At 43.1% G+C, this 288,358-nt stretch overlaps 1 protein-coding gene and 1 non-coding gene across 2 annotated transcripts; one reads left to right on the forward strand and one right to left on the reverse strand.

Moving 5' to 3' along the window:
- The first annotated feature begins 65,780 nt into the window (after positions 1-65,780).
- LOC126112549 (serine/threonine-protein phosphatase 6 regulatory ankyrin repeat subunit C-like) lies at positions 65,781-194,859 on the forward strand. The gene is made up of 8 exons (XM_049915012.1): positions 65,781-65,863; positions 128,265-128,593; positions 135,437-135,721; positions 145,626-145,928; positions 157,070-157,360; positions 167,233-167,449; positions 177,531-177,865; positions 189,566-194,859. The coding sequence occupies exons 2-8, from the start codon at positions 128,313-128,315 to the stop codon at positions 191,931-191,933; spliced, it is 4,080 nt and encodes a 1,359-aa protein (XP_049770969.1). The 5' UTR covers positions 65,781-65,863; positions 128,265-128,312; the 3' UTR covers positions 191,934-194,859.
- On the reverse strand, positions 167,653-167,727 carry Trnas-cga (transfer RNA serine (anticodon CGA)). The gene has a single exon. It is a non-coding gene; the product is annotated as a tRNA-Ser (tRNA).
- Positions 194,860-288,358: the final 93,499 nt, after the last annotated feature.

Below are 288,358 nucleotides of genomic sequence, written 5' to 3' on the forward strand. Positions count from 1 at the left end.
TTCAGATAACGGACCGCAATTCAGATCTGCTGTTTGGTCACGCATGCTTCGGAATCATAAAATCAAACCTGTTGTTATTTCATTGTATTCACCACACTGTAACCCGTCTGAACGGATTATGAAAGAAATCAATAAGCTTTGCAGACTTTATTGTCACAGAAAGCATCAGCATTGGGACAGATATTTACACTTATTTCAAAATGTGCTGAATGAAATGCCTCATGATTCCACTGCTTTACCACCTACTCTTGTACTGAAGAATGTAGAACCTCCGAACAGAATCAGAGAGCTTGTACCTTTCCCGAATACACGTAAACTTCGACACAAAGACATAATTGATTTGGCTCTTAAAAATATAAAATCTGCAGCAGACAAAAGGAGAAAACTACACGGTAAAGCAAATGCAAAGAAATTATATATTGGTCAGAAAGTTCTCATTAAAGCTCATTCATTGTCACATAAGAAGAAACACTTGAGTCACAAATTCTTTCTAGTTTACAATGGACCTTACAGAATCCGACGTATACCACATGATAATTGCGTTGAAGTTGAAACTCTGCGTACTAGGAAGAGTAAAGGTTTACACCACATTTCACATGTAAAACCATTTATTGACAGATAATCTGCTTTGTAACTTAGTCTTTGCAATTTTCACTTCATGCTACTTGTACAATTTGTCACACTGAGAAACTGTTAACATGCAACAATGTTTTGAAGTTCAATATCCACTCAAGAACCAAGAGAACTTATTTAAACAAAAATTACGACTGCATTGTTATTGCGAACAGACGACACAGTGTTATTGTGTGTGTACATTCTTGCTTGTTAGTTGCACGATTACGTAACGACTATAAGGCTCACATACTTAGAACATTTACCAGTACTGCTAATGGGATTCTATTGCAACATTATGGTTTACTTGAAAATACATTCCGGATTTAAAGTACTTTCTGAGAGATACCAGACGACACAGTGGTTAGTTTATGTGACAGCTACACGATTATATCACGACGTTACTAATGTGTGACACAATTTACATTGTTGCTTTTGCGCAGTATCTGTTTCATATCTGCACGGTTTTTCTGAATTCTTCTGGAAAGCAAAACATGTTTTAGTAGTAACTTTTGTGGTATAGCTACAAGGAGACAGCCTTTTCTGTAGCACAACAATACGTTACTGCACAGTACTTTCTTCATCACGGCAATAAGCGTAATAAGTAAGATATCTATACGCAAAGCATTTCACTTTTGTTTATCATGAGGTAAGTACATTGACTTCTGCAGAACTTAGCTTTCGGAGGACGATAACTACGACACTTCCACAGAGATTATCTTACAACAAGACGCACAGTTTAGCGCTAGAGTACACGTATTTGAGTGATTAATTTTGTGCTTAAAACATCTATTTTTAAAGATATTTGAAGTACAATGATACAAAGGTTTTCCGTAATACATTTCATTCCATTCTTGTAATCTGTAACACCTGAGGGTATAATTACATTAATTCTCAGGGGGGTACATGCTTACTTTGTGTACCATGTGTTTGGCAAGCACAAGGAGCCCTAGCTAATATGGTATTTGCTTATACAACTTTACACATCGGTACCATATTTCTCTAATACATAAATTATACAGCTATCTGATCATTTAACTGAGAGATAAACATGTTTTTTACTACGTCAGTGACACATGTTTACGTAATTACACCGTTGGATAACTTCACACTTATGAAATTGTATTTTGTCTGTACTGTGTGAACTCTTCATATTTTTTCGGAACCATTGTGATACTATGAGAGCTTTGAATGATGTATTTGGTATGAGATCATGATTTTTAAAGTACGTTTGAGGCAGATGACACTATTGAAATGAGCAGAGAATATTTTTTATGGTTTGAAATTATTGCAGAAAGCTACAACTTTTTTTTAGATTTGACTGAGGTGTTATGATGTTATTTTTACGACGACGATGTGTATTATGCTGTTGAGGTATGTTTATGTCAATCACATGATGCTACCATATATGAGGAATGTGATTACGTGTTTATATGTATATGAATAATGAATAGAAGTTAGGGACTCTTGACTTGTGAAAAAGGATGTTGGAAACCAAGAATCGTACTTTAAGAGTTATGAAATGTGTGTAAATGCGTGAATGTATCACAATGCCGGCGAAAATTTTTTGGACATTGTTATATTCATAAGATTTTGTTTCTACACATTTGCAACGCAAATTCTTGACCTGTGAAATATTTTTATATGAGACTGTCACTGTAGCGGAAACTGCTGTCGTAAATATTTCCGTAAGAAAGTTAAGTGACCACCTGCACATAATGCGTCGTGGGCACCCAGGTGTGTCAGACGCCTGGAGAACAAGCCATTAGTGTGAGTGCCTCGTCAGAAGCACAGGTAGAAAAAAAGAAAGGGGAGGCCATTGTCCTCGCTATTGACATTTCCTTGTTGAAAGCATACTGTGGAGCTCGTAATTTATGATATTTACTGAAATGCCTAATGAAATGATGAGAAACATTTCACGGCTATTGTCTTGCTAGTTGAGAAAAATGCCATATTTATGTATTTATTTACACATTTTGTTTAATATCAAGTTTCTAGCTGCACTGCAGCATTGGTTAAAATAATATTTAATATATGTACTAATATAGTTATTTTATGCCTACAGATCCAGTCAATAAGAAATTTATGATCTACTTCCAAGAAAACGAGGGCACATAAATAGACATTTCCCTTCACAGGAATGGCATAAATATTTTCTTTACGATGTGTAACTTATCTGCTAGTGTAAGTTCTCGTGATGCATCACTCTAGTGTTAAGATGTGACATAGGTATTAAACATGGCAATTTTTACTGTAATATTTTTTCTGTTTGAGCTTTGTCATGTATAGATATAAGTTTTATATTTTTTATATTTTTTATATTTGCTGCTGCTGTTTGCCAGGCATAGTGCTACTGAATTTTAAATTGTGTTACTCTGTTAAGCTAGTTTTACTACTGACTTATTTTTCTTGTTACTGCACATTGGATCATATTAGTTGTAATGTTGCATTGCTTGGTAATTTAGATTTACTGTAGCTTGCTTTGCAATTTTCCATTTTTTTGCATTGCTGTTTGTGTTAATTTGTTATGTGCTGCTGCATTGCCTCGTCCCTTAGTTTAGCATCTGAGCTCAGTAGACTTAAGTTAGCTTAAGAGGAGTAGACTATCAGAAACTAACTATGATGAATTTATAAGAAATGCATTGAGAAGCTATCAGAAAATGGTTTGGCAAAAAAAAGGATACTGTACAGTGGAGAAAAACTATTTTTGACAGAGGATGTGAACAGAATACAGAAAACAGGCTTAGATAGGACATTTGGGAATAATGATGAACGAAGGGAGATCTCCATGCAAAATACTGCAGTAAAACAAACCCTGTCCTTTCCTTTTGTGTCATCCCTCTATATGTTTGTGTACCCTTGTGTATTTGTTTTCTTCCTGACTCTGTGTAGTTTCATAGATTTTTTTCTTCTTCTAATACTAAGCTACATTCACTATAATGAGGAATACTGTTATCCTCAAATATAATTTGCACTAATACTATGTTATTTACTTTGTAAAGATGTTTAGACATTATTTATTCTGTTTTGTTGCTCACATGTGAAGGTGATGTTTCAAAAGTTCTTCTGATCTTTTATGTATTTACTCATGCCATAATTCCTGTAACACTGATGTATATGTATATTTCGATTCTGTTGTAAAGCCTGTACTAAAAATGTTGTCTGTATTGTTATGTTCTTTAATGATGTATTTTGTACCTTTGTAATTGTATTCTTATGTTCTAAAATTGTAATTGGCACCAGTTCATCAAATTAAGTAACTTGTAAGCATTCATTTGACTGCACACTTTTCTGTTGGTCATAGTATATGGACAATATGTGAGAAGTAGGGACTGTTAGTGTTTGCACGAGTGTTAATAATTCAGCAAGGGACTGGATAACAGCATTGCTGTTTCTAAGGACAATTCCAAAAACTTTGTGAGTGCACAAGTGGTGGTTTATGGACTTGCTATATTCTCCACAAGACTCTTCAAAGGTGATTGTGCACCTGCACAGTCGCAACAGATGGCTGCTGGTCGTCTCTACATGGACTACAGTGGGTCTGCATCTTTGATGACTCACCAATACCATTATTTCTACAAGGACTACAGTGGGTCTACACCTTTGCTGACTCACCAATACCATTATTTCTACAAGGACTGCAATGGGTCTCCATCTCTGATGGCCCACCAATACCACAATCTCTACCAGGACTACAGTGGGTCTGCTCTGTGATGACCTACCTACCAATATTCATCAACTTCGAATGACTCTGCTGTGGGTTTGCTCTGTTGTGGCCCATTACCTGTCAGCATGTCAAGAGTCAGCACTGTCTTTCAGCTGGAAGGACAACACTACTTCTTCAAGACTGCATGAAAATCCACTACTTCCGTGTGCATTGTCTTTTACTGCTCAGACTTTGAGAAAAGAAACGGCAGTTTTACTCTGATGAATGATCAGGACTGTCTTTATGGACTGTGAGAAAATTTTAGCTGTTGACCAACATTGTATTAATAAGTGTGTGCATTTGATATCTTTCTTACTGTAATTATGAAAAGTTTTTTCAAATCTGTATTGGCCAGTGCCCAACACATTTTGTAAAACTTTTTGTGGGGAGCATGGGGGCTATGTAAGTAGGCTGTTTATGTTTTCTTTATGTAAGTAGGCTGTTTATGTTTTCTTATTGGCAACGTTACATAGCGCTCTGTATGAAAATCACTGGCTGTGCTTTGTGCAGTCTGTGGCTAGTTTTGCATTGTTGTCTGCCATTGTAGCGTTGGGCAGCGGCAGCTGGATGTGAACAGCGCGTAGCGTTGCACAGTTAGAGGTGAGCCGCCAGCAGTGGTGGATGTGAGGAGAGAGATGGCGGAGATTTGAAATTACATATATTATGACTTGTGATGATATTAAGGTAAACACATTGTTTGTTCTCTATTAAAATCTTTCATTTGCTAACTATCCCTATCAGTAGTTAGTGCCTTCCGTAGTTTGAATCTTTTATTTAGCTGGCAGTAGTGGCGCTCACTGTATTGCAGTAGTTCGAGTAATGAAGATTTTTGTGAGGTAAGTGATTTCTGAAAGGTATAGTTTAATGTTACTCAGGGCCATTCTTTTGCAGGGATCTTTGATAGTCAGATTGCGTTGCACTAAAAACATTGTGTGTCAGTTTAAGCAAAGTCGTGTATAAATTGTTCTAAGGGGACGTTTCAATGTCATCATCATCATCATCATCATCATTGGTCAGTTAACTCGACCTAATTTCTTCATTCATTTCTTAAATAATTTAAGATTCGACTAGCTGTCTCCATCCACAGCAATCTTCAGCGCTTCTTAACATAATATGAAGAGGTAGACTTGTAATCTTCTTTGCTTGATGCAACCATCTGCTGGCTAGTCTCCCACATATTCTTCCTTCGAATTTGCCTTGCAGGATTGTTTTTTCTAAATTATCCTCTTTTCTTCTCAAACTGGGCCCAAAGAACTGGAAGTATCTTCGGCTGACATGGGAAGATAAAGTTCTTGTGATGCTAAATTCCTCTTTGATGGAAGGATTCATTCTTCTTTCTGTCTATGGCAAACGCAATATATTCTGCCAACACCACGTCTCGAATGCGTCAGTTCAGCTCTTGTCACTAGCCTTCACGGTCCAGGTCTCACAGCCGTACCCAGAACACAGGAAACACCGAAGATTCCATCAGCCGCATCTTCATTGTTTTTTAAATTTCCTGGTTCTGCCATGTAACGTGACAAGGCTGGAGAGGAAGCTTCAGGCTACCATTGAGAGTTATTTGTTAAAGTTGGAGATGCCAGGTAATGTTTTGCTGCTGCGGGAACATTCAGAAGTGTGGTCGGTAACAGGCGATCTGTCAGGAGGAGCATAACAATTAGTTTAAGCTGTTGAAAAACGCCAGGGATGATCCCCTTTCCATAAAGTGTCCAACAGGGAATTATTATAGAAAACTGTTCATTGTGCTGTACGAGGTGCATTCAAGTTCTAAGGCCTCCGTTTTTTTTTCTCCGGACTGGAAATAGATAGAAACATGGGCATTGTTTTAAAATGAGGCCACATTCATTGTCAATATGTCCCAGAGATGGCAGCACTGTACGGCAGATGAAATTTTACCGCCAGCAGCGAGAATGAGAACTGTTTTAAATACTTAAAATGGCGACGTTTTCCTTACTTGAACAGTGTGCAATCATTCGTTTTGTGAATTTGCGTGGTGTGAAACCAATTGAAATTCATCGACAGTTGAAGGAGACATGTGGTGATGGAGTTATGGATGTGTCGAAAGTGCGTTCGTGGGTGCGACAGTTTAATGAAGGCAGAACATCGTGTGACAACAAACCGAAACAACCTCGGGCTCACACAAGCCGGTCTGGCAACATGATCGAGAAAGTGGAGAGAATTGTTTTGGGGGATCACCGAATGACTGTTGAACAGATCGCCTCCAGAGTTGGCATTTCTGTGGGTTCTGTGCACACAATCCTGCATGACGACCTGAAAATGCGAGAAGTGTCATCCAGGTTGGTGCCACGAATGCTGACGAACGACCACATGGCTGCCCGTGTGGCATGTTGCCAAGCAATGTTGACGCGCAACGACAGCATGAATGGGACTTTCTTTTCGTCGGTTGTGACAATGGATGAGATGTGGATGCCATTTTTCAATCCAGAAACAAAGCGCCAGTCACCTCAATGGAAGCATCGCCACCAAAAAAATTTCGGGTAACCGCCAGTGCTGAAAAAATGATGGTGTCCATGTTCTGGGACAGCGAGTGCGTAATCCTTACCCATTGCGTTCCAAAGGGCACTGCGGTAACAGGTGCATCCTATGAAAATGTTTTGAAGAACAAATTCCTTCCTGCACTGCAACAAAAACGTCCGGGAAGGGCTGCACGTGTGTTGTTTCACCAAGACAACGCACCCGCACATCGAGCTAACGTTACGCAACAGTTTCTTCGTGATAACAACATTGAAGTGATTCCTCATGCTCCCTACTCACCTGACCTGGCTCCTAGTGACTTTTGGCTTTTTCCAACAATGAAAGACACTCTCCGTGGCCGCACATTCACCAGCCATGCTGCTATTGCCTCAGCGATTTTCCAGTGGTCAAAACAGACTCCTAAAGAAGCCTTCGCTGCTGCCATGGAATCATGGCGTCAGCGTTGTGAAAAATGTGTACGTCTGCAGGGCGATTACGTCGAGAAGTAACGCCAGTTTCATCGATTTCTGGTGAGTAGTTAATTAGAAAAAAATCGGCGGCCTTAGAACTTTTATGCACCTCGTATATCTGGTACCGCATATCGCGGAATTTGAATCCGCGCCAGACGTCATGGACGTCGAAGACTCATAGACGTCTCTGCACCATCGCGCCTTAAGCTGTGGCGCCTCCTTGCCCGCTTTTAGAGTGGGAGCACCACAGTGGAACACGTGGTCCTAGCGGCCAATAGCGGCGCCCCCGATAGCGTACTTAAATGCCGGCCACTCGCTCAGCCAGTCAGTCTAATCTCGCTTACGTCGGGTTACACCTCGCTTTGCGCTTGACTGCTTACTTCCTGTTTCGTGTACGAGTTTGTTTCCTTGTGACACAGTTGTTCGGTCTTGTTGTATTCGTTCCTACGTTGGTCGTGTCCGTCCTCTTCCGTTGTGTTGTTGTTCGCGGGCCTCTCCGCGGGTCCCGTCGTGCCTCCCGTCTTTGCTACCCCGCGACCATCCTGGTCGCAGTTACAACATTTTGGCGACGAGGTAAACGGTGGTCGTTCTTGGTATGGAGGCGAAGTTGGTCTGTCTGTTGGAGCAAAAGCAGCAGCTCATGCAGCAGCAGCAGCAGCTCCAGTTAGACCTCTCACAAAAGTCGCTGCAGTTGCTAACGGACAAAGTCGATGCCCTGGACGCGTTACCGCACCAGCTTCAAGGTCGTCGGGTGTCCGATGCTGTCTCGCGTCCGCCGTCGTTTCCACCCTTTAATGACACTAACGAGGACTGGGATTTTCAGCACTGGCGGTTACCCGAAATTTTTTTGGTGGCGGTGCTTCCATTGATCTGACTGGCGCTTTGTTTCTGGATTGAAAAATGGCATCCACGTCTCATCCACGTCTCCTATTTACATAGGCTGAAACAGCATTTCACGGCTTTTCTAGTCACGGACGACTCCTTGCAGCGATCGTTGTTTTTGTCTTGGGCCTCTCCAGACACGTTCTTACTTCTCCGCAATTTGGCACTGTTGTCTGATCCTGTGGCTCTCTCTTTCCAGGAGATCTGCCTTTTGCTGACAAACCATTATTCCCAACGCTAACACATAGTCGCCTCTCGGCTGGAGTTCCACCAGTACCATAAACAGGTTGGTCAATCGTATCGTTCCTGGGTCACGGACTTGCAGGGTCTCAGCCATCGATGCGATTTTACGTGCACCAATCAGCAGTGTAAGGCTTCGTATGCGGACTCCCTGATCTGGGATGTGCTGGTTCAGCTGGCTCCCGACCCTGAGGTCCGTACTGCGGCATTGAAACTCGACAATCCCTCCTTGGAAGACAATCTCCACATTGCCCACTCCTTTGAAATTGCTCAAGCGGCTAACGAGCGTCTTATGGCGCGACCGCAGGTGGCACCGATCGCGGCGTTCCGGCGAGTTCCGCCGTCGCGACGTCGACGTGACCCGGCCGACAGGGGCCAGCGCCGGCGGGACTCTTCGTTTTCCGACGTCTCTATGGCATCGGCGCCTTCGATCGCCCCTCGTCGCCGGTCGCGCGGCCCACTTCCGTCTTGCCCACAGTGCTTTACTGCCCATTCGTGGGCTGGTTGTCCCCACCGCTGGAAAAACGTGCACGCTGTGTAACAAGGAGGGCCACATCCAATTGGTCTGTCGTAGTCGCTCGACTCGATCCGGTCCTGCCCCTCCTGGGCCTCAAGATACCGTCCATGCTCTACAGCGGTCGTCCCACAGGATGACCAGTCAGCGCGGAAGCTTTTCCTCACGCTCCGCATTTTCACAGAGGATGTCAGTTTTCAGGTCGACACTGGGGCCACCGTCTCCCTGATTAATATGGCGACATACACACGGCTGGGCTCCCCTGCGTTGTCGCCTCCCTCTCGCCGTTTGGTCGCCTACGGAGATGGTTTTATTCCCCTTTGTGGACAGTTCGTCGTCCAGGCGACATACAAGCATGTTCCGCGGCTCCTTACCCTCTTTGTCGTCGACCATCCGTCGGCTTCGAATAATTTTCGCCTGGATGCGTTTCATCTGTTTGGATTTTCAATTTCCGACGAAGTTATGGTCGTTTCCATGGGTGCTCCCTTTCAGGACTTGGACGATATGTGCTCCGCTTTTGCGTCGTTGTTTGCACTGGACCTCGGATGTGCTTCCAGATTTCAGGCACACATCACCCTCTGGCCAGATGCACAGCCTCACTTATTCCGGGCCCGGCCCCTTCCGGTGGCCTTACGGCCAGTGGTCAAGCAAGAACTTGATCGGCTCCAGGCCACTGGCGTGCTGGAACCTGTCACCTATAGTACATGGGCGACACCATTGGTGGTCATATGGAAACCCAATGGGTCCCTTTGGCTGTGTGGGGACTTTGGCGCTACCGTCAATGCTCAGTTCCTTGTTGACACTTACCCCATTCCCCAACAGGAAGACCTTCTTGCCAAGCTTGCTGGGGGAGAGTATTTTTCCAAGATCGATCTGGTTGAGGCATACCACCAGTTGCCCTTGGATGCCAAACCTCGGAACATCATGGTTATCAACACGCCTTTCGGATTGTGTAAGTACAAGAGCCTTCCTTTGGTGTCTCTTCGGCGCTGGCCATTTTCCAGCGATTACTGGAGCAGCTTACCCAGCCTATCCCTGCATGTGTGAATTATCTGGATGACATCTTAGTCACCAGGCGTTCCCGCCAGGAACCTTTGCCTTATTTCACACTCTACAGTCTGCTGGTCTACGCTGTCAACCGGAAGTGGAATACTTGGGCCACTGGCTTAGCAAAAATGACATTCGCCCTTCGGGTCGTAATGTCGCGGCCATTGAGGCCCTTCCTCATCCCAAGAACTTATTGGAACACCAGGTGTTTTTGGGCAAGGTTACTTATTACTTAAAGTTCTTGCCCCATGCTGCCTCCGTTGCTCAACCCCTCAATCACTTGCGTCGCAAGGGGGTACCTTTTGTTTAAACTCCTGCCTGTGACCAGGCTTTTCTCTGTTTAAAGGCGATGCTGAAGTCCATCCCTTGCCTTACTCCCTTCTCTCCGGACCGCCCCACGCAAACACAGGGCGGGGAACACGAAATCACCACAACAGGCCACGCAGCAACAACAGAACAGCAACACACAGGAAAACAGTCAACAAGACACCGAGACTGTAACTCACACTACCATCCCCCTCACCACAGAAGTAACTCAGGCGCCACAACCTCTACCACGAAACACAAATGCCGCCCCAAACAACACACCAATACCTGCACAAGCGGCCGCTAACACCACAACAGCACCTCAGGCTGCCACACCTAACACCAACACATCATCTGGGGGAATACTGGAAACACTATTCCCCCGACACACGACCATTGAAATCCTTACCAAGGTGCTGATGGCCGTCACTACACTTATCACCCAGCTCATGAGCGCCGAACCCGGGCAATACTGGGCTGTCATACACACTGCCATCACAACACTCTTTCACACTCTTACATGAATAATACGCCACACCCGGCCCATAACGCAAACCCGCACACACTATCACGGATCCTGTTCTGGAATGCAGACTCGATCCACAACAAAAGGGCAGAATTTGCCGCGTTCATGGAGCGCAAGGGAATCCTTGTCGCGCTACTGAGCGAGACTAAACTCAAACCGCACAAACAATTAAACTTTCCTGGCTACTGTGTCTATCGTACCGACCGACCGGGCGGCGCCGTGGCAGGTGGAACTGCAATCGTCATACACAAAGACATTGAGCACACAAACATAGAGCTCCCTGAACTGGAAAAAATCGAGGCTACGGCCGTCAGAGTCAAGTTCAACGGAGCCTACACCACACTGATATCGGTATACAACAGCCCTGTAGGCATTTCAACACGCGATATCAGCACACTACTCAACATTTCACCGCGAGTAATAGTCGCTGGAGATCTGAACGCAAAACACCCAGAATGGAATTCACGCATACGAAATCCCAACGGCAAAAAACTGTACGAACATTCACTTGGCAGAAACTACATCATACTAGCGCCGACTGAACCGACGCACATTCCCTATCAGAGGGGACACAGGCCAGACGTGATAGACATGGCCCTCATCAAGGGCATTACATCGACACTCAACGTTTCCGTTGAAAACGATCTGCCCTCAAACCACCAACCTGTAATACTATACATTGAGGAAACACTGCAGCACATGGAACAACGTAAGATGCTGGACTACGGGCGTGCGGATTGGACAAGGTTCAAGCAAACGCTCGATAGCCACATCCCACCTATACACGAAATTAATGAAACAGCACAAATCGACGAGGCAGTAGAAACCCTCACTAACGCCGTCCAGGACGCAATGGCAGGCACCATACCTGATCGCACCTCACAACAACGTAGTGCGGCCCTGCCCCAGGAAATCCTGTGCCTAATCTCGATGAGGAATCGCCTCATGAGACAATGGCAGCGCACCAGGCGTCTGTACTTCAAACGGCACATTAACAGACTACAGGGCATCATACACGATAAAATACAAACACACAGAACACAACAGTGGAACCACACACTCGAAGAGCTGGACACCACACGACCTGGCGTGTGGCAACTAGCCCGACACTTCACCAGGGAGAAAATATACACGCCAACACTTCAAGGGCCCGACGGACCTGCATACTCAGCGGAAGAGAAAGCAGAACTAATGGCCCGAACACTCGCAGCGTCATTGACACCGAACCTGGTACCATCAGATCCAGCGTTCACACTTGCTACTGACCAAGAGGTTACACGCATTCTAGCCCAACCATCGCGCGACGACATTCGACATGCTAGCACAGCCGAAGTCTCCTGGGCCATAATGCATTCCGCTGCTAGGAAAGCCCCTGGTCATGATGGCATTCAAAACCGTGTCCTCCAGGAGTTCACGGATAAAGCAACTGAATACCTAACACACATAACGAATGCCATACTAACACACCAACACTTCCCCACCTTTTGGAAGACGGCCAAGGTCCTGATGTTCAGGAAGCCGGGGAAAGACCACAGCCTCCCACAAAATTACCGACCCATCAGCCTTCTGAGCTCGCTCAGTAAGATTGTTGAGAAGGTGATTCTCAAACGCATCACTAGGCACTGCATAACAAATGACATCCTGAGACCGGAGCAATTCGGCTTCAGAAATCACCACTCCACAACACAACAACTCCCACGGGTCGTTGAACACATAACACATGGCTTCAACATAAACAAAGCTACAGGGGCAGTGTTCCTGGACATCGAAAAGGCTTTCGACCGTCTATGGCACAACGGCCTCATCCGCAAACTCAGCGACGCGGGATTCCCCGACGGGCTGCTGCGTCTAATACACTCATACCTCACAGACAGGAGTTTCAACACTGACGTGCAGGGAAAACAGTCAACACGACATGGTATACACGCGGGAGTACCCCAGGGAAGCATCCTAGGGCCCCTACTGTTTAACCTCTACATAAACGATCTCCCAACCACACACAACACAATGATGGCAATCTACGCGGATGACACAGCCATCCTTGCGCAAGATTGGAAACCATCAAATATTACGTCACGCCTACAGACTGCACTCAGAGTGGCTGAGCCTTGGTTGGAGAAATGGCGTGTTAGAGTAAACGTCGACAAGTGCGAAGCCGTTCTGTTCACGAGAAGACCGAAGCAACTGCGCAAACACCGCTACTGCAGACCAATAACTCTACATGCACGCCCAATACGTTTCCGCGAGAAAGTCAAATACCTCGGTGTCTGGCTGGACCGGAAATTACTCTGGGGGGACCACATACAACACATGACCAACCGAGCTAGCGCGAGGCTCAAACAGCTTTATCCTATGCTCAACAGGCGTAGCACACTGAACAGAAGGGTGTCGAAGTCCATGTACATGACACTTATCCGACCCCTGATGATGTACGCAGCTCCCGTCTGGGGATACGCTGCGCCTACACGCCTGCGCCGTCTGCAGCTCATACAAAACAAGGTACTCAAAATCATAAGCAATGCTCCACGATACACACGCATCGCGGACCTTCACCGGGAATACCGACTTGAGACTCTCACGGAGGTAATCCACAAACTCACCACAAGACTATACAGAAACTCCAGACATTCACAGAACCCGTTTATTCTGAATCTGGGGAACTACGACCACAACCATAGATGGAAACATAAAAGACCAAAAGACATACTTGCAAGGACATAACATCTATGGCCAAGCTTACGCAAACATAACGGCACAGGCGAGCCCCTGTTAATCAGACGCATTTATTGGATATCCAGCTGAAATACACTGCCGAATAACTGGCACCATACAGGGAAGCCGTACCGTACACTGCATGCAAACAAGCTCCACACATCCCCCACACAGTGAGATGATCTATGGCCGATCTCCCACTACTGTATAACGATATTGATTGTTCCAGGAAAGTAGCAGCCGCAGCAACTGGGACACATCGCCATCGCCTGTCACGGTAATGATGCATGATACCTATACTAACAAATCCAACCTTGCATGAACTATCGCAGCTAGTAAGCCACTACTGCTCTTACTACCCATCCCACTGTCGCAGAGGTTTTTTTTCCCACAGCACGAGCCATGGCACTTTTTTCCCCTCTGCTCTTCAAATCGCTACCCTCACTCGCGTTTCGTCCACTATCTATCACCTGATGGACCGTGTTAATGCGTAGCCTTACCCAGACGCACGGACAACATCACAGCCCAGCATCCTGTGATCCACCCACTAGATAACTAACATGTTTACGGAGGTGACAGTAGAACTTTTGGTTTGGTCACCACGTTGGTGCGGGCGTGGAGGGGCCCCATCTCTATTTTTTTTCCGGACCGCCCCTTGGTTGTGGCAGCTGAGGCGTCGGCATATGGCATTGGGGCCGTCCTCGCGCACTGGGATGCCGATGGCTCTGAACAGCCCATCGCTTATGCCTCTAAGACGTTGACCCCTGCGCAATGGAACTACTCCCAAATTGAGAAGGAGGCCCTGGCGATCGTGTTCGCCATCCAAAAATTTCATTCCTATCTCTTTGGGGCAAAGTTCACCCTCCTGATGGACGATAAACCCTTGGTTACACTATTCGGACTCCACTCTCACCTTCCTGAGAGGATGGCTCAACGTCTCCAGCACTGGGCATTGTTTTTCCGTAATTATGCTTACACCATCCAGTATAAGCCCACCACCCACCATGCTAATGCAGACACTTTGTCACATCTCCCAGTGGGCCCCAATCCTGCCTTTGACCAACAGGAGGTACTCTGCTTTGACATTGATTCTGCCTGCCAGGATGCGCTGGATGGTCTTCCTCTTATGGCTGCTGACATTGCTGCGGCTACCTGCTGTGACCCTGCCTTGCGGCAAGTTCTCAACTACGTAGTCCACGGGTGGCCATCCTATGTTACTCATCGGATGCAGTCCGATTTCAGCGCCTGGCACCACCTGTCCCACAGGCTCTCTGTGGTCGATGATGTCCTTCTGTTCGCCATGGAGTCAGATGCCCACCGGGTGGTCAACCCTCCGTAATTGCGGTTTCGGGTGCTCAGTTTGTTACACCGCAGGCACTGGGGTATGTCCCGTATGAAAGTTTTGGCTCGACGGCATGTGTATTGGCCTGGCATCGATGGCTATATTGAGCGCCTGGTCTGTGGCTGTACTGTCTGTGCGTATCACCAGGCAAGCCCCCCTCAGTCGTTTGTACCCTGCCCTGTGCCTCGCTGGCCCTGGAATCGCATCCATGTCGATTTTGCGGACCCATTTTTGGGGTCCATGTGGTTACTCATTGTTGATGCCTATTCCAAATATGCATATGTTGCCCGAATGGCATCCACCACCACGGAGACTATGCTCACGGCCCTGGCCCAGGTTCTCGCCATTGAGGGCCTGCCCCACACGTTGGTCTCTGATAATGGTCCCAATTCACAACATCCTCCTTCCACGACTTCTGTCAGGCCAACGGTATCAAGCATATCCGTAGCCCCCCCTTTCCACCCTTCGTCCAATGGCGCGGCGGAGAGGCTTGTCCGCACTTTTAAACACCAGTTGACTAAGGCGGTCGACACATCTCCAACTACGTCGGCCCTCGCCCTGTTTTTAAGCACCTATCGCACTACGCCAATTGACGGTCGCAGTCCGGCAGAGCTCCTTCACGGGCGACAGCCGCGGACCCTGCTCCATTTGCTGCTGCCGTCCTCCTCCCGTCCCCCATTCCCGGCTCTCGCAGTGGTATGCCCCTGGCACAGCCGTGTGGGCCCGCGAGTACGGGCGCAAGGTGGGTTGGACACCCGCCATGGTCGTCGCGGCCCATGGGCGGAGTGTTACGTTGGTGCAGATGTCGAAAGGGCTGGAGTGCCGCCATCATAATCAGCTCTGCCCTCGTGCTGCCACGGGACTCGTGCCGCCGCCTCTTTCCCTACCTCCTTCAGGTACGGAAGTGGTCCTCAAGTCACCATTCCAACCCCCGGTTGCCGTCTCCCCGCGGGCCTGCCGCCGGCCCGCCTCCGGGTGGATCGGCGGCTCCCTCCCCCGCCCTGGACTCTGGATCGGCTGTCATGGATACCTCGGGCGTCCCTTCCTCCCCGCCACTAGCGGTTGATACCCCCAGTTGCTCTTCCCACTGCCGCCCACCCCAGCACTGTCCGGGGCGTTTCCGCCCCTACGTGCAAGTTTCAGGGGGGAGGGATCTGGTACCGCACACCGCGGAATTTGAATCCGCGCCAGACGTCATGGACGTCGAAGACCCATAGAAGTCTCTGCACCATCGCGCCTTAATCTGTGGCGGCGCGCCTCCTGGCCCGCTTTTAGTGTGGGGGCGCCACAGTGGAACACGTGGTCCCGGCGGCCAATAGCGGCGCCCCCGATAGCGTGCTTAAACGCCGGCCACTCGCTCAGCCAGTCAGTCTAATCTCGCTTACGTCGGGTTACACCTCGCTTTGCGCTAGACTGCTTACTTCCTGGTTCGTGTACGAGTTTGTTTCCTTGTGACACAGTTGTTCGGTCTTGTATTCGTTCCTACGTTGGTCGTGTCCGTCCTCTTCCGTTGTGTTGTTGTTCGCGGGCCTCTCCGCGGGTCCCGCCGCGCCTTCCGTCTTTCCTACCCCGCGACCGTCCTGGTCGCAGTTACAACAGTATATGCACAAAAGGAGGCTGGGCAAACTGTGGTGGGTTCCGCCGAGATGGGCATGATGAGGGACTACGGGCAACGGAGGGATTAGCAGGAGTGAGCGTGTAGCCTTACATGGTAGGCACTTAACAGGTAAAAGCCGAGAAGGCCTCTAACAGTTGCAGATGTTTGAAGCTAAGTGTTGTTTGGAAATACCAAAACTCTGAACAGAACGAACGCTTTAATAACTTAGAATGTGAAAAGTAATGTTGATGCAGTAAGCTTAAGGATTATATGTGAGGCCAAGAAAGGCAGTGCTATGTACACAAGCACCAACTGTGATTACGACATATACGTGTACACTATACAGGTTTACACACTGTAATAACAAACAAGGCTATCTGACAGGGTAGCCATTATCACGAGTAACAGCGCAGATTACATTATTATTAAATATGCTGTGATGATAAGCGCTTATGTTGAAAACGTGTCATACCAGAAAGTGCTCCACACATATACTTATAAATGACGCAACATCTAGTTATTAGTATATCAGATTCATTCCATTTCAACTGTACACGATACCTCAAAGTGTTGAAAGAAGTGCGTTATGTGGTGGGAAGGTACTTGAGATCCCATCGGCTAAAGTCTGGTGATGTTTGTGGACGTTGGGGTGGGAGATATGCTCTTGGGAGCTTCTGGAAACTGCAAGGAAAAAGACTATTCACGACTCTTGAAAACAGAGAACTGATTTTGGTTTTCTGATGTGCGAGTGGATATTCAGTTTGACCAATGGAGACCTGTGTTTTTCGCTGTCGGGAGTGGAGCTGGGGACAGATTCTGAACAGAGACTTGTGCTTCAGCTGCCGGAGCATGAGACTGTACTTCGTTATTTGCGGATATTAGTTTACACGTCTGAGTGTCGGGTTAGAAGAAACGCGCTTAGTAATTTGAGCATATTGAATGGAGATTACCATTACTCGCATGCTGCTAGTTAAATTTCAAGCGGGACAGACATTTTATTTCATTAAGAATCAGCATTCATTGGGAAGCATATCTTGCTGAATAAAACAGTTACATAAAATACAAATCGGGAGTGTGGAGTACGTTATTAATGTAACTTCCCTAATCTTTTATGTTTAATAATAACCTCTAACTCGCATTACGCGTCTGTCCTCAACCGTTTGACTGCATGATCGCCAGTGTAGTGGACTGACTGGTCACTGACATATCAGGGCGTAAAGCAGACTGTGCATGGCTCGATCCTGAGACATCCACGAGCAAAGTTGTAGCGAATAGAGTCGTACATTAGCTCAAGGAAGTTAAGTCGCAACCATATCTTACAAGGGGACCCTCCTTACTGTAAATCACGGATTTTGATGCGCTTCAAATATGTTGTAGAGGCACTTATTCTGAATATCTGCCTATTTCGCGACGGGCCTTGGCTTTTGAGAAAATCGATTTTGAAGTTCATTGCGCGATTTGTATACCCGTAACATTAGGTGTACTCCGAGCAAGTCAGCGTAGCGCAACGGGAAAGGTTCACTTCTACCGCGGTGGAGGTACCTTGTTGAAACGTCCCCTTAGAAAAAGTAATGAATTACTGTGCTGATAAACCCCTTACGTTATTTGATTTTTAAGCAGCTGAGCAGAACTGAACGTACTCAGACATTTCGCTCTTTACTTAATCTGATCGACACTAAACTGACACACAATATTTTTAGCGCAACGCAGTCTGACTTTCAATAATCCCTACAAAAGAATGGCCCTCACTAACAATAACCTATACCTTTCATGAATCACTTACCTCACAAAAATCTTCGTTATTCGAACTACTGCAAAACAGCGAGCGCCAGTACTGCCAGCTAAATAAAAGATTCTAACTACTGAAGTCACTAACTACGGATAGGCATGATTTTGATAGAGAACAGACAATTTATTTACCTTAATAGTGTTCAAAAGTCATTATATATCAGTTCACGATATCCAGTCTTACAAATTTACTCTCTCTGATGGACACACGTCCAGATCATCCGCTCTCAAAACTCCGCCATCTCTCTCCCCACATCCACCACTGCTGGCGGCTCATCTCCAACTGTGCAACGCTACGCGCTGTTCACATCCAACTGCCCAACACTACAATAGAGAATATTTCAACAATGCCAACCAGCCACAGACTGCACACAGCACAGTCAGTGATTTTCATACAGAGCGCTACGTGGCGTTACCAACATAAAAACCTAAACAGACTACTTGCATACCCCCCATGCTCCCCACAAAAAATTTTACAAATTGTATTGGGCAGTGGCAATAATGATTTGAAAAATTTTTTAATAATTACAATAACAAAGATATCAAATGCACACACTTATTGATGCACTGTTGGTCAAAAGCAAAGATTTTCTCACAGTCCATAAAGACAGTCCTGATCGTTCATCACAGTAAAATTGCAGTGTTTTTCTCAAAGTCTGAACAGTAAAAGAAAATGCACAGGGAAGTAGTGGATTTCCATGCAGTCTTGAAGTAGTCTTGTCCTTCCAACGGAAAGACAGTGCTGACTCTTGACATGCAGACAGGTAATGGTCCACAACAGAGCAAACACACAGCAGAGTCAGTCGAAGTTGAAGAATATTGGTAGGTAGGTCATCACAGAGCAGACCCACTGTAGTCCTGGTAGAGATTATGGTATTGGTGGGCCACCAGAGGTGCAGACCCACTGCAGTCCTTGTAGAAATAATGGTATTGGTGGGTCATCAAAGGTGCAGACCCACTGCAGTCTTCTAGGCGCTACAGTCTGGAACCGCGCGACTGCTATGGTCGCGGGATCGAATCCTACCTCAGGCATGGAAGTGTGTGATGTCCTTCGGTTAGTTAGGTTTAAGTAGTTCTAAGTTCTAGGGGACTGATGACCTCAGAAGTTAAGTCCCATAGTGCTCCGAGCCATTTTGAACCACTGCAGTCCTTGTAGAGAAGGCGAGCAGCCATCTGTTGCGACTGTGCTGTTGCGACTGTGCAGGTGCACAATCACCATCGAAGAGCCTTGTGGACTATATAGCAAGTCCATAAACCACCACTTGTGCACTCACAAAGTTTTTGGAATTGACCTTCGAACCAGCAATGCTGTTCACCAGTCCCTTGCTGAATTATCAACACACGTGCAAATGCTAACAGTCCCCTTTTTTTTCTCGCATATTATGCGTGTACTATGACCAACAAAAACGTGTGCAGTGTAATGAAACTTAATTTGAAGAACTGGTGTCTATACAATTATAAATTTACAACATAAGAATACAATTACAAAGGTACAAAATACATCATTAAAGAACATAACAATACAGATAACATTTGTAGTAGTACAGGCTTTACAAAAGAATAGAAATAAACATATACATCAGTGTTACAGGAATTATGACATAAGTAAATAAATAAAATAATGAGAATAGTTTTCGAAACATTAATTTCGTATATGAGCATTGTAACAGAGCAGAATTAATGTCTAAACATCTTAACAAAGTAAATAACATAGTATTAGAAAGATTCTACAACATATCTATTATCAGATAAACATATAAAGACAGGAAGAACACAAATACGCAAGGATACACAAACACCTAGTGGAATAACACAAAAGGAAAGGAGAGGGGTGGCCATGCGGTTCTAGGCGCTACAGTCTGGAGCCGAGCGACCGCTACGGTCGCAGGTTCGAATCCTGCCTCGGGCATGGATGTGTGTGATGTCCTTAAGTTAGTTAGGTTTAATTAGTTCTAAGTTCTAGGCGACTGATGACCTCAGAAGTTAAGTCGCATAGTGCTCAGAGCCATTTTTTTTAAAGGAGAGGGTTCGTTTTCAGTGTAACATTTGGCAATGCAGTCCAACCCAAAACTTCATTCCATAGATCTTTCCTGCAAAAAAAAATCCTATCTAACCCTGTTGTCCCTAAACCCAACTGTTTTGTTCGTATCCTCTTTCAAAATAAATATTTCTCATTGTACAATACTCATTTTTGCCCAAATCTTTTTCATATAACTTCTCAATGCATTCTTGCCCTAATCTTCATAGTTAGTTTCTTATATAGTATACCCCCTCTTAAGCTAACTTAAATCTACTGAGCTCAGATGCATAAACTAAGGGACGAGACAATGCAGCAGCACAAAACAATTAACACAAACAGCAATGACAAAAAAATGCAAATAGGCAAAGCAAGCAGAAGTAAATCTAAATTAGCAAAGCAAATGCAACATTACAACTAATATGAGCCAATGTGCAGCAACAAGAAAAATAAATCAGTAGTAAAACTTGCTTAACAGAGTAATACAAAGTGAAATTCAGTGTAGCACTATGCCTGGCAAACAGCAGCAGCAAATGCAATAACTTATACCTAAATATGACAAAGCTCAAGCAGAAAAAATATTACAGTAAAGATGGCCATGTCTAATACCTATGTCACATCTTAACACTAGAGTGATGCATCACGATAACTTACTCTAGCAGACAAGTTACCAAAGCGTTAGAAAATTATTTATGCAATTCCTGTGAAGGGAAATGTCTATTTGATTTCTTTTTTAAAGAAAGTAGATCATAAAATTATTGTTTAATGGATCTGTAGACAGAAAATATTTACATTAGTACATCTATTAATTTTTATTTTAACCAATGCTATAGTGCAGTTAGAAACTAGATATTGAACAAAATAGGCAAATATATATACAAAGCAAAGCATGAAACATCATTCACTAGCCATATGGCATTTCATAAGGTAGTAAAAAAATCTCTCAACTAGAAAGACAGTAGTCATAATCAGGTGTACAGACATAAAATATTTCTCATCATTTCGTTAAGCATTTCAGTAAATATCAGAAAGTATGAGCTCAAAACTATAATCATATGTTTCAAGTATGAGCGTGTTGTATTTGCGATGCTTTCTACAAAGGAATGTCAATAGTGAGGTTAATGGCCTTTTTTTCCCCCTAATGGCTTTTTCTCCAGGCGACTGCGCCTACAACGCATTACGTCAAGGTCACTTAGCTTTCTTAACGAAATATTTACGACAGCAGTTTGCGCTACATTGACAGTCTCATAGAAGAAATTTCACAGGTCGAGAATTTGCGTTACAAATGTGTAGAAACAACATCCTATGAATATAACAGTGTCCGAAAAATTTATGCTGGCATTATGATACATTCACGCATTTACATACATTTCATAACTCTTAAAGTACGATTCTTGGTTTCCAACATCCTCTTTCACAAATCAGAGTCCCTAACCACTACTCATTATTCCTTACTTTATTACACTTATACATATTCGTCGACACTTCTTCAATATTTCGTCATAATAAATACTTAGCATAATCAAATTCCTCATATAGAATCAGCTTATTGATCATAAACATACCTCAACAGTATAATACACATCGTCATCGTAATAATATCATAACACCTGAGTCAAATCTCAAAAACGTCGTACCTTTCTGCAATAATTTCAAAACCTAAAAAAAAATTCTCTGCTCATTTCAGTAGTGTCATCTACCTCAAACGTACTTTAAAAATCATGATCCCATACCAAATACATCGTTCAAAGCTATCATAGTATCACAATGGTTCTAAAAAAAATATGATCAGTTCACAAAGTACAGACAAAATACAATTTCATAAGTGTGAAGTTATCCAACTGTGTAATTACGTAAACATCTGTCACTGATGTAGAAAAAAAATGTTTGTCTCTCTCAGTTAAATGATCAGATAGCTGTGTAATTTATGTGTTAGAGACATATTGTACCGATGTGTAAAGTTGTATAAGCAAATACCATATTAGCTAGGGCTCCTTGTGCTTGCCAGACATATGGTACACAAAGTAAGTGTGTACCCCCCTGAGGATTAAAGTAATTATACCCTCAGGTGTTACAGATTACAGCAATGGAATGAAATGTATCACGGAAAATCTTTATATCTTTGTAATTCAAAAATCTTTAAAAATAAATGTTTTAAGTACAAAATTAATCAGTCAAATGTCAAATGCGTGTCCTGTAGCGCTAAATGTGCGTCTTGCTGTAAGATAATTCTGTGGAAGAGTCGTAGTTATCGTCCTCCGTAAGCAAAGTTCTGCAGAAGTCAATGTACTCACCTCATCATAAATAAAAGTGAAATGCTTTGCGTATAGATATCGTAGTTATTACGCTTATTGCTGTGATGAAGAAAGTACTGTACTGTAATGTATTGTTGTGCTACGGAAAAGGCTGTCTCATTGTAGCTATACCACAAAAGTTACTACTAAAACATGTTTTACTTTCCAGAAGAATTCAGAAAAACTGAGCAGATATAAAACAGATACACCGTAAAAGCAACAATGTAAACTGTGTCACACATTAGTAGCGTCGTGATATATCATGTAACAGTCAAATAAACTAACCATTGTGTCATTTGGTATCTCTCAGAAAGTACTTTAAATCCAGAATGTATTTTCAAGTAAATCAAAATGTTGCATTAAAATCTCATTAGCAGTATTGGTATATGTTCTAAGTATGTGAGCCTTATAGTCGTTACGTAATCGTGCAACTAACAGGCAAGAATGTACACACACAATAACATTGTGTCATCTGTTCACTATAACAATGCATTCGTAATTACTGTCTAAATATGTTCCCTGGTTCTAGACTGGATAGTTAACTTCAAAACATTGTTGCATGTTAACAGTTTCTAAGTGTGTCAAAGTGTACTAGTAATGTGACGTGAAAAATTTTATAGCAAAGACTAAGCTAAAAAGCAGATTATCTCTCAATAAATGGTTTTACATGTGAAATGTGGTGCTATCTTTTGCCCTTTCTAGTGCACAGAGTTTCAATTTCAAAGCAAATTCATGTTCTATAAGTTGGTAAGGAATGCTAAAATTTTTCTCAAGGTTAGCATCTATGTTATTTCTCTCTGAGCCAGCCGGCGCATGTGGCTGCCTGCTGTGCGAGTCATTGTCTGTCTCTTTGTTGGCGTGTGCCGCTGTTAGAATTAGGCGACCTAACTTCTACAAATTCACCTTGCCGAGAGTGCCCTGCTCTGTTTGAATCCCGCCAGTTCCGATGAAATTCAGGTCTGTCGTTACTATTATATCGTCTGTCGTCATGTCAGTAGATTCCATAGTTTCTTTCTTGTCGGTTACATGGTGGAGAATTTCTCCCTGAATCGTAACCGCGCGCTGAACTGTTGCGTCTGAAGTTATTCTGTCTCCCTTAATGGTTCCCATATTGTGTGTTCTATGGTTATCTCTGTCATATTCACTACTACGGAAATGCGATCTTTCTCTGTAACTATTATTCTGCCAACGGTTGTCATACGGGTGGTGTCTGTTTTGGTCACGATTTGCGCTGAAAGAATAGCCTTGTCGTGTCCAGTTATTATTTCTTTCATTGCGGAATTGTGACAGATGTGACCTGTAATTGTTGTGTTCCTGTTTTCGCGTCCCGCGATTGTCAATATCAATTTCCAATTCTTGTAAGAGTCCCTGAAAAGCTTCAATGTCGTCTTTGCAACGTCCTGCAAAAATAATATGCCTTAAATGTTCAGGCAATTTGATTAAGCAAATGCGGATGAGTTCTGGGGGGCTGTATGGGTTTGACAGGTACTGATTCTTGTGCAACATGTCTTCAAAATATTTCACAAGACTGGAACATTCAGATTGTTCGAAATGTTTCATCATTATGATGCTATGTTTTACGCAGCCTTGTGTAGCTTGAGACCAAGATGCTGAGAGGAAGGCACGGTAAAATTCTCCTTCACTGTGACAATAGTGAATGACCGATCGCATTCTTACAGCTGGTTCATTCTCTAAATAGCCACACATAAATTCTAATCTGTGCTCTAATGACCAGTTGGGAGGAAAACAGTGAGAGAATTGATGAAGCCATGCTTGTGGATGAATGTCGTTTCCAGAATTCTTAAATGTTTTGAATTTACGTGTAGTAATGAACAGCTTATAGTCAAAATCATCATGTCAGCGAGTCGCATATCGGTCATTGTTACTTCTTTTCGGCGGATCCATCTCAAAATTCGGTGTACCTTGCCAATTTCTTTCATAATTTCCGAAGTGCCCTTTGTTATTATTTTGTGGCTGTTCCGTATTTCTATGTCCCTCTTCCCGTATTGGAGCGCGAGTGTCCTCTGAAATATGTAATTCTTGTATTACTTGTACCAACTGATCTTGTACTCCTCGGATTTCTCTTTTGTACTGTGTATTGATTTGATTTTGATTTTGTTTGAATTTTCTAATTTGTTCATACTCTTCTGTGTCAGTGAAGGCTACGGGTCTTGTGTCATCCAGATCATCATCTACCTTTGTAGATAAGTTAGTGAACTGATCCAAAAGTTCGGCTACTTTCTCCGATAGTGAACTTATTTCCTCAGTATGTTTTTCTTAACCAAGTTTCAGAGTGTCCATTTGTGTTGAAATCGTATCTACTGTGTCCTTTAAGTTTTCCTGAGTTTTTGCAAGTTGTGTAACCGAATCGGTAGATGCAACTGAGTCAATTTTAGCTTGCAAGGTGTCGTGATTTTCATGAACAATACTTTGCAGTTCCTTTATGGCTGCGTGATTCTGTAATGCATTTTCATGACGTGAAAAAATAGGTTGGAAATGCTCACAAATTTGTGTTTTTACGTCATTACATACTTTTTGACATTTCGATTCGATTTTAAGTAACTCAGCAGTTAAACCATCACGTGTTTGTTCAAGCGTGGTGTCTAACTTTTGAAGCTGTTGCTGTGACTGTTTTTGATTTTGTTCCATTGCGTCCTGTTACTCTGTCTGTCTCTGGTGTTGTTCCATTGTGTCTAAGTTTTGAAGCTTTTGTCCCATTTGTTGCACTAATTGTAAGAACAATGCACTGGTGTCTGAAACATGTTCCTCAGTGCTTTTGCACCGGCAAAATTCACATTTTGAAAAGCAGAAAATGTGTCTTGGCTTATTTGAGAAAACGGTGAGGACTCAAAACCTGAATCTACAGTATTTGCAAGATTGTGTCATGTCATTTCGGATTCCTAAGGCGAGCTGTTGCCGACCGATCGATCGATAATGCTTCCCTGTTCACTAATTGTTTCACTGTTTACACCTTTATTTGCCGCCTGCTCCATTTCCCTATGCACAATTACCAAATTACTACGTTGAATATCTGTTAATTCATTACACGGTGATGCTGATAAGCTACAATCGTCGTCACTTTCATTTCTCAATTTACTTTGGGGCCTAGCGTTACGTTTTTCACACGCCATAATTATCACGTATTTCACACGATAACACAGAAATGAACAATTTGAAGAGTAAAATAAGAAAACACATTAACATAGCACTGAAAATAATATCTCGTTAATTGCAAGCGCAGCTGCGAAATACTTGGTGCAAATATACATGCAAGCCACAACTGTTTTACTGCACAACAATGAAAAACTACAACTACAAAGGAAATTCTCTCTATAATTACGCGCTAACAATAAACAATAGCTACACTAATTACACAAACTACAAGAAAAAATCAGAAGATTCCAGTGAGATATCCTCGGCTAAGGGGACATAGGAAACGTCCCCTTAGAAAAAAGTAATGAATTACTGTGCTGATAAACCCCTTACGTTATTTGATTTTTAAACAGCTGAGCAGAACTGAACGTACTCAGACATTTCGCTCCTTACTTATTCTGATCGACACTAAACTGACACACAATATTTTTAGCGCAACACAGTCTGACTTTCAATAATCTCTAGAAAAGAATGGCCCTCACTAACAATAACCTATACCTTTCATGAATCACTTACCTCACAAAAATCTTCGTTATTCGAACTACTGCAAAACAGCGAGCGCCAGTACTGCCAGCTAAATAAAAGATTCTAACTACTGAAGTCACTACTACTGATAGGCATGATTTTGATAGAGAACAGACAATGTATTTACCTTAATAGTGTTCAAAAGTCATTATATATCAGTTCATGACATCCAGTCTCACAAATTTACTCTCTCTGATGGACACACGTCCAGATCATCCGCTCTCAAAACTCCGCCATCTCACTCCCCACATCCACCACTGCTGGCGACTCATCTCCAGCTGCGCAACGCTACGCGCTGTTCACATCCAACTGCCCAACACTACATTAGAGAATATTTAAACAATGCCAACCAGCCACAGACTGCACACAGCAAAGTCAGTGATTTTCATACAGAGCGCTACGTGGCGTTACCAACAGAAAATACCTAAACAGCCTACTTACAATGTTCGAATTTTTCAATTTTATTTCAAAGAATATCAACAAAGTGTAAGATGTGCGAAATTATAGAGATATATTCAGTTATTAATTTTTTATGCCATACAATATTACAAAATCTTATTTTTCATCGTTCACATTGCTTGATGTGCCAGAACAATGTTGTGGATGATACTTATCATAGAAACAATCTAAGCACAAATTTTCGCAGCACCTCGCACATTTTATGAAAGCAACCGTCTTGCAGGCGCACAGTTTCTTCATGAGCGATACCGGGAAACACAATTCTTTTGCAATCAAAAAGATTTCTCTTCCATCCGCTAATTTCGGTGCGAACAATGCGTATCTAATCATGCTTTCAGAATTTTCACTCTCGAGACCAAATCTCTAAGTTCCTCCTCACTTCCTGCAATGAGCGTAGTATCACGTGCAAAGCGTAGAGCGTTGATTTTCCTCTCGCCAGTTGAAATTCCACCACCCCAGTCATCCTGTGCTCCCCTGATCTGCACAGATGTTGTGGAGCTAGGGTGACAGTGTACAACCTTGTCTGACTCCATTTGTCACGTCGCAAAACTCCGAGTATTCACCACCCTCCGTCCACCATTTCCGATATACAGCCACCAGTTTATTGCTCCACTGTAGGATTAGCGAATGTAATTTTATCGAATCTTCCCTAGAAGCGACCTCTCTATTGTCTTTCATCAAGTCGGGAGCATTCTGAATAATTTTCGTGAAGATTTTCACCTGTCGGTAAAAATAAACATCGCAAGACTGGCAATAAGGAGTGCACTTTGGTGGGACCACTTTTAGGGTGCAGGTGCTCGCTTTCCTTTCATTAGTGAATAGATGATCGTATAAAGTTGAATCGGTATGCCCTCCCCACGAATCAATAATGTACAGAAATTTCTGTCCCACGAAGAATTAGAGAACGCAAAAATTCTTCGCACATCAGTTTCGTGAACTTCCCGGATTTCGTGCAGGACACGACTACATTTCTGTATTTCCCAGTTAATTCGTCTACTCCTTTTTGAACGTTAAGACCAAATTTTCCGGACTGTTCAGGCATACATAGAAAAAAACATATGATAGAAGGATACGAACACGGTATCTCCAGCGCAGTAGCCGTGGACCTTGACCGCTGCGCTACGGTGACTTGCTCGGAATATATGTAATGTTACGGGTATACAAAGCGCGCAATGAACTTCGAAATCGATTTTCTCAAAAACCAAGGCCCGCCGCTAAAAAAACTGGATAGCCAGGTACCCAGGGTAAGTGTCTCTACAACATATTTGAAGCGCATAAAAATCCGCGATTTACAGTATGGAGAGTCCCCTTGTTCGTGAATTTAAGCACTGCGGCTCAGCCATTCTTTGTTTTATTTCTTTATCACACTTTCCTGTGTCACTTATCAGAGATCCTAGATACACGCTTATCACCCAGAATATTATGACCATCTACCTAATAGCCGGTGTGTCCACTTTTGGCATGGATAACGGCGGCGATGCGTCGTGGCATGGAAGCAATGAGGGCTTGGTACATCGCTGGACGGAGTTGGTACTCCATCTACACACACGAGTCACCTAATTCCTGTAAATTTCAGGGCGAGGGCGTTGAACTCTGACGCCACGTTCAGTCACTCCCAGATGTGTTTGATCAGGTACAGATCTGGCGAGATGTGGGCCGACACATCAATTAGAACGCGCCACTGTATTTCTCGAGCCACTCTGTCTTGATCTTCTTGAAGGGGTGTACGTGGTCTGCAATTAATTTACGATACACCTCGGGCATCATGTTGCCACGTACGAACTCCAGTGGACCCAAGGATGCCCACGTGAATGTTCCCCAGAGCATATGAAGCCCCCACCAGCTTGCTTCCATTCCGCAGTACAGATGTCAAGGAGCTGTTTCCCTGGAAGATGATGGGTTCGTGCCCTCCCATCGGCATGATGAAGAAGTATCGGGATTCATCAAAACATGCAACGCTCCGCCACTGCGCCAACGTCCGATGCCGATGGTCACGTGCCCATTTCAGTCGCCGATGTCGTGGAGTTATCATTGGCATATGCATGGGTTGTCGCATTCGGAGACCCATCAAAATGGCTCTGAGCACTATGGGACTTAACTTCTGAGATCATCAGTCCCCTAGAACTTAGAACTACTTAAACTTAACTAACCTAAGGACATCACACACATCCATGCCCGAGGCAGGATTCGTACCTGCGACCGTAGCGGTCGCTCGGTTCCAGACTGTAGCGGCTAGAACCGCTCGGCCACCCGGGCCTGCTAGACCCATCGTTAGGAGTGTTCGGTGCAAACTGTGTTTTTACACACTTGTACTCTGCCCAGGATTAAAGTCTAATGTTAGTTCTGTCACAGTTCGCCGCCTGTCCTGTTTTACCAGTCTGCCCAGTTACGACGTCTGACGTCCGCATTGAAGGTTGGCCGCCCAACCCCACTTGGTTGTTTCTTCTTGGTTTCGCCACATGCTGAAGATGCTCATCGCAGGAGTCCTCTAACACCCGACAAGTCATGCAGTTTCTGAAATGCTCGTGCAGAAAATCCGGACCATGACAGTCTGCTCCCACTCAAACTCATATCACGCGCCTTCCCCATACTATACACGGACAGCACCTTCACTGATACTACACTCCTGGAAAATGAAATAAGAACACCGTGAATTCATTGTCCCAGGAAGGGGAAACTTTATTGACACATTCCTGGGGTCAGATACATCACATGATCACACTGACAGAACCACAGGCACATAGACACAGGCAACAGAGCATGCACAATGTCGGCACTAGTACAGTGTATATCCACCTTTCGCAGCAATGCAGGCTGCTATTCTCCCATGGAGACGATCGTAGAGATGCTGGATGTAGTCCTGTGGAACGGCTTGCCATGCCATTTCCACCTGGCGCCTCAGTTGGACCAGCGTTCGTGCTGGACGTGCAGACCGCGTGAGACGACGCTTCATCCAGTCCCAGACATGCTCAATGGGGGACAGATCCGGAGATCTTGCTGGCCAGGGTAGTTGACTTACACCTTCTAGAGCACGTTGGGTGGCACGGGATACATGCGGACGTGCATTGTCCTGTTGGAACAGCAAGTTCCCTTGCCGGTCTAGGAATGGTAGAACGATGGGTTCGATGACGGTTTGGATGTACCGTGGACTATTCAGTGTCCCCTCGACGATCACCAGTGGTGTACGGCCAGTGTAGGAGATCGCTCCCCACACCATGATGCCGGGTGTTGGCCCTGTGTGCCTCGGTCGTATGCAGTCCTGATTGTGGCGCTCACCTGCACGGCGCCAAACACGCATACGACCATCATTGGCACCAAGGCAGAAGCGACTCTCATCGCTGAAGACGACACGTCTCCATTCGTCCCTCCATTCACGCCTGTCGCGACACCACTGGAGGCGGGCTGCACGATGTTGGGGCGTGAGCGGAAGACGGCCTAACGGTGTGCGGGACCGTAGCCCAGCTTCATGGAGACGGTTGCGAATGGTCCTCGCCGATACCCCAGGAGAAACAGTGTCCCTAATTTGCTGGGAAGTGGCGGTGCGGTCCCCTACGGCACTGCGTAGGATCCTACGGTCTTGGCGAGCATCCGTGCGTCGCTGCGGTCCGGTCCCAGGTCGACGGGCACGTGCACCTTCCGCCGACCACTGGCGACAACATCGATGTACTGTGGAGACCTCACGCCCCACGTGTTGAGCAATTCGGCGGTACGTCCACCCGGCCTCCCGCATGCCCACTATACGCCCTCGCTCAAAGTCCGTCAACTGCACATACGGTTCACGTCCACGCTGTCGCGGCATGCTACCAGTGTTAAAGACTGCGATGGAGCTCCGTATGCCACGGCAAACTGGCTGACACTGACGGCGGCGGTGCACAAATGCTGCGCAGCTAGCGCCATTCGACGGCCAACACCGCGGTTCCTGGTGTGTCCGCTGTGCCGTGCGTGTGATCATTGCTTGTACAGCCCTCTCGCAGTGTCCGGAGCAAGTATGGTGGGTCTGACACACCGGTGTCAATGTGTTCTTTTTTCCATTTCCAGGAGTGTATATGCACCGTGCCTGTCCCTGGCTAGTAGTCATTCCTCGCCAGGTGACGCTGCTATCGCCTGTACTGGTTTATATCGACACTAGGTCGGTGGTCACAATGTTCTGGCTGATCAACGTACTTTAATCATTCACTACCTCCGAATCCTTTAAGCATCCTGTAAGTTGAATTTGATATAAACCTTAATGATTAATGACCATTAGTTTGGCTTTCGTTCATATTTATCTCTAGACCGATACTTAAACTAATAGTTTTCACTCTGGAGACGAAATCTCTAAGTTCCTCCTCACTTCCTGCAATGAGAGTAGTATCATGTGCAAAGCGTAGAGCGTTGATTTTCCTCCCGCCAATTGAAATTCCACGATCCCAGTCATCCTGTGCTCACCTGATAACATACTCTGCATAGATGTTGTAGAGCTACGGTGACAGTGTACAACCTTGTCTGACTCCATTTGTCACGTCGCAAAACTTCTCCATCCACCATTTCCGATATACAGCCACCAGTTTATTACTCCACTCAAAAGTGGAATAGTGGAAGCTTGGTCTTCACACTAAAGGCGTAGTTTTCTAAAAAGTAAACGACAATCCGTTGCACAGAATTAGCTTAGTCAAATTTCCACCCGTCAGTAAGGAGAAACAACTAAGATCACAGTCTCGAACTCGTCTTATACACGACAAAAATTTATCTTGGTTGGCTGCAAAGTGTATATCACTGTAAAATAGTGTTCTCCAAACTATTCCTTATTGCCATACTTTTAAATCAACTCTTCTTTACACAATCAAAAATTTTTTCTCAAAATTGCTCCACACTCCCGACTTCCCGCTTCCCCGCTTCCCCAGCTTGACAACTGCTCATCAGTTGTCTCCTTTCCGCTCGTCAAAACTTTTACACAGATATATTTTTTTTCAACTGGGCCTAAGCTTTCAGAAACACTTAGGCAATACACACAAGTACCGTGCGAATAATATTGTAACTCAAAATAAAAACATCAGTTTACATAACAGTTTCATATTGCATGTTAGTACACATAAATTACGAGATAACTGATGGCAATTAAAGAAAAGAAAATGTATGCAGTTTCTTTGTTGCCCCTTACGAGGTACTGACTTTGTGAAACATTGTCACAGGAACACCTAAAGGAGGGCCAAAATCTGTCCGTCACAAAACGTCGGTTGCACTCTCGTCGTTCGCTCAAGCCCCAGTCATGCACGTTCTGTATGCGAAAATACGCACACCTATAACGACGAGACTCATTAGCATTAATGTTTAAAGACTTTCAATTGACTGCCCTACCTCAAATTAAGGAACTTTTAACTGAACAATGTTTTCATTAACAAGTTGTGTAGAAAATCATTGTCATCGAAACGGACGATTGTTGAAAATGGTGATACTCATTATGGACTGGATTAACTGAATTACAGAATTGTATTCTTCTTTGGTAAGCTTTTGCAGGCAATATTGATGGCGAATTGTGACATTTTCGCGCGACTGTGAGTTTTCTTTTGTAACACATTGAAATAGGTATTTATCTTCGCCACCGGACAGTGACATTTAGGTACAGTAGGTGCTGATCTGGTCCAGTGCGCTAATATATTTCCAAACTGGACACTGTTCCTAACAATCAAATTTAGTGAGGAATAAACGTTTGTGTTAACGCAGTCTAAATGGCGGTGTCGTGTACATTTTTGAGCAAACATCATCCGACACTCATTTAGAACTACTGCTTCACCGTGGTCGAGAGTGGTGCTGCTGAGGAACAGACTACGAAAACCGGGTCAGTATCGGAACAAGGAGACTTCAGTTTATATATGTCTTGATAACTGATTGATGATGATAATTGATCAAGATTGATAGGAGAAAATAGAAAGATATGTATTAAATCTGAAACGGGTCTAGTCATGTCCTCAATGAACTGCAGCGAGATTACAAAACTATGTATCCATCATAATGTGAATTTCAAATGTTTTTCACACATTACAGTGCGGAAAATTAGCAGAATATGAATCACCTAGTTTAACACGGAGACTGTAAGAATATGTCACCAAAGCCACAATGTACGACGTTCGTCCCCTCTCTCTCTCTCTCTCTCTCTCTCTCTCTCTCTCTCTCTCTCTCTCTTTCCATACACACACTCATATCTATACATCTACTTCCAATATAGAAATCCTTTTGACAGATACTTAAAACGTTATTGATGTAACTATTAGGGATTCTGATGGACAGAAATATCCAAAGAACTCGCTGTTTCAGTACTTCTTACTATTTAATAGTACCTACATCGACGGTAACTGTGTGGGGGTGGAGGTGTTTCGCTATATAGTTAAGAAAAGACACTTGCGTGCTTTACACCCACCTTCGCTGTTTACCAGAGCCTGAAAACAATTATTGCGGTCAGGCAGAAAGGTCTGGGAACATATCATAATTTCCAGTCTGCATGTGCACATTACTTGACTATAAATAAAAGTTTTGATTTGTAACTGATTGATATATTCTATAAAAGTCCACAAGCACAAAGCATAATAATATCCGTACTACTAATAATAATATCCCTGTCGGAAACAGCACCATTAACAGTTCAGCGGCGACCTCTACGGGAAGTTCCAAGCAAAATGGTCTGTCGCCCTGACTTCTAATTACCAAAAGTCAGTTGCTCGCCTCAGGGTTTTGTCAACATTGCGGGCGGCACACAAACAGTTACTTCCGTGAAATCTAAGCAATCCAGGACGGTGTACAGTCCTCCCTACTTTTACGGAAAACACACTCAAGTCTGCCCAGCTCTGACGTCATCCGAGATATTATGCACGCAGGCGTTTGACTGACGCAAACAGATTGATATCTCGGTGCGAAGTGTATGTTTTCACTTCCTCTCTGGCCGTATTTACATACAGGCGTAGCGCACCGCCAAACGGAACAGTTGCTATCAACTGCCCTAAGCACAATAGCAGTATCTAAATGGCCCCCTTCTCAGACACATATTAATTCCTCGCGGCTATAAATCTCACTTTTTTCCATATTTAATCACTAGATGACATTAAACGTATCTTATTCATACTGTTTCTTCAGAGACAATGGTCGTGTCAGTTCTGCTAGTACGATCCTATGCGGATACCTTCAGTGCTTACCACCTGTTACGAGACCACACAGGCAGTGGTGAATGTCTTCCAGTGTTCTCGTTTAAACAGAAACGGAGGTAAGCACAAAAAACGCTCTATGGCCCACGCGACGTCACGACTATTCCTGCTGGTGTAGCACATGTCGCACTAACTTTTTTCGTGTTATCGCGGATGTTTGCCTCACACCTCCTTCTTCCCCCATGTACCTACAAGGCCTCTTAATTTCCTACTTTACTAGTCCTCTTACTCCTTAACGTATCTGTGTAGCATAGTATTTCGATAGCTTCCAGTTTCCTCTTTACCTCCAAACTCGGTATTTTATTTCCATACGTTACTGTACTTTGGACTTTCTTTTTCCAAAACTTGTTTCTCATTTCTTGTCGGTATTTAACAACTGCATAGCTGTTACCTCCAAGAATGTTTGTTTGTCGTGGCAGTCTCCTCTACCGTGCAACGCTTCGGCTACCTTGTGTAACAATTGTTCAAAATGGTTCAAATGGCTCTGAGCACTATGCGACTTAACTTCTGAGGTCATCAGTCGCCTAGAACTTAGAACTAATTAAACCTAACTAACCTAAGGACATCACACACATCCACGCCCGAGGCAGGATTCGAAGCTGCGACCGTAGCGGTCGCTCGGCTCCAGACTGTAGCGCCTAGAACCGCACGGCCACTCAGGCCGGCAACAGTTGTTCACTTTTAACTCTTAGTTTGTTTGTTACACAATTAAGGATTGTTAGGTCTATCTTTCTGAAAAAAATAATGTTTATTTCTGTGTGTGTAAACACGTAACGAGAAATTCTTGCCGCCGTCGTAGGGTTGTTATTACTGATTACTATGCTCAATTTACAAGTATTCCAAGGGCGTAGTAACTCCGTATTTTATTTGCTGCTTGTACAGCTTAGCATGGGAGCGTTAGACTGCGCAATAGGGAGGGAAATACTGCTGGCAAGAATATGCGCACAACATTACCGACCGCTAAACAGATACACTGACGAGTCTGAGTGTGGTATTTTGATTGTTTTGCGCGCGCCTCTGGGGAAACGCTAGTCGTGTTCCCATTCTTAAGACACAAACAAATAAATGTTAATTTACACAATTTCAGATGGATGTCATTCTTAAGAGACATGTGATCATCATCTGCGGTTATTAGTAAGAAATATAGTGAAGGGTAGGTTCTGGCCGATAGGCACGAAAAGTGGGTGACGTTTAGAATTTTTTTCGTGTAAGGATTGCTTTCATTAATTTGGCAGTTTTACCACTTAATTAAACATAAAGTCGTGTATGAAAAAAAGTTATTTTACTTCACAATGAATTAAAAATGGCGGCTGCAACACTTGTCAAAGTAAGCGCCTTACGGCACGCCCTGGTTTGCGCGAAGCATTGTACAGACTCGTGGCCGATTCTGAGATCCATAGAAATAGGAAATTCTTATATTGGAATGGTTTTGGGAGCCACCACGATAGGGGTTTGAAAAGACCCTCGAAAGAAATGGCAGCTGTTTGAAAACCGTGTCAATTTCTTGGCAAATATTTACAATCCGAATGTAAAAAGCTCTCGTTAAGACCCGTTAATCTTTCATTAAAAAATAAATAAACCAGTTAATCTGTCGAGGCTCTAGAGTGATTCGCCGTCTGAAAAATGTTTCGAGGAAAATTGTTTCAAGTTTGGAGTTAAAAAAAAATATTGTTTCAAAACTTAGGATTAATGTGCGATCCGAGGATCTTATAGAGGCATCCTTTCTCTTCGTCAAAAAAGCTCTGATTCTGAATTTGGTGCTGTATTTTTTCAATCCTGGATCTTCTAACTTCTGCTCCGCGGCAGCCACGCGTTTAAGGTCAGATGACTCCGCGAAGCTTTTGCTCTTCGTCCCTGTGGCGATTCCTAACACGTTCATGGTCTTCCAAATACACGCGTTGAAGCTCTCGTTGTCATGTTGAGTATTGGCTCCGGTACATTTTTTTGAGCAAATCCTCAACGATCCTTGAATTAAATCATCGAGCGCCTACAGGTGCATACATTTCAGTCGACGGACAGTTCTGTTCCATTCGCTATAACTTCTAAAATACTTTCACAATCCAAAAGTCCGTTTCTGTACACTTCAGCGATGAAGATTAAGTGAGAAATCCATTTTTTCATCGACCTAGGTCAGAAACCCCTCATAAGTGTCTTATCTGTTTGAGTGTGAGTGCTCGTGTTGCGGCCACAAGTCCGAAGACTGGACTGTTGCAGCTGTCCACCCTAGTGTATGTTGTACAAACGTCTCAATCACTGCCTAGCCACTGCAACCTATATCCATCTGAATCTGTTTAGTGCACTCAGCTCTTGGTATACCTCTACAATTCTCGACTACCCCGCCATCCATCGTTCCTCCCCCCCTCCCCCCCCAAATAGACCCCTCATCGCCAAATTAACTGTTCTTTGATGCCCCATGATGTGTCGTATCAGCTTATTTTAATCGAATTGTATCTTGAAGCTCGTTTTCCCCCAGATCAATGCAGTGCCTCTTCATTGGTTACTCGGGCTGCCCACCTAACTCGAGCATTATTTGTAGCACAACATTTGAAAAGCTTTTATTCTCCTCTCATTTGTGCTGCCTATCGCCCACGTTTTACCTCCATCCAATCCACAAAATACTTTCGGAAAATACTTTGCAGTGCTTACACTAACCTGGTATATGATGTGGCAAAATTCTGTATTTCAAAAGAACTATTCTTACTATTGAAAATCATTATTTTATATCCTCCCTACTTGAGTCATCATCAGTTGTCTTTCTTCTCAAAAAGCAAAAATCATGAAGTGCAGTTAATTTCTCATTTCCCGATCTAATTCCCTCAGCGTCACCGGATTTAATTCGAATACAGCGTAATACCCTTATTTTAGTTGTGTTGATATTCGTCTTATAAACTTGTTTCGAAACAGTGTCTACACCAATCCACTAAATTACTGGCGTGCATCCACAGAAACTCCGTTCCTTGAACTGATATTTCGGCAGTACACCTTCTGGCCATATTCAGAGACAGCTGAGAGACTGAAGCTGCAGCAGTTATTTTAAACATGAGAACCATATCACTGTGCTTGCTGTCACAGAATACACAAAAGTCAGATGCACTGGTGCCCAAAATTAAAGCAATAAGCCGCTGTTTCACCGTCCTGTGTAATTCAACCAGATGTCCGTACGAGCTCGTTCTGCACGGAAGATTGCATTCCGGTCAACGGACAACCATGCCAACGATGAAGTCAGGACACCTATGAAACGAGGTAGTGTTTGCAGGATAGTCCCACATCCACAATCGCTGTATGCAGTGTCACAGACGGTTCAGTATGGCACAGAGAAGATGCCTACCAGACTCTCTGTGATAGAAAGAACGGAAGCAGGGCAGTCGCAAACTGATGTGGCCCGATGGCTTAGTGTGAATCGTTCTGTTGTTTCTCGGATGTGGCGACAGTTTATAGAGACCGAAACTGTATCCGGAAGACCAGGGCGTGGCCGACCACGTGTGACTTCAAAAGAGAGGACCTTTACTTGGCTGTAGGGACACAACGGTACCACCATAGTAGCGCACGCCAACTGGCGTCCGACCTCGCAGCATCCACTGGACGTGTTGTATTGAGGCAAACGGTGTGCAGAAGGCTTCAGCAGAGTGGTCATTATTGTCAGAGATCTGCTGTATGTGCACCTCTGACACATCATCATGAGAAATGGCATGCCTTTACAATGCACACAGTGACTTGCCCCCTCTCATATTTATATCTTACTCTGAGTAATTCGATTTGGGGAAGTATAGCCGAGTATGGTCATTACAAGGCTAGTATTGAGAACTCAGAAGATATGAATATTTTCCTCTCTAATCACATGCGGTGAAAAGTTGCTATTCCTTCACACACGGACTTCCCTCGCAACGTCTCTCGTCACCCGAGTAGTCCGGTGACAGGCGGATTTTGCTGATCTCGAAAGGGTTATGCCGACGGGTGTGGGGAGCTGAGTGGATGCTGTCCAGACACCGACATTGTCATAAGACCAGGGACGACACGCCCACAGGGGCCTGAAGGAGCGGCTGGGGTTAGAGATTCCGTTACTTCACAGAAACTTAGTGAAAACGCCACGAGTGAGGCGTGGGAATGACTTGTGTTCCCAGGCAGTCTTGGCGGGCAAATTCCCACGTTTTCTGCAAAATCGTAACTGTGATTGGCTTGATCAGGGGATAGCTCCGTGATCTAGCAAAATCGGCGCAGAAATTGGCGCCAAGTATCTCCATTGGTGGAATAGTAGTGCTTCGGCAATAGAGTGTAATTTTCCACCGGTTTTCGAGTTGCTGATTGGCACATTTAACCACGGCCACGGTGGTGGGGGCGGAAATTTTCTGTGTTCGGCTTGTATGGGTGCTCTTGGTAGAGTCGGCTCTCGCCTTTTGGTCGGAGTAGGTTACAAGACTGAGCTCTTGTTGCTCTGGCCAGGCTGCCTTCCGTTGGCTGTCTAATATACTCTCGTTTAATAATGCCCGTTTGGCGAAGTTGCTGAAGTTTCGACTTCAACGTAATTTTCCGATTACAGTTGGCAATTGAGCATTCTGCGAAACAAGCGGCCTATGTTGTCCGCCTTTTCGGGAGATCTTTAATGGCCTACTGCTCCACGTCCTGTCCCTGATGAGCCCACAGTGACGTCTGATGGAGCAGTATGGAGAGGCGTGGGGTCACCACACTGCGCTACACCTTGTTGTTGGCCTTCTTGATCTTGGAGCCGCTACTTCTCTCTCAAGCAGCTCCTCCATTGCTGTCACAAGGCAGAATGCAGAGTATTCTATCCTGAAACCAAGGAAATATTCCTGGCACTACTGAGACTCGAACCAGGATCCTCAGCAAAACAGTCAGTTTTACAGGATAGTTTTTCGGAAAAATCCTGCAACATGTCTAAATTCATATAATTTCATGTTAGAGATCCAACTGCGACCTTAATAATTAATCGCGATCAGGGAAATGGATTAGTAATAAATTGACTTCAATCTGTTGGAGAATTATGGAACATGTTTTATGCTAACATATCATGACGTTTTTGGATATCGCAAATCTCCTCTATAAAAAATCGACACGCGTTCCGCAAATAGAGATCTTGTGATACTCAGCTCAGCCAGCCGCGGTGGTCTCACGGTTCTAGGCACTCAGTCCGGAACCGCGCGACTCCTATGGTCGCAGGTTCGAATCCTGCCTCGGGCATGGATGTGTGTGATGTCCTTAGGTTAATTAGGTTTAAGTAGTTCTAAGTTCTAGGGGACTGATGACCACAGATGTTAAGTCCCATAGTGCTCAGAGCCATTTGAACCATTTGAACCATACTCAGCTCGCTCTGTTCGTTCACTGGATTCACAGCGCTGTGGACAGCGGCGCTCAGTTTGGTGCCGTGTTCATTGACTTCAAGAAGACATTTGACACAGTCTCACCCTGCCGCTTAGTGAAAAAAAAACTAGTTTACCGAGTATGAGACCAGGTTTGCGATTCAAGACTACTTTGCAGACAGAACTCAACACGTTGCTCTTAAGAGAACAAAATCGACAGATGTAAAGATATTTCGGGGGTACCTCACGAACATACTGTAGGATCGTTACTGTTTACAATGTGTCTACGTTATTTAGTGGCTGACGTCAGCAGTTCCATGAAACTGTTTGCAAATGATGCGGTTGTCTGTAAGAAGGTAGAAACGTCAAAAGACAGTGACGAACTGTAAGAAGGCCTGCAAAGGATTGATTAATGGTGCAAGCTCTGGCAGATGGCGCTGAACGTAAATAAAAGCAACATAACGCGCTTATACAGGAAAATAAATCCTCTACTGCACAACCACAGTAACTATGGTAAAATACGTTGGAGCAACCATCTGGATCGACTTTTTTTTCCTTTATTAAATTTCAATTCCCCCCAAAGGGGGCGGGCTGGCAGCAGCTTAGTATGCCGCTCTTCAGCCTACAGACTTTGTTAGAAAGATGAAGAGAATAAATAATAAAAACAGGCGATAAAATCGGAGACTTAAAGAGTAACATGGCGAAAAGAAATCGTGGAACTTAAAACAAAGAACAGAGGGACGATGACGCTAATAAAATACTTGCGAAGCAGACAGGTAAAACAATAGACAGACAATTAAAAAACACGGCGACAGTCTGGTTTCTGTTCGCAAAAGACATAAAATTCACACCTAGCGACAGCATGGTTTCTGTTCGCAACACAAGAAACACGAACAACACTGAACAGTCACTGGAACACTGCACTAAAAAATTGGCAAATGTGACATACCACAGCCGAGAGCAGGTGGGGGGAAACTGGACAGATGATGGGAAAATAAAAAAGGGGGGAAAGGAGAGTAAAAGCGAAGGGGGGGGGAGCCGGGAAACGAGCTGATGGAGGATGAGGACCCATAAGAGGGGTGGGGGGCTCTGGGCAGACGCGACAGGGAGTGGCGTGGGCAGAGGAGGGGAAAACAAAAGGACTCGGGGGGGGGGGGCGGAGAAGGAAGGTAGGGAAAGGTTTAGTGGGGAGAAAACAGGACGGAAGGGGGGAAGAGGGAGCCCAGGGAAAGGACAGAGGAAAGGAGGGGGAGTGAGGATCAGAGTTGATAGGAGGGATAAATGGAGGGAGAGAGGGCATCATCCAGGAGGGGGAGTTGATGGAAGCCACCTTGGGAAAGGAGATGTAGGGTGTAAAGATGGAGGGTAGGGGGGACACAACGGTGAAGACGTGGCAGGGGCCGGGGATGGGAGAGGAGAGGAGCAACCAGGGGGTGAGGGGGTTCAAGACGGCGGGAGGTGTAGAGGATGCGGATATGTTCAAGGAATAGGAGCAGATGGGGAAAGGAATGAGATCATAGAGGATCCGCGTGGGGGACGGGAGGCGTATATGGAAGGCGAGGCAGAGTGCATGATCTGGAGGGACTTATAGAATTTGGGGAGGGCAGATATCCAGGCAGGACTTGCATAACAGAGGATGGGACGGATTAAGGATTTGTAGGCGTGGAGGATGGTAGAGGGGTGCAACCCCCATGTCTGGCCAGAGAGGAGTTTGAGGAGTCAGAGGCGGTTGTAGGCTTTGGATTGGATGGAGCGGAGATGAGGGATCCAGGTGAGGTGACGGTCAATGGTGAGGCCAAGGTAGGTGAGGGTGGGGGTGAGGCGGACGGGACGGGCGCAGACAGTAAGGGAGAAATTCAGGAGCCGGAAGGAGCGAGTGGTATGACCTACGATGATTGCCTGGGTCTTGGAAGGGTTGAGTTTCAGGAGCCACTGGTTACACCATGCAGCAAAAAGGTCAAGATGATTCTGGAGAAGGCGTTGGGACCGTTGGAGGGTAGGAGCGAGGGCGAGGAATACGGTGTCATCAGCATATTGCAAAAGGTGTACTGTAGGGGAGGGGGGGTTGGGGCATGGATCGATTTTAAGTGGAATGACCATATAAAACAAATTGTAGGAAAAGCTGATGCGAGCCTCAGGTTCATAGAAAGGCTGTTAAGGAAATGTAGTTGGTCCACGTAATAAGTGGGCTATAAAACACTTGTTCTACTGATTCTTGAGTAATCTTCATCAGTGTGCGGCCCTTACCAAATCCTACACTTAGATCTACATCAGTAGACTGCAGTTCACATTTTTACTGCTTGGCAGAGGGCTCACAGAACCATTTTCGTATTTCTCGGCCGTTTTGTTCTCGAACAGCACGCAGGAAAAACGAACACCTAGATCTTTCTGTGACAACTCTGATTTCTCTTATTTCATTACTATCGTCACTTCCGTCTATGCAGATGGGAGTCAACAAAATAATTTCACATCCGCAGGATAAAGTTGGAAATGGAAATTCTGTGAAAAGATCTCGCCGCAACGATAAATGCCTATAGTTAAATGACTGCCTCACCAGCCAGCGTGTCACATCCGTGATACACAATCACGTGTTTCGATGTACACTGAAGCGCCAAAGAAACCGGTATAGGCATTCGTATTCAAATACTGAGATATGTAAACAGGCAGAATAAGGCGCTGCGATTGGCAACGCCTATATAAGACAGCAAGTATATTAATTGCTTTCGACGCATTCATCATAGTCTCGATAGAGTCGTTTTCACTTTCGTTCAGCAAGGAGACGAGAAGTGAATATCGATAACGACGTTTAACTGATTCCAAAATTCCCTGGTCCATGGGCTGAATTATGGCTGTCATATTGGGTGGGAGAAAGAGTGCTTGTATACCATCGGACTTTAGAGAAACATCTGAAGGATGACTGGGAGCATTGTCAGTTATAAGGATAGCTTTCACTGTAAAACTGGTGCGCAGTTAACAAATTTTACCCTTTCATGTGGAAATTACACTGTGTTTCTTTCAGTGGTTCATTCGTTATTTCTCCTCCATTTTTTCTTACAAATGTTATCACACAGTTTCGTTATCCTACGACCACTAGTTTTTCATGGGGCCCTCTCACGTAGCAAAAGTTTAGTTATAACCACCTTATAGATGTAGTTTTCTGTCACAGTCTCGTTATTTGGCTCCAAGAGTAGTGAGTACCTTCCGTGTTTCGTGCATCTCTCATGGACTGACAACGTCGTCTCTTCAATAGATGAAGGCAGCAGTGGAAATTCGTTTAGCAAAGGATTAAATTAACAGAGATAGCGGTTTCAGCCTGATCAAAGCATGGAATCCAGCGCTTTCTTTGATCAACTCTCGAAGACGTCGCTTAAGTGCAGTTATTATTGATGAATCGGTATCCCGACATGGGTCGAGCGTCTAACCATAGATTCAGTTTATATAACGCTATTTAACGTCAAACAACATATACTGGTGTCCAAAATCAAAGCAACAAACGGATATTTCGCAATGTTGCTTTTATTTTGCCACAAAACAGTATAAACAGGCGATAGTAAAGTAGAGACAACGCAAAGAACTCAGAACGTAAACAACTGCAATATGCATAACGGTAGAGAAAAATGTTCTTCGTTTTTTCCAACTTACCTGATTTTCACACACATTCCGACAACTAGTTAATGTGGTCAGTATGGGGTGCGGCCGAGTCTGTCAGCAATACAGGCCTGACAATGAGGGGGCATGTTGTGAATGATGTCATCAGCCTCAAATTGAGCCAATAACGCCCATTCTTCCTGAGAGCTGTCGCACTCTTGGAGAATTGTTGGTGGATGTTGATGTGATGCAAGCCATCTTCCAGTGCATCCCAGACATGCTTTACGGAATTCAAATCGGGAGAACGAGCAGGCCACGCCATGCGCGCAATATCTTCCGTTTCTAAGAAGACATGAACCATCCGTGCTCTATAAGGCCGAGTATTATCGTCCATCAGTACGAAGTCTGGGCCCACAGCACCTCGCAATAACCGCAAATGAGGCCTCAAGATCTCGTCACGATACCTGATAGCACTTAAACCTTGCAGATTTACCAGCACAATGTCATGAAGAGGTGTTCGAGTGGTAAACATAAACCCTGCCCATACCATTAGGGATCCTTCTCAATACCGGTTTCATTCAGAATGTCTGGGTCCCGAGATCGTGTTCCACGTGCCCTCCAGATGCGAACACACCGAGAATCACTCTCCAGACTAAATTAGGTTTCATCCGTGAAAAGAACGTTGGTCCATTGTTCGACCGTCCAGGTAGCATGTTGGCGACTCCACTCTACACGTTGCCTAATGTGATTGCGAGGTGCCGAGGCTAGCAGTGTATTCAACACTAAATTCTTCTAGAACCTTCACGTGGAAATGATGCTCTAAGCCTCTCCCCCCCCCCCCCCTTTTCTAACTCCGACTTTTGCTGTTGCACATGGATTAAGAAGAAACTCGAACTGACTGTAATCGACGCTGCAAGTGGAGTAGAGAAGAGTTTGGCACCTGCAATAATTTTATTTGATAGAAATTAATTTATAAAGAAAAGTTTCATTAACGTAGAGAGATGAAAGAGAAACACCCAGCCAACCCAACATTAATTGCTGCTACAGTAGTGAGAACTCAGACAATGAACACCCAAGACAGAACCACGATAGAAAAGACGGTAACAGGCGCGCTCTGCTGAGCTTTGATTATCACATAGCAAAATTCCCTAATCTGCCGATGCTGCAGACATACATTACCAAGCTGTCTTCTTAAGTGCAAGGACACAATCTGGCGTACCAGAGGCGATAGCTGGTTGCTTCGACGTCCCGTCGTGGTGATGATAATGTCGCGAGTATAGCCCGAAACAAATTATCCTGGTCTGGTTATTCCAGACTAAAGACTTCCTAACAAATCAAATGCGCCTCTGAGGGAGACGAAGAGGCTCGCCACACAAACACTGACGGTACAGTGATTGATTTTAACAAGCGAAGTCACACAGTAACTCCGATACAGTCAACTTTAGCCAAGACTGGGTTAAGCACAACAGATGTAGTTTACATCTCGAATGGTACATGCAGAGAAACGAACTGATGCATCACATGGAACATTCTCCTGGTCATGATTTGTGACTGCAGCGCTCTCCAGCGGCAGTTGTCAGCTGAATCTGTCTTGCGAAGGACACTGTTTGCTTACGGAAATCTCTATATGTAAAATTCCTAAGTTTGCATTGTTAAAACGCACATATCCTCCCCTGTCGATATGCTAGTCACGTCGTTCCATCTGTAGTATACATAAATAAAAACTTCAGAATCAATGAAAATATTATACTCTATTAAGGAAACTCCCATGCCCAATCAGTAAGGACATCATCATATAAAAGTCCCTTTACAAATAGTGACATACAAATTTACAAATCGTCCACATAAAATAAAAATTATTTGATCATTCTCAAAAATTAGTAAACACCCTCCAAGGTCATTCTTACTAGATCATGGCTTCCAGTCAGTAGCAGAACGTTTATAACATGTGAAGATAAGACTTGGAAGAAGAAAATGCAAAATATACTACTGAAAGTTGGGCAAGCAGATCATTTTTGGGTGAATAAATAAATACTGAACTGCGATCGAATCAGGCAGTGACACAGAAAATAATCCAGCAATTCGTTAGTGCATGTTCCCTGACACGTTCACAAAATCGAACAGTCCCTCCTGTGAGAGAGAGTCCTCTCATATTTATGTAATCTCGAATATTACAGAACATACTTCTTTGCAATTAAAGAAAAAGTCCCAAAACAATTTAGAATATGTGAAGGTGAACAAAAAAAGTTTGGATATAGCAGGTCATGAACCAAGTACATTTGACTTCATAACTATGCATTTTTATCAACTACACTGTACTTAACTTTCGTGCCAATTAACAATGTCTTTTATCGCACAATGTCTCAGAAGCTTTAATGGCCGATATGTTATTAACTGACATTTAATTATAACGAATCACGGAAATGTGCACTTATGGTGCCTGTGGATTTTCCTTTCCTTACTGTTGTTAGTAACGGTTCACGTGATGAGTGATGGGAAGTCAACAGAACGAATCACGTGTCAGATTTAGGTAACTAATGAGATTTCCATTCGTAGTTTTCTTTGCTCCGTAACTGAAGCTGATGTTTTGTGTCATTCGCAGCAATATATTTAGCTAATATTTTGTTCCACTCGCAGCAATATCCTACCTAACTACACCTCAGAACTCAGAACCGTGACATATTCGCACAAAAAAAAAAAAAAAAAAAAAAAAAACAGCCAAATCTTTGTGAAAACCAAAATTATGAAATTCACTGCTGTGAGTGAAGCGCTGTTGGTGTCAACCTAAACAAAACCTCGGAAATCGTGACGTATTAAATAGAAAAAGCTAAATGTCTGTGATAATAAAAATTATAAAAATTATAAGACTGAGCGATCGATTCCCGGAAGGGTCGGAGATTTTATCCGCCTGTAGCTGAGTGTTGTGTAGTTCTCATAAAGTCCAAAATGGCGTCAAGTAAGAAGACTTGCTACAGGCAGCCGGAAAACGCTAGGTGGGGTCTACCGGCTAAAAATCCCATGCGATCATTTTTTTTATTGCCTACCGTATACTATCGTCTGATTGGCTACGATCAACGCTACGAATTTCCAACAGCAGCATGCAACGAAGAGCTGCGAACACCGTGAGTGAAGTATAGACCAAATCGTACCAAGCGGAACGCATTTTTGATAAGTATTCAATGTGCCGTTGCCTTGACACGGCATACTTTCATAACGCGCAATTCTTTAATCGCTAATATGACGTTTCCCGTCTTTTTATTACAAGAAATCGTACCAATAACAGCGCCTTTTCGGGAGATCTTTAATGGCCTACTGCTCTGAAACAGCATATATTCATAGAACGTAAGTTATAATACACTGCCGAAAAAAATTTGGTACCTCCTATTAGAGATTTATTGTTGCAACAGTGCGTATGTGGGACATGAAATGATTATAAATGCAGATCAATAGCACAAGCGGTTCTGAGGTACCATGTATCGACCCATGCTGAAACATCCATATTAGTGCATGGTGTAGCCTCCATGGGCGGGAATACAGGCGCTGACTGTCATTCACAAGATCGTACAAATGGCGAATATTGTCCTGGGATACGTTATGCCACTACTGCTCGATCTGTTCACGTAGTTAGTAGGGGGACAATCTTCGCGTCACCCCACTCTCCATTGTTGCCAAATTTATTCATCAAGATGGCGGCGATGACGTCATCCAAGATGGCGGCATGTAGACTTGGCAACATCGCATGACGTCATCCAAGATGGCGGCTTTTGGCGGGAAAATAGGTCAATTGTGCTACGTCCACTAACCTAACCTTCAGAAAAAATGGCGGGAAGTTTGAATTTTGGTGGGAAAATACCCAATTGTGCTACGCCCACTAACCTAACCTCAAGAAAAAATGGCGGGAAGTTTGAATTCCAACAGGATAATGCATGCAAAGACCGTACTTTACAGAAGGTTCGCAGGAGAGCTTCTGTAAAGTTTGGAAGGTAGGAGGCGAGGTACTGGCAGAAGTAAAGCTGTGAGGACGGAGCGTGAGTTGTGCTTGGGTAGCTCAGTTGGTCGAGCACTTGCCCGTGAAAGGCAAAGGTCCCGAGTTCGAGTCTCGGTCCGGCACACAGTTTTAATCTGCCAGGAAGTTTCATGTCAACGCACACTCCGCTGCAGAGTGAAAATCTCATTCTGGAAACATCCTCCAGGCTGTGGCTAAGCCATGTCTCCGCAATATCCTTTCTTTCAGGAGTGCTAGTTCTGCAAGGTTCGCAGGAGAGCTTCTGTAAAGTTTGGAAGGTAGGAGGCGAGGTACTAGCAGAAGTAAAGCTGTGAGTACGGAGCGTGAGTCGTGCTTGGGTAGCTCAGTTGGTAGAGCACTTGCCCGCGAAAGGCAAAGGTCCCGAGTTCGAGTCTTGGTCCGGTGTGTTAAGCTCCAATACTTGGGTACATCTCGAGAAATGTGGTGCACTTGGAGGGGTTAGGTCTAGGAAAGCTCTATTCAGACAAGAGAGGTGAAGTGTAGCTATATTCCTCTGCTCGGTTGAGGATTAATTGGGTAGCGACGTTGCGGGGTTGAGTGGTCAATGTCGAAGTGAGGATGGTCTTTTAACGTAAGAGGGCGAGATTGCTCTGTGACCGCCATAGGCAGAGAGATTGATCGAGTACTATGCGCGAGGTCTTACAAATACGTATATCGTTGTCTGGTATACTTTGGTCGTTTTTATCTGTTCGAGAATTAAGTGTGAATGGACATACTGAGCAGTCATCTAAAAAAAATGGTTCAAATGGCTCTGAGCACTATGGGACTTAACAGCTATGGTCATCAGTCCCCTAGAACTTAGAACTACTTAAACCTAACTAACCTAAGGACATCACACACATCCATGCCCGAGGCAGGATTCGAACCTGCGACCGTAACGGCGGCGCGGTTCCAGACTGTAGCGCCTTTAACCGCTTGGCCACCGCGGCCGGCCGAGCAGTCATCTGTCAATGCTCGCAATGATACTTGCAAAGTAGAGGAGGTATGGTTTAGCTATGACATTGAAATTAGGAAAACATGCTGTCACATGATTGGCCAGTGTGCTTTATTACGAGGACAAGGTGCGCGTCGGAATATGGTTATCATTGGTTTGTGTTTAAGTATATAATATTAAATGCCCTATCCTCAGTGAGAGGGGTGTGTATGTCGGTAAAAGTATTTGCCTATTTGATTACATGTATGCGGAATTTAGTACGTTTAAGTGTTCACTGAATATGGCTGTCTGTGGAAAAAGGAATTATTATGTTCTATTGAGCTGGGTTGTATGTGGGGCCGTAAATGCTTGTTCAAAATTATTACAACAGGGTGGGTGGCATATAAGTAGAACAAGTTCTGTGAAAGCGTGTGTAGAAGGAGTGAGCGAGTGGATGACACGACTCATCTACGGCTGTATCATTAGGACATGTAAATAAATGTCGGATAATCTAAATTGACGTCATTTTATTTTCTTTTTAATCATATGTATGACTTCTGCTTGGAGTTATGTTTGTCTATTTGTTCTAAATGAATACTCATCTTTGCTTAGAAAGTGAGTTTTGACAGAATTGTCGGCGCAACATGAATGACGACGGGTTCGCTGGCTGGGGGAGACACTGTTTACATGTCGAGTTGGAGATGCAGGGGAGGATAGAGATCTGCGCTATTCAGGAATCTGTCTGTGCAGTGTATGTCGTTAGACAATAGCTGGAGAGCAGGTATAGAGAGAGAGCTCACTACGGCATGCTGGTCCTGGGGCTTACTGGACGGCTGTTTAGATGGACAGATATGTGGCTTTGACATGCCGCCGGCGGCGCTTGAATTTCAGGCGAATGGTCAAGACAAGGTCCTGTTGCAGTAACTGAGGTCATTCGGCTTGTAGACAGGCTGCAGAAGGTAACTGATATGTCTTTCTCCGACTTAAATTGCATATATCAGATGCGCAAAGATCTGGAAATGGGATCAGTTGAACGATGTGTAAGGTGTGACTAAAGCTAAGTTGGAATTTTAATGTAGCATGCAGGTTCAGGAAAGGTGACACGTTTCACACTGGGTGCAGCCGTCTTGAATAATGGTAATTGCGTAATCAATTGACGTGACGACAGAGCGCTCTGGTGGTTGTCATAGGAGCTAAACACAGTTGAACTTGGAGCCATTTTTGTTAGGTGACATGATATAAATAATAATAAATAATAAATCATAATAAATAATAATAAATGATCATAAATGATAGTAAATAACTGGAGCAGCTGTCTGAATGCAGAGACCTGTTGGGGTGTATGGATCTGTAAGAGCGAACTTTGATGTCCTCTAGACGACCGAATAGCGAAGTAATATTATGCGTTGAGCGGCTTTGGTGATCAAGTCAGAATTTGAGAAGATGATTGATTTGGGTTGGAGTGTTATTAGATGGGATGTAGATTGTTCTGTTGACTACTTCTGCACATTTGCTTCCTTTATTTAGCTGAGTAAAGATCGATTGTGGTGTGTTGGATACATGCTTGTCTGTTCTCTAGACCTGGGACAGACCTTAGTTGACGTGTAAATTATAGCCAAGATCTCGAAAATGTTACATGACTGAGACCGGTATTCGAGAGTGGAAATATCATTTTGCGTGTGTTTGTTTCTAGTTAGTCAGTGATTTACAGCATGCTGCACATAGATAAAGTTCGGCGTTTGTAGAGAATTAATTTGAAGTCTATATCTTGGGAATTATGATGAAGTAGTGATCGGTAGGGTGTAGCCTAGTGCATGATATTGAGAAGTACAGCCAAAATGGTGTAATATTATGGAGAAAGTACATGTGTTCTTGCAGTCTATGAGTCTGAGGATGTTTGAAGAAAAGCGAACAGATAAGGAAGGAGAGACAGTAAGGCGTTTGTGCTGAGGAGAGGACGATACCGAATTTGTAAAAAAGAGTTCTGAGGGTGACTTAGGTCCGCTGATGTAAGAGGGAAGATTAGCTCTGAGTGTCGGGTCTGTAGAGACAACAGGTTGACGGTGCTTTCGTAGGACTGGGGAACATTGCTGTATATAGACGCTGTAGGGATAGGATATTTTTTTCGCATGCTGTAGAGATATACTGGTTAAGTGCACTGTTTTGTGTCAAATGTGTATATACTGTATTGTGAAGTTAATGTGGTTTACATTGTGTAGCGTTTGTATATACTGCACTGTAAAATTAATATTGATTATGTTTTGTGACGAGTAGAGAGGAAGTCGTAAGGACGGTAGAGATATTTGCAGAGTAACAGCGGTCAAGAGAGTGTATTTCCGATACTTAGCTCATTGTGGAATGCCAATCAAATGAGATTGCGATCGTAAGATTTAACTGTATAAGTATAATGAGATCAACGACTTCGGTATTCGAGAGTGCGAATATAATTTTTTGTCTGTTTGTTTCTAGTTATTGAGTGGTTTAAAGGATGCTGTACTTAGAAAAAAAATTGGTGTGTTCTTGTAGTCTATGAGTCTGGATAAGTTTGTAGAAAAAAAGCGAGCAGGCAAGGAAGAAGAAGAGAGAGTAACGCATTTGTGTTGAGGGGGAGCTATCGCTGAATTTGTGGAACGCTTCTGAGAGGCACTTCCGTCCATTGACGCAGAAGGGCTGATTACCGCTGTGTGTGGCGTGTGTAGAAAGAAAGAGCAGGTTCACAGTGCCTCCTTAGGAACTGAGAGAATTGGGGCATGTAGTGGGTATTGTAAAGTTAATGTGGTTTACATTGTGTAGGGTTTGTATATAATGGATTGTAAATTTACTAATGCTTATGTTATGGGATGAGTAGAGAGGATGACAGTGTGTGTGTGTGTGTGTGTGTGTGTGTGTGTGTGTGTGTGTGTTGATTGAGGGGGGCTGTGGAGGTAATTTAGCGATCTCTGTAAAAGTAAGCACAGGAAGCATCAGATAGAAAAGCAGGATGGTACTTCGATAACAGGTGCTTAGGAAATTAGACCAGTAAATTCGATAAGAAGGAATAAGAATGATTAATCGGTTGTGCTGGGATATAGGAGGGTTGAGAACATTTGCGTATGTTGAGAGCTGGAATGGTAGGAGGTGGGGAGCGCATTCAGTATTATTTTGGTGAACAAGTTCTGTTAGAGTAAGAATTTGAATTTGCAAATAAGCTTAGAAAACACGAAAGCGAGCGTTAACTATTTTTGGGGGCACTATACAATTTCGGAGAGGTTGACTGGGCTCTTATTTTTTTTTTTTTTTAATTTTCAAATGATCGTTTTAGATTGAGAGGGGAGAGAAGCGCTGAGATGTGTGCGGACGGTGTGTGTGTGTGTGTGTGTGTGTGTGTGTGTGTGTGTGAACTCGCTCTCGGCTATTCTGACAACAGACGTGAAGGTGGAAATGTGTCGCATATAGGCCGGCGAGCAATGGAATGCGGCCTTAACATGTGTGTTGTACCGCACTGACACGGGGAAGGCCAACCGATTCGGCTCAGATTTGGCAGGTCGCTTGTGTACAACCTAAAACGAAGGAATCTAATATATTTTGGGTCAACACCCCCGCAATTTTGAGATAATCATCCCTAAAGGTTATGAGGAGCAGTCGACTCAAAATTGGAGGGATCGATAGATAATTGTAAATAGAGCATTTTTCATCATCAGGTATGGGGTTCGCAAACGCAAACTTTTCCAGAAATCGAGGTAAGAAACTTTTACAACTGCCGCTTCTGTAACCACATGGTAAACACTTTTCGCCGACAGCACCGATAGCGTAATGGCCAAGGTAACTGGCTGGGAGTCGGAAACCCGGGTTCGAATCTAGAAGAAACCTAGTAGATGTTATTCTTTTCGTTTGTATTTTTTCCCTACCTCAACTGATAGGGATAGGAGGGTTAATAAGGTAAGTAAATTAATAAGGAATGATAATAATAAGACAGGCAGACTACTTTCCCAAACGCCGTGAGTTATTAAAGTTTTACAATTTTAAGCCTTGTCACATGAAAGCAACTCCGAGTAAGAGTGCTGCGAATTCCTCACGAGGGATCACAAATAGCCAACCGCGCGACGCTTGTTTACAGCGAGGCACGGGACAGAATGCACGCGGGGAGAATTATGTTGTCCCGGTTACCTCTTCGTCATATCATAGTTGTGAACCTGGAAGAGTGAAGGTGTCCAGCACGAGTCTTATAGAAGTCAATCGGAAAGAGTTGATTTCCGTCATTAGGCTGCCGCGGTTTTCGTGGATTCATATAGTGATTTTTCCATCGTTAATGCGCCGAATGAAATACGTATTGTGAATGAATACAGTGTTCTTCCGTAAGTAACATATGACGAGTACTGTATGTAGTTTTTTTGTAGCAATAATGGAGCACGTGCACCCTTCGACTAGCACTGTAATATATAGTTGGGAGCCTGTCAAAGACGATGGCAAGCGGGAAGTTACCGCACGTCACTAAATACGTCTCTCATAAGGAGGTACAAAATATGGAGGATATACAGAAAGTGACGGCTCTTTTCAGCACGCAAACGGCGTCACTGATGACCAGTTTTAATCGTGATTACGTGATCAACACCGATCAAACAGGATGCGAGTATCGGGGGAACATTCGACGCACGTTATCGCATAAGGGAGAATAACGAACCCTTGTCGCAGTTGGTAGTAAAAACAAACTAACACATTCGTACACGGCGCAATATGCCATTACAGCCTCTGGAAAAGTTTTGCCTAAGGTTTTCCTGTGTTTACAAGAAACGAATGTTACATTTGCTCCTCGGTTTATAGAAGAGGTCAATCGTTTAACCGACTCGTTGAAAAATGTTTACATTACGTGCTTCAAATCCGGGAAACTGACAACTGCGATTTACAGAACATTTCTTGAGACTGTTTTAAAACCATACTCTTCTGATAACAAGTTTTGTCTAATATTGGATTTCTGGAGTGGACAAATTGATACTACAATATTTGACACAATGTGTATAGATGGCGAGGGTCAGCCGACGTGCACAGCAAACGTAATACCGCCAAACTGCACACCTGTGTGCTAGACGTGTGATGTTTATTTCTATCGCCAAGTTAAAAACTCTATTTATAGGCTTCAGAATTGCAGTGTGCTTCTGGAAACCCAGCGGGAATTGCACAACCGCAAGGATGCAATAACTATTTACAGCATAATTCATAACCAACTTTCAGCATCGATTTTTCAGACAATGGTATCGTATGCGTGGTACGCTTCAAAATTAATTCCCAAAAAAGACATATTTTTAAATGTAAACCAAGTGTGTTTTTCGCCCACTCTTCAGAAGGAACAGTGTACCTGTCGAAAGAATGCAATCATTAGATGTTCTTGGTGCCGTGAGTATATTTGTTTCGAATGTTTATATGACAAGTACCATCCATGCAGTTGTTTGAAGAAAAGTAAGGACACGTAACAGTGACTGGAAGAGCCCTTGTAAAGTGACCTGGAGTAACATTTCAGTTGTTTACTATCCCAAAAGATTTGAGAAATTTATTTGCCTACCTTATTATTATAATTCCTTATTGATTTACTTACCTTATTAACCCTCCTATCCCTATCAATTGAGATAGGGAAAAATACAAACGAAAAGAGTAACATTCGGTATGTTTCTTCGAGATTCGAACCCGGGGTCTCCCATTCCCAGCCAGTTACTTTGGCCGTTGCGCTATTGGTGCTGTCGGCGAAAAGTGTTTACCATGTAGTTACAGAAGCGGCAGTTGTAAAAGTTTCTTACCTCGATTTCTGAAAAAGTATGCGTTTGCGGACCCCATACCTGATGAGGAAAAATGCTCTATTTACAATTATCTATCGATCCCTCCAATTTTGAGTCGATTGCTCGTCATAGTCTTTGGGGTGATTTTCTCAAAAACGCGAGGGTGTTGACCCAAAATACCTTAGATTCCTTCATTTTTGGTTGTACACAAGCGACCTGCCAAATTTGAGCCGAATCGGTTGGCCGTGACTGAGGCCTTCCCCTTGTGAGTTAGGAAGGTGACACGAATCTCGTGGCCTGGCTTGGATAGTCATGTTCGGCATGTAGGTGATATGAATCAAAGATGTGTGTGCTGACTGTGTTGGAGAACAAGTGATGACCGTACTGCTTGAAATAAAGTCTTCAGTCCCTTCCCCCCCTGCAAAATCAAAGGACGTGAATTACGTTACTATAAGTGCAATTTATTATTTGACGCGATTGTGATAGGTTACCAGTGAAAAAAAAAAAAAAAAACAGATAATTGACGGAGAAAGCTCGTACATGTGATCAATTATGGTGTTGAGGATTTGAACTTGTTATAGATTTTTGTTATGGATGTAAGGAGAATGGCTTTCTCACCGAGGAAATCGGACATCTGGAATTAATAATATATGATAATAATACGTAGAAGTACAGTTTTCGAGAGAATATCGTGTTGGAATTTGAATTTGGCGCAATTTTCTAGTGGAGGTAGGCCTATAATAATAAATGATATTAAATGATAATAAATGATAATGAATGACAATGAATGATAATCAATGACAATGACTCATAATGAATGTTAATAAATGATAATGAATGTTAATGAATGATAATCAATAATAATAATAAAGACAAGTACGGTCTTTGCATGCATTATCCAGTTGGAATTCAAACTTCCCACCATTTTTTCTTGAGGTTAGGTTAGTGGACATAGCACAATTGACCTATTTTCCCGCCAAAAGCCGTCATCTTGGATGACGTCATGCGATGTTGCCAAGTCTACATGCCACCATCTTGGATGACGTTATCGCCGCCATCTTGAATAATTTTGGCAACAATGGAGAGTGGTGTGACGCGAAGGTTGTCCCCCTACTGTAGTTCTGTTAAAGTTGTTAGTTGCTGAGTCGCACCAGTCACTTTTCGTCCCATCAAATCCCACACATGCTCGATTGGACATAAGTCCGGAGATTGTACTGACAAGAGACGTTCTTGCACGTCTTGCAGAAGACGTTGAGTTTTACGGGCAGTGTGTGGGCGAGCATTGTCCTGTTGGAAGAACGCATCACTTTCCTGTTGCAAGAACGGCAAAAGAATGGATCTAAAAACGTTCTGCACCTACCTAGCACTGATTAGCGTCCCGTCCAGAAACACCAAAGGAGAACGAGAGTTCTACATTTACATATACACTCCGCTAGCCGCAAAGTGGTGTGTGGCGGAGGGCACAATTCGCGCCAAAGTCATATCCCCCCCCCCCCCCCCCCCCCTCTGTTCCACTCACGGATCGCGCGAGAGAAAAACGCCTGTCTGAATGCCTCAGTACGAGCTCTGATTTCCCTTATCTTTGAATGGTGATTATTGCGCGATTTGAAATTTGGTGGTAATAATATATGCTCTACATCCTCGGTGAAGATCGGATTTCGGAATTTAGTGAGCAGCCCCTTCCGTTTAGCGCGCCGTCTATCTGCAAGTGTGTCCCACTTCAAACTTTCTATGAGATTTGTAATGCTCTCACAATGGCTAAGTGTACCAGTCACGAATCTTGCCGTGCTTCTTTGGACCTTTTCAATCTCTTGAATCAGACCCAACTGGTTAGGATCCCATACAGACGAACAATACTAGTCGACGGACTAACGCATTGTAAGCTATTTCCTTTGTTGAAGGACTGCATCGCTTCAGGATTCTACCAATTAACCGCAATCTAGAGTTCGCCTTACCCGTTACTTGTGTAATCTGATCATTCCATTTGAGATCATTTCGAATAGTCACACCTAGATACTTGACAGATGTTACCGCTTCCAAAGACTGGGCATTTATTTTGTACTTATACATTAATGGGGATTTTCGCCTTGTTGTACGGAGTAGGTTACACTTACTAATATTGAGAGATAACAGCCAGTCATTACACCACGCACTTATTTTCTGCAAATCCTCGTTGATTAGTTCACAACTTTCTTGTGATACTACTTTCCTGTAGACTACAGCATCATCGGCAAACGGTCTAATTCCGCTGTCAATACCATCAACTAAATCGTTTACGTAAATCGTAAAAAGCAGCGGACCTATTACTCTGCCCTGAGGCACACCTGAAGTAACCCTTGTTTTTGTTGAAGTCACCCCGTTCAGGACGACACACTGCTCCCTGTCTGTTAGAAAACTTTCTATCCAACCGAATGTGTCATCGAATAGACCGTAAGCGCGCACTTTTTGGAGCAAGCGACAATGCGGAACTGAGTCGAACGCCTTTCGAAAGTCGAGAAATACGGCATCAACATGGGAGCCGGTATCTAGTGCCTGTTGTATATCATGCACAAAGAGGGCCAGCTGTGACTCGCAAGACAGCTGTTTCCTATAACCGTGATGGTTTCTGCAGATGAGCTTCTCAGCGTCTAGAAACGTCATTATGTATGAACACAAAATATGTTCCACGATTCTACAACAATTCGATGTAATTGTGTGCATCCGATTTTCTACCCTTTGTATAGATTGCTATGACCTGGGCTATGTTCCAGTCCCATGTTGCTAATAGCGCCGCATACCATAAGACCAGGAACGAGTCCAGTGTGTCCTGGACAAATGCACGCTCCGGGACAGCGCTCACCAGGTCTACGTCGTACCGCGCGAAAGACTGTCACTTGCGTGCAAGCAGAATCTACTTTCGTTGCTGAAGACTATGGCGACCCACTGCATCCTCCAAGTTATCCTCTGACGCCACCAGTCGAACCGTGCACGTCGACGCTGTGGCGTGAGTGGAATAAGGGCTAGATGTGTGTGTGCCCGTAGTCTCACTGATAGAAACCAGTTCGTAACAGTTTGTGTTGACATGTGTGGGCTCACAAGCCCTCAGTCTGTGCTGTGGTAGCTGTACGATGTCCTTACAATACGACTATTCTGGAGGGCGTTTGTGCTGCGTGAACGTCCAGAACCTCGTCTGTGGGTGTGAGAATGTTCACGTGATCACCGATACCAGCATCGTCACATAACTGACGCAACACCTCCAACTTGTGTTACAGTTCTCCGAAAGAACCATCCCACCACTCGGCAGGCCACAGTGCGACCCCTAGCAAATTCGCTGGTTTGGCTGTAGGAAGCATGAGTGTGTCTCGTAGTACGGTTGCCTGCTTGGTTCACACCTCTGCATTACAATGAGCCCTTCTAACTGTGAGCATGCGCTATCGCTTATCTGTTGACGGCGATGTTGAAACGATAATCAGTACATCTGCTATCCTCCAGGTGGCATTTGCCGCATAGAATCAAAATAGTCGTCATCTTTCCAGACGTACCATTTTTTTTCTGCAGTGTATAAAACCTGCTAAATAAAGGCTTCAACTGAAAACGGAGAAATCCGTTATGGAGCCTCGCAAGTTCTACTCATGATGTAGGACGCGCTCTTGCATTCCACTGGTCGTATTTCTCTTCGCGAAGCAAAAATCTAACGTGTTTAAGGGGACCACACCCTGCCTATCTAACCCATGTTAATTTAGGCAAGTACTTGACACATTTCTGAAAAAAACTATTTGATGCAGGACCTTAATAATTTTACTGTATGTTACATGATCCTAATATAGTCAACTGAACTAAAATCTACTTTATCTATTTTATAGTTTTTAAGAAATACTTTTTTAAATTTATTAACAGAAAATATTAAGTTTTTTCTGCAGAAAATATTTTTATCAACTTCTTAATGGGGGAATACTAATGAATGTAGTACCTCTGGGTGGCTTTTTATGTTATGCAGAGTCTCTGAAAATTTCATTCATTTATCTATGATAGTTACTGATATAATGGGGCATATGTACTGAAAATTTTAGTTTGCGGAAAATTGACTTTAAAGAAAAAACTTTTGAAATTTGTTACTTACAATTAATTAAAACTGTCTTGCTGCATATGATGGCCCTTCTTTGGCCTCTAGCAGGTCTTCCAGCTTCTTTTTCACCTTCCTGGATGTTTCTTGGCCGTATTAGATGCAGACCTGCCTGCATCGGCTATCCTCATTTTATCGCAATGTTGCAGCCCAGTGATCATATTTTCACCAGGATTAATTCCCAGCTTTTTCAGTAGCCAACAGTTTCTAATATTACCACAATTGACTGTAATAACAGCATCATGAACTCCTAGTTTCATTGTATGCATGGCTACAAATACAGTTTGAGGAAGGCAGTTCCAAATTATGCTGTTGAAACATTTATTTGTCTTCTGTGTCTGCCCATGCAGACATTTCCATAAAAGGTCAGGATGAGCCATGTCTCTGAAAATAGGTTTAATTGCTGTAATAACAGCAGCAGGAAGAGAATGCTGGTGAGAATAAGATTCTCCAGTTGCCTGAGCCCTGTTGTATTTTCACCACGAATTTTCTCCTGATGGACACAATCCATGACATGGCTTATCATCAGTAGAGGACTTATGGAAGGATATGGCCCAAACATCTCGCTTCATTGCCTCCAGAATTTCTTTATTTCTCCTAATTGCCTGCCTGTAATATATCTGCAACTTTTCAATCACACCTGAACAAAACTAACCGCGTGTTTGAAAGCGTGTTGTTTACAAACAGCAGAAACAAAAGAATACCGACTGTTGCATTCCAAGGATAGCCAACACACTCGGGCTTTAAAAAAAATCCCTAACGTGCAATGTAGGGGATATAAAGATCTAAAACATACGCAGAAATGTGGGTGACAGAAAATTGGATGTGGCACATAAACACACGTGGTAGGAAAAAGCTGTTTAAATGCTCGAAAAAAAAATTTTTTCAGCCAAATCCTTTTCAGAGTACTTCAAAAAAATCTTAATCTATCAAAATATGATGAAAACCGAAAATCGATATTTTTCGACCTGAATCACCCCTTAAGGAGTGGCCAGACAGAACGCGGCCTGGCGGTGCGGTTTCACGCCGCAGACGATGGCTTCGGCAGTAAGCGACGCCACACAGGCAAGAGCGACTGGCCGCAGCGGCTGCTGTGCCAACGAATGACACAGCCAACCTCTTCGTCGATCGACATTTCCTTAGGACTGAGATACAAGTGAGTTTTTGTTCTCAAACAGTCTGCTAATCTTGGATAGTACTCGCAAAATAATTTACACTATTTTGGGGCGATAGACCGACAGTTCCTTACGAGTACTTCCTGTAATGTCTGAGAGTCTTGCGAGAGCACGATGTTGGAAACGTTTACACACAGCTGGGTAAGAGTGTGTGTGAGAGCTGAGAGATCACTCTCTGCGTGATTTTAATGTCATAGTTCTATGTGTGAAGGAAGAGGTTGCGATTGACGAGCGTTGGGCGGCAACTGCCCTTCATTATTTTTAGTGGCAAACAAAAAACGTAAACGCCGGATTAGGCGACGGGATGATTTTTAGCATGCGAGAATCTCATTGTAGAGACTGTGATGGAAAAGCCGACAATTAGAATTAAATAACATAACAACAATTTCATCTTGATACCCAAGGGCGTTCAAAAGCCAAATTGGATGGGCATCTGATAAATGAAGTACTTCCGGATACACATTAATTTGAACGTTTGCACTTGTATTGACTTAAGGAAATTCCTGAAGATCTGTTCTTCAACACCCAATACAATATTGTAATCAATTAACATCACGTCACATAAAATTATAGATGCAGCGGTATTATTTGAAGCTAAACGGCAATTTCCCAACTTCCAAAACGATTACTTTATTTGTTGCTTTATTTTGTGGTGTAAGCGGTGCTGCTAGATAATAAAAGCGGTTTAAAAGCTGTGAGCTGTCTGGGGAAGTTAACCTTGCATTACTGCGCAACTGTTTCACCAGGTATCCAGTCTAGCTTAGCAAATTCCCAACCAGACTAACATTAATTATAATCTTTTAATAGTCATACGACAACCGGTGATTATATATATATATATATATATATATATATATATATATAAAAGAGAGAGAATTTAAATAAAAAGAAATAAATCAGTTTATATTTGGAAATTTATTTTAACATTGATCATTGAAATTTCAGCATATTAAACTTGAGTCGTAACTAAGCTGGTGCCTTATTTAGGATTGTGAAAATGTGAGATTGTAATCTTACGGAACACATCAAATATGGAGCCAAAATTGGGAGACTGCATACAACACTGCATTCATAAAATAACACACGAAGAACGTTGAAACATATGCAAGAGGAAATTAACCACAACCAACCGATTCAATTTTCACCCAAAGAAATTACGTTCGTAGCACAATCCTGCCTGTCATGTAATTACCACACACTGGTATACTAAATTCATACTAACTCTCTGTGAAATCTTCCCAAAAAGAATAGCTGAGGGCTACTTTGATGATTACACCACATGCTTCACGTGGTCAACTTGGTTTACACAAAACGTGTAACTCCACAATAATTTTGATAATTAAAATAAATTAGATCGAAAAGCAATTTAAAAAAGAAAAACCTCGAACTGGTTACTAACGTCTTACTATTAACCTGATGGGTCAAACAATTATATAAGCACGTGGTAGTGGTCTCACAAAGTACACCCCACGTGGGTTGAACATAAAGAAAAGTTGCTATATTGAAAAATATTGTCAAGACAAGATGTTATAATCTCACGCACACTCGCATTTAAGATTGATGATCTTAGTTAGAGTTACTGATCAACACGTGGTTCCACTTTACTCACAAAGTAGTGACAAAGCAACTACTGGAAAATGTTCTGAACTTCACACTCGAAATACACTGCGTTGCAATTTAAGATAACATTAGATATTTTAGAGCTAAACCTGAAATAAAGGTGATTAAATTTTCAGTTAGGCTGAACTTAGGAAGTCCATTGTCCTACGGACTTAGCAGAAACGCGCTTAGCCGGAGATCTTACCACTTCAGACGCTCGCCACGGACAGACTGTACTTGGCCCCTTTCTGAGGGTGGCTCACAAATACAAACGGAAGTGGCCAGAGGGGCAGCTTCCTATACCAACATGACAAGAGACGGACAGGACCATACTAAGGATAGAAACCTCTTTGCTTTTAGAAAGCGTAGCTACCTGTTCCGACGTTGGTCCTACTGTTCTCTAGCAGACAGGCTTGTCTGCTACCCTCAAGCATGCAACTAGAAATACATTTGCTCATTCATCCTCTCACACAGAAGGGAAGGCGGATGACAGTATCTTATCATATACAGTATATAAAAGAAAGCGGATGTAGGTTCCGTATGAGACTGTGTGACATGAATTACATATAAACTGTGTTTTAAAGTGTAGTATTGTGACAGATCGTTCTTGTTTATGTGTAAAAGTAACACGTTCCACTACTCAGTCTCCTCCCAGATAGTCAGCAACACCACAGTAAATTTAGAAGAGGAATTTATGCCGTAAATGACAACAGATTTAAGAAATTAACATGAAAGGAATCCAACAGAGACCTTTCAACTTTGAAAGATAACTTCACTTGTTTCTCCATTTTGATTAGTCTGTGTTATAAAACTAATTTGCTTGAGTTCTTCAATAGTGGATATTCTGGTATGTTTCTTTTGTGGAAGTGTTAAAAACTGCGCCGCGCGGGATTAGCCGAGCGGTCTCGGGCGCTGCAGTCATGGACTGTGCGGTTGGTCCCGGCGGAGGTTCGAGTCCTCCTCGGGCATGGGTGTTCTTAGGATAATTTAGGTTAAGTAGTGTGTAAGCTTTGGGACTGATGACCTTAGCAGTTAAGTCCCATAAGATTTCACACACTTTTTTGTTAAAAACTGCAGCCACTTCGCTCAAGAAACTTTGCTTTTTGGCTCAGTTCCTGTAGTTCAGAAACTGTACATTTCACAACTTTGGTCTTTCCTTGCACAAATGGACAATTTCGTCCCGAGACCACTTTCTGGCAATTCTCTTCATTACGCATCGCTGACATTCATCTACAGTGCGTATCCATCGTGACAGTATTCTCAACTGCTCCGACAATGTCAATATAAATTTATAGTGGAGCTTGTTGCGAAGTTGGTCTGGTGCAGTCAGTAGAGCGCTGGTCTTGTATTCATAGTTTCATAATAACGTGGGACAGAATCTACTCAGAGACAATATTTTTTTTATTTTTGTTTGTTAATGCTATATAATATGTCTATGATGTTTTTAAAAGTAATTTGCTGCGTAGCATTATTTAGGCCTACAACTTTCAAAACTAACAGTTCGTGCTGTTCATTTAGGCAGTGAAACGGGTGATTTCTTCGCTCTGAAACATGTTGCGGCAACATATTGTGCTTCAAAACACTCTGTTTTGAGTGTTCTTTTATTTAATGTGTGCACGAGTGCGGCAAAATATGTCACCAAGATGTGATAGTGTACAAACTGTGAAATACGGCACAAACCTGGGATGCAGTATGGGCCCTTCGACAGCAGGGCACAGAGTCACTGGAGTGGAATGGCTGAACCCAATTTAGGACACAATATAACAATATTCTTTATTTACCAAAAAGTAACAGCACTGCACACTTTCCGGCGTACAGCCCATAACAATTTTAAAGAATACCGTGCATAACAACGTGAGTTCAAAACAAGTTGACAATATTTTAATGCGATCTGGTAGGTATCGCAAGCAGAACGATATTTCAAAACTAAATTTAGAATTTATGTCCAAAACAACAATTTCAGGAATCATAAGCAGAATAAGCACAAAAGATTCATCCACCTCTCAAAGATTCAACCACCACTCTGAAAAGGGAAACTTTAAGCAAAACATAATTCAATCCAAATGACTGAGGAGAAAAAATTTTACGCAACAAGTCGATTTATCAAAGCTCTGGGTGGATGGGTCCAGTAGAATCAAGACAGTCTACTCTCTTAACCTAAAATAGTATGACTTACAAAACACACTGAAGCTCCAAAGAAACTGGTATAGGCATGGGTATTCAAATACAGAGATATGTAAACAGGCAGAATATGGCGCACGCTCGGCAACGCACATAAGACGACAAGTGTTTGGTGCAGTTGTTAGACCGGTTACTGCTGCTACAATGCCAGGTTATCAAGATTTAAGTGAGTTTGAACGTAGTTTTACAGTCGGCGCACGAGCGATGGGACACAGCATCTCCGAGGTAGCGATGAAGTGGGGATTTTCTCGCACGACCGTTTCACGAGTGTACTGTGAATATCAGGAATCTGGTGAAACATCAAATCTCCGACATCACTGCGGCCGGAGAAAGAGCCTACAACAACGGGACCAACGACGACTGAAGACGGACTTGGGCAATTCCAACAGGACAATGCAACACACCACACCTCCAGAATTGCTACAGAGTGGCTCCAGGAACACTCTCCTCAGTTCAAACACTTCCACTGGCCACCAGACTCCCCACACATGAACACTATTGAGCATGTGTGGGATACCTTGCAACGTGCCGTTCAGAAGAGATCTCCACTCCCGCGTATTCTTACGGATTTATGGACAGCCCTGCAGCATTCATGGCGTCAGTTCCCTCCAGCACTACTTCAGACATTAGTCGAGTCCATGCCACGTCGTCTTGCGGCACTTCTGCGTGCTCGCTTGGGCCGTACACGATATTAGGCAGGTGTACCAGTTCATTTGGCTCTTCAGTGTATAATTTAAAGAGAAAGCGCTTTCTTAACAATATACAAATGCATCAATTATGGTGCGATTCCACTGTGACATTCTTCTGAGAGCACGGGGCTTCCTGACTGCAATGGACGGCGACAACATCTGAGGCAGCGCCTGATATGACACAGACAAAATAAACCCCACTCTACAACATATTAAAAAAAATGAAAAACCAAATAAATTCATAGCCAAGTGTGACGGTACTGCAGAGCCACCGACCTTCATGAATTATTAATATAAGACAATAAACCCTCCGCCCGCATCTCGTGGTCGTGCGGTAGCGTTCTCGCTTCCCACGCCCGGGTTCCCGGGTTCGATTCCCGGCGGGGTCAGGGATTTTCTCTGCCTCGTGATGGCTGGGTGTTGTGTGCTGTCCTTAGGTTAGTTAGGTTTAAGTAGTTCTAAGTTCTAGGGGACTTATGACCACAGCAGTTGAGTCCCATAGTGCTCAGAGCCATTTGAACCATTTTTTGAATAAACCCTCCAATTAACCATCCAGTGAGAGAGAGAGAAAATATTTTTTTTTTTTTTTTATAAATCTCAACACTGGCAGCCGTTGCAGTTTATAAGGCCAACATAATTCTATCTTTAAACTGCCACACAGAAAAGTGGAAATTACTGAAACCACTACTCCGCCTTTCTTACGTAACCGCAACCAAAGCAAGCAGTGTATAAGTACTTAATTGCGTAAGACAATTCAAGGAAGCACTAAGTAATCAAGAAACAGACTAACCTAAGCAACACTAATTTGCTGTAGGGTGAAGCAGACGGCCTTGGAGTCTCAGACCGACTGAACACTAATGCATTGGCGACCAACGTTCGACCGAATCCAGTGTCTGTCGTTTGTTGGCCTATTATGTTCGCGCCTTGTGACAACTCGGCGCCGAATGATGCGACAGGGCGGTTGCCGCTGCGTGAAGGTCGCACCCTGTGTGGCCGGCACGATGCAGTAACGAGCATTTCAACGATGCGGCCCGGCGGCAGCGGCTCAAGGCCGCAGAGCTTATCACCAGGCCTCGTTCCGTCTGGCCAGGGCTTTGCACGTTCTTTGCCGTTGACTGTAGCTTCACAAAACTCAACCAGCTGCTCGTCCACAAACACTTTCTCGTCCCGTGTAGGACGGCCTTAAGCCTAGTTTACACGACGACATTTGGTTGCGTCACTCGTTGCGTGGAATGAGTTGCACGCAAATGATTTCATATTTGACTGTAGACACGGCGAAACCAGTATACACTTCAGTTTAGTCGTTTTGTGGGTTCCTGAGTAGTGTCTGAAATGAAAGTTTTGGCAGCCGCACGTCGCATGAGTGTTGCGTGGAATCACTGCATAAGAAAAAAATAAGAAACGTGTTTCGATTCATGACTGGATGAAGAAAGGACGTCAGCTCGGTTGCTCAGTATCCTTTCTGAAATAATTTATAATGCAAGACCCAAGAAGTCCTTTTAATTTTCTTAGAATGTCAGCAGAAATGTTCACGTTTCTTCTAAATAGAGTTAATTATGCGATAAGGAATAAAGATACTGTAATGCACGAACTGTAATGCCAGAACTGAAATTACATATCACATTGCGTGCATTACAATCGAGAACACTCCGCATGCTATAAGTTGCGGTTTTAGTTGCTGATGACGATTTTTCATTAACACCATTAATTATTAACATTAACAGTAACAGTTATTAACATTGACTGCATTAATCATTCGAAGCAAGCCGCAATGAGAAGAGAATCGTTTGCAAACTACTCTCTTGAAGATCGATCTGTTCAGTGGCAATATTTCAAAATTTAAACATTTGACAATTGGGAGCACTGCTGCGACGTTTTAAATAGATAAATATTGAATAAAGAATGCAGCTGCTTGATTTCTGTAGCCTTCCCTCCTGTCAACAGTATCCCTTAAAAAAAATAAAAGTCGGCCAACTCAAACGATGGGATTTTAGTCTTGTAGACGAGAGCATTTGCACATCTAGAATTACATTTGCTTGTATTTTTCTTAATTTTGCCCTGCAGCTCAGATATTGTCAAACTATCTGTGTTATGATCGCACGTGATGGTCTCAGGAGCAGCAATATGTTGCTCATTTTTGCAATCAGCATCACTGAAATCCCACAAACACCTATGGAAAGCATAGACCTCCAAAAAGCGAACATTATTCTCCGTACCCCGCTTCATATTTCAGTTTGTTTACACTCTGCGAACACACATAACCTAAAAACCCATGCAACTAGTGTCGACCAAGTTGGAACACGCCGAAAGTGTTTAGTTTCACCGATGAGTTGTGCAAATGCGCGGCGCGCATTCGCAGTGGCCGGTAGCGCAGTTGCTTGCAACCTAGTGTCGTCGTGTAAACCAGGCTTTATGCTCCCTGCGCAGCTGCGGTTTCGCAAGTGTCCAACAGCAGTCGCACGCCGAGCCGCAAGCAGACGCACAGCAGATGAGACAAACCAGCGCTGCGCACGCATCCGGTGCCCGCCGCCACCGCCTTGGCGTGACGTCACGGAGCGCCAAACGCGGCCTGTGTACGGCGACTTGCCAGATCAGTCGCAGCGGTGCGAGCGCTGTCCCAGCGTACAGCAGTCTGCCAGCTACACAGGAAACGCGGCGAGTGGCGGGCGTGGCGTCGCCTCAGTGCCGTAAGTACACCAGCTGCGCTCCGCAGCACACTGTGTTCGTCCCTAGCTCATAACGGATGCTGCGCAACGGACGCGACACTCATTACGACACAACAGTCTTATCGTCTGCCCAGAACTTATTACGTGCGCCCTTTGGCGTAGGAGCTGTCCTCGCACGTTACTTCAAGAGAATAGAAGAACCCCTAAAAATGATACAGGATTCTAGTGGGTGGAGCCATCTACATCTTCAACCATACTCTACAAACAACTGTGAAGTGCAGTTGCCGCTGGACCGCGTATACAGGGTGTTACAAAAAGGTACGGCCAAACTTTCAGGAAACATTCCTCACACACAAATAAAGAAAAGATGTTATGTGGACATGTGTCCGGAAACGCTTAATTTCCATTTTAGAGCTCATTTTAGTTTCGTCAGTATGTACTGTACTTCCTCGATTCACCGCCAGTTGGCCCAATTGAAGGAAGGTAACGTTGACTTCGGTGCTTGTGTTGACATGCGACTCATTGCTCTACAGTACTAGCATCAAGCACATCAGTACGTAGCATCAACAGGTTAGTGTTCATCACGAACGTGGTTTTGCAGTCAGTGCAATGTTTACAAATGCGGAGTTGGCAGATGCCCATTTGATGTATGGTTTAGCACGGGGCAATAGCCGTTGCGCGGTACGTTTGTATCGAGGCAGATTTCCAGAACGAAAGTGTCCCGACAGGAAGACGTTCGAAGCAATTGATCGGCGTCTTAGAGAGCACGGAACATTCCAACCTATGACTCGCGACTGGGGAAGACCTAGAACGACGAGGACACCTGCAATGGACGAGGCAATTCTTCGTGCAGTTGACGATAACCCTAGTGTCAGCGTCAGAGAAGTTGCTGCTGTACAAGGTAACGTTGCCACGTCACTGTATGGAGAGCGCTACGGGAGAACCAGTTGTTTCCGTACCATGTACAGCGTGTGCAGGCACTATCAGCAGCTGATTGGCCTCCACGGGTACACTTCTGCGAATGGTTCATCCAACAATGTGTCAATCGTCATTTCAGTGCAAATGTTCTCTTTACGGATGAGGCTTCATTCCAATGTGATCAAATTGTAAATTTTCACAATCAACATGTGTGGGCTGACGAGAATCCGCACGCAATTGTTCAATCACGTCATCAACACAGATTTTCTGTGAACGTTTGGGCAGGCATTGTTGGTGATGTCTTGATTGAGCCCCATGTTCTTCCACCTACGCTCAATGGAGCACGTTATCATGACTTCATACGGGATACTCTACCTGTGCTGCTAGAACATGTGCCTTGACAAGTACGACACAACATGTGGTTCATGCACGATGGAGCTCCTGCACATTTCAGTCGAAGTGTTCGTACGCTTCTCAACAACAGATTCGGTGACCGATGGTTTGGTAGAGGCGGACCAATTCCATGGCCTCCACGCTTTCCTGACCTCAACCCTCTTGACTTTCATTTATGGGGGCATTTGAAAGCTCTTGTCTACGCAACCCCGGTACCAAATGTAGAGACTCTTCGTGCTCGTATTGTGGACGGCTGTGATACAATAGGCCATTCTCCAGGGCTGCATCAGCGCATCAGGGATTCCATGCGACGGAGTGTGGGTGCATGTATCCTCGTTAACGGAGGACATTTGGAACATTTCCTGTAACATGTAACAAAGTGTTTGAAGTCACGCTGGTACGTTGTGTTGCTGTGTGTTTCCATTCCATGATTAATGTGATTTGAAGAGAAGGAATAAAATGATCTCTAACATGGAAAGTAAGCGTTTCCGGTCACATGTCCACATAACATATTTTCTTTCTTTGTGTGTGCGGAATGTTTCCTGAAAGTTTGGCCGTACCTTTTTGTAACACCCTGCATGTTGTCACGCTGACTATTCGCCTGCGGAACGAGGCAAAAATGAGTGCGTAGGTGCCTTTGTGCATGGGGTAATCTTGAATTTAGTTCCATGTAATGTGTCCAATCATCTGAATAATTTGATCATGTTGCCATTATATTGTTTCTAATAAAAGGTCAAACCTTAAGTATTCGCAGTCCCTGCGGTAGCGAAACATAGGGGGCTATAGTATATTCCTAGATTCCTGATTCAGAACTGTCCCTTGCATGTCTGTAAGTTGGATTTCGCGGGGCAGTTGTTGTCTATCCTCAAGCGTCAGCCACTTATGATTTTTCAGTGTTTCAGTGGCATTCTCCCGCGGTTCAAACAAACCTGTGACAGTTTGTGCTGCCGTTCTTTGTATATGTTTTGTATCCCCTGTTAGTCCAGCTGGTATCAATTCGACACAAATGGCCAATTATCAAGGATGGGTCCCACAAGTGCTTTGTTAGCAGACTCGTTTCTGTACTGATTGCAATTTCACAATGTTCCACCAATTAATCGAAATTTTCCACTTGCTTTACTTACGACTGAGCCTTCGTGGTCATTCCATTTCATGCCCCCAGAAGGTGTTACACTCAGCTATTTACACAGGATGTTCGGTGATTCTCATTACAGACTTCTAGGACATATAGGGGAATGAGTACATAATATTTTGAATAGGAACCCATGTCCAGAAACGTATCGCTTCCGTTCTACGATGGTTTCAATTCAAATGTTTAACTCGGCCACTTCAGTTTGAGGAATTGCATTAGGGCCGTGCGGTCTAGGGCGTCTTGTCAAGGTCCGCGCGGTCTAGGGCGTCTTGTCAAGGTCCGCTCGGCTCCCCCCGTCAGAGATTCGAGTTCTCCCTCGGGCATGGATGTGTGTGTCGTCCTTAGAGTAAGTTAGCTTAAGTTAGATTAAATAGTGTGTAAGCTTAGGGACCGATGACCTCAGCAGTTTGGTCCCATAAGACCTTACAACAAATTTCCAGTTACATTAGGCGTGACACACTATAATTATTTGGTAACAAGTCGAATGGAAACACATAGAAACATCCATTTATCACTTAAGAACATTTCTTTGTATTAACACTCAGACATTACGTGTTTACATTATTCCAAAACAAAAAAGACGCCAGCTTACTGTACGTACAGAGCAGTACTGCTGCATTACAGCGGCGGCTCGGTGTGGCTACCACCAACGTCGTTACAGACATTGTACCTACGAAGCTAGTTCTGGTACACACTCTCCTCCTACCAGCTGGTCTTCCTCTGTCTCTACAGCAGTCTGGTAAATTAAACTTTGCTTACTACACCACAAGAAGTAGTCCATAGGAGTTAAATCGGACGACCGCGGCGGTCATACGGTTGGTCCACCTCGGCCTATTCATCCTTCCTCATTTGCTGAGATGTCTGCGAGCCGCACGTGAGAAGTGAGGTGCTGCACTATCATGCTGAAACCATATTTCATTTCAGACATTCAGTCGCACAGCTTTCATCCAAGGACGGGTCCGATACGTTTTTTAGGAAGATCAAGAACGCAGGACCAGTTAGACTGAGTGGAAGGAAGTATGGCCCAATTACATGACCGTACGGAATACCTGCCCACACGCTGATACCAAACCGGTGCTGACATCCCTGAACATGCGTCCCATGAGGGCTTTCGTCTGTCCAGACACGACTATTCCGCGAGTACAAAACACAGTCCCGAGCGAACTTATTCATATCTGAACAGAACTTTACGTGGGAACAGCGGTGTGTCGGTGCTGCGGTGCAGAAACTACGTGCCTTAGACAACGCATTGCGGGTAATCAGCGAGACCCATAGCGTGCTGTGGCCGAGCCGTACTAGGCGCTTCAGTCTGGAACCGCGCTACTGCTACGGTCACAGTTTTGAATCCTGCCTCGGGCATGACTGTGTGTGATGTCCTTAGATTAGTTAGGTTTAAGTAGTTCTAAGTCTAGGGGACTGATAACCTCAGATGTTAAGTCCCATAGTGCTGAGAGCCATTTGAACCATTTTGAACCCATAGCGTATACATTTTGTAAGTGGTACCGATGTAGTTGTTGCTCACGCAGAACGTTGCAGGCGATACTATGACTAACACACACTGCACACTCGTTGACGGGTTCTCTCCAACACGACGCAGTACGTCTTCTTCTAATTCGGGTGTGCGACGTTGCCGTGGAGCACCACAGTACTGGCTCCTCACGTTGGAGGTGCCTGTTTCTCGAAGCCGCTGCATAACTTGGCCAAAATGTTTGTACGATGGCGTGCCACGTTGCGGAAAACGTTCGCGTTACAGCCGACTAGCCGCTCTTCCGTTACCTCGAGCTTCACCATTCGTAAGGAGTATGTGTGTATATTCCGAAAACGCGTACCGAACCATGTTTACCGTATCGGAGAAGCACAGGCGTTGAACAGGCCTCGAAGCAAGGCAGATGTTAAGTGACATCAGGGGACCGTCATGTTGTCTACACAACTGCATACCAGGACAAGCACTTCTAGATTTTTCTCTTTCCCTCAGCAGACGAGGACGCGTTACACATCTGAACTGAAACTGTCGTACAACGGAAACAGTACGTTCCGGACATGGGTTCCTGTTCAAAATATAATGTACTCATTCCCCTCTACGAGTCCTAGAAGTTTGTAACAGAAATTTCCAACACCCTGTATAAGGTGGCTGAATCCAATGGTGACTCACTGATATTGTGGTCACATGTTACTGTGTTTTTGAGGTTTTCGAAGTGAAATATTGTATATTTCTGAAAGTTTAAAGTAGGTTCTCGACCTTATCACCACTCTGAAATTTTATCAAGCTCTCCCTGATATTTGTGCAGCTTTTGTCAGCGTCATTATTGATAATAGCGTCTTCTGCAAAAGTCTGGGGTTCTATTAAAATGATCAACGAGGTCACTAATATAAAACATGAACAACAAGGATCCTAAAACGCTTCCCTGTAGCACGACTGACATCCACTTCTATCGATGATTCTCCATCTAAGATAACATTCTGCATCCTTCCTATCGACATATCCTCAATCTAGTCACAACTTCCGTTTCATACCGCATATGGCCATATTCTCGAGTCATGCCCATGAAAGGAACATTGTAGGGGGCTCATTGCGGAAAACGCTTTTTATTGTAAATAAATATCTGATTAATATTTACAAATTCCTTTAAGTAACAAAACGTTTTATCTATTATAACAATGAAATACATGGTAGTATATACATATACAGGGTGACCCAAAAGTCCTAACATTTGAAAATTCCTTACTTCAAGCAACCAATAATGTAAGTAGAGAGGTAAAATTTGACACACTTGCCTGAAATGACATGGTGTTTTATTAAAACCGAAAAAAGTGCACAAAATGGCAAACATGTGATACAAAACCAAGAATTAGCCTAACAACTGATTTTCAGCAAAGATGATGTTCTTTATAACAAATGCTCAACACGTCGCCCGTTATTTATTAACAATACCTGTACGCGAGGGACGATGTTGTCACTAGCACTGTACAGCATATCCGTAAGTACGATGAGAAACTGCCGTCGGATGTTGTCTGTTAACATCCATAATGAGGTCGAACGATCGCGGTAGGCTTACGATTACGGTAGGCCTGCGACTTCAGCTAACGGCACAATCAGTAATCACAAGGACTGAGGTCTAGGGACCTGAGAGGCCAGACATGACGGAGGTAGCGGCTCAGCACGAGATCTTCACCAAACGATGTGTGCAAGAGATCTTTCACGGGTGTAGCAATGTGGGGTGGAGCGTCACCCTGCGTAAAGGTCGTACTTTCCGGCAAGTATCAGCCAGGCTGGAGATGATATGATTCTGTAACATATCGGCTTATCTCGCTTGAAAAGCAGTACTCCGCATTTCCTCAGGGATCCGATCACGATTGACGTGGTACATTGACACCACACCGTGACTTTCTCATGCAGTGGGGTTTCCGCGACAGTTGTAGTATTTTCGGTAGTCCGAATTCTGAAATTCTGCATTTATGAGTGCTGACAGACTCTCGGAATCTGAAACGGGCTTCGTCGGTTCACAGCACGTTAGACAACTAATCATCATCTTCCACCATCTTTCGAAGCGCCCACACCTCAGACGCTCTCCACGTCACAAAATCGGCGGCTAAAGCCGTCGGCACACGGACCGTGCTGTTGAACGTTAACGTTGAGCGTGCCAGTTTCAACGTGCTGCTGAACGCTCAGGAATGATGGGACTTGTGCATACGGTACGTGGGCCCCAACGTGGTATACGCGATCGCAACGCACTCCAGCGGCAGTTGAGCGATGTTTCTAGTTCGTAAATCACACTGTTTACCCAACGGGCGCACGTAAAATTCCCACGTTAGCTCTATTAAAACGCACATTTCCTCCATCGTCCACGAAAAGGAAAGTACCATGTCCAATCAATAAGGACAGAGACATATAAAACTTCCTCTACAAACAGAGCGGTACAAATTTGGAATACTTCTCCGCATAAGATAAACATTATTTCATCATTCCCACATTTTATTAAAACCCCAAGGTCAGTCTTACTTAATCACTGTTCCTACCCAATAGCAGAATCTTTGCAACTTGTGAATTACGAAGCGTAAAAGAAAAAGGAGCAAAATATCTTTATACAAGTAGCGCAAGCTGTCCTGTAGATTAAGCCAATCCAACAAAGTCACCCCTCAAGAAAAGGCGAACTTATATTTACATAACATCAAATATCATAGAATATACTTATATTAAACTAATAATAAAGTATCAGAACCTAATAAAAACGCTAATGTTAGGAAATAAAATACAGGAATGTCAAGACGCGAACCACTGCCCCAACTATCTAATCAATACAAGACAGTGCCGCTACTCATTACACTAATCCAACAACACACAGGTATACCTCGCAAGTAATCCAAGTATGTTACCCGTTGCAGATAACCTTATCGTAGATACGTTACTAATTGAAATTTAATTATAAGAAATTGTACAAGAACAATGCGTTTTGGGTGGATCTTCCGTGTGTCACTGCCTTCAAATAGCCTACTCTCATAAGACGCAAGTTACAATAATTCTTTTGCCATTAATATGATGTTTCTCGTTATTTTATTGGAACGAATCACACAGTTAACAACCGGTTTTCCAATGATTCTGAATTTGCTGATGCTCAGAAACGGCATATATACATATAAGCTTGAAATGAATGTCAATATGGCGCCTCACAACTCTGTACTGAAGGGAGACGGCGTGCGTGTGACGTAGGTGGCGTTGTGCCATCTCATTGGTCAACGCTCAGACGCACGCTCAGAATATCTGACATGTCAGATATTGCTCTGCATGTTCGGAAAGACTCCCGAACGTGCTATTCCACGCTATGACGTCAGAAACTCGGCACGCTCAACGCTCAACGTTCGGATGCACGGTCCGTGTGCCGACGGCTTAACAGTTCATGACGAGGCGAGATTTCGTACGGATAGCACTTGAGCGCACGCATTAGTGCTCTCCAAACAGTAGAGCGTGGAATGCCGGCGCTGACACCTTAATGCAAAGATGAACCCGCTGAAGTCTCCATCCCTTCCTGAAATGTTCGTGCAGCAGTAGCACTTGTGTCCGGCCACCCACTACGAAGCCGATCCTCTAAACAACCGGTGCCTTCGAACTTCGTGATCATTTTCTTCGTAGTGACACACTGACACCGTGACACTTGTCACGGGACCCTTACCCGTTCGAATACCCTTTGATAGGATCGTAAAGCTGCAGCAGCGGATTCGCCATTCCGGTAGCAAAGCTTCACTAACAACGCGTTTTCTGGTTATGTCAACACGCAGCGATTGCTGGCGCATCTGACTCCCTCTCTCACTATACCTCATTTTATACACAATTCTCATGCGGCGTAACTGACATGTTGCTATCTAGCACCATCTGTTTGTCAGTTTTTGCACTCACCTTTGATTTCAATAAAATCCCATGTGGTTTCAGGCATGTGTGTCAATTTTTATCTCCCTACCAACATTGTTCCGTGGATTAGTGCATTTTCAAAAGTTAACGGACTTCTCGGTCACCCTGTACTCTTTGGGAATAGTAATCCATAAACTACCTTAGTTTTTGTCTGTATTTCTACGTCCGTTGTAAATATTCGTAGCAGTGAATCAGGAGCACAAAATTTCTGCTGAAATTGTTTGAAAAAATCTGGAGCAAGTTAGTCATTAGGAGGAATTTATTCCGCAAATGATTGGTTTGCGCCGTGCATGTTAATCCATATTTGCAGTAATTTCAGACCATACCTGTTGCGTTTGTACTGATCGTTTCACCCACTGGTCTACTTGACACTGTGTTACCCAGTTACTTTAGTGGTGGCTGAAATTGTAGAAATAGTAGCTACACCATCTGCGTGAGAATCTCTTCCAAATTATGAATCGTCTTAGTGTTCTTCTGCAATTTCTTCCCAGCAGTTTATCACACGAATAGCCAGAACCTCATCTACCAGCAAGCTATGCCACCTCCACAGGGCTAAAAGAAGTAGTCTCTAATGTTAGTATGGTCCCTCTAACTATAAAAGCAAAAAATGGTTCAAATGGCTCTGAGCACTATGGGACTTAACTTCTGAGGTCATCAGTCCCCTAGAACTTAGAACTACTTAAACCTAACTAACCTAAGGACATCACACACATCCATGCCCGAGGCAGGATTCGAGCCTGCGACCGTAGCAGTCGCGCGGCTCCAGACTGTAGCACCTAGAACCGCTCGGCCACCCCGGCCGGCCTATAAAAGCAACCAAAAATGAGTATATAGCACGCCTATTACAGTCAAGTGCACGCATAAACTGTTCTCGTCATGTTACATACTTTTGCTAACCATCCTACATGTACACTGGCTTTGCAAACGTCATGGGATAGTGAGGCACAGAGGGAGCAGGCGTGTTGTATGCGCACTACAAGCCCCCTGTGTAAGCTGCAGTTGCATAGGAGACTTCTGAGAAGTGGCTGTGCAAGTGATTTGTGCAGCATGCAACGTCGTCAGCCGGCCGCGGTGGCCGATCTGTTCTAGGCGCTTCAGTTCCGAACCGCGTTGCTGCTACGGTCGCAGGTTCGAATCCTGCCTCGGGCATGGGAGTGTGTGATGTCCTTTGGTTAGTTAGGTTTAACTAGTTCTAAGTGCTAGGGGACTGATGACCTCAGATGTTAAGTCCCATAGTGCTCAGAGCCATTTCAACCATTTGCAACGTCGTCGTGAGTTGACGCCGTTCGAATGGGGTATGGTCATCGGTGCTCGATGGATGGGAATTTCGATTTCGGCAATGGTGCAGGAATTCGTATTCACACGTTCAGCCATGTTCAAGGTGTATCATGAATGGCTGAATGAGGATGTCACAGTCCACAACAGACGAACTACCAACCTTCCAGCCACCTTTGATGGCCGAGACAGGCGACATCTGCGACGGATCGTCAACAGTGACAGAAGGGCGGCAGTGCAGCAAATCACGGCACAACTCAACACCGGACGAGCTGGACACCTCTCCCAGCGGACACTCCGTAGGGTGCCACTTTAACCCAACGTCAACGGGCACATCGCTTGCATGTGTCGCCACTGATCAGGGTGGACACTGGAACTAAGGCGTAACGCGATTTGGCCGGACGAATCACGATTTCAACTCCACCATGCCGATCGGAGGCGCCGTGTATGGCGCAGACCACATGAATCGATGGTCTTCCCCCTGCCAAGAAGGTGTGGTCCAAGGCGATGGTGTCTCTGTTATGGTCTGGGGTGCATCTTCTTGGTTTGAAATCGGGTCCCTAGTTGTTCTGAAAGGGACTTTGAACGGTCCGCGGTATGCTGAGCTAGTCGGGTACCATCTCCAACCATTTTTGGCCTTCCAACACCCTAACGGTTCTGCGGTGTTTGAAGACAACGCGCCGCCACATCGCTCCCATGTCGCCCGGGAAAGGTTCCAGGGGGAGTCCAAAGACTGAGATGGCCACCCCGAGGCCAGATTTGAAGCCCATCGAGCACATCGGCGATGTAATGGAACGCGGGTTCCGTGCCATGGAATCTGCACCCACGAACAGACACGAATTGGCTGCTGCTCTGCAAACGATTTGGTATCAACTACTTCCAGAGTATTAACAGGGACTTGTCACGGACTTTAAGACTCGCTTCCACGGCATCTCAGTGCAGTCTGCACAATATTAAGTTCCCTACCCCATGACATTTGCGAAATCAGTGTACACTGTCAACGGAAATACACATGACATTTGTCAAGTGAGCGTAAACTGTCAACGGAAATAATTTATGTCATCACACCGGATAATATTTTCGTGATAATCTGTGCAACAATATTATCCGAAATGTTCATTCTTCATTATAACAAGCATTTCACAGCATATAATCAGTAACACTTTACAAACTAGGAAATGTTACTGTGAATTGAACTTCCTATCGTTTATATCAGAAGAGTAAATCCACAAGTGACAAAAGCTAACTGAACAAAAAACGAGCTCTGAAGACGACTGCCTTATAGGCCATAGATAAATATTCATACCATTACTCACTTGTTCGCCGATACCTCAAATCTAGCGACTTGGAAACAAAACAGAAGTATTCATACTTACCAGAGAAATTAATGTCAATGTATGAATACCAAACAACCGATTATTCTTGAATAAATAGTCTTGGTTGCGAAAATATTGTTTCAATGAAGTGCTTCGCCTTTGTAGGGCATCGCCAGATTATCTACAAAGAATAAATGAAAAACAACAAATAAGTTTGGGTCCTAGCATGCACGGCTGTAAAAAATATCTGACAAATTTTTTTCGAACCGTAGATTGAGGAACATTTATAGAGATATTATGATGTGGAACAAGCATACGTCCAGTTCGAGCCAAGCGAACACGAACTGATAAGCAACTCTTAGAAACAAATAATCCATGACATAGGAGGTAAGTCAAATAAAGTGGTAAAACGCGAAACAATACCTCCGATGCAGTCATGACGGCAGCTGTAGTGGTGCAGCGATAGGAGCTCACTTACAGAATTGCACACATCTTTTTTCGGTAAACATAGTGCAATGAAAACCAGCTGTCACAATAGAAGACATCGAGCATGTATAGAGCGGAGCTTTAGACTGTTCGCCGTGTGTAGTTAAGTAGCGGGAATACAAGCAGATGCCGCTTATAAACAATTTTCTCGTCGTAATTAAGATTTATAATAAAATTGCAAAATTTTATTATACGTATATTTAGATATACCGAAACCGTGTTCAAGGATTTCAGTAAACCTTTATCCTGGAACTGTTTGGCTGTTATCATTTACCGTGAACATTAGGTTTTCCTTGATTTTCCTAAATCGCTTAGGCTAACTGCTATTTCCTTCCTCATCCTTTCATGATATGGACTTGTGCTCCGTCTCTAATGACTTCACTGTCGACGGGGCGTTAAACACCAATCGTCCTTCCTTCCTTTTCAGTAGTGCTCGTCTCGTTGCCGGGATAAAAGCATGGATTCCATAATGTCAGTCACTACCAAATTGAATTCTTCTCCTTCCATAGGTTATACCACATATAATTTCAAAAGGTTGCGGTTTCCGTTCAAGGTTCGTCTTCAAACCATGATCTATGCGTCCTGCTTTGGGTTCACCATAACAACAATCACGAAACTAATGCCAGGATAATAACTTCAATAAGACCTTGGCCAATTTTTTGCTTGTTACTCATCTGATGTGAATTGGTAGTCACCTCACCGCCAATACAGTAGAACGATGTTCTCGGACTTCTTGTCGCGTCAATTCAGGGTAAAACCTCGAGCTTTCGACGATTACCTCCGCCGTCTTCGTCAGGAGCAACTGACTGTCAAAACTGCCGCTGTGGTGGTCTTACATATCCCGTAGACGGCTTCTGATTGGTCGGTAATTACATAGTGCTGTGGCAATGGTGTCAACGTCTGCGCAGGTGGCGCCACCGCTCCCGTCGTAGCGTAAACATTGCGACGAATATCTCTGCCTCTTCTCTACATCGAGAGCTCCTGGGAGGTATAAGTCCTATTTTCCGACCTCCTCAGAAGATAAAGGAGAGGCTACGCCCTGTTAAGGACAGTCTTGGCTTCAGCATCCATGAGATTTATAACATCGCTTGTAAGTGCTCAAACAGTTACATCGGCCAGTCCATAAGCATCGCTTCCGGCGCTGTGTGGAACATAAACGGCTTATTGAAAGTCGAGAACTGGAGAAATCTGCAGTTGCTGAGCACAGCCTCACAAACACACTCAAAACACTGTTTGACGAAATAAAAGCTTTGTCACGGGCCCTACATACTGGGATTCTGTAATTAAAGAAGCTTTAGAAATAAGGATGTGCGAGAAGAACGTGAACCGCAACAGCGGACAAAATCTTAGTGGTGCATGGAAGCGAGCTCTCGATGCAGAGAACAGGCACAGATATTCGTCAGGAGGTTTACTGTACGATGAGAACGGTAATTAGCGACCACTCCGAAGCTGTCTATGGGCTATGTAAGGACACCGCAGCAACAGTTTTGGCAGTCAGTTGCCCCAGACGAAGACGACGGTGGTAAAGGTCGAAAGCTCTAGGTTTTACTCACTACTGACGCGGTAACAGGTTGGAGAATGTTTTATACAACTGAACAGTAAAAATCGAACGTCTTCTTTCTATCTGATGTTGTGTCAACGTCAGACCAGATACAAAGTTGATAACTTTATTATTATTCCTATGTTTCAGACTGATCCCCATAAACCAGAACAATAGTTTGACACAGCTGTACGGCCAAGATATTGAAATGCGGGAAGCATATCGGTCGACTGAACGGAGAGAGGCGTAAAAGCAACTTCAGGCGCGCCCCAGAGGAGTGTTATAGGATCATTATTTTTCGCAATATATGTAAATGACCTAGTAGAAAATGCTGTTGGATACAAAGAAGCCGCGATGCTAGAAAACAGTATCGGAATGCAGGAAGACGTGCAGAGAATCGACGCTTGTTGCAGGGAGTGTAAATTGACCCCCAGAAAAGAAATGTAACGTATTTCGAATACATAGACAGAGGAACCCTTTAGTATATTATTACAAAATTGCAGAACAATCACTGGAAGCATTTACTTCCATAAAATGTCTAGGAGTATGCGTGGGGAACGGTTTGAAATGGAACGACCGCATGAAATTAATCGAGAGTAAAGCAGATGCGGGACTGAGATTCACTGGAAGAATCCTCAGGAACTGTAGTCCATCAAGAAAGGACTTAACTTAAAAAAACACTCGTTCGAACAGTAGTTGGTTATTGTTCGACGATGTGGTTTCCGTAGCAGATAAGACTGAGAGGGCCGGCCGGAGTGGCCGAGCGGTTAAAGGCGCTACAGTCTGGAACCGCACGACCGCTACGGTCGCAGGTTCGAATCCTGCCTCGGGCGTGGATGTGTGTGATGTCCTTAGGTTAGTTAGGTTTAAGTAGTTCTAAGTTCTAGGGGACTTATGACCACAGTAGTTGAGTCCCATAGTGCTCATAGCCATTTGAACCAAGACTGAGAGGAAATACAGAATATCCAGAGAAGAGCAGCATGTTTCGTTACAGGTTCATTTAGCAAGCGCGAAAGCGTCACGGAGATGCTTAGCCGACTCCAGTGGCAGACCTGCAAGAGAGGCGTCTTGCATCACGTTATGATTTACTGTCAAAATTCCGAAAGCGTATTTTCCCAGAAGAGTCAACCAGTATATTGCTTCCTCCAACCTACACTTCGGGAAAGACATGAAGATAAAATTGTAGAGATTCGAACCCACACGGTGGCTTGCCGGCAATCTTTCTTCCCATGAACCCTACGTGACTGGAACAGGAAAAGGGGGAAAGTGGCTTGCGGAGTATACGGTAGATGTAGATGTGCTGTCTGGTGATGAGCGCTAACGTGTGACGTACATAGCTTTAGCAGAACTCTGATTCATAGCAGCCGACGAGGACTACCTCGGGGCCTCATTGGTGGTGATTGCGTGGCGCAAGAGAAACGAGGAAGCACTTGACAGTGGTCCAGTACGTGCTTTACAGAAGGAAACCGCATGCTACTAACACTACCGCTTCGGTCGTGGGTGTATGTCTCCACGTACAAGATTATTTCGCAAGCCACGGTACACTGCTGGAGGGTACTTCATACAAATATCAAAGAATTTCTGTCCAATTCCATTCCCGTATTTAGCAAGTGTGTTCCTATTTGCGGACGATGCACCAAAAATACAAGAAAGCGATGATGGCCTCTAGCTAGCAGTTTCATCCACTTAACCCAGTATGTACTGAAAACAATCTTAAAATTTCATTACGAGAAACAAAAGTTATACCGTTCCATTAAGTTTCGGGTGTGCAGCCGCAAGAAATCTCCTTCTTCTGCTATTATTTCGGCTGTAAAACGTTCAGCCATCTTCGGAGTGAGCCGCAAGACTGCCGCTCCAGTGCTTACTTCGTCCCTTTATACTGTTGTACCGCGCAACTGCGCATGCGGCCACAGATGCAAATGCGCCAGAGACGTTGGTCGGCGGCAGAGACGTGCATAATGCGCGAGTTGTATCTATGACTCCGCAGCTGATCTTTGTTGGCATATCGATATATCATTGTGAGCTGCACTGTGACGACGTCTTTGCGAGTTTATTACAGCAAGTGCCGGCATTAGAGCATTATAAATGAGTTATGTAGGAGTGTTCTGCAGGCCTGTATGGTGTGCAACATGTCGGTGTGGTAGATACACGCCATTCCTAAATAAGGTAAATGTGTTCCTCCATCCACGGGCCTAGTGCAGGGTGAGTCCTTTTAGCCAAAACATGTGGGAAGAGGTTGAGTGCTGGTGGCTTAGTTTAGTGGTGAAGAGCTTCGTTTGCAACAATTTTCTTAGGTTGGTGGCGGGAGCGCAAGTGAGGTTTGTTTACTGGCACATTTCAAACTTGGCGCTGGTTCCTAGGAGGAAGTGGCGGTCGGGCGGTTGAGGTTAGTGCAAGTGCCCTTTCTTTCCAACAATTTTGTTAGGTTGGTAGAGAAAGCAGAAGTGACCTTTCTTTACTGGCACAATTCAAACTCGACACTGGTTCCTAGGAAGAGGTGGCTGTCTGGGATCGAAAAGCAGTTGAAATTAGGTAGTTGAACACCTTTGCATACGTATATGAAATTGTAAATTGAAATATTTAAAATGATTAAAATCGAAATGGAATTAAGTACTTAGGTATTTACAGAAGACTATGTCCGTCGCGTGCATCGAGGGTGTGTGACGTAAGCGGGGCGGCGGCAGAGCGATTGGTCAGTTATTATGCGCGTGCGAGAGAGCCAATTAGCGAGCGTTCTAGTGCGGACCAAAGGTGCTGTTATATAGCCATGGCGGATTCCATCGTCGAGCAAACTTTGCCGCCAAAAGTGTAGCACTGCGTTCTCGCTCACACAAGGACACGTGTTGGACGGTGAGCGGTCGGCTTCGACAGGTTTGAACGTGCCCAGAAAAACAACTTTGGCGCCAAGGCAGGGAACGGCAGACTGTTGTGTGATTCACATCAGAGGCAAACAATTTTGGCGGGAAACGTGTGGAGGCGACGAATACAAGTGGTGAGTGGACAAGGGACTAGAGATGGGCAAAACTGTTCTTTTCAGAGATCGGATCAGAACTGTTCACCCACTGAAATGAATTAGCTCTTTTTCATGACTCACCACTCATTTACAATAGAAAATATATGGACGGCACATTGCCCTTTAAACTTGGTTTATTCCAGTACTATACCTGTATTTTGATCTTATTTGATCCTATTTTGAAGTAACACAGATAATGAGTAAGAATTTTGTATTGTTTGTTGAAATTTCCATGATATGACAAAGTTTTTGATTATTGATTTATTTTGCACTATCGTGGTTTTTTGGGTGATCGGAAAATGTTGTAACTTGAGATTTACATTAACAATATATTTGGCTGTGATGTATTAAAATTTGATTAACCTCATACAAATACATCGCAAGCCATATATTTTTAAAGTGAACGTTTCCTTCCGAAGACGCCTATAATCGCAAAATCCGTACCAGAATAAGAAAAAAAAATATAAATTTGACTGTAAAACGAAAGTGCTGCATATAGCCTTACACAGAATAAAACAAGGAAAATATTGGTGTATCACATTTTGCGATACGTGTATCGGTTCGCTCGTAATTAAAGCGTAAATTCGAGTGTCCATAATAAAAATCCTATAGTAAGAGGAGTCGTCAGGAACCTAATCTGATCAGTTTAAACAAATAAAAATAAAATAAAAACAAATGATGTATACATAACATAATAATGTAATATACATAGCGGTATTACTACGAAGAACAATATCCAGTAGAGACGAACTCCGATGCAGAGGCGCTGAGTCAAGCAGGTCGAGCCGCGAGCTGTATTACTGCGTGAGCTAAGACCGCAGAGACCAGAGTGACACCTGAGTTGCTTTGCTCAACGCTCTGGCTAGAGTCGAGAACGGTGGGGTGAGCGTTGAGCGGGCGAGTTCCGAGGGTGGGGGGAGCGGTGAACTCACCCGCTCCGAGACAAATCGTCCGTTCCCTTGCGAGCAGGTTGTTGCAAGTAGTTCCTATGTTATCCGCTAGGTGGCTCTCTGTCCTGTTGCTCGCATCAACTGCCCAGAGGGCAGGACGTGCGACTGAAACGATCGCCGACAGAGTGCGATGCGAAGTTAAGCTGCGCCAGACACTGCACGCGGCAGACGATGCACAGAGACGGCACGGCATATGTGAAACACGAAATCCAATGGGGCACTGCACAATGCAGGCAGCCAAGGTAGAAGCAGGGCAGAGGCCGGCGCTGGCTGTGTTGTGTGGCGTGCACTGTGTTGTGACCAGCAGAGGCGCTGCTGATATGCTCTGTCTCTCTCTCTCTCTCTCTCTCTCTCGCTGCCGTGGGAAACGTTTGGAGCTACCGTTCTTTTTTTCTGAATCACTGATTGTTCACTCCTTTGAAAGATTCAACTCTATGAATGAGTTCAAGAACGGATCCCCCATCTCTACAAGGGACCGCTGTGACATCAAACTCGGCAAGTTCCAGCGTGCCCAGTGAAAACATGTTTACGACGTGGGAGTGATCGCTGGGCTTGCCCCCAGCGTACCGGCAGTCCAGCGCTAGTGGCCAGCCGCCTCACGTGACAGGCATAGGCAGTGTCTCTGCGCGCTGGCCAGGGGGTGGCAAGGATTTGAACTAATTCATTGGGAGTGCGGACGTTGTGGTGACTGCACTGTGATATCAAAGATGTGTGTGCTGACTGTGTTGGAGAACAAGTGATGACTGTACTGCTTGAAATAAAGTCTTCAGTCCCTTCCCCCCTGCAAAATCAAAGAACGTGACTTACATTACTATAAGTGCAGTTTATTATTTGACGCGATTATGATAGGCTACCAGTGAAAAAAGATAAGTGACGGAGAAAGTTCGTACGTGTGATCAATTATGGTGTTGGGATTTGAACTTGTGACGGATTTTTGATATGGATGTAAGGAATATGGCTTTCTCGCCGAGAAAATTGGACATCTGGAATAAATAATAAATGATAATAATAAATAGAAGTTCAGTTTTCGAGACATTATCGTGTCGGAATTAGAATTTGACGCAATTTTCTAGTGGAGGTAGGCCTATAATAATAAATAATCATACTAATAATAAATGATAATGAATGATAATAAATGACATTGAATGATAATGAATGTTAATAAATGATAATGAATAATAATGAATAATAATAAACAAAAGTAATGTTTTGCAGCCATTATCGTGTTGGAATTTGAATTTGGAGGGAATTTTCTAGTGGAGGCAGGTCAATAATAATAAATAATAATAAATTATAATAAATAATAATAAATGGTAATGAATGTTAATAAATGATAATAAATAATAGTAAAGATAAGTACAGTTTTGCATGCTTTATCCTGTTGGAATTCAAACTTCCCGCCATTTTTTCTTCTGGAGGCTTAGGTTAGTGGACACCGCACAATTGGGCTATTTTCCCGCCAAAATTCAAAATTCCCGCCATTTTTTTGGAGGTTAGTTTAGTGGACGTAGCACAATTGGCCTATTTTCCCGCCAAAAGCTGCCATATTGGATGACGTCATGCGCTGTTGCCAAGCGTACATGCCGCCATCTTGGATGACGTAATCGCCGCCATCTTGAATAAATTTGACAACAATGCAGCGTGTATTGACGCATAGGTTGCCCCACTACTGAGGTGGTCCCACAGATTCCCGATTGGGTTTGGTGGCCAGCGGAGAACGGTAGACTCCTCCCGGTGCCCTTCGCTCCACGCACATTCTCTGCCAGCTGTCTACCACGTTGCACGGTGTTGGCAGATACCATCGTAATGAGGAAAAACAAACTTTCTCGAGATATACATAGGATGATACAGTATACAGTTTTATTGGTTAATCCTTCTAGGAACGTACACTCTCGCAATTTAAACAGTAAACTATAGTGTGCTGCAGAACACCCCTTCTTTAATGTCTACTGCTGGTGTTCGGCGAGCATTTCTTTGACCCTTTACAGCTTATTAAACTAATCTGTGACGAAAGACAATTATCTTCTCTGGATCTTTTCTGTTTCTTCTGCCAATCCTATCTCGTAAGGGTTCCACACTAATGAGCAATACTCAAGCATTTGTCGAATGAGGATTTTGTAAGTTACCTCCTTTGTGCGTGTTCGTCACTTCCTAATGATTCTCCCATTGAATCTCAATAAGGCGTTTGCGTTCCTATGATTAGTTTTGTGTGGTGGTTCCATTTTAAATCGTTCCGTGCCCATACTCCCAGATAGTTAATGGATAAGACTACTTCCACTGACTGTTCACCGATCGTGTAATCAAATACACACATCAAAAAAAGTTTTGCATCCCCCCAGTTCCCAGAACTCCTGTAGATAGACGTTAACTGTGGGTATTGTATCACAGACACAGTCCCTTTGGCCGGCCGGTTGGCCGAGCGGCTCTAGGCGCTACGGTCTGGAACCGCGCGATCGCTATGGTCGCAGGTTCGAATCCTGCCTCGGGCATGGATGTGTGTTACGTCTTTAGATTAGTTAGGTTTAAGTAGTTCTAAGTTATAGGGGACTGATGACCTCAGCAGTTAAGTCCCATAGTGCTCAGAGCCATTTGAACCACAGTCCCTTTGACTTTTCAGAGATGTCACTTTTTTTTTCCATCAGTCTACTGACTAGTTTTATGCGGCCCGCCACAAATTCCTTTCCTGTGCTAACCTCTTCATCTCAGAGTAGCACTTGCAACCTACGTCCTCAATTATTTGCTTGACGTTTTCCAATCTCTGTCTTCCTCTACAGTTTTTGCCCTCTACAGCTCCCTCTAGTACCATGGAAGTCATTCCCTCATGTCTTAGCAGATGTCCTATCATCCTGTCCCTTCTCCTCATCAGTGTTTTCCACATATTCCTTTCCTCTCCGATTCTGCGTAAAACCTCCACATTCCTTACCTTATCAGTCCACCTAATTTTCAACATTCGTCTATAGCACCACATCTCAAATGCTTCGATTCTCTTCTGTTCCGGTTTTCCCACAGTCCATGTTTCACTACCATACAATCCTGTACTCCAGACGTTCATCCTCAGAAATTTCTTCCTCAAACTAAGGCCGGTATTTGATATTAGTAGACTTCTCTTGGCCAGAAATGCCTTTTTTGCCATAGCGAGTCTGCTTTTGATGTCCTCCTTGCTCCGTCCGTCATTGGTTATTTTACTGCCTAGGTAGCAGAATTCCTTAACTTCATTGACTTCGTGACCATCAACCCTGATGTTAAGTTTCTCACTGTTCTCATTTCTACTACTTCTCATTACCTTCGTCTTTCTCCGATTTACTCTCAAACCATACTGTGTACTCATTAGACTGTTCATTCCGTTCAGCAGATCATTTAATTCTTCTTCACTTTCACTCAGGATAGCAATGTCATCAGCGAATCGTATCATTGATATCCTTTCACCTTGTATTTTAATTCCACTCCTGAACCTTTCTTTTATTTCCATCATTGCTTCCTCGATGTACAGATTGAAGAGTAGGGGCGAAAGGCTACAGCCTTGTCTTACACCCTTCTTAATACGAGCACTTCGTTCTTGATCGTCCACTCTTATTATTCCCTCTTGGTTGTTGTACATATTGTATATGACCCGTCTCTCCGTATAGCTTACCCCTACTTTTTTCAGAATCTCCAACAGCTTGCACCATTTTATATTGTCGAACGCTTTTTCCAGGTCGACAAATCCTATGAAAGTGTCTGATTTTTCTTTAGCCTTGCTTCCATTATTAGCCGTAACGTCAGAATTGCCTGTCTCGTCCCTTCACTTTTCCTAAAGCCAACTGATCGTCATCTAGCGCATTCTCAATTTTCTTTTCCATTCTTCTGTATATTATTCTTGTAAGCAGCTTCGATGCATGAGCTTTTAAGCTGATTGTGCAATAATTCTCGCACTTGTCAGCTCTTGCCGTCTTCGGAATTGTGTGGATGATGCTTTTCCGAAAGTCAGATGGTATATCGCCAGACTCATATATTCTACACACCAACGCGAATAGTCGTTTTGTTGCCACTTCCCCCAATGATTTTAGAAATTCTGATGGAATGTTATCTATCCTTTCTGCCTTATTTGACCGTAAGTCCTCCAAAGCTCTTTTAAATTCCGATTCTAATACTGAATCCCCTATCTCTTCTAAATCGACTCCTGTTTCTTCTTCTATCACATCAGACAAATCTTCACCCTCATAGAGGCTTTCAATGTATTCTTTCCACCTATCTGCTCTCTCCTCTGCATTTAACAGTGGAATTCCCGTTGCACTCTTAATGTTACCACCGTTGCTTTTAATGTCACCAAAGGTTGTTTTGACTTTCCTGTATGCTGAGTCTGTCCTACCGACAATCATATCTTTTTCGATGTCTTCACATTTTTCCTGCAGCCATTTCGTCTTAGCTTCCCTGCACTTCCTATTTAATTCATTCCTCAGCGACTTGTATTTCTGTATTCCTGATTTTCCCGGAACATGTTTGTACTTCCTCCTTTCATCAATCAACTGAAGTATTTCTTCTGTTACCCATGGTTTCTTCGCAGCTACCTTCTTTCTACCTATGTTTTCCTTACCAACTTCTGTGATGGCCCTTTTTAGAGATGTCCATTCCTCTTCAACTGTACTGCCTATTGCTCTATTCCTAATTGCTGTATCTATAGCGTTAGAGAACTTCAAACGTATCTCGTCATTCCTTAGTACTTCCGTATCCCACTTCTTTGCGTATTGATTCTTCCTGACTAATGTCTTGAACTTCAGCCTACTCTTCATTACTACTATATTGTGGTCTGAGTCTATATCCGCTCCTGGGTACGCCTTACAGTCCAGTATCTGATTTCGGAATATCTGTCTGACCATGATGTCATCTAATTGAAATCTTCCCGTATCTCCCGGTCTTTTCCAAGTATACCTCCTCCTCATGTGATTCTTGAACAGGGTATTCGCTATTACTAGCTGAAACTTGATACAGAACTCAATTAGTCTTTCTCCTCTTTCATTCCTTGTCCCAAGCCCATATTCTCCTGTAACCTTTTCTTCTACTCCTTCCCCTACAACTGCATTCCAGTCGCCCATGACTATTAGATTTTCGTCCCCCTTTACATATTGCATTACCCTTTCAATATCCTCATACACTTTCTCTATCTGTTCATCTTCAGCTTGCGACGTCGGCATGTATACCTGAATTATCGTTGTCGGTGTTGGTCTGCTGTCGATTCTGATTAGAACAACCTGGTCACTGAACTGTTCACAGTAACACACCCTCTGCCCTACCTTCCTATTCATAACGAATCCTACACTTGTTATAACATTTTCTGCTACTGTTGATATTACCCGATACTCATCTGACCAGAAATCCTTGTCCTCCTTCCACTTCACTTCACTGACCCCTACTATATCTAGATTGAGCCTTTGCATTTCCCTTTTCAGATTTTCTAGTTTCCCTACCACGTTCAAGCTTCTGACATTCACGCCCCGACTCGTAGAACGTTATTCTTTCGTAGATTATTCAATCTTTTTCTCATGGTAACCTCCCCCTTGGCAGTCCCCTCCCGGAGATCCGAATGGGAGACTATTCCGGAATCTTTTGCCAATGGAGAGATCATCATGACACTTCTTCAATTACAGGCCACATGTCCTGTGGATACACGTTACGTGTCTTTAATGCAGTGGTTTCCATTGCCTTCTGCATCCTCATGTCGTTGATCATTGCTGATTCTTCCGCCTTTAGGGGCGATTTCCCACCCCTAGGACAAGAGAGTGCCCTGAACCTCTATCCGCTCCTCCGCCCTCTTTGACAAGGCCGTTGGCAGAATGAGGCTGACTTCTTATGCCGGAAGTCTTCGGGCGCCAATGCTGATTATTTATCAAAATTTAGGCAGTGGCGGGGATCGAACCCGGGACCGAAGACGTTTTGATTATGAATCGAAGACGCTACCCCTAGACCACGGGATTGAGATGTCACTAAACCCTCCCAAAGATGTAAACAACCATGCATGAGCAGCGCTTATTAGAAGGAGGAGGCCCGATAGCCGATCAGTTCCAGTTATTTCACCAGGAAGGAGGTGCACGGCCCGTGTTATCTGTAGTTCAACCACGCCTAGACGGTGAATACCGCGGTTCGATCGCGTCCGCTTGTTACTTTGTGCCGGGAAAGGCTCTCAACAGCGGAAGTATCCAGGCGTCTCGGAGTGAACCAAAGCGATGTTGTTCGGACATGGAGCAAATGCAGAGAGACGGGAATTGTCGATGACATGCCTCGCTCGGCCCGCCCAAGTGGATGACCGCTACCTACGGATTATGGCTCGGAGGAACCTTGACAGCAACGCCACCATGTTCAAAAATGCTTTTCGTGCACCCACAGGACGTCGTGTTACAACTCAAACTGTGCGCAATAGGCTGCATGCTGCGCAACTTCACTCCCTACGTCCATGGCGAGGTCCATCTTTGCAACAACGACACCATGCAACGCGGTACAGATGTGGCCAACAACATGCCGAATGGACCGCTCAGGACTGGCATCATGTTCTCTTCACCGATGAGTGTCGCATATGCCTTCAAACAGACAATCGTCGAAGACTTGTTTGGAAGCAACCCGGTCAGGCTGAACGCCTTAGACACACTGTCCAGCGAGTGGAGCAAGGTGGTGGTTCCCTGCTGTTTTGTGGTGGCATTATTTGGGGCCGACGTACGCCGCTGGTGGTGGAAATGATGTTTATGTTGATCTATGTTCCAATTTTCTCTACAGGTTCCGGAACTCTCGGAACCGAAGTGATGCAAGACTTTTTTGATGTGTTTATTTTGTAGATTTAGCGCAAAGACCACGAAGAGAAAATTACAGAGATTTGAATGGAAGGCGCCGTAACGGTTGTACGATACGTGACTGCCATCCTCTGACTGATACTGCAACCATATCGGCAGCATATTGGCGAGTCATTCGTCTTCATGGACGACAATTCGCGCCCCCATCGTGAACATCTTGTGAATGACTTCCTTCAGGGTAACGACATCGCTCGACTAGAGTGGCCAGCATGTTCTCCAGACATGAACCCTACCGAACGTGCCTGGGATAGATTGAAAAAGGCTGTTTATGGACGACGTGACCCACAAACCACTCTGAGGGATCTACACCGAATCGCCGTTGAGGAGTGAGACAATCTGGACCAACAGTGCCTTGATGAACTTGTATATAGTATGCCTCGACGAATACAGGCAAGCATCAATGCAAGAGGACGTGCTACTGGGTATTAGAGGTACCGGTATGCAGCAATCTGGACCACCACCTCTGAAGGTCTCGCTGTATGTTGGAACAACATGCAGCGTGCGTTTTTCATGAGCAATAAAAAGGGCGGAAATAATGTTTATGTTGATTTATGTTCCAATTTTCTGTACAGGTTCCGGAACTCTCGGAACCGAAGTGATGCAAGACTTTTTTTGATGTGTTTATTTTGTAGATTTAGCGCAAAGACCACGAAGAGAATATTACAGAGATTTGAATTTACATTCACTAACAACCGTTCTTCCTGCGAACCATTCGCGACTGGAACAGGGAAAGGGGTAAGTAACATTGATACACAAAGTACCCTCCGCCACACATACCAAGGAGTCTGGCAAAGTCTCGACGTGGACGCTGATTCCTGACAAGCAGCTTCTAATTAAGTGTGTGTTTATGGAATTTCGTCTTAGTTGTGCGACCGGATTCGTTGAATTCCAGTCACAAAGGATCGTAGTAACGGATGGGAAGTCATCTAGTGAACCCGAAGTGAAACCTGGAGCCCTACAAGAAAGCGGTGAAGGCCCTGTGTTATTCTTCATCCATATAAATGATTTGTGAGATAATCTGAGCAGCTCTCTTTTTTTGCAGATGATTCTGATGTTTACCGCCCAGCAAATTCATCCGAATATCAAAGCAAATTCCAAAATGATTTAGACAAGATATATGCATGGCGAAAAGTGGCATTTGACACTGAACAATATAAAATGTCAGGTCCTTCATATGAGTACCAAACAGTATAAGTTAAATTTAAGGATTAAAGGTTGTTCATTCAACTAAATTCCTAAGGATTACAATTACGAAAAACTTAAATTGGAACCTTTACATAGAAAATGCTGTGGGGAAGTCTGGCCAAAAAATGCTTTATTGGCAAAACAGAAGAGCCAAGACAACAAAGAGACAATATGCCTGCCCGTCCTCATCTGGAGTATTGTTTCAGAATATGGGACGCTTACCAGATAGGATTGATGGAACAATGCAAAAATTCAAACAAGGCCAGCTAATTTTGTATGATCGCGAAATAGAGGAGAGTGGGTTACGAATATCACAAATTAGTTGGGACGCCAGTCAAAACAACAAAGGCGTTTTTCGCTGTGGCGAGACCTTTTCACGAAATTTCAATCAACAACTTTCTACTCCGAATGCCAAAAGTTTTTGCTGATTCCCACTTACTTATGTATAAGTGACATCGCAATCAACATCTACATGGATACTCTGCAAATCACATTTCATTGCCTGGCAGAAGGTTCATCGAATCACCTTCACAATTCTCTATTATTCTAATCTCGTATAGCGCGCGGAAAGAACGAACTCCTATATCTCTCCGTACGAGCTCTGATTTCGCTTATTTTGTCGTGGTGATCTTTTCCACTGTGTAGGTCGGTGTCAACAAAATATTTTATCATTCGGAGGAGAAAGTTGGTGATTGGAATTTCGTGAGAAGATTCCGTCGCAACGAAAAACGCCTTTCTTTTAATGATGTCCAGTCCAAATCCTGTACCATTTCTGTGACACTCTCTCCCATATTTCGCGATAATACAAAACGTGCTGCCCTTCTTTGCACTTTTTCGATGTACTCCGTCAGTCCCATCTGGTAAGGATCCCACACCGCGCAGCATTATTCTAAAAGAGGACGGACAAGCGTAATGTAGCCAATCTCCTTAGTAGATCTGTTACATTTTCTAAGTGTTCTGCCAATAAAACGCAGTCTTTGATTAGCCTTCCCCACAACATTTTCTGTGTGTTCCTTCCAATTTCAGTTGCTCGTAATTGTAACTCCTAGGTAATTAGTTGAATTTACGACCTTTAGATTTGACTGATTTATTGTGTAACCGAAGTTTAACGAATCCCTTTTAGCACTCACGTGGATGACCTCACACTTTTCGTTATTTAGGGTCAACTGCCTATTTTCGCACCATTCAGAATCTTTTCTAAATCGTTTTGCAGTTTGTTTTGATCTTCTGATGACTTCATTAGTCGATAAACGACAGCGTCATCTGCAAACAACCGAAGACAGCTACTCAGATTGTCTGCCAAATCGTTTATATAGATAAGGAACAGCAAAGGGCCTATAACACTACCTTTGGGAACGCCAGATATCACTTCTGTTTTACTCGATGACTTTCCGTCAATTACTACGAACTGTGACCTCTCAGACAGGAAAGCACAAATTCAGTCACATAACTGAGACGATATTCCATAAGCATGCAATTTCACTACAAGCCGCTTGTGTGGTACGGTGTCAAAAGCCTTCCGAAAAACCAGAAATAAGGAATCGATCTGAAATCCCTTGTCAATAGCACTCAACACTTCATGCGTATAAAGAGCTAGATGTGTTTCACAAGAACGATGTTTTCTAAACCCATGTTGACTGTGTGTCAATAGACCGTTTTCTTCGAGGTAGTTCATAGTGTTCGAACAAAATATATGTTTCAAAATCCTACTGCATATCGACGTTAACGATATGTGCCTGTAATTAAGTGGCTTACTCCTACAACCTTTCTTGAATAAGATAAGTCAGATCTTCTCGGAAATATTTAGGTGCTCATTTTTTACAAGAGCTGTTCGAGAGAAGAACGATCGAAAAATAATGTGAAAGTGATTCTATGTACACTATGCCAGAAACTTAAGTGTGAACTGCTGACTGGTGATGCAGATGTAGATGCAGAAGCTCTAAATTTTGTTATCTGAAATAGTTGTACCTATCAGTTACTTTCCTTAGCTGCTAAGAAATTACGACCTTGATTTATCCTATTTAATAAAACGTTCGCTGGATGCTGGAGAGAATTGCCACCTAGTTTCTGGAAAAGTCGTAAATAACCCTTGCTCCCTGTGTTTTACCCCTGCTACGTTCAAAAATTTAAAGAGTGTGTCCCTGTCAACATTGCTAAAATATTTCTCCATATCTACAAATGGCAAAACGTACGTTCGCCTGTCCTTAATCTATCTTCCAAGACAAATCGCTGGGTCAGTATTGCTCGCGTGCACCACATTTCTCCCTAAGCCAAACTGATCTCCCCCGAGGTCGGTTTCTAGAATTTTTTCCCATTCTTCTGTAAATAATTCGTTTCACTACTTTGGCACCATTTCTTATTAACTTGATAGTTCGGTAATATACACACTGCTTGAAATTATTATATTCTTCTTTAACTGTTGGGTTTGCTAGTTATACATGATAAAATCTTTTGATATGGCATTTGATTTATTAAGAGAGGATCCACAGGCGAAGCGCAGTGTTGATATACAGCTTAACATGAGAGTAATTAATTACGCCTAGCAACTTTCATTTGTGATCTGCGCCCGTCGCTAGTGCTGGTCGCTATTGTGAACGTCAGGGCCGGTATTCCAGGTACTGGAACTGTTCTGCAGTCTAGAGATAAGTGGACCAATGTTCTCGTAATCCGGCTAACTCGTGGTGATCTTCCCCACCCGGCTGTTCTCAAAGGCGAGTCACTGCCACGAGATGTTCGCCGACTCCTAACACACTTCGGAAAAGAAACTTGCCTAACGGTTGCTGGAAAGCTGCACTTTACAGCAAGTACTACGAGCGTTAGTCAGAAAAGGCCAACTGAAGAGCGTACATTCTGCTCTGGAGCCTTGTTGGCAGAAAGGTCTGATGTTAAAATAATTTTGTGAAGAGGTTTCGAGTTCACGAAGTCAGGGGAGTCTGCCGACAGCTCTCGTTGCGTGCACGAGGGGAGTTTTGTGCCCTCTGGGACAGATATATTTTGCGAGTTGGTAGTGATCAGTGAAGTCATTTCTCACGGTGTTGAAAGTTTCGAAAAAGTTCAGATGTACATTTCCATGTACTGGCATATGTACTTGCTTAGTCCTGGTTAGTAGTACCGGAGCAAGGACTATTTTAAACCCGTCTCGCGGATGTAAGCGTGGCTGGGGAATGGCTATTTACACCGATGGTTTACATTACATTACTACTTCCTCCATAGAGCATAAATACGACATTTCGTAATAACGTGGAACGTGTCAGTTTAACGTAAGGTTTATTTACATGATATAATTATTTTTTTTACTACTTAATATCTAAAAATTCATCTACTGAGTAGATGGGGGTCTCAATTATTTTAATTTGTTTTTAAATGTTGGATGCTTATCTGTCAAACTTTTAATGCTTTTTTGTAAATGAACAGTGACTCGTGAGGCAGCATAATTCACACCCTTTCTGTGCCGGATGTAACCCAGACCAGTGAAGACAATCCTTTCTCCTAATGTTGTAGTTGTGCGCTGTGCTGTTATTTCTGAATTGGGATGGGTTATTAATAACAAATTTGATAAGTGTATACATGTATTTAACAAATTTGAGAAATGTATACATATTTTGTGAAGGTACTGTGAGTATCCCTAGTTCTTCAAATAAATGTCCGCAAAATGATCACCAGTGAGATCCAGCTATTATTCTGGTCACACACTTATTTTAAATGAATATTTCTCCTCTTAAGGGTGAATTACACCAAAATATAATGCCATATGAAGGCAGTGAATGAAAATTGGCATAGTAGGCTAATTTACCGATACATTTATCACCAAAATTTGCAATAACCCCAATAGCACATGTAGCTGAACTCAAACGTTTGAACTGGTCATCAATGTGTTTCTTACAATTCAATTTCTCATCAACATACACACCCAGAAATTTTGAATATTCTGCCTTAGCAACAAACGCCGTTATATTTTAATTGTATTCAAAAGCATGTTACTACTATTATGACCAACCAAATCGTCACAAATCGCGCGGCGTGCGTTTTTAATGATAACTTTACGCAATTCAATTAAATCGCGCGGCGTGCGTTTTTAATGATAACTTTACGCTATTCAGTTTCCGTTACAGCTATCTTGACTCGTAATGTTACACGGCCCCCCAGACTGTGATGTCTTGAAGAGGGTTCCAGACAGAACAGGCTTTTTTTTTTTTTTTTTTTTGTACAGTGACAGGAGATGGTATTTGTTTCGGCGAATACACTCACTCTCAGATCTCAGATTCACTCAACAAGTCAGTACATACATTCTACAATAGTTAAGTTGAGTTAATGGGCCTAGACAAAATGCCCTTAACTAAATTCCACATTTGTTTATAGGTTGTCTTAGAAACACTTCACACTAATCACTTCATATTCACACCACATTTTTTTTCTTGGATGATGCCCTCAGTTCTTCAACCGACTGTGCAAGGCAGGGATCACAGCCGGGTTCGACGATTGGCATCCTAGGCCAAAACCCTTATTAGACCACTTGTTTAACCAGAGGGATTTGGTCCTTTTCTGTTCCTCTTAATTCCACTTTTAAATCATCCATCCTCGCTGTTCGGTGAGAGGATAAATCGTATTTCCGCGTCGACATTGTTGCTGATACCAAGAAAGTATCTTATGGAAATCGTCGGTACATTCTTTAATTTTCTTTGTAAGTTAGTATAAGTACGTATTTATCCACTGGTGCTTTTATTTAGTCCACTGAGTGTAGTCTTGGTATCATTCAGTGTTTGTTGAATCTATATTTTGCTCATTATTGATAATACTTCTTCAGGTCTATGTGAGGGAACAAGCCTTTAATTACATCAGTATCACAATCTGCCAGGAGGTAGCTCCCTTCATGAGGTATTTTCATTATTTTGTATGGACCTGTATATAAATATTGCCATTTCTTATTCAGTCTTTTCCTGGTTGATGCTTTTGGGTGATTTCTCAATAAAATTTCTTCCCCTACATCATATGTGACTACTTTCTTCACATTTTTATCAAAACGGGTTTTTCTCAATTGTGCTTGATGCTTCAGGTTTTCGTAGACCTTCTTCACCATATCTTCTTTCTTGGTAATCTTTTGTTCTATCGCAGGTAATTTCTTCATCCATTCTGGCACAATACTTTCACCAAATACTATTTGGTTAGGTGAATAACCAGTCGATAAGTGTGGTAAGTCATTATACACTTTCTCAAATTCATAAATCCAATCGATCCATTTATAATGTTGTTTGGGTATGTACGTCCGTAAAAATCGGTTCAACTCTCGGAAGATTCTCTCAACCGGATTTCCACAAGGGTAAAATCTTGAGATGTAAATGTGCTGGATTCCTTGTTCTTTCATAGTGTCACTCCATACTTTGCTTGTATAATAAGCAGCGTTGTCTGTCAAGACCATTATAGGTTTGCCAAGCTCAGTTATATAGTTGTTGATAAATTTGCATAACATGGGTCGAACGTGGAGATTTTTCAAAGGATATTATTTCACATATTTTGAAAAGAGATCATAGAAAGCCAATACATATTTGAACCGTCCATGTGTCATGGGACATGGTCCACAGGCATCACATGACACCAACATTAAAGGTTGTTGTGGGATGATAGGATGTAAGTCTATCTTCCGACAATAGTTTATGGGTTTCGCCTTCTGACATATTTTGCACTTCTTAAGAATATTTGTAGCTATACGTCCCAAATTTGGATGATAGCAGTATTGTGCTATTTTGGCTGTACATTTAGCGGCACCAAAATGACCCCAATTCAAGTGAGTGTACCATACTAGTGATTCTAAATATTTATTTGGAACACAAACTTTCCAAACATCTTCTTCATCCTTCTTTCGATACAATATTCCGGATTTTAATTGATACTGTTTTTGAGAGTGACTTAGCGTTTTGCTTTCAACAGCATGCCTAATGGCTTTCCACAACTTATCATCTTCTTGCAGTTGTGGAAGACTTCGATATAGCTGTGAAATCTGCCTCTCACAATATTGCCTTGATAAATTCATGACTTTAAAGTCAATAGTCCGTTCTTCACACTCATCGTCATTCTTTCTTTTCGGTAGTCTTGAAAGAGCATCGGCTATGATGTTGTCTTTCCCTCTGATGTATTTGAGCGTAATATCATATTCTTGCAGTAGCAAGGCCCACCGGGTTAAACGTGAATGGAACATCCTTCCTATTAAAATAAAAGATAAAGCTTTGTGGTCACAGAATACAATGATCTTCTTTCCATATACAAAATAGCGAAACTTTCTAAGGGACCAGACCACGGCCAGTACTTCCAATTCAGTAGTACAATATGCATGTTCACAGCTGGAGAGTGTTCTGCTGGCAAACCCAATTATTTTGATGGTACTGATATCTTCTGGATTGTCCATCTGGAAAAGAGTGGCACCCAATCCTGTTTCAGAAGCATCCGCAGCAATATAAAAATCTTGATCAAGTCTCGGATGATGTAACAGTGGAGCATTAGTCAAAGCATTGCGGATGTTATCAAAAGCTAGCGTGCATTCGGAATTCCACTCCCACATGACATTTTTTCTTAACAGCCGTAACAAACAGTCTTGGCTTCCTAACTGATTGGGTAGAAATCGTCGAAAAAATGAAACTAAGCCGATAAATGACTTTAATTCCGTCCTATTTTTTGGATAAGCACATCTGTTAATCGCATCCATCTTTTTAGGATTTGGTTTTATCCCTTCAGAAGTGATTATATGTCCAAGAAATTTCAATTGGTTATGAGCAAACTTGGATTTGCTCAAATTTACAGTAACTCCGTATTCCAAAAATTTCGCAAAAACTCTTCTTAATAAGTCCAAATGTTCCTCCCAAGTTTCAGAAGCAATTAGTAAATCATCCACATATAACGTAACTTCATTCAAAAGGTCTCTGCACAGTACGGTATCTAATGCCGATATGAAAACACCACCGCTTATTTTCAACCCAAATGGCATGACGGTAAACTGGTAACTTCGGCCCAGAAAAATGAATGCAGTATATTTTCTAGATTGTTTCGATATTCTAGTTTGCCAACATGAACTACGCATATCCATAGAAGTTAAGAAGCGGGCAACATACAACTTTTGTACTAACTCTTCTAGGTTCTCCGGTCGCATTTGTACAGGTATAATGATCTTATTGATCTCTCTGGCATCCAACACCAATCTGATCTCACCATTTGGTTTAATTACCGCCACAAGAGGGTTACAATATTCGGAATCTGAGGGCTCAATAATACCCCATTCTAACATTTTATTGATTTCCTTTCTAACTACTTCTTTCTTTGTCCATGGGATAGAATAGGAAGTATGACAAAAGGGTTTATGTGCATACGTCTTTATATGGAATTCAAAGTCTTTTATTATACCCGGACGTTTACTAAAAATCGACTGATATGCTTCCAACAAGTAGTACAGTTCGTCCCTTTGGATAACAGATAAATATTCTGATTCTAACACCTTTTCCTGCAATGACATTTTATCAATCATTTCTTCAGAACATTCAATAAGGCATATATCATACACATTTTCATCATCAATACTGACATATTTTACCATTAGATTCATACACAACTGATTTGGAATTACTCGGCCCTTTCTCAGGGTGGCTGTCAAAACATTACTATTGGAATTAAATATACATTCACCTTTCTCTAAATTAATGATTGCACCGGTCTCACATAAAAAATCCAAACCCCAGATACATGGTACTGTCATTTTAGGAACAACCAGGAATGTACTTTCTATTTGAGCCCCCCGTATTGTAACGTCGACACGTACCTGTTTCACAACTTTTTGCATTTTTGCGCTGAACGCGCCAGACACGGTACATCCTGTGATAGGAAAAGTGGGTATGTTTACCTCTCGGCTTATCTGTTTTAAACAGTCCAGCGCCATGACACTAATAGTTGCTCCAGTATCAATTAATATTTCAACATCAACATTATTTACACTTGTTGGAATTATTGCCTGTAAAATTTGTCCACATTTATTAGAAACTTCAGGTTTTTCTTCAATTAATTCATTGCTTATATCCTGATCATTATTGTACCTTAATACTCTCAGTTCAAATTGATGCCTGCCTTCCTTCTCCTTTCCCGTCATCCTAGGAAGGCATTTGGTGACTGGTATTAGTTTAATCTATCTCGTTGAGTCATCGGTGGGGGTTCATGAACTTCCACAATCCGTACAGTATGATCCGAGTTATGGTATTCACCCCGTCGCACATTGGAGGCTCTTTTGCCCATTGGTATAATTCTTTGTGCTGGATGAGGACTCGAGGCATTTGTTCCATCCTGCCGATGAACATTATGCTTCGAATTATCTTCCCAAGGTCGAATACAATTGGGATCATCACTTGGGTACCTGTTACTCTTATTAATATCACTACTATGCACATTCGCGTCACCATATCGAGGTTTACTTCTAGCACAGTAAGTATCTCTTCTATATTTATTATAATCATTGTTTTTATTGCAACCATAGGATGAAGATTGTCCACGCTCCGGTGATGCGGGTTTGACCTGGTTTTCGGTATTATTATTATCATACGTTAAATTATTATTATTATTATAATTATTCGTATTACTATGAGTGTGAGTCGATATTTGATTACCACTCATTTGTCTTGCGTCTTCCATAATCATATCTATAGAGTCAATCACCGACAAGAACTGTTCTACATCGTGGTCAGGAACACTTATTAACTTTTCACGTATCTTTATGGGCAACCTTCCCTTCAAAATTCTGATCACTTCCTTGTGAGAAATTGGATCACTCCAATAACGTGTCTTATTTATGTACTTTTCAAAATATTGCCTTAAAGTACTCCTTTTACTGTTAAAATACTCAGGTTGGTAAACCTCTTTTCTTAATTTCTCTTGTTTACTCGACGACCAGTATTTGGCCAAAAAAAGTTGTTCAAACTCAGCGCAAGTATGGCAACTTTCACTTACTTCAGCGGCCCATAATGCGGCTTCTCCGGTAATTTTGGATACTATAAATTGAAGTCGGTCGTGTTCTGACCAGCTACGTCGAAATATTCTTTTGAAATTATTGATAAAGATTTTCGGATGCAGGTTGTTCTTTTCAGTGGAGACTGTTGGGAATTGTCTACTTTTAAAAATGCTGTTCTCCACCTTTAAAGAAGACAAATATCCTCGCTGACCAAAAGAATCATCATCTTTACGAACCGAATCAACAACTTCCCAATGCAAATTTTCACCACAATTGTACTTCGTATTTTCACATGTTCAGTTGTTTTTCGACCTATTCTCCGAACGTTCGCCCTCTGTCAACAAATTTTGTGATGACTTTCGTTCTAACTCCGCCAATTTATGATTGGTTTCCTTTTGCCATTTAGGTAACTCATCAACTATTTTCTCTTTTATTTTCTGAATTTCGCTAGTGAAGAGCTTAATTAATTCATCATTTCTACTTAGGTGCTCATTGATATTTTCATTTGGCTGGGATCCAATAGTAGTCTTAACCTTGTCTACAATTTCATTTCCTTTTATTTCTATCCATTCAGATAGATCTTCGTCAAGTCTTTTAGTTTGATCTACTAAATACTTGTCAATCCCCTTACGAGCATCGGATTCAAACTCGACTATTTGTTTCGAAAGCTCTTCTATCTGTGCGCTAGCATTGAAACAGCTGCTTTCACATTTAACCATCCTATTGGACAGGCCATCATAACTCTTCGAAACTACCTCATATTTCTTTTCTACGTCATGAAGTTTTCCCATTAAATTATTATATTGCCTTTCTAAGGTGTTAGAAAACTCTACATCTAGTTCTCCAAATTTCGCATTTAATTGAGTCTCCCAGTCCGCCTTTAATTCTTTCTTAATATTTTCCAGTTTATAATCAAAGGTGTTCAGTTTGCTTTCCAAAGAATCCATTTTAACTTCTAATGAACCAAATTTGGCCTCAAATTTTTCGTTTAACTTTTGATTGTCCTCTTTTAATTGGTTATTATCTTTTTCTAGTGAACCAAGTCTTCCATTCATTACACCTATTTGAGTATTTATTGATACCAGCATATCAAACATTTTTTTATTAATATTTCCATTTTGAGGATCAACTTGCTGATCTACTTCCGAAACCTCAAGATCGTTATGTTCTCCCACGCTGCTTACCTTACTTGTCATTGTATATGAATCTCCTAACGGCTCTAAATCAATAACTGTATTATTATCTGTACATGTCTCCTGTCGCAGATGGAGCCCATGGGATGCATCATCCATATCCTCTTCACTTTCCTCTCTCTCTCTACTCATTACTCTACTCAACTGCACATTATCATGTATTCTCTTCGTTCGTTTTAACATGATTATTCACTACCAAGACACACACTTATTTTCACTATGTATTTATATATATTTATCTACCGAAATCACAAGTCTCTATTTCTTTTTTTTATAATTATACAGTTATTTTAATCATACCTGGTAGTATCGCTCACTTTTAGCGATTATTGAAGAATACCTCTTTCATTGGACAGACTCACTGGCTGCTACAATATTTTCCAACTCTAGGGTTCGTGAATCCGGATGACACTCGACTCGATGCAGCAATCCTCGATCGAGCCGCACGTTGTGGCGCCACTTCTGCCGTATCTTCATTCGCCGTCGGCGTTGTCGTTGTTACCGTGAGACACCGTTATACCAAGAGGAAAGGCGCGTCGATCTTAGAGCATGAGATATGATGACCTTAAGCCATTGACAACACACAACGGTCACGGTGGCACCTGATTCCAGAATAGCTGCAGTAGTTAAGATCTACGAACTATCCCTTGTTGACCAGGTCCCCAAAACTTAACTCGTAACGACATCCCTTCAAAGCAAATTGTCATAACGATCGTCTATAAAGGCTTCGTACAACGAGAAGAAATGTTACGGTTGATGGAATAATAACAGATACGACCAAACTGTCTTGTCTCTTCTGCTTTATTTAATATAACTTCGTTAACAGTTTCATTTCGCATTCACCACTCATTCACCGAAACCCTTTGATGAACAGTTTTGGTTGCTTAACACCAACAGTCAATGATAATGATACAGCTTTTCTCCTTTTTATAAATTGAAGCCCGCTCTCCGTGATATAATAAGAAAAAAACCGGTCTCAATACCGCGTCCCTCGTGAGATGCGAATAGACTTATCCCGGAATTGACCGACCTGTAGGTGTACTCAATTTAATGACCACACTTCGCTGTCCGCTATTTCGCGTAACTGAATATCCATTTGTTAGTCTGATTATACACTGTAGCTATTTAAAATTCGCCCCTATATTTTTCACAACGCACAATTAGCACTTCGTTACTTATTTTTTGTTTTCTAAGAGTAAACGGAAAAAAAGACGCCGTATCGTGGGCTTAGTCGACATAAAGCAAAACACCTTAATATGCCCAATTTCACCTCTTCTTATAGGATCGGCTACCTTACTCATTAATTTACTACATATTGTTTCCAATAACACTAAACAGGTATCGCCGTTATATTTTAATTGTATTCAAAAGCATGTTACTACTATTATGACCAACCAAATCGTCACAAATCGCGCGGCGTGCGTTTTTAATGCTAACTTTACGCAATTCAATTAAATCGCGCGGCGTGCGTTTTTAATGATAACTTTACGTTATTCAGTTTCCGTTACAGCTATCTTGACTCGTAATGTTACAACGTTTCCATGAATCTTTAATGGGTCGTTGCCTTAAAACAGCTCATCCGGGCTATAACGCGAAAGTGATGATGAAGTCCCAGACTCCCTGACAGAGCGTAGGGGAACGATGCGGGAGACTCGCTCCGCCGTCCTAGGCAAGGTCCTAGTGGAGGTGGTTTGCCATTGCCTTTCTCCGACCGTAATGGGTATGAATGATCATAAAGACGACACAACACCCAGCAATCACGAGGCAGGTGAAAATCCCTGACCCCGCCGGAAATCGAATCCGGGACCCCGTGCTCGAGAAGCGTGAATGCTACTGCGAGACCACGAGCTGCGGACTAACGCGAAAGTAACTACATACTAAAATTCTTTAACCACCCATATGAAATTCCCTCATTTTATTGCAACAAATGGTACCAATAACGATTCTTTCTTGAGACGTTCAGTGTGCTGGTTCAAAAATCTTCAAATGTGTATGAAATCTTATGGGAATTAACTGCTAAGGTCATCAGTCCCTAAGCTTACACACTACTTAAGCTAAATTATCCTGAGGACAAACACACACACCCATGCCCGAGGGAGAACTCCGACTTCCGCCGGAACCAGTCGCACAGTCCATGACTGCAGCGCCTCAGGCCGCTCCGCTAATCCCGCGCGGCAGTGTGCTGGTGCTTAGATATAGCATATACTCTTAGAGTGTAGTGTGCAATATAAAACCCACCGAATATGATGTTATACTGAACACGACAAATACAGTATGCGTCTTGCTTTCTGCTTGTGGCTTGAGGAGCGTTGGAAATTTTGGAAATTTGTGGTAAGTTCTATGGGACCAAACTGCAGAGGTCATCGGTCCCTAGCCTTACACACTACTTACTGTAACTTAAACTTACGCTAAGGGCAACACACACGCCATTCCCAAGGGAGCCTCGCGAACCGCGGCAAGGCGCCCAAGACAGCGCGGCTACCTCCGCGACTAAGGATCGTTCTTGCTTCCTATAGTTCTACTTCGCGTGGCACGTTGCCATCGCGAAACTTGTGTTTCAGCGATGAAATGCCTCCTTAATATGAAATAGCAGAAAGAGACATAACAAAACTCTTAGAGCGACACGCACATTAGACCACTTAATTGTACCCATAAAACGAAAACCAGCACGGCAGCGATAGTCTTTTTTTCCGTGTGCCGTTCTCGGAAGCGACGGTTTTCCTGAACGCCCAAAAATAGCGCAGTGCTGTTCCCCCCCCCCCCCCCCCCCCTACCACACCCAACCAAGGTCGCTTGCCACCGTTACTGATAGCTAAATGCGTCATTAGCGCTCCCATCTCTGGGCGGATGCTTCCCTTGTCAGCCATTCTCACACTAAATTATCTGCAAGATGGTAGCTGCGAGTCTTGAACCGCTCCTGCACACATGCGCCGTCGCAATGGCAAAATTACACGAACTAAGGTACGAATTGTTGCCACACCCTCCTTATTCACCTGATATGGCTCCGTCAGACTTCCATCTCTTCCCAAAACTGAAAATTTTTCTTGGTGGACGAAGATTCACTTCAAACGAAGAATTGATAGCCGGAGTTGGCAGCTATTTTGCAGGCCTGGAGGACACTCATTTCGAGATGGGATCAAGGCACTGGAACATCGTTGGGCCAAGTGCATTAATCTACAAGAAGACTACATTGAAAAATAAGAAAAGTTTCACTGATATAAGTACTTTTTTGCTATCTGTTCTGAGATCTTTTCAAACTACCCTCGTATCACAGCTGCGGAATTTGCGTTCTATCTGTTCTTTCGGACATGTCTGAAAGAACAGACACCACGCATTCATATAATTAGTTCACAATACTAATTTACATCGATCAAATTACTGCACTGAAAATGTGGAGAACACAGATTTTACGAAACACTCACGTTATCTGTTATTAATAATGCTCGTACCATACATCAACTGCTTCCGCTAAGAAATTCATCAGTCAAGTAGCAGAAGCTGGTCCCAACGTATCCATTAGGCTCCTCTTAAACTGAACTTGATTAGTAGCTAAACTGTTTATGGCTGTAGTCAAATTACTGAAAGTATACGGTCCTGAATAATGGATATCTTTCTGTGTCAAAGTGAGCGATCTGACACCTTTATTAAAACTGTTCTTATTTCCAGCACAGGTTTCGCCATCTGAAATGTTGATTAGAAAAGCGAAATTTTTATTAATGACAAATTCCGTTAAGAAATGAATATACATGGTGAATCACCTAAAACTTCAACCGCAGACATTGCGGAATGAAAAGTGCTATTGATGTGCGGTTTTCGCAGACTGGATGCGTAGTCAGGGGCTCGTACTGTTAGCCCATCAACAGCTTGTACTAACACTTAGAAAGTATACTTTTTGTGCAAACATACTCTGTTTAAATGGAGCAATACCTATCGAAGTTAAAATCTTCTGGTTTGTTAGGCCGCGTCATATTTCCTCTAAAATAACCGACGTTTCGACCCCTTTGCTGAGATCTTCTTCAGAATCTTCCGGTGTACACTATTGCTAGAACACTGTCAGAGACTAGTGTCGCGTTATCTTATAAACGGGATTTTTGCCGCCTTTGTGCTGGAGGAGTGAACCTGATGTCAGACTCCATATTGGACAGCTTGTAACGTTGTTACTTAATTTTGCTATGAAAGCGGTGCTGATAGCCAATAAAAGCGGTTTAAAAGCTGTGAGCTGTCTGGGGAAGTTAACCTTGCATTATTGCGCAACTGTTCCACCAGGTATCCAGTCTAGCTTACCAAATTCCCAACCAGACTAACATTAATTATAATCTTTTAATAGTCATACGACAACCGGTGATATGTATATAAAAAAGAGAATTTAAATAAAAAGAAATAAATCAGTTTATATTTGGAAATTTATTTTAACATTGATCATTGAAATTTCAGCATATTAAACTCGATTCATAACTAAGCTGGTGCCTTATTTAGGATTGTGAAAATGTGAGTTTGTAATCTTACGGAACACATCAAATAGGGAGCCAAGATTGGGAGACTACATACAACACTGCATTCATAAAATAACACACGAAGAACGTTGAAACATATCCAAGAGGAAATCAACCACAACCAACCGATTCAATTTTCACCCAAAGAAGTTACGTTCGTAGCGCAATCCTGTCCGTCATGAAATTACCACACACTGGTATACTAAATTCATACTAACTCTCTGTGAAATCTTCCCGAAAAGAATAGCTGAGGGCTACTTTGATGCTTACACCACATGCTTCACGTGGTCAACTTGGTTTACACAAAGAGTCTAACTCCAAAATAATTTTGATAATTAAAATAAATTACATCGACACGCAATTTACAAAAGAAAAACCTCTAACTGGTTACTATCGTCTTACTATTAACCTGATGGGTCAAACAATTGTATAAGCACGTGGTACTGGTCTCACAAAGTACACCCCACGTGGGTTGAACATAAAGAAAAGTTGCTATATTGAAAAATATTGTCAAGACGAGACGTTATAATCTCACGCACATTCGCATTAAAGATTGATGATCTTAGTTAGAGTTACTGATCAACACGTGGTTCCACTTTACTCACAAAGTAGTGACAAAGCAACTACCGGAATATATTCTGAACTGTACACTCGAATCACACTGCGTTGCAATTTAAGACAACATTAGATATTTTAGAGCTAAACCTGAAATAAAGGTGATTAAATTTTCAGTTAGGCTGAACTTAGGAAATCCATTGTCCTACGGACTTAGCAGACACGCGCTTAGCCGGAGATCTTACCACTTGAGACGCTCGCCACGGACAGACTGACTTGGTCCCTTCCTGAGGGTGGTTCCCCACTACAAACGGAAGTGGCCAGAGGGGCAGCTTCCTATACCAACATGACAAGGGACAGACAGGACCATACTAAGGATAGAAACCTCTTTTCTTTTAGAAAGCGTAGCTACCTGTTCCGACGTTGGTCCTACTGTTCTCTAGCAGACAGGCTTGTCTGCTACCCTCAAGCATGCAACTAGAAATACATTTGCTCATTCATCCTCTCGCACAGAAGGGAAGGGGGATGACAGTATCTTGTCATATACAGTATATAAAAGAAAGCGGATGTAGGTTCCGTATGAGACTGTGTGACATGAATTACATATAAACTGTGTTTTAAAGTGTAGTAGTGTGACAGATCGTTCTTGTTTATGTGTAAAAGTAACACGTTCCACTACTCAGTCTCCTCCCAGATAGTCAGCAACACCACAGTAAATTTAGAAGAGGAATTTATGCCGTAAATGACAACAGATTTAAGAAATTAACATGAAAGGAATCCAACAGAGACCTTTCAAGCTCTATTATAAAGAATCACCTCGAATACCTGTCGCGCCCAGAATGCATGGACTACCCAAGGTACATAAAGAATCGGTTCCTTTGAGGCTTATCGTTAGTGGGATTAACTCGCTGAGTTATTTTTTAGCACATTATTTATCTGGTAAATTGAGACGTATAGTTGGCAAAACAAACGCGAAACATTTTTTTAGGAATTTTACGCACACTGAAGATACCTGCAGGTGATATTCTTGTTAGCTTCGAAGTGACATCGTTATTTACTAACGATCCAGTATCAGATACAGTGGAGATCATAAGGGAGGAAGTTGCTCCCGATGTCTGTTACTAAACTGAATTGTGTCTTCGTTCGAGTTATTTTAAATGTTGTTGTTGTTGTGGTCTTCAGTCCTGAGACTGGTTTGATGCAGCTCTCCATGCTACTCTATCCTGTGCAAGCTTCTTCATCTCCCAGTATCTACTGCAACCTACATCCTTCTGAATCTGCTTAGTGTATTCATCTCTTGGTCTCCCTCTACGATTTTTACCCTCCACACTGCCCTCCAATGCTAAATTTGTGATCCCTTGATGCCTCAAAACATGTCCTACCAACCGATCCCTTCTTCTGGTCAAGTTGTGCCACAAACACTCTCTTCTCCCCGATCCTACTCAATACCTCCTCATTAGTTACGTGATCTACCCACCTTATCTTCAGCATTCTTCTGTAGCACCACATTTCGAAAGCTTCTATTCTCTTCTTGTCCAAACTAGTTACCGTCCATGTTTCACTTCCATACATGGCTACACTCCATACAAATACTTTCAGAAACGACTTCCTGACACTTAAATCTATACTCGATGTTAACAAATTCCTCTTCTTGAGAAACGCTTTCCTTGCCATTGCCAGTCTACATTTTATATCCTCTCTACTTCTACCATCATCGGTTATTTTACTCCCTAAATAGCAAAACTCCTTTACTACTTTAAGTCTCTCATTTCCCAATCTAATTCCCTCAGCATCACCCGACTTAATTTGACTACATTCCATTATCCTCGTTTTGCTTTTGTTGATGTTCATCTTATATCCTCCTTTCAAGACACTGTCCATTCCGTTCAACTGCTCTTCCAAGTCCTGTGCTGTCTCTGACAGAATTACAATGTCATCCGCGAACCTCAAAGTTTTTACTTCTTCTCCATGAATTTTAATACCTACTCCGAATTTTTCTTTTGTTTCCTTTACTGCTTGCTCAATATACAGATTGAATAACATCGGGGAGAGGCTACAACCCTGTCTTACTCCTTTCCCAACCACTGCTTCCCTTTCATGCCCCTCGACTCTTATAACTGCCATCTGGTTTCTGTACAAACTGTAAATAGCCTTTCGCTCCCTGCATTTTACCCCTGCCACCTTCAGAATTTGAAAGAGAGTATTCCAGTTAACATTGTCAAAAGCTTTCTCTAAGTCTACAAATGCTAGAAACGTAGGTTTGCCTTTTCTTAGTCTTTCTTCTAAGATAAGTCGTAAGGTCAGTATTGCCTCACGTGTTCCAACATTTCTACGGAATCCAAACTGATCTTCCCCGAGGTCGGCTTCTACCATTTTTTCCATTCGTCTGTAAAGAATTCGCGTTAGTATTTAGTATTATTTTAAATATAATGGTGAATTCTACGAACAGGCTGACCTCCTTGGTATGGGCCCATCCATTTCCCCAGTTGCAACTGACATTTTTATGGAACATTTTGAGCAACAGGCATTAAGTAGTGCTCCTATGAAGTCTTTTTGTTGGCTCCGCTATGTGGACGATACATTTGTTATATGGCCATACAGCGAAGAAGAACTTCATGCGTTCCACAATTTCTGAAATAGAATTCACCCCAAAATTAAATTTAACTTGGAGGCTGAGCGTGAGGTCGGTCCCCCGTTCCTAGATGTGTTGGTTTACAGAAGATCTGATGACACTCTAGGTCACACAGTGTATAGAAAGCCGACTAACACAGACAGGTATTTAGATGCCTCTTCGCACCACCACCCAGCCCAGGAGCAAGCAGAGCTGAGCACTCTTGTCTTCATGTGCCTCCCGTATCGGCGATGACGACAACTTGGAAACGGAGTTGAAGTTTTTAAAGAGGACATTGAAGGCAAATGGCTGTAATAGTTGTTCAATCAATAGGGCTTTTAGGCGGAATATTAACCACACTAACAAGAATGACGAGGAACCGCCTTCTTGATCCACCAGGTTACCGTTCGTTTCTGGGGTCACTGACCGCATAAGCAGAATTCTAAAGAATAATAGTATCGAGACATCTTTCTTCAGTCAAATCAAAATAAAAGATTTTTTCCGACGTAAAACGGATGCATCTGACTGCCTCTCCAGTGCAGGCGTCTATCGAGTGACATATGGCTGCGGCAAAGTGTATATAGGCGAAACGGGAAGAACCGTTAAAGATCGCATTAAGGAACGCGAACAGCACATGTGGCTAAACCAAAGTGTAAAATCGGCAGTAGCGGAACATCATGAGAACTTTGGCTCTGATATCGATTTTAATACAAGGAATCGAACATTTGTAGAAGAAAGGTCCAAGAAGCGATTGAAATTTCCTAGAATGCATGTAATTTCAATAGACAGGACGGTTATTGGCTTCCGGCATCGTGGCTCCCCGCCGTCAAGGAAGTGAATATGCGGCGTCGGCGTGCGGGCGACATAAACGACGCGCTACAAGTCACCTCGGTGGACAAAAATATTTTGGGTAAAAATTACCCCTCTCCAGCTCTGCCCGTTTCGCAAACAGCCAATGATGGCGGCCAACCAATAGCGGTAGGAGGAATTTCAACCAATAACCCTTCTCCAGCGTAAGTGTGGAATAGTGCCTTTCTATCCAATGTCGATATGCCACCAATAGTATCCACAAGAGTTTAGCCAATAACGCCCCTTCTTCTGCGTAAGTGCAGGAATATTAGCCTATGACGATGGCCCACCAATGGAAGCCACAAGAATTTAAACAATACACCCACTTATCCAGTACGAATGCGGGAAAACTCCCCTTTATAAGAGAACACGACACTAGTCTCTGACAGTGTCCTAGCAATAGTGGACACCGGACGATCCTGAAGAAGATCCCAGTAGAGGGGACGAAACGTCGATTATTTTAGAGGAAATATGACTCGGCCTAACAACCCAGAAGATTTCAACTTTAGTGACAACGGCCACGAAAGCCTGCAGACTTACATAATGCCTGTTGACATTAACAGCCTTAAAGTAGCAGTATTCTAAAAGAGGACGGACAAACGTAGTGTAGGCAGTCTCCTTAGTAGATATGCTACATTTTCTGAGTGTCCTGCCAATAAAACGCAGTCTTTGGTTAGCCTTCCCCACAACAATTTCTGTGTGTTCCTTCCAATTTTAGTTGTTCGTAATTGTAATTCCTAGGTATTTTGTTGACTTTACGGATTTTAGATTTGACTGATTTATCGTGTAACCGAAGTTTAACGAATTCCTTTTAGCACTCATGTGGATAACCTCACACTTTTCGCTATTTGGGGTCAACTGCCAATTTTCGCACCATTCAGATATCTTTTCTAAATCGTTTTGCAGTTTGTTTTGATCTTATGATGACTTTATTAGTCGATAAACGGCATCATCATCTGCTACCAACCTAAGACGGCTGCTCACATTGTCTCCCATGTCGTTTATATAGATAAGGAACAGCAAAGGGCCTATAACACTACTACCTTGGGGAAAGCCAGAAATCACTTCTGTTTTACTCGATGACTTTCCGTCAGTTACTACGAACTGTGACCTCTCTGACAGGAAATCACGAATCCAGTCATATAACTGAGACGCTATTCCATAAGCACACAATTTCACTACAAGCCGCTTGTGTGGTACAGTGTCAAAAGCCTTCCGGAAATCCAGAAATACGGAATCGATCTGAAATCCCTTGTCAATAGCACTCATCACTTCATGCGAATAAAGAGCCAGTTGTGTTTCACAAGAACGATGTTTTCTAAACCCATGTTGACTGTGTGTCAATAGCCGTTTCCTTCGAGGTAATTCATAATGTTCGAACACAATATATGGTCAAAACCCTGCTGCACATCGACGTTAATGATATGGCCTGTAATTTAGTTGATTACTCCTACTACCTTTCTTGAATGTTGGAGTGACTTCTGCAACCCAGTCTTTGCTTACAGATCTTTCGTCGAGCGAACGGTTGTATATGATTGTCAAGTATGGAGCTAATGCATCAGCATACTCTGATAGGAACCTAACTGGTACACAGTGTGTACCAGAAGACTTGCTTTTATTATGTGATTTAAGTTGCTTCACTACTCCGAGGATATTTACTTCTACGTTACTCATGTTGGCAGCTGTTCTTGATTCGAATTCTGGAATATTTACTTCGTTTTCTTTTGTGAAGGCATTTCGGAAGGCTGTGTTTAGCAACTCTGCTTTGGCTGCCAAAGCAGAGTCTTCGATAGTATATTTCTATCGCGCAGACAAGGCATTGATTATTTATTGACGCTAACATACTTCACATACGACCAGAATCTCTTTGGATTTTCTGCGAGGTTTCGAGACAAAGTTTCGTTGTGGAAACTGTTATAAGTATCTCACATTGAAGTCCGCGTTAAATTTCGAACTTCTGTAAAAGATCGCCAATCTTGGGGATTTTGCGTCTGTTTAAATTTGGCATGTTTGTTTCGTTGTTTCTGCAAAATTGTTCTGACCCTTTCTGTGTACCTGTGTACCTGTCGTTTGTTAATTTATTTGGAATAAATCTCTCAACTGCTGCCGATACTACTTCTTTGAATTCAAGTCACATCTGGTCTACAGTTATATCATTAATTTGGAAGGAGTGGAGACTGTCTCTCAGGAAGGCGTGAAGTGAATTTTGAATAGATATATTTTTGTTTATTTTTGGATGATTTGGGGAATTGCTCTCTCCTGTTTTCGTGTTACGATCTATAAAACCAAATATTCTTCTCCATGCTTGTTACCCTGTAGCTTTTTCTTTGTTTCTGTGATGGAAGCTATGTCTACCTTGACCTTTTTAAAATTTCTGCCAACTCTTCTTCTTTGTTTGCTAAACTTCTGACATTCCATGTTGCTGCCTTAATTAAGTGAACTATCCATTTATTTTAACCTTTCTATTCGTCGGGTTCGTCATCTGTATATCTGACCTTGGTCTGGGCTGTTTTGGGTATTAGTAGTAACTTAGAAAATCAGCTGGCCGCCTTACGAGGACTGCTTAAGTATAGTTGGTTTTTTTCCTTTTTTTTTCTTTTAGGGATTTACTCCCCTCTCCTGCACGGACAGCGCTACGTTAAGGCAGTGTTCCCTTATTTGTTTACATGGTCTATAGATCATGTGAACGATTCTTTTATCGAAATGATGTGGAGCGAGTCAGTTTGCAGGATATATATACCTGAAAAGTCTTAATATTAATGGACATGTAATTTTTTAGTTCCACTCATGCAATTTCACCAGTCAAATGTTGCACTGCGCGGGATATTAATGCCTGACAGGTAAATGTCACATAATTCCAGTGGCATCTTTCATCTGAAGACATCAAGTATTGCGATTGCTTTATGCTGGTGGAAATGTGCTCTGTCAATTTTTGTATTAGTACCATGCACTTATATTTACGGAACCTTAGGATTTTAAAAATAGGTCTTATGGCGGTCTGTGCCCCGAAACAAGTAACTTCTTAATAAAAAAGTAAGTGCTGCTTGGCTTTTTGTCTTATTTGAGTAATAGAATTCACTGTCTGGTGATACGTATACACAAAAGGGCAGTGTAATTAATCCACAGAACTTCCATTCTGTATAACTCACCTCTATTTGTAGTAAAATTGTACAAAATGTTCAGAAATCTGATATCGCACCTGGACCAAGATGAATTAATGTGATAAAAAGCATGGATTTTGAAAACGTCTAGCATGATGATTACGTCTCACGTTCTTCACGTATTTTATCCATGTACAGACGTAATCAGGCCGATTCGGTGTTCCTGGAGTTTCGGAAATCCATCGATTTAACAACACACCAATCTCTACAAAAGAATACACGATCTTAATTTATATCCATCTAGGTTTTCGACTGAACATAAAATTTCTGGGCAGGTAGCATGCGCATACTATCCATGATTGGGAGTCTGCTATTAAACTGAGGTAAAGTCTTGTTTGGTCCACGGCAATGTGATAGACCACTACTCTACACAGTGGCTTAGCAGGCAGAGTAATTTGCACTCTTAGCGTTTCCGCAGATAATGCAGTTATCTACGAGGACGTTTAATCGAAGAAAAAAAAACAACAGCGAAGGACGACAGATCTTAGTGTGTCAGCCTGGTGTAAATACTGGCTAACTTCATTTTTAAGTAATACAAATGTTAAACTACACAAGCCATTATAAATGTAGTAGTCTTCGACTACTTGAGTAATGAGTCGGAAATTGAATATTTGCACCATTCAAACTAGGACATTGCTCTAGTGTGTGGGATCCATATAAAATTGGGCTAACAGTGGACATCGACCAGATGTCTGTCAGAATGATGACGACGCGTAGCAGAAGCATTGACAAATCTTATCTGGCAGGCTTTGGAAGAAAGACGCTGTGCGCCTCGCGAAAGTCTACTTACAAAATTCTGAGAGCCAGTTTTCAGCGCAGAAATATCTTGAGCATTCTTCGGACCTCCGTTTACAGAACATAACATCTGAGGTAATCAGTACCCTAGACTTAGAACTACTTAAATCTAACTAACCTAAGGATATCACACTTATCCATGCCCGAGGCAGGATTCGAACCTGCGACCGTAGCAGCAGTGCAGTTGCGGACTGAAGCGCCAGAACCGCTCGGCCACAACGGCCGGCTAGCTTTTAGTCGCTCCGTATGCAATGTCCTAAATATATGGTAATATTTTATGGAAGTAGCTGTTTGCAGTGACTGTTCTAAAATCGTGTAATCATATAATAGTGGATCCTTTGTCTGTGTATAAGCAATACGTTCTATTTCTTTATGTTGGGGATCAACTGCCAAACCCTGAATCGAGCGTCGAGCCTCTATAAGTCTTTCTATGTTCGCTACAATTTTCTGACATTGAGACTTTGTGTACAACAGCATCTTCCTTGAAAAGTCTCATGGTACTTCCGACGTTATCCGCTAGGTCATTTATATATATTGAGAAAGGTAATGGTCCTCCGACACTCCCTAGGTGCACGCGGAAGTTAATTTTACGTCTGAAGATCTCTCACCGTTTAGAATAATATGCTGTATACTGTTTGTTAGAAGTTCTTCAATCCAATCACACAGTTGGTCTGATCCTCCGTAAGCTCGTACTTTGTTCATTAGGTGGCAGGGAGGTACAGTATCGGATGCCTTCTCAAGAAACACTGCAGCCTCCGAGGCTCCTGTACGTACTGCTTTCTGGGTCTCGTGAGCGAACAGAATGAGCTGGGTTTCACACGATCGTTGCCTTCGAAACACGTGTTGAAGCCTACAGTGGAGGTTTTCGGTCTCAAGAAATGACATACACGCATGCATAAAACATTTTCGAAAATCTACAACACACCGTCGTCAGCGGTATAGGCCTTTAGTTCTGTGTGTCTGTTCGACGACTCTTCTGGAAAACGCGGAATGACCTGTGTTTGCCGCGCGGGATTATCCGAGCGCTCTGAGGCGCTGCAGTCATGGACTGTGCGGCTGGTCCCGGCGGAGGTTAGAGTCCTCCCTCGGGCATGGGTGTGTGTGTTTGTCCTTAGGATAATTTAGGTTAAGTAGTGTGTAAGCTTAGGGACTGATGACCTTAGCAGTTAAGTCCCATAAGATTTCACACACATTTGAACATTTTTTTTTTACCTGTGTTTGTGTGCAATTACTAGGAACGCAGCGACATGAGGTACACTGCTGCGAGATGAGGAGCAAGTACTTGAGGATACTCTATGTGGAATCGTATTGTTATCCCGTTAGGTCCAATGGCATTTCCTGTGCCGACCGATTTCTATCTCGTGGTCAACTTATTTCGATATTCGTCATATTGACGTTCGTGTGGTGATTTAATGGAGGAACCACAATATGATCTCCCTCAATGAAGCAGTTTGGGAAAAAGACGTTTAGAATATCCATTTTCTCTCTGTCATCCACGGTTTCTGTGTCATTATGGTCACACAGTGCCTGTACAGTAGGCGTCGATCCGTTCACTGATTAACATAAGACCAAACCTTCTTAGGATTTTCTGTCATGTCTATAGGTAGAATTTTACTTTCGAATTCGCTGAATGCTTCACGCATGGCTCCCCTAACGCTAATTACGGTCTCGCTCAGTTTTTGTTTGGCTGTGAGATTTTAGCTACTTCGTGGCAGTTCTATAACAAGGCTCACGCACCACAGCGGTTCTTTCCCATACCTCACAACTTGGCTCGCACATACCTGCCTAAGTCGTATTGTTGAATATTCTTCGAACTTTCTCCAGGAATGCTCTACATTTTCGGACCTGGAGATGAATTTTTCATGTTGGCCATTCAAATCTTCCGAAATCTGTTTCATGTCATTTTACATTTCGTTACATTCCTGTTTACAGCCGTATTAGTGATGCTGCAGTGGCGTTATGATCACCTGTTTCCTGTTGTACACTCACTGAGTCGAAAGCTGCGAAGTGGGTGTCTGAGGTAATGCTGGCCGACCATATTCCTACGCTGTTCCTGGTAAAAACAGTCGTCGGATGCGTGATGATCAAAGCAAACTTTCCTACATCCGGTGCGCTATCTGCGAGCAAATGACAACAATGCTGATAGTGCACAGAACATGTTCAGTACTGCGGCTCAGAGTCAAGAGTGGGCAACATCGGAGCAACCGTCCATTCTGTAACGCACCTGGGACTAGTGTACCTCACTGCGAACCGAAGTAAGCTGCTATCGCTTTTGCATCCATACAGTACAATGGTCTCGGTGAAGATGTCGCATCAAATTGAAGCTTACGATATCATCCATAGAGTTCCTCGGGAAAGCACGTAACTGACAAAGAGTAAACTCGCAGATTGCACGGTGATAAGACGTCCTTAGCGTCATTGTCCCCATTACCATCTACCAAGTATGAGGGCGACGTCTCTGTAGTCTGTCGGTATCAAGCACTGGATTCCACTCCTTGCGAAGTACTCATCCCACACCTTTATCAAATAGCTAAACGCACTTTCTAATTCAGACGTCACCGGAGTGGTGAAGCGTAAGAATTCTTCTCTATTTGAACGATTTCAGACAGAACATATTTTGCTGCAAAACAGTCGTGAAAGCCTTATTAGCCAATTTCTGTTGACGTAAGTGCTTCATGATAGATAGTCATAGGGAATTAACTGCACATTTTGCCAGTTGTTTCAGAAAGTATTTCTTTTTGTGACCTTCATTATTAGTTATGTTTTGGGAATATTACAATAAAGAATAGGCATATGGCATTGTTGCCTGCAACATTAGGGGGAGTAGGTTCAGTCATGGAATTGGAAATATCTTCTTTCTTGACACATTCTCTTCGTGAAATGAGTGTTGTACAGCACATGTACTATAAGCGCGCCAACAGAAGCTCTCCACCAGTAAATTTTTATCACGATTTAATTAATTTTCGGCACTCGAACTGTTCAATTAATAGCAAAACTCACATCCATTTGTGACACATTTAATAATGACCACGTCCGCTAAGTCATTAAGAGTATGTACTGTTAATGACTGGGAATATACTGAATGATAACAGTCAAGTTTCAAGATGCTTTTGGTATTTACTATCAAATATCAGTTGGTATGATTTTTAGCTCTTCCATGCACACTATTGAAATCACAAATCTTTCATAAACGTAAGTCCTTGATCAGTGATAATTATTTACTTATCTATAATTAGCCTTTTCTCCACAGCTTCGACTATGTATGCCTTTGACACACATATTGAGCAAACATTCTCCTTCACCTGTCTGTGACCACCTCTTCCTCCCTCTGTCTATCCATCTGATCCTTCCACCTCAATCTATCTATTTCCTCCTCCCCACTCTTTCTCTCTTCATATTCTCCTCCCCCTCCCCTTTTCCATTTCCTCCATCCCTTCTCTCTGACCATATCTTCCCTCTTCCCCTTTGATCACATCCTCTTTCCCCCCCCCCCCCTTCTCTCTCTCTCTCTCTCTCTCTCTCTCGCTCCATCTCTGCCTCCACTCCTCTACATTTCTCATCTGGGTCATGCATCTCTCCCTCCTCCCCTCTCGATCTATTTTCTCTTCCCCCTCGCTCTGTCCACCCCCCTACCCATCTAAACCTGTCCCTAGCCATGCTCATTGGCATGTGTAGCCTCTGCAACACAGTTCAATAAAGCAGGCCGATACCACTCCAACAACATGTCTGTCATGCAGGGCAGGCTACACATAAGGGCTTGGAAATAGTTTCTTTGACCCTGATATCCTGGCCGCAAGGTCGATAACACAGGCTGAGACTTCTCCAACACAACAGGCCTGTTGTGCAATACAGCCCCCATGTCAGGGCCTTTAAAACCATTACTTACTCCTGACATGTAGGCTGCCCTGCAAAGCATGTTGCTTTGGCAGTCTGGCACTGTTCCCAGACAACACACCTATCATGTGAGGCAGCCTGTACAGCAGGGGCTGTGAAAAACGCATTTTGCCTGTGTCTCTGCTCCTATTGTATCTAGGAGGTTACAAAACCAACAGTACTAATTTTAGAGTGGCCTGCTGTTCCTATGCCAAATTGGTTGCAATTAGTCCAGGGGTTTGGAAGTAAATCCTGGACATACACAGATACACTCTGCTTTACATACACAAGATGGGGCTATAAAATTACAGGACAACCTCTGTATAACTTGTCATTTCCAAAACACATGTTTAGTCATTGTCTCCCCCCCCCCCCTCCAATATACTCCCTTCCTCTATCCCTACAATGCTCCATAAGAATCTTCCATTGACGAAAACAGAGCTAGAAGTCTTCCTGTGTGAGCTCCTTGATGACACATGCCACATTTTCTTTCATTTCTTTGTCAGACCCAGATCTTGTTCCTTTTAATTCAGGTTTGACCTTAGAGAATATACACTCCTGGAAATTGAAAAAAGAACACATTGACACCGGTGTGTCAGACCCACCATACTTTCTCCGGACACTGCGAGAGGGCTGTACAAGCAATGATCACACGCACGGCACAGCGGACACACCAGGAACCGCGGTGTTGGCCGTCGAATGGCGCTAGCTGCGCAGCATTTGTGCACCGCCGCCGTCAGTGTCAGCCAGTTTGCCGTGGCATACGGAGCTCCATCGCAGTCTTTAACACTGGTAGCATGCCGCGACAGCGTGGACGTGAACCGTATGTGCAGTTGACGGACTTTGAGCGAGGGCGTATAGTGGGCATGCGGGAGGCCGGGTGGACGTACCGCCGAATTGCTCAACACGTGGGGCGTGAGGTCTCCACAGTACATCGATGTTGTCGCCAGTGGTCGGCGGAAGGTGCACGTGCCCGTCGACCTGGGACCGGACCGCAGCGACGCACGGATGCACGCCAAGACCGTAGATCCTACGCAGTGCCGTAGGGGACCGCACCGCCACTTCCCAGCAAATTAGGGACACTGTTGCTCCTGGGGTATCGGCGAGGACCATTCGCAACCGTCTCCATGAAGCTGGGCTACGGTCCCGCACACCGTTAGGCCATCTTCCGCTCACGCCCCAACATCGTGCAGCCCGCCTCCAGTGGTGTCGCGACAGGCGTGAATGGAGGGACGAATGGAGACGTGTCGTCTTCAGCGATGAGAGTCGCTTCTGCCTTGGTGCCAATGATGGTCGTATGCGTGTTTGGCGCCGTGCAGGTGAGCGCCACAATCAGGACTGCATACGACCGAGGCACACAGGGCCAACACCCGGCATCATGGTGTGGGGAGCGATCTCCTACACTGGCCGTACACCACTGGTGATCGTCGAGGGGACACTGAATAGTGCACGGTACATCCAAACCGTCATCGAACCCATCGTTCTACCATTCCTAGACCGGCAAGGGAACTTGCTGTTCCAACAGGACAATGCACGTCCGCATGTATCCCGTGCCACCCAACGTGCTCTAGAAGGTGTAAGTCAACTACCCTGGCCAGAAAGATCTCCGGATCTGTCCCCCATTGAGCATGTTTGGGACTGGATGAAGCGTCGTCTCACGCGGTCTGCACGTCCAGCACGAACGCTGGTCCAACTGAGGCGCCAGGTGGAAATGGCATGGCAAGCCGTTCCACAGGACTACATCCAGCATTTCTACGATCGTCTCCATGGGAGAATAGCAGCCTGCATTGCTGCGAAAGGTGGATATACACTGTACTAGTGCCGACATTGTGCATGATCTGTTGCCTGTGTCTATGTGCCTGTGGTTCTGTCAGTGTGATCATGTGATGTATCTGACCCCAGGAATGTGTCAATAAAGTTTCCCCTTCCTGGGACAATGAATTCACGGTGTTCTTATTTCAATTTCCAGGAGTGTATAAAAGTCATCTGCTGCTAGGTCAGTCGAATAACGTGGGTGGTCTAACACTAGGATGCTGTACTTCACTAGAACCTCTTAACAGACAATACAGTGTGAGCTTGTGTGTTGTCCTGATGCAGAACCCATGACTTGTTCTTGCACAATTTCGGTCGTTTCGTTTTTATTTTCTTATAGAGTTGAACAAGAATATCAAGGTAGTAATGTTGATTAATAGTTTACCTTCAGGAACCCAGGGAAGATACACAGTTCCACGAATATCGAAAAACATCAACAATTCTTCATTTGTTCATTCGAACTTATTTCGCTCTTGGTGAAGTTAGACGCTTCCATTGAATGGATTGGCGCGTAGTTTCTGGATCATAAGTGAAAAACCAAGATTCGTCACATTTTATCACGCTTTCCAATAAATTGGGATCATTTTCAATATTATTCAAAATGTCAGTACACACACTTCCAAGAACTTCTTTTTGTTCGATCGTGAGAATCTTTGGCACCGGTTTCGCACAAACTCTTTTAATGTTAAATTTTTTATGAAAAATTTGCCTCACGTATTCTTTGTCAATTCTTACAGTTTCAGTAATCGATCGAACACTCGACCGACCGTCAGCTCAATTCAGATTACCTAGTTTTTCGATATTTTCATCCGTTTTTGTTTCTGAAAGGCATCCTATTGTGAGTCATATTCAACGTGTTCTCGGCCACCTTGGAAACACTTGATCAAAAATTCGCGTGCCTAATAAGCAATCTTCGCCATACACTTCTTTTTGTTAAAGATAGGTTTTAGTAACAGTTCTTCCAAGTTTCATGTGAAACTTCTTAACAGTTCGTTGCTCTATTATTACACTTATCATGTTTCTGGCAAAAGAAAATAACAGCTCTTACACAAATGGAGGCCACGGCCTCAGTGAATTGTCTACAGATATCAGAGATGCAGCATTCGACTCCGAAGGCTTAATGCTTCACAGTAATTGGTCGTTTATTTTGTTACATGCTTGCTTACTCCTTGACAATATTAGTCCTTTTATTTTATAACCTTATGTCGTATGCAGGGTGATTCACTTGCCCTTGCCGATGTCGTTTTATTGAACCCACAATTTTATATTGGTGCTTCTTTGATTTTCAATTGTCTTACTCAGCCAGTTATAGGGGGGACTCACAGTTTAGCGCAGTTTCTGAACCACGGTGCGACTCTGCAAATTTCGCATTAACCAGCGTTGTCAGAGGTGAAAGGAGTGAAAACAGGAAGATAAAACTCATAGGAATAATCGGGGATCGAGCTCAGCACCTTAGGATCTGTATTCTTTCACTTTACCACTTTTTTTTCTATCTGATCCGTCGTCGTCGTCGTCTTACTTCTGCGTGGAAATCTGTTCAGTGCGGACGTCGCATGGCGTCTTCTCAAAGTCTTCCGAGCGCGCTGAGGTACCTCACTGGTTTGAGAATGTATTAATCCAATATCTGAGATACCACTGAGCCACTACACTACTGTATTTACCATGTGCATGTGTTGTGTGCCAGTTAATAATGTATAATGATTCCCCAAACCAATTATTTTATGTAAACGCACACCAACATGAATAAGTGTGAACTCCAAGCTAATTTATTCTGAGACATGTTATATTGAATCAATGGACTGATAAGTAGTTTAGACACAAAAGTTGCACAACGAATTCGTCAGTGTCTCAGCTTTGCAACGGATGCCTCTTCATGCTCTAACATACTTACCTGTTAGCTCAAATGCGTGCAGAAAGGAAAGACAAGTATGGTATTAAGCCCCTTTAAGCGAGCAACTTCCTGATCTCATTCGGTTACTCGTTGCAAGTCAATCTACTTCAGCGCCCCAGAAGCTTTATTGCTGCGTTGTCTCGCCAGTTGTGAGTGGTCGTTTTCGTTTACTCGTCAGAGCCAAAATTTCATGTATTGTGAGAGCTGCCTACTGTGCAATGGAGCACCTAAACCATGAAACTGATGTTCATCCTTTTTACGAAAAAAATCGAAACATACAGGCTCGTCAGAAATAGTCTGAAAAGTTGGTCATGGTGTTGCAGTGTAGGCTGCGCTGACAAATGATTGCTAAGAAAAAAATTCAATACTTTGCGCCACTTCTGAGTTAATTAGTATTGAAATTTGCAGCTCAGGCCGTTACATGCGCAAATTCAAGTGGCCCGTCAGAGATGGTGTCGCCAAACGTGTCCTTCGTTTGGTTTCATATAACCGAGCAAGAGAGCGATATAAAAATTGGACATGGACAAGTAGTAAGGATCAAACCAAGCCGAAGGCTAAGTAGTCTCGTGCGCTATCATGTACGTTATGAGGATAACTGACAGTAATTGTATCTCGCGGGTGGTTTGAATTTGCGCGCACAATGGCCTGATTGGCTAACTTCAATGCTGATTAACTGGGAAATGTCGCAACGTGCCGATTGTTTTTTCTTAACAGTTATTTCTCATCACAACGTACCATGCAACACCCTCACAAACTTTTCAGACTGTCTCTGACAACCTTGTAGAAACAGAATGTAGGAACAAGCAATGACAGTGGAGTTTATAACGAACAAAGCAAAATTAGTAGCGGATAATCTTGACAAAGTTCTTCTGTTAAATTCTGCACGCCCCTGAGAGCTGATAGGATGGGAAACGTCTGTTACAAACACTTCATAAATCTTCATTTATCTGTTCGAAATACCATCGCGCAACCTTTGAAATGTGTGACGAAAACAAAGAAAATCACAGAATAATGATAAAGAAGACACAAAAGCACAAAATACATTTCTGTAATAGGAGTGACCTTGGTGACAACAGGTTAACTTCCTATGTTAGCAGGCGATATCCCAGTCCCCTTGACTGCGCGTGCGCAGTTTGCAGCATACTTAAGATTTTAGAACGCCACACTCGGTAGTCAGCCGATCATTGATGTCACTGTCCTACTCGTGACATACTTGGCGGTTGATTTACATGCAAACTCGTGACACATACCCACAACGAGCAGGTAATTTTGACCTGAAAGTCGATCGTATAAAGAAAGGAAGACTACACGATAATGGACATAGGAGCGTTGGAAATTAGAAAGGGTAATGGAGAGCGGCCAAGATAACAAAGAAGTAGCCTTTACTTCCTTGTAACGTACTGATGAACATGGACATGATAGAAATTACAAAACCGTATGATCAGCAACTGATGACGTACATTAATCGGACAACAAGGTGTTCAGCGACTTGAACTGGTAACCATGTTAGCTGAAGGCTCGCATAACTAGCTCTTAAATTGTATAAAAAGGGTATTATACACGCACGTAAGAACGTAACTGAACTGGTTATGAGATTACGCAAAATTCTTCGGCTCATTCCAGTTTCTAGGACAGATCGTTACAGACCAGATAACGCGAAAATCTCAATATGATTACGAAACTTGTAACAGCATACTCGCAACTGATACTGTGAACTGGAACGTTCTCAAAACTCGCATATGAGTAAAGTCGATAGCTATAGATCAGATTTTGCGGCCTTGACGAAACGTATCGCCGGAATTTGAAATCAAGATCAAATGACGGTAAATGTGAAAATCATGATTCAAGTGCAAACGGAGTTGAATTCTTTAATCAAGACCACATAGTTCAGATTGATTAATGTCGATTGCCAATACGGAGTATCACGTAAAAAGTAACTGCATGCTGCATGATCGTGTCTGGCCCATTCCAAAGTTGCCGCCAAGTATCTGCTAATGTTACCATCTTTGCTCTGGGAAGGAAGTTCTGTGACGCCACGTCATGTGATCCACCGAGCAAAGCATTTTCTGTTACCAGACTCCCTTCTAAGGATGCCATGAGCTTGGAAAGAATGTAAACAGAGTAGAGGCGATTGAAGCATCGTTCTAGCAAGAATACGACACACAAATGGGGAAATCCACCGACATAGGTGACTCTGACGAAGGGCAGATTGTTATGGCCACGCGCCTGGGAATGAACGTCTTGGAAACGGAGAAGCTGGGTGACAGTTCCCCTGTTACCGTCGTGACCATCTGTGGGAAGTGATTGGAGGACAATGAAACCTGTAGCAGGCGATAATTTGTTGCACGGCCGCCCATGCGTCATCATTGCGCTAGGAGGTAAATAGGTGTGGTCATCTTTAAAGCAGTATAGGCGGCGATCTGTGGCAGATCTGACGGCGCAGTACTGTGCTGGTCCAGCGATACCTGTTTTGGAGCAGTGCACATTGTTGAACATGCTGCTCTGCAGAAGATAATCACTAGGTGTCCCTTGTTGACACAACAACATCATCAATTATGATTGTAGTGTACCCCAAATTATCGAGGTTGCAAACGTGTCTCCTGCTCATATGGATCACATTTCTTCTTACATCAGGTCAAAGTTCGTATCCAGACAGATTGTCTTCCAGGCGAGTGGCGGCTCGAAATGGACACAGGCTCGGGGCGCAGGAGAGGGAGGGACTGTTGTACGAGGTGCGACAATAAAGTAATTAGACTGATTTTCTTTGCAAGATGTGGCAACCCTGCAGGGTTGCGTAGGCACAAACCTAACCTAACCTAACCTAACCTAACCTGACATTGGTCTCTAAGCTGCTTCTAGTCCAAGCGGCAAATCGATGCAACTGCTCAGTCGTGAGTTGTGCTGTAATAAGTTAACACATGTTTGTGTCTCTCGTCACAGAAATGGAACAGCATAATATTGTGCAATGGTATGCCATTTATTTTTGCGTTAAATTGGGTGAAAACGTGACGACAACTTACGGTAACGTTGGCATAAAATGTTTAGTGAAGGCAGAACAAATGTTGAAGATGATGTCAAAGTCAAAAGTAAAATGCACGCTTGTGTGCTTCTTTGATTCCAAGGCAATTGTTCATAAAGAGTGGGTGCCTCCTGGACAAACAGTTAACCAATACTACTACAAAGAAATTTTAGAAAGACTTCGTAAAAGAGGTCTTTGTGTCCGTGCCAATACTGCTTATAATTGGATTCTGCATCATGATAATGTGTCGTCCCATACTGCACTGTCAGAACAGCAGTTTTTAACCTCAAAACAAATTTCAGTACTACCACAGACACCTTATTCACTAGATATCGCTCGGTGCGACCTTTTTCTATTTCCAAGAGTCAATACGGCGGTCAAGGGACACCATTTTCAAACAACACAAGATGTCAAAAAAGCTGTGACGAGGGTCTTGGAGGATATTACAGGAGATGAGTTCCAGAAATGTTACCATCAATGGCAGAAGTGCTTGAAAAAGTGTGTGCAATCAGAAGGGAACTACATTGAAGGTTAGCAACATTTTTTTCACATCAGTCTCATTACTTTATTGTCGTACCTCGTATACATCGCAGGAAGCCGAAACATCGTAATTTTTTATTAATGCACTGGCGGGATATGCTGAAAAAAATAGTAGTTCCACTCTATGCCACCATGTGAAAATATGGCGTTGTAAGCAGTCAGAATGTGATGCAGGTGCAGGAAAAGGGGAGGAACAATCAAACTCATGATAACAGTGCTTCTGGCAAGTTTATTAGGATATAGTCACAAGTTAAAAATATGTTAAATATGATCTCTCGACTCATTAACAAACTGCATGCGTAAAACAGCAGGGACGACAGTTGCTCGCAGTATATCCGCTGTAACCAGAGTCATATGTCGTCGTATGCTGTCCTTCAGACCAGGAAGAGTCCAGATACATCCCTAACAGACACGGCCTTTTAGATATCCCCACAACCAAAGGTCATACAGATTTAGGTCGGGAGATACGGAAGGCCACCACACATCCTGATGTTGCCTAGAGACGATGCGTCATTACCGAAAGTTTCTCAAAGCAGTTCTTTCACCTGGAAAACGACATGTGGTGTCACCCCATCTTGCATGAAAATAGTGGTGTGAACACAGTTCCGTTCTTGCAAAGCTGGACTCCCGTGTTGCACAAGGTGGTCCTTATAACGTGCAGGAGTCAACTCCTCGAATAAAAGCGGATTGAAAATGAAGTAGCTTGTAGAAACACACCACGCAGTCATACAAGCTGAGTGTAGTGGATGTTCCTATGCAACATTTAGCGTAGGAGTAGAATCAAATATGTGACAGTTGTATGCATTCACGGCATTGTGAAGAGTGAAACGTGCCTCATATGTCTAAAGAATATTCCCCGGCCACTTCTCATCCATTTCTATGCGGGCCCAAAAAACGAAGTGCAAAGCAACGGCGTTGTAGCCTATCTTAGGGCTTCATTTGGTGCACATTCTGAATCTTGCAGGTATACTAGTGTAAAAATGCAACGCAAAATCTTTTGAACTTTCCTAAGAGGAGAGAGAATTCCAGTGACATAGCTCGAGCACCGGCTGCAGAATTTGAGGCATGTGTTACACCGTCGGTTATAGCTACAGCAACTTCATCAGGGCAACAGACCGGCTCCCTCTCCCTGCTGCACCATCTAAGTCACCTGTTGTCAAACTTCTTGATCACGTTCCTTAGCCCATTTATTGACATGGTGCCTATTCACAGCTGTTTCTGTCGGCGATATTCCCAGCATGCAGTGCTACTACTGCTGCCGTTCTGATGAAACAACTTTACCACGGTCTTTCTTCTCAATAGCCATTGCGTTTCACCAGGAAAACCTTCTTAATCTTTTACATCAAGAGTCACTTCACAAAAAAAAAAAAAATCAACATGCATCGCCAAGCGACAAACAGCTTACTGACGTCAAAACAGGAAACATCACATTCTGACTGTTCACAGCGGCACACACATGGATGCGTACGTACGTTGGACAAGTAATTAATCACTCTCCAGAAGATATTACACTAATATCGCAAATGACGCCTCTGGCCTAATAATGACTTCACTTCGCCGGGAATAGAGTCTGCAAATGAAGAAAAGAGTCAAACAGCCTCTTCGGGTACGCCAAATACAACTGAAGCCAATTGTCATGGAATATATCCATTAGAGTTACAAAAAAATGTTCAAATTTGTGTGAATTCCTAAGGCACCAAACTGTTTAGGTCATCGGTCCTTAGACTTACTTACACACTACTTAAACTGACTTAAACTATCTTATGCTAAGAACAACACACACACACCCATGCCCGAGGGAGAACTCGAACCTCCGGCGGGAGGGGCCGCGCAGTCCGTGACATGACGCCTCAAACCGCGCGGCCACTACACGCAGCATTAGAGTTACCAAATGGTGAAGATGGCAGGTACGTTTTGCCCACTGCTCCAAATATATCCAGACATTCTCTACGGGATTAAGATTGGGTGATTCAGAGAGCCGGTTTGAGGTGCGATATAGTGCGCGAGTGTTCTTCAAACTAGGAACTCATGTATCAAGCCTTTTGGACAAAGCTGTTATCTTGGGAGCCGGAATTCTCCACAATATACTCATCAGAAAGATGTAGGATAAAGCGCGGATATTGGTCTCCGATAACGCTGAAATAAAAGTCGTGATCTATGTTCATGGGAACTCGAATGAGTAGTCCCAGTACACGGTACGAAAACAATTTGCCAATAGAGCACAAAACTACCTCCTTCCTGAACTACACATTCCACACATAGCAGGTTAAACGTTTTATTAGGCTATCGGAGCACTCGACGCACTTGATGCAAAATCGCGACTCGTCGGCCCACGTTACACGTCTACAGTCAGTTACCGTCCAGTTTGTGTGCTGTTTCAGCCTCTAAAGACGTACAACTTTACATATCGCTGAGGTTCTTTGCGAGGCACTCGATCTCAGATATCCACTTCATGGAGTTTCCCTCGCAGTTTTCGCTCGTAAACTGGTTGAGATGGATGTTTTTTCTCCGACAGCAGCGGTTCTTGTCGGATTTAAAAGCGATTGTCTTTGACAAGGCGTGTCATTCGTCTCCGGTACCTGTCTGTTAGGATCCGATAAGACCAATGGTCTTGTTGCAAGGCTGCGAATGGTACACTATTTTTTATCGACCCGTTGGAGAGTCCACGCATAAACACCAACAAATCGGGCAACCTCATTCACAGTGTGGTCATGGGCCTGTCTAAGTGTGACAGCTAGTGACAGGAAAAAAACGTTTCATTTTGTGGCCAAATTCTGTGTTATTTTTTGACAAAGCCGATGCTATTTTTGCCAAAGTCTATGTTATTTTTTGCCAAAGTCAGTGTTATCTTTTGCCAAATTTATTGTTATTTTTTCTAAATTACCTGCTCTTTTTGGCCAAATTCTGTACTTTTTGCCAGATTCTGTTTCTTTTCTTTGTCACGTATTGTGTCATTTTTTTGCCACAGCTGGTGTTTTGTTGCCAAATTCATTGTAATTTTTTGCCAGATACGGTGTATTTCCAAATTCGGAGTTTGTCCAAATTCGTTTTTTTTATTTTATTTTTGCCATATTCGCTGTTGTTTGCGAAATCCAGGATTGTCTCGCCAAATTCGGTATTATATTTTGGCAAAGTTGGTGTTATTTTAGCCAATTTCAGTGTTTTTTTGCGAATTTGATGTATTTTTTCACCAAATTCGGTGTTATTCTTTTCCTCAAATTCGGTATTTCTTTCGTCAAATTCGGTGTTATTTTTGGTCAAAGTGAATGTAATTGTTGCCAGATTCAGAGTTTTTCTGCTAATTAATTTTTATGCGAAATTTGATCCTATTTTTTACCAAATTCAGAGTGGTTTTTTTTTGCCAAATTGCGTCCTACTTTTGCCAAACTCGCTGTTGTAGTTGGCCAAATTCTTTCATCCTCACAAATAAACTATTATTTTGAGATTATTTCTTGAGGAAATTAGAACTCAAAATGCAGTTTAACATCCAATAACTATGAATTACGGATTCAGAATATTAATATGGCAATATTACAAATTCCGCGATATCTCGTAAAAGTCGGCGATTTCGCGTTATTTCGCTAAAAAAACCGTAATTTCGTGTGTTTTTGCGCTATCCTTTTCACGAAATTATTCTGTCGGTAACAATAACTTCTCTCTGGCGTTCCTTCACGTCACCTCTTCGATCCATCTTACTTCACTGGTGCCACACAACCAACTAGTACGTACACAGCATTTCAGTGTCATGACCGACGTCAGTGGTGGAGGACCACACGACCGCCTGGTACCATTTCTAATCATCTGCAGCTTTACAAAGCGACCATTTTAATCTTTTAAGGAACAAACTAACATTTTGTGCAATTAGCTTAATACACACATATAGCCGCGAGGGATTAGCCGAGTGGTCTAGGGCGCTGCAGTCATGGACTGTGTGGCTGGTCCCGGCGAAGGTTTGACTCCTCCCTCGAGCATGGGTGTGTGTGTGTTTGTCCTTTGGATAATTTAGGTTAAGTAGTGTGTAAGCTTACGGACTGATGACGTTAGCACTTAAATCCCATAAGATTTCACACACATTTGAACAGACATATAAATCCATTTATGTGAACCTATTTATAGATCGTGTGCACTCGATATGTGCGGCGGTTGGATGAGTAGCCAATGAAATGTCAGCTAGCATACTCCCCAGAAAACGACGTCTGAGGCTTGTTCTTTACGTCTTTCAGCATCGCTTCAGCTAGCTTACCGACGAGGTGTGCACTTCGGCCGCAACCATGAGCGTTCCCTCGCAGCAGCGTCAGACCGCTGGCGCCAGCGACCCGCAGTCAGAGCTGCTGGCTGCGATGCTGGCAGGGGACTTCGGCAGGTTCGAGCAGCTGCTGGCGAGCGGCGCGGCGCACGCGGCGCACTTGTACGGCAGCCCGCACTTCGGCAACGCCCTCGTGGTCGCCTGCAGGCACCGGGAGCTGCCGCCCACCTTCGCCCAGCGGCTGCTCTGCGACGTCTCTCCCAATGTGCACGAGCCCAGGCCGGAGCCGGTGCACTACGCCGCAAGGTAGGGCCTGCTAAAAATGGTTCAAATGGCTCTGAGCACTATGGGACTTAACTCTGTAGTCATCAGTCCCCTAGAACTTAGAACTACTTAAACCTATCTAACCAGAGGACATCACACACATCGATGCCCGAGGCAGGATTCGAACCTGCAACTGCAGCGGTCGCACGGTTCCATACTGTAGCGCTTAGAACCGCACGGCCACACCGGCCGGCAGGGCCTACTAAAACTTAGCTTTATGGAGTACTAGCTGAGTACCCGGCGTGGCCCGCGTGTGTATTTATTTCAATTTGCTCCATCTCCTCCTACCACTTTCTCTATCCGTCTCCTCCTACATTCCCTCTCTTTCCATCTCCTTCACACACTCCCTCCACACCTACTCTCTGGCCATCTCCTCCTGCCGCTTCCCCTGTCCGTCACCTCCAACCCCTCCCTATGTCCATCTGCTCCTCCCACCTCTATACTTCTTCCCCTTCTGTCTGTCTCCTCCCCCTCTAATTCCACCTCCTCCTCCCCCCATAATTCCATCTACTCCTTCCCATCTCTCTTTACATATCCTCCTCCCCCCTTTCTCTGTCCATTTCCTCTGCCCCTCTCTCTGTTCATCTCCTAATCCCCTCTCTCTCTGTTCGTCTTCTAATCCCCCCTCTCTGTCTGGTTCATCTCCCTCTCTCTCTACTATTCTTTTCTCCCCTGTCTCTGTCCATCTCCTACTCTTTCCTTTCTCCGTCCATCTCCTCCTCTCCCCTCTCTGTGTCTGTCGATTTCATCGTCCGCTCTTCTCCCACCACGTTACCACCTTCACTCCAACAGGAGGTTGGTGGTTCTTACCCCAACAGTATGTCTTTCCAGATTGTAGCTAATATGTACACCACATTTAGCAGAAATTATTTCAGGGGTTTAAGGTAAGCTTTTTATACATATCTTTAACCAGGTATGCACACGACAAAAACATTTCACATTTATGCAGCATATACCGCATGTATTTGAACACGTATTCCACTTGCACCTCTAGCAAATTTCGCGCTGCACCTCAGTGATTTCGTCGTCGTATCTCCTGAACTACGAGGAGGGACCCAAAAGTAACCGGAATCGTAATGCTGCACATCGTGTACTTGTAGTAGCAGGTTGCGCCGCCAGAGGGTTGTAGTAGGAGCTCTGCTGAGTCATTCTGCCACACAGCGTCACCCAACAGTGAGAAGTGTGGGTTCTTTGGCAGTTCTTTGAGTGTGCGTACAGTGCAAACGTGACACGAGGAAATGGCTAGTTCTTACGAACAACATGCGGCAGTGAAGTTTTGTTTCTTGCTCGGCAAGAACGCAGCAGAAACTGTTGCGATGATTCAGACAGCCTACAAAGACCATGCTCTTAGTAAAACGCAAGTGTACGAATGGTTTTCCCGGTTTAAAAAGGGAGAAATGATGGTTGAAGATCAGCCCCATTCCGGTCGTCCTTCAACTGCTCGAAGCGAAGACAACATCGACAAAATCCGTGATCTCATCAGCGAAGATCGACACAGGACAATCGACCAACTCGAGAACTTGTCCAGGTTGTCCTGGAGCTCAATTCAGCGCATCTTGACCATCGATTTGGGGATGCGAAGAGTGGCAGCAAAATTCGTGCCGAAGCTTCTTACCGGAGATCAAAGGGATCGTCGCGTTCAAGCCTGTCTCGAAATGAAGGACGCGTTCAAAGATGATCCACATTTTTTCAACAAAATCATTACAGGTGATGAGTCATGGTGCTATGGGTACGATCCAGAAAGTAAACAACAGTCATCACAATGGAAGTCACCTGGCTCACCTCGACCAAAAAAAGCTCGACAAGTGAAATCGAATGTGAAAACGATGTTGATCTGTTTTTTTGACATCAAAGGGATCATACACTCTGAATTTGTCCCTGAAAACCAGACAGTAAACCAATAATTCTATTCGAAGTTTATGAAATGGCTTCTCAGAAGTTTGTCGTGAGAACGTCCGGCTTTGTGGGATTCTGGCGTGTGGTTCCTGCATCACGACAACGCTCCCGCGCTCACAGCTCTCAGCGTTCGACAGTTTTTGGCCCCAACGAAGACGACTACCGTGACCCACGCACCCTATTCGTAGGATTTAGCACCCTCAAATTTCTTCCTATTCCCGAGGATGAAGAGACTTGAGAGGGAAACTTTTTGCGGATGTGGAAGACGTAAACCGCAATGTCATGAAAGTGCTAGCAGGTATCAAAGAGGACGAATTTAAAATGTGCTTCTAACACTGGAATGAACGTTTGGGCAAGTGTATTAATGCTAATGGAGAGTACTTCTATTTGAAAACAATAAAGTATATGCTTTCTAGAAAGAAATTCCGGTTATTTTTGGGTCCCACCTCGTATGTCTTGTACAATGATATACTTTTATGGGTTATTCAGCGACATACATTGATGTGACAAAAAGTCGTGGGGTATCTCCCTAAAATAGTGTTGGACCTCATTTGTCCGGTGTACTACGGCAACTCGGCGTGGCGTGGACTCAACAACTCGTTGGAAGTCCCCTGCAGAAATGTTGAGTCATACTGCCTCTGCAACCGTCCATAATTGCAAAAGTGTTGCATGAACTGACCCAGTAAATGTTCGATGGGATTTATGTTGGGCGATCCGCGTGGCCAAATGGTTAAAATGGTTCAAATGGCTCTGAGCACTATGGGACTTAACATCTATGGTCATCAGTCCCCTAGAACTTAGAACTACTTAAACCTAACTAACCTAAGGACAGCACACAACACCCAGCCACCACGAGGCAAAGAAAATCCCTTACCCCGCCGGGAATCGAACCCGGGAACCCGGGCGTGGGAAGCGAGAAAGCTACCACACGACCACGAGATGCGGGCGCGTGGCCAAATCATTCGTTCGAATCGTCCAGAATTTTCTTAAAACAAGTCGCGACTAGTTTTGGCCTGGTGACATAGTGCATTGCCATCCATAAAAATTCCATCGTTGTTTGGGGTCAATGATCGGTTCAGCTGCACCATGGGACCCAATCCATTCCATATAAACACACCATTATGGAGCGACCAGTGGCTTGCACAGTGCCTTGTTGACAACTTGGGCCCATGGCTTCGTGGGGTCTGCATCCAACTGGAACCCCCACCACCAGCTCTCAACAACTGAAATCTGGACTTATCTGACCCGGCTACGTATTTACGGTCGTCTAGATTGGTTCAAATGGCTCTGAGCACTATGGGACTCAACATCTGAGGTCATCAGTCCCCTAGAACTTAGAACTACTTAAATCTAACTAAACTAAGGACATCACACACATCCATGCCCGAGGCAGGATTCGAACCTGCGACCGTAGCAGTCACACGGTTCCGGACTGAAGTGCCTAGAACCGCACGGTGACCGCGGCCGGCACGGTCGTCTAGAGTCCAAACGATATTGTCATGATTCCAGTATATGCGATGCAGCCGATGTTGTGCTGTTAGCAAAGGTACGTACTTCCGTCTGCCATAGTCCATAATGCAAAATTTCGCCGCACTATCCTAGCGGATACTTTCGTCATACGTCCCACTTTGATTTCTTCGGTTAATTCACGCGATGTTGCTTGACTCTTAGCGCTCGCAACTCTACACAAACGCCGCTAATCACGTCGGAAACCCTTTCGCGTAAGTCACCAGAATATAAATAAGAGCTCCGCCAATTCACTGCCCTTTTTTACCTTGTGCACGCGACGCTACCGCAATCTGTATATGTGCATATCGCTATCCTGTCACTTTCGTCTCCTCAGTGTGTGTGGATAGTGTATGCGAAATTTATTGCGAATAGACTTCGTAGCAAAGACGTAAGAAACTAAAAGTTTGCGAGCCATCTCAGTATCTGACGTAATATCTTCTGAACTGTGTGTCGCATAATCATATATTTTTGTAGATCCATCCAGCGTCATAGGTGGATATAGTCTGCGAAGTGTGTTGCTAATAGAGTTAGTAGCTAACAAGTAACAAATTTAAACGTCATGCATGATGCGGCATTTTTTGACGCATCTCTGTGTTTATGAAGTCATATCTCCTGAACTATGTTTCGTACACTTATATAATATTTCTGGTACTTACTGTGATGTACGACAATACTGTCTGAAATAGGTATTGAGAATACAGTAAGTAATAAAGAAGCAACAAATTAAAACATCATGCTTCATGCGGCAGCTTTACTGCATGAATAGCGAATGTGTAGTAAGCGACAAACTTTTTTCCTTTCATCATTTTGTGGCGGTTGGAAGCGAAAAGCAGTTTCGAAAAAGTTTGATATTATGGGTAAAGTTTGCTGCATGTCAACAAGTGTTCTCATTTTTAAATAATGGATGAATAAAGTCTCAGTATTCGCGCATCACGAGCTCCACGTGGTTTTCACGCCCAGCCTTTTGATAGGTAGGTGGTTCATCCAGACAGTAAGTGATGTGCGTACCATGTTTGGTTGACATCGGTCCAGTGGTTTCGGAGGAGATGCTGAACATACATACATACATACATACACACACACACGTACATATATACGTCTTTATAATATTTGTTGATTTCGCTGGTACTTGGAGGGACAGAAACATATCAGAAACTGAAGTACACAATATCGATGTTCCACAATAATATTTGTTTTATAGTTCGTTGTGAACCGGCTTTCGGCTTTCTAAGCCTTCCTCAGGCAGCTTAGGACTAAACACGGAGTCCTCACATGATCAGCGAGATGACGTAAAACTTGTCTGAGTATCGTACCGCGTCACAATGTAAAAAAGCTATACAAGATAGTTTTTTTTTTTTACATTGTGAAGTGGTACAATAGTCAGACTTTTATGTAAACTGTCTCTCGCCGCGGAAACCTACGCAATTATATCACCAACGAGAGTTTATAGTTAAATGAAGCATCTTTTTCCAAAGATACGTGACCTTTCACGACTATATATCTCTACGAAAACACAACCGTAACGAAATTCGCAAAGAAACTATCAATAAATAAATATTATATTTCTTTATAATCGAAACAGTATACAAATGAGTTCTCGCATATACTACTATGTTGTACGGTCAAAATAAGTGGTAAATATGATGATGAACGTGCAAAAGAAGGCGTGGGGACAGACTGGAGGAAACTGTTAGAGGACTGTGGGTGGGAAACAGTTATAATATTTACAATAAGCATATTACCTTATGGAGAGAAAACAAATATGAACTGGCTTGTGCTATTTTAGTAGAGGTAAATAATGGAACTGTACTTGATCACTAAGGATTAAGTCAGGATGCTGTGGAAGGTGTTTATTGGTAGCCAGAATTTCAGGGAATGTTAGTTTCGGATCTTTAGTGCACATCACGTTTAATATCATAAGAATGACATTCATTCAGAGCATGTTCAGCAAAGGTGGAATCGTTCTTATTCAGTCTCCAACTTCCTTCATTTTCAGTCAGTTTGGTAGTCATAGCCCTACGTCATTGACCTTCATATAATTTGCCACACAAATTGCACAACATTCTACTCTGTTCTAAGGGTGCTTTCATGTCTGGAGTGTTGAGAAGAATGTGGCCAATAGTATTCCTAGTACCAATACCTGCTGTGTATTTCTTGGATTTTAGTTTGCTGACAACTACCTGTGAAATCCTACCAAGACAGAGCAAGGGTGTCCATATGTCGTAAATAGTACAGTTGTTCCCTACCCAAGTTCCATTGACTTATTCCTCCCCTTTAGCAACGTCCCTTTGCCTGTTCATCACATTCCTCTATCGTTCAAATGTGTGTGAAATCTTATGGGACTTAACTGCTAAGGTCATCAGTTCCTAAGCTTACACACTACGTAACCTAAATTATCCTAAGGAGAAACACACACACCCATGATCGAGGGAGGACTCGAACCTCCGCCAGGACAGCCACACAGTCCATGACTGCAGCGCCTGAGACCGCTCGGCTAATCCCACGCGGCACATTCCTCTATTATTCTTCACATTCGTAAGTTATGTTGTCAACATAACATAGCAGTCTGTGCCAGAACTTACTTGTGTACTGTTTTTTGCCTGTAAATTCTTACACTTTTAATCTTCGAGTATAAGGTAATATAAGATCTTTTAACTTCTTGATAAATTTCACTATGTTTTTGTTTTTGTATAAATATACAGTCGTAAAAAATCACACATCCTGAAGGACAGCTCAAGACTCTCAGTGACATTGCGTGGACTATCTACTTACAATTGTGTTGAGTTTCCTGAAGATGGCATAAAAACCGAAATCCGGTTCACAACAAACACTACAAACTGTAAAAGAAATACATTTTATAGATCTTTCCGCAGTTGAAAAAATTTTCATTACTAAACTTTTGTCTATTTACCATCTTATTTATGTATAGCGTAGCATTTTTTTCTTTTTCCAGGTATTGTACAACGTAAATATCTTTTTGCTTTCAGATATTCGTCTGTCTTCTGGTAGAACACAAATAGGAAAAGTACCAGATTCTTGTGCAACCTTTGTATCACGAAAACGAAGCAAACAACAAAATTAAGAAGAAACAAAGGCGCAAAATTCATTACTATAATAGGAATGACCCCGGCGAGAATAGGTTAAGTTCTGATGTTTGTACACCACGCAGCAGTCCCCTGTTCGCGCAGTTTGCAGCATATGCAAGATTACAGAGCCCCATACTCAGCACAACTCAACCGAGCATTAATGTCACCTACACTCGCGAAGTGAATGGCGGCTGATTTACACGCTAGCGAGTGGCGCACAGAGTCAAATTTCGTGCCAGTGAATCTCGCGACTGTGCATGTTGGACTGTGGTATTATAGTCGAATACATTTCTGACGTGTCAGCAGCGGCCATGACAGTTGGAGTGGTCTGCAGGAGCGGCAACGTGGCGGCGCTGCAGGAGCTGCTGTCGCGCAAGAAGACGCGGGTGAGCGCGCAGACGGCGTGCGGCCGCACGGCGCTGCACTGGGCCGTGCTGGGCTTCCGCGACGCGCCCGCGGACAAGAAGCTGGCGGCGCGGCTGGAGGCGTGCGTCGCCGCCCTCGTCGACTGCCCACTGTTCGACGTTAACCGCGCCGACGACGAAGGCTTCACCGCTCTGCACCTAGCAGCGCTCTACGCACTGCCTCGCGCAGCTGCCGCCATCATCGACAGCTGCAGGTACCAGTCCTTCGCTTAAAATGAAAATGAAATATATCTGCCACACACTCTCTGAATTTTATAATGTAGAGTTAACTGATAAGGTACACTCTAAGACACGAAAAATGACGCAGCACGAAGGAATTATCCAAATTGGTTGGAAATCCGTAGATTTTAAGTACATGCACAGAATGATTACAGTTTCTGAAAAACTGGATAAATTATTCAGGAAAAAGTGTTCCATAAATTGAGCCAGTCAATAGCGCGTTGGTCCACCTCTGGCCCTCATGCAGGCAGTAATTCGTGTTGGCATTGATTGACAAAGTTGTTGGATATCCTTCTGAGGGATATCGTGCCAAATTCTGTCCAATTGTGCGTTAGATGGTCAAAATCCCGAGATAGTTGGAGGACCCAGCCTATAACGCTCATCAATTTATGAGAGATCCGGTGATCTAGCTGACCAAGTACAAAGACAAGCAGTAGAAAATGTTGCCGTGTGTGGACGGGCATTATCTTGCTGAAATGTAACTCCAGGATGGCTTGCCATGAAGGGCAACAAAACAGGGCTTGGAATATTGTTGACGTAACACTGTGCTGTTAGGGTGCCGTGGATGGCAGCAAAGGGTTCCTGATATGGAAAGAAATGGCAACTCAGGTTGGTAACCCACTGCTGCCTGGGACGTATCCAGACACGTCTTCGGCCTGGAATCTCATTTACTGGAGTATAATTGTCTTCAGTGGTGGGTCCTGCTTCGAACTGAGCCCTGATGAGCCCGCATCTCGTGGTCGTGCGGTAGCGTTCTCGCTTCCCACGCCCGGGTTCCCGGGTTCGATTCCCGGCGGGGTCAGGGATTTTCTCTGCCTCGTGATGGCTGGGTGTTGTGTGCTGTCCTTAGGTTAGTTAGGTTTAAGTAGTTCTAAGTTCTAGGGGACTTATGACCACAGCAGTTGAGTCCCATAGTGCTCAGAGCCATTTTTTGAGCCCTGATGATCAGCGAAGAAGTGTCTGGAGACGTCCCAGACAGCGGTGGGATACCGAACTATCGCCCGCCATGCTGCCAGACAACTAGGAGTGATGGTCCAGGGTGCTATTTCTTTTCAGAACAGGAACACTTTGGTGCCATCCGCGGCACAGTTACAGCATAGTGTTACGTCGACGATATTCTACGCCCCGTTTTTTTGACCTCCATGGCAAGTCATCCAGGTCTTACATTTCAACAAGATAACGCCCGCCTGCACACAAGCGAGAGTTTCTACTACTTATCTTCGTGCTTGGCCAGATAGATCACCGGATCTCTCCCCAACTGATAACGTTATGAGCGTTATAGGCTGGGTCCTCCAACTATCTCGGGATTTTGACCATCTAACGCGCCAGTTGGACAGAACTTGGCACGAGGAGGATATCCAGCAGGAGGATATCCAGCTATCACAACATTATCCGACGCTACAGCCGTGAACCACTGTAACAGTTATTACGTCGGGAAAGTCTCAAACAGCACAACTTAGTTATTTGTTACGAATCATTCTGTCAGACTAAAACTGTGTCCTGCTGGACAGTGTGAAGCCGAATAGCTGCTATCATAAGGGCCAGAGGTGGACCAACGCGTTATTTACTTGCTGAATTTGTGAAGCTGTTTCTCTTGAAAAAGTCATCCATTTTTTTCTGGAACCGTAATCATTAATCTCTCAGTACATGTACATCACATCTACTGATCTCCGTCCCATTCAAATGATTCCTTCCTGGCGCGTCTTTCTTTTCTTAAAATAGTGTTATTTTAAACACAAAAATCAACTAGCAGCGAATTTGATACGTACTTGTCTGCAAAACATGTACTGTAAAGAGATGTATAGAATGGCTGGCTGTATGATCATAAGTCAGTTAAAATGTGTAACTAATGGTTGTTATAGACTGAGTTAATATTGAAATTTTAAACATTTTTATTGGCTGACATCCAGCAACCGTACGTTTTTTAGTTACAAGATGTATGTATGGCTACCTCGGTTGCACAAAATTATTGTCAAATTTAATATTGCTGGTGTGGGCTGTGTTTACATTCAATGGACTGGATCCTCTGGTCCAACTGAAACGCTCATTGACTGGAAATGGTCGTGTTCGGCTACTTGGAGACCATTTGCAGCCGTTCGTGGACTTCAAGTTCCCAAACAACGACGGAATTTTTATGGATGATACTGTGCCATGCTACCAGACCAGAATTGTTCGCTATTGGTTTGAAGACCACTCTGGACAGTTCGAGCGAATGATTTGGCCACCCGTAGAATATTTATGGGGCGTAATGCAGACGTCAGTACGCGCACAAAATCCTGCACCGGCTGCCCTTCCACAACTATGGACGCCTACAGAGGTAGCCTGGCTCATTATTTCTGCAGTGGACTTTCAGCGACTTGTCCATGCCACGTCGAGCTGCTGCACTATGCGGAGGTCCAACACGATATTACGACGTATCTCATGACTTTTGTCACCTCAGTGTACACAGTGCGCGCTGCACTACCTGGAGCAGTAACTGCTAAATGTTGCGCGCGAAACGGTACCGGATAATGCGACGTGGTGCAGAACCGTTTAAAACAGCGTAATTATGTTTTAACCGAGATAAATTTTTAGAAAATCCTCAGTAAATAATACACTCCTGGAAATGGAAAAAAGAACACATTGACACCGGTGTGTCAGACCCACCATACTTGCTCCGGACACTGCGAGAGGGCTGTACAAGCAATGATCACACGCACGGCACAGCGGACACACCAGGAACTGCGGTGTTGGCCGTCGAATGGCGCTAGCTGCGCAGCATTTGTGCACCGCCGCCGTCAGTGTCAGCCAGTTTGCCGTGGCATACGGAGCTCCATCGCAGTCTTTAACACTGGTAGCATGCCGCGACAGCGTGGACGTGAACCGTATGTGCAGTTGACGGACTTTGAGCGAGGGCGTATAGTGGGCATGCGGGAGGCCGGGTGGACGTACCGCCGAATTGCTCAACACGTGGGGCGTGAGGTCTCCACAGTACATCGATGTTGTCGCCAGTGGTCGGCGGAAGGTGCACGTGCCCGTCGACCTGGGACCGGACCGCAGCGACGCACGGATGCACGCCAAGACCGTAGGATCCTACGCAGTGCCGTAGGGGACCGCACCGCCACTTCCCAGCAAATTAGGGACACTGTTGCTCCTGGGGTATCGGCGAGGACCATTCGCAACCGTCTCCATGAAGCTGGCTACGGTCCCGCACACCGTTAGGCCGTCTTCCGCTCACGCCCCAACATCGTGCAGCCCGCCTCCAGTGGTGTCGCGACAGGCGTGAATGGAGGGACGAATGGAGACGTGTCGTCTTCAGCGATGAGAGTCGCTTCTGCCTTGGTGCCAATGATGGTCGTATGCGTGTTTGGCGCCGTGCAGGTGAGCGCCACAATCAGGACTGCATACGACCGAGGCACACAGGGCCAACACCCGGCATCATGGTGTGGGGAGCGATCTCCTACACTGGCCGTACGCCACTGGTGATCGTCGAGGGGACACTGAATAGTGCACGGTACATCCAAACCGTCATCGAACCCATCGTTCTACCATTCCTAGACCGGCAAGGGAACTTGCTGTTCCAACAGGACAATGCACGTCCGCATGTATCCCGTGCCACCCAACGTGCTCTAGAAGGTGTAAGTCAACTACCCTGGCCAGCAAGATCTCCGGATCTGTCCCCCATTGAGCATGTTTGGGATTGGATGAAGCGTCGTCTCACGCGGTCTGCACGTCCAGCACGAACGCTGATCCAACTGAGGCGCCAGGTGGAAATGGCATGGCAAGCCGTTCCACAGGACTACATCCAGCATCTCTACGATCGTCTCCATGGGAGAATAGCAGCCTGCATTGCTGCGAAAGGTGGATATACACTGTACTAGTGCCGACATTGTGCATGCTCTGTTGCCTGTGTCTATGTGCCTGTGGTTCTGTCAGTGTGATCATGTGATGTATCTGACCCCAGGAATGTGTCAATAACGTTTCCTCTTCCTGGGACAATGAATTCACGGTGTTCTTATTTCAATTTCCAGGAGTGTATGTAGCTTCTTTCCATACCTATATTAATTACGGAGTTTTCGGTATCAATTTAACTTTTTAAAAAGGAGCTATTACTCATTTCTGTTGTTAGTACTGTAGTTCTAAAAGAGAAAAATTCAACGGCGTTTCGGTATTCTTCGATTATTAAGTAGTTTCAGAGAAATTAATGTACCTCTGCTGTAACAAGCTTAAATTTTGGTGACAGAAAATTAACATGTAAAGACATAGGGGCTGCTTATGGCACTGTATGTGTCTAATGTGTTGTACACCTCCCACAAATATGCTGCTGCTCCTCACCACCGCTAAGGCGTTTAACCAACTATACACATCAAAAACGTTTTGCATCACCCCGTTTCTGAGAACTCCTGAAGATAGACGATGACTCAGGATATTGCATCACAGATACAGTCCCGTTGACTGTAGGGATGTCGCTAAACCCGCTCAAAGGTGTAAACAACCATGCAAGAGCAGCGCCTATTAGACTGAGGGGGTCCGACAGCCGATCAGTTCCAGTCATTCCACCAGGACCGAGGTACACGGCTCGTATTGTCTGTAGTTCAATCATGCCTAGACGGTCAATGCCGCGGCTCGATCGCGTTCGCACTGTTACTTTGTGCCAGGAAGGGCTCTCAACAAGGGAAGTGTCCAGGCGTCTCGGAGTGAACCAAAGGGACATGGAGGAAATGCAGAGAGACGGGAACTGTCGATGACATGCCTCGCTCAGGCCGCCCAAGGGTTACCACTGCAGTGGATGACCGCTACCTACGGATTATGGCTCACAGGAATCCTGACAGCAATGCCGCCATGTTGAATCATGCTTTTCGTGTAGCCACAGGACGTCGTGTTACGACTCAAACTGTGTGCAATAAGCTGCATGATGCGCAGCTCCACTCCCGACACCCATGGCGAGGTCCATCTTTGCAACCACAACACCATGCAGTGCGTTACAGGTGGGCCCAACAACATGCCGAATGGACCGCTCAGGACTGGCATCACGTTCTCTACACTGATGAGTGTCGTATATTCCTGCAACCAGACAAACGTAGGGGACGTGTTTGGAGATAACCTGGTCAGGTTGAACGCCTTAGACACACTGTCCAGCGAGTGCAGCAAGGTAGAGGTTCCCTGCTGTTTTGTGGTGGCATTATGTAGGGCCGACGTACGCCGCTGGTGGTCATGGAAGGCGCCGTAACGGCTGTACGATATGTGAATGGCATCCTCCGACCGATAGTGCAACATATCGGCAGCATATTGGCGAGGCACTCGTCTTCATGCACGACAATTCTCGTGCACATCTTGTGAATGACTTCCTTCAGGATAACGACGTCGCTCAATTATAGTGGCCAGCATGTTCTCCAGACATGAACCCTATCGAACATGCCTGGGATAGATTGAAAAGAGCGGTTTATGGACCACGTAACCCACCAACCACTCTGAGGGATCTACGCCGAATCACCGTTGAGAAGTGGGACAATCGGGACCAACAGTGCCTTGATGAATTTGTGGATAGTATGCCACGACGACTGCAGGCATGCATCAATGCAAGAGGACGTGCTACTGGGTATTAGAGGTACCGGTGTGTACAGGAATCTGGACCACCACCTCTGAAGGTCTTGCTGTATGGTGTTACAACATGCAATGTGTGGTTTTCATGAGTAATAAAAAGGGTGGAAATGATGTTTATGTTGATCTCTATTCCAATTTTCTATACAGGTTCCGGAACTCTCGGAACCGAGGTGATGCAAAACTTTTTTTGATTTGTGTAGATGTTGAGCCGGCAATGGACTGATGTGGTATTGTGGGTTCTGTGTGGTGTGGTGCTGCAATGTCTTTGCACACACACACACACACGTATTCTCTAACAACACACTCACATTCAAACCTTCCAATGCACTAGTTGAATTCACTGGCGTTTTCATTGACATTCACGCTGCTGTGATTATACTGTGCACAATGTGGAAAATTTGGCAAGTGTTCTAGCCTGGCATAATGGCCTTTGTGTTGTTGGGAAACAGTGTTAGCTACACTGTCTACTGTCATCCACTATTCTTGAAGTCTTAAAAGTTCATCGCTAATTTTGTTAGAATCATCACAGTGAAAGTGATGTAGTCGGACGTCAGTATATGACCTGCTGCTCCTCGTAGCTTGGGAGCAGACGGTCTTCGCCAACCAGACACAATACCGTAGAGAGGCAACACCACGACAACCGTGAATCAAATTCAAAACCTTCTGTGTGTATAATATCATCAAAATAATGGGGTGCCGTATGAGATAGAATGAGCCAAGTAACTGCGAAATAACATCCAGCTGTTAACGTTCAGAAAAAAATAAAATGATCGGATGGCCTAAATGGCCGTTGGCAATGGAGTAGTTCAGCCACCTAGTGTTAGTTTTTCTATTTGACATCACTTCGGCGAGTTGCGCGTCATTAATGAGATGGAATGATGGGAGCAACAGCAAACACCCAGTCCCCGAGTGGAGAGAATCTCCGATCTGGCTGGGAATCGAACCCAGGACCGCAGAGTCCAGAGGCGGCAGCGCTAACCAGGTATTTTTTTTTCATTTTGTTCGTCATTCTTCTCATCATTTGATCTGGGCGGACGTCACATAATACCCCCTCATGTTCATCGCTGAATACTTCACTCAGCTTTTTAATTGCAGGACCGAATACGCTCAGCTACCGCTCCAGCAGCACTAAACCACGAAGAGCGGACCATGTTCAGCACTTACAACCGTAAACGAAATTACCTCTGGTTCTAACGGACGAACGCGTGATATACATCGTCTCTTAGCAGAGACAGTAAAACACACACACACACACACACACACACACACACACACACACACACACACACACACTCGCAAGACACAGTCTGGAAAATGCAGATTTGAGTCAATTTATGTATGGTTAAATACATCCTTTTCTAATATAAATTTCCCATACAGAAAAATAACGAAATGTGTGGGATATATGTCTAATCCACAACTTTTGAAGGACAGAGAACTCAGAAACTGTCTACAAAATGTTCACTTTTATATAAATTGTATGTAACATGTAGTTATCTTTTTTTAAATTTGAAATGAGAGAAATAGCCTTTGTGTTATGTTGGTCAAATACGAAAAGTCAGTATTATCAGTTGCATTGTGATCTAACCCACCTAACCAGTCAAATATGCAACGAAGTTGATGGCTGGTGGTAAGTTAGTAAAATTAAGAGCCACTTCCCTGCTAGCGGTGAAACAAGCGATAAAGGAACAAAATGTAGCATCAGTGTGGAATTGAACTCTAGACCTCTAGATTATTAGTTCAGTGTTCACGACAGAGCTGCTACAGTCATTAGACAGTACCAGTTAAGTGTACACATACAGTATTTTACTGGTGGGCAACTTATTTCTTTCTACAAAACTCATGTAAATCGCTAGAATGACTTGGCAGTACAAAAGAAGAAAGGGCAGCAATAGCTTCCAAAATTTCAGTGGAAGTGCCACTTGCACTTACGAGTATAATGGCTGCTGCTTTAGTTCGTCTGCTGGAATAGCTACTGCCGTGCAGGATCATGATACCCTGACCTGCTGAGAAATTTATCGTTTTGTGCTTCAGGACCGTGCTGCCTTTCTTACAACGTCGTGAGCGTTATCCAATCAGCAAATCCCATGCCGGTCTGCCCCGAAAGGGATAACCTACATTCACAAGACTTTGTGCAAAGATAACTTTATTTTGACGCCAAACGCACTTACTGAAGACCGCAGCAACCGCTATCGACTTTCCTTAACATTCTATGCTGGGTGCTTGGGAAACACCTACTGGATTCCGTAATTTCATATTGTAACCTGCGTGTTATGAAAGTATGCCGTTTCAAGACAATGGTACATTGAAGATGTATAAAAACACGTCATTCTTGGTACGATTCGTTATACTTAAACGTCACATAATGAGGTATCGGCTGTTAAAGCCTTCATTAGGTATAAGTTATAGTACAAAGGGTTGAATTCTGCTAGTTTATCGTGGTGTTGTGGTTATGAGCGTCGAATTACGAACTGTAGGGTAACTAAGAAAGCGGATCGCGTCCTGCTATATCTGAATTTTTTTTCTCATTTTCGATTCCAAAAGGTTCTGGAACTTCGTTATTAAGATAAAAGAAGTAAGTGTCTTTTGTAATATTCGATCTTGCGTACGGTGTGCTCTCTCTCTCTCTCTCTCTCTCTCTCTCTCTCTCTCTTTCTCTTTCTCTCTCTCTCAAGTGTGACTCGTCATTGTCAGTAACGTACAAATGAAGCATAGAAGACGTAACTGCGAATAAATTCCCAAAACACGTTGATAATCTGGTAAAACAGTCTACCACTCATGAATAAAGTGACACACATCTGAAAAGGAATTAAATGGTAACTTAGTGTCAGCCATCTGTGAAGTATAAAAGTAGCTTTACGAGCTAGTTCTTTTAGGACATTTCTTTGCCAAACAAAAATGTCTTCAACTGAAATACATAAATAACCACACATACAGCGTTTTTCGTAATTTTGTTACAAAAATGTTACCAATACTAACGCGTTTTCTAGAGGTTCTTAATGTTTTGAAACAGCATTTATTCATTGGACGATAAATGAGTTGCCAAGTTAATTCGTCTGCTGGAATGGCTATCCATCGTTTCTAATTTCAGACCAACTACTAAAACTAGTATTCAGAGTCTTTAAAAATAATTTTATTTTGCTGGGACACATTAACGAACACTGTTGAATATATACGTTATTGCATTCAATGCTGGATGGCTTCGGCATTGTTTTGGTTGAAACTCAGTAAGTAGTCTCGCTTTTGGGATTAAAGAAAGCGTATTAGGAAAAATGATACAACTTTTGCAGTATATTTCAGATCTAATTCTTGCTAACACTTTAATTTCTTGAATGAGATTTTCACTCTGCAGCGGAGTGTGCGCTAATATGAAACTTCCTGACATTGAAAATGTGTGCAGGACCGAGACTCGAACTCGGGACTTAAGTGCTTAATTTCTTCCTTATCCACAGCCTAGGCCACATGAATGCAGAACTTTACATATCTACAAACGACATAACTTCAAGATTAACTTGCCCTGCAGTAAAGAAAAAGTATAAACTCCAGTTCCCTCTACTTGAATTGAATGTTACAGTTTTGAATGTCATGATCACCTCGCGTATTGTGGACCGAACGATCACGAAAGTTGGTAGACAGTTCTTTTCGTCTTCGATAGAGTGTGTGATGTCAAAATGATGTCATGTTTGAGCAAAGTCTTGTAAACTGTAGGCTACCACTCATAAAAGTCAGCTATCCAGGGTCCCGCCAAAGCAGACGTCCTTGCGACGTTATGAAGTTCAACCAGCCAGCACAACCTTGGTCTAAGACCTCAACATAATGCCTGTGTCTCATGGAGGTAAAAAAAAAGAGGGGAGGTAGCATTACGTCATAAACTTGAAGCCTATGTCCGCCATCTTAAGTAGCCCAAAACATTAGGTTCACCGCATTCATACCCCCGTAGTTCACCGCAGTGACATTTCACTGTGACATCACTCTGACTGTGTTGTATTACTAGGGAAAATACTCAATCAAGAACAGAAAAACGCTCGAAATTGCCTTCCTGATGCTATGTTCTTCATGAAAGCTCTATGATTATTTATATTTAAGACAGTTATTGCGCTCACTCGACAGAAATAATGAACAATAAGCACTCATTAAGCAGTAGTCTCGTAATGTTTTGGCGCCCTCGCTACTTCAAAAGAACATACAGCGTAAGTCTGTAGTGCCACCTCCATTGTTTATTTACCTCAATGCTGTCTCTGACTAGCTCGCGCCCCTCCACGTGTTCTCTTTTCTATCTCTGAGGTGTTTGCTCAGGCGATCGCGGCGGACCCTGCAGGTGGACAACTACTTCGGCGGCAGGCAGACTGCCCGCCAGGCGGTGCTGGCGTCGCTGCCGCAGCTGTGTGGCCGGTTGCCGCGACCCGCTGATGGCGGCGCTCAGACGGTGCACATGCGGCTGCTGCGCGCCATGGACGACCGCGACCCGCTGCGCTACGAGCACATCATGGACGCCGCCGCCGACAAGGAGGGCTTCGACCCAGACGTCTGGATCGAGCAGCCATTCAACACACGCCTGCTGCACCACGCCTGCAAACTTGCGGAACACACTCAGTCTAGGTCTCTTAACAGTCTGTCTGCAGATGCGTAGGCATTTACAGCTAGAGGCAACAAAATCCTTTTGGGTTTCAGGTCGTCTCTCTCTCTCTCTCTCTTTTATTTTTTTATTTTTTTGTCACCAGTCATCTGATTGGTTTGATGCAGTCCCCCGCCACGAATTTCTCTCTTGTGCCATCCTCTTCATCTCAGAGTAGCACTTGCAACCGACAGTCTTTGCCCTCTACAGCTCCCTCTAGAACCATGGGAGTCATTCCCTGATGTCTTAACAGATGTCCAATCATCCTGCCCCTTCTCCTTGTCAGCGTTTCCCACATATTCCTTTCCTCTCCGATTCTGTGCAGAACCTCCACGTTCCTTGCCTTATCAGTCCATCTACACTACTGGCTATTAAAATTGCTGCACTAAGAAGAAATGCAGATGATAAACGGGTATTCAATGACATTATACTAGAACTGACATGTGATTACATTTTCACGCAATTTGGGTGCATAGATCCTGAGAAATCAGTACCCAGAACAACCTCCTCTGGCTGTAATAACGGCATTGATACGCCTGGGCATTGAGTCAAACAGAGCTTGGATGGCGTGTACAGGTACAGCTGCCCATGCAGCTTCAACACGATACCACAGTTCATCAAGAGTAGTGACTAGCGTATTGTGACGAGCCAGCTGCTCGGCCACCATTTACCAGACGTTTTCAATTGGTGAGAAATCTCGAGAATGTGCTGGCCAGGGCAGCAGTCGAACATTTTCTCTATCCACAAAGGCCCGTACAGGACCTGCAACATGCGGCCGTGCATTATACTGCTGAAATGTAGGGTTTCACAGGGATCGAATGAAGGATAGAGCCACGGGTCGTAACACATCTGAAATGTAACGTCCATTGTTCAAAGTGCCGTCAGTGTGAACAAGAGGTGACCGAGACGTGTAACCAGTGGCACCCCATACCATCACGCCAGGTGATACGCCAGTATGGCGACGACGAATACACGCTTCCAGTGTGCGTTCACCGCGATGTCGCCAAACATGGATGCGACCATCATGACGCTGTAAACAGAACCTGGATTCATCCGAAAAAATGACGTTTTGCCATTCGTGCACCCAGGTTCGTCGTTGAGTACACCAACGCAGGCACTCCTGTCTGTGATGCAGTGTCAAGGGTAACCGCAGCTAAGGTCTCGGAGCTGATAGTCCATGCTGCTGCAAACGTCGTCGAACTGTTCGTGCAGATGGTTGTTGTCTTGCAAACGTCCCCATCTGTTTGTTGACTCAGGAATCGAGACGTGGCTGCACGATCCGTTACAGCCATGCGGATAAGATGCCTGTCATCTCGACTGCTAGTGATACGAGGCCGTTGGGATCCAGCACGGCGTTCTGTATTACCCTCCTAAACCCACCGATTCCATATCCTGCTAACAGTCATTGGTTCTCAACCAATGCGAGCAGCCATGTCGCGATACGATGAACCGCAATCGCGATAGGCAGCAATCCGACCTTTATCAAAGTCGGAAACGAGATGTTACGCATTTCTCCCCCTTACACGAGGCATCACAACAACGTTTCACCAGGCAACGCCGGTCAACTGCTGTTTGTGTATGAGAAATCGGTTGGAAACTTTCCTCATATCAGCACGTTGTAGGTGTCGCCACCGGCGCCAACCTTCTGTGAATGCTATGAAAAGCTAATCATTCGCATACCACAGCATCTTCTTCCTGTCGGTTAAATTTCGCGTCTGTAGTACGTCATCTTCGCGGTGTAGCAATTTTAATGGCCAGTAGTGTAATTTTCAACATCCGCCTGGAGCACAAAATCTCAAATATTTCGATTCTCTTCTGTTCCGGTTTTCCCACAGTCCATGTTTCAGTACCATACAATGCTGTGCTCCAAACGTATATTCTCAGAAATTTCCTCCTCAAATTAAGGCCTATGTTTGATACTTGGACAGGAATGCCCATTTTGCTAGAGCTAGTGTGTGTTTGATGTCCTTTCTCTGACTGCCATTGGTTATTTTGTTGCCTAGGTAGCAGAATTCCTAACTTCATGTAATTCGTGACCATCAGTCCTGATGTTCAGTTTCTCGCTGTTCTCATTTCTGCTGCTTCTCATTACTTTCGTCTTTCTTGGATTTACTCTCAATCCATATTCTGTACTATTAGATTGTCCATTCCATTCAGCAAATCGTGTAATTCTTCTTCACTTTCACTCAGGATAGCAACATCATCAGCGAATCGTATCATTGATACCCTTTCACATTCACTTTTGATTCCACTCCTGAACCTTCCTTTTATTTCCATCATTGCTTCTTCGATGTACAGATTGAACAGATGGGTGGAAGACTACATCCCTGTCTTACACCCTTTTTAATCCGAGCATTTCATCCTTTGTCGTTCACTATTATTATTCCCTCTTGGTTCTTGTACATACTGTATATTACCCATCTCTCCCTGTACCTTACCCCTATTATCCTCAGAATTTCTAACATCTTACACCATTTTACACTGTCGAACGCTTTTTCTAGGTCGACAGATCCTATGAACAAGTCTTGATTTTCCTTTTGTGTTGCTTCCATTATCAAACGCAACATCAGTATGGCCCCTCTGGTGCCTTTACCTTTGCTAAAGTCAAACTGATAGTCATCTAACACATCCTCAATTTCCTATTACATTCTTCAGTACATTATTCTTGTCAGGAACTTGGATGCATGAGCTGTTAAGCTGACTGTGCTATAATTCTCACACTTTTCATCTCTTGCAGTCTTCGGTATTGTGTGTATGATATTTTTCTGAAAGTGAGACGGTATATTGCCAGACTCACACATTCTACACATCAACGTGAATAGTCGTTTGGTTTCCACTTCCCCTAATGCTTTTAGAAATTCTGATAGAATTATATCTATCTCTTCTGCATTATTTGATCTTAAGTCCTCCAAAGCTCTCATAAATTCTGATTCTAACAGTGGATCCCCTGTCTCTTCTAAATCGACTCCTGTTTCTTCTTCTATCACATCAGACAAATCTCCCCTTTAAAGAGACCTTCAATGCACTCTTTCCACCTATCCGCTCTCTCCTCTGCATTTAACAATGGAATTCCGGTCGCACGATTAATGTTACCACCCTTGCTTTTTAATTTCACTGAAGATTGTTTTGACTTTCCTATATGCTGAGTCAGTCCTTCCGACAATCATTTCTTTTTTGATTTCTTCACATTTTTCATGCAGTCACTTAGTCTTAGTTTCCTGCACCTCCCATTTATTACATTCCTCAGCTTCTTGTATTTCTGTATTCCTGAATTTCTCTGAACATTCTAGTTCTTCCTTCTTTCATCGATCAGCTGAAGTACACTCCTGGAAATGGAAAAAAGAACACATTGACACCGGTGTGTCAGACCCACCATACTTGCTCCGGACACTGCGAGAGGGCTGTACAAGCAATGATCACACGCACGGCACAGCGGACACACCAGGAACCGCGGTGTTGGCCGTCGAATGGCGCTAGCTGCGCAGCATTTGTGCACCGCCGCCGTCAGTGTCAGCCAGTTTGCCGTGGCATACGGAGCTCCATCGCAGTCTTTAACACTGGTAGCATGCCGCGACAGCGTGGACGTGAACCGTATGTACAGTTGACGGACTTTGAGCGAGGGCGTATAGTGGGCATGCGGGAGGCCGGGTGGACGTACCGCCGAATTGCTCAACACGTGGGGCGTGAGGTCTCCACAGTACATCGATGTTGTCGCCAGTGGTCGGCGGAAGGTGCACGTGCCCGTCGACCTGGGACCGGACCGCTGCGACGCACGGATGCACGCCAAGACCGTAGGATCCTACGCAGTGCCGTAGGGGACCGCACCGCCACTTCCCAGCAAATTAGGGACACTGTTGCTCCTGGGGTATCGGCGAGGACCATTCGCAACCGTCTCCATGAAGCTGGGCTACGGTTCCGCACACCGTTAGGCCGTCTTCCGCTCACGCCCCAACATCGTGCATCCCGCCTACAGTGGTGTCGCGACAGGCGTGAATGGAGGGACGAATGGAGACGTGTCGTCTTCAGAGATGAGAGTCGCTTCTGCCTTGGTGCCAATGATGGTCGTATGCGTGTTTGGCGCCGTGCAGGTGAGCGCCACAATCAGGACTGCATACGACCGAGGCACACAGGGCCAACACCCGGCATCATGGTGTGGGGAGCGATCTCCTACACTGGCCGTACACCACTGGTGCTCGTCGAGGGGACACTGACTAGTGCACGATACATCCAAACCGTCATCGAACCCATCATTCTAACATTCCTAGACCGGCAAGGGAACTTGCTGTTCCAACAGGACAATGCACGTCCGCATGTATCCCGTGCCACCCAACGTGCTCTAGAAGGTGTATGTCAACTACCCTGGCCAGCAAGATCTCCGGATCTGTCCCCCATTGAGCATGTTTGGGAGTGGATGAAGCGTCGTCTCACGCGGTCTGCACGTCCAGCACGAACGCTGGTCCAACTGAGGCGCCAGGTGGAAATGGCATGGCAAGCCGTTCCACAGGACTACATCCAGCATCTCTACGATCGTCTCCATGGGAGAATAGCAGCCTGCATTGCTGCGAAAGGTGGATATACACTGTACTAGTGCCGACATTGTGCATGCCCTGTTGCCTGTGTCTATGTGCCTGTGGTTCTGTCAGTGTGATCATGTGATGTATCTGACCCCAGGAATGTGTCAATAAAGTTTCCCCTTCCTGGGACAATGAATTCACGGTGTTCTTATTTCAATTTCCAGGAGTGTATTTATTCTGTTACCCATTGCTTCTTTACAGCTACCTTCTTTGTACTTATTTTTTCTTTCCAGCTTCTGTGATTGCCCTTTTTAGCGATTTCCATTACTCTTTAATTGTACTGCCTACTGGACTATTCTTTATTGCTTCGTCGACAGCTTTAGAGAACTTGAAGCGCATCTCGTCATTTCTTTGTACTTCCATATCCCACTTCTTTGCATATTGATTCTTCCTGACTAATCTGTTTAACTTCATCACTACTATATTGTGATCTGAGTTTGCATCTGCTCCTGGGTACGCCTTAAAATCCAAAATCTGATTTCGGAATCTCTGTCTGGCCATAATGTAATCTAACTGACATCTTCCCGTATCACCCGGCGTTTTCCAAGTATACCTCCTTTTCTTACGGTTCTTGAACAGAGTATTCGCTTACTAGTTGAAATTTATTGCAGAAATCAATAAATCTGTCTCCTTTCTCATTCCCTATCGCAAGCCCACATACACCTGTAACCTTTCTTGTACTCCTTCCCCTACTACTGCATTCCAGTCATCCATGACTATTCGACTTTCATCTCCCTTTACGTACTCTATTACCGTTCCAATATCCTAATATACTTTATCTTCAGCTTGCGACATTGGCATGTATACCTGACGTATGGTTGTCGGTGTTGTTTTGCTGTCGATTCTGATAAGAATAACCCTATCACTCAACTGTTCACAGTAACACACTCTCTGCCCTATTCATAACGAATCCTACTCCCGTTATACCATTTTCCGTTGCGGTTGATATTACCCTATACTCACCTGACCAGAAATCCTTGTCTTCTTTCCATTTCACTTTACTGACCCCTACTATATCTAGATTGAGCTTTTCCATTTCCGTTTTAAGATTTTCTAGCTTTCCTACCACATTCAAGCTTCACATTCTACGCCCCGACTCGTAGAACGTAATCCTTTCGTTGATTATTCAGTCTTTTTCTCATGGTCACCTCCCCCTTGCCAGTCCCCTCCCACAGATCCGAATGGGAGGCTATTCCGGAAGATTTTGCCAATGGAGAGATCATCATGACAGTTTTTCAATTACAGACCACATGTCCTGTGGATACGCGTTATGTGTCTTTAATGCAATTAGTTTCCATTACCTTCTGCATCCTCATGCTGTTGATCATTATCGATTCTCCCGCATTTAGGGGCAGTTTCCCACCCCAAGGGCAAGAGAGTGCCCTGAACCTCTGTCCGCTCCTCCGCCCCCTTTCACAATGCCGTAGGCAGAATGAGGGTGTCTTCTTATGCCGGAAGTCTTCGGCCGCCAATGCTGATTATTAATCAAAATTTAAACGGTGGCGGGTTTCGAACCTGGAACCAAGGACGTTTTGACTGTGAATCAAAGATGTACGCCTAGAAACACTAAAGTAATTATAAACTTCATGTTTCGACTGTCTATACAGTGAACCTCTTCAGGGGATTAAGCTGCTAGAATCTGAGGACAGTCTTACTTTGGCTGTTAGACAACTGACGTTACATTGTGATATGTCATTGGACTGTTGGAAGTCGAAACGCCAGCGGCAGGTTAGTTGTACCGTAGGCTATGGCCTGTGCCATTATATCAGGTGACAGGCAGCTTGTACCCAGGGACAGCGTTTTTCTGTGGCAAGATACTTGTCGCTAATCATTTATTCATGAGGTTCAGGCCATGTCTTGTGCAGCTTCTGGCTGGAGACCACACTGAGACTGGGATCGCTGAACTGTCTGTGTAGTGGACTTTGCGAGTTCACCAGCCCGCAGCTCTGCAAGACCATTCCCATCTATATAAAACTAAATTCTGTCCTAACAGCACTGAATGTCTAACGGTACCGACCGACCGCTATGTCATCCTCAGTTGACAGGCGTCATTGGACGCTCATATGGAGGGTCATGTGGTCAGCACACTCCTCTTTTGGCCATTGTCAGCTTCTTCCTCTGCTCGACAGACGCCTAGGGTCATCTATCCAACCGAAAGCACTTAACTTTGGTGATCTGACGGTAACCAGTGTTACCTGTGTGGCAAGCTTGTATTATATACATGTCATATAGGGTGCCATAGGAAGGATGACACAAACATTTATTGAAGCAAAAAAAGCCTAGTAGACATGGGCTCCTAAATGCATACCTTAAGAGCTATGAGCACTTCTTCAGTAGAAGAGCTGTGTTTCACAGTAGCCAGGAGGAACAAGTACTCATAGCTCTTAAGGTATGCATTTAGGAACCAATGTTTATTAGACTTTTTTGCTTCGAATGATCGTTCGTGCCATGCCCCTGAAGTCTGACCATTCGTCTTGGGATTCCCTATACATACACTGAGTCATCATTTTCTGACTGGTTTGATGCTGTCCAGCATGAATTCCTCTCGTGTGTCAACCACTTCATCACAGAGTATCATTTGCATCCACCGTCCTTAACATTTCATTGCAATCTCTGTCTTCCGCTACAGTTCAAACCTCTACTGCACCCTTAAGTAACATGCAGCTTATTCCTTGACGTATTAACACATGTCATGTCATCTTGTCTCTTCCCATTGTTTTCCAGACGCTTCTCCCCTCGCCAAATCAGCAGAGAACCTCCTTATTCCTTGTCTTATCGGTCCAGCTAACTTCCATCATATTTCTGCAAGCGCTTCTATTCTTTTCGTTTCCAGTTTTTTTCCAAGGTCCCTGATTCTCTTCAGTACTGTCCCGTGTTCTAGACATACATCCTCAAACATTACTTCCTCAAGATAAGATCGGTGTTTGATACTAATTGACTTCTTTTGTCTAGGAATGCCCTATTTGCCTCTGCTAGTCTGCTTTTTATGTCCTCTTTTTTTCGTCTCTCATGTGGTATTTTACTTCCAAGATTCCTTCACTTCGTGTACTTTATGATCCCCAGTTTTGATACTCCTCATTATTTTCATCTTCCTTCGGTTTACTCTCAGTCAACGGTGTGTTCTCACATTATACTGTTCATTCCATTCAACAGGTCCTGCGATTCTTCCTCAATTTCACTGATATACCAATATCATCAGTTTCTACATCTACATGACTACTCTGCAATTCACATTTAAGTGCTTGGCAGAGGGTTCATCGAACCACAATCATACCATCTCTCTACCATTCCACTCCCGAACAGCGCGCGGGAAAAACGAACACCCAAAGCTTTCTGTTCGAGCTCTGATTTCTCTTATTTTATTTTGATGATCATTCCTACCTATGTAGGTTGGGCTCAACAAAATATTTTCGCATTCGGAAGAGAAAGTTGATGACTGAAATTTCGTAAATAGATCTGGTCATTGGTATAATTTCACTCTGAGTTGATGCCGCTCTTGAACTTGCTTTTTATTTCCACCATTGCTTCTTTAATACATGTGATAGATGGAACAGTAGAGGCGAAATACTAAATCCCTGTCTTATACCCTTACTAATATTATATACGCTGTCATATTTCAGCATCGTAAATTAAAATGCTACGTTACCACAGATTAATCTTAGTTTGATAATATTTGTATGTAAATTCAAATATATTTTACATTAAAGTCATTTTACAGCAACCTATTTACTAAAAACAAGAACTGTTTCTAGAGAACTGTATGTAAGTTTATTTTATGTAAGTTGTATAAGTTTGTAAGTTGCACATAAGTTTAACATTCAGAATTATTGTCTGGCCAATTACACTATGTTGAATATCTATGAGGGACAATCGTAAAGCTTTATCATCTTGAGAAAAATCGAGTTGCGTAATTAATATATTCGTTTCGTGCCACCCAAAGTACGGAGGTGAACTCGAGAAATGGGGCCGCCTTCATTCTGTAGGCTTTCACACCAGTCTCCATACTGTTTGGCATGCAAAGTGCCATCCATCACACACTGTGACTGTCGTCCTCTCCATTTTCTAATACTTCCATTACTAGTGATATTCAGTCTTCTCTTGATATTTTTGTGCTTTTCATGGCATAAGTTCAAGTTTTGGAAAGCACACCAAGTAATAACTGCTGGTTCTCTTCAACAGCAGGGGAGACGGAGCTCGCAGCACATCTTGCGATCGCCATATCTTTTGAATTAAGTACAGACATCAGTGAGCCAAAGCTGCAGGATCACTTGCATTTCCTTGAACTTCAGTAACGTAGGACTGTTAGTTATAGCTTCACGTTGGAATATCGTAAATATCTTTCTTCATTTGTTTCTTGAAAAGCGCTTGTTTTAAAGCTGCTGAAAGCCATAATCTGTACGGAATATTTCTGGTGTCTGTCTGTTTTGGAATTTTCGTCAACGCACTAACTCGAGCACTATAGCCCGGAGCCCTTACATTATTTTTACTGACAGATATAGTGAAAAGGAAACTCTCTCCTCGTTGGCCTCAACTGTAGCACTGGTTTTAGAGCTGAATAACCCTACGTTATCATTAGGATCTTTTCACAGTGCAGTGTAGTAAACACTGCAAAGAAACTTCGTGACTTGTTGACACTATACTTGACTTAAACTAGCGTTCTTGCCTTTCAGGGGCTGTTGGTCTCTCTTAATACGCTATCTGTGAACGCCTCAAGTTCTCGTTGACAATGTTACTCTGCTTGTAGCGATTCCCTACGTCTTAAAACACCAAAGACGCAGTGCTGAATACCTTGCTGATCTGATATCTCAATTTTTCTCGGTGTGACTGATTAATGGTGTGCTTTGGGGTATTCAGCTGAGCCGATTACTTTACACATAACAACACAGTTCGCTTCACGTGATGAAGATTGGGTGGTTTGTCGAAATACTTTTCATAAAAATGTAATGAGAAGAAATATATAATTGTGTGCCAATCACGAAGTTTTATTTCATTCACTAAACTTTTTGATGGTTAATTATCATCAGTTGGAAGGCGTGTATTACATGGTTGTTCGTAGTAGTGCTAACCATCCTCGAAGTTTTTCCCTTTACCATTGAACCACTGAGATAGCAATTTACGCTAGGCTAACTTTCACAAATCTCGCCACCAATAAATTCACTTATTACTTTACAGTCCTTGACACTGAAAACAGTTCTCTGAAATCGTTTCTGCCAGCTCACTACTATCGTGGCTCGCTCAATCGATACACGTCATCCATTGACAAAGTCCTAACACTGACTCCCCGTCCACATTGGACGAAACCACCCAGGATAAATCCTGAACACCTTGTCGACCACACCTGACAGTCACAACTATCCTCAGTGTTCCAGAAAAGTAGGGATATTTGCAACCTGAAATTGAAATGCTATGTCGAGCACCGGTAGGATGTCTACACTGTCTCGAGTCCGTCGGCCGTCGTAATTTAATATATTATTATTATTATTATTTTGATTGTTACCGACTTACGTGGTGGGCCTTAATGAAAATGATATTTCATTCAATTTTGATTTACGATTAAATGCTTCTGTGATGTTCTCCTTTTTAACAATATTAATCTTAAATTATTTGTTACGTTAATGAACGTTAGACTCGCTGAATTTAAAACATGAGGATATAAGTTGAACAATGCAATAAACTTTTCATAATAATTTCCTCGGTTAGTCAGTTCACTTTAAAACAAAAAATCTTTAGTTATTAATTACAATTGTTGCCCACACACCCGCGAGAGTTTTTTTTCTTACCTCCGTTAACCATTGCATTGTAGTCGGAGTCCTGGCTCTGGCTCTCGGCTATGGTACTGAAAATAAGAATCTTAAAGCTACGTATTTCTGCAACTTCGTTCGGCTGTGGAGAAAAATGGATATTATGTTAATAGCGGGCGAGTTTTTCGCTTCCGCTAATTTTTTTATAAGTTAATATCGCCACGTAATGGTGTCGTTGGCTCCATCGGCCGCTGCGATTGTTGAACTGTAAATTACTTGAATGCAGGTTAATTCAAGGAAGGCGAACATGAAATCGGGATCACCTCTTACAAATTAAAAGTGCACAATAATATTAAATCAATATATTATCTGCTTAATTAGCACAAATATGCTTACATTTGCCAGCACTCGCAAGATGTCCATCTACACGCAACCAAGACAAGAGAAGAAGTGAAGACGACTAAAAAATTGACAAAAGAGCGTATCTTGTCGTCTCTTTAGATCATTTTGTTATATTTCTTTGCCCTCGAAACTTACACAGAGAAATTATTATAATACGGAGAAAAATTTATGTTCGCCTGAGCGGCTAGTGTCCACTTATTATTCAAATTTTAAATGTCTCTTCTTTATAAATACTGTTTTTTAAGTCTTTTCGTAATATAGCACTGGGGACGCTATAAGTGCTTTGCATGAACTGGTCCTTCAAAGAGCATTCTATTGTACAGTGTTGAAGGCATGCCTCCGATGCCAATTCTAACCCAGGAGTATTGTATTTTGCCTAATTTCGTGTGTGTGAATCGTTGTCCACAGTCGTCCCCAGAAAGAGGAGCCAGTGGGTTGGCTGGGAGAAGAGAACAGCACTGGGCTCCCACCGCTGGTGGCGGCGCTCTTCGCGAAGGATTTCGGGGCCTTCTGCAGTCTGCTGCAGAGTCGCGATGTACGGCCCAACGAGCAGTATGAAGCTCTGGGGGGCTGCACGTGCCTGGAGCTGGCCTGCCGACACCCCGACGTACCAGTGTGCTTTGTGCGGCAGCTGCTCGACAGCGGCGCCAGGCCCAACGTCGACAGCCCTGTGCCACAGCCAGTACACTTTGCTGCCAGGTGAGTGCCTCAGGGTTCAGTAGTGGTGCCGTCCAAAACTTACACAAACTCGCTGTTTTATTCATCCCCTTAATTCAAGTACTGTACAACCATAATCAATAGTACGTTTATTCGAACAGTGATCTCTGATGGTTTGCAAACTCACCTGCATGTGTCAAGGCTGGTGTCATCCAAAACTACACTACTGGCCATTAAAATTGCTACACCAAGAAGAAATGCAGATGATAAACAGGTATTCATTGGACAAATATATTATACTAGAACTGATATGTGATTACATTTTCACGCAATTTGGGTGCATAGATCCTGAGAAATCAGTACCCAGAACAACCACTTCTGGCCATAATAACGGCCTTGATACGCCTGGGTATTGAGTCAAACAGAGCTTGGATGGCGTGTACAGGTACAGCTGCCCATGCAGCTTCAACACGATACCACAGTTCATCAAGAGTAGTGACTGGCGTATTGTGACGAGCCAGTTGCTCGGCCACCATTCACCAGACGTTTTCATTTGGTGAGAGATCTGGAGAATGTGCTGGCTAGGGCAGCAGTCGAACACTTTCTGTATCCCGAAAGGCCTGTACAAGACCTGTAACATGCGGCTATGCACTATCCTGCTGAAATGTAGGGTTTCGCAGGGATCGAATGAAGGGTAGAGCCACGGGTCGTAACACATCTGAAATGTGACGTCCACTGTTCAAAGTGCCATCAATGCGAACAAGAGATGACCGAGACGTGTGACCAATGGCACCCCATACCGTCACGCCGAGTGGTACACCAGTATGGCGATGACGAAACACGCTTCCAATGTGCGTTCACTGCGATGTCGCCAAACACGGATGCGACCATCATGATACTGTAAACAGAACCTGGATTCACCCGAAAAAATGACGTTTTGCTATTCGTGCACCCAGGTTCGTCGTTGAGTACACCATCACAGGCGCTCCTGTCTCTGATGCAGCGTCAAGGGTAACTGCAGCCATTGTCTCCGAGCCGATAGTCTATGCTGCTGCAAACGTCGTCGAACTGTTCGTGCAGATGGTTGTTGTCTTGCAAACGTCCCCATCTGTTGACTCAGGGATCGAGTCGTAGCTTCACGATCCGTTACAGCCATGCAGATAAGATGCCTATCATCTCGACTGCTAGTGATACGAGACCGTTGGGATGCAGCACGGCATTCCGTATGACCCTCCTGAACTCAGTGATTCTATATTCTGCTAACAGTCATTGGACCTCGACCAACGCGAGCAGCCATGTCGCGACACGATGAACCGCAATCGCAATAGGCAGCAATCCGACCTTTATCAAAGTCGGAAACGAGATGTTACGCATTTCTCCTCCTTACACGAGGCATCACAACAACGTTTCACCAGGCAACGCCGGTCAACTGCTGTATGTGTATGAGAAATCGGAAACTTTGCTCATGTCACCACGTTGTAGGTGTCGCCACCGGTGCCAACCTTGTGTGAATGCTCTGAAAAGCTAATCATTTGCATATCACAGCATCTTCTTCCTGTCGGTTAAATTTCGCGTCTGTAGCACGTCATCTTCGCGGTGTAGCGATTATAATGGCCAGTAGTGTATACAAAGCTCGTTCATCCACATCTTTTGACTGCATGCTCATACAAGCTATACTCACCATTAACTAAATGGTAGGTAGGAATTAGAGAAAGCTTTTGTCAGTGTTGACTGGAACACTCTGTTTGAAATTCTGATGGTAGTAGAGGTAAAATGCAGGGAACGAAAAGCTATTTACAACTCGTTCAGTATCAGACGGCAGTTATAAAAGCTGAGAGCATGAAAGGAAAGCAGTGGTTGAGAAGGGATTGAGAAGGATTGTAGCCTATCCCCAGCGTTATTCTATCTGTACATTGAGCAAGTAATAAAGGAAACTAAAGAAAAATGTGGCATAGGAATTATAGTTCAGGGAGAAGAAATGAAGACTTTGAGGTTTGCCAGTGACATTGTAATTCTATCAGATTCAGGAAAAGACTTGAAAGAGCATTTTAACGGAACTGACAGTGTCTTGAGAGGAGGGTATTAGATTACTATCAACAAAAGCGAAAGAGGAATAATGGAATGTAGCTGAATTAAAAAGTTGAAATTAGATTAGGAAAATATACACTTAAGTAATAGATGAGTTTGTTATTGGGCGGAAAAATAACAGATGATGGCCAAAGTAGACAGGATATGTGAGTAAGTAAAGCGTTTCTGACGAAAAGAAATTTTTAACGTCGAATATAGATTCAAAATTTAGGAAATATTTGAGTGTAGCCATGTATGGAAGTGAAACATGGATGCTAAAAAAATTAGATAAGAAATGTGGTGCAACAGAATAATGGTGAAGATTAGGTGGGTGGATCATTTAACTAATGAGTAGGTGCTGAATATAATGACAGAGAAAAGAAATTTGTGCCCAACATGACTAGAAAATGGGATCAGTTAATAGTACACATTCTAGATATCAAGGGATCATCAATTTAGTATCAGAGAGAAGCGTGGGGGGAGGGGAGGGTAAAAATTGTAAAGGGAGAGCAAGATGTGACTACAGTAAGCAGATTCTGAAGGATGTAGGTTGCAGTAGTTATTTGGAGATGAAAATGCTTGCACAGGATAGAGAAGCATGGAGAGTGGCATCAAACCAATCTTCTCAGTGAGGACCACAACAACAAAAACAGTAGTTGGTAGGCTACCTATGTACTTAGGTTCTAGGTTATTAGATTTAAAACATTTATTTAAACTGAGGTAGTGACTCGTCTGATGTAGCTTGAGGTGGATATTTTGGTACTTAAGAGGAAGAAACCCCTGGAAAATGCTTGAATGCTGTTAGGAATTCTTTCTGCGTTCACAGTTACACAAGTAAATCAGGTTATATATTTTCTTTTGTGGCTGTCATAGTAGTCTCATTTAGACCATAGATGTTTTGCTTTATTTCAAAGCATCTTCAGTGCCATTGTAACAAAATGGTTTTCCTTGCAAAAACGTTTGCCACATAAGATATATGTATATTTTGGATACAGTTATTTTGATCTCAATTTATGTAGAGAACATGTACTCCACAATCCCAGTCAAAGAAGCAATTAAGATAACAGAATGGGGCCTTGAAACTCACAGTTTATACTAGAACACATCTCAGAGACAAGCACACTCCTACACTTTATTACTGACCAAAACATCCACTTTAAATTTAATAAATATTCTTTTACTTACAAGAGGACGATTGTCAATGGGATCCCATTTTCACAAAACGTAGGAAGTATCTCCATTAACAAAATAGAAGAAAGAATGCTTCAGAAAATAGTACCAGCAAAAAACAATTTACTATACTGGTGAATATACACACTTGGTAGATAAACCAGAAATGATGATAGAACAACTACACACACAGATAAACACACTACACAAAACTGTAAAGTTCGCTTTAGAGAAACACAACCAAAGCAAATGAACTTCCTAGATATATTTATCACAAAGAAAAATAGTTAACACTATCACAATGAAAAATAGCTAACACACTTATAATTTATGCAGAAAAGCCACCACAATAGGCACAATACTACATCAGTGATCAAACTACCCACAGTTTCTAAAAGAGGTAGCAGTCAGACACATGATCTTCAGATCAATTGCAGTGACATTAGACAAACACAGCTACAATGACAGGGTAGACACAATAACGCAGATAGCAAAAAACAATGAATACCATGAATCTTTAGTTACGAAATTAAATAATGAAATCCAGAAAGACACAATAAAAGCTAAACAAGTAAAGCAAAACACAACGCAAATCCACGGACCCACAAACTCAACAGAAACACACAAAACAACAAAACCACTACTACACAAGGACACAACACTGAAACTGAACAGTCAGGCTGGTACACAGCCACATAAAGAAACAAACTTCACATAGAATTGGTAACATAGAAGCAAGGGTTAAAATAAATAAGCAAGGGTTAAAATAGCTAACCAAAGTAATAAATCAGTGCAGAACAGGATGACACTCACGTATGTTTAAAAATCTGGCATTTACAGACTTCAGTGCAACAGCTGTAATGTTCTGTGCTTATGACAGACCAGCAGAACTTTAAAAATAAGTTATAAAGAACATCAAAAGCATGGAAATGAGGCACCAGCAATTCAACATTTGCAGAACATCCTCTGACTAGGAAACCACCACCTTATCACAATAGAAACAGAGGTCGAAATAAACAGATTTAGTAACAAAAACATCTCCTAACACTAAGAAAACTTCCAAATTCAAAAGGCAATCGCAGAAAAGAAACATATAAGAAATGACCGAAGAAACATTAGCAACCAGCGTTATTTAAAGTAATAAAACACGTAGTAGATGACTAGCAATAAAAACAGTATCACATAACCAGCCAAAATATCCAATCATGATCACCCACCACAATACCATAGTAAAGTAGCATTATCCGTGCACACAGAAGTTGGGACATGTTTTGTCTCCAAATACACACACACACACACACACACACACACACACACACACACACACACACACACACACACAACTAAGGACATCCTACTCCCCCCAATTATAACAAAAACACCCCCAGCCTAATTCACTCAATCACCCAAGTTAAAATCTATCAGCACAACCACTATCCTTTTTTTTAATCCTGTGTATGCACGTTAATGAACGACGGACGTTGCGCTGCAGCGTGCAATCAGTTGGAAATTTGAGTTGGTCAGGGACCATGTCCAGACGGCCGAAACGGTTAAGGCAACCCCTCATGAGAAACAGTAAACCTGGGGCCGAGTCCCAGACCAGCAAAAATTTTCAACTTTGTCCGTTGCATTACCATAATAACTTACCACAACGCCCTTCGTTTCCCATTCTCTATTTTAAATAAGAGTGCCTAGGTTGTCTTGCTTAGTACTACTGTCTTGCACTATTTCCACCGTTAACTATGTTATGAGCAGCACCTTCGAAAGTGGATTTAACCATGAGCAATGTTTGATTTTCTTATATATACATGCACGTGCAATGAATGACCAGTATATAGATTCGATCTATCCAGCAATATTGTTAAAGAATATTACATGGACCAACTTGTCAATTATCCTTCGTTCGTCTAGTTTTCGAAATACTGACAGTATTCATACAACGGCAGTACCTTGACAGAGAACGTTGGGTTGATGTGTAATAGATTAATGTAATAATTTTTGTGAGTGTAAGTCTTCAAAGAGTCTTATAGATAGCGCAAATTTGCGATACAGTTTACAGTTGTATTTCAGTTCATAAATATGTAGAGTTGCACCGGAATGAGCTGCTCTAAGCCGTGAAACTGGTTGTGTGGTCAATAAATACCAAGTTTTACCAGCTGCCAGCCGTGTCTTCGTTCATCATGGCCTTAAGCAGCTGCAGGTGCCCTGCTTATATAGATTGGTGGATAAGTTCGTACTGTTTTTGTTTTGCATGTTGGTGTTCCATATTGTCATTTGGAGATAGTAGGTGGAGCTGTCAGCGCTGGAAAATGGAGTAGCAAGTGGAGGAATTGGAACATTTCCGACATATTATTCTGTTTGAGTTCCGTAGAGAGATGACAGCAGTGGAGGTAGCAGAAACATTTGCGCCATGTGCAGAGATAATGACATTGGAAAGAGCATGGCAAGAACGTTTTCTCGTTTTAAGGAGGATTGTTTTGACCTTAGTGACACTCTACATACAGAAAGATCATCTTGGTTTGATGAAGATCGTTTAAACGCATTAACCCGCAATGATCCACGTCATCGTACTCTGGAACTGGCATATGTGATGAACTGTGAGCACTCCACAATCGTGATGCGTTTGCACGCATTGGGGAAGGTCCAAAAATCACAAAAATCATCGGGTGGGCATATGTGCATCTCTGTTTTCTCGCCATAAATTGGCCCATGAACAACACCAAATATTCCTGTCCTGTATCGTTACTGGTAACGAAAACTGGTCTCTTTAAGCTGACGTAAGAGAAAGAAAGAAATGGTTGAGACTAAACGAAGCTGCAGCTCCCCATTCAAAGACCTGCACGCATCGACAAAAGATAATGTTATGCATTAGGTGGAACAGCGACGGTGTGGTGTACTATGAATTGCTTGCCCGAGGTGTAACCATGACTGCTGACATTTATTGCCAACAACTGAGATGTCTTACAGACGTAGTCCAAGAACAACAACCAGGAAGGCTGCGTGAAGTGATGGTACCCCACGATAACGCTCGCCCGCTTTACGCTAGACTGACAAAAGCAACTCACAAAAACACTATGCAGGTGCTGGGTTGGGAAGTCATTCTGCACCCACATACTCACTTGAACTTGCACCCTCGCATTTTTCACCTTTTCTGCTCTCTACGGAACAGTTTTCAAGGAACTACCTTTGCTGAGGCAAATGCGCTCCGAACGTGTCTCGATGAGTTCTTCGTCTCAATATCATTTCTACAGTCGCTGAATCGAAAAGTTACCCCAGCGTTGGAAGCCTGTTGTTGATAGTGATAGAGAATACACTACTGGCCATTAAAATTGCTACACCACGAAAATGACGTGCAGCAGTCGCGAAATTTAACCAACAGGATGAAGATGCTGTCATATGCAAATGATTAGCTTTTCACAGCATTCACGCAAGGTTGGTGCCGGTGGCGACGCCTACAACGTGCTGACATGAGCAAAGTTTCCAACCGATTTCTCATACACAAACAGCAGTTGACCGGCGTTGCCTGATGAAACGTTGTTGTGATGCCTCGTGTAAGGAGAAGAAATGCGTACCGTCACGTTTCCGGCTTTGATAAAGGTCGGATTGTAACCTATCGCGATTGCGGTTTATCCTATCGTGACATTGCTGTTCGCGTTGGTCGAGATCCAATGACTCTTAGCAGAATATGGAATCGATGGGTTCAGGAGGGTAATACGGAACGCCGTCCTGGATCCCAACGGCTGTAACGGATCGTGCAGCCACGTCTCGATCCCTGAGTCAACAGGTGGGGACGTTTGCAAGACAACAACCATCTGCACGAACAGTTCGACGACGTTTGCAGCAGCATGGACTATCAGCTCGGAGACCGTGGCTGCGGTTACCCTTGACGCTGCATCACAGACAGGAGCGCCTGCAATGGTGTACTCAACGACGAACCTAGGTGCACGAATGGCAAAACGTCATTTTTTCGGATAAATCCAGGTTCTGTTTACAGCATCGTGACGGTCGCATCCGTGTCTGGCGACATCGCGGTGAACGCACATTGGAAGCGTGTACTCGTCATTCCACTAACTATACAAAACCGATTATGTTAATGATTGAATGTTGTACCTGCGTACGTAGCACACATTTGTCGCACATTGTTAAGAATTTCCTGCTTTTCACTTATTTCAAGCATATTAAGATAACGGAAGGACGGCCAAAGAAACGATCTTTGTAAGGTTTCTTGCAACTGTGTTTCTTTAAATGAGTGGTTCCCGACTGGGAAAACAATAAAGTGGAGTAGTTTATGCACGATACGTACACAGTAGACGCACTGTTTTCATCTACAACCAACAGAAATGTACTCCATACTTGGCTTTTTAGACCTTCCCGTTTCTTTAATGTGTAAACATTGGTTTCAATCTTACGTCTTACTACACTGGCTTCCTCGCGCTGCATGATTACAGAGAGAGACACGCCACAAATAAGAAGCCCGTACTGGCTGCAGTGTCACACGGATAATAACATGTGTATTGTGTTTGAAGTTATGTGCTACGTATTCGGTCACGGCTTCTATGCTCGGTCACAAGAACTAGTGCGGGTAGCCTATCCAGTTAGGGTGTGCTCGCCCCACCTCGTATTTTGTGCCAGCTTACTCGGTCATGCAGGACTCTAGTATGGGGTGCCCTTGGTTACACGTCTCGGTCACCTCTTGTCCGCATTGACGGCACTTTGAACAGTGGAACATACATTTCAGATGTGTTACGACCCGTGGCTCTACCCTTCATTCGATCCCTGCGAAACCCTACATTTCAGCAGGATAATGCACGACCGCGTGTTGCAGGTCCTGTACGGGCCTTTCTGTATACAGAAAATGTTCGACTGCTGCCCTAGCCAGCACATTCTCCAGATCTCTCACCAACTGAAAACGTCTGGTCAATGGTTGCCGAGCAACTGGCTCGTCACAATACGCCAGTCACTACTCTTGATGAACTGTGGTATCGTGTTGAAGCTGCATGGGCAGTTGTACCTGTACACGCCAACCAAGCTCTGCTTGACTCAATGCCCAGGCTAATCAAGGCCGTTATTACGGCCAGAGGTGGTTGTCCAGGGTACTGATTTCTCAGGATCTATGCACCCAAATTGCGTGAAAATGTAATCACATGTCAGTTCTACTATAATATACACTCCTGGAAATGGAAAAAAGAACACATTGACACCGGTGTGTCAGACCCACCATACTTGCTCCGGACACTGCGAGAGGGCTGTACAAGCAATGATCACACGCACGGCACAGCGGACACACCAGGAACCGCGGTGTTGGCCGTCGAATGGCGCTAGCTGCGCAGCATTTGTGCACCGCCGCCGTCAGTGTCAGCCAGTTTGCCGTGGCATACGGAGCTCCATCGCAGTCTTTAACACTGGTAGCATGCCGCGACAGCGTGGACGTGAACCGTATGTGCAGTTGACGGACTTTGAGCGAGGGCGTATAGTGGGCATGCGGGAGGCCGGGTGGACGTACCGCCGAATTGCTCAACACGTGGGGCGTGAGGTCTCCACAGTACATCGATGTTGTCGCCAGTGGTCGGCGGAAGGTGCACGTGCCCGTCGACCTGGGACCGGACCGCAGCGACGCATGGATGCACGCCAAGACCGTAGGATCCTACGCAGTGCCGTAGGGGACCGCACCGCCACTTCCCAGCAAATTAGGGACACTGTTGCTCCTGGGGTATCGGCGAGGACCATTCGCAACCGTCTACATGAAGCTGGGCTACGGTCCCGCACACCGTTAGGCCGTCTTCCGCTCACGCCCCAACATCGTGCAGCCCGCCTCCAGTGGTGTCGCGACAGGCGTGAATGGAGGGACGAATGGAGACGTGTCGTCTTCAGCGATGAGAGTCGCTTCTGCCTTGGTGCCAATGATGGTCGTATGCGTGTTTGGCGCCGTGCAGGTGAGCGCTACAATCAGGACTGCATACGACCGAGGCACACAGGGCCAACACCCGGCATCATGGTGTGGGGAGCGATCTCCTACACTGGCCGTACACCACTGGTGATCGTCGAGGGGACACTGAATAGTGCACGGTACATCCAAACCGTCATCGAACCCATCGTTCTACCATTCCTAGACCGGCAAGGAAACTTGCTGTTCCAACAGGACAATGCACGTCCGCATGTATCCCGTGCCACCCAACGTGCTCTAGAAGGTGTAAGTCAACTACCCTGGCCAGCAAGATCTCCGGATCTGTCCCCCATTGAGCATGTTTGGGACTGGATGAAGCGTCGTCTCACGCGGTCTGCACGTCCAGCACGAACGCTGGTCCAACTGAGGCGCCAGGTGGAAATGGCATGGCAAGCCGTTCCACAGGACTACATCCAGCATCTCTACGATCGTCTCCATGGGAGAATAGCAGCCTGCATTGGTGCGAAAGGTGGATATACACTGTACTAGTGCCGACATTGTGCATGCTCTGTTGCCTGTGTCTATGTGCCTGTGGTTCTGTCAGTGTGATCATGTGATGTATCTGACCCCAGGAATGTGTCAATAAAGTTTCCCCTTCCTGGGACAATGAATTCACGGTGTTCTTATTTCAATTTCCAGGAGTGTATTTGGACTGATGACCTCAGATGTTAAGTCCCATAGTGCGCAGAGCACTTTTTTGGACAGTTGAAGCGACGCTCGTCGTGTCACGCAGGTGGGCCAATCCGGGCGCACTGGCGGCGCTGCTGTCGCACCCGGAGACGCGCGTCAACGCGATGGACGCCGGGGGGCGGACGGCTCTGCACGGCGCCGTGCTGGAGCTGGTCGGACAGGCGCCTGGAGAGGTGGCGGACGCACTGGAGCGCTGCGTGCAGCTGCTCGTGCGCTGCCCGCGGCTCGACGTCAACTGCGGCGACGCGCTCGGCTTCTCCGCGCTGCACCTCGCGGCGCAGAAGCGCAGCCGCCGCGCCGTCGCCGTCCTCGTCGACAAGTGCAGGTTTGCTTTCCATTCACGCTCTGTAACTGCAGGAATCGTAGCAAATAATGAAATTTCACTTAGCCGGCGGATACAGTGTAGTAGGATATAACACATGATTATACGAGGGGTGAAACTTTCCTGGCAGATTAAAACTGTGTGCCGGGCCGAGACTCGAACTCGGGGCCTTTGCCTTTCGCGGGCAAGTGCTCTACCAACTGAGCTACCCAAGCACGACTCACGCCCCGTCCCCACAGCTTTACTTCTGCCAGTATCTCGTCTCCTACCTTCCAAACTTTACAGAAACTCTCCTGCGAACCTTGCAGAACTAGCACTCTTCACTCCTGAAAGAAAGGATATTGCGGAGACATGGCTTAGCCACAGCCTGGGGGATGTTTCAGAATGAGATTTTCACTCTGCAGCAGAGTGTGCGCTGTTATGAAACTTCCTGGTAGATTAAAACTGTGTGCCCGACCGAGACTCGAACTCGGGACCTTTGCCTTTCGCGGGCAAGACCTCTACCAACTTCTTTTTTTTTTTTTCATTGTGTTCGGTATTGTTCATTGCGTTTGGTCTGGGCGGACGTCACGAGACATTCGTTCAAGTTGATCGTTGATTCTTTTACTCAGTTTTTTATTACAGAGGGCCAGCAGCCCTCTGATGAAACACGCTGAGCTACCGTGCCGGGCCAAGTGAGCTACCCAAGCACGACTTACGCCCCGTCCTCACAGCTTTACTTCCGCCAGTACCTCGTGTCCTACATTCCAAACTTCACAGAAGCTCTTCTGCGGACCTAGAAGAACTAGCACTCCTGAAAGAAAGGATAATGCGGAGACATGGCTTAGCCACAGCCTGGGGGATGTTTCCAGAATGAGATTTTCACACTGCAGCGGAGTGTGCGCTGTTATGAAACTTTCCTAGCCGATTAAAACTGTACGCCGGACCGAGACTCGAACTCGGGACTTTTGCCTTTCGCGGGCAAGTGCTAGTTCTGCTACGTTCACAGAAGAGCTTCTGTGAAGTTTGGAAAGTAGGAGACGAGGTACTGGCGGAAGTAAAGCTGTGAGGACGGCCCGTGAGTCGTGCTTGGGTAGCTCAGTTAGTAGAGCACTTGTCCGCGAAAGGCAAAGGTGCCGAGTTCGAGTCTCGGTCCGGCAGACAAATTTAATCTTCCAGGAAATTTTCATAACAGTCCACACCCCGCTGCAGAGTGAAAATCTCATTCTATACGAGGGGTGTTCAATAAGTAATGCAACACATTTTTTTCATTGAAAAAATGTGGAATTTGTCTTGGAACATCGCGGAACACTCCTGCTCCAGTCGCTGTAGTGTCATGAAGTTCCGACAGGTGGCGACACTATAAGTAGCCTTCGAAATGGCGCCTGTATCAGAGGTGCTTTTCGAGTAGAAAGCTATCATTGAGTTTCTTTTAGCGGAAAACCAAAGCATCGCGAATATTAATATGCGCTTGCAGAATGCCTGTGGAGACCTAGCAGTGAACAAAAGCACGGTGAGTCGTTGGGCGAGGCGTCTCTCATCATCACAGCAAGGTCGCGCAAACCTCTCCGGTCTCCCGCGTGTCGGCCAGCTGCACACAGCTGTGACTCCTGCAATTTTGGATCGGGCGGACACTCTCATTCGAAACGATGGACGGCTAGATTAGATTAGATTAGTACTTGTTCCATAGATCATGAATACGACACTTCGTAATGATGTGGAACGTGTCAGGTTAATAAAAGGTGTCTATACAAGATATTATATTAGCAAAATATTACATGACACTCAATATTTTTAATTTTTTTGTGGGGGTTGGGAAATTACCCACTTACTATATCCAAAAATTCATCTAATGAGTAGAAGGAGTTGCCGTTAAGAAATTCTTTTAATTTCCTTTTAAATGCTATATGACTATCTGTCAGACTTTTGATGCTATTAGGTAAGTGACCAAAGACTTTTGTGGCAACATAATTTACCCCCTTCAGAGCCAAAGTTAGATTTAACCTTGAGTAGTGAAGATCATCCTTTCTCCTAGTGTTGTAGCCATGTACACTCCTATTACTTTTGAATTCTTTCGGATTGTTAATAACAAATTTCGTAAGTGAATATATATATTGTCAGGCTACAGTGAAGATTTCTAGCTCTTTAAATAAGTGTCTGCAGGATGATCTTGGATGAGCTCCAGCAATTATTCTGATTATACGCTTTTGTGCAATGAACACTCTTTTACTCAATGATGAGTTACCCCAGAATATGATGCCATACGAAAGGAGAGAATGAAAATAGGCGTGGTCAGCTAATTTACTCAGATGTATATCGCCAAAATTTGCAATGACCCTAATAGCATAACTCAAACGTTTCAGCAGATCCTCAGTGTGTTTTTTCCAGTTCAGCGCCACATCAATGCATACACCTAGAAAATTTGAATGTTCTACCTTAGCTACCGATTTCTGATCGAAGTCTATATTTATTAATGGGGTCATTCCATTTACTGTGTGGAACTGTCACAATCAAACACGTCAATGCTCAACTCGACCTCTCTGTTAGTAGTGCTGCCACTCGTCCGCAAGCTGCGCTACTCAGAGGTGTGCGACCATTGGGTTCCTCGCCGCCTAACAGGAGACCATAAAGAGCAACGAAGGACCCTCTGTGCTGAATTGCTTGTGACTGATCGTGACAATTTTTTGTTGAACATAGTCACAGGCAGTGAAACATGGATTCATAACTTCGAACCGGAAACAAAAAGGCAACCCACATTACCGTTCCTCCGAAGAAAAACATCGAAACCACACTCTCAGCCGGTAAAGTCATGGCGACGGTCTTCTGGGACTTCTATTCAATGTCCTCCCTCATGGTGCAACGGTCAACTCTGAAGTGTGTTCTGTTATCCTCATGAAACTGAAGAAACAACTTCAGCGTGTTCGCCGCCACAAAAATTCAAACGAACTTCTCCTTCTCCACGACAATGCAGGGCCTCACACAAGTATGCACACCCGGAGGAGTTCACAAAATGTGATTGGACTGTTCTTCCTCATCCACCGTACATCACGGATCTCACACCTTCCGGCTTCCGTCTGTTTCGCCCAACGAAGTATGCACTGTGCAGGAAGCAGTACGTGGATGATGGGGAGGTTGGGGATGCAACAAGACGTTAGTCCGATGTCGACCAGTAGAGTGGTACCATGCGGGCACAGAAGCCTTCCAAATAACGTGGTGTAAGTCCGTCGCATTGAATGGAGATTATGTCGAAAATTAGGTTTTTGTAGCCAAAGGAGTGGGAAATAATATAGTTTATTTGACTCCTGGATAAAATCAACTTTCTTTCAGAAAAAAAGGTGTTGCATTACTTATTGAATGCCCTCGTTTTTGTAGATGATTTGGGGATATGCGAGGTGTGAAATTCACTTCATAGAGCTGCCGCCTCTGGCAAAAGCAACGGTTGTAGCCAGATTAGGCTTCGAAATGAACTGAGCATGGATGGCAGATGCAGGTACTGCGTCAGATCTGTGCGACAATTAGTTATATGTTCCGTAGATAATTTGAACGATTATTTTTACTGTAATGATGAGCAACGAGTCAGACTACAGGATACGAATAAATTATTAGTTTCAGTGGATGGCTACAATCTAGCCGTTTACAAGATCCTCAATGTTACACTGGCCCAGGTTCAAAAATAACATTACTGTGCATTAGAAACCGACAAGAAGAGCTGCATACATATATAAACAGGTAATCTGTATATAGATTATACATCAAAGAGTTTTCATGTAAGATTAGTCGTTTCTTTTTAAAATATGTTTAAAATAAATTACGTAAATATTAATAACGACAAAATTTCACGTTAAATAGGAACAAAGCGACCAGATAAAATAATTCGCGCCAATCAGACTTCCGCTCCGGGACTCTCTGCTCATGACGTGATATTCTTAAATTACTCAATGCATACTAGCAAAGAAAAATCTCGCCCGGTAACCTACAGAAACCTAAAAAATGTTAACCATGACGCTCTTCAAAAGGATTGCTCAGACATCCCTCGGCATGATATAAGCAATGAACCGACTTTAGACGGAAAAATTCGGGAATTATGTCGCAAAATTATTGCACTGTATGATAAACATGCTCCTCAACGCACTGTCAAGGTAAAGAGAGCTCCCGCTCCGTGGCTCACCACTGCATTACGCCAGTTAATGAATAAACGTGATGCTGCACATAGGGCCTTCAAGCGTTACCCAACTCCCGAGGCGTACGAAGCTTATAGGAAACTCCGAAACAGAACCAAGCAAAGCGTGAGGAATGCCAAAATCAGACATGCCCGCTCTGTCGTATGCGGCATATCAAAACCTGCTGCACTGTGGAAAAAGCTGCGCAGTTTCGGTATAGGGAAGCGAAGATCTGACGCTGTTTATCAAGCGTCTGCAGAAGAATTTAACGATTTCTTCTCAACAGCTGTAAACTGCCACGCAGCGACAAATTACCAGCCCCAAGATATCAGTCTCTCGAGAGACAAGATTTTCCTAAAACATGTCACTACCGGCACAGTACGCAAGGCAATTATGCGAATCTCTTCCGAGGCAGTAGGAAATGATGGAGTGAGCATTGGCATGATTAAGAACGTCGTAGACACTATTATTCCAGTTATCACAGACATCTTCAACCTGTCTCTTGTCAGTAGTACATATCCTACTGAGTGGAAGCAAAGTTAAATTCAACCTATACCCAAGACTGACAACCCTAAGTCGCCAGGTGACTACAGGCCGATCAGCATACTACCTGCAATATCTAAAGCCCTAGAATACATCGTCCATGAACAGCTGACGGATTACCTCAAAACTCATAACATCCATAACAAATATCAGTCAGGCTTTCGAAAGCACCATAGTACAGCAACTGCATTAATCAATGTAACTGATGACATTAAACATGCTATGGACAGACGTGAAGCTACCGTCCTAACACTGCTTGACTTTAGAAAGGCTTTTGATACAATTTACTTTGATATATTACTAATTAAAATGAAACAGATGAATTTCTCAAACAGCGCAATACATTGGTTCGACAGCTACCTCAAAAACAGAAGTCAACAAGTAATTTGTGGGTCGGAAAAGCCATCATGGAAAAAAGTGCGCTCTGGAGTTCCCCAAGGCTCCGTCCTTGGTCCATTACTCTTCTCACTGTACATTAATGATATTTCTTCAGTGATTCACTTCTGCAACTACCATCTATATGCCGACGACATCCAACTGTACGTAAGTGCAAGCCCCAAAAACATTGCTGACGCAGTAGCGAGTATGAACGCAGAGCTTTGCTGTGTTTCTCGATTGGCACAGAACCTAGGTCTGAAACTAAACCCCAAGAAATCCCAGGTCATACTTATATCTCATCCAAAGTTAATCAGCCGGTACTTTCGCGAAACAGTCCCTCAAATACTCCTCAATGGTACCCAACTACCATACCAAAAAACAGTAAAAGACCTTGGAATAATCTTGGATGAACACCTAAACTGGGAAGAACAAACAGTCACAGCTTGCCGGAAATCGCTCTCCTCCCTCCATGCAATTCAAAAATTTAGAAAAATATTTCCAACCCATGTTAAACAAAAATTAGTCTTAACACTAGTCTTGCCTAATCTTTACTACTGTGGTGTAGTTCAACACGGCACAAATAGTGAAAATTCGAGATGCCTCGAGCTAGTGATGAATGCTTGCGTTAGATACGTGTGCAATATACGGTTGTATGATCATATCAGTCCTTCATACTCCCAGATAGGTTGGATACGCCCACATAAGGCACGCGATCTCCACACGATGTGCTTACTTCATCGATTTCTTAGCCACTGGTGCCCCCAATACTTATCTTCTCACATTAAACACCTATCATCATTCCACAACCGCAATACCAGATCGGATACGTCTAGCATCTTGGCTGTACCTTTACATAACACAAAATCTTTCTCCGTGTCATTCTCCATCTCAGCCATACGACTATGGAACGCGCTCCCCTGTGATATGCGTCTTATCCAGAACCACTCAACATTCAAGAGGGAACTTACATATTAGGGACGGTATAGCTACCATTGTTGTGCCCCTCTCATCTCTTTCTTTCTCCTCTCCATCATAGCTTCGAATTTTACCATTCTATTTCTCTTCCTCTAACCTATCTACCTCTTCTATATCTCTTTCACCCCACTCTATCGTCTTATGTCTCTGCTCGATGAGAATACCTCACAAGCTGCAAGAACATAACGAGAAAATTACCAACTAGCAATAGGACTGACATTCATAAAAGAAAAATATGTTTACTTTCATATACATAGTCATTACTATTATTATTATTATTATTATTATTATTATTGTTGTTGATTGTTATAACTATTTCTTTGATTGTTATAATTATCATTGTACTACTGTTATCTCTATTTCTTTTTTCTTTAACATTAATACTGTATAACACGTTATATGTCCTTAATGTTCTGTAGAAACTGTAACTCGTTCAATCTGAGTATGCCTGGTTAGGTGTAAGAGAGGGCCTGAAGGCCCTAACCTTGCCAGGTAAAATAAATGCATAAATAAATAAAAAAATAAATAAGAGAAATAATTCGTGCCATAATGCAGTGCCTGTATTGTTCAAAAGTATGATGCAATGTTCCTTCAGACATGCATGAATGTCCGAAGTAACTTAATGCTTCTAGAGCTGCAATTAAAACAGCTCCCCCTTTAAGGGAATATACATAATGAATGTACGAGTGCACTTTATAGACACATGGCTGACGACATGTGGAAGTTTGCGTCTGACCATGAAGCAAGTTCGGGTAGTCTAATGCTCAGGCGATCGCTCACAATAAGCAGGAAACCCGGGTTCGAGTCTCGGTCCGGCACAATTTTTCGTTATTGTCATTCTATTATACACATGATGGTTGTCCATATTCGCAAGTGTGCATACATTTCATGTAAAAATAATTATGGTGCGCCATCGATTAAACATATATTTTTTGTGTTTCGATATGACTAGAATAGTGTTCTATAATTTGATCATTCAAAACTAAAATTCATGTAACTTCAAAAAATGTTTTATGAACTGGTAGCCTATTTCTCAAAACACAGGGTGAACAATAATAAAAAAACTGCAGCATTCCTGACAGCATATGGAAGAGGAAAGGTCTTATGAACATGCCTCCGGAAATGGACGGTGTGCGTGCAATGACAACAAATCGTCCCGGGACACAGTACAGAGTTGCATCGCATCCAAGTCACAACAAGTGGTCAAAGTGGCCTCCACGGGATTGGAGGTGATAGGGCTAGCAGCGGTTGTCAACCCGCCAGGGTAGCCGAGCGCTGCTTCCTGGACTCGGGTAGGCGCGCCGGCCCCGGATCGAATCTGCCCGGCGGATTAACGACAACGGCCAGTGTGCCGGCCAGCCTGGATGTGGCTTTTAGGCGGTTTTCCACATCCTACTAGGTGAATACCGGGCTGGTCCCCACGTCCCGCCTCAGTTACACGACTCGCAGACATTTGCGACACATTCACAATATTTCACGATTTACACTGGATGCAGACAGCTGGGGGATACACTACTTCTGTCCCGGGGGGTGTGGGGTGGTGGCAGGAACGGCACCCGACCACCCCTTAAAATTAAGCATGCCAATTCCGTACTTAACCCTGCCGACCCTGCGCACAATGCGGGATAAAGGCGGTAGCAAAAGAAAGAAAGAAAGGGCTAGTAGCGGTTGTCATGCAGGATACACATAATCGTACTTTAGCTCACACCGTGTTGGCGGGCCACTTGCATGGAGCCTCAATATCGTGTGGAACCTGTTCCTCTAGAACCCGGCCTTCCAGATTTGGTGTACGCACAGTCTGCCGCCTCTCTGCACCTTCGTCTGTCTGAAAGGACCCATGATCACACAAACGCACAAAAAGGGCTTGAAATGTTCCATGTTGTTGGCGTCTGTGAGCGTACTTGGTTTGGAATAGCCGTGCTGCCTCTCAATCGTTTCTATCTGCTTGGCCGTACACAAACACCATCTCGGCTTGTTCCCGACATGAATACCGGACCATTCTGCTGCTTACAGTACGCTGCGTCAGTCACACCGCCTGCAACACAAAAGGAACACACGGCATGTCGTCAGAGGAACTGACATTCGTCAGCCCCATCTACTGTGGCGATGTTGCTGAGTGGTGAGCGCGACAGAATGTCAATCCTAAGGGTCCGAGGTCGATTCCCGGTGGGTCGGAGATTTTCTCCACTCAGGGACTGGGTATTGTGTCGTCCTAATCATCATCATTTCATCCCCAAGTCACCGAAGTGGCGTCAAATCGAAAGACTTGCACTCGGCGAACGGTCTACCCGACGGGAGGCCCTAGTCACACGACATTTCCATTTATTTCCGGACACATATTCATAGGACCTTTTTTCCTCCAATTCTAGTCAGGAATGAGACCCTGCAGTTTGTCAGTTTTATTAATGTTCAGCCTGTATATCAGTAAGTTGAAAACGTAACGAAAATACACTACTGGCCATTAAAATTGCTATACCAAGAAGAAATGCAGATGATAAACGGGTATTCATTGGACAAATATATTATACTAGAACTGACATATGATTACATTTTCACGCAATTTGGGTGCACAGATCCTGAGAAATCAGTACCCAGAACAACCACCTCTGGCCGTAATAACGGCCTTGATTAGCCTGGGAATTGAGTCAAGCAGAGCTTGGATGGCGTGTACAGGTACAGCTGCCCATGCAGCTTCAACACGATACCACAGTTCATCAAGAGTAGTGACTGGTGTATTGTGACGAGCCAGTTGCTCGGCCACCATTCACCAGACGTTTTGAGTTGGTGAGAGATCTGTAGAATGTGCTGGCCAGGGCAGCAGTCGAACATTTTCTTTATCCAGAAACGCCCGTACAGGACCTGCAACATGCAGTCGTGCATTATCCTGCTGAAATGTAGGGTTTCGCATGGATCGAAAGAAAGATAGGGTAGAGCCACAGGTTGTAATACATCTGATATGTAACGTCCACTGTTCAAAGTGCCGTCAATGAGAACAAGAGGTGACCGAGACGTGTGACCAATGGCACCGCATACCATCACACCGGGTGATACGCCAATATGGCGATGACGAATACACGCTTCCCATGTGCATTCACCGCGATGTCGCCAACATGGATGCGACCATCATGACGCTGTAAACAGAACCTGGATTCATCAGAAAAAATGACGTTTTGCCATTCGGGCACCGAGGTTCGTCGTGGAGTACACCCTCGCAGGCGCTCCTGTCTGTGATGCAGCGTCAAGGGTAGCCGCAGCCACGGTCTCCGAGCTGATAGTCCATGCTGCTGCAAACGTCGTCGAACTGTTCGTGCAGATGGTTGTTGTCTTGCAAACGTCCCTACCTGTTGACTCAGTTACAGCCATGCGGATAAGATGCCTGTCATCTCGACTGCTAGTGATACGAGGCCGTTGGGATACAGCACGGCGTTCCGTATTACACTCCTGAGCCCACCGATTCCATATTCTACTAACAGTCATTGGATTTCGACAAACGCGAGCAGCAATGTCGCGATACGATAAACCGCAATCGCGATAAGCTACAATCCGACTTTTATCAAAGTCTCAAACGTGATGGTACGCATTTCTCCTCCTTACACGCGGCATCACAACAACGTTTCACGAGGCAACGCCGGTCAGTTGCTGTTTGTGTATGAGAAATCGGTTGGAAACTTTCCTCATATCAGCACGTTGTAGGTGTCACCACCGGCGCCAACCTTGTGTGAATGCTCTGAAAAGCTAATCATTTGTATATCACAGCATCTTCTTTCTGTCGGTTAAATTTCGCGTCTGTAGCACGTCATCTTCGCGGTATAGCGATTTTAGTGGCCAGTAGTGTACGACTGTCGATCAGTTCCAGTCACAGAAGTTGAATGGAATTTCACTGCCACGTATCAGGGTACAGGACAAGTTACTGAGTCATTCACTCATTTTAACAATAGCACGGTTCTTCGGCGATGTCGCCTTGACTGTCGCCTGTGCCTGCAGAGTAATGTCACGGAGGTACCTACCAGAGGCGCCACAGCCCAGCACTGTCTCCGGCTGCTCTGCCGCAGGTCCGCGCACCGCGACCTGGACGTGGACAGCGCGGTGGTGGGCGGGCGCACGGCGCGCCAGGCAGTGGCCGCCGACCTGCCGGACCTGGCGTGGGAGCTGCCGCCCCCGCAGGGCGAGCGCGACGCCTGGTCGGACGCCGACCGCCTGCAGGTGCCGCCGCCCAGGGGCGCGGCCGGCGCCGGCGCGTCACAGCTCGCCCTGCGCTTCGCCTCCGTCACGCTCGAGTTCGGCGCTGATCCGACGGCCGCCAACCTGCTCGACAGCAGGTGTGAACGTACAGCCCCACGGCACCATCGATAAATCTTGCTCAGAAAATTTGTACACCACGTATAAAGGGTGAATCACCAATACTTCCAACGCATATATCTGACGTCCAAATTGGCGGTCCATTCGGGGCAGGGCGGTGTGGCGTTGAAGAAGTCAGCCCGACTACCCTGGGAGGCTCTTAATTCACAGTCCTGGGCGATGTGCTGTACTATTTGATTAGGTGCCCCACAATCATAGCTAGGGCTGAGAAGCTTTCCCCACTTGTATAGATAGTGTGCATATAGTCCACGTCCTGTTCGGATTCTGTTTAGGCTTTTCCATAGTTGTGGAAGTTCAAAGCCCTTAGGTTTCTCTTATCGACAGATAAGTTCACGGTTGCCGGGGGAGGCACTATCACTCCAGCTCTCGTGCCATTTAGTATCCATGGTGAAGTTGGCAGCTGACAGTTGTTGGGCCAGTCTTAAAAGGGGATTTCTGGAGTGGAGTCGTATTCTTTCCAAAGTTAGGACATCTTCATGGATAGGAAGTAGGGGGTTATTCATTATTTTTGTGTATTCCTTCATCAGAGTTTCCTGTCTTCGCAGGGAGGGTGGAGCTATATGACTAATTGTTGGAAGCCAATATAGTGAACAGTCTTTATGCATCCAGTTATGGTTCTCATAACAGCGTTGAGCTGGGTGTCCACCTTGTTTACACGCTTGCTGGTTAACCACGCTGGTGCCCAGTACTCGGCTGCAGAGTACACTAAGGCGAGTGCAGAAGTCCGTAGTGTGTCTGCTGCTGCTCCCCAGTTAATGCTGCAGAGCCTTTGAATGAGGCTGTTCCGTGAGCTTCCAACGCAAATATTGCGGAAATGGAAAACGCTATTGATGTGCTGATATCACAGAATGGACTGGAAGTCAGAGGCTCGTATTGTTAGCCAATCAACAGATTGTAATAATACTTACAAAGTGTGTTTTTCAGCAATACACTTCCTTTAATAGGACAGTGCCTATTGGAAGGAAGGAAGGAAGATTGGGTTTAACGCCCCGTCGACATCGAGGTCATTAGAGACAGAGCACCAGCTCTGTGTCATGGATGGGGAGGGAAATTGACCGTGTCCTTTCAAAGGAACCTCCTAGGTTGGGTTGGGTTGGGTTGTTTGGGGGAGGAGACCAGATAGCGAGGTCATCGGTCTCATCGGATTAGGGAAGGACGGGGAAGGAAGTCGGCCGCGCCCTTTCAAAGGAACCATCCCGGCATTTGCGTGGAGCGATGTAGGGAAATCACGGAAAACCTAAATCAGGATGGCCAGACGCGGGCCAGTGAGCTAGGAACCATACTAGTATTTGCCTGGAGCGATTTAGGGAAATCACGGAAAACCTGAATCTGGATTGCCGGACGTGGGTTTGAACTGTCGTGCTCCCACATGCGAATCTAGAGCGCTAACCACTACGCCACCTCACTCGGTCAGTGCCTGTTGACAATAACACACTAAAAGTAGGGTAAATTAGAATGTTAGAGGTGTTTGTTGCAGGATTCTAGTGCGAGTCGTTCACTGGAGATCGTATTTTGAAAAGTTCCCACACCAACAATTATACCACACCTGTGGTAGCACATGCTGGAGAGTAACATAATTGTGTACACTGGTTGTGTTGATTCTGACCAGTAACGAGACAACTGACCATCACAGGTTCTGTGCAAAATGACCACCATCAGCAGCAATCCTTTCTTCCAGTTTGGTATGGAATGACTTCTCCACGCGTGCTAGCATTTCGGCAGAGATGTCCGAGCAGGCGGCAGTATACTTGGCATGGCCCTGTAGATAGCCTCATTTCGCTTTCTCCACAGAAAAGAGTCTACAGCGTTAAATCCAGGGAATAGGCTGGTCAAGATACAGGTCCTTTACGTCCAGTCCAAGAATTTGAGAAAAATTCGTGAAGACATGCTGCACTACTTCATGTACTATGGGCTGGACAACCATCATGTTGGTACCACAATTCCCAGCTAGTCTGCAAAGGAACGTGTTCTAGCATCCGTGGAAGATGATTTGTCAGGCGGCTGCGATACTTTTGCACATTCATTATTCCGCCTGGGAAAAACGGGCCTATGAGCTGATGGCTCACTATCCCAAAACACACTTTTACACTCCATGGACTCTGATGTTCCACCTGACGAGGACAACGGGGATTATCATCAGACTAATAGTGCATGTTTCGGCGGCTTACCTGGCCATGATTGGTAAATGTGGCTTCAACACTAAACAAGATACATGATACATCCTGAGTATCCTGTCTTAACGCCCATGTGCAAATTTAACACGAGTCTCCTAATTGTTTCCACGCAGCTCTTGATGAAGAGACATGTGGTAGGCATAGAACATGTGTCGGAGAATGTGCAGGGCACTTGCCTGATTCATGCCACTTCGTCATGCGGTTTCACAGGAGCTAACGTGCGCATCAACTACAACATCAATAAGAACATTAATTTCCCCCTCTTCTGTCATCACTTGTTTCCTTCTATGTTGTCTAGATGTTACAGATCACTTTCACGTAACTGGTTGAAGTAGTTCACAAATAATTGCTGTCACGGTTGACGTCTATTGGGAGATCTTGCCGCATACACCGTCCAAGAACGGACTGCATTCTTCCTACACTCTCCATACACGGTGAGCTTGTCGGCTTTTTCTGCGTTGGTAAATCCCCTCCACCACTCCCCTACTGCTTGGACTATCTATCGATCTATCGCTTGAGCCTTGTCCTGCAGGTACGTAGGATCAGCCATCGTTAATCGAATTTTGCATGTTAATGTTTAAGGGGTGGCCGGATGTAAAGGAGACCACTTATAAAACACTAATACGACCTATTCTTGAGTACTGCTCAAGCGTTTGGGATCCCTATCAGGTCGGATTGAGGGAGGACATGAAGCAATTCAGAGGCGGGCTGCTAGATTTGTTACTGGTAGGTTTGATCATCATGCGAGTGTTACGGAAATGCTTCAGGAACTCGGGTGGGAGTCTCTAGAGGAAAAGAGACGTTCTTTTCGTGAATCGCTACTGAGGAAATTTAGAGAACCAGCATTTGAGGCTGACTGCAGTACAATTTTACTGCCGCCAACTTACATTTTGCGGAAAGACCACAAAGATAAGATAAGAGAGATTAGGACTCGTACAGAGGTATATAGGCAGTCATTTTTCCCTTGTTCTGTTTGGGAGTAGAACAGGGAGAGAAGATGCTAGTTGTGGTACGAGGTACCCTCCGCCACGCACCGTATGGTGGATTTCGGAGTATGTATGTAGATGTAGATGCCCTTCCTGCCACCACCTCGTCCCCCTGGGATGGAATTAGTGGACCCCACTGTCTGTATCAAGTGTAATCCATGGAATAGAGCGAGCCGTGTAACTGAGGCGGAACATGGGGATCAGCCCGGTATTCACCTAGCGGGATGTGGAAAACCGCCTAAAAACCACATCCAGGCTGGCCGGCACATCGGCCCTCCTCGTTAATCCGCCGGGCGGATTCGATCCGGGGCCGGCGCGCTCACCCCAGTCCAGGAAGAAGCGCGTTAGCGCTCTCGGCTACCCTGGCGGTTCCCCTACTGCTTGGACTGTCACACACTAACTGGCTAGCTAGTCGCAAAGCACTCAAGTAGCACACAAGCACACTGTACACAAACATGACAACATCGCATCTAGAAACTACGAAGGTTGAATGTCACAGACAAGTGTCGGTTTGGGAACTTTTCAAAATAAATCTCGTGAACCACTTGTACTAGAATCCTGCAACAATCTTCACTGCTATTCTAATATACCCTACGTTTTATTTGTTAATGTCAAAAGGTACTGTTCCATTTAAAAAAAGTCGCAAAAAAATAAACTTTCTTACATCATTACTATCTGTTTATTGGCTGGCAATAAAAGCCTCTGACCACCAATGCATTCTGTGAAAACCGCACATCAATAGCACTTCCCATTTCTGCAACAGCTTCGGTGCAGCTTTTAGGCCCCGTATATGTGAACATGCATGGGTCAACACCATCTGATCAAAAGTAGTCGGACACCTCTATCTAATGCGGAATTAACTAATAGATGTGTGTTTCTAGAGGGAGTGGTAGGACTGGGTTGAGCTGGGACTGGTTTTTGCCCACTGCTAAAGTAATTTTTATTTTATTTTCCCACAAATAGGCTACAGTAAATTTAAATAAATTTTAAGGTAATTACTCTTGCCAGAGAGAGAGAGAGAACTAGTTTACCGCCAAATAACAGGTCAAATCTGCAGCAGATTAGAGAACAAACTACCAGACAACCAGGCAACAAGGAAAATTTACAATCTTTACAAGAGAGGATACAAGAACTACCAATCGTGCTTCGCTATTAACATCAATTTAAATGAAATCCGCAGTAACGAATAATTCAGTAATTCATTTCAAGACTGACAGTTTCCGAAATATAACACAAGAACCATAATTGAATATGTCTGCACAAGGAATTTACGGAGGATACCAACGCAATATCATAAGCTTAACCAAACACTGAACAGTTAAATATTCCACAATAACTGCTCACAAATGTGCAAGTAATTACGTCAGACATGAAAACAGTTGTGCAACGAGTAAATTCTACGGAGGCGGTACAACGGAAAGCTGTCTGAATCTGAAAACCTGATCCATGACAGATTTTAATTTTTTCCAGTCACCTCGATCGGTCTTAGAGCACCATCGCCTCAATTTCTCTAGCAGTTTCGATTTTTCACGGACAAATGGTCTGGCACGTCTTTCTTCGACATTCAGAGTTGTTTTACCACACCGGAAGCGCATGCGCAACGTAATCACAAGTGTATAGAGGTTGCCATACACTTCCACCAACTCAGAATAGAATGTTGCAGCGTTGTTCCCTTAAAATACAGAAATCAAATCGCCGCACCATACTCCACTTTGTCAGTGGTCTTCAGCGTGTTATTTTGGTTCCTCCAGAGGAGTTGTACGATACTGCGGTGTGACGAGTTCCGTTTGTACGTGGACTGCAGGTACGTACCTGCAAAAAGACAAAAAATTTGTAATTTTTTTAGGTGATACTTAACCCTTTGAGTCACAACAATATAGAAAAATTAATTTTAAGTTTTCTCACAAAATTGACCTTTATTATCGTAGCAAGCAAGGAACACAATAGTAAATTGGCAAAAAGTAAACAATCAGTTGTATTAAAGTTTCTGTTTCTCTTTGGAACCACTGGAACACACAGTTTAGGAGTTATGCAAACTGGTGACAAATCATATTCATACAGGTATCGACCGAAAATGAAAAACGTAAAGTTTAGCAAGCTGTGGATGAATATGTTCGTTGTAGCGCACATTTCCTCGCGTAGCTGGCAGGACAGTAAACAGGGAACATGTCGATACCATGGCATAAGATCTTTGCGAGTTTCATTTTGTGTACGCAATTGAAAAGAAATTGTGCCTCCCAGACAGTCGCGTCGACAATATACGCAAATGTCAGCATTTGAGAGAGGACGTATAGTTGGGCTCAGAGAAACCGATTCGTGTAATCGGCGAATTGCTCGACATCTGACGCATGGTGCAGGGAATGGCAATTGAATCTCAATGTAGACAAGTGTAATGTGCTGCGAATACACAGAAAGATAGATCCTTTATCATTTAGCTACAAAATAGCAGGTCAGCAACTGGAAGCAGTTAATACCATAAATTATTTGGGAGTACGCATTAGGAGTGATTTAAAATGGAATGATCATATAATGTTGATCGTCGGTAAAGCAGATGCCAGACTGAGATTCATTGGAAGAATCTTAAGGAAATGCAATCCGAAAACAAAGGAAGTAGGTTACAGTACGCTTGTTCGCCTACTGCTTGAATACTCCTCAGCAGTGTGGGATCCGTACCAGATAGGGTTGATACAAGACATAGAGAAGATCCAACGGAGAGCAGCGCGCTTCGTTACAGGATCATTTAGTAATCGCGAAAGCGTTACGGAGATGATAGATAAACTCCAGTGGAAGACTCTGCAGGAGAGACGCTCAGTAGCTCGGTACGGGCTTTTGTCAAAGTTTCGAGAACATACCTTCACCGAAGAGTCAAGCAGTATATTGCTCCCTCCTACGTATATCTCGCGAAGAGATCATCAGGATAAAATCAGAGAGATTAGAGCCCACACAGAGGCATACCGACAATCCTTCTTTCCACGAACAATACGAGACTGGAATAGAAGGGAGAACCGATAGAGGTACTGAAGGTACCCTCCGCCACACACCGTCAGGTGGCTTGCGGAGTATGGATGTAGAAAAAAAAATCTGAATAGAGCCGGCCGCGGTGGCCAAGCGGTTAAAGGCGCTACAGTCTGGAACCGCGCGGCCGCTACGGTCGCAGGTTCGAATCCTGCCTCGGGCATGGATGTGTGTGATGTCCTTAGGTTAGTTAGGTTTAAGTAGTTCTAAGTTCTAGGGGACTGATGACCTTAGAAGTTAAGTCCGATAGTGCTCAGAGCCATTTTCTGAATAGAAGAAATGTCATTGCTCAACGATGTTGGCTGGAATAGGTGAACCACGGCCGAACACAGCGTCAAGGAGGAAGCGTCGACCTAGAGTGGCGACAGAACGTGAGAACCGAGCAATCGTCAGAGAGGTACTCAGAGCACCCAGGTCATCATTATCATCTTTCCGATGTGCAGCTGGTACTTCAGCGGCCACAAGGGCCAATAATAGGCGGCTCACAGAAAGGATGCTGAGCCCACGACGCCTCTTGTGCCGACTACCATTGATCTCTGTACACCAACAAGCTCGTTTCCAGTGTTGTGGGGCATTTTCGGCCTGGAAACTCATTGACTGGAGAAGAATTGTCATTAGTGATGCGTCCCGCTTCGAACTGAGCGCCAATGACCAACGAAGATGTGTCTGGAGCTACCCCAGACAGTGGAGAGATACCAGACTGTCTGTCGCCCGCCATATGGTACGACAAGCAGGAGTGATGGTCTTGGTTGCCGTACCATTTCATAACAGATCTCCTTTGGTTGTCATCCACGGCATCCTTATAGCATAACGGTAAGTCGACGATTTTCTGCGTCCCGGTTTGTTGCTCTTCATAGCAATCCATCCTGGGCTTACATTTTAGCAAGATAATGTCTGCCCGCACACGGCGAAAGTTTTACTGCTTGTTTTCGTGCTTGCCGAACCCTACCTTGGCCAACAAGGTCACCAGATCTCTTCCCTGTTAAGAATCTTTGGAGCATAAGGACAGTGCCCTCCAAGCAGCTCGGACCTTTGACGATCTAACGCGCCAGTCGGACAGAGTTTGGCACGACACCCCTCAGGGGGACATCCAACAATTCTATCGATCAGTGTCAAACGGATGATTGCATAAGAACCAGAAGTGGAACAATCCGTTATTGACTTGCTCAGTTTGTGAAAGCTCTTTCTCTTGGATAAATCACCCAAGCTCTATGAAACTTATCATTTGTTTGTCTGTACATATACATCACATCTACCGATTTCTGCCCCATTCGGATAATTCTTTCGTATTGCTACGTTTTTCCCCCCTTAGAGTGTATTTGAAAGGAGTTCGCTAACTTTCCTAGACACAGTCCCATATCTCGAAACTTGCCGAACTCATAATATATAAAATAAATTATAGTTCTAACTAATAAGCACAATGGGCCTAAAATTTAAAAAATTGTATCAAAAGTACAAACTGCTCCAGTGCTTTCATTTCGAAACACTCATAATAGCTGTGGTACAAACTCAAATTTACGTTACAATAACTTTAGATTTACTAACTTCCATTGTCAGTTACGTTCAAAAATGGTTCAAATGGCTCTGAGCACTATGGGACTTAACATCTGTGGTCATCAGTCCCCTAGAACTTAGAACTTCTTAAACTTAACTAACCTAACACATCCATGCCCGGGGCAGGATTCGAACCTGCGACCGTAGCAGTCGCACGGTTCCGGACTGTAGGGCCTAGAACCGCATGACCACCGCGGCCGGCGTCAGTTACGTCATCAGTATGATCACTATGGGAAAAAAACACATTCCACAACTCCTACAATTACGTATAGCACAGTCTCCATGACGGCTGTTTATTTGAACGCTGTACATTCTAGATGCACCTTATTATACCACTTGATGTCTTTGTCTTGCAATAGCATCGGTGGTTTCATGCGAAAGGCACCTAAAACTAGTACCGCAAAAATTGCAGAAATGGAAAGTGCTATTCATATGCGTTTTTCACAGAATGGATTGGTAGACAGGGGCACCTACTGCGCTGTAATAATACTTAGAAAGCATTTTTTTTTGGAAACATACACTTTTTTAGATGGAACAGTACCTATTCACATTAACAAATTAAAAATAGGGTATATTAGAATGGCAGTGATGTTTGTTCCAGAATTCTAGTGTGATTCATGTACGGGATATCATATTTTGAAAAATCTCAACACGGACACTTGTTTGTGTCATTCAACCTGCGTAGTTGCTAGGTATAATATTGTTATGTTTGCTTACAGTGTGCGTGAGTGTTTCTTGAGGGCATCGTGACTTGCTAGTCAGTTATTGTGCGGCAGTCCAACAGTAGGTCGTGAGCGGATGATGGGATTTACCAATGTAGAAAAAGCCGACGTGCTCATGCTGTATGCAGAGAGTAGGAAGAATGCAGTTCCTTCTTGCACGGTGTATGCGGCAAGATACCCCAACAGACGTCAACCATCCCAGCAATTACTATTTATCAACCTCTTCAACCTGTTACGTAAAAGCGACAGTTTAACATCTAGACAACGTAACAGAAGGAAACAAATGACGGCAGGAGAGCGGAAATTAGTGTTTTTGCTGCTGTTGCAGTTGATGCGCACGTTAGCACCCGCGCAACCACATGAGGGAGTGGCATGAGTCAAGCATGTGTCCTGCGCATCAACACAGGCTCCGTCCCTATTACATCTCTCTCCATCAAGAGCTGCATGGAAACGATTAGGAGAATCGTGTTAACGTCCGTACGTGGGCATTAAGACAGGATATGCCAGATGTATCATGTATCTTGTTTAGTGATGAAGCCACAAGCCGGCCGCTGTGGACGAGCAGTTGTAGGTGCTTCAGTCCGGAACAGCGCTGCTGCTACAGTGGCAAGTTCGAATCCTGCCTCGGGCATGGATGTCTGTGATGTCCTTAGGTTAGTTAGGTTTAAGTAGTTCTAAATCTAGGGGACTGATGACCTCAGATGTTAAGTCCCTTAGTGCTTAGAGCCATTTGAATCATTTGTTTGATGAAGCCACATTTACCAATCATAGCCAGGTAAACTGGCGAAACATGCACTATTGGTCTGATGACAATCCCCAATGGCCTCGTCACGTGGAACGTCAGCGTCCATGGAGTGTGACCGTGTAGTGTTGGATAGTGAACCGTCAGCTCATAGGCCCCTTTTTGATAGAACACTAAATGTGCACAAGTATCGCAGCCTCCTAATAGACCATCATCCACGGACGCTATAAGACGTTCCTCTGCAGATTATCAGGAAACTGGGGTACCAACATGATGGCTCTCCAGCTCACAGTGCCCAAAGTATTACAGCATGTCTGCAGGAATTGTCCCCAAATCTTTGGGTTGGACGCAGTGGACCTATATCCTGGTTGGCCCATTCCCTGGACTTGACCTTGGCAGACTTTTTTCTGTGGGGAAAGCTGAAAGGCGATGCCTACAAGGACATACCAACAACACCCGATGATATGCAACGACATATTACTGCAGCGTGCTCGGGCATGCCCACTGAAATGGTAGCACGTGTACGGCAGTCCTTCCATACCAGGCTGGAAGCGTGTATTACAGCTGCCTTTGATCATTTTGAACACAACCTGTGATGTTCAGTTGTCTCGTTACTGGTCGGAATCCACATAACTAGTGTATGCACTTCTGTTGTTCTTTGGTGTGTGGTACCACAAGTATCGTACAAGTGTCGGTTTGGGAACTTTTTGAAGTACTTTATCTCGTAAACGACTCGCACTAGAATCCTGCGACAGACATCACTGACATCATAATTGAACCTACTTTTAGTTTGTTAATGTCAATAGGCATTGTTCCATTTAAGAATGTATGTTTACACAAAAAGTAAACTTTCCAAGAATTATGAGAATCTCTCTATTGGCTAGCAATAAAAGCCCTTGACTAACACACCATTCTGTAAAAACTGCACCTCAGCAACACTTACCATTTCCACAATACCTGCGGTGCAAGTTTTAAGTGATTCATCATGTATCTAAATGTGGTTCCAAGCAGAAAACATTGGTTCTCAAAGGGTTAGGAAAAATAGCATAGAGTAATGAAATTTTGCGAATACATCCGTCTAGGCAACATATTTAAGTGGTTAACATTGCAAGATCAAGGGTTAATTAAGCGTGAGATAACCTATTGCAAATATGAATTGCTGGTACATTAATAACCGGTGTAACCGCCAGAATGTTGAATGGAAGCAGGTAAAAGAGCATGCGTTGTGTTGCACAGGTGCTGGATGTCAGTTTACAGGATGGAGTTCCAAGCGTGTTGCACATGGTCGATCAAGACAGGGACGGTTTATACTGTTCGTGGATGATGCTGGAGTTGCCGTCCGACGATGTCTCATATGTGCTCCATTGGACACAGATCTGGTGATCTAGGAGGCCAAGACAAAATGTGGACACTGTGAATCGCACGTTGGGATACAACAGCGGTATGAGGGCGAGCGTTAGCCTGTTGGAAAACACTCTTGCAGCGCTATGCATGAATGGCAGCACAAGAGGTCGAATCACCTGACTGATGGACAAATTTGAAATCAGGGTGTATGGGATAGCCACGTGTGTGCTGCAGCTCTTATACGAAAACGCACCCCAGACCATAATCCCAGGTCTAGGTCCAGTTTGTCTAGCACACAGACGGGTTGGGTGCAGGTTCTCAACTGGCCTCCTTCTAACCGACATCATTGGCACCGAAGCAGAACCAGCTTTCATCAGAAAACGAAACAGACCTCCACCCCACCTTCCAGTGAGCTCTCGCCTGACACCACTGACAAAACAAATGGTGTTTCGGGTTAGTGGTATGCACAGGGCGTCTAGTTCGAAGCTGTCCTTGAATGAACCGATTTGTAATAGTTCATTGTGTCACGGTGGTGCCAACTGCTGCTCATATCGCTGCAGCAGGTGCAGTGTGAAGCACCAGACCCATACGATGGTCTTCTCTCTCGGTAGTGCTACGTGGTTGTGCAAAGCCCGGTCTTCTTGCGACCGTACGTTCTCCTGGCCACCACTGCCAGCAACCGCGTACAGTGACTATATTCCTGCCAAGTCTTTCTGAAATATCACAGAAGGAACATCCAGCTTCTCATAGCCCTGTTACACTACCTCATTCAAACTCAGTGAGGTGTTTATAATGGCGTTCTTGTCGCCTTAAAGGCATTATTGATTAACATCAACTCACCACGTGCAGTCTCAAACTAACGTTCTCGACCGTTACAGCGTGTATTTAAATCAAACCTGATTTGAATTCTCACAGTCGCACTACTAGCGTGACTCTTATACGAGTGGCTCAGAATCTTAATAGACATCATCTTTCATACTTTGAAACACGACTACCAACTTTAATTTATGTCGCACAGCTCCTTCTTGGTCTTGCTACTTTTTGTCGTCAGTCTATGTGAAGACGATGTACCTGCCACTTTGTATTCTTCAGACGTCTGATTCTTCTGTGTCCATTTTCGCAGGACGGCGCTCCACGTGGTTGCTGCAACAGGCAACTCTGCGATAGCAGAGCTTCTGCTCTCCCACCCTCCGCAGAGCTTTCCAGTGGGGAAAAGAGCGGGTAAGTTTAAATCTAGGGCAGAAGAAAAGACGTTAATAAACATGAGAGATCGAGACGGAAACACCGCACTGCACTTGGCAGCTCGATGCGCTACGTCGGGAGACAAGCTGGACTGCCTGCGAATACTTCTGGCCGCCAAAGATGTCGCCCCATGGCTGCACAACTCGCAGGGCGAAACAGCTATACATGTCTCTGGGTGCGCAGCGGCCAAAGACCTCATACTGAAACACACCAACAGTGCACGTCCCGAGTGGCGACAGACGCACTACTCTGACGACGTGCGTAACCTCTTCGAGATGATCATTAACAATAAATTTTCAGAACTGATTGACGAGCTGGAGCAGAATAACGCCTGGCACCTGGCTTGTACAGACTATTGCGGATACACACTACTGCAGTATGCGGCAGAGAAAGGACTTTACGAAGTTGCCGAAGCACTGCTCAAAAGAGTGAACCTGAGTATGAGTTATGACGCAAACGGAAGAACGCCACTTATGCTTGCCTGCGTACAAAACGATTGTAAGATGGTCCGACTTTTATTAGAGGCAGACGGCATAGGAAGCAGCAATGTCAATGCATTCGATTCTAAGAACAACACTGCACTTCATTTTGCTGCCGAGAATGGAGATCTGGAAATCGTTCTGATCCTGTTGAGGCACGGTGCCGATGTATGCGCGAGAAACAAAACGGGAAAGTATCCGTTTTCAGCAGAGCAGCTAGAAGCTATACTGGATAAAAATCTCTACACTAAAGGAAATCGCTTACCTTCTCACAGGAATTACGTTGTAGTTTTCAATTACCGCCTTTTGGTGCGTCACAGGCAGTGTTCCCCCCCTACCGCAAACCTCAGTTCGATATTTCGAAGGCCCTGTAAAGTTGGCAAAACACGACGTGGCGTGCAAACGGCACCAGGTCTACAATCTCAATATTCAGAAATGTACTTCCTAAACTGTCTGATCAATTCGAAACAGCATACAAGCTTACTGCACCATCCTGTTATTTCAAGCTTTTTGAAACTGAAATATGATCGTGCAAAGTGGCTTCTGTATCTTAATCTCTTCCTCTCTATGATATTTGCCATCTTGATCAACACCTTCATTGGTGTACATATCAGTAACAGAGACAGTGACGATGAAACCGTAACCGAATTTTCTCTGCGTGTGGTTGTAATTATATTGGCAGTAATTATGTCAGTCAGAGTACTGCTCCAATATCTTCTCAGCCCACTGCCGTGCTTCAAGAACCTAGAGAACGCTGTTGCCTTTCTGGTCATTATTTTCACAGGACTCGTTCTATCTGGCTCACTTGGCTCGTGGTCCCATGCTGCGCTCACCGGCTCCGTTCTCTCCTCCTGGTTACACCTCTTCGTGCTAACAGGTCGCCACCATTTGTTTTCCAAGAATTTTGAAATGTTCAAAACGGTCTCCGCAAATTATTTACGCCTTCTCGGATCGTACATCTTCGTAGTCTTCGCATTCGCCTTTAGCTTTTACATTATCTTTTCTCACGTCCCCATTTCGAATAGAAATTCCTCAATCCAGTTTCCAGAAAATATTTCGGAACGTGTAGCCAACCTACCGTCTCACGAAAACTCGAGCGAGTGTGCCGAAAACAACTTTTTTGAAAGCCCAACGAGGGCGATATTCAAAACGTTCATTATGATGACCGGCGAATACGATGCTGGTGATTTGCCCTTTAGATCGAATTTCTGGACAGGCGCAATAGTGTTCATTCTCTTTCTGTTCTTACTGCCTGTGGTGCTACTAAATTTACTCACCGCACTCGCCATATCGGATGAGCAACGAATAAGAAGTATGGCAGGCACTTTGAAACTAGTCATTCAAGTGAAATTTTTGTGGGAGACAGAAGGGATGGCCATGAATGCACACGGCCTCCTTAAACACTGGGGCTATAGTAGACTTGCTGAACATCTTGAAACGCTTTGGGTTTTTCACAGAGTGCCTGCAAATGATGCCTACATAGAAGTATGGCCGAACAGGGTAGGAGGGATCCGCATTTCGGGAACTCATGACTCGTCTCATAAACTTAAGCCACGCATTGTGCAGAATGCGATAAACATCGTGAAAAATCGAACAGCGTCGTCTGCAGAGCCCAGTGACAAGCAGCGTATCCTTTCTGAAATACTGAAGCGGCTTGAATCGTTGGACGATAAATTCCAGAAACTAACTGTCGATTTGGAAGCAAGCCTAACGCCAACAACGCGAGAGCAGCAACCCGATGAATCGCTTCTTGCATTGCCAACACAGTGACTGCAGGCAAGACGGCATAAGAAAAGTCCCTGACAGCTCGCGGCTCTGTAGCCAACGGCTGCAAGAGAAAACAATAGCCAGGTATACGGCTGTGGCGACGCTGAGTCGTTGCCATAGAGATGGTTACAAAATCGCGTTACGCTATCGGTTGAGATAGGCGCGCGAAGCTCCGCGCCCAGCTCATTGCAACTGTCAGAAAACAACTTAGGCCGACTTAATTATAGCTGAAGAAATCTGAGGGCTGCCTTCTGCATTGCTTTTATTTGCTGACAATCGCAGCCATTCTGTAAGTTGTACGGGTGCCATGCCAACAAACTTCCATGTTATTATTAAAATGTTGATACAAGTAAGCCACAATCTCTTGTGACTAAAGATAAGAAAAAATAGTTTTATTTTCTGGCAAAATTCAGCGTCATTTTTGTCACATTCAGTGATTTTTTTGTCTAATATGATGTTATTTTAGACACACTCGGTGCTATCTTTTGCCAAGTTCGATGTTACTTCTATGCCAAATTCGATGTTACTTTGTGCCAAATTCGTTGTTACGTTTTTGCAAAATTCGATGTTACTTTTTTTCAAAATTCTGTGTAACATTTAAGACATATTAGGTGCCGTATTTTTGCCAAATTCTGTGTTCTATATTTTGCTAAATTTGTTGTTGTTTTTCGCCAAATTCGTGTTATTTTTGTCCACATTCGGTGCAATGTTTTGGCCAAATTCGGTGTTATTTCTTGCTAAATTCGCTATTATATTTTTGCCAAATTTGGTTTTGTTTATTTTGCTAGTTTAGTTGTTTATTTTGCAAATTAGATTTTTGGCCAAATTCGGTGCTAATTTTTGGCCGAATTCGGTGCTATTCTTGCTAAATTCGGGGTTATATTTTTGCCAAATTTGGTGTTGTATGTTTTGCCGAATTCGGAGCTATTTTTTGTCCACATTGGGTGCTATTTTTTAGTCAAATCCAGTGTTATTTCTTGCCAAATTCGGTGTTATTTTTTGCCAAATTTGGCAGTTTTTATTATCCTTTTTATCAAATTCTGTGTTGTTTTTGCCACATTCGACGTTTTTAGCGAAACTCGTTTCATTTTTTGCTAATTTCGGTGTAATTTTTATGTCAAATTCAAAGTTACTTTTATGCCAAATTCGGTGTTATTTTGTGCCAAATTGTCTCTTATTTTTTTGCAAAACCTGACGTTATTTTTTTTTGCCAAATTTGGTGTCATATTCGCTCCAAATTTGGTATTATATTTTCACCAAATTTTGTTTATTTTGCAAAATTCCATTTTTTTATGTTTGTTCCACCAAATTCGGTGTTTTTCAGATATGATATTGTTTTTTACCAAATTTTGTTTTTCTGATAAATTTCATATTATTTTTGCTAATTTCGGTGATATTTTCGTCCACACATCAGAGACCGTTATGCGGCAAATGAACTCTCAGTTTAATAGTGTAAACGGAACTCAGCAGTTTTAACAATCAATAACTATCACTTCGAATATTAGTAAACTGACGCTTTCAGATTTATAACATTTCTATGTGGCAAAATTGTAAATTTCACGATGTCTCTATAAGTCGACAATTTCGAATTATGTAGCCAAAAACAACTGATTTTGCGTTATTTTTTGCGTTATGGTTTTCTCGGAATTTTCCTGTCGCTACTTATGACCAAATACAGGGCACTTCGATGCATCTTTTCTGTCCGCCGAATAGTGACAGCAGGCTCTATTATACTACTTATAGAAGTTAAGCAGTTGCCGTTAGTGTTCTGAAGTAGTTGTAATACTAGTATATAATAGAGATCCACTGTCACTGAAGGACGATGGTGTAGGAGAGTGACCCAGTTTATAGATTTCCAGTAGTGACTGAATGGCTCTCACTGTACAGTGATAGTCCCTTGAATACTTCAGACAGAGAACATTTGAAAATACCCAAACACTTTGCAGCGAATTCATGGTCATGTTGTCCTTGGCTGATTGGGCTCCAATTTACACAAGCAGCTGACAGAGACCTCTGTTGACAATAAGTTCATTTGTTACAGATTATATCAGTTTGCTTCAGGCCTCTCTTGAAAATGATTTTGTTGCGAATATGAAATCTTGCAAATGGCCAGGCCTTCCCATGAACATCTCCATGTATCTGACATGGGCTCGTCATCGAAGCTGTTGCTGATTTAGCAAGATATAAATACCAGGCACAACTGATCACTGTATAATACTTTTGTTCAGGACTTCGCCCCTCCCTAATATCTGGAGAATCACAATATACTCGAGTCTCAGTTTTTCCGTTACCAATCTGTTTTTCCAAATACTTGTCCATGGCGTTAACAGCTGCTACTTCCGTAGCTAGTGGTGTTCCAGTGGAGAAGGTATATTCTCTTATGTTTCCGGTTTAAGAAGCAATCAAATAAAAAATTTATACGATTACTCAAACTCTTCTTGGACAAAACTCATTCCGTTTTGTGCAGCATTGTTTAACATACAAAGATCGCCCTTTTCTTCAAATCAGCTGATAAAAAAGTTGGTTTAACGGACATGACAAACTATGCAGAACAAAACTTGTGCTGCAAAACATCATTTACTGAGGTGCATGGTCTAGCCTGTATTGAATGTGTGCAAGAGTCATAATGACTTTGCCTCTGGGACTGTCTACTGGAATTTTGCACTCTCATAGTCACAGTCGAAAAAGGTCCATCTATAGTGTCCTACTTCCTGAATGAGATGTTTGTAGACAGGATGGTTATGAAAAGTTGAGTCTTTTGCTACATTATGAATCAATAGCGAATGTCGTCATAATTGTTCAGATAACACTGCCATGCGAGTGTAAGAAGAGACACGTAGCTAAACCCAAAACAAAATTGCTTCACGAGCAGCTAAGGTATTTGATTATAAGAGAAAAGTAGTTGATTTCGTAAAGGAAATCAGTGTTCTTGTGATGTTCCTTTGTATTTAGCAGTTCTAGTTAATTACTTTTACCTCATATCGTACCTTTATGTACAAATGTTTCTTTGTTTCTTGTCGTTAAACCTTTTGTACCAAGTTTTGTATGATCTATTTTGTAACTGTCAATGGAAGATCCCTACTTGCCTTTCTTACAAGTGTAATAAATATAAAAAAAAATCATATCTGGCAGCATGTCGGTTGCATAAATTTTGTACACTTATCAAGTATCCATAACGATCACACATCCTAACTGAATTTCATGGAAAAATTCAGACTAATAAAAGCTTTGCATCAGTTGTCAGTAATGAAATTCATGATCCTGTAAATAATCAAAATATTCAACGGTCGATTGCTCATACCAGGAAAGCAGTGGTGGCTCTGAATTGGCATTATTATCGTAAGAAAAGAACAGACAACATATCATACAATAGATTTTACACAAACTTAACTGCTGGCTCTATTAATAATTCTGAAATTGTGAGGTCCCAATTAAACACATGCCTACATCAATACTGTATACTAAGGCAACGCCCCGACTGACTGACACACTCACTCACTGACTCGTCATCGCCAGACCAAGCCTACTCTGTAGGCGTCATTTACGAAGGGATTTTTCCAGATTCCACCCCTAAGGGAGTGCAATGGGTTATTATGCCATTATTAACGCAATTTTGAAGATAGACTTACGAAAATCGGTATTTGGTTTCTCAGTCAGACATAAATAAAAATGTGTTTCAGCAGTTTTTGGAATTTAACCTTTATGGGAGTAAAATAGCGGATGAACGTTTTTCTGAAAATAAATCACTATTAAAGAATTACTAACGTATTTTTAAAGTTAGATCTATGAAAATTGGTATTTGACTTCTCAGTAAGAAATAAAAAAATACATGTTTCATTGTTTTTAGAAATTCAACCCCTAAGGGGGTGTTTTATGAAATATTTCACTAGGAAACATTTTGAAAGCTAAATCTTCGTAAATCTGAATTCAGCTTCTTGGTTAGAAATAAAAAAGTATGTCTCACTGTTTATGTAAATTGATCCCTTATGGGCATGAAGTAGGTGATGAAAATTTTTATGGAAATATTTCACTAACAAGTGTTTTTAAAGATAAATCTATCAAAATCTGTATTTCGCTTCTCTGTTAGAAGTTAAAAAATACACTTTTCACTGTTTTTGGACACTCAACCCGCAAAGTGCTTTGTAAAAATATTTCACTCTGAAAATATTTTTAAAGCTATGTTCCACTGTTTACGGAAATTCTATCCCTAAGGGATTTTGGGGGGGGGGGGGGGGGTGGAGTGAAACTGATTCACTGACACATCTTCGCCCAACCCAACAAACTGCTACAAAGAGAGACTTGAAATGTGGAGAGAGTGTGTATTTCTATTGTAGACATCGTTTAAGAAGGGAATGTTCAAAATTACACTCCTACGGGGGTGCAATAGGAGACGAAAGTCTTTTCGAAATATATGTTGTACTTAAGGTAATTTTGAAGCTAGAATTACGAAAATTCGTACTTGGTTTCTCAGTCAGAAACTAAAAAAATGTGTGTTTCAGCATTTTTGGAAATTCAACCACTAATGTGGAAAAATCGGGAATTCAAATTTTTAAGATAATATTTTGTCAAATGAAATAAATTTTAGAGTTAAAACTATGAAAATTGGTAATTTACTTCTCGGTTAGATACAAATAAATATTTGTTGGGGAATGAAGTTTCTACGGAAAAACCACCGCTTGAACACAAAAGCCATATGAACAAAAACCTTGGACTTCAGGTACCAGAATCGCTTTTTAGGCAGTAGTACTTTCGGAAAAGATCATGCTTCAATGGCTTTATTTTGCATGGAAAGTGTAGAAGATTTTGCAATTTGTGAACAACATAAAAATTCGATTAAGTGAAAACAAAAAAAATCTGTGCAGGCCATACAATCCACATCAGTGAAGCAGTGCGCGCTAAGCGAGCACGTATAAATAGACACCAGTATAAGATGCACAAATGATATCACATACTTTGATTAAGGTAGTTTGCGAGACCTTTTTTTTGTTCTTTTTTTTTTTAGTCAGATCGGTCAGAAAACTAAAAATCATACATAAAATCCGATTAGCTTTGCCCAGATGTGTTGTACAGTTTCTCTAGTATGACTGTTGATCGCCAGCCGGCCGGAGTCTGGAACTGCGCGACCGCTACAGTCGCAGGTTCGAATCCTGCTTCGGGCATGGATGTGTGTGATGTCCTTAGGTTAGTTAGGTTTAAGTAGTTCTAAGTTCTAGGGGATTGATGACCTCAGATGTTGAGTCCCATAGTGCTCAGAGCCATTTGAACCATTTGTTGATCGCCTCATGTTGCACTTTTCAGTTCCGAAAGCACACTGAGCGTGTAAAGATGCCTAATACAATAGAATCACCCACGAAGTGTGATGTGTGTGCTGTCTTTCGATGTCTTCATACTGAGGAATTCCGCCTGATTTCATAAAGCCCACATAACGTAACTGCAAGGCATGACAGCAACGTCCTTCTTCATGACAGTGCTCGGCCGCACACTGCAGCTGCAGCAATGACGCTCCTGCAGCGTTTTCAATGGGTAGCCTCTGATCAGCCACCATATAGACCGGACTTGGCTCCCTCTGATTTCATTTCTTTATGAACAGCGGGCTATGAGGATAGGGTTTTGGCACAATGAGCTGCAGATCAGTGTAGAGACTTGGCGGAAAGCACTGGCGACTGGCTCCTATCGCAAGGGTATTAGAAAACTCAGGAGATTTAGTGATACAGCGCTTCAGAAAGAACTTGCAGAATGTCGCTTATAACTTTCCTGATCATGCTGTTGTAGTAGGAGGTACCCTAACCTTGCCAGGCATGGGTTGCGAGAGTCATGCCATGAACTTTGGAGCTAGAGACAGGGATTCGTGTGACATTATTCTGAATGTCTTGTCAGAAAACTGCTTTGAGCAGATAGCTAAACAAGCAGTTCTAGACCTCAAAAAAATGGTTCACATGGCTCTGAGCACCATGGGACTTAACATCTGAGGTCATCAGTCCCCTAGAACTTAAAAGTACTTAAACCTAACTAACCTAAGGACATCACACACATCCATGCCCAAGGTAGGTTTCGAACCTGCGACGGTAGCGGTCGCGCGGTTCCAGACTGAAGCGCCTAGAACCGCTCGGCCACTCCGGCCGGCTCTAGACCTCTCTTAGACCTCCTACCAACAAACAGACCTGAACTGATCGAGTCACTTAACGTAGGGGAAGATACCTGTGATCATGAGACTGTGATAGCAACTATGACCACAGTCTTCACAAGGAATATTAAGAAACTGAGGAAGGTATTTTTGTTTAACAAAAGTGATAGGATACAAATTGCAGAGTATTTGAGTAGTCAACATTAAATACTCAGCGTTGAGGATGAAGATGTGAAGCACAATGGAAAAATTCAAAAGGATTGTTTAACACACCTTAAACAAGCATTTTTCCAGGAAAGGTCTAAAGTGATTTAATAGCCGTGTTAGGAAACAGCCACGTAACAAAGAAAAATTCATTACAGACTCAATTATTAATGTTTACATTGTATATAAATGAGCTAATACAAAGCGTTGCAAGCTCTTTAAGACTGTTTCAGATTGTGCGGTTGTCCATAACAAAGTAGCAACGCCAGAAAAAACAGTCGATTTGCAGAGTGACCTACAGAATATTGATGAATGGTGCAGGCTCTGGCAGTTGACCCTGAACGTAAGTAAATTGTGCATAATAGGAAAAGAAACCCACTGCTGCAAATCTACACTGTCGATGACAAATTGCTGGAAACTGTATCTAACGTACAATGTCTAGGAGTAACTATCCAGAGCGACATTAAGAGGAATGACTACATAAAACAGATAGTGGGACACAGCAAATGCCATGCTGAGGTTCGTAGGAAGAATCTTAAGGAAATGTAACTCATCCATTGTTCATGAATCTGGGACCCTCACTAGAGAGGACTGATTGAAGAAATAAAGAAAATCCAACGAAGAGCGGCACGTTTCGTCACAGGATCGTTCAGTCGCCGCGAGAGCGTTTCACATATACAGGGTTATTACAAATGATTGAAGCGATTTCACAGCTCTACAATAACTTTATTATTTGAGATACTTTCAAAATGCTTTGCACACACTTACAAAAACTCAAAGTTTTTTTAGGCATTCACAAATGTTCGATATGTGCCCCTTTAGTGATTCGGCAGACATCAAGCCGATAATCAAGTTCCTCCCACACTCGGCGCAGCATGTCCCCATCAATGAGTTCGAAAGCATCGTTGATGCGAGCTGGCAATTCTGGCACGTTTCCTGGTAGAGGAGGTTTAAACACTGAATCTTTCACATAACCCCACAGAAAGAAATCGCATGGGGTTAAGTAGGGAGAGTGTGGAGGCCATGACACGAATTGCTGATCATGATCTCCACCACGACCGATCCATCGGTTTTCCAATCTCCTGTTTAAGAAATGCCGAACATCATGATGGAAGTGCGGTGGAGCACCATCCTGTTGAAAGATGAAGTCGGCGCTGTCGGTCTCCAGTTGTGGCATGAGCCAATTTTCCGCGGGCTACGCGTGAATCTTGCCCGCACGCGTTTAACCGTTTCTTCGCTCACTGCAGGCCGACCCGTTGATTTCCCCTTACAGAGGCATCCAGAAGCTTTAAACTGCGCATACCATCGCCGAATGGAGTTAGCAGTTGGTGGATCTTTGTTGAACTTCGTCCTGAAGTGTCGTTGCACTGTTATGACTGATGTGAGTGCATTTCAAGCACGACATACGCTTTCTCGGCTCCTGTCGCCATTTTGTCTCACTGCGCTCTCGAGTGCTCTGACGGCAGAAACCTGAAGTGCGGCTTCAGCCGAACAAAATTTTATGAGTTTTTCTACGTGTCTGTAGTGTGTCGTGACCATATGTCAATGAATGGAACTACAGTGAATTTATGAAATCGCTTCAATCATTTGTAATAGCCCTGTACTCAACAAACTCCTGTGGCAGACATACAAGAGACGCATTGTGCATCACGGAGAAATTTTGTTATTGAAATTTCGAGAGAGTACTTTCTGGGAAGATTCGGACAACGTATTACTTCCTCCTACGTACATTTCGTGAAATTACCAAGACGAGAAAGTTCTAGAAATTAGATCCAATACAGAGGCTTGTCGACAGTCGTTCTTCCCAAGCGCCATTCCTGAGTGAAACGGGGATGGATATATCGGTTAGTGGTGCGAGAAGCAGCCTCCGCCACACATCGTCAAGTGGCTTGCTCAGTGTTGACGTAAGTATAGATGTAGAAAGTTGGTACAACACTACGTCAAATTTCTAAATAGGAGGGGCGACAATGTAGAGACTTGCTGGAAAGTGTAGGTAAATATTGCAAGTAAAACATTGTTTTTTTCACTGTTGTTTCCATTTCGCGACCAATCAGAACTTGAAAAGTTTTACCCTCCTATAAAACTGATTTATTTTGAATGGCTAACAAGACTGGATAAACGTTGCTCAACGGAAATAAAATTTGGAAGTCAAAAAAGGATTTGGCTTAAGGTTTGAGCTTCAACTCCAAATGAGGAAGACAGTTTAAAATTCTGGATGGTTGTGTTTGATTGACACTTGATATGAGAAGATCATGTCAACAAAATTTGCCCATAAGTAAGTACCAGAACACTGATAATGAGAAAAATATTTGACAATAATTGCAGTTACATGATGTGCAAATTGTGATTGATGTACCCACACATAATACTTTGTTCAGAAAACTAACTTGATCTAAATGTCACACCACAGTGACTTAAGGTTGTTCTATTGATTGGTCACTGCGATATTACACCTTCCCAGGCTGTGACTTAAATGAATCTGTTTAGTTACACGATTCATGGCAGCATTTCAGTTGTTTGCTTTTGGACTTTTTGTGATTGGTTGGCAAATCACTTGATCAGGTAAGTCTTTGCTACCACCTGGGCTCCACCTGTCAAGATGAAAGCTTTGTGTGTCAAGATTTGTTGGAGTCCACACTTAAATGAAGTCAGACACCATTGCATAAGTGCATGTTAATTTCTAGATATTCTGTACTACAACTGTATAAGCTTAATAAAAAATGAGTTATTAGAAAAAATTAGAGCTCTATTACATGATTTTGTGTCCTTTGCAACATGTTGCATGATGTTACAGTACATTAAAAATACATTGCAGCTATACAAATATTATCATATGTGCCTCAGGAAAGTAAGAAAATATTGGTACTAAAGTAGAAGTCAATAGGAAGCAGGAAGAAAAGCCAACAAGAAGAGAACACACAGAGAGAGAGAGAGAGATGAAAATACACAAAATTACCATTTAAATTATGTGTTGTTTAAAAGTAGAACCAAAATAAAGTTTTCTGTAAACACTGGACTTCATATAAAACACGCCATAAGCAGTCTTTGTAAAGATGATTTCACCTACAGTTGCTACTGTCTAAGTTAAAAATATTGTGACAACAGTAGAGAATGCCACCTGACAGAATTACAATGTCATCGGCAAACCTCAAAATTTTTATTTCTTCTCCATGGATTTTAATTCCTACCCCAAACTTTTCTTTTGTTTACTTTACTGCCTGCTCAATACAGATTTGAATAACGTCGTGGATAGGCTACAACCCTGTCTCACTCCCTTCCCAACCACTGCTTCCCTCTCATGTCCCTCGACTCTTATACCTGTCATCTGGTTTCTGTACAAATTGTAAATAGTCTTTCTCTCCCTGTATTTTACCCCTGCCACCTTCAGAATTTGAAAGACAATCTCAAAAGCTTTCTCTAAGTCTACAAATACTAGAAACGTAGGTTTGCCTTTTGTTAATCTATTTTATAAGATAAGTCGTATGTCAGTATTGCCTCACATGTGCCAACATTTTTATGGAATCCAAACTGATCTTCCCCAAGGTCAGCTTCGACAGTTTTTCCATTCATCTGTAAAGAATTCTTGTTAGTATTTTGCAGCCATGGCTTATTAAACTGATGGTTCGATAATTTTTACATCTATCAACAACAGCTTACTTTGGGATTGGAATTATTATATTCTTCTTGAAGTCTGAGGGTATTTCACCTGTCTCATACATCTTGCTCTCCAGATGGTAGAGTTTTGTCAGGGCTGGCTCTCCCAAGGCTATCAGTAGTTCTAATGGAATGTTGTCTACCCCCAGGTGCCTTGTTTCGACTTAGGTCTTTCAGTGTTCTGTCAAACTCTTCACACCGTATCATATCTCGCATTTCACCTTCATCTACATTCTCTTCCATTTCTATAATATTGTCCTCAAGAACATCGCCCCTGTATAGACCCTCTATATACACCTTCCACCTTCCTGCTTCCCCTTCTTTGCTTAGAACTGGGTTTCCATCTGAGCTCTTGATATTCATGCAAGTGGTTCTCTTTTCTCCAAAGGTCTCTTTAATTTTCCTGTAGGCGCTATCTACCTTTCCCCTAGTGAGATATTCCTCCACATCCTTCCATTTGTCCTGCAACCATCCCTGCTTATCCATTTTGCACTTCCTGTCGATCCAATTTTTTGAGACGTTTGTATTCCTTTTTGCCTGCTTCATTTACTGCATTTTTATATTTTCTCCTTTCATCAATTAAATTCAATATCTCTTCTGTTACCTAAGGACTTCTATAAGCCCTTGTCTGTTTACTTACTTGATCCTCTGCTGCCTTCACTATTTCATCTCTCAAAGCTACCCACTCTTCTTCTGCTGTATTTCTTTCCCCCATTCTTACCAATCATTCCCTAATGCTCTCCCTGAAGCTCTCCATAACATCTGGTTCTTTCAGTTTATCCTTAAATTCCCACCTTCTTGCAGTTTCTTCAGTTTTAATCTACAGTTCATAACCAATAGATTGTGGTAAGAGTCCACATTTGCCCCTGGAAATGTCTCACAATTTAAAACCTGGTTCCTAAATCTCCGTCTTATCATTATATAAGTTATCTGAAACCTTCCAGTATCTCCAGGCTTCTTCCACGTATACAACCTTCTTTCATGATTCTTCAACCAAGTGTTAGCTATGATTAAGTTATGCTCTGTGCAAAATTCTACTAGGCGACTTCCTCTTTCATTCCTTACTCCCATTCCATATTCACCTACTACGTTTCCTTCTCTTCCTTTTCCTACTATCGAATTCCAGTCACCCATTACTATTAAATTTTCGTCACCCTTCACTATCTGAATAATTTCTTTTATTTCATCATACATTTCTTCAATTTCTTCGTCATCTGCTGAGCTAGTTGGCATATAAACTTATACTACTGTAGTAGGTGTGGGCTTCGTATCTATCTTTGCCACAATAATGCGTTCACTATGCTGTTTGTAGTAGGTTACCCGCATTCCTATTTTCCTGTTCACTATTAAACCTACTCCTGCATTACCCCTATTTGATTTTGTGTTTATAACCCTGTAGTCATCTGACCAGAAGTCTTGTTCCTCCCGCCACCGAACTTCACTAATTCCCACTATATCTAACTTTAACCTATCCATTTCCCTTTTTAAATTTTCTAACCTACCTGCCTGATTAAGGGATCTGACATTCCATGCTCCGATACTTAGAACGCCATTTTTTTCTCTCCCGATAACAATGTCCTCCTGAGTAGTCCCTGCCCGCACATCCAAATGGGGGACTATTTTACCTCCGGAATATTTTACCCAAGAGAACGCCATCATCATTTAACCATACAGTAAAGCTGCATGCCCTCAGGAAAAATTACAGCTGTAGTTTCCCCTTGCTATCAGCCGTTCGCAGTACCAGCACAGCAAGGCCGTTTTGGTTAGTGTTACAAGGCCAGATCAGTCTATCATCCAGACTGTTGCCCCTGCAGCTACTGAAAAGGCTGCTGGCCCTCTTCAGGAACCACATGTTTGTCTGGCCTCTCAACATATACCCCTTCATTGTGGTTGCACCTACGGTACGGCTATCTGTATCGCTGAGGCACGCAAGCCTGTCCACCAACGGCAAGGTCCATGTTTCATGAGGGGGAACAAGACAGGTATATACATATAATCTCTGACTGCAAGCTCCACTCCAGTCTTCTAACAGTAACTGATGGCAAAACTTCAATAATGCCAGCAGCTCGTACTAGCAAAAACATCAGAAAAACCATCAAAAATGTTAATCGAAGATTCCAAGATAAACACTAACAGGCCACACATAAACAACTGCCATTAAACTCACAACAATCGTATTGTGGAATGTTTGGCATTCCATCCCATTCTGTTCCATGTATGTGAATTGACATACACCACGTTTACATGTCAAGCAACTTCTGGAACATGGAAATTGAATTTCGAAAACAATTCTTCATTTTCTTTCTGGGTTGAAGTCGCTTCCTCCAACAACACCTATGAGCTGCAGCAACAGCCACTAGGTTGATCTGCTCTCATTCTGATTTGTTTCGTTCAACAGCACAGGTCTTCAGTTATTTGTTTGTATACGTTATATGTTAGTTTTGTGGGAAAACAATGTGCTAGTCTTTAACGAGGTAAAGAAATTGTAAAGCGACATAATGTTGTTAAGCCATGTGACAGGAGTTTCTGTGCAGCATGCATCTATTCCTTATAATCACTGGTTTGTAACAATGTAATACAGCATTGTTTAATGTGACAAAATGAATTCTGAAAGTGTCATTAAGAGTATGGATTTACTGAGTTTAATATTATTGCATAACAGTCAGTTTTGTGAAGGTACTTCTTATTTCAGTTTAATGATTTATTTAGCTATTGAGCATAAATATTACAGTGGAGTGAAAATACAAATTTATTTGTGCCTTTATGGATTTAAAGCTACTTCTGACCCTCATTAAAAACCTAGGTAAATACAACAGTGTTCTTATTGGAACATAAGCTGAGTAATGACTGTTCTGTACAGTATTGGAAAGTTTGGTTGCAAGTTTAAGTACCAGTCCAGCAAATGAAATGTTATATTTACAGCAGAACTTCAAGTAACTACAAAAATAAAAACAAAGCAGAACTGTTGAGACAAAAACTTCACTTTCTGATGTACCCTCGGCATATTGTAGAGCATCCGGTATTACACATAAAAATTTAGAAATAGTGTTCTTAGCAATCTGATACATGTACTGTAGTGATGATAAAGTATCTCTAGTTGCAATATATCTCAGTGTTACACATAATTTTACATGAAGTGGCACAGAATCTCATTTATGTGTATTAGATTTCTCTAAAGAGCCAGAAATGTGGCTCAAAAGAAAAGCAGAATTGATCTTCTACTTATTTGAAAATGATTTTCGAACTAAACTTTATTCTCAACAAACAACTCCTTTATTAGCGTACCAGCAAACCCCTAATTTGATAAAGAATCGAACTTCCTTGTACAAAACAGATTCAAACTTCTGATTACACATAATTTAGGAAAGGTTTGAAGCTGTGTTTAAAGTTTCTTGGAAATTGCTTAGTGATCTCATTATCAAACACTGAAAGAGTATTCTGGGTAATTTGCACTCTGTTTTAATCAAAATCTAGTTTTTCACCCATCTCAGTATTTATGTCATATCTCCTGAACCACGTGTCATACAGTAACATAATTTTTCAGGAATGTTCAGTGCTATATGTAGGTACTGTCTGCAAAATCTGTTGTGAATGTACTTAATAGTAAAGAAGAAATAAATTAAAACATCACACCTGGTGGGACAATTTTACTGCACGAACAGTGAAAAAGTTATAGGTGATAAAATTTTTTCCTTCCATCTTCTTGTCGGGGTGTCAGTTAGAAAAAGTTTCTCAAAGGTTAGAAAGCTACCAACAGGAGGCAAACAGCAGATATGCAATGCACGTGTTTAACAAACAGCTTATACACTGACACTTACCATATCCCTGAATGCCCTCCCCTACATATAAAGAATTCTTTCGTGAGTGAACAATGAACTCTTAATGATCTACAACTGACATCATTTTGATGCGAATGTTTCTTGAAATTTCTGTCTTTTCATCTATCTGGAATTCTTTCAACTTTTTACCCCATTTTAACCATGTCATACGAGTATAGCTGCTCTTACTTAATGGTATTACAAAGTTTTAATCTTGGCTGCTAGGCCATTGTTACTTTCAACTCCTTCCTGGATTCCACCTTTCTTTTGGTTCAAAATTTACATCTTTTTCTTCCTGTCAGTACCTATAGATTTCATCACCTTTCCTATTTTATATTGTTCCCTTTCTTTCACCAGAGTAACATCTAATGTTACAATAGCTTAGATATGCAATTATGTTTTTATGGCCATTCTATTCCAGTTGCTCCTGATGCCAAGTATTATACATCTGAATGCTTTTCTTCAGAACAAATAAAGGTCAGAACATTTTTTACATCTACTCACTATTTAATTACTATAGTCCTCACATCAGGTTAAAATCACAAAAACAGCAATAATTTGAAAACACAAATCAGTTTACATTAAACTTTTACCATAGCAGCTCCACATAAATACCACCACAAACAAAGCAACAGGGCTCACTGTGCCAACAGTATATAGCAGGTCAGCACAAGTACAAAGCTGGACACATCGTCAACTATTCATCCCTGTGTCGCTCATAGGCTTGTAACAATTTATGAACACAGAAGCTGTATCTGAAATCTTCAGGCCAATGATTGCTGAGGGCTACAGTGCACATTCCTGATTTACTTGCCAATGAAGGCACTAAAGGATCAAACTGACAACCTACACTTACTAAGAACATCATCCATTTAACAGCCTTTGCTGGATAAATGCCTTCCATAGATTTTTTCAAGCATTTCAGTCTGAAGCTATATGCATGCAGCTTTTCCACTGTCATCTAACAGTCTTCCACTAGTTCATCTCTTTTGTTATCTCTAAGAACCCTGAAAAGAACTTCCTTGGACCATCAGCCACTCATTTCATTATATTTAAACTGTGTGTGCTCCACCCGAGTCTTTTCACGAGTCCATTTCTCCCTCTTAGTAATTCTCAACATGAATATTTCAGCTGCTCACCATGCAACACTCTGTTTTTGCATGGCCCACTGCCATAATCAAAACTGGTAATACATGCTGTGCAAGTCACAGTTGTTTACTTGTCTTGTCCACAACTTTCTCGAATGGCCACCACCAAATTAATGACTTAAACAGCTCTCATTATATGATCTACTTGGATCTTACCTTCTATCACTAGTTTCTCTGGACTATGCAGGGGTGACTTATCTCTCTCACAGTCGTCCTGGACTAAACCTCTGCTAACCTGTTTCCTACTTCCTCACATTAGCTTTTACCTTCTCTATTGTCATTACGACTCCTTCCCCATCCAGATTGTGTATTGCCCCCCCCCCCCCCCCTCTTCTCTCTCTCTCTCTCTCTCTCTCTCTCTCTCTCTCTCCATTGTACATGCTCTACCCTCTGAAATTCTTTCATTTTTTTGTGCAGCCACTGATTCAGCTGCCTAAAGACTTGTTTCATACTATTCCACCATCCCATTACCTCTCCTTACCTCGTGCATCCTTTCCTACCCCTCTCCCTACCTTCATCTACCCAGCTTAATGCAATTACTGATAAACAGTCAATCTCACTGTGGCTGCTGGTTTGAGCATTAGGGTGTTAGGTGGCTGTAAGGACTTTTGCTACAGCAAAAGCAAGAGCTTGAAAGTTAGTGTAAATACTGCATTCTGTTAAGCGTTTACATGAGTGACACATCAGTTAGCTGCAGTGGTGACCTTTCCTTCATTCTACATATTATTGCATCCAGGGCTTTCCAATGTTGTAATCTATCATATTTGTGTTTTCAGCTAATGAGAAGAGTTCTACAGAGGGGGAATCGACTTTTTGAAACCATGTGTACAGTAGTGTAGGTTAAGGTGCCAGGTATCACACCCTGGGTCATTCACCCAGATCGGCCCTCATTTGCAAGTAAGCGATGAAAAAATTTTGCGTGGAAGTCTATAGGCTTACAAATAGTAATATTATATGGACTGACGGTGTAGTGCAGTGGTCAAAATGCATTCCTGACATACAAAAGGAATCCTATCAGGTGCTTTGAATTTTTTTTTTTATTTTCAAATTGTTAATGAAATGACTGATCAATATTTTTATTCAATTAAGTATTTTAAAGGTAATTTTTTATCTATAACAGTTTGTCATGTCATTTTAAATGCCGTATTAACTTTTTTGTCAACTCATTTTTTTTTTTTTCATTCGGAATCCTTGTCCTTGTGATTTAAATTATTTTTCTTTAACTATCATAATATTTAAATGTCTAAAAGTGCTAATCTATCATTTAAAAAACCAAAAGTCAAAATAATCTACTTCAGGTGGCTGTGCAATAGGGTCAAAAATAATTTTTTTGTTACAAGATGCACTTTTTTTGGATGATAATTGTCATACAAACATTTAAAACATGAATTCTTCTTGCATTATGCACAAAATAATGCAGATGAAGATTTAAATGGAAGGAGGGATGATAAAATGGAAAAATTAAAACAAGCTTGATACATAAAAAAATTAAATCAAATCCACAAGGATTCCAATCAAATGAAGAGTGACAGGAAGAAAATATTAGAGCTAATGAAAAAGTTAATATCTATATACAAATTAAAGTCACCACTGCAGTTTCTGTCTGTATGTTCAGGTTAATGCCAGAAACTACTGCAGGGATTTTGATAGTTTCCACTAATAGATACATTGATTAATGAGGAAGGTTTCTATACATATAATTTACAAATATTTCATCCAAATTAGCTAAACTATGATGGTGTAAATATGCCATTCCCTTCTTCTGTGGAACCATACAAACATATTACAAATTTAAGAGGGGTAGACCAGAGTAGAAATTTTTTGTGCCTAATTTTTTTATTGGTTTAAAATGTTTCTTTGGAAGTCTATAAATTGTCACGTAAATGTTAAAATATGTTAAAACTGCGATTCACCGCATGGAGGTAAAATTTTTTCCAGTCCATTAGGCCATCTAGTACACAAACTGTATGTAGAACATTTTAATAAAAACTTGGTTGCAACTTATTCTCTTTTTAACGATGCATTTCATCTTCATGTGGTATCATCAGATTATCTTTAAGGATAACAAAATAAGAAAAATTAGGATACAGCCCTAGCTTGCAGGATTCTAAGGAATAAGAGAATAAGGGATTGTTACAGACCTTAAAATGTTCCTTTTACAACATAGTAAAACTAGTTAAACTGCTCTGTGCTAGATTGAAGCATGCATCAAATCAGAATTGAATCAGGTGGACCCACCGAGACTTAGTCAAAAATAACTAATGTCTAGGAATGAATTGCTTGGAGGGAATTAACAAAACCAAAATAGAACCTACTAGAAGAGCGTAACCAAGTTTACATAAAATTTTTAAAAACTGATCTCGCTGAATCATAATAGCCTTGGTTCCTGCTAGTGAACTGACTGTTCAACAATTGTTCGTCAACTGTACACATTTGCTTAAGGATTTCCAAATCTTCCAATAAATCAAGCTTTTTCCCATTCCGAGCACAATATAAGATGAAGGGATCATCAAGTGTGGGTGACTGGTGCCCTGTAGTCTTCACATGTTCAGTGAATGTTGAGTGCTGCTTTACTTGACCTTTTTGGGTTAGCAAATGGTCACTAAATCTCTTTCTAAACAGTCGTACAGTTTCACCAATATAGAATTTAAGGCAGATATTGCATTCCAAACCACAGAAGACTGATTGTAGATTGTAGATTGTATTTTATTGGTCCTGTTGTCTACATAGCAGCTTATGCATAAGACATTGGACAAGTCAAGTTATAAATATACAGGCTGAAAGTAATTTCAAGGCATACATATTTAAGCTTACAATAATACACTTTACACACAAGTATTTATATAACACATTTCATAAATTTAAATAATCTTCAATGGAATAAAAGCAGTGATGCTGTAAATATGACTTTAGAGATTTTCCAAATGTATTGACCTCAGTGATAGCTTTTATGTTTTCAGGAAGTTTGTTATAAAGCTTAACTCCCATGTGAAAAGTACCTTTTTGGCACAGTGCTGTGCTGATTTGAGTCATATGTAAGTTCCTGTTTTGTCTGGTAAAGTGCTCATGTATATCACAGTTTTTTTGTAGCCTCTGGTCCTTGCCTATTACATTTAATTTAAAGAACAAAAGGGTTTCCATAATGTATACACACGGTAATGGGGGAATACCAGATTTCTTAAACAGGGGTTTACAAGAGTCTCTAGGCTTGCACCCAAACAAGATTCTAATGGCCCTTTTTTGTAGTTTAAAAGTGCTATTAGCTATTTTAGAGTTTCCCCAGAAGGTGACCCCATATCTAAGACGAGAATGAAAGTACGCATGATATGCATTCAATACTGTTTTCTCACTACAGCATGATTTTAATGAACAAAGAAGATAACATGTTTTGCTCAGTTCTGCATTGAGACATTCAATATGCTTATTCCATCTGATGTTACTCTGCAGCCAAAGTCCTAAGAATTTGGTTTCAGTACTGTTACCAACTGGTTCGTCATTGATAGAGACTGATGGGATAAACATGTCCTTGTTAGGAACATTGTGGAATTTTAGAGCAACGGTTTTCTTACTGTTTATTACAAGCTGATTACTCTGTGCCCAGCTGCTAAGTTGTTTCGTTACCGTGTTTACTGTCTGCTGTAACTGTTCATCGTCGTCTCCTTTTAGTAGAATCGTGGTGTCATCTGCAAATATGATTGATTTGTGTGCATCAATATTTAAGCTTAGATCATTTATGTACAGAAGAAACAGAAGGGGTCCCAATACGGATCCTTGGGGTACACCACATTTTATTTGTTTATAGTCAGATAAGTGATTAGATACAGTTTTTAGTTCAATATTTGTGTGCTTGACGCACACTGCCTGCATACGATTTGTCAGGAAGGAACTGATCCACTTGTTGGACAGACCTCGAATACCATATCTTTCTAGCTTTGATAGCAGAGTTTTATGGTCCACCATGTCAAAAGCTTTTGACAAGTCAATAAAGACTCCTATTGTTTCCTGTTTTTTGTCCATCAGGTTTAGGATGGAATTGATGCACTCATAGACAGCAGTTGTCGTTGACCTCTTATTTCTGAATCCATGTTGTTCATTACATAGGATGCTGTTTTTATTTATAAATTTCATAAGTTTCTCATACATAACTTTTTCCAGTACTTTAGAGATGCAGGAGGAAATTGTGATGGGTCTGTAGTTATTTACATTGTCTTTATCCCCTTTTTTATATACAGGAATAACTTTTGATGTTTTTAACACATCAGGGAAAGTGCCTGCCTGAAGTGAGCAGTCGCATAAATGTGTGAGTACTTCAATTAGGTTTGATGCGCTCTTCTTTAACATTGTTGCAGGTATACCATCAATACCTGCCGATTTGGAATTTTTTAGTCCTGTTATTGCTTTAGCTACTTCATCTTGTGAAACAGAACTGATGTACATTGATCCTCTACATGTACTTATTTTATATTCATTTGCCTGGATGCTCTTAAAGTTTGATTGTAACATATTTTCAGCAACACCTGTGAAAAAGTTGTTAAATGTGTTAGCTACTTCTAAGGGGTTTGTTACTTTTTTATTTTTATGTGATAGTGTTATATTTTTCCAAGGTTGTCTGTATTCTCCGCATTCTTTTTTTATAACACTCCACATAGCTTTTGATTTATTAGCTGAATTATAAATGATTTCATCATTATGCATTATTTTTGCTGCTTTTATTACTTTTCTTAATATTTTGGAGTATTTTTTATAGTATGCGCGTACTACAGGTGAGGAATTTTTTGAGTTACATATTTCATGAAGTAGTCTTTTCTTCTGGCATGAAACCCTTATTCCCTTTGTGATCCAGCTGTTTGTTCTAGAGTTTCCCTGTATGGTTAATGTTTTCAGTGGGAATGCAAGTTCAAAGAAATGGGTTAATGTATCAATGAAAGTGTCGAATTTTTCATTTATATCGTTCATTTTGTACACTCCTAGCCATTTTTCTTTCTGTAATAAGTTGTTGAAGTAGTTCACATTATGCTGATTATAGCTTCGATATGCTGTTCTAAAAGACATGTTGTTAATAATACTGCCTTGTACTTTTATGCTTAATATTTGAGCAAGATGATCACTAAAACCTGCATTGAAAATTTTTAGTGAGGTGTTGTGTAAACTCTTCTTTACTAGAAACTGATCAAGAGCTGTTTGACAAGTTTCTGATACTCGGGTAGCTGCTTTTACTTCAGCCTTTAAATTGTAGGACGTTGCAAGGTTCAAAATGGTCTCCCTATTTCCACTATTCGTGAGGAAGTCAATATTGAAGTCACCACAGATTATCAATTCACAATCCATTTTATTTACTTTATTTAGCAATGACTCCATTTTGTTTAAGAAAAGTTCAAAATTCCCGGACGGTGATCGGTAAACTGTAGCAATAACCAGGTTGAACTGAGTAATTTTTATAGCTGCAATTTCATAATCCTTTTCGACATTTGCCCTAGTTAAGTCAGGTAGTGTAATAAAAGACACGTACTAATCTTTAGTAGGCTGCCCATTATGCTCATAAGAGTTCTGAGCTTTATTATGCAGTGAAAACACTACATAGACGTTAAGATTTTTGAATAATGTAGCTAATTGATATGATAATATCCCCACAAACATCTCTGTGGTGGTCACAAAAGATTCAATTGCCTACTTTTCTTGTTACCCAATAATTTTCTTTTATATACTCTATCATCCATAGGTTATAACCATTAGTAGTAGCTGCAATAAACTTCAAGTTATAAAGCTCTCTGTTTATAGATGCAGAGCTGAGGGGGATGTTGCAGAGGTAGTCAATCATTGATCTAAAAAAAAATTGCTTGTGCTGATACGGGTGACATAATGAGCGTGGATAATTGCATTACTGTTTGTGGGATTTCTAAAAATATCAAAATGAATAGTTTCATTATCAGACTGGAACTGTCAGTCCAAATAATGAAGATGCGCATCATGATTCATAACTTCATGCATAAAGGACATGTTGGGATGTAAAGCATTAAAATTCAGGTGTTAACCTGGAAACATCCATGCCAGACCATCGAATAATACAAAGATGTCATGTACATACTGCTGATAAACAAGTATTTTATCATTTAACTGGGAGATCCCCTTAAAGTATTTTTGTTCCAAGGAATTCACAAAAATGTCTGCAAGACAGCCGGCCAAATAGTTCCCCATTGCCAAGCTGTCACATTCTGCTTGAAGACCTGATTGTTAAAAGTAAAGTAGTTACACAAAGTAAGAAGTCTAAGTAAAGATACGAACTCTGTAGTCTCATCAGTATGAGACGACCATGCATAAGAAGATTCTTCTTGATGATTGCATTAGCATCATATAACGGAATGTTGGTATAAGGACTTTTGGTATAAAGAGACAACATGTAACAATTGGAAGGGAAAATTCTGTCCTTAAGGAGCTGAATTAGGTCATTCCTATTAGATAGTCAACAATTTTCTTTATATACAAAGGAATTACGTAAAAGCTTCAGGAATAATTTTGAAGACATCATTCCCCATGGTTCCCAATACTATTAACAATCGGGCATAGAGAAATGTTTTCTTTATGAGTCTTTATCTGAATAGATAGAGCTGGTGCTTTATATAAGAAGGATTATATTGCAAAAACTATCAAATTTTTCCATGAAAATAATGTTCAAGAAATAAGTGTTGATCCTATAGCTGGATATGCCAAAGAAATTAAAGTGTGCCCTGAGAAGTTTAGAATAAATTAAAGAGTGCCTTGAGAAGTTTAGTAATATTATCAGTCCTGACCTTATACCTAAATTGAAGTTAATGAAGCCCAAAGCACCAGTTCTACATTTCGAGTTCTGCCATGATGTCCACACTTTATTGTTTGGTGTATTTATACAAATTTTGTACAGGCACTATGAACCATATGACCACAGAAATATGCTGCATGTATCTTATTGTTGACACTCGCAAATAATGTGATAGTTATAACCTTCTGAAGAAGGACACTAAGTGCCTGAAACCAGTAAAGAAATTAAATTTCCTTTATGCAACTGGTAGCTATTATTTCGATACAATCAAATCTTTTGTCACCACCACAAAGACACATAAAGCTTCTGTTTGTGGGGAAATTATCATATCAGTCAGCTAAATTATCCAAACATCTTGATGTAGTGTAGCTTTATCATCACATAATAAAGTTCAGAAGTCTTACATGCATAATGGGTGGCCTACTAAAGATTGGTACACACATCCTCTGGGCTTTACAAATTGGAATGCAACTTCTGCCATAAATTCTATATTGTTGAACCTGTAAGAATGTTTAGAATGAGATTTAGCAACCATTTGCTAAACCAAAAAGGTCAAGTAAAGCAGCATTCTACATTTTCTGAACACCTAAAGACTGCAGGGCATCAGCCACCTACACTTTATGATCTCTGCATCTTACACTATGCTCAGAAAGGCAAAAATCTTGATTTATTGAAAGAGTTAGAAATCCTTAAGCATAGATGTACAATCGGCAAACATTTGTTAAACGCTCAGATTCAGTGATGTCTGTTTCTTTAAATTTCTACATAAATTAATTCCTCCCAAGTGATTCATTCCTAGAGATTATACTTTTAAAGTCAAGTCAGAACCTGATGTTTTAAGAATTTGTTTTATCTCCAGTTATTGGGATGACACTCACCTTTGATGGTTACCTTACAATATTGTATAGTTATGGCTGATGTTACTATTTTACCTTCTTGAGTAATTTAAAGGTTTGTTTATGGACAACTCTGTTCTGATTAATTGTAACCATTTAATTTCATTATAGTGAGCCAACTAGTTTGAGATTTTTTTTTGTAAGCATTAAATATGCCGACGGACGCATAACTGCTCTGAGTGCCACCTTTGTACGTTCTCTGCAGACACGGTATGCAAGCCTCATCCCATTGCTTTCCTGTGGGTCCACATGACATTCCTGCTGTGAAGTTATGGCGACAGTACTGTGTATTACTTTTAAATGTGTTAGCATAAAGCCGTTTTATTATTTTTAGTATACTGTAAAAGGAAACATTTCAGGTAAGCAACAGTTCATTACTCACATTTAGAATCATGCAAGCAAGGGCATATCCTAAATTTTGCTTATTTTGTTATCTCTATAAATAATCTAAAGATGCCCCACAAAGGCGAAACGTGTTCTTAATAAAAGAATAAGCTGCAACCACGACTATTTTTAATTCAAATAATAGTATAGTAGTTACAGACAGAATAGCATCCTGTTAGTTTTGGACAGTATCACAGAGGACATTACTAGCAACTAAAATACTATTCTCACACCAAGATTTTTCTTCATAACATGATCTGTTTATGGTAAACAGTCTGAAAGCACATGCTCATCTCACATCTGCTTAACTTGTCATTTCACCTGTTTTTTAGATGAAATAATACTTCCATCCAGAATAATATCTGACTGCTTGAAAATGACAAATAAATGTATATATACGGCTAGTAAAGTGACCCCAATTGTGCAAAAAAGATTTGATTTCATCAAAATGAGAGTGTTTGTACACTGGCAAATGAAAACCCAGCTGTATGGTGCTGGCATTGCCTATTAAAGGTTTGTTCAATTTAAACATTAAAAAACACAAGTTTAAACTTCAAACACTTGTCTTTTCGAAACAACATTTTTCAAATGGCTCAAGCTATAATCGTGAAATATACATTATACCTTTTTGTAACTTGTGAGTTGGTTTTTTTTCCTTCTGTAGTACATAGGATCGTTCTAACATTTTAATTTCAATTTTTGGTGCACCTTTTTATAACAACTTTTTGTTGAAAACTTGGATTTTTATTGTAGAGTGCCACCGTTCTGTGAAAAATTGCTTTTTTAATGCCACTAGGTACTACATTAGACAATATCAACAGTTTTGAAGCAGTTTTCGAAATTTCGCTCTAGGTTGAAAATTACTGCGTTCAGAGCTCCCACCAACAGTCTTTTGTTGATGTCATGTGGTGTGCTCTGGATGCAAGTTTTTTTTACTTAAAAAAATACATACTACACTCTTAAGGGTGTACAACAAGGTCGCTAATCAATTTTGTAATTTGTTAGTTCACTGCGGGGAGGGGGTGGGGTGGGGTATAATGAATTGTTGTTGTTGTTGTTGTTATTGTTCTGGTCTTCAGTCCAGAGATTGGTTTGATGCAGCTATCCACGCTACTCTATCCTGTGCAAACTTCTTCCCCTCCCAGTACCTACTGCAATCTACATCCTTCTGAATCTGCTTAGTGTATGCATCTCTTGCTCTCCCTCTATGATTTTTACCCACCATGCTGCCCTCCAACACTAAATTGGTGATCCCTTGATGCTTCAGAACATGTCCTACCAACCGATCCCTTCTTCTAGTCAAGGTGTGCCACAAATTTCTGTTCTCCCTAATTCTGTTCAATACCTCCTCATTAGTTATGTGATCTACCCATCTAATCTTCAGCATTCTTCTGTAGCACCACATTTCAATAGCTTGTATTCTCTTTTTGTCCAAACTATTTATCGTCCACAATTAACTTCCATACATGGCTACACTCCATACTTTCAGAAACAACTTCCTGGCGCTTAAATCTATACTCGATGTTAACAAATTTCTCTTCTTCAGAAACGCTCTCCTTGCCATTGCCAGTCTACACTTTATATCCTCTCTACTTTGACCGTCATCAGTTATTTTGCTCCCCAAATAGCAAAACTCATTTACTACTTTAAGTGTCTCATTTCCTGATCTAATTCCCGCAGCATCACCCGACTTAATTCGACTACATTCCGTTTCCTTGTTTTGCTTTTGTTGATGTTCGTCTTATATCCTCCTTTCAAGACACTATCCATTCCGTTCAACTGCTCTTCCAAGTCCTTTGCTGTCTCTGACAGAATTACAATGTCATCGGCGAACCTCAAAGTTTTTATTTCTTCTCCATGGATTTTAATACCTACTCCAAATTTTTCTTTTATTTCCTTCACTGCTTGCTAAATATACAGATTGAATAACATTGGGGAGAGACTACAACACTGTCTCACTCCCATCCCAACCACTGCTTCCATTTCATACCCCTCGACCCTTATAACTGCCATCTGGTTTCTGTACAAATTGTAAATAGCCTTTCGCTCCCTGTATTTTTTCCCCTGCCACCTTCAGAATTTGAAAAAGAGTATTCCAGTCAACATTGTCAAAAGCTTTCTGTAAGTCTACAAATGCTAGAAACGTAGGTTTACCCTTCCTTAATCTCACTTCTAAGATAAGTCGTAGGGTCAGTATTGCCTCACGTGTTCCAACATTTCTATGGAATCCAAACTGATCTTCCCTGAGGTCGGCTTCTACTAGTTTTTCCATTCGTCTGTAAAGAATTCGCGTTAGTATTTTGCAGCTGTCACTTATTAAACTGATAGTTCGGTAATTTTCACATCTGTCAACACCTGCTTTCTTTGGGATTGGAATTATTATATTCTTCTTGAAGTCTGAGGGTATTTCGCCTGTTTCATACATCTTGCTCACCAGATGGTAGAGTTTTGTCAGGACTGGCTCTCCCAAGGCCGTCAGTAGTTCCAATGGAATGTTGTCTACTCCGGGGGCCTTGTTTCGTCTCAGGTCTTTCAGTGCTCTGTCAAACTCTTCACGCAGTATCATATCTCCCATTTCATCTTCATCTACATCCTCTTCCATTTCCATAATATTGTACTCAAGTACATCGCCCTTGTATAGACCCTCTATATACTCCTTCCACCTTTCTGCTTTCCCTTCTTTGCTTAGAACTGGGTTTCCATCTGAGCTCTTGATATTCATGCAAGTGGTTCTCTTATCTCCAAAGGTCTCTTTAATTTTCCTGTAGGCAGTATCTATCTTACCCCTAGTGATACTCGCTTCTACATCCTTACATTTGTCCTCTAGCCATCCCTGCTTAGCAATTTTGCACTTCCTGTCGATCTCATTTTTGAGACGTTTGTATTCCTTTTTGCCTGCTTCATTTACTGCATTTTTATATTTTCTCCTTTCATCAGTTAAATTCAATGTATCTTCTGTTACCCAAGGATTCCTACTAGCCTTCATCTTTTTACCTACTTCATCCACTGCTGTCTTTACTATTTCATACCTCAAAGCTACCCTTTCTACTTCTACTGTATTTCTTTCCTCCATTCCTGTCAATCGTTCCCTAATGTTCTCCCTGAAACTCTGTACTACATCTGGTTCTGTCAGTGTATCCAGATCCAATCTCCTTAAATTCCCACCTTTTTGCAGTTTCTTCAGTTTTAATATACAGTTCATAACCAATAGATTGTGGTAAGAGTCCACATCTGCCCCTGGAAATGTCTTACAATTTAAAACCTGGTTCCTAAATCTCTGTCTTACCATTATAAAAACTATCTGAAACCTTTGAGTATCTCTAGGCCTCTTCCATGTATACAACCTTCTTTTATGATTCTTGAACCAAGTGTTAGCTATGATTAAGTTATGCTCTGTGCAAAATTCTACCAGGCGGCTTCCTCTTTCATTTCTTACCCCCATTCCATATTCACCTACCTTGTTTCCTTCTTTTCCTTTTCCTACTAACGAATTCCAGTCACCCATAACTATTAAATTTTTGTCTCCCTTCACTATCTGAATAATTTCTTGTATCTCATCACGCATTTCATCAATCTCTTCGTCATCTGCAGAGCTAGTTAGCATATAAACTTGTACTACTGTGGTAGGCGTGGACTTCGTATCTATCTTGGCCACAATAATACATTCACTATGCTGTTTGCAGTAGCTTACCTGCACTTGTATTTTTTTAGTCATTATTATACCTGCTCCTGCATTACCCCTATTTGATTTTGTATTTATAACCCTGTATTCACCTGACCAGAAGTCTTGTTCCTCCTGCCACTGAACTTCACTAATTCTCACTATATCTAACTTTAACCTACCCATTTCCCTTTTTAAATTTTCTAACCTACCTGCCTGATTAAGGGATCTTACATTCCACACTCCGATCCATAGACCGCCAGTTTCCTTTCTCCTGATAACGATGTCCTCCTGAGTAGTCCCCACCTGGAGATCCAAATGGGGGACTATTTATCTCCGGAATATTTTACCCAAGAGCATGCCATCATCATTTAACCATACAGTAAAGCTGCATGCCCTCGGGAAAAATTACAGCTGTAGTTTCCCCTTGCTTTCAGCCATTCGCAGTACCAGCACCCAAAGGCCGTTTTGGTTAGTGTTACAAGGCCAGATCAGTCAATCAACCAACTATTGTCCTTGCAACTACTGAACAGGTTGCTGCCCCTCTTCATTATTATGAATATCATTTCCAAAATCTAGCATCAACCTGGTTTACCCCATTAAGTCCCTTACCGTGGTTTCTGTTTGTATGTCCAGGCTAATCTCAGTAACTACTGTAGGAATTTTGATACAATTTAGACAAATAGATAAGCTTATCTCAGGCTGGAGCAATAGGATATGCAAGCTGCTACTACTACTGAGATGCCATTGCAAGTTACTGCAGACTTTCCTAATGAGATGCAATGCAAGATGTATCAGATTTTAATCTGATAATAATAGCTGTTTTTTGGACGTAGGTAATTCTTAATGAGTGAGTAAGAAAATGGTGGTAAAGGTCACACAGAAAATGTAGCTTCCACCAGACTGGTGGTGCAGTTGTGTGGCTGGGAAACAGCTGTAGCTTGTGTCGATCTGGCTGTAGTTGGATGGTGCAATAGCTAACAGCTTGCACTACTGCCACAAAATGTCACTCCAAATGCCAGTTAAATATGAAAAAGGTAACATTTGTAACTCCTGACAATTTTCCTGTCATATGCCACTTAAATTAACAAGCCACGGATACTTTGTCTGTGTGGAGCCAGGTGTGTCACTAGTGATGTTTAAGATGGCATGACAAAGCATTATAAATACAAAGATTACATTTCAATTAATTAATTAAATGAAAATAGTGATCGAAGTCATTAATATAAAGATATGAAACAAAATTTTCAAAGCATTTGATAGGATTCAAACCCACAATGTTTTGCATGTCAGGAACATATTATATCCACTACGTTACACCATCGGTCTACTATTTGCAAGGTTCTAAATCATCATGCTAAATTCACATATTTTTTCCCCTTTCTTTTGAATCAGTAACTCACAAATGAGGGGCTACCAGAGGAATGGCTCCAGGGTGTAATACATGGAGGGGTATAACCTACATGACCATATATAGTTATAGATCATATACAGTGATACCACAGACCTATGCAATAGCTGGGACCAAACAATAACCATGTACTTGGGACTCGCTTAAGTCAGGATCCAATTTTGCATATTAAGTTCAACTGAGACCACAGCCTAAAGGCTAAAGAAAACAGTGTAATTTCGAAGAAAAATGTTCAGCAATACAACATATTACATTACAGTGCAGTATTATGCATTGTGACAATGTAAGCTGAAGTTACTGTGATGTAGAAGGCTAGGTATATTGAAGTGGCAAAAGTCATGGGATTGCAATTTGTACATACAGATGGCTATTGTATCATGTCCACAAGGTACAAATAGGCACTGCATTGGCGGAGCTGTCATTTCTACTCAGATTATTCATTTAAAAAGGTTTCCAACGTGACTATGGCCACACAACAGGAATTAACAGGCTTTGAACATGGAATGGTACTTTGAGCTAGATGCATGGGACTTTCAATTTCGAAATCATTAGAAAATGAGATATTCTGAGATCCACAGTATCAACAGGGTGGATACACTCTGGAACAAACCCAGGAAGTTTTTAGACTTCCAGGAATTTTTTATTGTGTTAGTTTTCAGTTAAATGTCTGTAATTTTGACTGGTAAGAACTGATACTCTGATGAAGGAATTTACTTCAGCCCACTACCTGCAGAATAATACTGCAGCAAATGAGAGAATAACACCAAAATAAAATTTTAATTGTAAAGAAAATGTCGTATTTACACAGTGCACACACAAGCATCTGCCGACAGCAAAATATGTCAGAGACTATGCAATATTTCGTAACAATAAACTGCTTACACTTTCTCATGGGCCTTATTTTGGTGAGTGTGACAACTGTGTACATTTCTAACAGGCCACAGGAAAATATTGCGAATGGGGATTTGAGAGAAGTGTTGCTTTCAAAGTAAATTTCCTTTTATGCATGATGAATTATGTTTGTCAGACATAGGGGATATAAAAATGAAAAATCTGGCATACTATGCTTACTTTCATTCCATAATGTCATATGGGATTATTTTTTGGGGTAATTCATCAAGCCAAGCTAAAGTTTCCTGGGCACAAAAATGTGCAGTAAGAGTTATATGTGGTGTGAACTCAAGAACATCCTACAGAAGCCTGTTTAGGGAACTAGGGATACTAACTACTGCTTCCCAATATATTTATTCCTTAATAAAATTTGTCATTAAAAGTATATCACTTTATCAAACCAACAGTTCAATTCATGGAATCAATACTAGAAATAAGAATAATCTTCACAAGGATTTAAAGTTACTTAGTCTTGTACAAAAAGGTGTGCATTATTCAGGAACACACATTTTCAATAACTTGCCAGCAGCCATAAAAAGCTTAACAACCAATGAAATTCACTTTAAGAGAAGCCTAAAGGATTTATTGGTGGCCAACTCCTTCTACTCCATTGATGAATTTCTCAGTAAAACCAACTGATTTGTATATATATGTATATAACTTCTGCACAATTTCAGTGCAGTAATGTGTTCATTGTAAATAAGCTAAGTATTATAGTAGTTGTGTTACATGTTAATTACCTTATAAATAAATAAAAAAGCTTTTCAATTTTTAATTCAGTGCATCAGTACTTGTAAAATGACTCTTTCATATAGTGTTCATTAAAAAATGACAATCATTCCACTTGGGACCTGTGGAATGGTACATTAGCTTATTTGTTTTAGTTGTAAATATGTGTCATATATTGTAGTTTTTCTGACATGTTCCACATCCTGGAGGACCTCCTCACTACGGATCAATTGGAATGAAAGTAAATCTAATCTAATCTAAACGTGTGAGAATTTCATAAATCGCGGAGCGTTAGACTCACATTCAAAATTTAACACTGAGAACCAGCCACTTAGAAAAATTTTGGACCCAAAAGACCAGACATTTATGCCATAATTTAAAGTTATACTGGCACATGTGTGTTTGATATACCTTAAACGGTAACACCCACTAAAAAGGACCAAGTTTCAAGGTTAGTTTTTCATATGTATTTTAGTTCTTGCATAGATTACTAATGCAATAATGATAGCAATAACATAATTGGCCCCCCTCATGAACCATGGACCTTGCCGTTGGTGGAGAGGCTTGCGTGCTTCAGCGATACAGATAGCCGTACCGTAGGTGCAACCACAACTGAGGGTTACCTGTTGAGAGGCCAGACAAACGTATGGTTCCTGAAGAGGGGCAGCAGCCTTTTCAGTAGGTGCAAGGGCAACAGTCTGGATGATTGACTGATCTGGCCTTGTAACACTAACCAACATGGCCTTGCTGTGCTGGTACTGCGAACGGCTGAAAGCAAGGGGAAACTACGGCCGTAATTTTATTCCCGAGGGCATGCAGCTTTACTGTATAGTTAAATGATGATGGCGTCCTCTTGGGTAAAATATTCCGGAGGTAAAATAGTCCCCCATTCGGATCTCCGGGTGGGGACTACTCAAGAGGATGTCGTTATCAGGAGAAAGAAAACTGGCGTTCTACGGATCGGAGCGTGGAATGTAAGATCCCTTAATCGGGCAGGTAGGTTAGAAAATTTAAAAAGGGAAATGGGTAGGTTAAAGTTAGATATAGTGGGAATTAGTGAAGTTCGGTGGCAGGAGGAACAAGACTTCTGGTCAGGTGACTACAGGGTTATAAACACAAAATCAAATAGGGTTAATGCAGGAGTAGGTTTAATAGTGAACAGGAAAATAGGAATGCGGGTAACCTACTACAAACAGCGTAGTGAACACATTATTGTGGCAAAGATAGATATGAAGCCCACGCCTACTACAGTAGTACAAGTTTATATGCCGACTAGCTCTGCAGATGATGAAGAAATTGAAGAAATGTATGATGAAATAAAAGAAATTATTCAGATAGTGAAGGGTGACGAAAATTTAATAATAATGAGTGACTGAAATTCGGTAGTAGGAAAACGGAGAGAAGGAAATGTAGTAGGTGAATATGGATTGGGGCTAAGAAATGAAAGAGGAAGCCGCCTGGTAGAATTTTGCACAGAGCATAACTTAATCATAGCTAACACTTGGTTCAAGAATCATAAAAGAAGCTTGTATACATGGAAGAATCCTGGAGATACTCAAAGGTATCAGATAGATTATATAATGGTAAGACAGAGATTTAGGAACCAGGTTTTAAATTGTAAGACATTTCCAGGAGCAGATTTGGACTCTGACCACAATCTATTGGTTATGATCTGTAGATTAAAACTGAAGAAACTGCAAAAAGGTGGGAATTTAAGGAGATGGGACCTGGATAAACTGACTATACCAGAAGGGAAAGCAGAAAGGTGGAAGGAGTATATAGAGGGTCTATACAAAGGCGATGTACTTGAGGACAATATTATGGAAATGGAAGAGGATGTAGATGAAGATGAAATGGGAGATATGATACTGCGTGAAGAGTTTGACAGAGCACTGAAAGACCTGAGTCGAACCAAGGCCCCCAGAATAGACAACATTCCATTAGAACTACTGACAGCATTGGGAGAGCCAGTCCTGACAAAACTCTACCATCTGGTGAGCAAGATGTATGAAACAGGTGAAATACCCTCAGACTTCAAGAAGAATATAATAATTCCAATCCCAAAGAAAGCAGGTGTTGACAGATGTGAAAATTACCGAACTATCAGTTCAATAAGTGACAGCTGCAAAATACTAACGTGAATTCTTTACAGACAAATGGAAAAACTAGTAGAAGCCGACCTTGGGAAAGATCAGTTTGGATTCCGTAGAAATGTTGGAACACGTGAGGCAATACTGACCCTACGACTTGTCTTAGAAGCGAGATTAAGGAAGGGTAAACCTACGTTTCTAGCATTTGTAGACTTATAGAAAGCTTTTGACAATGTTGACTGGAATACTCTCTTTCAAATTCTGAAGGTCGCAGGGGTAAAATACAGGGAGCGAAAGGCTATTTACAAATTGTACAGAAACCAGATGGCAGTTATAAGGGTCGAGGGGTATGAAAAGGAAGCAGTGGTTGGGAAGGGAGTGAGACAGGGTTGTAGTCTCTCCCCAATGTTATTCAATCTGTATATAGGGCAAGCAGTGAAGGAAACAAAAGAAAAATTTGGAGTAGGTATTAAAATCCATGGAGAAGAAATAAAAACTTTGAGGTTCGCCGATGACATTGTAATTCTGTCAGAGACAGCAAAGGACTTGGAAGAGCAGTTGAACGGAATGGATAGTGTCTTGAAAGGAGGATATAAGACGAACATCAACAAAAGCAAAACAAGGAAATGGAATGTAGTTGAATTAAGTCGGGTGATGCTGTGGGAATTAGATCAGGAAATGAGACACTTAAAGTAGTAAATGAGTTTTGCTATTTGGGGAGCAAAATAACTGATGATGGTCGAAGTAGAGAGGGTATAAAATGTAGACTGGCAATGGCAAAGAAAGCTTTTCTGAAGAAGAGAAATTTGTTAACATCGAGTATAGATTTAAGTGACAGGAAGTTGTTTCTGAAAGTATGGAGTGTAGCCATGTATGGAAGTTAATTGTGGACGATAAATAGTTTGGACAAAAAGAGAATACAAGCTATTGAAATGTGGTGCTACAGAAGAATGCTGAAGATTAGATGGGTAGATCACATAACTAATGAGGAAGTATTGAATAGGATTGGAGAGAAGAGAAGTTTGTGGCACGACTTGACTAGAAGAAGGGATCGGTTGGTAGGACATGTTTTGAGGCATCAAGGGATCACCAATTTAGTATTGGAGGGCAGCGTGGAGGGTTAAACTCGTAGAGGGAGAGCAAGAGATGAATACACTAAGCAGATTCAGAAGGATGTAGGTTGCGGTAGGTACTGGGAGATGAAGAAGCTTGCACAGGATAGAGTAGCATGGAGAGCTGCATCAAACCAGTCTCAGGACTGATGACCACAACAACAACAACAAGAACATAATTGGCCCAACAAAGGTGCAAAGTGAGTTCTTGAGCAGTTTCACAAGTAACTGGCTTTTCTATCAAAAAGTTGAAGTGCTTGTTGGAAATATTCAGCTGCTGCAATTTAAGCTGTGCCCTTAGAATCCTGTCTAACCACATCCTCATAAAAAACAGCAAAAAAGTTTTGGTGACCAATATAATAAATGAAAGCTTAGTCTTTTTTTAGCTACACTGTACGTATATTAATTTAAACCATTATCTTTTCAAATTTGTGTGTTCATGCAACAAAACAATGACTAATGGCTGGATGCTATTGGCAGACTTTATCACGTGTCCTATGCCTGAATATCTGTTACAATGGCTGACCAGTTTTACAGCTCCAAAGGAAAGTATATTGTCATACAACATGGAAAAAAAGTGCTTTCCCTAGGGATATAGTGTACTTTTAGCTGGGAAAAATCCGGGAATTTTTTCTTCTTGCCTGCATATATGCCCTGGCCAAGAGTGCATCGAAAATTTCAGGTATTACCTCTCACCACAGATAATGCAGTGGCCAACGGAATTCACTTAATGATTGAAGCAGTGACATTTGCATAGAGTTATCTGTGCTAACAAACCAGCAACACTGTGTGAATTAACCACAGAAATCACTGTGGGATTTACAACAAATTATCGATTAGGACAGTGCGCCAAAATCTGGCATTAACAGGCTATGGCAGCTGGTGACACACAGGTGCCTTTGCTAACTGCACAACATCACCAGCATTGGATCTCCTGGGCTCATGGCCATATTGATTGGATCCTAGATGGTGGAAAACCATGGCCTGGTCAGATGAGTCCTGATTTCAGTTGATTGTAGGGTTCAAGTGTGGTGCAGACACCGCGAAGCCATGGACCCAAGCTGTCAACAACACATTGCGCAAGCTGGTGATGACTCCATAATGGTGTAGGCTGTGTTTACTTGGAATGGACTGGGTCCCCTGGTCCAACTGAACCATTCACTGACGGGAAATGGTTGTGTTCAGCTACTTGGAGACCATTTGCAGCAATTCATGGACTTCATGTTCCCAAACAATGATGGGATTTTTATAGGTGACAATATACTATTTTCCTAAGTTAAAAATATGGTTTAGATTATTGTTGTTCTGATTGATTATAACATTTAAAGAGCATTTATGGTCAATATTCTCACAAAATATCTGTTATTTTTATGTAATTAAAACTTAAAAATCATTAAATATCAAGATCTGGTCAAGTGTTTGATAACGCTCTGTTATTGGCTGATGCTCTTCAGACATCACAGACTAGGAGCAAGTTCAAGTTATAAGTGTGTTATAGGAGGGTCAGCTGAAGTTCGCAGTTTTTATGTAACTTTTCTGCAAACAGTTTAGACATTTAGTAATGCAAAATGCAATTACAACTTTTAAACAACAATAGAAATGAATTTTGTGAACACCTATAGTGGAACCATTGTGAAAGTTGATGCATTTATGCTCCATCCACTTAGAGCAGCAGTATCTTGTATTACTGACATTCTTTTTCCCTGCCCCCTGCATCATCATTAAACTCGCTCAAATCTAAGAAATTGTAGAACTCTTGAAACTGGGTCCATATATTATAACTAGATTGTCAACTGTCAGTTGTGAGCTAATACCCAAAGCACAATAAACCTCTTCTTGGCAAAACTTAGTGCTGATTTCCTTTCTAGAAGACACTCAGCAGAGCTACCGTATCCATCAGGCATTCGATGGCACAATGGATAGTCCATTCAACTGCAGATGAAGGGGTCACACGTTCAAATTCTGGAAGGTCACATATTTTTAAAAGTTGTACATAAAAACCGAAAATAACGTTAGCAAGAACTGACTGTAGCAGTTGCTTCGATTGTGGGATGTATTATATATAGTGATACATTAGTCTTAGTATGAGAAATGGACAACAGAGGATAAATGCATTTGTTTTGCCAACAAAAAATTCACTTTTTTGGAAACCATTGCTAATAGTGAAGATTATCACCATATGCCCACAGTATAACAAGGTGTATAACGATGAGATTATACGGAGAAATATAAAGCATGTACAACATGCAGGTGACAAAAACTTAAGGGCTGTGATATTTGTGAGTGTAAACTTACGTTAGCATCTGAAGCAAATGTACTTCATCTGCATGTAATAGTGAAACTGTACAAGTTTAAACAAAAAGGATCATAGTTGGACAGTACAAAGATAAAAACATTGTTTCTAATCAAGTTAAAGGGTGTGTAACTAGAAAATATCTTTTTAAATGTACATGTGTGAATAGCAATTGCAAATCTAAGCACATGTAAACAGGATGGAAAACACAATAATATTCGTTTCTGATTGGTGTGGTGAAGTTTTATAACTGTGATTTGGTTTTCTTATGAGAGGACTGTTGAGTCGTCTTACAAATAAGTTAAAATGTCTTTTCGGGTTAGATTTAAAAAAAAGCAGTCTATTGACATCATCAATTAAAATTTAACAGCTAACCACGCTAGCAACTGAACTACTTAATAACTAAGGGGAAGTTGGGTAAAGCTGCAATTTTCACTAGGAGCTTAATTTTGTTGAATGATGCTTTCCTTCATTGTAACAGTGGGAGAGCATATCTTGGAGGTAAGTTAATGTTAACTTCACTGTGCAACACATTTTTAAGTAAGTTAGTGAACTTGTGCATAAATTTGACAGTACAGTGCAAGCACATTTTCTCATTCTCTGGAACACTTAAAAACAACTTTTCAGGAGCTTTTATAGACGTATTTGTACAGTATGGTACTATCCACCATTTGCAACCCATTTTCCAAAATGTAAATTCCAAAACAAGACATCACTGTCTTTGTAGCAGAAATGTGCATTATGACAGTAGAAGCAGCAAGCTAGCCAGTGACGTCACAGGCATCACATGACTCGAATGAAGTGTTTTTATAAAAAAAAAATAGTTAAATTCAAGAGGGAAAAGACCATGTTAGGAGCATAAAATGACAATCATTTAAGACGGTTACCAGAAAGCAGTCAAATATCCTATGCACCAGGTCACCAGCCTACAATTGTTCACGACTGGTTTGAAGAACATTCTTGACAATTCAAATGAATGATTTGGCCACCCAGATCACCTGACATGAATCCCATCAAACCTTAATCAAGAGGTCAATTTGTGCACAAAATCCTGCACTGGCAACACTTATTGCAATTATGGGTGCCTATAGAGGCAGCATGGTTCAATATTTATGCAGTTGACTTCCAGCCTCTTGTTGAGTCCATGCCACATCGAGTTGCTGGTGTACACCAGCCAAAAATGGGTCCGACACAATATTAGGAGGTATCCCATGACTTTTTCTCACCTCAGTGTAAAATCTTAACAATGTCATCTGGCGAATCAAATGTTTTTTCCTTCTCAGGCAAACTTTCCTCATAGCATGCTAATAAAATTTTTTCTCCATTTTGTAGCAGAAATGTGCATTTCATTGGAATTTTTTTTTTTCTAAAATTTGCAACCCTTTATCAATTGAACTGATGCCTTCTGACAAGTTTGCAACTATGATTTGACCTTTTAGCTCAAGGTGGTTTAAAGAATGAGGTTGTTCAATGTTTTGCTCTAGCTCATGCATTTCTATAAGCTCTCATCAATTGACAGCTCCTGATAGTGTGAATCCAGCAATTCTTGAGTCATCACCATCCACATCTAAATTTAACTGTCTGGCAAGATCGACCACTTCTACAATCAGTATCCATGTGATCAGAATCTTGTACTGATTCCCCCAGGATATGAGTGGTGAAAAAAACTGACAATTTTGTCCAGTTTTTTTGTGAAACACCATTCCAAAATTTTACTATAATTCTAACAGCATCTAAAACATGAAATGCTTCCAAAAGTCTTTAACACTGAGCCCATTGTTTTGTCTCATAGCTTCATATAGATGAGCCAAACCATCCACTTGTTTAGTGAGATTTAAATGTCTTAATGACTCCTGCTCCATTGCTTGAACCAAGCTGGTTGTATTCAGTGGCAAAAATAAAACTTTCACACATAGGTCAAAATTATAATAACAGAAAGATGACCTGGTATGTTGTTGATTAATAGCACCATTTTAAAGGGAATTTTTTTTAGTTGGCAATAACATTTGAATTCAGGTATGAAGTGATGAACAAACCAGTCCTCAAAAAAGGGAAGCCATCACCCAGACTTCATCTTTCAATTTCCAAATCACGGTCAATGCAGCTGTGGTTGTATTTTTTAAAGCTCTTGGATTTCATGAGCAATGACCTAAGGGGTTTTAATTTACAATCACCAGCTGCATTTTCTTGTCAATCAATCTTTGGTAGCTTTAAAACATGGAAAGGTTCATGCATGATAATAGTTCTGTTGAGAATCTTCTTCCAGAACAGACCAGTTTCATCTGCAATGAATGTGGTTTGGCTCTCGTATATTGCCTTGAGTTTCTCTGGATAGAGTGACGCAGTCTCTATAAATGCTTGCCACCACCATTCCCCCTTCTGCGACACTATGCCAATTACAATGACTTTTCAGTTGGCTAAACTAACTGTTGCTAGTTTTAAACATTTTATCTTTAGCTGCCTCTGCACCTGCTTCTTTCAGTCTCTCAAAAATCAGCTTAGCTTGAGAGGACACTGTGTTCTGACCACCAGAACAATTTTTCACTTTTTTAACACTTTTTTCAATCTCAGCAATAATATTATGAAATTTGCGAATGATACAGCTGTGAGAATTTTTTGTTTCCCGATTATAATTGTTCTGACTATAGAATCCAATAGATCAAATTTCTTTGCCAAATCAAAAATTTTAATTTTTTAATTGAAACCTTTGATAATATTAAGTTTACATTCCAAAGATAATTTTGTCAGATGCAACTGAAGCAGTCATGCTTTGTTTGGATGACATAAAATCTATCACTCAAGTCAGCTCCCTGGATAAAACAATTCTGCATGAAACATAACCAAACCTATCACAATCAAAACACTGTGTGCATGGAATGGGGGAAGACAGGTGTGTGGTGCTCAGACAACAAATAGCATAGCTCCAGATTTCTGTAAAAGGGGGAGCATAAATGAGGGCATTACTGTATATAATTTCTGAAATTGAATTCCACCCCTGAGAACTTATGCTTCCAAGGTTCATCACGTATGATATCTTTTGAAGTTCCCAATTTTTTTCTTCATTTATAGGAATCGATATTTTGCTGTCCACCTTAGAATACTTCACACATGAAATGGTTGTTTTAATAAAGAAATTAAAGAGCAGCAATAACTTCCCCATACCTTTTGTTTATCTGCCATTTTCCCAGATATGGAAAATAACTTTCTTTCAACTTGCCTTTCACCAAGTCTTCCAAAGTTTCTTTAAGTAAAGGTACATGCTGCTTATATACATTTTCAACTGCTTTCAGATCCTGACAAACAAAAAAGTATTAGCACATTCACATGAACTTACAAAAATATAGTAAGTGCAAAGAAAAAGTATGATGGCACATATCATTCATCACTCAGGATAAATAACTTACAAAATTAATCAAACATCTTTGCAAACAAGGAAACAACTGACAAAGATTTTGAATTCTTCTGTTAGTATTTTTCAAATCAAGCCTTACCACTTCTACCAATAGTTGCCCCCTTTTTGGTGTTAATTGTAGTGCTGCCATTGCCAGAGAGGTGGAATATGGATGGTAAAAACTACTAAGCAAAAGCTAACTGAAAGGACTGCCTTTTAAGTTTTTATAAAGCACCACTACAGTGTGCTGTTGAGATATGACACAATTGTTGTAACATTTGACATCTGCCATTAAAACAATGACAGCTCAAAACTGACTGAGCAGTTGTTTACAGTGAGTTTATGAAGAAACATTATTAAGAAAAAATGCAATGACACATGAAGGTTTTCACTGGGAGCTTTTCACAGTTTTTGGAAATGTGTGTAACAATTCACAGTTCAACTTTCAGTCATCGGTCAACTTCAAAAAAGACTGCAACTGGTTTGCAATATTACAGTGTGGTCGTGCTTTTGAACGCATAAAAATTTGTGAAGTTAGGTCAAAACTGGTCCTTAAAAACAATGACTCTGGGCACAACATGATTATACAGGATCAGCAAATGACTTACTGTAAGGTAGACGCATGCTTAGGCACAGCATGAACATTTTGACTAGGAAAGAGACCTGTCCCTGATGGATTCTGCAAATTTCAACTGCGACTGAAAAACAGGCTGGTGTCGATTGATGAAAGGAATTGCTCAAAAAAATTAAGACCACAGAAATGAAAAATTTGTACACAACATGATAACAGGAGACGAAGTCTGAATATATTTGTACTAGCTTACAACTAAAGAACCTGAGTTTCTGCCAGCATGTAAAATGTTCAAACAACTTATAGGAATGCAGCCAGGTCACATCTTTGACAACCAAACATATTTCAACAGGTGTACACCCCTCATTTTCAAGGCACAAATGCATTGAGAGAGTAGACAGGACAACAACAACCACAAACCATAATACGGCACATCAGAAAGACAGCATGCATCCACCCACCTATACAGTGACAGAAAATGACTCGAACCAGAATTTAAGGAAAAGCTTCCACTCTGCTTATACAATCACTTACTAATTTAATCTCAACTACTTTCTTAATAACAATATCCCAATAGCTGGAAGTGTACCTCATTCCACAGGATGACTAGTACTGAGGCAATGGTCTGCAAAAACAGATTTGCATCGATGTTGTTACGTGTGTATGTGTGTGTGTGTGTGTGTGTGTGTGTGTGTGTGTGTGTGTGTGTGTGTGTGACTTATGCTCAGTACACTAGTTGTTTACAGTCCCGCCACCAATCACATCAAGCAAGAACTTGAAGAGAAATAAAAGTCTGTAACTCAGGCCAGTACCTACATCAGAGCAGACAAGGAGTCTCCCAGGGCTCAACTGTGGCACGAAAAACCCACAGCCAAACCCTCCCCAACCCAAGACAGTTACAGAGCTAATAATGCCTCCTAGCCATATGATTCGCAATGGTAAAAGAAAGAAAGCAAAAAATGTAATAGACATCAGTTACACCAAAAATAACAAAACAAGGTAAGAGATATGATCAGGTCAGTATGTGGGTGTGCTCAGGCAAGTGCTCCTGGAGCTCTCCATGTGACAGAGGCTGTCTGATCCACAGCTGTCCCCCTCCCCCCCCCCTCACACTCTCACAGCCTGTTACAGAGAAAGAGTTAAAGAGAGGAATAGCCCCAGTCGTGGATACAGAAAAACCTCAAGGAGGAGGCACTAAAGATATCTTAAGCTACCTTTACTTTTACCGTAATAAAAAAATAATCAAGTCACATGCAAAGTTAAAGAAAGTTTTATTTAAACTGATTATACACATGTACAACACAATGCCATCTCACGAAAAAGTTACAGTTGTGGTTCTCTTCCTTAAATGATGAAGTCTATGTGCCTGTTCTTCCTGGAAAATTGGTTAATTACATCATCAATAGGACAATCAGTGTCAGGGTGAGTGTTCAACAGAGCTAAGCCATTACGTGGATCCTCCTTCATAACGTATCGAGGTCACTAGAATGGCCGTGACTTTTCTCGTAGGTATGTACACTCCTGGAAATGGAAAAAAGAACACATTGACACCGGTGTGTCAGACCCACCATACTTGCTCCGGACACTGCGAGAGGGCTGTACAAGCAATGATCACACGCACAGCACAGCGGACACACCAGGAACCGCGGTGTTGGCCGTCGAATGGCGCTAGCTGCGCAGCATTTGTGCACCGCCGCCGTCAGTGTCAGCCAGTTTGCCGTGGCATACGGAGCTCCATCGCAGTCTTTAACACTGGTAGCATGCCGCGACAGCGTGGACGTGAACCGTATGTGCAGTTGACGGACTTTGAGCGAGGGCGTATAGTGGGCATGCGGGAGGCCGGGTGGACGTACCGCCGAATTGCTCAACACTTGGGGCGTGAGGTCTCCACAGTACATCGATGTTGTCGCCAGTGGTCGGCGGAAGGTGCACGTGCCCGTCGACCTGGGACCGGACCGCAGCGACGCACGGATGCACGCCAAGACCGTAGGATCCTACGCAGTGCCGTAGGGGACCGCACCGCCACTTCCCAGCAAATTAGGGACACTGTTGCTCCTGGGGTAATGGCGAGGACCATTCACAACCGTCTCCATGAAGCTGGGCTACGGTCCCGCACACCGTTAGGCCGTCTTCCGCTCACGCCCCAACATCGTGCAGCCCGCCTCCAGTGGTGTCGCGACAGGCGTGAATGGAGGGACGAATGGAGACGTGTCGTCTTCAGCGATGAGAGTCGCTTCTGCCTTGGTGCCAATGATGGTCGTATGCGTGTTTGGCGCCGTGCAGGTGAGCGCCACAATCAGGACTGCATACGACCGAGGCACACAGGGCCAACACCCGGCATCATGGTGTGGGGAGCGATCTCCTACACTGGCCGTACACCACTGGTGATCGTCGAGGGGACACTGAATAGTGCACGGTACATCCAAACCGTCATCAAACCCATCGTTCTACCATTCCTAGACCGGCAAGGGAACTTGCTGTTCCAACAGGACAATGCACGTCCGCATGTATCCCGTGCCACCCAACGTGCTGTAGAAGGTGTAAGTCAACTACCCTGGCCAGCAAGATCTCCGGATCTGTCCCCCATTGAGCATGTTTGGGACTGGATGAAGCGTCGTCTCACGCGGTCTGCACGTCCAGCACAAACGCTGGTCCAACTGAGGCGCCAGGTGGAAATGGCATGGCAAGCCGTTCCACAGGACTACATCCAGCATCTCTACGATCGTCTCCATGGGAGAATAGCAGCCTGCATTGCTGCGAAAGGTGGATATACACTGTACTAGTGCCGACATTGTGCATGCTCTGTTGCCTGTGTCTATGGTCCTGTGGTTCTGTCAGTGTGGTCATGTGATGTATCTGACCCCAGGAATGTGTCAATAAAGTTTCCCCTTCCTGGGACAATGAATTCACGGTGTTCTTATTTCAATTTCCAGGAGTGTATTAGCTATCTATGTGCCAGACAGAAATGTATAAAATATGATGAAGTGGACTTGCATGCTACATAGGTAAGTACAACTACTCGATAACTTGATTCAGTCAAGTCAACTGATGGAAGAAATGAACAAATAACATGTGGGCTGGCTGGCGGGGTGGCACGGGTGGCAATGCAGGTGGCCCCGCAAGGGGAGAGGGGGGATGAGCACTCCATATGGATGCACCACTGAATAGCCCCCACTGTTTATTAGAGTGCTAACCCTCAATTGCTAAGTAACAGAGACATTGTTGGACAATAATAGTTGCAGGCAATGATGGACAATACAAAAACACAACACATACATAACAGAGGTGGAGCATTATATTTATAATATAAAATGGTACAGCTTTTACCACATGGGAAAGCAGGATCTCAGACATAAATAACGCTGATGCTTCTCCCAGGTCAATCACCCAACATAATGGTTGATATTGGACTCTAAATTAGAAATATGCCTCCTCAGGCACTAATGCATATTTTGCACATTTATTCAAGCTGTTTGAGGAATCCTTGGGAATACTGTCCCACTTCTCTCTCAAGGCAGTTGTTAGTTACTGCACAGTTCGAGGAGGGAGCATCCCAGGAATGTTCTATAGGGTTTATGTCTGAGGAGTAAGCCAGCCATTCCGTAAGTTCAATGTCTTCACTTCACATGCCTTAGTGGTCCTGTGTGGGTGGGTATTGTCATCCATAAACAGAAAGTCAGGACCTACTGCATCCCTTAACAGTCATGATCCAGAATAACCTCCCTAGAATACCACCGTACCATAATAGTACCTTGCACAAAGATATGCAGCTGTGTTCAGCCACTGTGCATAATGTTTTCTCACACCATAGTGTCTAAGCCATAACAATGACTTTCATGAACATTCAGTGGTGCATAACATGTTTCCCTCTCTCTCCACACAAACTGGTGGCCACACTGAAGTGGGACCACTATTGCTGTCCCCAGCTAACATGTTCCCTACACCAACAAACTCTTTCTCAACATGCTTGGTTGAAGTGGGATGCATTTAACAAGCTTTCAAGCAAAAAAACTGGCCTCGTTTAATCCTCGTGAAATGGCTCCAGCAGAGAGACATGTACTGATAGCGGTTGCAAGATCTTTGGGAAGCTGCCTAGGCATGAGATATCTGTTCCTTTTCACCACTAGGGCTTCATAATACCCTTTACCATGGGCACAGTAGTGACACACTGACCGGCTTCAAGCTGTCCATCTGCTCATCGATGATTGTAAGCACTCAAATGATGTCTTGCAGACATATTGCCATACCACACAAAATGCTGCACTGATCGGTTCTGCAATAACCTTCATCAAACACCATATTGCATGCACTGTTGAATGTGTAAAGTGTGTTCATGCACAGGCTTTGCTGCATTTGACACTTTCCACTCCCTGCATTTCCTTTTACTATTATTGGTCGGGTATTCTGCAGCAGTTGCTGTTGTTCCTTAGCAAGTGTCAAGCAGGTTAAAAGCAATTACAACACTAAAAGAGGGATGACCAAGGCAGCTGACAAAATAGGTATGGTCAAGGGTCTCCAAGACGCAGCATGCGGCGGGAGATGCCCCACCTCTGACCAACCTACTGCCACTCTGAAACTAGTTTAAAATGTTGTATCTGAGAACAGAAACAACTTTCATGAGGAACCAGCTCAACTGTTTGTAAGTTGTCCACCAATATTAGAGGAAGAATCCAGAAGACCTGGAAGGAGGGGGAATTCCACCAGGAAACAAGCTATGATCTGTAAGGCCCTGCAACCACAATGTGGGGGTGCCTCATTACATAAAACAGAACTAAGGGTTAGTGTGGTGTAACCAATGTGGAGGTGACATAGAACAGTGGATTCCTTCTGGGAGGAACAGAAGGAAGAGTGCCATGCGGCAGTGGTCTCCTTGATAGTACAGAATTTATTAGGGTGGCAGTAACGCACCAGATGACAATCCATCTCCGCGTGAATAGAGGTCTTATTTTTACCCACAAGTATGCACCTGATATTTTCAGAGTAAATGTTTGGCGAATAATAGCTTCTCTAGCTAAATAGTCAGTCAGTTCATTCCCTGAGGTACCCACATGACTTGGGATCCTGAGAAAGACAACTGAGGAGGTAGTATGACTAAGGTCAGAGAGAAAGTCATGAGTAGCAGATATCACTTGTTGACAAGAGTAACATTGATCAGTAGCCTGCAGACTGCTCATTGACTCACTAAATATTAAAATACAGTCAAAGGAGGTCTGTTTAAAAAAAATCCAGGGCTCAGTTATTAACTACAATCTCTGCTGTAAAAACACCACCCTTTCCCTGCAATGAACCCTGTTCCTGAACAGTGGTAGATGTAAAAGAGTATCTCATCCTATCCATGTTTTCAAAGCTGTCAGCATAAATGACAGTAGCACACTGATACTCTTTAAGAATTGAAGGAACAGGCGCCTAAAGGTCATGGGTGTAGCTGAAACTTTATGTTCTTGAAATATATCGGCCCTAATTCTTGGTCTGGGTGACAATCACGAGGGGAGGAATTGGGAGAACTTTGTGAGGTGGTTCTTGTATGCAAAAATAATTTGGTATACTGGATTATTAGGAAATTCTTGGATGGTTATTGCATAATTCAGCAAGAGTTTAAGAACTGGTGCCATTCTAACTGAAGAGGGAAATCATCTTTTGGGCAAGGAGACAGTCTGCGGGGCTAGTCTGGAAGGGGTTTGTGGCCTGCCTATGATAATGGATTGAATCTGACAATTTCAAAGATAAAGATTCGGCTGAGCTTTAAACCTGACAATCATAGGTCAATCAGGACAAGACCAGAACGAACAACAGTTTTGGGTTAGGATGGGCCATGTTACTATGACAAATGCATTGCCAGAGAGAACTGGAAGCCATGGGAAAGGATCCAAGTGGAGGCCCTTTGGATTGCACCTTGAAGCTGGCATTCAGACAAGGCTACAAATTAGGAGCTACACTGAATCCAAAACTCATCATCATACGCGTGGGAGTGAGCAGTGATAAGATGGAGGTCACTATCACATTGACGGTGGTGAGGAAGAGTGTAACACTCAGCATGGGGGGCTTAAGTGGTGCACCAACTCTAACCCAAAACACCTTATGGGATAAAAATTGATGAATATTGACCAGTAGGGAGCCTCAAAAGCCCCATTCATGAAGGGCAAGTAAAATTTTATGGCACCAAATGATTTCCTATGTTTGTGTAGGTGTAAAAAGACTGCACTAATATGTCAGTGTTTTGAAAATGCCTGTGAGATTATTGTTTCCAACCTTACCAAATGGTCAGTTGTGATCATCCCTCCTTGGAACACACAGACATAGGGACAAAACAGTCCCAAATTTGAGAACCCAGCATAATCATTGGGCCATCATCTTCTCAAGCAGTTCAGACAGCACTTTGGTGAGGCTAATAGGTTGTAGCTGTCAATGGACATTGTGTTTCTCCCTGGTTTAAGGATTGAGATGATGATACTGTTTCACCATTGTGAAGGGAAACAACATTCTAGCCAAATATTGTTGAAGACCCTGAGTAGATGGAAGACCCTGAATAACATTCAGATTTTGGATCATGTGATTGTGAATCAGACAAGGACTTGCTGCTGCACAGTATTGATTCAGGAGCCTGAAGCATTTTCTTGTCTGTGAAAGGTTCATTATTTAATAATGGGGACATAGGGGCTGAAAGATAAGATGTATTAAACTTGCTATATAAGTGTTTGAAAGGTAGCCAGGTGCAAAGTGGGTTGCAAGATATTCGGCAAGGAATGACACACTGGAATAAACACCACCATGAAGGAAGAGGCCAAGAACAGTCGTTTATGTCTGGCAATCCAGAAGACTATAGAGCTCAACCCACACCTGGGAGAAAGAGGCATACATTCCCAAAGTAAAGACTTAACTGGGCTATCCAGGTATGATTCACACTACTCCCTCACAGATTTACTTCTGACAGTACCTCTCTCCAAGCTTCCAAGGAATTCCTGCATATCTAGCAATACAGCTTTTGCCCACAAAAGACAAATGTTCTATGTTATTGTTGTGTTTGTAGTCAAGAGGGGGATTTGTTTCAATAAACTGGCATTTGCATTTAACAGTCAATATAATAAATACTCACATTACACCTGTTGGGGTCATTTTGCATGATTCTGTAGACAAATGTCAGAACAACTCCAATTTCATCAGCCACTGAATTATCTGGACTACCTTATAATTAATAATTATTATTCTTTTGCTGCCTTTTCTTGTTTCTCTATTGGGTTGGCATTGTTATATATCAGTTTTGGCGTGTTAGTGGCATTTGGTGATCAGATACATTCTTGAGCCACCCACCCCCCCCCCCCCCCCCCAGGAAGGAAATAGTTGCATAGTGTATATCTGAGGCAGGATGTGGGTACCAGCCCAGTACTCTCCACCTAGATGGATGGAGAAAACCAACTAAAACCACATCCAGGCTGGTCAGTTTACCAGCTTGCATTATCAAGCTGCAAGGCAGGTACAATCCAAGGCTGTCTTGTCTCCTCATAAAAAGCTCTGCTATCCAGGTGGGTTACTACCTGATAATGTTAATGATACTTGCCATCTATACCAGTACATAAAGAAAAATCACTTTTTAACATTGTTAACAAATTTCTTGAAAAGTACTTGACTGATTTACTTTGAATTTTTACATAACACTCTAATGAACATTCAGACAGACACAGGCTACATATTTTTAATGTATGTAATGTATAAATACATATTTAATGTAGAAATGGGAAATTTTAGCAAAAATCTCGTAGTTCTTGAGCGCTTTAGTTCACTATTAAACATTCAACTAATGATAATTTATAGGTTTTCTGTTAAAACTGACTGTGGGAACAAAAAGCAGTGCTGTGAAATGTGTGGTTTCATTTTCTTTCTTGCAGTTTCAACTATAACAGCAAAGCATGTAAACCATTAAATTAGTTGTTTCTCTTATATGTATTTTTTCTCCTTATATATAATTTAAATATTGCACAACAGTGTGCTGTTTTGTTTTCTTGCTTGCCAAGTCAGTTCCTAGATAACAGAACGCAGCATGTCATTCTCAATGGAGAGAAGTCTTCCGAAGTAAGAGTGAATTCAGGGTTGCTGCAGGGGAGTGTCGTAGGACCGTTGCTATTCACAATATACATAAATGACCTTGTGGATAACATCAGAAGTTCACTGAGGCTTTTTGCGGATGATGCTGTGGTATATCGAGAGGTTGTAACAATGGAAAATTGTACTGAAATGCAGGAGGATCTGCAGCGAATTGACACATGGTGCAGGGAATGGCAATTGAATCTCAATGTAGACAAGTTTAATGTGCTGCAAATACATAAAAAGAAGGATCCCTTATCATTTAGCTACAATATAGCAGGTCAGCAACTGGAAGCAGTTAATTCCATAAATTATCTGGAAGTACGCATTAGGAGTGATTTAAAATGGAATGATTGTATAAAGTTGATTGTCGGTAAAGCAGATGCCAGACTGAGATTCGTTGGAAGAATCCTAAGGAAATGCAATCCAAAAACAAAGGAAGTAGGTTACAGTACATTTGTTCACCCACTGCTTGAATACTACTCACCAGTGTGGGATCCGTACCAGATAGGTTTGATAGAAGAGATAGAGAAGATCCAACGGAGAGCAGCGTGCTTCATTACAGGATAATTTAGTAATCATGAAAGCATTACATAGATGATAGATAAACTCCAGTGGAAGACTCTGTGGGAAATATGCTCAGTAGCTCGGTACGGGCTTTTGTTGAAGTTTCGAGAACATACCTTCACCGAGGATTCAAGCAGTATATTGCTCCCCCCTACGTATATCTTGCGAAGAGACCATGAGGATAAAATCAGAGAGATTAGAGCCCACACAGAGGCATACCAACAGTCCTTCTTTCCACGAACTATACGAGACTGGAATAGAAGGGAGAACCGATAGAGGTACTCAAGGTACCCTCTGTCACACACCGCCAGGTGGCTTGTGGAGTATGGATGTAGATGTAGATGTAGAAACAGGAAATATGCATTTCCAATCAGAGTGCTACTACAGAATCTGAATCATCTGAAACTTTGTAATCCTACTCATACACAGATTAAAACTTTGCAAAATATTGTCATTGAAGCTGCTGTCCTCACAGATCCAGCAGCTGGAGCTGTTTCTGTCATAGCTCATATAATAATGATCCCAACCGATTTTCATATTTATTTTAAGTGACTTCAGTTCCCAACAAATATTTTGTTATCAACAATAATAAACATGGCTAACAGGACAGAGAGAGGGAGGGTATGGATAGAGAGAGGGGGGGAAGAGGTGAAAGACAGGTAGAGAGACAAAGGTATTATCTGAATGAGACAGAAATTATGTACGTATACAGACGAAGAAATGATTACAATTTCAGAAAAAATGTGATGATGTATTTAACATCTACATTGATACTCTGCAAATCACATTTAAGTGCCTGGCAGAGGGTTCATCGAAGCACCTTCACAGTTATCTACTATTCCTATCTCATATAGCACACAGAAAGAACGAAGCTCTTTAAGAGTAAGAGCTTCACAAATTGAGGAAGTCAGCTATGTATTGATCCACCTCTGACTGTTATGCAAGCTGTTATTCAGCTTCACATTGATTGACATATTTGCTGGATGTCTTTTTGAGGGATATCATGCCATGCTCTGTCCAATTGATGTGTTGGGTCATCAAAATCCCGGGCTGGTCAGAGGGGCCCTGCCCATAATGCTGCAAACGTTCTCAATTGGCTCTGAGCACTATGGGACTTAACATCTGAGGTCATCAGTCCCATAGAACTTAGAACTACTTAAACATAATTAACCTAAGGACATCACACAATCATGCTTGAGGCAGGATTCGAACCTGCGACCATAGCGGAAGCACCTAGAACTGCTCGGTCACACTGGCCGGCATTCTCAATTGGCGAGAGATCCAGTGGCCCCGCTGGCCAAGGTAGCATGTGGCAAGTGTGAAGACAAGCAGTAAAAACTCTCGCCATGTGCAGGTAGGCATTATCTTGCTGAAATATAAGCCAAGACTGGCTTGCCATGAATTACAACTAAACGGGGCATACAATATTGTCATCACACCATTATGCTGTAAGGGTGCTGGGGATGACAACCAAATGGGTCCTGCGACGAAATGAAATGGCACCACAAGCCATCACTCCTGGTTGTCAGGAGGCTGTATTGCAGGAGACAGTCAGCTGGTATCCCACCACTGTCTGAGGCATCTCCAGACATCATCTTTGCTGGTCATCAGGGCTCATCACAGAAAACAACTCCACTCCAGTGAATGAGATTCCAGCCCTTTCTGTGACCCACCTATTAATGGTCCTTGTTGTCACTGAAGCACCAGTTGCACATTGGATCAATGATAATGATGAATCTGGGGCTCTGAGTGGTCACCCGCTTCCTTCTTGACACTGTATTCAGCCATATTTCACCCATTCCTACCAACATAATCAAATAGTGGCAGTGCTCTGATTCAAATGTCGGGCAATTCATTAGTTACTCCAACCAGCTTCTTTGAGCCCAACTACATGTCCTCTCTCAAAGGCTGACATCTGTGTATACTGTACACGCACTGTGCACAGCATGGTTACTGTCCAATTAGGTATACGGAATGAAATTTGCAGAAACTTTAAGCACTTGTAACGACATGTCCCCTGTTAACTACCCTTGCCATCCGAGCCATGAATCTGCGCTGCAGCATCACACATTCATCTGCTGGCTGCCAGAGTTTACAATTTTACATTTCTGTCAATACCTGTATGACCACTTAACACTCCTACAGTCAATTTTTTTGTCTTAAAGTGTATTTTCACTTAACTTTTTTATGCTAGAAAATTGTTATTTTTCCTACTACATATGGGTAAGCCTTGCCTACTCATATTGACAAATAGAAACTACTCTTTCAGTATACAATATAATATTCTTTCTGTTTTGGGAATTATCATTAAGTCTGTGATGGAAGTACTATCCAAATATGTCTCATTCAGCTAGGAACTGGTTCCAACCCTATTGGGATTGTGTTGGACTCAGCTGTCATGCCCTTGTAGAAGCCTAAATGGTTTATGCAGAGTCCATATGTATACTGATTTTGAGATTATTATTCTGCATGAGCATCTGTTTTTTTTCTGTTTGCTTTTGAGTCCTCTTGTGTAGTGTAACATATCACTTTGGTGAAGGGATGTGTCACACAAGCATTTACTGCACCAATGCAAGATGTTTGCCACTGCAAAAAGTTTATTTCTGTAATGCGTTAGTATAATGTGCAGTTTGGATGTATGTTTTATTTGTGCATAATCATTATGGAATGAATAGCTGCAGCGTATCTGTAAGCTGAGACAACAAGTCACCTTATCATGTTTGTGGTACATGCTGGTTTGGCAGTTTACTCTGTGTCGTCGGGTCCTGACTTGGAGATATGGCGCAAGCCATGGAGGAAGAGCAGCCGTGAAAATGCCGAAGATGTCACAAGGACAAGAGATAATTTGTTATCTAGTCATTCAATTGGAATCAGTTAAATAAGACAGTTCAACTTCGGATGCAGTCAACATATTTGTGATGTTCTGTATAATGAAGCAATTTTGTAATACATGGTCAGTGTAAACAAGAGTAAAATATATGATATACTTATGGGAGCCTTTATATTTTATGAAGTAACAGCTTTTTCATGAGATGAGAAAACATTTTATTTTCCAAGCACAGATCAAAAACTAACAAGAATAAACAACACATAACCAAGCTGTCTACGGCAAAGATAAATATCTATCAGCTGCAGCTTTCACCCGCTGTTTTTGGCACAGTGGATAAATTATGTCGCCACACCCTGTTTATAAGAAGCTTCATATTTATTTATATATAATGGTAAAGAAGCAGTGGAACATTGCATGTGGCAACTGGTGATAAACTAGAACAAGTAGAACTGGGAATAAATAAAATTGCTGAAGAACAAGAATAGCAAAAATAATAGTAAAAATAAAAGTTATTTGGTGATTTTTGGGTTCAGAGATTTGGTGGAGTTGATATCTGTTGTCCATAGCAATGAAGGCCAACAGAAAGAAGATTATACTGCTGTGTAAAATCAATTAACAGCACTGCAAAATAAGAATTATGAAAGGTTTGAGTAGCCTGACTATTATTAACTCCTTCAACTACAATTATGATGGAGAAGAAACTAACTACTCCACGAGTCGGAAGATTTTCCATTATGATTACACAGGGCTCCGATTGTATTAATCCCAAGAGTCTACAGAGCCATCATGAATCAGCAGCAGCAATGTCAATGGCGCGTGCGCGCGCGCGCACACACACACACACACACACACACACACACACACACACACACACCAATCCAAATTCCTATAAGAAGCTAGTAGCAGCAAGATTCAGGTGTGCTGTGTAAAAACCAAGTTAATTAGTTTTGAAAATGTTTTTGGTGGCACTGTTCATGTTGTGTGGTAAAGTGCAAATAGTTTTGAACAAGAGTTTGTGGGTGTACCACAGCTTGCCTTGTTACAATATTAAGTTGAAGTTAATTTATGTGTTATTTCAGACAGTGTACACCTGTGAAAAATCAAAAGATTGTATAAAGATAATCTCTCTGCAGAAAGATGTGTATCTTGATGGTTAGTACATAGGTTGGTGCTGTTTTGACGTATCTCCAAAGCAGCAAAGTACATGAATTTACCTGAGTCAGTTAATCTGTTCCACATGTTAATTTAAAGATGACACAAGAAAGAGGCAAGTTTCAGAGCTTTGTATGCTATTCTTCAGGATCGGAAAGATGGGTAATTGATAACAGAATGCCTGACAACAATGGGTTGTAAACAACAAAGGGTTGTAAATTGTTCAAAACACTGATTCTTCTTTTGGTTTGTTGGCAGTTTTAGAAATGCTGAAAATGTCTGACAAGGATACTGGTTTCATAACAAGAGGTGATGCATTCTCTTTAACAATTACACAGGGCAATATCCCAGTTTACCTTTTAACTTTTGTAGAGTTTTATATACTCCTCTCGAATCTCTGTAAGAGATACGGTTAGGTTTATACATATTTACTGTGAAAGATTTGGGTAATTTAGTCAATGGAACTGGTTTAATTTAAATGAGGAGTTTATGGAGGAAAAGGTGACTACTGTGTCCTGTAGCTACCCTCTCAACTTGTCATCAACGGCCTGGCCTGGTGATGAGAAGCTGTTGGAGCTTGTTCTACCAAATTGGCAAACATCTTCAGTCTCCACCCCCTTAGGTGAAGAACCTCCCAGGTCGGGATCCCTGGGATGGGGAGGGGAAATGGGTATCAGTCTTTGGGATCTACCTTCTTTCTTTCTTAGGTTCTGACATCCTTAGTCTCCCTTTTCCTTTCTCTCTTCTCCTCTTAGAGTACCTTTGCTATCTTCCCTCTTTATCAAACCTTCTTATATCTGTTTAGTATAACCCATATTCACATACTTGCCAGTAATGATGATGATGTTTGCTTTGTGGGGTACTCAACTGCGCAGTCATCAGCGCCTGTACAAAGTCCAAGTTGTTACACAATCCAGTGTAGCCACTGTCACAAATGATGATGAGGAGGAGGACAACATAAACACTCAGTCCCCAGGTAAAGAAAATCCTTGCCTGAAGTGTACCATACATCCAGTGATTTACAAAAGGGTTATGAGCTGGGCTATACAAGCCTGAATTCTGGAAGAAATGTATCTGATTAGATGAAATGTGGATGATTAGATGAAATTTGGATGATTAGACTAAATGGCTTCTGCATTGTAGGTCCTAGAAATGAATACTTCATGTGACAAAACAAAGAAATATTTTAAAATGGTTCAATGGTCCATATTGCTTACCCGAGGTTCCATATCCATGGCAAAAGAACAATTGATTAGTTGAGGTGTTAAGAAACTTAAAGAGCAGTTAATGCAAATTCAAGCCTATGATTAATGGTTTATAATTCATTGAGACACATTCCACATGTAATAAATGTGGATTGATACCTTTAGTTAAGGAGGTTTAAACTGGTTTCAAACTTCGAGTGTTTATTGTTTGTTGGTGTTTCATTTTAGTGACATCATGATTTGCACAAGGGGAGAAATCTGTAGTCTAATATATAACTTTGGTGAATTGATGTGTTGCACAAGCATTTACTGAAACTACAAATGGTGATTTCCACTATAAAAAGTTTATTTTGGTAATGAATTAGTATAACCTACAGTTTGGTATGTTTTATTTAAGTGCATGCATTATGGAAATTATGCAACATATCTGCAAGCCGGAATGACAATAGGTACCTTACCACGTTTGTTGGTTTATTCCGTGTCGCCGGGCCCTGTCTTGGAGATACGCTGAGAGCCATGGAGGCAGACCACCTGTATCAACGCCTATGATGCCCAAGGGACAAGAGAAGACTTGTTAGTTAGTTACTCAATCCGAATCGTTAAATAAGACACTCCAGTTTTGGATGCAATCCTTATCAATGTATTTGTAATGTTCTGAATAATGAAGTAATTTTGAAATGCATGGTCACTATAAACAAGAGTACAATATACAATATGTTGTCTGTGAGAAGTATTGTATTTATTTCGAGACTGGATATTGTATTCTAACTTCCCACAGTAATTGCAGCACTTCGAGAAACAAAGTTTGATCAGAAGATATTAGCAAATGTACAGTAGTAACAAGGTGAGTTGGATTGAATAATAGGTAGCCATAGCTCCCAATCAGACTCTAGAGCATTGCCACTCAGTTTCACTGTAAAGAAACAGTGGAGATTCGCATGTGATACTCCAATGGTACGCTTGCTGTATCTTATCACCAATACACAATCGGACACATTTATGTTACACATTCGTTCTCCCTGACTCTTCTTTTGTTTGATTCAGCAAGACACATAGTGCAGAGGACATCTTAAAATTAACTAATTGAACACTGAATGTGGTTATTTGTTAATGCTTTCTATAGGTGTGCAAACGGTGGGAAATCCATATGAAAACAGAAGGGCACTAAAATTTCATGTGATTTACAACAATATATGTTATAAATATACACAAATAAAAAATTTTAACCTTTCCCAAATATTGCACTCATAATATAGTAGTTCTCTTTGTAAAACCTGGGAGAATTACTCAATTAACTTGGAAAGCAATACAATAAAGCACCACAACTTTTCTGTTAAGCTAACCAAAAATTCTGTCCTTCTAAACAAAACTGTCAGGTAATTTCTTCCTCTCAACCTTCTCCCCTTTCCTTCATTTCTTGACTAAAACTAGAAGGTGAAAAATTAATTAAGAACATGTAAGAAATTACAAAACTGATTCAGAACTCACTTTCACAATAATCTACACTGTACTTAAAAATTAAAGTCTATACCACACAAGTAGCAGTAGTTAACTTGAAAATCGACAACATGTGACGTCAGTATAACACTGACAACCTTTTAGCTGCGCCTGCACAGGTGAGTCGCTAGGCAAACATCTCACTGGACCCGCAGGTATAAAGACTATGCATCATCGTGCCAGCAACGGTTGTTAGGTAAACATGTGCATGGTGGGAGGCATCTTGCATGTGGGGCAGGCTGCACCAGAGTGCGCACGCCGCCCTGGCGTATACGCTTTGGACCACTATAGGGAACACTTCACTGATACAATGCAGTTGTGTGCAGTGCATTATTTTCGGCTGTTTAAGTGTTGTGAGCGTGTCTGTAGAGTGTTATACGTGCATTAGTTTTTGACAGATTTAACTGTAGTGAATGTGTCTGTGTATCAGTGTACTGCATTATTTTGTGGACATGTCTGCAGGCTGTGCAATGTATTATTTCGAAAGTTTATAATTAGTGAACTTGTTTGCTTAGCGTTTTATGTGTATTATTTTGATAATTTACGAGTTGTTTGCATGTCTCTACATTAGTATACTGCATTATTTCGGTAATTTACGAGCAGTTTGTAGGTCTGTAGGCTATGATTGTGACCCGAAGCATGTTAGGGCGAGCGTTTTGTAGTTTTTTGGCAGCATAATAAATAAATAAACTACGTGAAATCCATCCCTAAACTTTTCCTACTGAAAATAAAGAAAGTACACTCCTTCGTCTCTCCAGCAGCTGGACACAGATTGAGTCCTACACCTGCCAGTTTTCCCCAGACCACTATCTTGGATTACGTCACGGGAAGGACGACAGCACCCTGTGGTGGCGGTACTGTGTATTAGGTCAGCTGGACTCCAGACCTCACGGTGAACACACTGGATGGAGCTACTGCCTATGACATCTCAAATTGTTTAAATGAACAGTGCATGCAAAGTAAAGACTTATTTCCATCCTATCCAGGAGCCCAGCGCAGACTGAGTCCTTTTCCCTCAAATTCCAAGGAAGAGTTGGTGGTTGGATGACTTGGGTTAGTGGAGGTAGCCCAATTGACCTATTTTCGCACCAAAATTTTCCCATCATTTCCTTAGGGTGGCGAGGGTAGTGTGGGAGGGAGTGGCAGAGAAGGTTAGATTAATCGAGGTAGCCCAATTGACCTATTTTCCCGGCATAATTTGAAATTCCCGCCATGACGTCATTGCGACATCTATCGCTGGCACCTTGGACCCACCACCTTGAATAAATTTGGCAACAATGCAATGTGGGCCATGTCCTTGTTGCCCTGCTACTGACACTTATGTAAGCATCCTGTCTGATCACCTGCATCCGTCCATGTCCATTGTGCGGACTTGAGCAATTACAGCAGGACAATATGACACCCCACACGTCCAGAATTGCTACAGAATGGCTCCAGGAACACTCTTCTGATTGTAAACGCTTACGCTGGCCACCCAACTCCCCAGACATGAACATTATTGACCTTATCTGAGTTGCCTTGCAACGTGCTGTTCAGAAGAGATCTCCACTCCCTCGTGCTCTTACGGATTTATGGAGAGCCCTGCAGGATTCATGGGGTCAGTTCCTTCCAGCATTACTTCAGGCATTAATCAAGTCCATGCATCATGTTGCGGCACTTATGCTTGCTCACGAGAGCCTTGGATGATATTAGGCAGGTGTAGTGCTTTAAATTCCCACTGAAACATCAAATTCCTGACTGATAAATTTATTGTTTCCTATAATGGCATTGGGAGCACACATGCCAGTCCAGTCCCTCCACAGATTGTTTAAGGATGCAGGATGCAACTAAGCTGAAATTTGAAATTTTCACCTACGTACAACGTAGTGTACTTCCTACCAAATGACCTAACTGTGCCAGTATCCACTAATACGAGGCAAGGGACAATAAATCTGAAAAGGGCAAGAGTAGTGTTATGAAAATGGGCAGTTGCAGGATTGAATCCTGCCAAATACATGTCCTAGTTTCCACCAATAGGTTGCAAGGAAAAACTGCCCACACACATAGGGTATCTGGTTGACTGAAGAATATTTACAAGACATCCACAGCTGGATGTTTACCAGGATCCACCACTTTTTTCAGGGCAAAGGAGGCGTTAGTATGGCACATGACAGATATTCATTGGCCATGAAGCAGCCACTTGAGAGAGGAGGAGAGGGACCCATGCGTTTCAACAGAAACTTCTCAGTTAGCAGCATCAAACAGTTGCCACCACCCTATGCTTGGTTCAGGGATTAGTGTGACTTCCAGTCTATGTACCCATTGACCGGCCCTGTGTGTAGGTCTCTCTCCTGATCTGCACACGTAGAGATATGCGAGGTGGTCAGTGTGGCTGTGTCTCCTGGCACGTCTACACTGCAGTCATTGTGAAGACCTGATCAGAAGATTTTTAAGAGTGTAAGTACATGTGTTGAGGTATGTTGTTGTTGATTTTGTGATGGTATTCCTTGTGCAATCGGACAAAAGTGATCTAGTTAATTACTTCTTTTCCATGTATTTTACAACACCCATGTCTTCCAGAACACCGGAGAATGATGAGCTTTTTCTTCCAGAGAGAGATTCAACACCTGCAAACTGAATTTTGTAAATAAACAGTGTACCTTTGCTATGTAATTGAATTTCCTGTCATGGGATCCTTCCTGTAAAGCAGCTCAGCAGTTTTTCCTGCCAATTTTTTCTGGGAGAGTTGGGCACTAGTGGACTAGCTCAGTCAGTCCCCTGCATGTCAAGATGAGCACACACGCAAAAATTTTCCAACAAGACATCACCTCCAATCTGCATGACTGTAATTACATAATTAGGACATGTAGCTGCTTGACATGGTAATACTTGCACCTTCTATACCAACATCTTTGCACAGACTGAGCGATTTTTCCGTCAATTTTTTTTGTAGGTGGTGAGGGGGAGAAGTGAAGGGAAGGACTGGGGATTTCCCAGGAGGGGGAGGTGGTAATTAATTGATAAATTTAATTAATAATCCAATTAATTTGATATATGTGTGCTTATATCAGCAAGGGGGAGGCAGAGGGTTGGAGATTTCCCAGACAGGTGGATGAGTAGGAGGGATAGAGCAGGGGTGGGGGTTTCTCAGGAGGATGGATTATCTCCAGAGAGTCGTGAACAAACTCCCAGGTGGACATAAATCAGTGAGCATAACAACTGAGTGAGGGGAGGGGGTCATAAATAAATTAAGCTTGCCCCTGAATGTATGCAACAGGCACAAACAAAATGGCCCAGCACTCCTGTTGGAGTACTACTACAAAGGGGAAGTCATGTATTCTGACGACATCTTCCTTGTGACAGCAGCCAACTCGAAACTGCACTTTGAAGCGAAACGTCAGGAGTACTACAATCTTCGAGCAACTGGTGCAGTACAAACTCACCATCGCGTGATATGAAACCCTCTAAATTATACTGAAACTTACAAAGGAATTCTACAGATAAACTACACACATCAAAAAACGTTTTGTGTCACCCTGGTTCCCAGCACTCCTGAAGATAGACGTTGACTCCAGAGACAGTCTCTTTGACTGTTCAGAGATGACATTAAACCCGCCCAAAGATGTAAACAACCATGCATGAGAAGCGCCTATTAGACGGAGGGATTCTGACAGCCAATCAGTTCCACTGTTTCCACCAGGAAGGAGGTACACAGCTCGTGTTGTCTATAGTTCAACCATGCCTAGACGGTCAATACGGTGGTTAGATCACGTTCGCATTGTTATTTTGTGCCAGGAAGGGCTCTCAACAAGGGAAGTGTCCAGGCATCTCGGAGTGAACCAAAGCGATGTTGTTCGGACATGGAGGAGATACAAGAGACAGGAACTCTCGATGACTTGCTCAGGCCGCCCAAGGGCTACTACTGCAGTGAATGACCGCTACCTACGGATTATGACTCTGAGGAACCCTGACAGCAACGTCGCCATTTTGAATAATGCTTTCGTGCAGCAACAGGACGTCGTGTTATGACTCAAACTGTACGCAATAGGCTGCATGATGCACAACTTCATTCCCGACGTCCATGGCGAGGTCCATCTTTGCAACCACGACACCATGCAGCGCGATACAGATGGGCCCAACAACATACCGAATGGACCGCTCAGGATTGGCATCACGTTCTCTTCACCGATGAGTGCCGCATATGACTTCAACCAGACAATCGTCGGAGACGTGTTTGGAGGCAATCCGGTCAGGCCAAATGCCTTAGACACAGCGAGTGCAGCAAGGTGGAAGTTACCTGCTGTTTTGTGGTGGCATTATGTGAGGCTGACATACGCCGCTGGTGGTCATGGAAGGCGCCGTAACGGCTGTACATACGTGAATGCCATCCTCTGACCAATAGTGCAACCATATCGGCAGCATATTGGCGAGTCATTCGTCTTCAGTACAACAATTCGCGCCCCCATCTTGTGAATGATTTCCTTCAGAATAGTGACATCACTCGATTAGAATGGCCTACATGTTCTCCAGACATGAACCCTATCAGACATGTCTGGGATAGATTGAAAAGGACTGTTTATGGACGACGTGACCCACCAACGACTCTGAGGGATCTACGCCGAATCACCGTTGAGTAGTGGGACAATCTGGACCAACAGTGCCTTGATGAACTTGTGGATAGTATGCCACAACGAATACAGCCATGCATCCATGCAAGAGGACGTGCTACAGGGTATTAGAGGTACTGGTGTGTACAGCAGTCTGGACCACTACCTCTGAAGGTCTCGTTGTATGGTGGTACAACATGCAATGTGTGATTTTCATGAGCAATAAAAAGGGTGGAAATGATGTTTATGTTTATCTCTATTTCCATTTCTGTACAGGTTCCGGAACTCTCGGAACCGAGGTAATGCAAAACTTTTTTTGATATGTGTAGATTGAAACAGCATAGAAATAAACATATCTGCAAGACACTTGGGTATGTACCTGTACCAGAAATTAAACTTTCAACATATCAAAACCTGCAAGTTACTGTATAAGCTTGTCAGGTTGAACACAGTGAACTATAGATTATCCATCACTATAATACGAATATATCACTGCACACTCTTAGATCAATAATATGTTTTGCTTCCAACTTGTGGCGCACATCGATTCTGCACCACGAGTAATACCATTGCGGTAAAGCGCATACAGAGAAGTGTGCTCCTGCAGCTGTTGGGAGCCTCCGGCACCATGTCAGTGGAGGCACTGTGCGTAGTGCTCGGGATATACCCGAAAGGCATAATTGTTAAGTATTGCGCCGCAACATATTGGCTGAAAACGGGTAGACCAGCCACTGTGAGCGACCTTTTAGTGGGAGGAGAGCTCAAAACCTGAAAAGTTAATTTATGATATAGAAAGTGGGACAACTGCTAAAGGCCTGTAGGTTATAAGCAGTCTCCTCCAAAGTAAAGGAAGCGACTGAGGATGGAACATGTTAATCCCAGCTGGGGAATGGTTCATTTCTTACCAGTGATGGGCCATACCTCACTCATTTGCTGTGTGGAACCTCAGTCACGAAGCAGATTGTGCCTGTGGAGAGAGAGGTGCACCAGAACATTTACTTCTGTACTGTGACCGTTGGCCGCAGGTAAGAAGACGAACACACTCACATGACGATTTAACATAGACATCAGACCTTATGGACCGACCTCAAGAACTGAGCAGGCAGAATATCTAGAGAGTTGCAGTGGCGCGAGTACGGGCAGCAACGAGCACAGGTAACAAGTGACTCCACAGGTAGATGACAGTAGTAGCGGCAGCAGATCAGCGGCGCAGGAACCAAACATACAATAAGGACTGAAGTGTCACGAAAACACGTGTTCATAAGACAGTGATATTAGACTTAAGAAAAACGTAAAAATAGGGGACTGCACACGTTACTATGCAAAGTACCCTAAGCTAGGATAACGCCATCTGAGTGCGGGAGCCTCATAGTATTACTGAGGTCCTCGACTGTGGATGGCGAGTAGTAGTAGTAGATCGGGCGTTGGCTGCCCAGGAGCGCGAGACTCAATGGCTTTTTGAGGTGTTCCCTCTGGACAGCATCGGTGGTGGCGTTCTATAATCTAATTTTCTCCTATCTTCCTATTTTCTTATCTTCTTAAAACATGAATTGTTAATTTGAAGTACTTTTGTTTTGTAATTAGTTTTAAGTTTACAATTATAAAGCTGCTTTGTTGAAATGAAAAGAAATCAGATACGCTTCGTATTGCATGTACAATACTGTGAAAACACGACCTGTCTCAGCAGCTAAGTGACAGATCATTTGTAAACGGCACCAAATAAAACAAGGAAAAAATTTAAAAATATTTCTTGACTTCCGGAAGTTTTTCTACCTAATGAACAAAATACATGCCCAAGGAGTATCAGACTAGCTTTTTAATTACAGTAGAATACAACATGTCGTTCTTAACGACGAGAAATCTTCAGACGTAAACATTTCTTCGGCCGTATCCAAAGGAGGTGTTATAGGACTATTACTGTCGATAATATACGCTAATGTCCTTTTAGATAACGTCTATAGAGAAACCACAATGCCAGGAAATTGTACTGCAATTTGCAGAGAATCGACGCTTGGTGCAGCGATTAGCAGTTGATCATCTACCAAAACAAATATAAGATATTACCCATAAATAGGCAGAAAAGCCCTATATTGTATTATTATACGATTTCAGAACAAACAATGGAAGCAGTCACACACATTAATTAATAGGGGTATGCGTACGGAGCGATTTAAAGTAGAATTACCACATGAAACTAATCGCAGGTAAGGCAGATGCCAGATTGAGATTCGTTGCCAGAATCGTCAGTAAGTGTAGTCCATCGACAAAGCTTTATTCAACCGACACTTGAGTATTGCTCGTTAGTCTTGGACCCTTACCAGAGAGATTCATATACAGGGTGTTCGTAAATTCCCTTTACAAGCTTCTAGGACTTATAGAGGTGAGTGAGTAGACAATATTTTGAACTGGAACCCATATCCGTGAACTTATCATTTTTGCTAGGTGGGCATACAACAGGCTAGTCATGATGGGGAGCGCTTACGTCGGATAGGCTGATGTCATTTGATGTTATCCGTACCTTTGTGACTTGGTTCGAGCCTCATTCACACGCCTGTGAGTGTTAGGGCAACACGGTTGAGTATACGCTTACAAAATACACCGACATAATCCTTCCGTGCCAGCCGTTGTGGCCGAGCGGTTCTAGGTGCTTCAGTCTGGAACCGCGCGACCGCTACGGTCGCAGGTTCGAATCCTGCCTGGGGCATGGATGTGTGTGATGTCCTTAGGTTAGTTGTTTAAGCAGTTCTAAGTTCTAGGGGATTGATAACCTCAGATGTTAAGTCCCATAGTGCTCAGAGCCATTTGAACCAATCCTTCCGTATTGTGAAGCCCAAGGTAACGGAAGAGCTGCTCGTCATCTTTATCAAGAACGTTATCTACAACTTTAGACTCTAGCGCATACACTTTTCACCTACAGTTAAATAACGCAACCGCCGGCAGCCGTGATTGCTGTGCTCCAACGAGACGCCGCACACCCGAATTAGAAGAGTGTTTGTTATGTTTGCGAAAACTGATTAAGTTTCCTGTTTGTTTCTATGGCTCTTAATGAGTGGAATTGTAAAACAACTGACATATTGGGTCACGCCTTAATAAACTACTTGTAGAAGTGGTCGCGCTAATATGTTTTCAAATGGTTGGAGGACGGAGACGGTACTTTCCCTGACATGGGTTTCTATTCAAAGTACTACATACTCACTCCTCTCTACAAGTTCTAGAAGTATGTAAAGGGAATTTCCGAACACCCTATGTACTTTTATGACAGAGATGATCCGAAGTAGAGCAGCAGAAGGTTCACGATTCCGGTTTACTGTTTTAAAACCGAGAGCGTACTTTCCCAGAAGAGTCATTCAGCACGTTGCTTCCTCCTATGTACATTTTGCGAAAAGACTGTAAAGGCAAGATTAGAAAGAACCAAGCTCGCACAGAGGCTTACCAAAATTCCTCCTTCCCACGTACCGTTCGAGACTGGAACAGGGAAAGGGGAGAAGTGACAGTCGTACACAAAGTACCCTCCGCTGCACACCATAAGGTAACTTGCAAAGTATAGATGAAGACGTAGTTAGCAACCACAGACCTTACTAATCAGTTCTTACTTCGCACAAACAACGATTCGTCATTCTCTTAATCCACTGACAGTGCTGTCAACCAACACTTGTGATTTCGTAGCTTTGGACCAGTAATTTGCGGACAAGGGCTTCTTACCTCAGTCTGGTGCATTAGCCGTGCTCCAACATCCTACAAAGTTGGTTTGATCAACAAGGAAAAAGCACTATGTGACAGAAGCAACGCTCATTAGTTATACGCCTTGCATGTATGCAGCCAGCTGTATGAACATGTCACGCAGGATGTCCGGTCTCAAGGCGTATTTAGCGGGCCACCTTAGTCAATGGTCAACAAGACATGCGTATTGGAAATGAAGTCCCATGCTTCTTCACAGAGCGTAGGGGAACGATGCGGGAGACCCGCACTGACGTACTAGGCAAGGTCCTAATGGAGGTGGTTTGCCCTTGCCTACCTCCGACCGTAATGGGGATGAACGATGATGGTGGAAATGACACAACAACGCCCACTCATCTCGGGGCGTACTGTATGTTTCGTTCACTCGCATAACACTGAACACCACGCTGACATGAAAGTATTTTAATGAATTTCTATTAACGATTAACGGTCTAATAGAATATATATGGAATATTCCTCCGGTCCTTGGAGGGACATAGACACATTAAAGACTTGAATAGACAGTATTAATGTTGCACAATAACATTTATTTAATGGTTCATTATGAACCTTAATTTGACGGATAATTGAGCTAAATTATTTGACGATGGCCCAGGAAGCCAAAAGCCGGTTTGTAAAGAACTATTAAATAAACATTAATACTGTGTAGTGAAGTTTTTTGTGGGTCTATAAGAATAAGAATGTTGATAAGTGTTAATACGGACTCTTCTCTTTCATTTCAGTGTTTACGAAATGGGTATCTGATTTTAGATGTGCCCTTGGTTTTATTAACCGTGTCTCTTGAACGGAACATCATGAAACTTCATCCACAGATGAAAAAAACGAAAAGTGCAGAATAGGGTACTGGTCTACGATAAGAGGCTCGGATTTCTAAAGAAAGAAATACTTTTTGATCAAGGCAGTTCACTTGTCCACAACTGTTTATGGTAAGCTAAAAAACTGGCAGACCTGAAGTGCAAATATTTGGAATATCCACCTGATTCATCAAATTTAGCGCTCTTCGACTTCCACCTATTCCAAAATCTAAAGAAATTTGTGGTTGGAAAGCTTTTTTGTCACCGTCGAACAGGTTTTTCGGATCTTTCAGAATCACAGTTCATTGATAAATAAAGTGCATCAACTTAAAATAGAATAACTCTAATAAATATAGCATTTTTGTCCTAACACCGGTCCGAGAAAGCTTCAACCTTGTTCTCTCACCCATATGTGAAGTACATTCGCGCTTTGAAAAAATAGTACTTTTGCTATTCCTCTAATAATGTGTATAATGCACTTTACTATTGAGTCTGTTCTTCACTGAAGAGCCAAAGAAACTGGTACACATTCCTAATATCGTGTAGGGCCCCTGCGAGCACGCAGAAGTGCGGCAACGCGATGTGACATGGACTCGGCTAATGTCTGAAGTAGTGCTGGAGGGAAATGACGCCATGAATCCTGCGGGGCTGTCCATAAATCCCTAAGTGTACGAGGGAGTGGAGATCTCTTCCGAACAGCCCATTGCAAGGCATCCCAGATAAGCATAATGTTCGTGTCTGGGGGGTTTGGTGGCCCGTGGAAGTGTTTAAACACAGAAGAGTGTTCCTGGAGCCACTCTGTAGCAATTCTGGCGTGTGGAGCGTCGCATTGTCCTGCTGGAATTGCTCATGTCCGTCGGAATGCACAATGGACGTGAATGGATGCAGGTTATCAGACAGGATACTCACGCAGGTGTCACCTCTCTCTCTCCCCCCCCTCCCCTCCCCCACTTCGTCCCCTCCTATCTCTGTCCATCTTCTCCTCACCCCTCTTCCTTTTCCAACTGCCCACTACACCATTACACCTCCCACCTGTCTCCTGCGCATTCACTCCTCCCTTTTTCTGTCCATCTCTTCCTCCTTTTCCTCTCTCTGTCCAGCTCCTCCACCACCTCTCTTTCCACCTCCACATTCTCTCTCCCCCCCCCCCTCTCTCTCTCTCCCCTCTTTGCCGCCCCCCCTCTCCTGCTCCCTCACTCCCTTTCCATCCTCTCCTGCCCTCACTCCCTGTCCATCCTCTCGTGCTCCTTCACTCCCTGTCCATCCTCTCGTTCTCCCTCCCTCTGTGCATCTCATCCTTCCCGCCCGGCCATGCCCGTTCACATGTGTATCCCCTGCAAAGAGGGTCAATAATGGAGACCGCCACTACTCCCACAGGGGGCCTGCCACACAGGGCAGTCTTCACGCCGGAGGCTTGAAAACAGTTTTTTGCCCCTGACATACAGGCTGCCATGCAAAGCGACTCGATACTGCAACAGTAAGCCTGTCAGGGAGGCAGCCTACAGATCTGAGGCTGGAAACCATTTCTTACCCCCGATGTGTAGTGTACCCAGCAAATCAGATTGCTAAGGCAGTCCGATACTATTCCCAAACAATACTTCTGCCATGCAGGGCAGTCTGTATGGTAGGGGCTGGGAAAAACAAAACAAAAAAATTAAAAAAATAAACCAGGCATTTTGGCTCTACCCCCTCTTAAAGAAGCTAAGTGATTGTAGGATCAACCTGTCAGAGTCGTATCTAGACGTATCAGAGGTCCCATATCACTCCAACTGCACACGCCCCAAACCATTACAGAGCCTCTACCAGCTTGAACAGTCCCCTGCTGATATGAAGGGTCCATGGATTCATGAGGTTGTCTCCATACCTGTGCACGTCCATCCACTCAATACAATTTGAAACGAGACTCGTCCAACCAGGCAAAATGTATCTAGTCATCAGCAGTCCAACGTCGGTGTTGACAGGCCCTGGCGAGGAGTGAAGCTTTGTGTCCTGCAGTCATCAATGGGAAACGAGTGGGCCTTCGGCTCCTAAAGCCCATATCGATGATGTTTCGTTGAATGGTTCGCACGCTGATACCTGTTGATGGCCCAGTACTGAATCCTGCGGCAATTTGCGGAAGGATTTCACTTCTTTCACGTTCAACGATTCTCTTCAGTCGTCGTTGGTCCCGTTCTTGCTGGATCTATTTCCGACCGCTGTGACGTTGGAGATTTGATGTTTTACCGGATTCCTGATATTCACGGTACACTCATGAAATGGTCGTACGGGAAAATCCTCACGTCATCGCTACCTCGGAGATGCTGTGTCCCAACGCTGGTGCGCCGACTATAACACCACGTTCGAACTAAGTTAAATCTTGATAACTTGCTATTGTAGCAGCTGTAACCGATCTAACAACTGAGCCAGACACGTTGCCGACCGCAGCGTCGTATTCTGCCTGTTTACATATCGCATACCTATACCAGTTTCTTTGGCACTTCAGTGTGTTTATTCGATTGCGGTATGTAAGACATTTAGCCTTCCTCCGTAGTTGGAGTAACACGGAGGACCAATGTTCATGACACTGTTACCTTCCACAACGCGCAGAAGTCAGTGGCCGCTACCGTTTTTTTTTTTTTTTTTCGGTGAAACCTCCGCCAGTAAAAATTATGCCGCGTAATGCAACAAGGGTCGGAATGTCGGCGAGATCCAGGGTTCCTCTTTGTGATCCGTAGGCAGCTAATTAAAGTGATTCTGCCTTGTTGAAGACCATAAGATTTCTTTCCGTAGATCAACGTTCTACCTCTTGTAGTCGGACGATGATTTCTGTAACAGCAATAATTTGCTGCCCTGACGTTATCGTCGTGCTATTAAGTGAATCTCTGTGACAAGACACACAGCTACCTGTTGTCTGGCAAGAAATTCCCAGAATTCTCCAGCCTGCTTATATGAGACATTGGCAATCCATTTGATCTTGTGGCGTCTGTTGTACGAACTATGGTTACTATGCGACATGGTATGTCACATACTAGATCCTTTAGTAGTTTCAGAATACCGTTTAGTGTGTTGAATACTTGCTGAAGGTCGGTGTTCTTTTCTATCCTCGAAGCTCCGTCAGTTCGGTGAATGGTGTGAGAAACGCAATGTTCACGTTACTTGTCGTCCTTCATTTAATTACTTGAGTGAGATTGTTTGTCACGCATCTATCTCCGTTGAGGCTCTTTTTGTTCCTGGGGTGTATTTCAGTGGTTTGGCGATGAGGCTAGTTTCTACACAGTTCACTGGTCGTCTCCTTGAGAGTGGGTGTGGGTGGTTGTGTATCGTTTGAAACGGTTGCTGCATAGCTGATTTCTGTTTTTCTGTTCTGATTTCTTGTGCCAGTCGTGGTGCTTGACCAGTGCTCTCGTAGGTCTCACAGCCATTACAGCTCGCAACATGATCTCCGCCGTAGTTGAAACACCCCGGTTTCTCCTTTGAATAGCCTTGCGTGCCTTCCCTGCTTTCGTAATTGCCGGGACATTTCACACATCTTGCAGTGTACCGCAGTACTCTGGTCGCTCGATACGCCTTTAGTCTGCTTTTGTGCTTTAACAGGGAGGACCGATCACAAGGTCGAGCACTTTCGTAATTTCCATAATGTCTGATAGGCCGTCGTTGAAATTACATGTCGCCTATTTTTGTCCCTCTGTGAGTGGTTTTCGGAATTTTTTATTTTTGAAGGGACTTACCGCCTTGCTGGCAGCCAGCTCTATATTGTAGGTAATCAGCTGAAATACTACATCCCTGTTGATAAAACAGTCTACTGTACGGATATGTGCAGCTTCCGTAACACCGCACTCCCAGAACGACGATGCTGTAAGAGCACAAGGGCAATTGTAGAAGAGGAGAAGCGGAACGATCAGCTGTTGCGGAGCATGCTTTCCAGCCAGGAAACCACCATATTCGTTTCGAGGAGACGCAAGTACTAGCGGCCACAAGCGGATATTACGAAAGGCTCTACAGGGAGGAAATCGAAATCGCTAAACACCCTAATAATTTCAATCGTAAGGAGGAGGGCGTGAAATTAAACGGTATATGGATGCCGGTGTTAAAGAAGATGTGTACCACCCTTCCACTACTGGGTGATGGCAACGGCGATCGACGGCAACGGACAGCGGCCAATTGCACTGACGTTTTCAAAACACGTGACGTCACGCCGCGGCGCGGGAGCGCGCGGACACGGAATTTAGCGGCAGTCAGTAGCGAACCAGTGGGTGTGTTGGACCTTCCATCGAGCTACAGACCCCCTTGAAGATGTCTCCCGCAGATGGGGACGAAACGTTGGGAACTGACACAGAATTCATCAACCGACCACGGCACAACAGCCTGGATAATTATAATGGACATAACATGACTTCAGTCTTCTTATAAAACTACGAAACCTTATGTTAATACAATGCTCCGTTACTGCTAACGAGTCAGATTGGATAAGGAGTGAATTTCGATCATGTTCAACACCGCGTTCGCTGTAATATTTTGAGACTTAAAACAATGTTATATGGCGGCAAACAAAAGAAGTGTAACAGCAAACGATCCTCCGAGAAAGTTGCAACAGAGTGGCTGGTTGCTGATTAATTATAAAACTCACTACAGAGTGAAGATCGCTTCTTTCCTAAAGGAATGGTACGTTTCAGTGATACTTGCAATTTCGAAAGTAGTTCGCTGACTACCGATTCCTCGACATCAGCAGTATTAAGCATTGATTTACTACCCAGTAATGATATATGAAAATTTCAGCCGGACCGGGACACGAACCCGTATTTCCCACGTATTACTGGCAGTCGCCTTTAACAATTTCGGATATCCGTGCACGCTCCCAATACCGACTCAAACTCTTTGGTAGCAGTTCTCCATTTCGTACAACTGTGGAATCGTTCACAGTGTCTGTCCTTTCAGATATACATGAAAGTACTTGCAATTTGGCGATAAGTTGTAGACGCCAAGTCAAGTGAGTAAAGACAGATACAAAAAATAAGTGAGTTGCCTACATCGTGAGAAATAAACAAGCAAAAATGAATTTATTGTAGAACGTAACATTCATCGAGATTTTCCAAGGTGATTTTACGAAGGCGCAATTCAGACATAATCTTAATTAAATGTACGAAGACATTATGTAACAACGTAACTCAAAACTGATGTAGAAGTTGTGGTCTTCAAATACTGGGTTTGCTGCAGTTCTCCAAGCTAGTCTATCCTGTGTACCCTGCCTTGCTTACTTCATCCGACTATCTCGTCCCACATGTATCCTGTACCAGCTAATAAAGCGCCTTCACCTCAGCAAACGTCTAGTTCCTCCTTACTTGCTCCACGTCCTCTGCCGGCCGCTGTGACCGAGCGGTTCTAGGCGCTTCAGTCCGGAACCGCGCTGCTGCTACGGTCGCAGGTTCGAATCCTGCCTCGTGCATAGATGTGTGTGATGTCCTTGGGTTAGTTAAGTTTAAGTAGTTCTAAGTCTAGGGGACTGATGACCTCAGATGTTAAGTCCCATAGTGCTTAGAGCCATTTGAACCACGTCCTCTATAAACTTGACTTCCAATCACCGCTTTATCCCCAAGGCGAAAAACCCTAACGTACTTCTCCACTTTGCAAATAGCAAAGCATTTTAGTGAGGAGAGACAGCCAACTGAGGTGGAAGCGGCCCCTCAGTGTGGGGGCCAATAGACCCAAAAGCCGACGCCAAGAAGGCGCCAGGTCTCCCGCTAAGCCCGGCGTGAAGGTAGCCACGGAGCGTTCTTTCTTGCCGCCAGTACTGCGGTAGTAATACGAAATGAATGAACCACAAGTCGGCATTTGTATTGTGTACGTTCTTTGTACTAGAAAAAGGTTTTCTAGATTCAGTACAAATACGAAAACAAGGTCTGTCTTTCTACATCTACATATACATCTACATTTATACTCCGCAAGCCACCCAACGGTGTGTGGCGGAAGGCACTTTACGTGCCACTGTCATTACTTCCCTTTCCTGTTCCAGTCGCGTATGGTTCGCGGGAAGAACGACTGCCGAAAGCCTCCGTGCGCGCTCGAATCTCTCTAATTTTACATTCGTGATCTCCTCGGGAGGTATAAGTAGGTGGAAGCAATATATTCGATAGCTCATCCAGAAACGCACCCTCTCGAAACCTGGACCGCGATGCAGAGCGCCTCTCTTGCAGAGTCTGCCACTTGAGTTTGCTAAACATCTTCGTAACGCTATCGCGCTTACCAAATAACCCTGTGTCGAAACGCGCCGCTCTTCTTTGGATCTTCTATCTCCTCTGTCAAACCGACCTGGTACGGATCCCACACTGACGACCAATACTCAAGTATAGGTCGAACGAGTGTTTTGAAAGCCACCGCCTTTGTTGATGGACTACATTTTCTAAGGACTCTCCCAATGAATCTCAACCTGGCACCCGCCTTACCAACAATTAATTTTATATGATCATTCCACTTCAAATCGCTCCGTACGCATACTCCCAGATATTTTACAGAAGTAACTGCTACCAGTGTTTGTTCCGCTATCATATAATCATACAATAAAGGATCCTTCTTTCTATGTATTCGCAATACATTACATTTGTCTATATTAAGGGTCAGTTGCCACTTCCTGCACCAAGTGCCTATCCGCTGCAGATCTTCCTGCATTTCGCTGCAATTTTCTAATGCTGCAACTTCTCTGTATACTACAGCATCATCCGCGAAAAGCCGCATTGAACTTCCGACACTATCCACTAGGTTATTTATATATATTGTGAAAAGCAATGGTCCCATAACACTCCCCTGCGGCACGCCAGAAGTTACTCTAACGTCTGTAGATGTCTCTCCATTGATAACAACATGTTGTGTTCTGTTTGCCAAAAACTCTTCAATCCAGCCACACAGCTGGTCTGACATTCCGTAGGCTCTTACTTTGTTTATCAGGCGACAGTGCGGAACTGTATCGAACGCCTTTCGGAAGTCAAGGAAAATGGCATCTATCTGGGAGCCTGTATCTGTTATTTTCTGGGTCTGATGAACAAATTAAGCGAGTTGGGTCCCACACGATCGCTGTTTCCGGAATCCATGTTGATTCCTACAGAGTAGATTCTGGGTTTCCAGAAATGAGATGATACGCGAGCAAAAAACATGTTCTAAAATTCTACAACAGATCGATGTCAGAGATATAGGTCTATAGTTTTGCGCATCTGCTCGACGACCCTTCAGGAAGATTTTTTATTGTTTTCTAACGCAACCACAGGCGGTACGAGTCTATATGGGGATGGTGAGTTGGAAGATCAGTTGTTGCTGGGCTCTTGTGAGACGCAGATGAGCTAAGATGTTGCACATCTCTTTACTCCGTTTCTTGGCGTAGTGTCTTCCACTTAGTCACTCATTCAAGGCACAGATTTTAGTTAGAAGGGATTAATATAGGATGAATTTGTGCCGTTTGACTGCTAGCCATGTTTAGCCGTTTTAAATGATCAGCATCTTGGATGATTTGTGTAGATTTTTACTTGGGATGCCCTAAGGCAGCTGCAAATGAAGCATGCTGTGACGTGACATTCGCGTATTGCTGTGTCGTATTTGCTTATTTTTCTGCTAGTTTATTTGCTGTTTTTGAGGAAAGCACATGGCTTGCTTACTCAGGAAGAAGACTTCAGATTTTCTTGTTAGAAACGAACGGGCTGAGGTGTTCACCCCAGCCGGCCGGAGTGGCCGTGCGGTTCTAGGCGCTACAGTCTGGAGCCGAGCGACCGCTACGGTCGCAGGTTCGAATCCTGCCTCCGGCATGGATTTGTGTGATGTCCTTAGGTTAGTTAGGTTTAAGTAGTTCTAAGTTCTAGGCGACTGATGACCTCAGAAGTTAAGTCGCATAGTTCTCAGAGCCATTTGAACCATTTTGTTCACCCCATGGTCTGGCCTGACCACAGGAGGTCAGTCACAGAGTCTCTAAAGAAGACACGTGGGTCCCCACCGCGGAGCAGGCGCGTACCACAACCGACTTCCATAAACTGCAGCGCCCTGGCAACCGTAGTTTGTGGAACTCGGCTGCAGTAAGCCCCTGCTCTGCACTTCGTCGGCGAATGTGGTTTTCTCCTTTTAAGGCAGTCTGCCGCTAAACCACTGCATGCTGCTAATATACCATTAAGCGCGACAAACTGACCACCCTGTACACAGATGTAAGATTGCGCTACTGCAGCTCTGCTGAGCCACCATGAGAAAATTCGTAGCCTTACAGTCCAGATTTTGCTATCCAGTAAAATGCGTCTTACCCACCATATCTCCTCGGAAGGAAGGGATCGACCAATCAGTGGAACGTGGTTATCAACCGATACAAACCTCTTACTTATTAAGGTGAGCTCTGTAAGCCAAAATTGGGAAATTTCTACAGGGTTCACCTGTGCTCATGTGAATAAAGCAACATTTCGGTTGTCACATTGGCAGCAGGAGAGCTATTCTTTCCACACAGAGTTTTCTAAAAAGTGGAGAGTCAGGTTTATCGGAGGATAATTTCGGATACTGGTGATAATATCGTGGAGGGAGACAGACCTCTGGTCCTGGCCAGAGTAAGGTGCACGCTTGCTGCACCGACGGGGCGATCGCCGCTGTCTGGCGCGTGTTTGCTCAATTTGGAGTAAGTGTCGCGTTTCGCATTACCGCTACCCTATTTCAGAGCAGCTCACAATTTATGGGATTAGCTACGCAACTTGTTTTGTTTCATGGGTCTTGAATTCGTTTTTCTTTGTATTTGCGAGCTGCACATATTAGGAAAGCTTGTAGCCTTTCCGAAGCAGTATTCCACGTAAATGAGGTATCTTACCACAGTGTTAGTGGGACATTCTTGATAAAACTAAGCTTTGTGTTTCAAGACTTCAGGTGATTTTGTGATAATTGTGTTGAGACAACTTCTCAGTCATATTTTACAAGGCTTTTATGTTCGTTTCGTTGGGAACTTATTCTCTGTCATTTTAACGTGGTATGTGACGAATCTTAGAGTAAATAAATGACTTTTTAAACTCAGGCATGATTTTAATCTCAAAACCAAACTACTGTCCTACAACTGATCTTGGTTGCGTAACCCTATAAAAATAAATGTACCTTTTTATCCTCTGATCATTCTACTTATACGCAGACATTATTTAATCGATGTTTAACGAGTATTGCATTCGCTCGTCTAGCATGCTTTAAGGGTCATCAAGGAATGTTCTGACGTCCTGCAGTTAAAGCGGCACAGTGAGACGCATCCTAGACTGCAAATCAGTTGTAAAGCACACTTTGAGTCCCGTTTTTATTTCTTTGAACTTTAAACAGCAGTTGCAGCATAACATCAAGCGGCATTTGTGCAGCGTATATTGTTTAAGACGTTTTTGTTCTGGTATGTGATTGTATTTTGGGGTGTTTGATTAAGTTATGTGATAAGATGTTTTTGACTTGCGAGTGAGAAAATTTTGTGTACCATTTGCGTTCTTTACTTGTGTTTCATTTACAGGGTGTATCAAAAAGATTCATCCAATTTTTAAAAAAATCATAACTATTGTAAGATGGCAAGAACTATGCCCCTTAATGAAGTCATTAAAGAGCACCTAACTCACGTTGAGCGAACAGTAGGGCTGAACAAAATGACTGACAAGGCACAATGCATCTTGCAGAGGGTATAGTATTGCAAGTATTGGAATAATTAATGTCGGGTGATGGTTTTAAAATAATTCACACGACATGAAAACTTTGCGGAAACGAGTCGATTTACTGGACGCTAGTTTACCCCAGGGAAGTATTTGGAGTTGACCGTGGCCGGCTGGGGAACGGCGAAGGGAAGCGACAATAGGCAGCTTAGGGCGGCTCAAGCTCTGAGAAAGCGGTAACGCGGCGCGGCCTCCAGCCGCCTTAAGATGAGTGACAGCATGGGTAGGTGACCCCCACCCCATGCTGGTGTACCGGGAAGCAGACGGAGAACTTGTACGCCTGTTGATAAATGTCCGTCATCCCGTTTTCAGGGAAACATGCGAGAAAGCCGTGCAAAGCTACGGTGGAGTGGTCAACAGAGGTCAAAATATGCGTGTTCGTGACTATAGCAACTTCACGCTGAATTCACGGTCTGCAGAGTCTGAAGTAAATCAGGTGAACAGTGACAGAATGAAATACGCCGGCCTCCGATGGGAACGTAGGACCGAGGAATTTGAAGTACTCTCCTAGGAGTCAGAATTCCGGAAAAAAATTGGTGTTTGTGCAGATGCTAACCTTGATGAGTGGCCTGGGAGGAGCTAAATAACAGAAGTTGAGAGGAAGGGACATTTTGTGGGAATTTGTTCACTTCCCAGAGCAGGCATTGGTCGGCACTGGGAAGCGACGCATAATTAACGGGACTTGCGCTGCAATTGGCATAAGTGATTTTGCTGGAGGGGAAACCGAGGTGAAGAGCGGACTGGGAGAAGGCCCCATAGAGGTCTTCCGTTCCCAGCTTGCCTAGAGTGCGGACGTGGCATTCTTTACTCAGCTTGCCTGGGAAAGAGTGAGCATCTCTGCAGTTTAGGACCTAGCAAATGGAACGATTGAGCTTGGAGATAGGAAGTTTTGATTCAGCTATATACTGAGCAAGATAGGTAGGAGTGAATTGACGTGCGTAGCCTTGCAGCACCACGAGGTCGGCTGACGTCTGCACGACGCCGCTCCGCCACGCTGTATTCGGTGATATGGCGCCCTCTCCGGCCACTGATTAATTTGTTGGATCACGTCGGCAAAGTTTCCACGAGGGTTTCATGGGCTGTGTATTGTAGAATTCTTCTCGCACTTCGCATTATGCCTGGGTCAGTCGATAGGAATTACTTTTGAGTTACCCGCGCGACTGCTACGGTCGCAGGTTCGAATCCTGCCTCGGGCATGGATGTGTGTGATGTTCTTAGGTTAGTTAGGTTTAAGTAGTTCTAAGTTCTAGGGGACTGATGACCACAGCAGTTAAGTCCCATAGTGCTCAGAGCCATTTGAACCATTTTTTACTTTTGAGTTACCGCACTTTACTCCACGCAAACGCAATTTATTACCACTGCCTGATAGGAGAGTCTTGTAATGTGATGATTGAAGGTCGGGAATTAAAATAAATTTGTGCTAATCGACTGCATCTGTTTTCAATCAAGTAGTTGAAATCCCAAGTCACTTTCTTAATTAATTTTATGTTCAACATTTGCACCTGGTGTTCAATAGCATAATATAACATCAATGTGCACCCTTTTTTAATTAAAAGTGATCAATTCTGAATAAATTAATGTCAACACTGCCACCGCAGTTCAATCAGGAGTCACAGGGTCATATTACTTTTTTGTGTTATCCGATATTGCGGCAGTTTTGCACTCTCTGCTAATCTGTTAGTCAATTAGTTGGGGTGAACACACGCCAAAACGAGCTAAGTGACGGGTGGGGTGTTACACTATTATGTTATTTGAGATAAGTGCGCGAATAACGTACTGCTGGAAAGAGCAAACTCTCGAGTTTTATATGATTCCCGCTAGGTAACAGCAGTGTGTGCTCACTTCAGTTCTATAAAAATGGTGTCAGGGCAACAGAAAGCGTTTTTATGTTCTGCGTTTTGCGCAGTGCGGGTCAGTAATAGCCGTTCAGCGTGACTTTCGTACTAGGTATGGTGCGGATCCTCCTAGAGTACAAAGCATTAGACGATGGCATGAACAATTCCGAGAAACACGTTGTTTGAGTAAAGGAAAATTATCGGGCCGTCCTCGAATGCCTGGCACAGACGTCCAACGCATTCGCCACACTTTCACAGAGTCCGCAGAAATCCGTTCACGGTACAGCTCGACAGCTCAACATGGACCCGACGTTCGTCTGGCGTGTGTTGCGTCGACGTTTACACGTGAAACTATACAACGTGTGGAGTTCTGTAATTTCGTTCTTGGCAAGATGCAGAATGACAATTTTCTTCCACGCTTAGTGTTTCGTGACGAGGGAACATTCCATTTAAATGGAAAGGTGAACCGTCATAATGTGAGAATATGGGCTACGGAACAACCACATGACGTTGTACAACATGAGAGGGACTCTACAGAATTTAGTATGTTTTGTGCAGCTCAACGGTGTAGAGTCCATTTTTCTTTGGCGAGAACACTGTTACAGGAAGCACATATATTAATATGCTTGACAACTTTCTTTTCCCATAGTTGGAGACTGTTCAAACGACTTCATTTACCAGCAGGATGGTGCACCGTCACATTGGCATCTGGAAGTGTGACAATCTTTAAACCAAAGGATTACTGAACGATGGATCGGTCACACTGGACCAAATGATTTAGCCTTACATTACTGGCTTCCAAGGTCACCGGACCTGACTTCTATGTGATTATTACTTTTGGGGGTTTATAAAAGACTGTTTATGCGTCCGTTACCAACAACAATGAATGAACTGATACATCGCATAACAGCACCTGCAGAAGCTTATCAAGGCATGTTCGCTGCAGTATGGGAACAACTTGAATCCGCACTGACATATGCCGTCCATCTCAAGGGGGGCATCTGAACACCTATGATAAGGTATAATTTTTTTTTTATTTTCCCGTTCATCAAAACACAAAATTCATTGTATACGTTTATTAATTTCAGAAACATAGACGTGCCAAATCGGTTGATTCATTTTGATACAGCCTGTGTGTTAGTGTTCGCTAAGTCATGTACTGTATTAGATTTCAGTTATAAAGAAAAGTTTGGGCTAGTGGAGCGCAATGTAAAAAGGCTGTAAGGACCACCAGAAAGGAGAACTCAACAGAAACAGAGGAAACTGTGTCAGAATTTCCACAGGGGGTGGCAGTAGCAGCAGTTGCTTTGCTTGAATCCCAGGAATACGTGCCAATAACTGAGCAGCGTAGCAGTAGCAGTGCTTCTGAAATGAAATCAAATGTAGCACAGAGCAGTTCAAGTATAGGAATACTGGGAGACGTTCCATTATGACTCAACAAATGCTAGAAAGGTTGTGGCGCTAAGGAAAGAAGTACAGGAGGCAGATACAAAAGCAGAAGCAGATAGATAAGTGCAGAAGCAGACAGGAAAGGGGCACAGGAGAGAGATAAAAAGACCGAACCAAACAGAAAAGAAGCAAAGGGGAGAAGAAAGCAATTTTGAAAAAAAATTAACCAAGATTAAGAGAAATTTTGATTCCCAATTTAAATTGATTGTGTCATTTGCATATCAAGTTGACTGGAAGTTATCTAAAAAACTTATATTTCTTAAATAAGTTTGATCATTAAGCAAGCCTTTGGGGTGATTTTTGATGTCGTTGTAAGTTTATCTTTCTTCAAGAATGTTCATAATTCTACTTTTAGGTATTGTGTGCAATACTGTAAGGGCTTAATCTTCTAACTCACCTATGTTTATTCACACTTAGATATTTTCTGAAGGTGGGGTTGTACTCTCTGTCAGTAGTAGAATAGTAGGGGTAAGAGTGCACTTTTAACATCAAATTAATTGTTATTGTTGTCTGTAGACTGGTTTGATGAAGCTCTCCATGCTACTCTGTCCTGTGCAAGACTCTTCATCTCTGAATAACTATTGCAACCTACATCCTTCTCAATGTGCTTACTGTATTCATCTCTCAGCCTCCACCTACGATTTTTACTCCCCATGCTTTCCACCAATACTAAATTGCTGACCCCTTGGCGTCTCAGAATGTATCCTATAAATCATCCCTTCTTTTGGTCAAGTTGTGCCACAAATTTTTTGTCTCCCCAGTTCTGTTCAGTGCCTCCTCATTAATCAGGTGATCGACCCATCTAACCTTCAAAATTCCTCTGTTTCACCACATTTCGAAAGCTTCTATTCTGATTATGTCTAAATTGTTTCTCGTCCATCTTTCACTTCCATACATGCCTACATTCGAGACAAATATCTTCAGAAAATACTTTCTAACACTTAAACCTATATTCGATGTTAACAAGTTCTTTTCTTGCCATTGCCAGTCTACACTTTATGTCCTTTCTACTTCTGCCATCATCAGTTATTTTGCTGCCCAAATAGCAAAACTCATCTACTACTTTAAGTGTGTCGTTTCCTAATCTAATTCCCTTTAATTACGTTATATTCCATTATTCTTGTTTTGCTTCTGTTAATGTTCACGTTATATCCTTCTTTCAAGAAACTGTCCATTCTGTTCAACTGCTCTTCCAAGCCCTTTGCTGTATCTGACAGAAATACAGTGTCATCAGCAAACTTCAAAGTTTTCATTTCTTCTCCCTGGACTTTAATTCCTACTCCAAATTTCTTTTTTGTTTCCATTACTGCTTGTTCAGTGTAAAGATTGAATAACATCGGGGAAAGGCGACAACTATGTCTCACTCCCTTCTCAACCAATACTTCCCTTTCATGTCCATTCGAATCTTATAACTGCCGTCTGGTTTCTGTGCAAGTTTTAAATAGCCCTTCGCTCCCTGTATTTTACCTCTTCTACTTTCAGAAATTCAAAGAAAGTATTACAGTCAACACTGTCAAAAGCTTTCTCTAAGTCTGCAAATGATGTAAACGTAGGTTTTTCGTTAGCCTATCTTCTAAGATAAGTCTTAGGGTCAGTATTGCCTTGCATGTTCCTTTATTTCTCTGGAATCCAAACTGACCTATGAAGTCGGCTACTACCAGTTTTTCCATTCTTCTGTAAATAATTCGCGTTAATATTTTGCAGACATGACTTATTAAACTGACAGTTCGGTAATTTACATACATATCAGCAACTACTTTCATTGGAATTGGAATTACTACGTTCTTCTTGAAGTCTGAGGGCATTTTGCCTGTCTCATACATATTGCTCACCAGATGCAAGAGTTTTGGCTGGCTCTTCCAGAGCTATCAGTAATTCTGGCGTAATATCATCTACCACTGGGGCCTTGTTTCTACTTCGATCTTTCAGAACTCTGTCAAATTCTTCTCCCACGCCATCTTCATTTACATCCACTTCACTTCCCTTTCTATAACACTGCCTTCAAGTTCATCTCCCATGCATGGTTCCTATATATACTCCTTCCACCTTTCCCTTCTTTGCTTAAGACTGGTTTACAATCTGAGCTCCTGATCTACATACAGCTGCTTCTGTTTACCCCAAAGGCCTCTTTTATTTTCCTCTAGACAATATCTATCTTTCCCCACAAATTAATTAACTAATCAATTAATAACCCCCCACCACCTGATGACATCATGGGTTTCCCCCAGCTGGCATATGGGTCCCTTCCCCTTTGGAAATCCCTATCCCTCTTTCCCTCCCCTCCCCTCCTCCTCCCAGAAGAAATGGCGGGAAATTCAAATTTCGAAGAAAAATACAAAATTTCGTGTAAATTCGAATTTTGGCGGTAAATTCAAACTCCTTTGATCAAGCACTAGACAGTAGCTCTATCCAGTTTCTTAAATAACTGCGGGATGTAGAGAGTATATTTTAGCTGTTAGTCTAGCAGATAGCCCTCTATGGGAACGATGGCTGATAATTATAGGACAGCAAGCTATCATTGAAGAGCAGGGGAAGGAACAGAAGGATGGGTAATAACACTACTTTTTTATTCCTTTATTGTATTTCAATACCCCATCTGGGGCAGGCTGGCAGTAGCATATGCGCTGCTCTTCAGCCGAAAGACAGTAATTATACAACAGAAGACATTTAAAATTACAGAAAGGAGAAAATATGTGGTAAATATATATATAAAAAGGGGGAACAGTATGGAAGAGAACAGACAAAAAGGGCGCGACTGCAAAATATAGGTAAAAACTGTAAAAGTAGTGCACACAAAAAAACCACACACTGGGACAATTAAAGAACACAAGGCGAAGTATGACCAGAGCATAAAAGTATCGACAGATGGTGTACCACATAACAATCACTGACAGTAACACTATGTACAAGCCCAGCACACAATAAAAAGCACAGCTCTTGACGCATGGGAGAACAGCACCAAACACAACACTGCAACGCTGACGTAGCACACTGATGACGATGAGCAAACTGAGAGGATCTGCCAGGGGCATGGAGGCGAGCGAGAGGGGAAGAAGGGAGGGATGGGAGGAGAGAGGGGTAGACGGGCGGGGGGCGCACCAGAGAGGAAAGGACGTGGGAGGGAAGCAGTCGAGGAGGGGGTGTAGGGACTCAGGGGGGAAGGAGGAAAATCCACTCTGGGAGGAGGAGGGGAGGGGATAGGGGGCCCTGGGGAGGGTAAGGAACAAGGCCACGGTACAGCTGGAAGGAAGGGTAGACATCACGGCGAAGTTCAACATCCGGGAGGGGGAGGTGCTGGAAATTGCCCTGATGAAGGAGATGGAGGGTGTGGAGGTGGAGAGGGGTAGGGATACAGCGATAGAGGCGAGGCAGCGAGATGAGGGTGGAGAGGAAGGAGGAAACCGGGGGGGGGGGGGGGGAGATCAAGCCTGCAGACAGTGTCAAGGATGCAGAGATGTTGGAGGAAAAGGAGAAGGTGGGGGAAGGGGATCAGGTCATAGAGGAGTCATGTGGGAGAGGGAAGGTGGATGCGGAAGGCAAGGTGGAGAGCGTGATGTTCTAGGATTTAGAGGGTCTTATAAAATCGGGGGGGGGGGGGGCGGGGGAGTTGAGATCCAGGCAACGCTGGCATAAAAGAGGATAGGACAGATGAGGGATTTGTAGGTTTGGAGGATGGTGGAGGGATGCAGTCCCCATGTCTGGCCAGGTATGAGTTTCAGGAGGCAGAGGCAGGAATGGACTTTCTGTTGTATGGTCAGGAGATGAGGGGCCCAGGTGAGGTGACGATGAAGGGTGGGGCCAAGGTATCTCAGGGTGTGGGTGAGTTGGATGGGATGACCATAAATGGTGAGATAGAAATCGTGGAGACAAAAGGAGCAGGTGGTGCAGCCTATGATGATTACCTGGGTTTTGGAGGGGTTGATATGAAGGAACCACTGGTTACACCGAGTGGTTAACTGGTCAAGGGGGTTTGGAGAGTGTGTTGGGACCACTGAAGGGTAGAATAGAGAGTCTCAAAGGCAGTGTTGTCAGCATACTGGGGGAGGTGGACAGGAGGGGGTGACTGGGGCATATCAGCAGTGTACAGGAGATAGAGGAGAGGGGAAAGGATGGAGTGTTGGGGGACAACAGCAGTGGGATAAAAGATATGGGAATTGGTGTCATGGAGGGTGACATAGGAAAGACTGTGTGAGAGGAAGGAAGCGACCAAATGGACAAAATTGATAGGCAGGGTATAGGTTTGGAGTTTAAAGAGGAGACCAGGATGCCATATGCTGTCATAGGCATTTGGAGGTCGAGGGAAACAAAAATGGCGGAGCAATAGGAGTTATGCTGGAGAGAGAGAAGGTGGACAAGGTTAAGGAGCTGCACTTCGGTGAAGAAGGAGGGTCAGAAACCACACTTGATAAGGGGGAGGAGGTGGTGTTGATTAAGGTGCTGATGGATACAATGGGAGAGGATGGATTTGAAGACATAACTGAAGACAGAGGTGAGGCAGATGGGGCGATAGGAAAAGGGGATGCAAGGGGGTTTGTTGGGTTTGAGGAATAAGAGGATGTGGGAAGTCTTTCACAGGTTGGGGTAGAGGCCATTAGAGAGGATGATGACGTATAAATTGGCAAGGACAGTCAGGGAGGAGAAGGGGTATTTTCGAAGGTGGCAGTAGATGATACAGTCATGACCTGGGGCCATGTTGCATTTTGGCTGGAGGGTAAGTTTAATGTCTTGTGCTGTGATGGGAGTGTTGATGTTGGAGGGGACAGCTGCCCCAAGTACTGGAGACTAGGAGGAAGTGGAGTGACTGAGGTGTTGGAGCGTTCCATGATGGTGGGGAAAAGAGAATATTCAAAGTGCGGGTCATCAGGGATGGAGAAGACCTCAGAAAGGTGAGAGGCAAAGTGGTTCACCTTACTGAGGTTATCAGGAAGGGGGCGGTCGTTATGGAGAAGGGGGTAATGGGGTGCCAAATGGGAACCAGTATGGCAATGGAAGGCAGACCAGTACTTGGAGGAGTTGGTGGCACCAGTCCCGACGTTTCTTTGCTGTAATAAGGTTCCATATTTGTCGCTGTATTTTCCGGTGGTGTTGGAGTGTATCCCTGTCATGAGTGTGCAGGAAGGAGCAATAGAGGTGACGGGATTCGTGGAGGAGGAGGACAACCCTTGGAGGGAGAGTGGGACGGTGGGGATGGATGGTTTTAGTAGGAACATTGGCCTCCATGGCATCAGTAATGGCCTTCTGAAGGAAGAACGAGGTGTGGATGATGTCATCATTATGGTGATAGGTAAGAGGGTGGCTTTCAACCTGTTTGGCGATGGATTCCCGGTAGGCATCCCAGTTGGCATGATGGTAGTCATGGACTAACTTAGGAGGGGGTGCAGGGTGATGAGCCAGAGGGGGGTGATGAGCAGATGTTATTATGAGAAGGACGCTACCTGTGGAGTCAAGGATGTTGACGGCGATAAGCCCAAAAAGGATGGCGGAGGCAATGAAAACATCAGGGATGGTGTTTCTTTTGGGATGGGTGTGTGGAGTAAGGGGAACAAGGTCACCTTGGGTCATGAGGAGGAACTGATGCCACCGCCAGAGGCTGGCAGGAGAGTGGCTATGTATGTTGATGTCGGCAGCAATCACTTAGGTGGAAAACGTGCGGTCAGTGTGGGAGATGAAGTCATAGGCAAAATGAGCAGTGGAGAGAACATAGATGGTGGCACTGGTAATTGTGAGGGAGGGGAAGAAGATGCTGAGGATAAGGTTTTCATTGGAGTCACTGAGGAGTTGTTGTGGCCTGACGGGGATGTGCTTAAGGTTGCCGATGGTGACTTCACCCTGTGCTTGAGAACCAGGAGCATCAGTCTGGTGGAGGTTATAGGGAGAAGTGCAGATGGTGTATGGTGGGGCTGGAGAAAGGTTTCATTCAGGATGAATGTGTCGATCTGGTGGTTGGAGAGGGTGTCATGAGTAGGTATTTGTTGGTGTGCAAGGAGTGGATGTTCTGGAATAGAATGTGACACTCATGCTACATCATGACAGGAAGGGACGGGATGAAGAGTGGGAAGGGAAGAGGCTTAAAGTAGGGTGTCGGGGCAGGTGAAGGTGAGTGGGCTTGGTTGTGGGAGTAAGGGACGAAAGTGTTCAGGTGAAAGACAGAGCAAGCGGGAGGGTGTGAGGATGTTGGAAAGGGTGAATGTTTTGGAGGACTATGATGAGGAACTGGATGATGTCTTCAGCCATGGGGGCTGGACGGAGTGAATTGTTGGGATGGACAGAGGGATCGATGGGACTGACAGGGACAGTAAGCTCAGGATTGGCAGGAGGCGGTTTAGATTTACAGTTGTGAGAGAAGGTGGGATGGGGCAATTGTACGTGTTACAGGAAGGAGGTGTGGTGAGGTTGGGGCAGTTTTTGAGATTGTGGGAGGCCTTACAATGGGGACAGGTGGGGGGTTTTTGCAGTTGGGGGTCAGGTGATCGTTGTACATGAGGCAGTGCTGGCAGCAGTAGGATTGGGTAGGGGATTTATAGGATTCAACAGGGTGGCGGAGGTGGACTCCAAAAATAACCCACATGAGATAGGTGGGACCGGCAGGCAGAGCAGATTTCCAGGTCCGGATAAGAGTTCAGTTCCGCCAACACTTCATCTTCCGTGACCACCGATCTGAGCTCAGTGATCATGGCACTGTACGAGGTGCATTCAAGTTCTAAGGCCTCCGATTTTTTTTCTAATTAACTACTCGCCCAAAATCGATGAAACTGGCATTACTTCTCGACGTAATCGCCCTGCAGACGTACACATTTTTCACAACGCTGACGCCATGATTCCATGGCACCGGCGAAGGCTTCTTTAGGAGTCTGTTTTGACCACTGGAAAATCGCTGAGGCAATAGCAGCACGGCTGGTGAATGTGCGGCCATGGAGAGTGTCTTTCATTGTTGGAAAAAGCCAAAAGTCACTAGGAGCCAGGTCAGGTGAGTAGGGAGCATGAGGAATCACTTCAAAGTTGTTATCACGAAGAAACTGTTGCATAACGTTAGCTCGATGTGCGGGTGCGTTGTCTTGGTGAAACAGCACACGCGCAGCCCTTCCCGGACGTTTTTGTTGCAATGCAGGAAGGGATTTGTTCTTCAAAACATTTTCGTAGGATGCACCTGTTACCGTAGTGCCCTTTGGAACGCAATGGGTAAGGATTACGCCCTCGCTGTCCCAGAACATGGACACCATCATTTTTTCAGCACTGGCGGTTACCCAAAATGTTTTTGGTGGCGGTGAATCTGTGTGCTTCCATTGAGCTGACTGGCGCTTTGTTTCTGGATTGAAATATGGCATCCACGTCTCATCCATTGTCACAACCGACGAAAAGAAAGTCCCATTCATGCTGTCGTTGCGCGTCAACATTGCTTGGCAACATGCCACTCGGGCAGCCATGTGGTCGTTCGTCAGCATTCGTGGCACCCACCTGGATGACACTTTTCGCATTTTCAGGTCGTCATGCAGGATTGTGTGCACAGAACCCACAGAAATGCCAACTCTGGAGGCGATCTGTTCAACATTCATTCGGTGATCCCCCAAAACAATTCTCTCCACTTTCTCGATCATGTCGTCAGACTGGCTTGTACGAGCCCAAGGTTGTTTCAGTTTGTTGTCACACGATGTTCTGCCTTCATTAAACTGTCGCACCCACGAACGCACTTTCGACACATCCATAACTCCATCACCACATATCTTTTTCAACTGTCGATGAATTTCAGTTGGTTTCACACCACGCAAATTCAGAAAACGAATGATTGCACGCTGTTCAAGTAAGGAAAACGTCGCCATTTTAAGTATTTAAAACAGTTCTCATTCTCGCCGCTGGCGATAAAATTCCAACTACCAAATGGTGCTGCCATCTCTGGGACGTATTGACAATGAACGCGGCCTCATTTTAAAACAATGCATGTACACTCCTGGAAATTGAAATAAGAACACCGTGAATTCATTGTCCCAGGAAGGGGAAACTTTATTGACACATTCCTGGGGTCAGATACATCACATGATCACACTGACAGAACCACAGGCACATAGACACAGGCAACAGAGCATGCACAATGTCGGCACTAGTACAGTGTATATCCACCTTTCGCAGCAATGCAGGCTGCTATTCTCCCACGGAGACGATCGTAGAGATGCTGGATGTAGTCCTGTGGAACGGCTTGCCATGCCATTTCCACCTGGCGCCTCAGTTGGACCAGCGTTCGTGCTGGACGTGCAGACCGCGTGAGACGACCCTTCATCCAGTCCCAAACATGCTCAATGGGGGACAGATCCGGAGATCTTGCTGGCCAGGGTAGTTGACTTACACCTTCTAGAGCACGTTGGGTGGCACGGGATACATGCGGACGTGCATTGTCCTGTTGGAACAGCAAGTTCCCTTGCCGGTCTAGGAATGGTAGAACGATGGGTTCGATGACGGTTTGGCTGTACTGTGCACTATCCAGTGTCCCCTCGACGATCACCAGTGGTGTACGGCCAGTGTAGGAGATCGCTCCCCACACCATGATGCCGGGTGTTGGCCCTGTGTGCCTCGGTATTATGCAGTCCTGATTGTGGCGCTCACCTGCACGGCGCCAAACACGCATACGACCATCATTGGCACCAAGGCAGAAGCGACTCTCATCGCTGAAGACGACACGTCTCCATTCGTCCCTCCATTCACGCCTGTCGCGACACCACTGGAGGCGGGCTGCACGATGTTGGGGCGTGAGCGGAAGACGGCCTAACGGTGTGCGGGACCGTAGCCCAGCTTCATGGAGACGGTTGCGAATGGTCCTCGCCGATACCCCAGGAGCAACAGTGTCCCTAATTTGCTGGGAAGTGGCGGTGCGGTCCCCTACGGCACTGCGTAGGATCCTACGGTCTCGGCGGGCATCCGTGCGTCGCTGCGGTCCGGTCCCAGGTCGACGGGCACGTGCACCTTCCGCCGACCACTGGCGACAACATCGAAGTACTGTGGAGACCTCACGCCCCACGTGTTGAGCAATTCGGCGGTACGTCCACCCGGCCTCCCGCATGCCCACTATACGCCCTCGCTCAAAGTCCGTCAACTGCACATACGGTTCACGTCCACGCTGTCGCGGCATGCTACCAGTGTTAAAGACTGCGATGGAGCTCCGTATGCCACGGCAAACTGGCTGACACTGACGGCGGCGGTGCACAAATGCTGCACAGCTAGCGCCATTCGACGGCCAACACCGCGGTTCCTGGTGTGTCCGCTGTGCCGTGCGTGTGATCATTGCTTGTACAGCCCTCTCGCAGTGTCCGGAGCAAGTATGGTGGGTCTGACACACCGGTGTCAATGTGTTCTTTTTTCCATTTCCAGGAGTGTATTTCTATCTCTTTCCAGTCCGGAGAAAAAAAATCGGAGGCCATAGAACTTGAATGCACCTCGTAGGTGGTGGGGCGATGGGGAGGCTGGGGCTGACGAGGAGAGGAAGGGTGTCAGGGAGGCGTGGGGGCCAAACATAATGCACGGGAGCTTATGGAGGAGGTCCATATGAAAGGAGGGGGAGAGGGACTTGATGAGGACTGAGTCGCTGCGAGGAATCGGTTGGGAGATGGAAGCACCAGGTAGATACTTTCGTATCTCCATGGTGAGTATACGGGTATCAAGGTACTTGGGGTCCAGGGTTGACAGGACAAAGGTGTGGAGGCTGGGGGCTCGGGTATGGGTGTCAGGAGGAGGGGTGGTGTCCATGGAGATGACAGTGGGAGGGGGAGGAGGCGGTGACTTTTGTGGGAAGTGGCGGGAGCATAGTTGGCAACGACGCATCTGGAGTTTTTTGGAGAGAGTAGGCTGGGAGGAGGGTAGAGGGATGGGGAGGAGAGGGTGGTGACAGGTGGCAGATCCCACAGGCGCAGTGGAGGGTGGGGGTGCTGGGAGATACAGCTGGTGGCGATCATGGCCTGGCATGACGTGATGTGGGTGGGGGACACAGATGATGAAGTGACGGGTGGGAGGAGGGTGAAAGAGGGGAAGCAGACCCCTTAAGGGGTGGCAGCGGAGGTGTGAATGAGGGTGGGGACAGGAGTGGGAACTGTTGCGGGTGTTGAGGCTGGGGGAAGGGTGCAGATGTAGGGATAAACGCAGGAGAGGAGACAGGGGAATGGGTGAGTGGGGGAAGGGGAAGCCAGGGGCAGCACTCCAGGATGTGACAGTGGAAGTGTGGAGCGGGAGGTATTGATGACAGTGGAGATGGGAAAGTTCATGGCAGCGACAGGCAGGCAGCGATAGGCAGTGGCAACAGGTGATTCGAAACCGTAGATTACACCCTGTGGGTAGCCCAGGATTCAACCCTCGAGATATAACACTAGAACCTTTTTTTCCTTTATTGAATTATGATTCCCCCCAGAGGCGGTGGGCCGGCAGTAGCTGTATGCTGCTGTTCAGCCTACAGAATTTTTAAAACATAAGAAAATAAGAAACAATAAAAACAGGCAATAAATCGGTGACTTAAATTGTAAAACGGCAGAAAATTGTGGAAAGTTAAAACATAAAACAAAGGGCTGGCGATGCTAACAAAATACACAGGAAGCAGACAGGTAAAATAATAGGCAGACAATTAAAAGACACAGCGACAGTCTGGTTTCTGTTCACAAGAGATATAAAAATCACACCCAGCGACAGTATGATGTCTGTTCATAACACTTCAGAAAACACGCACAACACTTAACACTCACTGGAAACACTGCACTAAAAAGTCAGCATGAAGATGACACGCCACAGCCAAGGGTAGATGGGGGGGGGGGGGGACATGGACAGATGAGGGGAAAAAAAGAGGAGAGGAGACGAAAAATGAAGGGGGTAAGGGAACCGACGGAGGGGGAGGACTGATAAGGGGGGGCAGGGCAGATGCAAGAGGGCATGGGGAAAGGTAGAGGAGGGAAATGCAAAAGGACATGGGGGGGGAGAAGGGAGGCAGAAAGAGGGTAGGCAGGGGAAAAACAGGGTGCCCAGGAAAAGGACAGAGGAAGGGAGGGGGAGGTGAGGATCAGAGTTGATAGGAGAGATAAATGGAGGGAGAGAGGGCATCATCCGGGAGGAAGAGTCGACAGAAGTCACCTTGGGAAAGGAGATGAAGGGTGTAGAGATGGAGGGTAGGGGGGACACAACGGTGAAGGCGCGGCAGAGGGCGGCGGTTGGAGAGGAGAGGAGCAACCAGGGGATGAGGGGGATGAAAGTGGCGCGAGGTGTAGAGAATGTGGATATGTTCAAGGAATAGGAGCAGATGGGGAAAAGGAATCAGGTCGTAGAGGATCCACATGAGGGACAGAAGGCATATACGGAAGGCAAGGCGGAGTGCATAGCGCTCGAGGATCTGGAGGGACTTATAGAATTTGTAGGGGGGGGGCGGATATCCAGGCGGGACTGACATAACAGAGGATGGGACCGATGAAGGATTTATAGGTGTGGAGGGTGGTAGAGGGGTCCAACCCCCATTTCCGGCCAGAGAGGCGTTTGAGGAGTCGGAGGCGGTTGTGGACTTTGGATTGGATAGAGCGGAGATGAGGGGTCCAGGTGAGGTGACGATCAGTGTTGGGCCAAGGTATGTGAGGGTGGGGGAGGGGCGGACACGATGGGCGCAGATGGTAAGGGAGGAACCAAGGAGCCGGAAGTAGCGAGTGTTACGACCTACAATGATTGTCTGGGTCTTGGAAGGACTGATTTTCAGGAGCTACTGGTTACACCATGCGGCAAAAAGGTCAAGGTGATTCTGGAGAAGGCGCTGGGACCGTTGGAGGGTAGGAGCGAGGGCAAGAACACTAGAACAGTGCTTGCCTTATATACAGGATCCCTGTAGCAGAATTATTTGGGAACGAGACTCCCATATATCTATTAACGAGTCCTATCCTAGCCAACAGAAACATGAGAAATATATCCTACGATATTTTTTACGAATGTAGTGTTCTTTATCTTACTTGGACACTTCGTCTCTAGACGAAAAATAAAATCAAAAGCTGATCAGCCATCTCCAATCTAGTCCAGCGCTACCTACCGCGTGTATTGTGTACTTGAAGATTCGGCCAGCCGGGAAGCTGCTGCTCGAGACAGCCTTCAGATGCAACTTCCGGTCCCTCGACCCCTCATGACCATTCCTACCGCTCGCCGTGGCACAATGCGAGACAAGCAAGTGCGACTTGGAGATACTGCAGTTCCATCCCTCACATAGACGCCTCAGTTTAAAAAATATGAAACTGGGATGTTGTTTTGTCAATACGTTTTGAATTTCTGACGCGAAATGTAGATTCTTCCCTTTTGTACGAGTTATTTTCGAACGGAAGAAATCTGTCCATACACACGTTTTCATATCGCTGAAGTATCGTTACTTGTTGTGAAAATCCTGTACAACACTACGGCATAGACTATATTTCCTCGCCGGCCGGAGTGGCCGTGCGGTTCTAGGCGCTACAGTCTGGAACCGAGCGACCGCTACGGTCGCAGGTTCGAATCCTGCCTCGGGCATGGATGTGTGTGATGTCCTTAGGTTAGTTAGGTTTAATTAGTTCTAAGTTCTAGGTGACTGATGACATCAGAAGTTAAGTCGCATAGTGCTCAGAACCATTTGAACCATTTTTTTATATTTCCTCTAGGTATTCTCTCATCAGGTAGAAAAATATGATCTTATCAGTTTAATATCTGCCATGCCCTGCATCAAAGGACTAGAACATTAAACTCATTTTTCTCTCATGACTGAGTGCTAAGAACATGCTCTATCTGATAAGCCCTTTACACAGGATGGAAAGATAAGGAAGTGTGAGAGGGCAACCCGGAGTAGTAATGTTATTTGTTGTTTGATTACATTTATTAAGATCACAACAAATAATATTAAACACAGTAATGAACAGACTCCGTCTTAACAAATAACAACCAAAGTCCAAATGTGTCAAAAATGTATAACAGAGATATACACATGACAAAGAACAGTAGCATTTAACATTAAGAAAATGGTAAATATGATGTCTCGGGGTCTATTCCCACATTCAGTCTGCACTCGACCAAGCTATGTTGCTAATCCCAGAAACTGCTACGACTATAGTACAATCAGCAATTTCATAAAAGCCAAGAAGTTATTTCGTTGTAGCATTAACAGTTCCTTATACCAAGAGAAGAAGCGAATATATTGTTAAAACAGAATATTCCCCCCCCCCCTTTTTATTAATTTTTTTTGTAAATAAATAACACTGTAGTGCTTCGAGAGGATACAAGGTGAAAGCAGTACACTGGCAGCTCAGGCTAACGCCAGTTAAAAGAAACACCTTCAAATAAGCTTTGAATCCCTAATTGTTGAGAGAAAGCTGGCACAGTACAGTTACTTAAATCTAAAGATGGCGAGCATCAAACTAATATAAATTACTCTTGTAATATCGCTTACTTCTTTCGTCTGGACTACTTTAGTAAATTAGTTCTGTAGTAATAAACTCGTTTAGTAACTGTTGGAGAGCTCAATTTCTATTTACTTCTTTAATTGCAACTAAAGTAGTAATGCCTTTTTACTAAAGAAGTAAGCGATTTCTGCACACTGCTGGCACGTGCATTCCGTTCCCTCTCGGAAAACATTAACTGTCGGCAGACATTATTGCATAACCTTTTCTGTAATTTATGTTCATCGCTATAATTTTAGAAGCTAGAAAGGATTATTAAATTTAATTATTAAAACTGGATAATCTAAATGCTATTGTACTAATTAATGATAAGATCTGAGTATTATGAAAAAGAAACCCGCGATCTACACCTACCAAAGTTTATTGTTGGTTGGTGACACATATTAATTTAAGCACCAGTTTGAGATACGAGCTAGCAGGAACATGGAGGTAGCAAAGGAACGTTCAATAAAAATACCAGAAAATGAAGAAGAGCGGTTTGCTGAAACAATGAAAAAGTACATAACTACTATTGAACCTAAAAAGCACGACGTCATCATGCTAAAAAGGAAAAAGTATGCTTGGGAGAATATACACATCGAATACAACGCAGAAGCTCTTACACAAAGTTCACAAGAACAGCTTAAAGAAATATGGAAGGACATGAAAGCGAAAGCAAAGAAAACGAAAGCTAAATGTAATCTAGAACAATTTCAAACTGGCGGTGGAGTAGGTGAGACGAAGATCGACGATGTATAAGCCATATTGTTGTTGATATGATCCCACAAGTATTCGAGGGGATAGCTGGAGTTAACGACAATGACACATCTGAAGATAATGTGATACTTTCAAGCAACTTCGATGATGATAACTGCTCTGAAGGTAGCAATGAAACTGCTGAAGGTGGAACTTCATCCCATATTCATGAACTTCGGCCTGCATTCTAAGGTGGGAGCTTATCAGAAGATGCGCCCGGCAAAAGAGGGTGAGAACATGCGGCTGTAGCGAAGAACCGAGAGTTGTTAAAAAAAGCAGGGGAGCTCCATTCCTTAAAAATGCGTTTAATACGAGAGGAATACACTGCAAAAAAAGTTATTAATAGAATGACACAGAGAAATCATGGAAGAAGGGCATAACCTTAAAATGGAAATTATGAATAAGTTCAAGAACGTAATAGAGCAAAATTCACGTTCCAGTTCTTCAGCCAGTGCGCGCGAGAAATTTGGGTTTTTGTGAATGAATAAGAAAATATTCATATTTGTAAAACATTTTTTATTTCCTTGATATTTTTTCAAATGGTTAATAAGTTCTTGTTTCTTGTATGATGTAATATTTGTGTTTATCATTTCAACTTCGGCACTAATTTGTGTTAATACCACATTCTAATATTTATCTGAATTTGCAATATTATAAAAGAAGTTATTTTTTAGGAATAATCGAAACATTGTATAACTTTGTATACTCAATTAACAAATAAAATGAGAACGTTAATCCCCTAGCACAAAAAAAGAAAGAAAAAAAGAAGAACATAACTATAAAATTACACGTAAATAAAATGAGTCACTTTTCACTGCAGTAGTGACAAAATGGTTCAAATGGCTCTGAGCACTATGGGACTTAACATCTGAGGTCATCAGTCCCCTAGAACTTACAACTACTTAAACCTAACTAACCTAAGGATATCATGCACATCCATGCCCGAGGCAGGATTCGAACCTGCGACCGTAGCGGTAGCGCGGTTCCAGACTGTAGCGCCTAGAACCGCTCGGCCACCTCGGCCGGCAGGCAGCAGTGACAATCCGGTGGCTTATTAATTCATTTAAGAAGGAAAAGCCTTTACACTAACTTCTAACTTTACTAGCAAACTAGGTACAATTTTAATTAAAGTAATTAAGTATAATAGACTTTCTGACAGCGTGGCCTGGACGTCTGCTTCTGACTGAAATGCATATTGTTCGTTGCAATTCACCTCCACAGCATCAGGGTGAAAGACATCTCTAATTTCTATTCCAAAGCTGTGTAGAACTGCAGCAGCCACAGTAAGATTCCAACACTTGTTTGGTTTAAATCGCATTGTTTTAGTGAGAATTTGGAAACGTTTCTTCCAAACACCGAACGCTCGCTTATTACAAATTTGGTAGCAATATAGGCTCTATTATAGCGCCGTTCGGCTCCTGTACCGGCTCAGAAGACAGGCGACATAAAATGTTTGGAGAAAGCACATTCATTATCCCCAACAAGCAACCCATCATATTGTCCATTTTAAAATTCTGCAGCAACTCTACTGTTGTCCCAACTGCGTGCATCATGCGTGGAACCCGGCCAATGGCTTACCAAGTTCAAAATCTTCGTGTTGGCATCACAGATGATTTGTGTATTGATAGAAAAGAAATTGTTGCTATTTCTGTATAGTTCTGCTTGTGTTCCAGAAGGACAACGTATGGTAGGGCCAATATGACATTTGGGAATTCCCCAGTTCGATACAATTCCCTTTTGGACTTTGATATATTTTCTTGGCTGTATGGCATGGACACATACAGTGGCTTTAAGGCAATTAAGCTGTTTATCACACTGTTAAAAGCTCTTCCAGCGGTAGTGCGATGGATATTAATGAGATCCCCTGCTACGATTTGATAAGTCCCTGTGCGAAATACTCGCGGTCCACAAAGAAGTTGCAGCCTAGGAGACAAAGTACGGTTCCTGTCAGAATTATGCTGTAGTAACGGCTCTAGCATACCGAGCAGCAACGCAAAAGATTCCTTACGAAACCCAAACCGCTCTTTGAAATCACTGTCGCTGTAGACACAAATGGGTCTCTTCTCTCCATCACAACCCTCATTCTTGGGATGTTCACCTCTTTCTCATCTCCATATATTCTTCGTAGTCCAGGTAATCCACAGAATTCGACACTTAAAACACAGAACTCAAAGATCGCATCTTACTCTCTTTCTTTACTCCTACTACTGCCTAGGAGCGAATTTTGGCCTTATTTCCTCCTTAAGTTACTAACGTAGTAGCGTATTCTTCAATGGCGCTCTACACTAGTAATGGAGTAAATAAATTTACTTTGGAAGTAAATGAAACGTTTACTCCTGGAGTAATTTACTCCTTTAGTGAAGTACCATAGACTGGAAGTTGCCGATTTCCTTCTCTCTTAGTAACTTAAAGTTTCTCTTACTCCTGGTTGGTGCTCGCCACCCTAAAACTCTAGTAAGCAAGATGTTGTGAGGGGATGGTACACTTTTGAATAAGAACACAGGGCGTAAAATACAACAGAGAAGTTGCTCGTTCCAAGAGACGCCTGAATTACTGTACTTAGGCCAATCTCCCACGCCAGGGCACAAGTTAACAAATAACAAGGTGGCGCGTAACTTCAACAGGTCCCAGCGCTCGTGAGGCGTAGAGAAGTCGACCGAGAGCCGAGGCAAGTTAGTGCTGTTAACAGAAGGAACTAAGTAAGTGAGCACCAAAGACGCGGTTTAACTTCTACGAATGAAGCCCTTACAAAAATATACCAAAGAGTAGCAACTTATTTTTAACCCTCTTAACAAATATCTCAATTCAGGGAAAGAGAACGTGAGAATTAAAGACAGCCTCAAGCTTTAATCAACTGGCTGGCCACAATTATAATCAGAGGCTCAGCGACAAATATAGCCGATAACTGTGAGGCCACCAAGCTGTTTCTTGGGGTTATTAAAAATGGTTCAAATGGCTCTGAGCACTATGGGGCTTAACAGCTGTGGTCATCAGTCCCCTAGAACTTAGAACTACTTAAACCTAACTAACCTAAGGACACCACACACATCCATGCCCGAGGCAGGATTCGAACCTGCGACCGTAGCAGTCGCGCGGTTCCGGACTGCGCGCCTAGAACCGCGAGACCACCGCGGCCGGCTGGGGTTATTACAATAAGACAAGAAGGAACGAGCTTACCTCTACAGAACTGGAACTAAACAGATTCTCACGCCCATTAGGTGCTTACGCAACACTTTAAGCAAGGAAACCTATAACACAATTTGCATATGTATTAAATATAGGAGAATTAAATGCATTCCCTCACAAACAAACAAAAAAATAAAAATGCAACTGCTAAGATAATTAGCAGCAGAAAATACAACTAGGAAATTTAATTGACTTTAGACTCGGGTGTTCATATGACTAATTAAACATTTGAGTTCAATTAGAATTTCACGTAGCCATCCATAAGAAAACTCTGACCCAGCTACATCACAAAATTGTTTAAAGTATACTAAAGGACTAAACTTCAATTAACGACACTCTTATTAAAAAAAGGGTGGCCACCAAAATTTAAATAAAACAGGGCAACCCTCAAAGTAATCACCAATACAATAGAAAGATAAATAACATTAGGTAAGTAACTGCCTTCGGCCACTGTAACTGGACCTAAGTGACACAAACTACACATGGAATAAATAACGCAGAAAACTACCTTGATAGAGGCATTGAAAGGCACAAATAAACAGTCAATAAAGAAATACAAACAAATAAAGAAAGGGGGACTCAATCAGTAATCACATTAAGTCAGCCCTTCAGGATGCCTTCAAGACCAGACGAAGCCAGCAGCTCTCGTAGTACGACTGCTGTGCATGAGAGGCGCAAAAGGCGAAGGCGAGTTGCATATTGTCGAGGCAGCATTAAATATCCAGTCGCACACAGCGTCGAGTCGCCTGAATCACAAACCAATGGACATCAAGACGAATGGAATTCATTCAACAGAACGCCGTCTTCCCAAAAATTGCAGCGGGTGAGAAATGCTAAGGCAGTGACCAAAGCAAGTACCCGAGAAGTGTAGCTGCCGCTGGTCGTCCTGGTCTTCACACTCCCTGCGCGTTCTGCAGCCTCCTCGATGTACGGCCAGTGATGTTCCTTCACAAGGGAGTCGACGTACAGATGGGAATGTGGTGCCTCAGTCACATACAGCTTCCGAAGGCAGGGAACAATCGATAATGAGCCGTCACAGGATGCCTCCTCACTTTCCAGCTCTCTTAAAGCAATCAAGTCCCTCATCACATACGAAGTCTCTCAAGGTAACAGCACGGAGCAGTTGTAAATATTAGCTTTCTACGATTTATTAGTTTATAAATTGGGTAATATAGGTGATTTTAGTACGATCATCATCTCTCCGGATGTAGATGGGAATCGAAATTCTATTAAAAGATCTCGCCGAAACGAAAAAAGCCTAATTACCACTCCAACTCTCAAATCATATCCATGGAACTCTCTCCCTCGCTTCCATCCGTACGGCGCACGTTACTGATATCAAATTGATTGATACATTAATTACACTGATTATAAGAGTCTCTTTACGTGATGAGTCATTTTTTTTCCTACAGTCGGCTTACCAGGTGTAGAAGTATGAAACGGGAATTTGGTTGCAATAATTACAGGTATATTGTTTGAAACTGATAAACAATATTTTAAAAGTAATATCCATTGCTATTTATACATTTCTCTTACCTCTCCGGCAGGCTATAAATGCCATGACAAAAAATCAGTTTTTCTTTTGAAGCGAACATTTTCCTACGAACTGAATGTTCAGCGAGAACGTGTCCCAGTGATGCAAATAGATGATAATCGGACGGAGCCAAGTCTGGGGAATAAGCCGCATGCCCTTGTATTTCCCAACTGATCGCCTCGATCGTTTCCCTGGCCCTTTTTCTTATGTGTGATGGGACGTTATCATGGAGCACTGTGACTTTGTGTTGTCTTTTTCCATATTCCGGTCGTTTTTCACGTAATGCTCGATTTAAATCGATCATTTGCTGTTGGTAGCGGACACACCAGGTTTTAGAAGCTCATAATACATGACACCCTTCTAATCCAGCATTGTCTTCTTTCCAAAGCGATCTGGTCTTGCAGAGGATGTGGATGGTTTGCCTGGATTCACCCATGATTTACGACCCTTAGGAGTCTCAAAATATATCCATTTTTCATCATCTGTCACTATTTGATGGAGAAACGACTTTCTTTTGTATCTGGCGAGCTGCATTTCACAACTGGGCTTTCGATTTGCTTACTGTCTTTCATTCAGTCCATGTGGAACCCATTTTCCCACTTTCTACACCTTTCCCGTAGATTTCAGAAGAAAAGAAACGGCATTTTGCGTCACATTCAATTACTCCGTGAGTTCCTGTTGAGTGTGAGTATCATCATCACCCAATAAAGCCCTTTTTCTTATGTGTGCTCCCTGCCGCCGTTGCATAAGCAGCTGCCAACAGCAAGTCGTATACTCTTAGCTCACTTATTTGTTACATAGTTTAATTCTTAATTTCTTTGGGTGTTTTTGGGTACTTGCATTGTTTAATTCATAAATTTCGGGCGAATTATAGTATTTGAGAGTTGTGGCATCGCGTTTTAGTACCTGAATAGTGTAAAATCGCGTAGTCTCCTTCCGCCGCCGAGCAGTGTGTCAGCAGTGCGCAAGTAGCAGCATTACTGCATTTACT

Source organism: Schistocerca cancellata, chromosome 1, assembly GCF_023864275.1.
Source record: "Schistocerca cancellata isolate TAMUIC-IGC-003103 chromosome 1, iqSchCanc2.1, whole genome shotgun sequence".
Lineage (NCBI taxonomy): Eukaryota > Metazoa > Arthropoda > Insecta > Orthoptera > Acrididae > Schistocerca > Schistocerca cancellata.

Excerpts from the sequence above, each read along its gene's own strand:
- LOC126112549 (XM_049915012.1), top strand. The coding sequence starts at position 128,313 with ATGAGCGTTCCCTCGCAGCAGCGTCAGACCGCTGGCGCCAGCGACCCG. Across the intron at positions 128,594-135,436 it reads CCGGTGCACTACGCCGCAAG|GAGCGGCAACGTGGCGGCGC; the intron begins GTAGGGCCTGCT and ends AGTGGTCTGCAG. Across the intron at positions 167,450-177,530 it reads GCGACGCGCTCGGCTTCTCC|AGTAATGTCACGGAGGTACC; the intron begins GCGCTGCACCTC and ends CTGTGCCTGCAG.